Below are 288,358 nucleotides of genomic sequence, written 5' to 3' on the forward strand. Positions count from 1 at the left end.
AGCACACTGGGGGACCTTGGGCCAAACACTTTCTCCCAGCTTTACCTACCTCACAGGGTTGTGGTGAGGACAGCATGGGGAGAGAGAGAGAGCCAGGTATGCTGCCTTGATTGGAGAAAAAGTGGTGGGATATAAAAAATAGATAATGTTCCACCTATGAAAAAGGACCTGTAGATTCTATGCAGTCTAACACTCTGTTAAAATGTGTGTGTGTGTGTGTGTGTGTCTGTGTGTGTGTTATGGATATGCTCATGAAACGGCCAAAATAGATTCCCAAATATAATTTCCATCTCAGCCTTCTCTGATAAATCAGCTGATTAATGCTGATGAATAAACACATGCATCATCAAGCTGCATACCAATTAAAGCTTGCACCCCTATTATTATTATTTTCCCCTGGAGTCTGGACCATAAAGGATATGGTATATTTGCAGGCCTTGGATGCAAATGCTTTAAAATAACTAGAACAGTCAATTAATCTTTCTTCCAAAGAAAAACATTGTGTTTTTTTTCTTCTCTTTGTTTCTGCTCGGCAGTCCATTTTTAAATTATATTCCCCATTTCTTTGTATTCCCACCACCACAAATAACTCTAAAAGGATTAGAGAATAATTGTATAATAATTGTATAATAATTGTACAATAAAATTATACAAGTTGATGGAGAAAGTGGATGCAGCGAAGTTTTCTTCCCTCTCTCACAATAAGGAAGCTGGTATCATCAAATAAAGCTGACTGATGGGATATTCGGGACTGGCAAAAGGAAATGATTCTTCGCACAATACATCATTAAGCTGAGGAATACACTATCACAATGGCCCCAAGCTTAGATGTGGCTAGACACATTCGTGGAGACTACTAGTTATGAGGGCTATATGCTGCGTCTCGGCCATCTTCTTTGGCGATCACTCATAGCTGAGTAAGATTGGCTTCCATGGATATGGTCTTAACAGTCTGTCCGCAAGTGACAGTAGAGTAGGGTTACCAGACGTCCCTGGTTCCCAGGAACAGTCTCCGGATTTGCAAATCTGTCCCCAGGAAATGTGGCCGCGGCAGCCTCAGCAGTCTGTAGCCAGCCTGGTAGCGCAGTTGGCTCTGGCTGGCTTCAGGAGTGGCTCACTGCCGCGGCACCCGCCATTTTCCCTGCGGCACAGCAGCTGGCAGCGAGCAGCTCCTGATGCCAGCCAGAGCCAACTGCACTACCAGGCTGGCCCTGGTAAAAAAACCTGGTAAAAAACTGGGAGACGGCACACCGCCCGCCCATGACTCCCAAGCCTCCCCTGATCTGTCAAAACGAAGGGGGAAGGAGATGGGGGAAGGCTTGGGAGTCATGGGCGGGCGGTGTGCCGTCTCCCAGTTTTTTTTTTAAAAAACTGTGCATTTATGTTTCACATGGCGCAAAAGGGCTTTGCACCTTTATACAATATGCATGTATGCTTGGGCCCAGGGTCTTTTGCCTCACCATCCCCACTCCTGACTCCCTGTTGCTACTCAGCTTCCAAAAAAAAAAAAAAAAAAAGGGTCCCCAGATTCACTGAAAAAAACCTGGTAACCATACCGTAGAGGCCAATTCCTGATCTGCACATCCTTCCGCAGTGGGGAAGTCTAGGACAACTGTGTATGTGGCAAAGGGGTGGGAGGTTCGATGAGGAAAAGAAGGTTTTGAGAACATTCAGGCTGTTCTGTAACCGCAAGGATATATCTTATGTTGAAAACGCATTGTACTATTAGATAAGGAAGTGTGTTCTTTCTTTCCCTATAAGCCTTTGCTTTTGCTTGTTTGAGAGAACAATAGGGTAAAGGACCCCTGGACAGTTAAGTCCAGTCAAATTCCAGGCTGAGGGAGCCGGCGTTTGTCCACAGACAGCTTGAGGGAAGCCACAGTGCACAGAAACACTGTTTACCTTCCCGCCACAGCCATACCTATTTATCTACTTGCACTGACGTGCTTTCAAACTGCTAGGTTGGCAGGAGCTGGGACAGAGCAACGGGAGCTCATTCCGTCATGGGGATTCGAAGCGCCGACCTTCTGATCGGCAAGCCCAAGAGGCTCAGTGGTTTAGTCCACAGCACCACCTGCATCCCATTTTGGAACAGTAGATTTCTCTGTACGCTTGTAATGAAGGAACTTCAGGTAGTTCTGAGGCAAACGCAATGCTATGGGCTATTTTCCCACAACAATTGCTCATGTAATGCTACCCATTTTGGTGGCATGCAAGAGCATTCAAACTGTGTTGTCGGAGCAAACCAGAGGTTCCTTTTGTCCTGTATCCTGAATTCAGTGGTTAGCCAGAAGCCCCTAAGAAACACAGAACTCCCTCTGGGTGGGCCAAGCATCACATCAGTTATTAGGAGCTATCTTGCCAACAACAGTAATTCTGGTAGCAAATGTTGACATAGTGGTAAATATTTCACTAGTGAACCTCCTGCAATTGGGAGACCAGAAGCAGAAGCCAGGCAAAAGTACAAAGAGTAGAGCCAACCCTTAAAAACCTCTTATTTATTTTTTTAATGAGCCATCTGAAGCCATTTGTACTCAGCTGAGAAAATATTTGTCAAGATCGGTCCCTGTTATTTGTTTTGTGTGCATATGACAATTCCTTTGTTCTGAAATGTTTCAGCAGAGGCTGAGAATTTTAAGCGTTATTTAAATCCTACCTGGTATTTTTATGTAATTATGCCTGAATATATATATATATATATTTACTGATGGAACAAAGTTAGCATTTCTTCTAATAGTGTGTGTAAATACAATGTACTCCTAAAATAAAAGTATTTCTAAAAGTATTCAAATTGTTGTCTTTAACAAACAAACAAAGAAAGGAAGGAAAAAGTACCCAGATGTGTTTTAGTTATAAACACTGCAAAAATATATAGAATTGCATACAGTGTTTGCCATACTCAAAGCAGACTTATTCAAATTAACAGACCTGTCTAACTTAGGTCCATTATTTTAACGTCCTACTATGAGATGAAATTAGTTGGGTGCAATTCATAAGATGCCCAAGCAGTTCATAATTTATTGTTACAGGGAAATGCAAAATTAGAATCGAAAAAGAGAACAAACTAGGCACAACCAAAGGAGCCAACACAGTAATATAACAGCGATCATGAGAATACTGATAGTAATTTAAAGGATAAGAAATACGGAAATGATTAACTAACTCATCCATTCAGTACTTTTGCACGGCCTTTTTACCTTCTAGGTCAATACTGTAGAGTGCTCCTGTTGTCTGGTTGGACATTTTCTTGTTTAAATGTCTTACTGAACCCATTTCACCTTATCTAGTATTAGAAGAATACTAGTATGGATGAATTCAGACTCCTTATTCCAAGATTTTAAAAAATGAGTGTGTGTAGATGCATTCAGCAAAGTCTACAATTGGCAGTAAACCCAACTGGGGCCAGTATAAAATCAGTGCCATGCATGGAAGTCTTTCTGGGAAAGAAAGCAAAACAATCTTTATCTGGGAGCTACATGTGTATGCTAAGGACAGAACTATCCCATGATGAAATATAATATGTTCTAGCCATAATTTCAGCCACAAAAGTTATAGTTAAGAATAGAGGTATAATTAGCATGTTGTGTTTGCCATGCCAAAGTTAATACTTTGTCAGTGTTTCCATTATAAGCACTAATTTGAGGCTCTGCAGATTTCTAACTCTGGTCCATTAATTTCAGTGAGTCTACTTTGAGTATAACATAGATGGAAATCCTCTTTCTCGTAATGTGGATCCATTGTTTTAGGTCTCACCCTCTGGAGAAGCAGCAAATGAATTTGGTCACCATTATTATTATTATTATTATTATTATTATTATTATTATTATTATTATTATTACTATTATTATTATTATTTCTTCTATACTGCCCTATACATGCAGGTCTCAGGGCAGAAAAATATCAGAATATAAAACCACAGAATACATAATCAAAATAAAAACAACCCAATAACCCCCCAACACATTTTAAAAGGGCATTACCTATATGACTGCCCTTTATAAATATTAAAAATATTATTAAAGTGAACATCATATTTGCCTCCTGTATTTCTGTGAGTTTCCAGTGCAGCGCAATATGGGTTACTAATAAAATACCTTGCATCTCCCTCTCTTCCCCACCCCCCCAAAAAGATTTCTTGAATATTTCCAAATTATCCTTGTAATCCAGGTCTTAGACCAGTTAAATGTTCTGGGCTAAGATCAGAAGATCAGAAAGAGACAAAGAATTTTTTAATAATAAGATAAAGGTAAATCTTTTTAATAATAAGATTTGTACTTAGGAGCGGCCTTTTGAAATGTGATGCCCGTCTTTTATCCATGAGACTAAACAAATCTTATTAACAGGGACACGAAGATGTGAAGGTGTTACTTTGGTCAAAGAAAGGAGGCACTGTTATTCCTTGGATTACATAAGACTGAACTTTAAGCAGAAAACAAATAATTTTACATCCCAGTGTTGTTGCAAACATCCTTTCAGAACAAAGAGATGCAGTCCAATCCACACATCAATCTTAGTGCGTCACGCATGTGTGAAGTCACGTGCGCAACACGCAATGCAGGTCCAGGGGCTGACTCCTCCAGAGCCCTCAGCCTCCTGTGTCACACACGCATTGTCACGCATGTGTGTGATGTGTGCACCTCCTTGCCTACAACAGTGCTAGTCAGGTGTTTGTGTGGGAACGTTGAGGATAGTAGAAGAGGATATATTGATTAAATAGTATCCTTCCTCACACATGCAAGTGAGCTAATAGCAGAGCCCATTCCCAGAAGCAAGTTGATGGGTTCACTGGAATCATATAAATTGAGCAATCCAGTCTGGCTTCAGATTGGATTGTTCCTGGTAAATTTCCCCTTTAGTAAGGTAAAGGGACCCCTGACCATTAGGTCCAGTTGTGGCCGACTCTGGGGTTGCGGCGCTCATCTCGCTTTATTGGCTGAGGGAGCTGGCATACAGCTTCCGGGTCATGTGGCCAGCATGACTAAGCCGCTTCTGGCGAACCAGAGCAGTGCACAGAAACGCCGTTTACCTTCTTGCCGGAGCGGTACCTATTTATCTACTTGCACTTTGACGTGATTTCGAACTGCTAGGTTGGCAGGAGCAGGGACCAAGCAATGGGAGCTCACCCTGTTGCAGGGATTCGAACCGCCGACCTTCTGATTGGTAAGTCCTAGGCTCTGTGGTTTAACCCACAGCGCCACCCACGTCCCAAATTTCCCCTTTAGTCCCCTCTTAAAAACAATAACGACACGACGGTCTTCCTTTAGAAAGTAATGATAAGGTTTACTTACATCCAGTTCACAGTATGATCCTGAAGACAGGCTTTAGATTTTAGTTACGGCTGCAGAGAAAGGTGTGAGTTCATCCTCTTGTGAGGAATGAGCCCATGTGCTGCTGGCTGAGGGCCAGCAACAGCAAAAAACATCAAGATAGTCAAGAGAGTGAGAGAGTCAAGAGGAAGAGGAAGATGGCTGCGTGAGTAGCCCCTTTATAGGGTCTGCCAGGGTCAAGCCCATCTATCTAGTCACATGCAGGGGAAGGATGCTCCAGACCAGGGTTGACAGGAAGTCCTCCTGGCTGGAGCAACATTCCCTTGCGTGTCCACTCTGGGCAAACAGGAAATGTTGTATTTGACTGCTTGTGTCATGTCACATCGCATAGTTTAAGAGCAGCAAATGGAATTAGTCCCTGGCTAAGGGTGGAGCCCCCCCCTTCATGGATCACTGCCCTGTCGTGGCGAAGGGGCTTGAATAACTTAGAGAAGCTATGAGCTATGCCATGCAGGGCCACCCAAGACGGACAGGTCATAGCTGAGAGTTTAGACTACAGTGGTACCTCGGGTTAAGTACTTAATTCGTTTCGGAGGTCCGTTCTGAACCTGAAACTGTTCTTAACCTGAAGCACCACTTTAGCTAATGGGGCCTCCCGCTGCCGCCGCACCGCCGGAGCATGATTTCTGTTCTCATCCTGAAGCAAAGTTCTTAACCTGAAGCACTATTTCTGGGTTAGCGGAGTCTGTAACCTGAAGCGTATGTAACCTGAAGCGTATGTAACCCAAGGTACCACTGTAAATGTGATCCACCTGGAAAAGAAACTGGCAAACCACTCCAGTATTTTGCCAGGAAAGCTCCAAGGACATAAAAAAGGAGAAGTTTTGAGAAGAAAGTGAGAGTTTCCGAGGCATGCTCTGGTTCATGGGGTCACGGAGAGTCGAACACGATTAAGACGACTGAACAACAAAAGCAAAGGGTGGCCTTCTGTGAGGGATGCTGTCGTTTCATCCTGCATTGCAAATCCCACACTGAGCACAGGGATTCATAGAATTATAGAGTTGGAAGAGATCCTGAGATCAAGAGTCTCACACTCTACCAACTGTTGAACTAGACAACCTCCAGTGTCCGTTCCAACTCTTATGAACCTGTGATCATGCTTGCCATGGTGGCAGCCTAGGGCTTCACCAATAGAACTGATCATAATGATTCCTAGGACACCTTACAGAATCCAGTTAAGGTGTTCCATGCATTGTTAGGATCGGCTGTGCATTTCATGGCAGAAAGAGAGTCACCGCAGGATGGCTGGTGGAAGCGTCGCCCTTCTGAAAGAACTATAAGCACTGCTGACAGAATTGCTATAAGTCGTGTCTTAGCCAAACAAATCTGGCTGACAAATCCGTTCTCATAATCTGGTTTATCGCAAAGTGAAATTAGGCTCTCTTGTAACAGGAAGCAAATCCCTGACCAATAATTTGAGCATCTCCTACTGAAAGGATATGCTTGCATTTAATCCAGTTGCTCAAAGTTTGTTTTTCAGTCGGAAGGCTCAAAAGTTCATGCATTATAAAAAGAAGGATGGACATTCCTCGCGCGGAGTGCAGTGGTTGTTATCCTGTGTTGCCATGATGTATTTACTGAGAAAATCTTTGCAAATAAGCCACAGCCCTCAACCCCTGAACCCTTCTAAACCAGCCAATTCCCATGGGGAGTTCAGGAGTTTTTATAGACAGATACTGTTTTCTCATGAGAATTTTGCTGGAGTTCATAGACTCAGAATTGAAATCAGAGGAGATTTATGAGGTTGTACTGCAACTATCATGTCTTTCTTTCCAATACGTGAAGAATGCATAGAATGAAGCGTGTCTCAGCTGTGGAATCAAGATGGAAAATAGTAAGAGCTTGATTTGCAGAGGCTGCAGCCTCAAACACACTTCTAAGTTCCAGGGTGCTCAGTCTTTGTGCAAACAGATACTTTCCCCTCATTAGTCTGCAGAGAGACCTAGAAAAGAAAACAAATGTTAAGTAGGTAAGAAAAGCCGTTTAATGCATTAAATCTTCCCTTGTTTTCAGCAGCAGGAGGGGTGTGGGAGGGAAGTAGTTCCCCTATCCCAACTACTGTTAATTCCCTTGGCTATTTCTCCGACATTCCCGTTTTACAGTTCAAGTTTAAATCTGGAACAGTGTTTGCTTTTTGAGAGACAGTTGGTGCTTTTCATGTCATGTATTTCAGCTGGAATTTGGCCCAAGCCAAATATCATGGCTTGAGCGAATGAGCGGCAGCGGAAGTGGTCTAAGGAGGAAGGGCCGCTTCTGGAGACCTTCCAGCTTTCCAGTACAGTTATACACTTAAGATTAGGGCAATGGTCTAAACAAAAGAGAAAGGAAAAGAGTTCTCATCATCCGCTGATCTGATTTATTAATATAATCCTTGGCACAAAAATGGGAACTTGGAAAATAATCCCTCTTAACATTCTAAAACCAAATCCTAAAGCTTTTAACTGTCCGAAAATGGATGCCCCTTCCTTGAAAATAGTTTTTTTTTGGGGGGGAGGGGAGAATCTATTGGAAACGGATGCTTATCACCAGAAAACCTGCATCCAATTATTAGCTTTTTTCGACTTCTTCCTGAACACAGGGACATTTAGAGTGGCTGCCTATCTTCTCCAGGACTTCAGAACAGACTTTAATTCTAGTATTACACTGTAGAGCAGGTGTGGTTAAACCTCAGACTGGGGGTTCAAACGGTCCATGCAAAGCATTTCCCCCCCCTGCCCCCACCTCAGATTTTGGTGTCAGTGGCTATCTATCTATCTATCTATCTATCTATCTATCTATCTATCTATCTATCTATCGCAACAGTGCTGAGTCAGGAGAAGCCCAGCACTCTGATGGGGGTGCAAACCATTCTCTTCCCAGTAAATAGATCATCCATTTGATGAGTGGTGAGGGGGGCAATAAGTATTACAGTTACTAATATTGCACATTTGCACCCTGGGTTTGGGTCATCCACTGCAGGCACCCCAAGGAGCAGTTTCCCCATCATAACAGATTTTTTTTAATGCAGTGGTGGCATCAGAACAGGACTTTAGGACAGAACTCAGCAGAATGAACAGGAGCCCCCCCCTCAAGGCAGCAGACCTGACCGATCACATCAGTTGGCCATCTTCAAGTGAAAGAATCTCTCTCCATGTGTGGGAGAGAATGAAACTGGCAAGAAATTCTACAGGCCACTCCAGCGGTCTTGGCACTTAACCAGGCCTTGTGTTTCCCCTTTGGGCAGGGGAAATAGGCACAGAGGAGACTGCAGTGTCTTTAAGATTTATGGCTCTATTTACACATATGTACACCTTGATGGAGGGAGTGCAGAACTATACTCCATGAGTGTCTCTTGTCGTGTCTCTCCCATAGCTTCAGTCCAAAGTAGAAGCCAGCCACGGTCCCTGGTCTCTGTGTTTAGTCTATCCCAGCCAGCCCACATGGACTTCTGCCCCCCCCCATCCTTCTTGCTCCTTCCAAAAACCTCATGCAAAAGGACACTATTTTCTTGTGGTAACATCATGCCCCCTGTAACCCCAGCAGCCTTCCCCTCCCAACTCTTTTGTCTCTGCCCACTAATCATGGCTGGAAGGAAAAGGACAATATTTGCATTGTCAATGTCTCTCAATGACCTGCTCTCTTCGTTTCTTAATGGCACCTCTATCAGCTGATCTCCTGAACAGGAAAACTGGTATTTTTACACTGCTAATTTCAACGTCAGTTAGCTCACCTTAATTGTCTAAACACTGATTAAACCCCAACACCCCAGAATCTAGGGGGGGCAGGGCACCCAGAAAGCCAGAGGAGTCGGGGCACCCACAAATCTGTAACAATACTATGCAGAGGCCGGGCGGATCCTGATATACCAAGAGCTTCATAGCACCTTAAAGACTAATGCATTTAAGTATTATGAGGTTTAGAAATGCATTTAAATTTATTCATTTACCAACTTTTAAAGTTGAAGAAAATAAATGTTTCTTAATGAAATTTAAAATGTTAATTTAACATTTAAAAATCTTCAAGCAGTATACGTACAACAGATGAAAAAAGTTACCAAGGAAGTGTCAATAGATGCCGTGGATCATGCAGATGGAATTTGTAACCAATTTGAGTTCATGACAGAGGCAATATATGTATGTCTCTGTATTGTCTAGTCTAAATCCCCTATGGGATGAATTTCCAAAGAAATTACTAAGCCCCTTTCAGGACATTGTTGAGAGATTTTCCTGCTAACGGTCTTTGCGGAAACTCAAGCAGGTCTCAGTGAGATGAGATTATAATTCAAGATTTCCATATACCCACCACTGAGAGACATTCATAAAACAAGATCTCTTGTCTCAGTGCAACAGGGTATCTGTAAAATATACTGTATTTAAAAATAAACAACTAGCTCCTGCTGACAGTTTGATGGTTTTTAAAAAACAGCCCTTTGATTTATTTACACAGAGATATATTCCGCAGCAGGGAACTTTTGTCTCCGTTCTGGGCCTTGCGTCCATATTTGATACGTGTGGGTGAGATTTGGTTTTGAAGATCTCATTAGTAAATGGTACCTGAGGGAGGCATTTGCATGGGTCTTGGGGAAGCGATTCCACCAGTGCTAATGACTATGTAGAGGTCAGATTGGTGTCTGTGGCATCAGTTCCCTATCTACTGTTACTGACCTTGTCAACTTTCCCGCTACAGTACAGATCTTGCAGATCTGAGCTGGAACGGGGGGGGGGGGGGGCGGACATCGGCCTATACAGTGGTACCCTGAGTTACATACGCTTCAGGTTACAGACTCCACCAACCCAGAAATATTACCTTGGGTTAAGAACTTTGCTTCAGGATGAGAACAGAAATTGTGCTCCGGCGGCGCAGTGGCAGTGGGAGGCCCCATTAGCTAAAGTGGTGCTTCAGGTTAAGAACAGTTTCAGGTTAAGTATGAACCTCCGGAACAAATTAAGTACTTAACCCGAGGTACCACTGTACCTCTCTGCTCTCAAACATTTTGTTAATTAAATTCGTCTGTTTCAAAATGCATTCTTTAACCTCCACCTTGTCCTAAAGTTTGGCTTAAACTTTCTTCTTCCCTAAGTGCTATGTAGTTGCCTCTGGGTATGGATTAATAACAGGATTAAAACAAATGTTCCAGCTATAATGGAATGGCAAAGCAAGTTACAGGAATGTGCAGAAATGGCGCAACTGACAAACAGCTTGAGAGACAATACAAGGCAAGTGTTTACAGAAAAATGGGCAAAATGTAAGAGATATATACAAAATCATAATAGTGGTATGTTGTCTATGGCAGCATTTGATCGACCCTTGTCTAATGAAACACAAACGAAAGAAATCAAAAGGTGCAAACTGTTGTAAGAATGTATTAGAAAACATAACAAAGGATAAGCTAATAATGTAAGGTACATTCAACATCAGAAAGAAAATACACATTGGGAAATGATAGGAAGTTTGTTTTGTTTTGTTATAACGGGTCTGCATAAAAGGCGGATCTACACGGATCCTCATGGATCCTCCACTTTTTAAAAAATAATTCCAACAAATGCAGTGTCAAATCACACCTAGAAAGCACGCCTACAAACTGGACTATAAAAAACGTGGATCCAACACTTTGCCGCGCTGCAGTACCATAAAAACATAGATCCGAGGCACGGATCCTCATGAATTCATATGATTTTTATATTGAAACAAAATAAAAACACCATGCTACTGTAGACCAGTGTTTCCCAACCACTGTTCCGTGGCACACTAGTGTGCCGCGAGATGTTGCCTGGTGTGCCGCGGGAAAAATTAAAAAATTTGAAAGATTTTTTTTTTAAAGTCAAATTTTCGATTGGGGCGCCGTCACTAGATGACCCCTGGGGTTCCCTCCCTCCCTCCCGCTCTGCGCCTCCCTCCTCCTCCTCCTCCGGGGAGGCCCTTCCTGGCTCTCGGCCAAGGCTTGGCGGCTGCCACTCACTCACTCGCTCGCCCACCCGTCCCTCCATCCCTGCACCCGGCCTCTCCCCCTCCGTCCCCGGCACGGGGGCTGCCGGGATCCGTAGTCCCCTCGCCCTTGGGCTCCGCGCCCGTGCAGGGTGCGCAAGCTACGTTTCCCAGCGTGGCCTGGCGGGCCGGGCGTTTTGTTTGAAGCGCTCTTCTCCCGGCCATGGAATGAGCGCGGCGGCGGCGGCCAGGCGGGCAGGGGCTCTTCCGTGCAGACCCTGCGCAGCCTGCCTGCGCCCCCGCGGAGATCGGGCGGCAGGATGGAGCCCGGGGATCCCCGCGGAGGCGGAGCGGCGGAGGTGGAGGCTGCCCCCCAGGTAGGGCTGCGTCGGGGTTTTTTTATTTTTGCAATGCTGCATCCGCGCGGAGGGGACGCATCGGACCGCGGGGAGACCCCTTGGCGGGCGTGCAAGGCAATGCATGCATGCAGGCGTTGCATGGAGTGCAGTGCAATGCAATGGCAACGCGGCGCCCTGCATGCATGCATGCAACTTCCACCGGCGCTCCGGACTTGGCAGGTGAGGGGGGTCCCCAGTGGGCGGCAGAGAGAGCCGGGAGGGCGAAGGGGAGCCGGGGGGGAGCAGCGCTGCTCCCCGAGCCGAGCCCGGGGGGAAACTTCGGCGTCGTTGCGCCGGGTGTTGGAAGCGGAGGCTGGCGGGGGCCCCTCACCTGCAAAACCTGGTCGCCTCTCATATATTTCATGCATTGCATTCATCGCCCGCTTTCTCCTCCAAGGAGCTCCCGGGGGCGCGCGTGGTTCTCCCCGTGTTATCCTCGCAACAACAGCCCTGCGAGGTGGGTCAGGCGAGTGGCCCAAGGGAGCACCCAGGGATTATCCTGGCCAGGTGGGGTGATTTGAACCCTGCTCTCTGCCCGGTCTTCGTCCTCATTTAGCCCCCACATGTGCATGACTGTGCATGACTGAGGTTTTCCCCCCTCGTCTTGGCTATGGTGTGAGTCTGTGCTGTTAATTAATGGGGTTCTGCCTTCGGAGAAGATGAGCCAGCCCTCAAGGAGGTGATTATGTAATTTGCTAGCAATTCATGTCCCTCCCAGCGTGACGCTGCGCGCTGACGTCACGGGGCTGTAATGGTGGTGTGCCTCGAGATTTTTTTCATGAAACAAGTGTGCCTTTGCCCCAAAAAGGTTGGGAAACACTGCTGTAGACCACATCTTAGTCTGTAGGAGGAACCAAAAAAATCACGCATCCACTGTTTCGTGGTGCCGCAATGGCGCAAAAACATGGTTAAAAAACACGGATCCTCATGAATCATCATGATTTTTGCACTAGATCAGCCCAAACTCACTTTCAAATTACACATCATGTCCAGGGGCACAACATCCACCACAGAAATCACGGATCCATGGCTTCCTGGCCATACCATGGCCCAAAAACGTGGTTTTCAAGAACAGATCCTCATGGATCCTCACTCTTTTTGCATTGGGCCAACCCAAACGCACTGTCAAATCACACATCATTCCCAGGGGCACAGCCTGCACCACAGAAAACTCGGATCCATGGCTTCCTGGCCATTCCAAGGCCCAAAAACGTGGTTTCGAAGCACGGATCCTCATGGATCCTCACGCTTTTTGCATTGGGCCAACCCAAACTCACCGTCAAATCACACATCATTCCCAGAGGCACAGCCTACACCACAAAAAACTCAGATCCACGCCTGCCTGACCACGCCCTGGCCCAAAAACGTGGTTCCGAAGCACGGATCCTCATGAATCCTTATGATTTTTGCACTAGATCAATCCAAAGTCACCATCAGATCAAACATCATGGCCATGGGCACAGCATCCACCACAAAAATCACGGATCCATGGCTTCCTGGCGAAACCGTGGCCCAAAAACGTGGTTTTCAAGAACGGATCTTCATGGATCCTCACGCTTTTTGCATCGGGCCACCCCAAACTCACCGTCAAATCACACATCATGTCCAGAGGCACAGCCTGCACCACAAAAATCACGGATCCACGGCTTCCTGACCATACCGTGGCCCAAAAACGTGGTTTTGAAGCACGGATCCTCATGGATCCTCACGCTTTTTGCATCGGGCCACCCCAAACTCACCGTCAAATCACACATCATGTCCAGAGGCACAGCCTGCACCACAAAAAACTCAGATCCACAGCTGCCTGGCCACTCCATGGCCCAAAAACGTGGTTTCGAAGCACGGATCCTCATGGATCCTCACGCTTTTTGCATTGGGCCAACCGAAACTCACCGTCAAATCACACATCATGTCCAGAGGCACAGCCTGCACCACAAAAATCACGGATCCACGGCTTCCTGACCACTCCATGGCCCAAAAATGTGGTTTTGAAGCACGGATCCTCATGGGTCCTAATGCTTTTTGCATTGGGCCAACCCAAACTCACCGTCAAATCACACATCATGTCCAGGGGCAGCGCCTGCACCACAGAAAACTCGGATCCACGGCTTCCTGGCCACTCCATGGCCCAAAAACGTGGTTCCGAAGCACGGATCCTCATGGATCCTCACTCTTTTTGCATTGGGCCAACCCAAACGCACTGTCAAATCACACATCATTCCCAGGGGCACAGCCTGCACCACAGAAAACTCGGATCCATGGCTTCCTGGCCATTCCAAGGCCCAAAAACGTGGTTTTGAAGCACGGATCCTCATGGATCCTCACGCTTTTTGCATTGGGCCACCCCAAACTCACCGTCAAATCACACATCATGTCCAGAGGCACAGCCTGCACCACAAAAATCACGGATCCACGGCTTCCTGACCATACCGTGGCCCAAAAACGTGGTTTTGAAGCACGGATCCTCATGGGTCCTCATGCTTTTTGCATTGGGCCAACCCAAACTCACCGTCAAATCACACATCATGTCCAGGGGCAGCGCCTGCACCACAGAAAACTCGGATCCACGGCTTCCTGGCCACTCCAAGGCCCAAAAACGTGGTTTTGAAGCACGGATCCTCATGGATCCTCACGCTTTTTGCATTGGGCCACCCCAAACTCACCGTCAAATCACACATCATGTCCAGAGGCACAGCCTGCACCACAAAAATCACGGATCCACGGCTTCCTGACCACTCCATGGCCCAAAAATGTGGTTTTGAAGCACGGATCCTCATGGATCCTCACGCTTTTTGCATTGGGCCAACCCAAACGCACTGTCAAATCACACATCATTCCCAGGGGCACAGCCTGCACACAAAAAACTCGGCTCCATGGCTTCCTGACCATACCGTGGCCCAAAAACGTGGTTTCGAAGCACGGATCCTCATGGATCCTCACGCTTTTTGCATTGGGCCAACCGAAACTCACCGTCAAATCACACATCATGTCCAGAGGCACAGCCTGCACCACAAAAATCACGGATCCACGGCTTCCTGACCACTCCATGGCCCAAAAATGTGGTTTTGAAGCACGGATCCTCATGGGTCCTAATGCTTTTTGCATTGGGCCAACCCAAACTCACCGTCAAATCACACATCATGTCCAGGGGCAGCGCCTGCACCACAGAAAACTCGGATCCACGGCTTCCTGGCCACTCCATGGCCCAAAAACGTGGTTCCGAAGCACGGATCCTCATGGATCCTCACTCTTTTTGCATTGGGCCAACCCAAACGCACTGTCAAATCACACATCATTCCCAGGGGCACAGCCTGCACCACAGAAAACTCGGATCCATGGCTTCCTGGCCATTCCAAGGCCCAAAAACGTGGTTTCGAAGCACGGATCCTCATGGATCCTCACGCTTTTTGCATTGGGCCAACCCAAACTCACCGTCAAATCACACATCATTCCCAGAGGCACAGCCTACACCACAAAAAACTCAGATCCACGCCTGCCTGACCACGCCCTGGCCCAAAAACGTGGTTCCGAAGCACGGATCCTCATGGATCCTCACTCTTTTTGCATTGGGCCAACCCAAACTCACCGTGAAATCACACATCATGTCCAGGGGCAGCGCCTGCACCACAGAAAACTCGGATCCACGGCTTCCTGGCCACTCCATAGCCCAAAAACGTGGTTCCGAAGCACGGATCCTCATGGATCCTCACGCTTTTTGCATTGGGCCACCCCAAACTCACCGTCAAATCACACATCATGTCCAGGGGCACAGCCTGCACCACAAAAAACTCAGATCCACGGCTTCCTGACCATACGGTGGCCCAAAAATGTGGTTTTGAAGCACGGATCCTCAAGGATCCTCACTCTTTTCGCATTGGGGCTCCCCAAACTCACCATCAAATCACACATCATAGCCACGGGCACAACTCACAAATCATGAGTTGCACTACAAAAATCACAAAAATCCCCTTACCTGCACTGTTAATGTCACCACTGCAATATTATTATTAGAGCCGATAGGAGAATATATGACTACCGTATTTTTCGCTCTATAGGACAACTTTCTACCCTCGAAAAATTAAGGGGAAATGTTTGTGCGTCCTATGGAGCGAATGCAGGCTCCTTGGCTTCAGCGATAGCAACACGAAGCCTCTGAAGCGCAGAGGGAGCGCTCCCTCCGCGCTCCAGAGGCTACGCGTTGCTTTCGCTGAAGCCTGGAGAGCGAGAGGGGTCGGTGCGCACCGACCCCTCTCGCTGTCCAGGCTTCAGGGATAGCCGCCTGAAGCCTTTGGAGCAGCGCAAGTTCCTGCTGATCTCCGAAGGCTTGTGGTAAGCCGCCTGAAGCCTGGAGAATGAGAGGGGTCGGTGCACACCGATCCCTCTTGCTCTCCAGGCTTTGCTTCTCTGGAGAGGCACTGCACAATGTTTCCTCTCTGCGCAGCGCCCCTTCAGTGAAGCTGGAGGAGAAATGGAAGGGGCTCCATTTCTCATCCCGCTTCGCTGAAGGGGCGCTGAGCGGAGAGGGGGAGAATTTTTTTCCCCTTGTTCTCCCCCTCCTATGGTTCGGTGCATCCTATAGAGTGTTGGTGGCCTTTCAGCTGATTCCCTGGTGGCCCGCTGGAATGTGGAGTTAACCAGGGCTATTGACTGTTTGGCTCCGAAGCGCCCTCTCCGATTGCATGGAGCCCGGACAGCCCCGTGGTTTTCCACGGATCTGAGGGCAATGAAACAATCGTTGAGACGGCTAGAGCGCCGGTGGCGGATAACTCATTCCGAATCTGACCGGACACAGGTTAGAGCTCAATGTCGAGCCTACCAAGTGGCGATAGCAATGGCGAAGAAGACTTTCTTCACCGCCTCTGTAGCATCTACAGAAAATAGTAGCAGGAGACTCTTTCAGGTGGTTTGCAATTTAATGGAACCACCTTTAGCACCGGGGCCTTGTAAAGACCCCAAGACCACCTGCAACGATTTTTCAAATTTTTATGCAGATAAAGTTGCTCATATTCGGAAGGAGGTAGACACCACCGTGGGAGCAGGGTCGGGGCGAGAGAGTGCTAGAGCCCTGTCTGGTCAAGTTGCATGGAATCAATTTCAATCCGTTACCCCCGAGAATGTGGACAGGCTGCTTGGATGCGTGAAACCAACCACCTGTCTCCTTGATCCTTGCCCATCCTGGCTAATAAAAGCAAGCCGGGAAGGGCTGGGCAATGGGCTCTGCGGGGTGGTGAATGCTTCCCTCTGTGAGGGGGCATTCCCAGACCAGCTGAAAGAGGCGGTCATTAAACCGCTTCTTAAAAAAACATCTTCAGACCCGGCCAGTATGGCCAACTATCGCCCAGCCTCAAATCTTCCATTCTTGGGCAAGGTGATTGAGCGGGTGGTTGCTGAACAACTCCAGGCACGCCTGGAGGATGCAGACCATTTGGATCCCTTCCAATTGGGATTCAGGTCTCCTCATGGGACTGAAACTGCCTTGGTCGCGACAATCGATCATAACATCCTTCTGGACCGTCTAGAGGAGCTGGGAGCTGAGGGCACTGTTATACAGTGGTTCTGCTCCTTCCTCCTGGGCTGTGTCCAGAAAGTTGTGGTGGGGGATGAGTGTTCAGACTTACTTGTGGGGTGCCTCGGGGTTCCGTCCTCCCCTCCATGCTTTTTAACATCTACAGGAAGCTGCTGGGAGAGATCATCAGGGGGTTTGGGCTTGGTGTCCATCAATATGCGGATGATACCCAACTCTACCTCTCTTTCAACTCAGAACCAGTGAAGGTAGTGAAGGTCCTGTGTGAGTGCTTGGAGGCGGTTGGAGGATGGATGGCAGCTAGTGGATTGAGGTTGATTCCTGACAATAATGAAGTTCTGTTCTTGGGGGACAGGGGGTGGGCTGGTGTGAAGGACTCCCTGGTCCAGAATGGGGTAACTGTGCCCCTGAAGGGCCAGGTGCACAGCCTGGGAGTCATTTTGGACTCACAGCTGTCCATGGACGCACAGGTCAATTCTGTATCCAGGGCAGCTGTCTACCAGCTCCATCTGGTACACAGGCTGAGACCCTACCTGCCCGGAGACTGTCTCGCCAGAGTGGTGCATGCTCTAGTTATCTTCCGCTTGGACTACTGCAATGTCCTCTACGTGGGGCTACCTTTGAAGGTGACCCAGAAACTACAACTAATCCAGAACGCAGCAGCTAGTCTGGTGACTGGGAGTGGCCACCAAGACCATATAACACATGTCCTGAAAGACTTACATTGGCTCCCAGTACATTTCTGAGCACAATTCAAAGTGTTGGTGCTGACCTTTAAAGCCCTAAACGGCCTCGATGCAGTATACCTGAAGGAGCATCTCCACGCCCATCATTCTGCCCAGACACTGATGTCCAGCACCAAGGGCCTTCTGGTGGTTCCCTCACTGTGAGAAGCAAAGTGACAAGGAACCAGGCAGAGGGCCTTCTTGGTAGTGGCGCCCGCCCTGTGGAATGTCCTCCCATTAGATGTCAAAGAGATAAACAACTACCTGACATTTAGAAGACATCTGACGACAGCCCTGTTTAGGGACGTTTTTAATGTGTGACTTTTTAATGTATTTTTATTTCATTTTTTGGGAAGCCACCCAGAGTGGCTGGGGAAACCCAGCCAGATGGGCAGGGTACAAATATATTTGTAGTAGTAGTAGTAGTAGTAGTAGTAGTAGTAGTAGTAGTAGTACTTTGTAGGATTTGATAATCTTTATAGGTCTTTTAAATTTCTAATCTATCTATCTATCTATCTATCTATCTATCTATCTATCCCCTCCCCCGTTTCCCTTTCTGTACTTCCTTATCCTTATAAAATTGAATATATATATATATATTTAAAATTTACGGCTCCACAGTTTTCTGGGTCGCCCCATATTCATTACCCAACCACCTATGCTGCTCATGGCCAGATCACTTTGGGGCACTGCCATGCTGTAAAAAGATTCTCATGAAGCACAGATCCCCATGGATCCTTAGGTTTTTTTATGTTTGGTCACCCTGAAATCACTATCAAATCACACATGATGTATATGACCACAGAACGAACCACAAAAACCACAGAGCACAGCCAAGGAACAAACACTATATTAAATACTTTAATCCTCATGGATCGGCATGATTGTTAAATGGACTCCACCAAATTATATTGTAAGATCACACCAATGTCCATGGAATGACCGAAATACAAACGCTATCTGAAATGGTTCTGCATTAGCAAGAACATTGAAATAAAATGACATTCATATTCATAGCTTCCACTGTGAAGAACTGCACCTGGAAATTTTTGACACTGCTAAACCTCAAGAATGTCCAAGGCAGAGATTGTGATGATCTTACCTGTGAATGTAAATTATCAAACCAACTAGATGGAGACCACCAAAGTAACCATGAAAAACAATCACCTGTCTTGCGTCAATTCAGCTACAAATGGTTTTGGGACAAAAGTTGGTTGCTTTGCAGGGGTAGTAATTATAAATGGAGTTTAACTGCAAGTTTTCTTGAGAACAGATTTTGTCAGTGCAAACTTTGAAATAGGGGGTTTCCAACGTGGTGCCCATGGGAATCATGTTGCCTGCTGACAGCTTTCCTGGAGTCCACCACGTGTTTTTAGAAAAAGAACAGGATTAGTGGTGAATTGTGCCCAGCATGACTTCAGATTGTTCATGGTACATTTGATTGACTACAGGGGCATATGAAGGGGCAGTGGGGTGATGGTGCCCCAGGGTGCCATGCTGGGGGGAGAGTGACAGTAAGGTCGCTGTACTGGCTGCCGCTCTTGTGGCAACTGTACAGGCAGCCCCTCTCGCAGCGACCATATGGGCCATACGGGCAGCTGCTCTCGCAGCGACTGTACAGGCTGCTGCTCGCGTAGCGTCCGTACAGGCAGCTTCTCTCACGGCGGCCGTACAGGCTGTATGGGCATCCGCTCTCCTGGCGACCATACGGGCAACCATGCATGCACAGTCCGTACAGGACATCATCCAGGACTTGTTACCATATTATAGCTGCCACAAAATCTATCGGCATGCCACCAGAACCAGGGAAGCCTTGCCAGTTGCAGCTCACACAGTTGAAGTGAAATAAAAGACAGAAGAGTAGATCGGGAAGAAAGTTCCCCAGACTGCAGGAAAAGATAACATTAGCTCCAGCATCTGATTCAGTGCAGGCTGCTGAGGGGTTTGACTCCTTAAGATCACCAGCTGACTATGAGACACCTGGAAAGCACTCAGCCTCAGATGACCTCCACTCCAAAAGGTGGGAAAGAGGATTTGACAGTGACCGATATTGATTATTTTGATAGCAGCCCCATATTTTCAACACAAAGTGAGAAGTGTTTGGACAAATCACTGATTTGTACATCAGTTCCCCCATGGCACAACTGTACCTTCCCCACACTCAGTCTACAAACCATGGGACTTTGGTTCAGTTGGCAACATCTGTGTGTATGACTATGACATAAACACACTGAAAGGATCAAACTGGATAAATGATCGCATAATAGATGCCTTTCTTGCCTCCAGGGTGATCATGGCCAAAGAGCTAGGTCACAATGGAACAATTTTCTCACTTACCGTACTTGCCACTTCATGCAGATATGTCAAAGATTGCCAGTGCAAGCTCTGAAGAACTGTTTGAGATTTGGAGTGCTAAAGAAAGATGTTTTGATTATTCCAGTAAATGACAGAGAAGTCCACTGGAAACTGATAGGAATCATTTTTAAAAGGAAGACCATGCTCTATCTAGATTCCAAACATGGATTGAACCACTCTGTGATTGATGCAATAACATCCTTCTTAGCACGTCTGTATGAGATGGATTCAAAATATCCCTATAGTTTTGCGGCTGATCATTTTTTGCACCAACTGATATACCCAGGCAAGGTACCGTAATTCCAGTGACTACGGTCCTTTCACATGTACCATTGCCCATCTGATTGCTTCTGCTGCCCAATTACAGTTCATACAAAAGGATATGGCTGCCATTAGACCCTGGATTGCAAAAGAAATAATACAGTACTGTGGGAAAACCTATTTTGAAGGACAAGACAAATATTTTCAAGTGGAAATTGATGCTGTTCCTCCCAAGAAGAGACAAATCTTGAACGAGAGTTACATTACTGTGTCTCGATCATGCCCAGAGGGATGGAAGGATACACTAGCCTATTGCTCAGATATCCTTGTTTGAAGGCTGCTGGTCACTATGTTTCTTGAAGGAAGGGTGCAGGAGGCCCAGTGGTGACCTAACTATGGCTTACTGTGAAGGAAACTGCAAGGACTGGTACCACTGCTTTCACATAGGCATTGATTCAAAAGATCTTCCAGAGGTTTTTGTGTGTCCAGACTGTCAATCCACTGTGGCCAAATAGATTTTGAAACTGCGAACTGTCATATTCCACAGGTTGGTATAATACAGCAAAATCCAAACATATAGTTTTCATCATCATGGCAGGGATGGTCCTTTTCCATAGAATTCTTATTTATGGAGTTAGTTTTTATATCCTGCTTTTCTCTACTTGAAGGAGTTTCAAAGTGGCTAAAAATCTCCTTTCCCTTCCACCCCCACAACAGACACCTTGTGAGGTAGGTGGGGCTGAGAGAGTTCAGAGAGAAGTGTGACTGGCCCAAGGTCACCCAGCAGCTGCATGTGGAGGAGCGGGGAAGCGAACCCAGCTCACCAGATTAGAGTCCACCGCTCTTAACTACTACACCACAGAAACGTATCTCTTAAAACTCTGGAGCAAGCTGTTCAGTTCAGCCTCATAGTGATACTGATTTGTGGAGGGAAGGTTGGTGATGAGCAAGATCTGTTCCCATTTCCCAACGCAGAGACCATAGAGCAGTTTCTTTTGGGGGCTGAACCTGCAGAGTGTTTCTGTTCAGAATTTCCGTTGCAGAAATTGGCTAAGTGCCTTTATAAACATTCAGCTTCTCAAATCGAACCCCATCATGAAACTTTCCGGTGTAGCTGTTGGAGGTGGAGGGCAGAGAAGGTGCTAGTCCTTACCTCCCTCCTCCCAGCCCCATGATCAGTTGCCCAATGGGCTGAATTTCAGGGCTTTTGCATGTAAAGGGCAAGCTTGTTCTTTACTTGTTTAGACTCTTTAAACTTGGAAACAGATATTTGGCTCCATGACCAAAATGACCAAAAGGGTCAGCTTCTAGAGGACTGGAAAGATCATAATTGTACTTCCCCTACCCTCAGCCCTAACTCCGTTGAGTATTTTTTGTTATGAGACTGAGTGTTTGGGGCTGATGCTGTAGCATTCTTATCTGGGGGCTTGGTGGAAAAACAGAAAAGTGACCCTCACCTAACTCTCCAATGCCCTTCAACAAGAATGCTGTAGGAAATATTGCTAAGCCCAAAGGGAGGCAAGAATTTGCTTCAGCTCACCTTGTTAATGGCAGAGCAAAAGCTATGCGTGTGTCATTCTCAATCAGTCTACTTTCAGGACTGATTTTAGAACCCTCTTATATCAGACCACATGGTCACTGGAGGTGGCCCCATCATGCAAACATGACTATCCACACAGGGACCATCTATTTTTGTTTTTTCCCCTGATACTGGATTTTAAGTTACAGTTACATCTTTTAAAACAGCTGTCAGTATATCACACTGTATTCCACTTGCCTTCCAAAGGAACACGTGGCTCTCCCCACATAGCGGGTTAGGTTGAGACTGCTGATCCAAAGTAATCAGTAATTTTTACGGTAATTACAATCCTGCTTTCCCTTGTACCAGCTTACCTTGACTTCAGTAAGGCCTTTGAAAAGGTCCCCCATGATATTATTGCAAAACAACTAGTAAAATGTGGGCTAGACAAAGCTACTGTTAGGTGGATTTGTAATTGGTTGATGGGCTGAACCCAAAGAGTGCTCATCAGTGGCTCACCTTCATCCTGGAAAAAAATGACTACTGGGGTTCCACAAGGTTCTGTCCTGGGCCTGGTGCTATTCAATATTTTTATAAATGATTTGGATGATGGAATAGAGGGTGTGCTAATCAAATTTGCAAATGACTGCAAACTGGGAGGGGTTGCTAATACACCAGAGGACAGGGTCAGAATTCAAAATGACCTGAATAGCCTAGAGAGCTGGGCCAAAACCAACAATATGGAGTTCAATAGGGAGAAATGTAAGGTACTGCACCTGGATAGAAAAAATGAAATGCACAGGTGGGGGACACTTGGCTTGACAACAGTACCTGTGAAAGGGATCTGGGAGTCTTAGTCGACCACAAGCTGAATATGAGTCAACAGTGTGATGTGGCAGCTAAGAATGCCAATGCAATTCTGGGCTGCATCAATAGGAGTATAGTGTCTAGATCAAGTGAAGGAATGCTACCACACTATTCTGGTTGGTTGGTCAGACCACACCTGAAATACTGTGTCCAGTTGAAGAAGGATATTGTCAAGTTGGAGCATGTCCAGAGGAGGGTGACCAAAATGTAAAAGGTCTGGAATTCAAGCCCTATGAGGAGAGACTTAGGGAGCTGGATTTGTTTAATCTAGAGAAGAGAAGATTAAGGAGTGACATGATAGCCATGTTTAAATATTTGATGGGATGTCATGTTGAAGAGGGAGCAAGCTTGTTTTCTGCTGTTCTAGAGACTAGGATGCAGAATAATGGATTCAAAATATAGGAAAAGAGATTCCACCTGGGCGTGGTAATCCAGTCATGGGAAAAGGGAGGCATACTATGTTTAGGGCACCGTTTCCAGCCCCTTCCCCTTTTCGGGGTGAGCATAGTGGATCCTAAAAAGGGCTGCTCAGTCATGGATACAGCTGCTGAGCTGCTCAACGGCCTCATTCCTTGAGTCAGAACGACTGACCGCCCATGTGTCGGTTCATGACTAGGGGCTTCACATTCTTGCCACAGTAGCCATTTAGTGATGGCCATGGGGGGAGGGTTTGGGGGGTTGGGTTTGGTTTTTGGAAGACGCCTGTGCGTGAATTTGTTTTATGTGTGTAGATTAGTGCACGCTGACCAACGCACAGTCTTCGCAGTAGGGCTCTGTTCTGATGGCATGAGTAGTCACGACAAACTGGTGGATCCTATCTGCTGCAGCCTTCATCCGCCTTCAGAGCCGTTGTAACACACTGCTTGTTATCACCCGCCTGTTCTGCCGTTGAGGACTTCTTGGATCATTCTTTTTCTAACTCCTTCCCTGTTATGTACTAAGCTTGGATCCTAGAACAATAGGCAAGTAGGATCCTAGAATGCAAGAACTGATTGGCTTGCAAGAAAAGAACATTCAGGCTCCAGGAGGGAAGCAGAATCAGCCAATCAGATGGGACTCATTGTGTAAATAATGTATATAAAAGCCTGAGGTTTGGGGGGAAATTCAATCACTGTTTTACAAGCTGCAATAAAGAGCATGAAATCACTACAGGACTCTGAGCATATTTAATTTTCTTTGACCTTACCACCTTGGGTGACCCTGCTGGGAGTACGAGATTCCCAATGGCTTCACTCACAAGGGTCATAGGAATGTGCAAGCCCACTCACCATGACAAGTGAGAGAACTGAGATAGATTGCACCGAGCCCTGGTTCTCATTAGACAAAGCGTTCCACCAAAAAGGCTCTGGCTCTGGTTGAGGACAGCTGGATATGTTTTGGGCCAGGGACCACCAGTACGTTGCTGTTAGATGAGCGTCACACTCATGGGGGGTGTATTGGAAGATAATTCCCACAGATAAGAAAGGTCACAGACTGTTTAGGGCTTTAAAGATTAGCACCAAAACATTGAACCTGATTCGATACTCCACCTGGAGCCAATCCAGCTGATGAACAACCAACTGAATGTGGGCTCTCCACAAAGTCCAAGTAAGAACTCATGCATCTGCATTTTAGACCATTTGGAGTTTCTGGAGCAGTCTCAAGGGTAGCCCTGCATATCTATCTATCTCTCTCACTCTCTCTCTCTCTATCACATTTATACCCTGCACTCCCCGGCTCAGGTGTACAGCAAGTTAAAGTAGTCTAGTCTGCAGGTGACTACTGCATGGATCACCATGGCTAGGTTGGAAAGGGACAGGTACGGTACCAATCTCCTAACCTGACATAGATTCAAAAATTCCAGTTTGGCTACATTTGTGACCAATGCCTCCAAAGAGACAGAAGCATCCAGGATCACACCGGGACTCCTGATAGCGGCTACAGGTGACTATTCTGCCCCATTAAGAGCTGGGAGCTGGCAAACCAAACTGAAATTATTCTGGCCCAGCCATTGGACGCCCATCTTTAATGGATAGAGATTCAGCTGACTCCGTTTCCTCCATCCCAGCACACCCACCTAAAAATTGGCCAATATATCCAGGGTAGCATCTGGCAGAAGATCCATGATGTTTGTGGTCAGATCTGTGGTTATGTACAAGATATTTGAATAAAGGGTGAATTTGGGGTTCCCCAATGCAAAAAGTGTGATGATCCATGAGGATCCGTGCTTCAAAACCACGTTTTTGAGCCATGGAGTGGCCAGGAAGCTGTGGATCCGTGTTTTTTGTGGTGCAGGCTGTGCCCATGGCCATGATGTGTGATTTGACGGTGAGTTTGGGTTGGCCAATGGAAAATGCGTGAGGATCCATAAGGATCCATGCTTTGAAATCACGTTTTTGAGCCACGGTATGGCCAGGAACCCGTGGATCCGAGTTTTTTGTGGTGCAAGCTGTGTCCCATGGCATGAAGTGTGATTTGACAGTGATTTAGGGATGGCCCAGTGCAAAAAGTGTGAGGATCCACGAGGATCCGTGCTTCAAAACTACATTTTTGGGCTATGGTGTCGCCAGGAAGCCATGGATCCGTGATTTTTGTGGTGCAGGTTGTGCCCTCGCCATGATGTGTGATTTGATGGTGAGTTTGGGCTGATCTAGTGCAAAAAGCGTGAGAATCAATGAGGATCCGTGCTTCAAAACCATGTTTTTGGTCCACGGTGTTGCCAGGAAGCCGTGGATCCGAGTTTTTTGTTGTGCAGGCTGTGCCCCTTGGTATGATATGTAATTTGACAGTGAGTTTGGGTTGGCCCAATGCAAAAAGCATGAGGATCCATGAGGATCCGTGCTTCAAAACCACGTTTTTGGGCCATGGAGTGGCCAGGAAGCCGTGGATCTCGGTTTTTGTGGTGCAGGCTGTGCCCCTGGCCATGATGTGTGATTTGACGGTGAATTTGGGCTGATCTAGTGCAAAAAGCATGAGCATCCATGAGGATCCGTGGTTCAAAACCATGTTTTTGGGCCACGGTATGACCAGGAAGCCGTGGATCCGTGATTTTTGTGGTGGATTCTGTGCCCCTGGCCATGATGCTTGATCTGATGGTGATTTTGGGCTGGTCTTGTGCAAAAATCAACAGGATCCATGAGGATCCATGCTTCGGAACCACGTTTTTGGGCCACGGTATGGCCAGGCAGGCGTGGATCCGAGTTTTTTGTGGTGTAGGCTGTGCCCCTTGGTATGATATGTGATTTGACAGTGGGTTTGGGTTGGCCCAATGCAAAAAGCGTGAGGATCCATGAGGATCCGTGCTTCAAAACCACGTTTTTGGGCCACGGTATGGCCAGGAAGCCGTGGATCCGAGTTTTTTGTGGTGCAAGTTGTATCCCTGGCCATGATGTGTGATTTGACGGTGAATTTGGGCTGATCTAGTGCAAAAAGCGTGAGGATCCATGAGGATCCGTGCTTCAAAACCACATTTTTGGGCCACAGTATGACCAGGAAGCCATGGATCCGAGTTTTTTGTGGTGCAGGCTGTGCCCCTGGACATGATGTGTGATTTAACGGTGTGTTTCGGTTGGCCCAATGCGAAAAGTGTGAGGATCCATGAGGATCCGTGCTTCAAAACCACGTTTTTGGGCAGTGGTTTGAACAGGAAGCTGTGGATCCTAGATTTCTTTGGTGCAAGTTGTATCCCTGGACATGATGTGTGATTTGACAGTGAGTTTGGGCTGGCCCAATGCAAAAAGTGTGAGGATCCATGAGGATCCGTGGTTCAGAACCACGTTTTTGGGCCACAGTATGGCCAGGAAGCCGTGGATCCGTGATTTTTGTGGTGGATGCTGTGCCCATGGCCATGAAGTTTGATCTGATGATGACTTTGGGCTGATCTTGTGCAAAAATCATGAAGATCCATGGGAATCCATGCTTCAAAACCACGTTTTTGGGCCAAGGTATGGCCAGGCAGGCATGCATCCGAGTTTTTTGTGGTGGATGTTGTGCCCCTGGCCATGATATGTGATTTGACGGTGAGTTTGGGTTGGCCGAATGCAAAAAGCGTGAGGATTCATGAGGATCCGTGCTTCGGAACCACGTTTTTGGGCCATGGAGTGGCCAGGCAGGCGTGGATCTGAGTTTTTTGTGGTGCAGGCTGTGCCCCTGGGAATGATGTGTGATTTGACGGTGAGTTTGGGGTGGCCCAATGCAAAAAGCGTGAGGATCCATGAGGATCCGTGCTTTGGAACCACGTTTTTGGGCCATGCAGTGGCCAGGAAGCCGTGGATCCGAGTTTTTTGTGGTGCAGGCTGTGCCCCTGGACATGATGTGTGATTTGACGGTGAGCTTGGGGTGGCCCAATGCAAAAAGCGTGAGGATCCATGAGGATCCGTGCTTCGGAACCACGTTTTTGGGCCTTGGAATGGCCAGGAAGCCGTGGATCCGAGTTTTCTGTGGTGCAGGCACTGCCCCTGGACTTGATGTGTGATTTGACGGTGAGTTTGGGTTGGCCCAATGCAAAAAGAGTGAGGATCCATGAGGATCCGTGCTTTAAAACCACGTTTTTGGGCCATGGAGTGGCCAGGCAGGCGTGGATCTGAGTTTTTTGTGGTGCAGGCTGTGCCCCTGGGAATGATGTGTGATTTGACGGTGAGTTTGGGGTGGCCCAATGCAAAAAGAGTGAGGATCCATGAGGATCCGTGCTTTGGAACCACGTTTTTGGGCCATGCAGTGGCCAGGAAGCCGTGGATCCGTGATTTTTGTGGTGGATGCTGTGCCCATGGCCATGATCTTTGATCTGATGGTGACTTTGGGCTGATCTAGTGGAAAAATCATGAGGATCCATGAGGATCCGTGTTTTTTAACCATGTTTTTGCGCCCCTGCGCCCCCCCGAAACAGTGGATGCGTGATTTTTTTGATGCTTTCTACAGAGTAAGACATGGTCTACAATATCATGGTGGTTTTATTTAATTTGAATGAAAAAATCATATGAATTCATGAGGATCCGTGTACAATGGCTAAGAGGGGGATATGAACCCTGTCTCCCAGGTCCTAGTCCTACACTTTAGCCACTAAATCACAATGGCTCGCCTCTAAAATGGCAGTCGCCACTATCAGGGCAAAACAAACTTAAAGAAAATAAACTTGTTCAGAAACAGCATAGTTCAAGAGCATATACAGAGTGCTCATAGTCATTGGAGGCACTGAGAGCCTCTGCCGCCCTCTGACTGCCTCAGATATACATTAGCAGCAACTGAGCCTGGAAGCAGGTACATTCTTATAGAGAGGTCAGAGACTTAACAATTAACTGCTACCTGTAGCATACTTAGGCTCGGAAGTTATGCCCAGGCCGAATAGGGCTCCATGCCTCTGCTCTTGAGAATCTTAGTCTCATAGCAATATTAAAGGAACTCAAAATAGTGCTCCCGCCCAAGGCTAGATTAAAATTTGGCCAACAGCGCTGCACACACACAAATAAAGCCAACCTTCGGGGGTGCTATAAACGAAAGTGATTCCAGCTAAGCTGGGAACAGCCCTGACTAGCCCCACAATTTACAACAGGAGAAATGGGGGAAACCTTTTTGCGAAAGAAAGGCAAGCCACAGATACAGGGAGAATCTTCCCACAGGGCAGGGTAAGGGGTGGGGTGGGAAATTGAACAGGAAAAAGGGGAATTAAATTATTTAAGGGACTAAAGAGGATTAAAAGAAGGGGGAATTAAAGAAATGTAACCAGACAATGAGAAGTTTGCATCACTGTCCTCCAGACAGTCCAAGTGCTCCATGTGATCCGATGTCCACAGCGAAAGAGAAAGAGAAAGCTGTGGACCTTGCTTAAATAACCACTGATCCCACCCCTAAATTGGCAACATCAAATTTACCCCAGTAACACCATCCTCCAATCTGCTCCAGGCCCCTTGAATCTAATACTGCCTGGCAACCAAGTGGAGTTTTGTTCGGCCCCATCCGCAACACGTGCTCTCTTTTAGTGAGAACACGCTTTGTAAGAATGTATTAGAAAACATAACAAAGGATAAGCTAATAATGTAAGGTACATTCAACATCAGAAAGAAAATACACATTGGGAAATGATAGGAAGTCCAACTACATTTTTTAAATTTATGTTAATATATAGATAAGAAAATAAGAGATAGTAAAAATATAAAATAAGTTTACTGTCTGTAAACAAATGGAGTATTACTTGTATATGCTTTTTGTTTATACAGTTTATATTCTTGTCTAGTTAAGAAGATATACATTATATTTGTTGTATAAGATTGTCAATAAAGTTTGAGCTAACAACAACAACTGCAACACCATTTTTTTTTTTTTTTTGCATAGCTCTGCGAATACACTATGGCAGAGCTTTCTAAACTTCTCAAGTCGGTGACACACTTTTGGGGCATGCATCATTTCACATCACAGTAATTCAGTTTGGCATCATATTGCAACACAGTAATTTGGTTTTACTAGCAAACCAGAGGTTAAACTAACCCCTTTCCAGCCCCCCTGGAAGGGCGCAGGGAGCGTTCGTGCAACACACCTACACAATGCTGCTGACACACTAACATGTTGCGACGCACAGTTTGGAAAGCTCTGCACTATGGTAACATTTGCATCAGGGTTCATCTGATCAGGAAGCCAAAACTTCAGCTGAATCATCTGCAAGGTCTCTAATGACACATCATGAGTATCATGACTCTCACAGTAATACAGAGGTGGAACCAGACACCGAGGATGTCATCCCAGTGCAACTCCTGACAGCTTACGTGCAGCAGTTTCACTTCCCAATCAAAGGTCTTTCATTTGGTGGTGCAGTTTAAAGGACAGAGCAGAAATCCAGGGCCCCAATCAGCAGAAGGTTCTCCCAAATGCATCGTGCTAGTTTACATATTTTTAAAAAATAATTTTTCTTATGTTACAAAAGTACAGTGGTACCTCGGCTTAAGTACTTAATTTGTTCTGGAGGTCCATACTTAACCTGAAACTGTTCTTAACCTGAAGCACCACTTTAGCTAATGGGGCCTCCTGCTGCCGCTGCGCCGCCGGAGCCCGATTTCTGTTCTTATCCTGAAGAAAAGTTCTTAACCTGAAGCACTATTTCTGGGTTAGCGGCGTCTGTAACCTGAAGCGTATGTAACCTGAGGTACCACTGTATGCGAATTATCTCTTTCTTTCAGGCTGTAGAGTCTTTTCTACCTCTATCACAAAAAACTACAGCTGCTGAATTGCTTCCTCCTACCCAGGACGCAGGTGGCGCTGTGGGTTAAACCACAGAGCCTAGGACTTGCTGATCAGAAGGTCGGTGGTTTGAATCCCCACAACGGGCTGAGCTCCCGTTGCTCGATCCCAGCTCTTGCCAACCTAGCAGTTCGAAAGCACGTCAAAGTGCAAGTAGATAAATAGGTACCGCTCCAGCGGGAAGGTAAACAGCGTTTCCGTGCGCTGCTCTGGTTCACCAGAAGTGGCTTAGGCATGCTGACCACATGACCCAGAAGCTGTACGCCGGCTCCCTTGGCCAATAAAGCAAGATGAGCTCCACAACCCCAGAGTCGGCCACGACTGGATCTAATGGTCAGGGGTCCCTTTATCTTTGCCTTTACCCAGCCTTTAAGACCTACCGCCTTGGTCGAGAGGGTGTAAAAATTCCTAGTCCTTGTTTGCACAAAACCCGATTAGGGTGGACTAATGGACTCTGCTTCAAGCAAAAGTGCTCACGCTCCAAATTGACTTTTAACAAAGAGAAATTAGTCCCATGTGTGCATGTTTGAGCGAGCTCTGAAATCTGCAGCAGTTCCTCATCTGCATTATGCAGAGAGAGAGTAACAGCTCACCGTCTGCTTACAGCACAAACAAGTTGGTTTAGCCGGCTGTTCCTAATTACGCTGCTAATTGTGGTCACATAATGCATAAATACTTCCTGGATCTGCTGTGCGGCAGTCTATCGGGACAGAACTATATGGATTTTCCTTGTGCTGGCTCTTCTGTTTCCCACAACACATGTGTTGTATAGTTTTCTGGTGCTTTGGATGCCACAGGTGCGATATTCTTCACCATTGTTTGTGTGCCATGCCAGGGTCAAAGTTTCCGCAGTTCAACAACACAGTGTTTGATCAGCTGCCTGGGCTGGAGGGAATTTGAATAGCTTCTTTGCTGTACCAAAGAGGTAGAACAAGGATAACACTGCTCATATTTTTTTCTTCCTAAATAGATTGAGTGCACAATGGTGCACATTGAAATCTGGGCCATCTCTTACCTGAGCAACGCATCTGAACAGCAGTTGCTTGAAATGGCAGGAGGGATAAGTATTTTGTGTTCAGGTTCTGTTTGTGCACTTCTCATGGGCCTTTGATTGGCTGCTGTGAGAATAGGAGGCTGGATAGCCTTTTTCAGGCAGGAAAAAAAAGCTGGAAACTCTGATCAGAATTCTGCAGCTATAGAAACCTTTGACCATGTCCCTCACAAAAAATCTTGGGATTAGACTGCTCTGGACATACTACCCCCTGATCTAAGAAGCAGACTAAGTGGTGATGTGAATACTGAACGTTATTAGTGAAACGAATAACACCCAAAGCAGCAACTTGGCATTTTAATTTTATTTATTTCATAAATTTTATATACTACTGCTTGATTGTATTAAACCCCCCCCCCCCGCTCAAAATGGTTTACAAATCTTCTTGGGCACTGCAAACGAAGACAGAACTGCAATCTTTATTTCAGTTCAGTCAATTTCTGCAGCAGTTTTGAGTCTTTTAAAAAAAAAAACTACACAGAAATGTGTATGAAGTTTTGTGAACATTTCTCATAATGCACACCTAATATAGATTTTTGCAAGCTGCTTCCTGAAATATACATTGCTTTCCCCAATAAGCACCCTCAGGTATGCCCCTGTCCCAAGTCTTGCCTCAGAAGAGCACATTTTGAAGTCCCTGAATCCATACAGGAAAAAGAAAGAGCAAAAGCCCAGCAAAACTAGGCTGGTACCCGTCTAAAATAATTGCCATGCTTGTTGAGCATCTGCCTACTTCTTTTCTTTTTTTCAAAAATAGAAACCCACCCCCACCCCCTGCTCTCCTAAACAGAAAGACCTTTCCCTCAGGCTGCGAACAGTATCAGTACTGAACTGTCAGGAGGTGGATTGTGGAGCCAAATGAATAAATATGTAATCAAATGAGGTGTCAAACAGACAAGATAAGGAAATGAAGATAAGCAGTGTTTGTGTATGTCAGAGGGCACAGTAAGTGCACTTAATTCTTCTGCAAGCCATCTATTTTTAGGGATCTCATGTTACTTGAGCTCTTCTTGTCCAGCATAGTCCAACACTGAACCTAATACAGGCCGAAAGTCTTTCCATAAACAAACTATCCTAGATTTATCATCCAGGGAAATTCTTCGAAGAATGGTTCCCGCTTTTCATACGCTTCCTGCTTTTGACCACAGTTCGCCCTGTTCCAAATATGCGCTTAGCTGCTGGAGGTGTCAACAGCCTTTGCCCTCCAGATGTTTTTGGTCTACAGCATCCTACCAGCCCAGTTGATAGTTGAAGTCCAAAAATTCTGGAGGGGACCAGGTTGGCAAAGGCTGCTCTGTGTGGAGAGTGAAACGTCCACTATCGACACCAGAGGCAACTGTGTCCTGCTGAACATAAACTTTGTGCAGACACTGCAATTTGCTTGAGCAGCTTTAAACAAAGGACCCTACCCAGCCCTGCTGACCACTTAATATCCCATTGGGCATGTCTGTCTCCGTCTCTTTAACAATGAGGGACCTAAACACGGCTAATATTGGCTGGAACCTAACCTAAATGTCTCCAAAGGCAAGCAAGAATTAAATTTAGAATGGTACAATTTCTCTCTACAGAATGCACGATAACTGGCAATCTATAATCTGAGATCTGGAGGGTGTCCCAAAATATATGAATGACTAGGCACTAGCAGCAAAACACCACCAGTTTTTTTTTTTTGTCAGCTATCTTCATATTCACCACGTGTGCTCAGTAACTTAAAGGTTAGTCAGCTCACCTTATCATCTGTAGAGTTCAGCCAAGTGGCTAACTCTTACTGCAAAATCCAGTTTTTGGACCACTCAAAATGATCCCCTTAGTCAAACTGCTTTTATTCTATCGTATAAATCTATTCTTTGCTTGCCTTTTCAGTTACATACTGAGGCGTCATTCTGCATAGGTAAGATCACAAATCATTGTATTTTAATAATTTTATCCATATCTTGATTGTATGCTTGCACTTTTTGTGGGATTAAAGCTATATTTTATTCCTGAACCCTTATGCACTTTGTGAAAGCAAGCAATTCGTCAGAAAAAAGTATAGGGGGGAAATGGGGAGGGATGGCTCCATGATACGAGAGAGCATGCAGATAGTGTTAGTCCTTGTTCTCAAAGAGATTAAGCACAGCAGCTTTTTAAAACGGCAGTGGGAAAGAGAACTCTTAAGTACTGAGGCCCGGCCCAAGACATTTGGCTGCCTGAGGTGAATGGCAATCCCATGTACAAAAGCCACTGAACTTTACATCAACATCGGCTGTGGGATTGCATCCCCTAACACAGGCATGTCCAACTCCCAAGAGACTGCGATCTACTCCCAGTATAAAAAAACTGGCAGTGATCTACCCAATGTCATTGGAGGGAGCAGCAGCATGTGTGTGGGGGTGTGTGGATTGCCCAGAGTTATTGAGCTTTTTGGGGGGAGGATTGCACAGAGTTTTTTAGCTTCCCCCCGTAACTTTTGTACACTATAAGGATCCTGCGATCTACCAGGATCAGCCAGGGATCTACCGGTAGATTGCGATCTACTGGTTGGACACCCCTGCCCTAATAGAGCTGAGGGAGGCAGACTAGCTAAGGAAGGAGAAGGCAGGTCACATGGCACACAGCCCTGACCATCAACACCACACTCTACCCAATGGTAGAGCCAGCCCTGTGGGGAACATTCAGTGGAATTCCCTAGTTCAAGGTGGGTATTTGTATACAGTATCTATACAGTGGTACCTCGGGTTAAGTACTTAATTCGTTCTGGAGGTCTGTTCTTAACCTGAAACTGTTCTTAACCTGAAGCACCACTTTAGCTAATGGGGCCTCCCGCTGCCACCGCTGTGCGATTTCTGTTCTCATCCTGAAGCAAAGTTCTTAACCCGAGGTACTATTTCTGGGTTAGCGGAGTGTGTAACCTGAAGCGTATGCAACCTGAAGCGTATGTAACCCGAGGTAGCATTGTATATCTATGTGATCCAGGGTGACTGCATGCATTTCCTTCTCATTCAGATAAACTGGTGATTCTTCATTCGTTAAAACCCTATCTACCAGAATTAAATGTAATGTGTGTCAAGGCTATGGATGAGTTGTACTTCTATGGCAACACTTATTCACCCTAATTTAATTTGTGGCATCATCTTCCTATGAGCTAAGTGATGAACCCTTCAATATTCAATGTTCGTCTTCCCAGCTTCTACCAGCATTCCTAGGCACCACTACCTCCCAATGTTGGACCAATTCAATATGTGTTCCCAATGTCATAATTTCCTACTACGTACTTTCTCATGCAAAAAGAAAAAGAAGAAGAAGAAGAAGAAGAAGAAGAAGAAGAAGAAGAAGAAGAAGAAGAAGAAGAAGACCATAGTTTATAGTTATGTTTCTGCTGTGTCGGCTGCGGAATTCAGAATTTATTTATTTTTTTGTATGTGTAGCTTACCACCAGATGGTGCTAAGAATAACAGCTCTGTGATTTCTACACCTGAGGTCTCCTTTTCACTTCCACTCCGTTAAAATGCTTTAAAAAATACTTTCAAACCTAGACTTCCTGAAACGTGGTACTTTATTTCTCACCTCCTGCATCTCTCTCTCTCTCTTCAAAGAGTACTCTCCTTAGGAGTTGTTCCCTGAGAAGTGTTTTTAATCAACACAAATCTTTGTAGCTGTTTCTTCCACTGCTGCAGCACTCCCAACAAAAATGCAACACTTGCCCCAATACTTATTTTTTAGCAGCTGTTTGGCACACCAGATGTCTGTTCTGACAGAGAATCTGGAAACAGTTTTCCATGACTGCATGAAATAATGGGGGCTGTCACAGATTCTCCATGGGACTAGGGTCCAATGGATTCAATCCCTAAATAGATAAGAGCATTTTGAAGTACACCGTGCCACTTCTACAGGACAAGGTAGCTTCAGCTGTTTGCTCCTAGCACGGTAAAGGTAAAGGGACCCCTGACCATTAGGTCCAGTTGTGGCTGACTCTGGGGTTGCGGCGCTCATCTTGAGGGAGGCAGCGTACAGCTTCCAGGTCATGTGGCCAGCATGACTAAGCCGCTTCTGGTGAACCAGAGTAGTGCACGGAAACGCCGTTTACCTTCCTGCCGGAGTGGTACCTATTTATCTACTTGCACTTTGACGTGCTTTCGAACTGCTAGGTTGGCAGGAGCAGGGACTGAGCAACGGGAGCTCACCCCGCCGTGGGGATTCGAACCGCCGACCTTCAGATCGGCAAGTCCTAGGCTCTGTGGTTTAACCCACAGCGCCACCCGCGTCCCCCTAGCAAGGTAGTGTTGCCTTAAATATGAAACTGTTGAGGATTTCGTAAACCTACAACTTATCACTCCGAATTAACAGATATTCCATTTTACAATTTTACGGTATTCAGGGGGGAATCACCATCAGGGGGATAGTCAGACTGCACAGCATTAGAATCATAGAATTGTAGAGTTGGAAGGGGCCAAACCTTTGCAGTGCAGGAATCAAGAGGCCAGCCCACTTGGTGAAGCTCCACTCACATGCTGGAATGATTCATGAGCAGGACCTCTGATAGGCACACGGTTGAGGGATGCTGCTTTTAGCTCTTTTCAGATGTTGCTGGTCTACATTATCCTCATCTCTCACCACTGGCAGTGCCGGATTTACGTATAAGCTAAACAAGTTATAGCTTAGGGCCCCACTCTCTTGCCCTCCCCCACAAAAAAATTATGAGTCTTTGTAAATTGTGTTTCTAAAGGAACTTTTGATTTGCCAAATGCCAATGTGTTTGCATTATTAAGTTTCTTATGAATAAAAAAATCATTTTAAGTTAGAGCTTAATAATTATTTCACTATTAATGTACTTCTTCTTAATTGTATTTCACTATTAATATACTTCTTCTTAATTGTGTTTCAGTTCAACAACTTCTTTGATAAAATACATATTTTGTTATGTGCAAATGGCTTTAGATACCTATTAAGTCCATAAATTACCACATAGCATACAGTGGTACCTCGGGTTACATACGCTTCAGGTTACAGACTCCGCTAACCCAGAAATAGTACCTCGGGTTAAGAACTTTGCTTCAGGATGAGAACAGAAATTGTGCTCTGGCGGCGTGGCAGCAGCAGGAGGCCCCATTAGCTAAAGTGGTGCTTCAGGTTAAGAACAGTTTCAGGTTAAGAACGGACCTCTGGAATGAATTAAGTACTTAACCCGAGGTACCACTGTATATTCAACACAAAAAAACAGCGACAATTTGTTCTTGACAAAGGACCCTTCAGCTTGTTGACAAAGGGCCCTGTTACCTTCAGTAGCTTAGGGCCTCATCGAACCTAAATCCAGCCCTGGCCATTGGCCATGTCTGCTGCAGCTGACGGGAGGCTGGGAGAAGCTGGGTTAAAGTATGAACAGCAAATAGGAAGAAAACCCTGAAGAGAACTCTTAGGAGACATTAAAGCTCTTCCAACATTGAAAATGCAGTTTTGGATAGCTGATGTTTATGAGATGTTTCAGTTCAGTTTCAGCAAACGTTTTTGACTCCACAGTGAAGGATGTGCATTTTGCCAGTTAAACCAATGCTTCCCACATTACATCTGCTTGTTTGGAGCAGCTCCAAAAAGAAGTGGAGTGTGACAACTGACAGAGACACGAGAAACTGGAGGATGATCTCTCTTTCCAGCAGCAATCCCTGACGGGTTGCCTGCTGAGACATCAGGTTACTCACTGACATTGAAAACAGCTCAATTGATCTCCCTAGTTGAGCAGTGTTAAGAGCCAGGGTTTAAACATAGCTTCTTGGCATGCCTTCTCTGAAGGGCAAAAAGGCACCGAGGGGAATAAGGTTTTCATTCAGTCAAGTTTTCTTGGTCAGATAATGCACCAAAGAACTCAACTTTCCCCTTTAGGCTTTGCATTTTGTGGGCAACTCCTCCTTCTCCCCATCGAGGGCTGCATTTACTTTGGAGTTATCTGCAATAAGTCACATTTCGGCAGTAGGTAGGCCAGATCTGATGGTGGGTGGCTCTAGGGACAAAAGTAGCATGGATTAATTCAGAATAAATAACACCCTGCTTTGGTTTTTTCCATGGCTGTCTCGGATTAGATTTCCTAATCCTATGCACATCTGTTAAGAAGTAAACCATGGGGTTACTCTTAAAATTTATACAGTGGTACCTCGGCTTAAGAACCTAATTCGTTCCAGAGATCCGTTCTTAACCTGAAACTGTTCTTAACCTGAGGTGACACTTTAGCTAATGGGGCCTCCTGCTGCCGCCACACAATTTATGTTCTCATCCTGAGGTAAAATTCTTAGCCCGAGGTACTACTTCTGGGTTAGCGGAGTCTGTAACCCGAGGTACCACTGTATATATATCAGTACAATTGACAAATACATATACCGTTTGGGAAGGGAAAGGAATTCCTTTCCAGTTTTAATGTGCCACACAGGCATATAAAAGAAGCCTGCCAGCTTGTTCTCAGACTGCAGGACGGATGGACTCCCCCCCCCCCCCAGTCACACAGCTGAGAAAAAGCAATTTATCATTAAAAAATACTGCCCCTTCCAATTGTTCTGATACTACATAGAACAAGGATGAAAGAACGTTAGAAAGTCAAGAAAAGTTGTTCCAGTGGGCAGATTAAATAATTATTTGGAGGATGCCTAAAATGAGGCAATCTGTTGCCCACCTAAACTCAGAAACAAACTCCACACCAAATGTTCTAGGAGCCACTGAAGTGTTTTTTTTTACGGTGCAAGTTTTATGTTGCATAGACAGTAAGCTGAGGGCACATATCTAGTTACAAAAAAACCTTGGAAGACATGCTGAAAAATTATTGTCTGTGCAATTCTACGCACGCCTACTCAGAAGTAAACCCCACTGAGCTAAATGGGGCTTACTCCCAGGTTTGCTGCTTTTAGTCTTACCGTAGCCAAATTAATTTTGTTTCAGAACACGTTGTAATAAAGTTGCTAGATCTGCCACAGTCCTAACATGGGGCTGTTTTTAGACGTCACAATAAAAAGGAAAAAAAGAAGGTAATAATCTGCCATTAAGTAACATTTGAGATGCAATGGAAGCGAACGACAATAGATTAAATGTATCAATTTGTTCCCATCACTACTTTTAGGATTCAGGATTCACAAGGGAAGAGGTATTGGGAATTAACAAAAAAACGTGCTGATGGAAGCTTAATTTACATCTTTGTAACAGGGATTTTCTAGTCTTCCCTGATAAGTTATGTCCATTTGCAAGCCATAAAAGTGGTGCCAGATCTGTCCAACGATGTTGCTCCCAGAGCTGATTTAACGATGTGTGCACACATGGGAGTGGGAGATAACCAACATCTTTTCTGGATTTATTTAAAGCTGCACTAAACAAGCCTGAATTCTCATGCATTTGTGTACAAGAGTACAAAAGGTCTTGTACTCACACGGAGCCCGCCATCCACACCCCAAATTCACATATATGTTGGGAGGCAGTCTGTGAGGCAGAAGACAATGCGGGAAGGAGATTGGTCCCTGTAACCAAAAACTAAAGAAAAAAAGAACTCTCCTGCAGATGTGTGCCAAGTATGAAATAGATTTAAAAAGACTGAAGAAGAGCAGTATACTAATATGACTCTATTTCTATAGGATCCTCCCCACCCACCCAGTTATATGTAGGAAATATTAAGAGTATGGGTAGGCAAACTAAGGCCCAGAGGCGGTTTCTGGCCCAATCGCCTTCTAAATTAAGCCTGCGGATGGTCCAGGAATCAGCATATTTTTACATGAGTAGAATGTGTGCTTTTATTTAAAATGCACCTCTGGGTTATTTGTGGGGCCTGCCTGGTGTTTTTACATGAGTAGAATGTGTGCTTGTATTTAAAATGCATCTCTGGGTTATTTGTGGGGCCTAGGAATTCGTCCGGCCCCCCAATATAGTCCGGCCCCCCACAAGGTCTGAGGGACAGTAGACCGGCCCCCTGCTGAAAAAGTTTGCTGACCCTCGATTAAGAGCAACCTAGGCTGTGGTTGTAAGACGCTGGTAGACCACTGTAGACTTAAGACATTGATGTTCTGCTGCACTGGGCAAAAAACAAAAACCAGGAAACATATTGGATTCACTATATTCATTTTACTGGATACGTAAGCCAAGGAGGATGAAGGAGAGCCATATCAATATTTTTCAATCAACTAATCTAATATTTAGGAATAACATATAAATAGGTGATGAAAATCTAGTGCTCACAAGGAGGAGGTGGGAAGGAACAGTGTGAAATAACCTCCATGGCCTTAGAATTTAAGAATGAATACCAGCCTCTCCTTCCTGAAAGAATTTGCTATTCTGGAAATGTTACTTAAATGCTTGTACGAATGCTATCTGGTGAACTATATTTAAGATGATCAAACCTATCCATTCTGAAGGAAATCAGCCCTGAGTGCTCACTGGAAGGACAGATCGTGAAGCTGAGGCTCCAATACTTTGGCCACCTCATGAGAAGAGAAGACTCCCCGGAAAAGACCCTGATGTTGGGAAAGATGGAGGGCACAAGGAGAAGGGGACGGCAGAGGACGAGATGGTTGGACAGTGTTCTCGAAGCTACCAGCATGAGTTTGACCAAACTGCGGGAGGCAGTGGAAGACAGGAGTGCCTGGCATGCTCTGGTCCACGGGGTCACGAAGAATCGGACACGACTAAACGACAACAACATAACATATTTTATGATAAGTGCCTTAACAGTTCCATATTTGCAAGTCAACTCGCATCCAGTTTGTAAAGCATTTGAAGCATATATTGTTTTATCCAGGTTTCCTGTTCCTTTTAGAAGAAGAAAAAAATAACAATCTTGCCAAAACGTAAGCCTTGGCAATCCAATGTCCTCTTAATAGGTTCCAATTAAATGGCAGCCCAGTGTCAAACTGGGTCAACATCCAAAGACAAGGCTTACTCTCCAATAACATTTCCCCACTTTTGCAGTTAAAGGAGCTTAATTTCAGAATGCTGACATAACTGCAAGATTTTTTGCAGGTGCTGCCACAATGCAAGTAGCAGCACTCCCATGGTGTGGGTGCATTGTGAAGGAATTGGAGTTCTTAAATAATAATAATAAAAATAAAAATAATATGTGTGTCTATTATGTGAGGTGAATTAAAGCAAAGTGCCAAATTCAGACTGCTGCTTTGGAGAGCTTCGAATCTCTTTGTAGCTGAATAGCACAGTACTTTCCCCTCCTTTTTTTTGTAAAAGCCAACAATACAAAGCAGTGTTCTGGCGAAGTACTCTTCTAGAAATTTAATCCTGCCTTGCTTAATTTCCCCTGCAGTTTCACTTGGCTGTGTTGGCGGATATTGCTGTGTGTGGTTGACTTTTTGTACAAATAGCTTTCAAAGCTACTCAGGGGCTCTCTACAAAATGTTTCCTATGCTCTGGGGAGACAGGAACGCTACGTCCATTTCTGATGGAAGTAACTGTTTGAAGGGTGATGTTGTAGAAATTCAGGGGGTTGCCCAAAACAATTTTTTTAGACTTACTTTGAAGATGGGAAACACTTGCCTCAGAATATTGATGATTTTTATACAATGAAATTTCCGCAGCATTTTATTCGCTCTCTCCCAGCTGCCCCAGGAACATTACATTGATGTATTCAAAGGAGCTTTCCATTCTGAACACAAAACCTTTCTGGGAGATTCATCTTTCTTACTTTGGTTCCTGCTCTAATAAGCAATGTTTCCTTTGCAAGTCAACTCATGCCTCTAGAGTGGTTCCCAATTAGCTAATTACTGAGGACCCCTTATTTTTCCAAAAACCAAGCCACAGACTCTCTACTTTTGGAAATTTTGATAACTCTATGGTAGTTACCTGTGCAAAGCAATTGTTTGAAGAAGATGTGGGATGGCCCCTAAAAAGCAAAGGGTTTTGGGTATACTGAAAAACAGACCATGAAAGTTGTGGAATTACCACAAATTGCCTATCGTTAGGCAGTAGGAAAAATTTGTCTCCACTGCTTCACTACAGCTGAATAATAAGAAAAGCAATTGTGTCCCCAACTTGTAAGTGTTCTGTATGTAGAAGGCTTTTTATATGAGAGTATTCAAACATGCTATTCCATACTTGTAATCTGAGGTGGTATACCTTAGGAAAACATTGCAGCATATGGTTCTGCTAACTGAGGGATCCTTCAGGGACAAAGATGAAGGCATGGTCAGGGCTTGATAAAGTATTCGTGAAGACTGAGTGGAAAACAGGAGAAATTTTGTAATGTTGGTAATAATAGTAGTAGTAGTAAGGTAAAGGTAAAGGTAAAGGGACCCCTGACCATGTCGTAGCCAACTCTGGGGTTCCGGCGCTCATCTCACTTTACTGGCCGAGGGATCCGGGGTACAGCTTCCGGGTCATGTGGTCAGCATGACTAAGCTGCTTTTGGCGAACCAGAGCAGCGCACGGAAACGCCGTTTACCTTCCCGCCGAAGTGGTACCTATTTATCTACTTGCACTTTGACGTGCTTTCAAACTGCTAGGTTGGCAGGAGCAGGGACCGAACAACAGGAGCTCACCCTGTCGCGGGGATTCGAACCACCGACCTTCTGATCGACAAGCCCTAGGCTCTGTGGTCTAACCCAGAGTGCCACCTGCGTCCCTTTTAATAGTAGTAATTTGTTATTATTAATTAGTCCTCCTGTGTGCAAATTTCATCCTAGGCTTAAAGCGATTAATTAGTTAAAAACAGTACTTATTTGGGGTGAGGTTGTGGCTTTCACTGTGCAATTAACAAAAAAAGTGAGTCCCTGGCAGCGGATGGTGCCATGGACCCCCTGAGTGTGTTCTGCAGACTCTCGGGGGTCCCCAGATCCCTAAATGGGAACCACTGTTCTAGAGCACCCAAACTCTGTTAAAGCCCCACTTTCTGAACCAGAATAAAACAATGTATATCTTCACATTGTGGATGTGTGCAATTGTGATAATGATGAACACTATGCAGGCCAACACAGTTGATAAACACCTCCAAAAAGAAAACACCCAAACCAAACCAAGTTGAGCCAATGTAGTGGCCATGAAAGAAATTCTGAATACCTTGGAACATCACAGCCATGCCATGCAATATACATGTTTGTTAAAGGCTTAAAGCGCACTTTAAAACCAAGCAACGCCTTGTAACTATTGAGACTGACTTTTCACATGACAGAATGGGCCAGACACAGCAATCATTTGCAAAAGTTTGTTCCAGTTTCAATATTTACTTACGATCACACACATTCAAAATCAATAAAATAATCCTTCAAAGACGTTTCTACTGGAATGTATGTTTAATTTAATCCTGGCATCAACTCTTTAAGTTTCCAGAATGTGAACAAACAGTATCTCTTCCATAAGCACAGATCATAACCCTTTCAATGAGAGAGGGAGAGATTTCACATTTAAACTGACAAGAGAAGCTGTCAGTTCATTTCCCAAAGAAATATTTATGTGAGCGGCAAGAAACATTTCTGTGAACTACATTATTACCCCAATTCAAAATAGAGACTTTCTATGAATGCAAAATCACCAAACCGCTCTTTGGTACTTGTCTCTTACCTCACTGCTTTTGCAATGCAGTTTGCAGTTTGAACTTATTACCAGCCAGCACATATAAATGTGCAATATTCGAAACCATTTACAGAGTGAAACTCTTTCCGAACAACTGAGACCAAACCAGAAACACCAATTAGCAAAATGAATATGGTGAACACAACTATTATCGAGTAATGCTGGCACGGGGAAAAAATCATTTTCAAAGGAGCCTATTTTCATTGCACATTTACAACCCCCTTTCTAATTATGCCTTTGTGATACTCAAAGGAATTTAAGAAAATTAGAACCAGGGGTCTCAGGTAAAGTGACTTTTGAAGCTTTCACAGCCATTTTTTAAAAAAAATTGATGTGAAATACAAAAATACCAAGATTTATCCAGTGGAATATCCAGAGTAGAACAGGCAACTAAGTCAATTGCACTCCAAGTTGCCAATAGCATCCATGCCTTTAAAACTCATCTGGCTCTGCAACAGTGTGGGACTTGCTTCCTCATGGTGTAACCTCACGCTAGTGAGAAGCACGAGGGTCAATCCACCATAGGGGTGGGGCTAATTATGTGCATCTTTCGTACCCAATCACTTTGCTGCTGGCTCAGTTAGTGTTGCCAAACTGATGGTCCCTTGATTCACACAAACCTCTGCAGCATGAGATCACACCATGAGGAAGCGACTCCTATGGCTACATGTGGAATGTGGCCTTGCCACAAATAAATGCTCCATCAAAATTAGGCGATTCAGTTCTAGTATTCCTGTCAGGCAAGGCAAAGGGACAATCACACTGTCTGCCCTTAGTTTTGTTCTCTTACAAAGGCCCTCTTCAGATGTCAAAAGAGCCATTCAGTGTGAAAGTCTGAAGGATGTGCATGTTCTCGGTTTTTGCAGAATTACAACCCAACAGATGAAAACTTGTATCTCAACTGCTGTAGCAGCAGGACATCCAATAAGGATATATTCATTGACCCAATTTACATTAAAGGTTAGTGGTGACCTGTCTATATAGAGTAAGGTATTAAAACTCTGAAAGTTCAGAAACAATAGTAACAGGCAGTAGGTTGCCACACTGCTTTTAAAAAATTATAAGTCGATATCTACTTATGTTCTGAAATAGCAGCTAATGCCTCAAATTAATAGCAATTTTTAAATAAACAAATCATGGGGGAAGCTACATCAACTTGCCAAAGATATTAAGTTTAAAATAAAGCTTCGCGAAGGAGATGATTTGGGTCCCAGATAATCTGGAATCTGTGAACAGTTAAAATGTTTCTGTTCAACTTCCAAAGAATTGTTCTGCCTCATTAAATTTAAGCAGCTTGTTTTAGTTGTAGAGTTGAACGATACCCATAGGTTTGATGGGCAAACCATTAACAAAAAAAGCTTTACAGTAAAACTGGAAGGCAATTCCGCAGGTCTAGGACACAGAGATTGACAGCATATCCTTTCTCAGAGGCTACAAACCCAACACATTGTTCTTCCATAGATTATTCCATTAACCAGCAAGTCTGCTCTAGTAACTAGAAGGCAGAATAATGAAGTAGATGAACATCTGAAATGAAGTATACTATACACTTCCAGGAGAACACACAAGAACAAGGTGTTTCTTACTCATCATAGCTGAAGCTAAACGCATTTAATATTTTAAAAATCTAAGACAAGCATTTTAGTTCATGTTGGGTCTTAAACAATTCCAAGGCCAACAGAAACTTCTTGTGAAAAAAACTCAGAAAGTTAAAAATAGCCTCTAATCTTTTTCCATTTTGATAGTGGAATCTTGATTTTTTGTTTTTACAAAATAATAGATACGAAATAGAATCCCTTCCCTTAGTTGATACAGAATAATTAGCCTCATGACAACAGGAAATATTTTCCCAATATATCACCAAATAGCAACAAGAACCACTGGTTCTTACAAAACACATTGGCGAATGGATTAAATACTAATAGAATATGCATCTCTCACTATTATTCTACAGTGCAAAACTGCATACTTCAAGTTCAAGTGCACGCCAACTGTGAAAAGCTTTGGAAATACCCCAAAATTACAGTGTTAAATGATCAGGCTGTGAAATATTAGGTTAAATTTAAGATCAGTAGATTAAAAAGGCACATAGTCTACATTTTGGCAAGAACACATTGATGTTCCTTGTTACCATAAAATATACTCCAAGCTGCACAGCAGCATCAATCATGGCAAGGCACATTCATTTGGATCCATGTAGCTCAGGACCACTTCACACAAGTCAATGTTTTACCAACACTTGTTTCCCAGCTGGTGTATTCACAGCAGAACATTCACAAGTAGCACTATATGGTTGCTCCTGATAAAAGCAATCATCTTCTTTGTGGACGAAACACCCTGTGCGAAGTGGTCCTGGGGTAACAGGAAACTGGAATGCGCACTGCTGTTTATGGCACACATATTATGACTTAAACTGTGTAGCTGAAATGAACCAATATGCTCTTTGCGAATCTAGGTAGGTTAAAACCAAGACAGCTTCAATTATCAACTTACTAACTGAACATATTGTATATATAAAATCATTTATGCACCAACACAGGGTGTTTTAAATCAAGAACACAAGCCTTTTCGAGAATAAAATTAAACATGTTGCAAACAAAAACTAAGCCATCTAGTTATATAATTAAATCATGCATATGTTAAAGTAATTTCCACATGAAGAGTTTTTACCTATATTTTTTCTTTAAAAATAGCTTTTCATGTTCTACCAACTGCTTTGTAAATTTGAGAAACTCAATTTAAAAAGGAAAAAAAATAGAAAACAAATGTGTTGGGAGATATTAGCTTTGGTTTTTAGTTTGTGACGCAGCTGTGATAATTTCCATAGTGAACTAAAGAACGTGGGTCAGGAATAAATATATAAACCTAAAGTAATATCAGTAAATACATTCAGAGGTCCACTTCAGCTGTTTATCTATAATCACATGTTCTATTAAATCATGTGCAGATAGATAGATATCCACCCATAGAGGGAAAATGCATTATAATTCTGGCTCTCTGCTGCTTTTTCTGAGGGGAAAAATCAGGAGCATAATTACATATACATGTTCTCCACACTGACCATGGCAGATTTAGGTCACAAGTCTCAATTCATTCAATGTTCCATTAATAAGGCTTTATTTACATTTTATAAATTCAGGAAAGAGTTTGATGTGATGTGCAAGAAAGGAGAATAACGTCACTGGTTGTAGGTGCAGAACCTTACGCTTTAACGCTGACCCACAGACAGCCAATCAAAGTTCCATAGAGCCATGTTTTCACGTAGAGTTTCCGTCCAGATTCTGTCAGCAGCATACTAACAGTCAGCCCACTTAAAAACAGCAAAGATGGCAAAGTTTTCTTGAGACTGAGTTTGGAACGGACACATTTCCCAGGGAACTTGTTCCTTCTTTTAGAATCTTTTGCATCATAAAATTCTATTAGCAACCTAGGAGCAAAGAAAGGATAAAAAAGGTAAGAGGCTTATCATAGTTTGGTGATGAACACAAATGTCACACACGTTATCATGTGCAAATAGTATTGGGCAGAGGCAGCTGTTGGACTGGCTAACTTCATTATGTGAATTGGACACTTTTTTCCTCCCAAGTGGGCAAAATAGACTCAAGTGAGGAGAACAGCCTGGCTTTGCCCAGGTAGGCTATGTAGCAAATGGTCATGTAAATCCAGCCTGGAATAGCAAGCAAAGATAATTCACTATTCATCAGTTTAGGTAAAGGTAAAGGGACCGCTGACCATTAGGTCCAGTCATGGCCGACTCTGGGGTTGCGGTGATCATCTCGCTCTACTGGCCGAGGGAGCCGGCGTACAGCTTCCAGGTCATGTGGCTAGCATGACTAAGCCGCTTCTGGCGAACCAGAGCAGCGCACGGAAACGGCGTTTACCTTCCTGCTGGAGCGGTACCTATGTATCTACTTGCACTTTGACGTGCTTTCGAACTGCTAGGTTGGCAGGAGCAGGGACCGAGCAACGGGAGCTCACCCTGTCGCGGGGATTCAAACCGCCGACCTTCTGATCGGCAAGCCCTAGGCTCTGTGGTTTAACCCACAGTGCCACCTGCATCCCAATTCAACAGTTTACCTCTATCCTAAAATGTATGCTCTAAAAACATTGTGCTTTGTAGTTTTTGGTGCTTGAGAATTTTATACTCCGAAACACCCATGGAAGTAAATTTAACCTGAGAGAAGGTGAGCAGACTCATAGCCACTAAGAAGCTTACTATAGGAACCAAGATTTGAAGCTCTGCTTCCCATATCCAAATCCAACTCCTTGTCCACATTGGCTATATTAACTTGTGGGCATCCACACATTTATAAAATATAAGCAAAAGGTCTGTGGGAAACATTTTAGATTGGATCCAAATTTTGTTCCCACCAGCAGAAATACCCCCTGAACGAAAGCAAAGTCTACTTTCCCTACTCCTCCCATAGCATAGAGCACCACCTCTTTCTTGTTCCGGAAGGTTCTCCAACCTTTCAGAAGAGCGTAATAGGGGGTGCTAGATGAACAGGCAAAAGAGGTCTCTACCTTCTCCACCAGCAGCACCCCTTTGCTGGATCAGAAGCTTTTCCAGAAGGTGCCTTTTCAACCATGGAAGGCAAAATCTGGATCCAACCCTTCACTGATGATATGCAATAACCAGTTAAGATTTTGTTGAGTTCTGTGGAACTTTCAAGCCGTATTAATGCTGCTCCAGAAGCAGTGTCACATCACTGTATTTACTTACTTATCCTTGATTTCAAAACGTTCGTGAAGCCATCTTCTCATATACATCTGTTCTTCAGGAATATCTTTGAGTGCAATGCGATCAACATAAATATGGATTCTTGGACACTCCTTACAAAGGAAGTCTACAAAACCCAAAAGAGCATCATGAATACACTTGTCCCATCAGCAGCAACTCCACTGTCGTTCAGTAAAATTAAAGCCAAGTCCAGTAATTGTGCAGTGTTATTCGGCATTCTTTAAAAGAAACAGGCTTTTGAAAATTACTCCAAGGTTGGAACTTTGAGTAACAAGATCACAATTCGTTTTATATTTTTTTTATTTAAAAAAAAAATTTTAGGTTGCTTTTCAAGGTAAGTACTCTCACAAGGCAGAGTATAACACCACTGTTTCCATCCATGTTCAGAGACATTAATGTCTACTTAAACCTTAAATAATGTATGAAATGTACCGTATTTTTCGCTCTATAAGACGCACCAGATCACTAGATGCACCTAGTTTTTTGGAGGAGAAAAACAAGAAAAAAAATATTCTGAATCTCAGAAGCCAGAACAGCAAGAGGGATCACTATGTAGTGAAAGCATCAATCCCTCTTGCTGTTCTGGCTTCTGTGATAGCTGCGCAGCCTGCATTCATTCCATAAGACGCACACACATTTCCCCTTACTTTTTAGGAGGGAAAAAGTGAGAGCAAAAAATACAGCATTTTTTCCCTTTTAAAATACTTTTCCAATCTAAAAAATAGAGGGTAGGAATGTTACTTTCATAAGTGCCACTGAAGTGGACACATACATTCTCTCTCTTTCTTTGGCTATTGAAGTCAAAATCACCACCTTCTTCTAAAACTTGCACAAATATATGAAACTGTTAGGAACATAAGAAGAGCACTTCTGGATCATGCCAAAGGCCCATCAAGTCCAATATTTTGTTCCCACCGCGGCCAACCAGATGCTAATGGTTTACAGTTCAGTATAGGAGTTGTGAAAATCAACACACACAAACTAAAAACCCAACTTCAGGTGCACATATGAAAACTAGTAAATCCATTTGATCTTGAGAATCACAGTATAAAGTAGTATTTCGGGCGGCAGGGAAGGGAGGAGAGAATCACAAATAATTCCACAGGGTTAAAGTTCAGAGCCAGCAGGAACAAGATATGACTTGTAAGTCGCAATGAAATTCAGGAATGCAGAAAACGGAACACGAGAACTGTAGTATGTATCGTTAAGTGAATTCTGATACCAAGAGCACTAGGCACAGCTGAAAGGATTTTAAACCATGACCTTAGTTTTACTTTTATTGATGGTTTGTGTGTTTTGGATGTCCATTAATCACAAAATACCATTCTGCAGGAACAATATAAATAATAATTTGCATCCTTCTGATTTTATTTAGAATGTAACATGGAAGAAAAGTGGACACTGGGGACTTCTGCACTCCTTCCCTTTTAACTCGCACGAATATTTGAGGTATGTGCCTCTCCATACTTCTGCCACACACTAGTAGGTCAGGAGCATCTATCATTACAAGAGTTGCATGTTGCCTTTGCCCTAGCTGAGGTTATTTTAGGGTCCTGGGCAGGTGCAAGCAATGCAAAGCAATCTCATTTAGCTCTTCGCCATCCAAGTGCCAATTTGCCCTGCAAATCCTTGAAACGCATTATATCTTGGGTCGCCGTTTCAACCGTGTCAGTGCTGTACTCATGGGATAAAGCAAAAGGGAAGGCGCAACATAAAATCAAAACTGCCTCATGGCAGCCCTCCAGCTTTTCGTCCAAAGTGTGGAAACCACTGTGGGAGAAACTGCCACTCTCACTTCTGCATACTATGTTACCCTTAGCCTTAATACCATTCTAATTTTAAAAAAACGAATAGTCAATGCAGTTGCGAGAACGAAACTCTTGATTATATCCAGTTGACCAAGGAACTATTTTAATTGTACGCAGTTCATCTTAGCGAGACTTATTCATTTTTTTTCAAAAGACACAATGTCACTGTAACTACTTTGGCTTACCAGTGGATAAGAACAATTTATGGCATTCCTGTTTTTGCGGAGGAACAGCTGGATTCTATCATAAGAGCCACTAAAGGTTGCGTAGTCCCATGACCCTTAATTTCACATCGACTCAACTCCCCAAAGGCTTATGTAATTAAGCTAAAAAAACCAAACCCCATTGCAACAATTCATTAAGTACAAATTACATCCAACTTCAGGAATATTGGCTTGAAATGCCAGCATTTGATGGGTTGCTTAATTCTTCCAAAGTTGCCAAAAGGCTATTCTTGGAAGGACGAATAAAACAAAATGCTCCCTCCGCAAGAAGCAACATAATTAAGAATCATACATTACCCCTCAAGCTTTTGATTAGGGACAACTTTCTTGCTGTGAATCAGAAACTGATTAGAATGTGTTAGGCAAATTCTCATGGGAACAAAAGCGCAACCAACTTGAAAGGAACTATTTCTAGGATAGCTTTCAGTCATAGGAAATAAAAGGAGTAGAAACTAAACATCAATGAGCATCTGTGTTTGCTTGCAGAAGTACCATAATCATGAGAAATGGGAGGAAAAACTAAGATAATTTCAGATAGATTAAATGGCAAGAACACCAAAACCATTAGCACTACAATGTTTCTACTACTGGTACTGAGGAATGGGAATGAATCGTAATGTGACACAGTGTTCTTCACCCACTATCTCCAAAGAAGGATAAAAAGAAAGCAAAGTACAAAACTATCCAAAAGGTTACAGGCTCAGAGACAAGTAGTAGTTTGAGTCTTGTCAAATGGGTTTATGTTTTGTGTAATACATTAAAAGACTAATACTAAAATATAAACTAGCTTAAATGCATTACGTTTTTTGAAACAGGAAAAATCCCGCCTAGGAGTACACACAAAATCACTTAAGTCACCCGTTTGTTTTGACAAAAGAGGTGATATTCTTAAATATATTGGTAGCCTCTGCACCCGATTTCATCACAGGCCAGGAGTTGACATGTAGGTTTTAATCCAAAACAATGATTGAAGGGCTGTTTTCCAAAATTAATGAACACTAGTCAGATCTTGCAAGTATGCCAAAGGCAGAATGCAATAGGAGAGAGGGATGATTTCAAAGTTTTTAGTATTTTGAGACAGAGAAGTGACCCAGGAGATAGGGACAGATATCCACAATCCTTTAAAGAGGGTTTAATCTCCCAAGGTTAGGGTAGATGCTGCAGTCACCCTGGCTATCACTGCCACATTGAAAGATGCTGCAAATCACCCCAAGATCACCCACAATGAAAAAGGGGGTAAGGTTCAGATAAATCAGATGTGGGGAAACGCTGGCCCTTCAAAAGTTCTTGAACAACCACCGGCCATGTTTGCTGATGGGAGCTGCAATTCAACAAGACCTGGAGGGCCAAAGTCCCCCAGGTCTGAGGTAAATGGACCTGACATTACGTTCTAGTCAGGAATAATGGGATAGACATTAAGTACCAAAATTAACATCAGAACAGGGAGAGCGTGTGACTTCCCACCAGTCTCCTGAACAAGAAGTATATTAAAAAATATTTTGGACCGTCCTTCATCCCCATGGATGAGAATAATCACAACAAAAGATTAAGTCAAAATCTTCATAAAACCCATTTTGAGACAGCTAAAAATTACGAGCAGAAAAGCCTACATGAACTTAAAATACCTGGTCAGAGAACCTCAGAGGCCACGCACTTGCTGATTGCAGGAAATCTGTTGCTACCCAGTCTCTGCTAAAAAACCTCTCATGAAGATGATTCAGACATCTGGTAATCAGTTTTCCCCCAAGCACTGAATGAAGGTGAACAGTCACAACCATCTCAAGTTTGCTTGCCCAAGAAGGGGATATTAGCAACTGGGCAGTAGTTGTCACAAACCTCAGGACTGTCCTCTTGAGGTCTTACACCACCGCCTCCTTTAAGGCAGCTGGCACAGAAGCATTTAACTTCTAGACCAACCCAATCAACCTCTTCTGGCTGGTTTTTAAAAACTATGATGGGCAAGAGTTGAGATACATCATTGGCCCAAACCTTCCACAAGTGCTTTGTTCACATCCCTGTATACTAGGCCCCGCCCACCTGTCAAATATGGCTTGTGGAGGGTTGGCCACAATTCGGTCCAACCCGCTGTCCAAAACAGACTCCCCATTCTTGCTTAAATTAATTCAACATCACCAACTCACCTGTCATGGATGGAGCCACTTTCCTTTGTCCTTTCTGGTCCACAGTACCTTCATATGCTACCGTAATGTCATAAACTGCATCTAAGTAGGTTCTCATCGAATCAATTGCAACATGAGTAGCCTTCGCCCGTGGTGTCAGTACATGTTTTAATACAGCAAGTCCTAAGCAAGAGAAAAAGTATACTGAAAATGTATTAAAAGTGGCTTTTTCTCCTGGAGAACTGAAGCCTCCAGAGTATGATGATAGTGTGACATATTAACTCCTGTTTGTCTCTAGTCTGCAGGTCACATTAAATTAGGGGTCCAGTCCGCACGTAACATTAAGCCAAATCATGTGGGCACCCAAAGCCAATTTTGCAGCAGCTTTGCTCTTCTTCCAGTCATTGTGCTCTAGGACAGGGATGGCCAACTCCGAAGAGACAGCGATCTACTCACAAAATAAAAAACTGGCAGTGATCTACCCCTTTTGGGGAGGGGTTCAGGTCAAAGTGTTGTTGAGCTTTTTTTAGGGAATAAAGTTCTGTTTTTTTAGGGATTCAGGGAAAGGTTGCTGAGCTTTCTTAGGAGGAAAGTTGCTCACCAAAAGATCACTAAGGAAACAATCAGCATCATTGCAAAAGCTCCGTCTTCCGTTCTGGAGATCGTGCAAAAATGGAGGATGGGGTCAGGGGGTGGGGCCCAATTCTATTTTACCACCACTGAGGAAAGGGAACCAGCGATCGACCGTGATGTACCAAAACCTCCCGGGGATCTACCAGTAGATCGCGATCGAACTGTTGGCCATCCCTGCTCTAGGACATGACATGGTTTGGCTTACTGCATCGTCTGAAGCTGGGCTCATGGTTTAGCCCTCCCAAGACAAACCACAAGCTGTAACCAAGATTTGCCCTACAGTTTAGAACTCATATTTGGTTTCAGAGAGCTCAACCACAAGTTCAGATCCAGACAATATTTTAAGACAAAAGGAGCAGCAAACAGGGACAGGCCAAAAGGGGGGGCAAAGTAACCACAATCTCTTTCTTGGAAGTTGCTCGTTCACACTAAATCATGGCTTGGATTCAAGTTATGCATGAACAAGGCCGGTGTATTGAAAACTTTCTACTTCAAGGAACTGTTTGCCCGGGAACCCTAATACAATTTGCCAAAGAATTGCTGGGTCTCAGCAACAGCATCCTAAAATGCACAGCGTCTTACTTATTCCACACACAAACGTATCCAACACTGTTCTGCATACCAAAGGTGGAAACATTGGTTGTGGCAAACAAGTCATTGTTTCATTGAAGCCCGTCTGCCACCACTGATCTCATCAAGGATCGCTAGCTAAGCACCAAAAGAACCCGCATGGAAAACAAAATGAAAGCCACTGCTTAGATCAAATTTCAAGAGCAAGCATCTTAAGCAAATTGAATTCTAGGTGAAAGAATATCAAAGACTGTCAATCACACATATCCGTGGTACACCGTACTGCATAGATAAAAACGATGACCTTAATATTTCCCCCCACTAGAAAGCCATGGGAAAATAACAGTATTCCTAGCTTGCACAATATGTTCATGTATTCCTCAAGTCTTAAAGAGGCCAGTATTTGAAGTCTGCCTTTTATAAACTTTCAGCCTATGGGGAACACTAGAAAAATTGTAGCCTGCAAGTTAGGGCTTCCTAATGTCAAGTTTTGCCCTAATCCTTACCCATAACTACTTTCACGTCCAAAGAGAGCTGCTGTGGACATTGGCTATTCAACTGCTTCCATCAGTTTTCCGTAACTAGGTTCAATTGAGTAGCTCAAGGAGAAACCCAGATGAGTCCTGATAGTTGGGTGGGCTTTACTGATATATCAATTGCTCATTTCATCCTAAATTAAGTTACATGACCTCAAAGATTTTGCCCTATTTTGTTAAGTTTTGCTTCCAAGCAAAACTATGGTTCATATGTTACTCTCAGATTATTTAAACCATGTTAATATGCAGCAGAAATACGTAAAGCTCTAAATTCCTATTATGCATTTATAATAAAGAGATTTACTTTTGGTAAGTTTCAAGTTTTTGTACAAAAGGATCTTACAATGAATCTCACAATCACGTTCCTTTAAAAAATTATGAGGTGCCATCTTCATCGGAAAATGGAGTTCATGGCAGAATACATAACGTGTTTAGAACTATAGCACAATATTGAAACATAAAACAACATAATGCAACTGAGAGGAATAAAACCTGTTCAACAAGAGGAAAACGAAATAATTTAAAATGTGAACTAAAGCAAGACAAAAGTTCTTTAGTTAAAGAAGAGACAGCCTGATTTTATTTTTGGAAACATTAACTGGAATTCCAGTATCCTGCTGTTAACAAAATGCCACCATCCAAAATCAATATTAAAATAATAGGGAGGTCTCAGTCTTGCCCTTATTTTGTGTAAAAAATAATAATCTGACAACATGACTGTGAGCATGATATATTAGGTTACAGCTCAGTGCTCCAATGATTCTACTACATACAAAGCAACTGGAATAAAAGAGGGTTGCTTCAAATCCTCCATTTACAGAGTAGTTAAAAGACAGTTCATTTTCTACACCAACAGGAATGTGCTGCATCTCTTAACCAACTTTCCTGCAAACAATATTTCTCTTTTTCTCTTTTTACTGCTTCCACCAAACTGTATTCCTTCAACACTTGTTACAACCAAGGACAACACTGATGTCAGGTCCATCGCAGCCATTCCAGAAATGTTTACTTATTCAATACAAGACTATGCAAATATTTTGAAACCTAACACAGCTTTTCAGCATGTGAATTTTCTATCAAAAGTGCCGCGGTGTTTGTGTTGCTGAGATGTTGTTCCAGCCCATGTGTGCCGGCCGCAGTGTTATGACAGCAATTGTTTTTATTACCAAGCATTCAGTTCGGCTAATATTGCCCCAAGCTTTCGATAAAACATCCACAAAATAACACAAAAAACCACACGTGAAAATGGCTAGGAAGGTCAGCATAACCAAGGAAAAATATGTACCTCACTTGCAAAGAACAGGTTTGCAACTTTAGCACATACATATCTGAATCCCTTGTGGCCTTCGATGTATGATGCAAGAATGGGACTGCTGTTCTGGACATGCGTCACAAAGTGCTACTCAAATTACAAGCCTGATTTGGCAGTAAGCACTGACTACCATGAACATCTGCTTATTATTTTAGGAACCCATGTCCAATTGTTTGACAGGAATTCCCTTTCCTCTCCTGCCCCTGCAACCCCCCATGTCTGCTCTGAAGGGTGCTTGGTGGGTGGAAACAAGTAGATATCACCCCCCCCCAGCCTAAATACTGAGTCTTGCCATGTTGCTAAGTAATACTTGTAAGGGACGTGAGTGGTGCTGTGGTCTAAACCACCGAGCCTCTTGGGCTTGCCGATCGGAAGGTCGGCGGTTCGAATCCCCGCGACGGGGTGAGCTCCCATTGCTCTGTCCCAGCTCCTACCAACCTAGCAGTTTGAAAGCACACCAGTGCAAGTAGATAAATAGGTACTGCTGTTGCAGGAAGGTAAACGGCATTTCCGTGCGCTCTGGTTTCTGTCACCGTGTCCCATCGCGCCAGAAGCGGTTTAGTCATGCTGACCACATGGCCCAGAAAGCTGTCTGTGAATTTTAACAGAGCTCTGTGCCTTCGTAATAACTGGCAAGATTACCAAACATGTTGTTGAGAACTAAGCATTTAATTTTTGGTGTTCTAAATGGAGGCTCTCAAAACATCCTGTTGTTTATTTGCTTCTGTTTGAATAAGTTTTACCTTGATATTCATATTTATTCCTAATGTTATTTCGTCTGTGATGTAGCCTTGTGAACTACCAGATTTGCCTATGTATTAAAAATGGTTCTTTCCCACAAGGTGGATTCAAGGTGGCTCACATAAGAACACGTAATAGTAAAACATAAGAAGAGAACAAATTTAAACAAGTGTCAGTCATTAAGGTAGTACATATCATTAAAACAAGGCTAGTGGAACCTGCAGCAAGAACTCAGATCCTGAACAGTGTGTTCAAGACGAAACAAAGCAGAAAAATGAGACACCCAAGGTATCCAGGTCGCAATGGAGTTGGCTTTAAAAAGTCAAATTAGCACCTTGATTTGAGCCCAGAAGCCAATTAGCATTCAATGCAGGACAAAAAAATGGTTTAGTATGTTCTCAAAGCCTAAACCCAGCCAAAACGCTAGCAGCAGTAATTCTGTAGCAATTAAAAGTTTCTGAATGCTTTATTGTGTTTAGACTAGGAAAGGAAGTCCGATAACCAGCCACTGTTGCTCCAATTTCTTTCCACTTGAAAATATATTCTAAGTGAAGAGCAATGAAGCTCTGTAGTACAAAGCTTGAACTGTTAGGCTGAATGTTACAATTGCAGAAAAATTAAAAAGATAAGAGAGCCTGGCCTCTTGCCTTGCCAACTAGATGGTGATTCTTGAAACCGATACATGGTTATCAGAACTTGCAGCTAAACCTTTATGTACTCAGAGTACAAAGACGTCAAGTAGCAGGTTTGTTGCCTGGAAAGTTGAACCATGTTTTCTGAACTACCAAAGTGCATGAGTTTGTTACAGGAAAGCCTGGTCCAGTTTATATTCATCTGAGTTTACTTTTCATTAAGTAAGTGACTAATAAGTGCAGCAAATAATAATATTAATATATCACAGAGTTGCAGAACTGGAAGGGATTATAACCATTTGCAATAAAGGAATCTCAACGAAAGCATTGAAAACTGTTAACAATATTCAGAAGCGTGGAAATATTCACTGTATTAAAGCTTCTAAAAAGGAGCATAGTCACCCAAAAATGCCTGGCAAATTGCATTTTTAAATGTTTACTCTAAGTTCTTTGGGTGTAATTCAATGTTGCGCTATGATAAATGTTTCGTCTGTGTAAGAATTTCAGCTTGCGAGGTGGAACAAGTCTCCTCATGAGCAAATTTCAGGGGGTGCAGCGGGGGAAGCCCTCTTCCACAAGAGGAAGTCCTTGCACAGGGCTTCTGCTAGAAGGTCCTGTTAGGTGAATCTTGTCCTTTGGATTAGTTGCCATTTTTAAAATACTGACTCAAAAATATATATGTGCGCACAAGGACATGTGAGATATTCTTGGCAGAGCACTCAGCCAATCAGTGTTATACTGTAACAGAGCAGCTATATGTATATGCCTGCGTTCTGAGAGTCTCTCTCTGTCTGTGGTGGTTATAGTATGAGGGATTGGTTAATGGCAGTTTGCTGAGAGAGTGTACATGCTGTTAATACTCTGTATCTGTGGTACGTCGGGTTACATAGGCTTCAGGTTACATAACGCTTCAGGTTACAGACTCCGCTAACCCAGAAATAGTACCACGGGTTAAGAACTTTGCTTCAGGATGGGAACAGAAATCGTGCAGCAGCAGTGCGAGGCCCCATTAGCTAAAGCGGTGCTTCAGGTTAAGAACAGTTTCAGGTTAAGAACGGACCTCCGGAATGAATTAAGTACGTAACCAGAGGTACCACTGTATATAGTAATCTATGCGTTTATTATTGTTTACTACAATAAACACTAGTTGTAGCTTTCAAGCCATTCTTTCCTTCATGTCCAGAAAGACAGACAGCATTCAGACTTCAATCAGCTTCCAATGACATTGCATACTCTGCAAAGCTCATGCCAGAGGAAGTGTGTGGGCACAATATTTATTAGCACACTTTGCCTGCAATGAATCTCTCAAAGGACATACTTTTGAAAAGTTTCCTTGTTTGACTATACTTTAAACACTAGCGCTACCTGCAGTACCAATGAAAAGGAACAAACACTAAGACCACACACTTTTATGTGTATATTCATCACCCACCTATGGTCAAGCCTCACTTTTTTCAACTAATGTCCCTTTCTCCTTGGTGATCCTTAAACTGTAGGGCTGTGTCTACGCAACAGTGAATGTTATCTGTTCGAAGTTCCCTGCTTCCCAAAATTCTTTGGAGTTCACCTTACCTGCCTTATCAGCATATGATTGACTATCTGCAATGGTTTTTGGTAGTTCTGGGTTGTACCGTGTTCCCTCTGGAAAAATCACAAGATACATCTGTGGAATTAAAAAAAAATTATATGCACAATTATTTTTTTAAAGGAAGAATCACAACATGATCTCTCAGCTACAGTATGACAGCAAAGTATGTGTGCACAGTATGTGTGCACGCAATGGGGAGGGGAGAAAACGATTGGATAAAACACAGAGGACATGTTTATAAAGATATGCAATAACAGTCGTTTTCAGTTAAGATGAGCAATCTTGATATTCAAGGAATCCGAATTTTCAAGGAAATATTAAGCAGCAGAAGCAACAAAAATTGTGTGTAAGAACATACTAAATGGTTCAAGTCAGAGAAAGTAAACCAACACAGTTTAGTGAGCAAATCTCTCTCTCTTTATATGCTGTCCAGAGATCCCTAACCAGTTGCAACTGAACGTACTACAACTTTAAATAATACAAAGGGCAAGAAATACAAGCTGCCTTCTCAACTAGAACAAATTAACCTAACAGCCCTGGCTAGCAAACCTTGTTTGGTGTGTGACAGCTATAGGTATTGGCAAGCAAAGAGAACATGCTATCCTTTGTATGACACTCAGCTGACAAGGAAGGAAGGAAGGAATGCTGCTGATTTCTTCCTGATCCCAACATGCAAAAACTGATGCTTTGGTGGGTATGATGAACACTCGGTTACAAGGTTCCAGATAAGCTGTAAGACTGAGAATCCACATGACACTCTATTGGGAGTTATGACAGCAATCACCTCCTTTTTTAGCCTATATGAAACTTCATATTAGCTGAGCAATAGAAGCATCATTATTTAATTTGCAAAAACAGCAACAACCACCAGTCCTAATTCAGAGAAAGTTGATACTGCAGAAATAGGTTTTATATTCTGACACCAAGAGTTTTCTGGGAGGGTACAGTGCTATCTACTAACCATGTGGAAGACATCCATTTACAGAAAACGAAAGTGTGTAAGGCAAACATAAGACTCCTCCATGCTGGAAGCCATTTTGGCATGCACATGGTGTATAAACCAACCAACCAACCAACCAACCAACCAACCAACCAACCAACCAACCAACAGACAAACAGACAAACAGACAAACAAACAAACAAACAAACAAACAACCCAATCCAGCCACTCATCTGTTCAGCAGGGGGAAGAAAGGTAAGCCATGCATCTGGGGCAACATATGAGACAAGCATTCTTGTCACTTTCATTCTCATAGCAGTTAGAAAACACACACACACACGGGAAATATATAATCTTACTGGAGTTCCAGCCTTTATCTGGGCTTGCAACTTGTTCCTCATTTTCCTTTCATTAAATTTGGCACTTCGTTTCACATAGACTCCTCCATGCTAGCAAAGAAAGAAAGAAAATATACTGATGACAATAGTTTGTGAAACAAAGTACAGATTTTCAATGCTCTAAAAACATGAAATTAGAAATGCCAATTTCTTAAAATAGATATTAAAATAAGGTCCCTCTAAAAAGACCCCTGTTATTACACTTAATGCAAAACTCTTTCACGTTTGTGCCCATATGAACACAACAGCTTAAACTGGAACCAACAGGTGAAACTGTAGCAAGGATATTAAAGAGCTAAAATTCATTGGTGATATTCAGTCTCTCCTGAAGAAGACAGGGTGTTCTAGAGAGAGAAAGCAGAGAAATCGGGAAAGTAACAGAAGAGCTGGGACACTGACAGGGAGCTGAGGGATAAGCAGAGAGGCTGTGTCACCATTTGCTAAGGTGAAGGACTATGGATAATTTACATACAGAAAACCCCAGGTTCAATCCCTGGCAGGTTCCGTTAAAAGGGTCCATTACCAGAGTGAAATCATGGAGGGCTGTTACCAGTCAAAATAGTTGATATTGGGCCAGATGGACAAATAAGTCTAGCATAAGTCAACTTGCTAAACTCCTCAGCTTTGCTTTGTCTAATGCTGCATCTGCACTTTAACAGTCATGGCTTGCCTCAAGGAATCTTGGGATGTGTAGTTTGTTAAGGGTGCTGAGAGTGGCTAGGAGACCCCGAGTCCCCTCACAGAACTGCAATTCTCAGAGGGGCTTAACAGCCAATCCCTCCTCCCAGGGAACTATGGGAAATGTGGTTCTGTGAGGGGGAATGGGGGTTTCCTAGGAACTCTCAGAACCCTCAACAAGCTGTGACTCTCGGGATAATGTACAGTGGTACTTCTACTTACGGATGCGATCCGTTCTGGGGTGCTGTTCACACCCCAAAAAGTCTGTAAGTGGAGCGCCACTTCTGCATGTGACGCGAAAGATCGCTCCTGCGCATGCACAAAGCGCACAGATCGCTCTTGCGCATAGTGGCGAACCTGGAAGTAAACACTTCTGGGTTTGCCGCGTTTGTAATAAGAAAAAAATGCAACGTGAACCTAACGCAACTAGAGGTATGACTGTAATACTACTTTAAATGCAGAGTGCAGATGGAACGTAAATGGGAGCACACTTTCAAGTTATGCTTCATGAACTACACCTAGGTTATATTCTTCTAAAAGCACAGCTAATGAAACATTCCAAGAAAAAGTTATTTAAGCATGATATTTCCCCCTCCCCCAATGGCATACAAAGCAAATAATTTCAGCTAGATCAGGGGTCAGCAAAGTTTTTGTGGCTTGGGCCAGTTCACGGTCCCACAGACACCGCGGTGGGCTGGAGTGTGCGCACACATGTGCAAAAACTATTTCCAGCACTCCTTTGGCACAGAGGAGGCGTACGCAGCTTCCCATTGGCTGCAGGAGCTTCCTGCAGCCAATGGGAAGCCGGCCAGCGTTGTGGAAGGCGGTCCCTGCTCTGCTCCACACCAGTTTAGCATGGCACACGGGAGCCAACCAAGCAGGTGGCGGGGGTCCATCGGCCGGTTAAATGACCCCCATGGGCCGCTTGTGGCCCATGGGCCTTAGGTTGCCGACTCCTGAGCTAGATGTACGCATAGTCACACTACAAAATGCTGTTAAACCAAGCAACCCACCTTTGAACACGCCCACATTTATGCTTATAGACATGCTTACAATGAAATAAAACCAAAAAAGGTGGCACTATATAAGCTAAAAGTATTTTAAACCAGTGGGCAGTAAGCAACTAAATAAATGCAAGAGTGTGCGATAACTTATGAGTGTGCAATGGGACTCCATCTGTACTCCACCTTCCATTCCCAGCCTGGGCTATCCTCTCTCAAATCTGCTCTGGAAGGTTGGGTGGGGGGGAATCCAGAACAGTTTTAGGGGTGAGGCATGGGGGGGGGGTTAAGAAGCTGTTCTGTTTGTGCAAAGCACTATTTAGTGCTACGTTGAATGCAACCCATTTTCAGAACTGCAGATATATTGGCTAATTCTTGAACTGGTTCCCCAAGCGCAAAATGGAGAGGAGAGAGAAGGAAAGGGAAAGACCGATGGCTTCAGTTAATACCAGATGCCTTGACTTAAAAGAAGCAGTTGTAATGAATTCATGAACACATCCATGCATAACAGTTAATTAATAAAATGTCCTATTGGGCCAAGTTAACAAAAAAAGAGTTACATTTCAAGTATGGCATTAAAGGATTCTATTCCCCAGCCTGCTGGTACAGTTCTCTGGTGCAACAGAGAACAAAACTGTTCTATCTTCTGCATGATAGCCCTTCAGGTATTTGAAGACAGCCATCACGACTTGCTGTAGTCTTCGCTAGGTTGAATATACTCAATTTTTTCAATTGTTCCTCAAATAAATTGCAATTCTTATCCCTCAACATCTTTGTCACCATCCTCTAGAGATGCTGCAATCTGTCAATGTCTTCCTTAGAATTACAGCACCCAGAACTGGACATAGATGTGGCCTGTTTAGTACGTAATAGCTTTTCCCAACTTTGGGTTGCCAAATATTGTTGGACTGCAACTCCAATTGTCACTGGTTCTGCTAGCTAGGAATGATGGGAGTTGCAGTCCAACAACATTTGGGGACCCAAGCTTGAGAAAGGCTGATGTAGAGAATACAAGAGGGATTGCCTCAGAATCAGGATTATAGCAGACCTCAGGTGTCACATACAAGTAATAAAATGATTATTACAATCAATTAAGATGAAAAGCTGCTAATGTTTAATCACTTTATCGCTTTGTTCCCTAATTTCAACCTTGGCCAACTGCTTCAAAGCATTCAGCAGCCCTTGTCTGCAAAACAAAGACAGCTGGCTCAGCGTGCAATGCCTACTCAAGAGAAAAGCAACAGGCACACATACAATACTGGATTGTATCTGATTAAGTCAAACTCAGAGCAGACCCACTGAAATCAAAGGACTTAAGTTTATCATGTCCATTGATTTACTCTATGACTTTGCCAAACACAACCCTAACTTTTAATATAGGAAACTTATTATAAATGGGCTTGACCAGCTATAGGGTAAAGCATGTAATAACAACAAGTAGAGGGTTGAAACAAAATAATTACAGGGAGCTATAACGTATCTCACAAAGGACAAATGTTAAAACCATCACCTCTGATGAAGTTACTACATGTTTTCAAGTTCAAAATTCCACTGAAATCCTCAGGCCTTCCTTCCAAGTAAAAATGTTTTCAACTGAGAGATCAATTTTCTCTAGAGTCAGGTGGATCAGGTGATATTTTTCTGCCACATTTTAAGCTATTGCTTTTTATCTACATACATGTTCACTTCACGGCACTGTGTTGTGTATGTAGGACTTTTCTGGGAATCAATATTAAACTGAGAATCAATAGAGTGTTAGAATACATTTCCAAGAAGCTGATGAATACCATATTAGCTTTTTCATATTTATTCTCTAATGCTTTAAGAGTGTGTTTTGTGCTTGGGGAGGAAGCATACAGATGTGTTTACTAGCATGTTTTCCTTAAAAGTTGTGTTCTGCTTTCTACATACTCAGATCCTACACACACATATTCCACAACAGGATGTTTATCTGAGGTAGGAAATATGCATTCCATCACAATTCTGTAATTAATTGTCACCGGAAAGTTTTAGTGGAGCGCGAGTGACATCACCAACACAGTATCAACAGGAAGAGGAGGAAGTGGTTTTTTTGTTTTGTTTTTGTACCATTTGGCATGTCAGGGAGAAATTAAAAAAAAAAAGAATACCTGCCAACTGACTCCACATACTTTGCATATCCTTATCAATAGAATTTCCCCTTAAATACCTTTAAGTGCCATAATTTGCTGGCTGTGATTTGCGACACTGAATGTTGGCCAAGGTGTCCACTGAATTCTCATATTTACAGCATGAAAAGCATCCACAACCCATGATATAAAACAGCCTTTCTCAGCCAGATGTTGTTGAACTACAACTCCCATCACCCCTAGCTAGCAAGGCCAGAGCTCAGGGATGATGGGAGTTGTAGTCCAACAAAATCTGGGGACCCACAGGTTGAGAACAGCTGATCTAAAGGAAAACCCAGCTTTTTATCACCTCATCATCCATGGGAATAAGACTGCTCGGCAGACTAGTATTTTTTTTTGGAAGTTAACTGGGAAAACGGCGGATGAATGATCTTGAACAACTATGGGGAGTAAACAAAATACCTATCCTAAAATGACAGCAAGTAGAATTATTTACTGTGGTTGCACAAGACAGGAGAAGAACCACCTGGCCTTAGTCACTTGTCAGGAGGAAGGGGGTTGCTTCCAAGAGGAGAGGGAGCTCCAGGAATGGGCATTTTCAGTCTGGTGATAGCCACTGGCAAGAAAACCAACAGCTGCTGGTTGTTTCCTGAGGGAAACTGAATTCTGGACTAAACAGGCCTTTGGCCTGATCCAGGAGGACTCTTCTTGCGTTGCTAATTTGCTGCCTCTTCCCTTCCAGAAAACAACAAGAGCATTATTCTGATGAAACAATCTGTTATCACACGGCTACAGAGCAAGGAGGAGGAGGAGGACAATTTGGTCTCAGCCCGAGGATGGAAACCACTTCCTGAGGTCACAACCACACCATACATTTAAAGCACATGAATTCCTCTAAAGCTGTGGTTCCCAACGTGGGGCACAGGCCCCATAGGGGGGCAGTTTGATTTTCAAGGGAGGCAATTTGAGAATGAGTTAGACCAAGTTAATGGCCTTTTAGCTTCCTCCACATAAACAGGAGTTCACTTTTTAAATAATAAGAATTATATGTCACCGGGGGGGGGGGGATTTTAGAGATGCTTAGGTGAGGGGCATGGACAAGAAAAGGTGGGGAACCATATCCTCAGAGCTGTAGTTTGTTAAGGATGCTGGGAATTTTAGGTCTGCAAGGACCTAAAACTACGGTTCTTGGGATTCTTTGGGAAAAACCTATGAACTATTAAAGCAGTTCGAGGATTTGTGGGACTATTTAATTTTTGGATTTTATTGCAAGATTTTAAAAAATCTGCAAATAGCTCAATATCTCTGGAGTGAAACAGATAAATTGGACAGGATTGCAGCACCTGTATTGAGAAACAAGGGAAAAGAGGCAATGTAAAAACAATGCTGTCCTTCCTTGTCCCTATGCCAAAGGAAAACAACTTCACTGGTTCAACTCAAGGCCTGATTTGTACATCAGCAAGTAAATTACTGCAGTTCATGCCATATTGTTTACCATGAGGTACCAAAGGTCCATTTTTCTCTCAGTGCACCTACTAGATCAAATGCTGGCGCATACCAACTAACAACCATGTGGGAATGATTTGCAAAATCATTCTCTGCAGCGCTTGTCATACAGAGGAGTCAATTTTCCTATGCCCGTAAGAAGTTTTTTGTTTTGTTTTTAAACTTATTGCTATGGAGAAAAATAGCCAATCTTATTTCTCAAGCTTTTCAATCCACACGGTGACACACTCAATGAGCAGTCACATATTGTTTATGAGCAAGCAGGGTGAGATTTTACCACAGAAGCAACAGCCATGAAGAACAATTGAAAGCTTCCTCCAGGGGGAACCTATTTTCCATGCACCAAACTTGTAGGTCTGAGTCAAACATTGTGGTTCTTAAGAGAAGGCAACTAAAAAAAAAGGTTTCCATGGGGGAACTGTAACATGTGTGCGGTTACTTACCACCAGGGTGACCATATGAATAATCCCAGTTTACTGACCACATAGATCAGGCTGGATCCCTCCAGGGATCTACTCCCAAGTTTTTGAGTGGCCTTCACACAGAAGCAGTAACATTTGAAGTGATTCTTATGGTGGCCATTTCATACATTGGATTTGGCAAAACACAACTCACCCTGATAATTAATATTTTCTATGGCAGCACACCCATGGAAGATCAGTCACTATCCGGTCTGAACTAGAGTTGCCATATTTCAAAGGGTTTTTTCCGACTGACTTGCCTAAGATCCAGGACAAAGCGCCGCCTTTCGGAAATCCCCCCCTCCTCCAGACATCAATTCCGCATTTGAAATCCCGGTAATGTCCAGATGTATGGCAGCCCTAGTCTGAACGAATGACAAAGGGGAACCTACAAGAAACTAATGTATGAAAATTCTACCCCTCATCCCCACCTGGCAGCAGAAAGCAACTCCAGATTTACTCTAAATATAGAAGGGGTTCATTCATTTAAAGTGATTGTATAGAGTGGCGTTCAAAAAATGGAGGTATGTGCTATGCAGCTTGTGTTTTTGCATCTGCGAACCAACATCTTGTGACTTTCGGGCCACAAGATGTGAATTATGGGACCATATGCAGAGAAGTGGAAAACCGTCATTATAGCTCTTATCTCTCTCTGCTTAAAATATATGGCACGAGTTTAGATATGGAACCACACTCACCTAGTGAGAAACACTACCCCTTGTCTCCCAAAGATCTTCTGAATTTCAACTATTGTGTCTAATGGAACACAGCTCACTAGATCACCCTGATAGCCTACTAGGATAAAATCCATATGAAGCTCAACTAGAGGAGCAAAAAAGCAAAAAGGAAAGAGAATAAGAAAATATAAGAACATATCTAAATCAAGTCATTGACATAAAAGGGCTACTTGGTTTTTTTTATAATCAGAAACTTCACGGTGACAAAGACATAAAAGCCACAATTCAGTGAATTTTAGCATATGCAGACATCTATCAAATTATTCTTGCTTTCTTTGGAAACACAACCCAATTTTGCTAACATGTTATGAATATGTGCAACAGCAAGGATATTATCCCATAAATAAACACAATCCATGCATTGAGTCAAACCCAAACCCAAATTTAAATGTGATTAAAGGCAGATTGAAATATGTAAGTAATTTAACTAAAGGATAAATGTTTCAAGTGCAATCCTATACATGGTTACTAAGAAGTCAACACCACTGAATTCAGTGGGACTCAATTCAGTATACACGAAATTGTCTTAGGGTTCCTCCTGGACCCACTTACCTGAGAACTCCATGTCACTTACTTCTAATAAATAAATAAATGCCAGAATTGCACTGTTAATCGTGTAGGACACAGACACGTGGTTTTTGCATCTTAGCGGGCATTGTCCTAAGTTCAGTGAGTTACTTTTAGTTTGCTTAACACCTGACTAGAGAGCCAAAGATACCCTCCTAACCCTACCAGATCAAATCTGCTAATTAGAAAGAGTTGAAGTTTCACTATTCTGTTTCAAATATGAAACAAAAACACATTATCAAGACAGAATCATTGCATGGACATGACTTCAAGCATGCCTTACAGTACTTGGGACTAAGTTTTACTGAAATAAATGGGATTTACTTCCAAGTAAATATGCTCAGGATTGAGGCATATCAAAATTTAGCAGAAAGTACTAGTTATTTCATGTGACGTGGAGAAAGGATTAGGATTTACCTGAGAAAAATACCACCCGTATAAAGGAAGCCACTTTAACCCGTCTTTCAAAACATATCGAACATGTCCCAGAGCATTTTGCCTGACGGCCAACATATCTGCTATAATCCAGTCAACTGCAAAACAAACAAACAAAACTCAAACATTTATGTCCCTAGGCTAATGTCAAAATCCTTCCCAACATTATTTAATGCTCGTCTAGTGCTTATGAACATGAAAGATGAACTGCGGTCAGTGGCAATGCAAGGTAAGTTCTTTCCACAATCATATTCCCCCATTACCCTTTCGTATTTTAGCACACATTTCTTCATTTTTTAAACAAAGCTTGTACTGTTTGCACAATACCACTACATAACTTTTAATCTCCTGCCAACACAGAATAGATGCATATCTCGAAGGATCTGGTGAGAAACACTGACTCAACAGACAACGAACCAGAAATACACCTTCATGTTAAGTAATGTGCCCTTAAAACCAGAATCAGAAGAACTAGAATTAATGGGACTTCTTGAAATCACCCCCCAGGGTTCCAGTATTTACCACATTTTTCCGTGTATAATGTGCCCCCATGTATAAGACGACCCCTATTTTTGGGGACTCCAAATTTACAAAAGAGTTGAGAGTTGCTGAGCTTTTGGGGGGGGATTGCTGAGAATCGCTCAAACATTAATTTATAATTTTAAAAATTGTCTTATACACGGAAAAGTGGCGTAATATAATTTGCCAATCAGCCAAGTTCAAAACAGATATTAGACACTTGGCAAAATATGAGCAGCACACAATTAAAACTGAACACTGTACGCAGATTTCCAGTGGAAATCACTTTTGCTCATGAAAGGCAGACCCCCCCCCCCCATTTTTCACCAATCCTACTGCATCCCTCTTGAGCGTTACAATACCTTCTTCCATTTGTTCATCCCAAGCTTAGGGGTGGCATTTCAGTGGGCTGCCATGAGCAGGACTGGAAAAAACCAATGGGTGTCTTGCTTTGTGCAAGAGCCGCCATTGGATACAACTGTTTGTGTTGGTTCAAAAGCACTTCCAAATTCGAGGCACCTTGTTAGGAAGCATGTGGGGGCTGTTTTGCAAAGAAACAGCTTAAAAGACCCATTATCCTGCTGATCTATCAGGACCATACCGTGTATTTTTGTTTATTTAATCTTAACATGCAATCCCAAGTATCTATATCTAGAGAATTTCATTCTCAGTGGTTATATTAACACTTTTTGTTTTTGCTTTTAATAATTATTTAATTAAAAAACTCTTACAGGTAAGGAAATTGCATACAAACCTGTACACTGATGATTTGATATATATACCACATTCTCCTTATTTTTTGGCAGATCGCCATACAGAATTATCTAGGAAAGAAAAAAGGTACTTGATTTAACAGCCTGAAGAACACCAACAAAATCTAGGATCAAGCTTTATTTTATTTAAACTCTTGAGAGAGAAGATTTAACAATTCCCACATTATGACAGGACTACCTTTTCCCTTTCTTTCACCTTGATGCCCCAACTTAATCTACCCATGACTTTATGTGGCACTTTACTGAAGTCAGAATGACCATGTATAACTTAAGCATTCACCTGAGTCTATGAAACGGAAGGGATGTACAACTAAATTGGCTTATAAAAGTGTACTCTTACATGCAATCATTCTTTTACAATGAGAGGAGAGAGAAAAAGTTTATCTTGCAAAATCATGACATGTTCATGTTAGTGCGGTTCAGGTAAAGTCTTAATACTGATTTGATTCATAGTATTTCTAGGCTGCTATTTATTCCAATGAATTTCAAAGCAGTTTACAAACAAACAAAAAATACAATTACAGCAAAAGTCATACGCAATACCCATTGAAGCAACAGTAAAAAGATGGCAGCAGACATTGTCTTAAGTGTTTCTATGTAACAATCAGTACCCGATCAGTTCAAGAACCAACATGTGAAAATAATGGAATTATTTCACGTGAGGGAATGTATTATGCTTTAAACAGAGACCCAGCTTCCTTCTTTGAAATCCCTTTTAAAAGATGAAAACCCCTTTAGCACACTCTCCCGATCTTCCTGTGGAATTAGTAGCAAACATGTATGCATATTTATAAAGCAAACAGGATCCAAATATGTAAAATATATTTTTCTTAACACAACCTGATTGAGGTAAGGTACACAAGTGAGAGAGGGTTGGGTTTTTATTTTACTATCATCATAAAGATAGAAATGGCAGGGGAGGAAACAGGAAAACATTACCTCATGAATGAAGAGAAAGCAATGAAAGTACTTTAAGCACAAAACTGAAAAGTTTAACAGGATGCAGAAGTCTTTGACCTCTGGATGACTAGTTTAGTCAAGCATACTCAATGAAAGGACCATCTAACATCAGTTTGGTACCCTTAGCTTGAAACATCTGCTTGCTGGCAACAGTGCTGAAATGAACAGTTGATCTTGAAAACATTTGCCTAAATACAATTGGCCAACTACAAGCTTCCTCGGAACTGGCTTCCAAACTGGCATGTCCAAAGATCAGGATACTGCCATCCCATTTAGCATTCATCTCAAAAGATTTTTGTTTGCTTGTTAGTTTAAACGTATTGTATTATTATTTTATTTTTATGTATTTCTTAAATTAATATACTGCCCTTCATCCGAAGATCACAGGGCGATTTACAAAAACACAAAGATATATAAAATAATAATAATAAAAAAACAGAAACAATATCCCTGGGCCCCAGCCCAATTTAAGATTTAATTAGATGTTAGATTTAATTAGATGTTTAATTAGCCAAAGGCCTGGGGGAAGAGGAATGTTTTTTCCTGGAGTCTAAAGATATATAATGAAAGTGCCAGGCGAGCTTCCACAAGCAGGGAAACAATGCAGAAAAGGCCCATTCTCATGTTGTTACGCTTTGGGCCTCTTGTGGAGTCACACAAGTAAAGGGCCTCAGGTGATGATTGCAGGGTCCTTGTCGGTTTATATGGGGAGAGGCGATCCTTGAGGTTCGGCCCTCAGATATTTCGGCAGCCAAAAAAAGTTATCACTTCCAGATCTCCAATGAAACTACATGCACTTGCCCTAAAGATACCCTGTCAAATCTCTCATTTTTAAAAGCCAAGTTGACAACCGCCAAGGTTGGCAGGATTTAATCTTGGAAGGCTCGGACTCTGCTCCTCCCCTTTAACCCTAGAGAGGTGGAGGTCTTGCTGGAAAAAGGCAAAGGTTGCCAATTCAGATACTGCTTGTTCACCTGCTCACCTACCAACGTGGGTAAACAGTGGCCTTTGCAAAAGAGCACCAGCAATCCTCATTCAACTGCCCTCTCTCTGTGCTGAGAATGGAGCCCAGCCCAGGCATGGAGGTGGAAAGGAAGAGCTGACTGTTGCTCCTTGCTACCTCTGCTCATTTCCCACCTGCTTGCTTGCCAGCCTCTCTAGGTTGTGCAACCTGGGACTGGGTTCAACAGGCAGAGATTCCTCCCTGCTCTACCACCCACAGAGAGTGGAGAGCAAGTTGAGGCAGGGCTGTTCCTGACAGCTACCTCTCTTCCTCGATCACTCCCCCCCCCCGAGTGATGTACTAGCTAGAAAGGAATGGCAGAAGTGCACCGTCACAATGGACAGCAGCAAAGGCTGGGTGCATTGGACTGAACGTGCCACTCAAAGGGGTATGGCAGATAAGCTATGGTGAGGAGGCAGACACTGGTAGGAGCAGCCACAGCCTCTGGTAGATCACCTCTTTCTGGGAGCCACAGTTACAAGGAAGACTAGACCAACTGTGCCACCTTTGTTATTTATATGCTGCCCATCTGATTGGGTTAGCCTAGCCACTCCAGGCAGCTCCCAACAAAAACACACCAAACATTAAAAGCTTCCCTATGCGCCTTCAGATGCCCTCTGAAAGTCAGATACAGTGGTACCTCGGGTTAAGTACTTAATTCGTTCTGGATGTCCGTTCTTAACCTGAAACTGTTCTTAACCTGAAGCACCACTTTAGCTAATGGGGCCTCCTGCTGCTGCCGTGCCGCCGGAGCACGATTTCTGTTCTCATCCTGAAGCAAAGTTCTTAACCCGAGGTACTATTTCTGGTTTAGCGGAGTCTGTAATCTGAAGCGTATGTAACCCGAGGTACCACTGTAGTTGTTTATTTCCTTGACATCTGGTGGGAAGGTGTTCCACAGGACGGATGCGACTACCAAGAAGGGTCCCTTTCCCTCCACCCTCCCAGAATGAAACTCTGCTGGCTCCCCAGTGCAAATTAGGCTTGCTGTGCGCGACCTTAACTGTGCTGTACTCAACCTAGGTGTTACCAGCATTGAGGAAGTAGGCAGAGCCCCAGCGCTGCCTGGGAAGGATCGCTCCCACCTGCGAGGCCACCCAGAGCCTGGGAAGGTGAGCAAACCGAGGGGGAAACCCCCGTCTCTGCTGGGAAGGGAGAGAGAGAGAGAGAGAGAGAGCGCTGCGAGGAAGGCGCAGCCCCTGCCTCCGCTCGCTCACCTGCGCGCAGCCTCGCCCACCTGTAGCCAAGTTGCCCGAGTCCCTTTCCGCCTTGGCATCCAGAGATGCGAGGTGGTGGAGAGGTAGGGGGCGAAAGGTGACGAGGGGGTGGGTTCCTATCTCCCCCAGCCCCCCCTAAGGAGGCGTGGCGCCTCCGCCAGCCCCCCCCCCGCCCCCAGCAGCAGCCGCCCTGACCTGCACGCCGGTGTAGTTCTCGAAGAAGAAGAGCACCATGCTCTGGTAGAGGGTGTACAGCCGGTCATCCACCTCGTGGTAGACGCGCGCGGGGAGCAGCGTGGAGAGCAGGCGCCAGGCGCCCCAGGCCAGCACGTAGGTGGGCGCGGTGCCCATCATCAGGGCGGTGGGCAGCACGTAGCGCATGGAGTAGGTGTGCAGCACCAGCGACAGCAGCATCTTTCCGGCCAGAGTTGGGCTGACTTTAAAAAAGGGAGGGAGAAAGAAAGAAGAAGGAGGAATGAAGATCCGGCTCCTGGGCTTCGCGACGCCGCTAGCACATGAAGAAGGAGGAGGAGGAGGAGGAGGCGGCGCCTCTTCTCACGCCTCGCAGCCTGCAGGCGCCGCCGAGGAGGAAGAGGAGGGCTCCGCAGCTCGGCCGCATGGCCCGCGGGTGGCCCAGGCAGGAAGCAGCGTGGGAGGGCGCAGCGGAGAAGCAAGGAGCAGCCGGCAGCGGGAGCTCCTCCTCCGGCCCGGGAAGCGCACGCGACGCCCTCACCTGCCCGCCACCCCCGTGCCTCTTGGCCGCGCACCGAGGAGGAGAAGGGCGCCGGCGACGAGGCAGCTCCGCCTCCCCTTCGCCGGAGACTTCCGGGGGTTGGCCAAGGCTTGCTCCGCCCGCCTGCCCGGAGGAGGCGAGCCTTTCCCCGCCTCGCTCTCGCTTCTCGTGCCCGGGAGGGAAAAGGCGCGCGTAAAGGCGCCCTTAGGGCTTCGCTCATTATCTTTTTTAATTGCTCCTCCTGTCAATGTTTTGCAGATTCCAAACGCCGCATTAATTCGTTAGTCTTTTTTTTGCTGTTAAGCGCGCCGGATTTACTTATAAGCTAATCAAGCTATAGCTTAGGGCCCCACTCTCTTGGGGGCCCCAAACTTTTTAAAAGAAAACAAAACTGGATGTACATTTCCAAAATATAAGATAGAAAACAAATAAAGTAAAACCTGCATACAGCAACAGTGCTTAGTGTTGTGTAGGCTCCTGGGATGTAAGCAATGGACTCCACCTGCTCCCTAAAATATCACTGGTTTGCTCATTTCTATATATAGGGTGCCTACATTCTGCATGTGCAAATGGCTTTAGATACCTATTAGGTTCATAAGTTACCATATAGCATATATTCGACACAAAAGCAGTGACAATTTGTTGTTGACAGAGGACAGCTGGACATAGAAAGGGCCCCATTACCTTCAGTAGCTTAGGGCCTCATCAAACCTACCGTAAATCCAGCCCTGGGTTTAGATGATGATGATTATTATTATTATTTTGTTAGTTGCTGCTTCGTTAACAGTGCTTCTATATACCACTATTCAATAAAAGAATGGAAATGGTTTATGGAATATTGACAGATGAATTGTAAACGGAAAAGAACATTGGCAGGATTATTGTAATAACTTGCATTTTTATAAGAGTATTTATTTAAAGTAGATGAATAAATGAGCAAATTAAGTTAATTTGGATATGCGGAAGATATTAAAAAAAATATTTAAGGAACCGCAGAAAGAAAGGGAAGGAAGTTATTAAGATAAAATCAACAGTGTCGTTAATCTTGAGTGATGTAAAAGTGGAGAACTGAATAAAATGGTTATAGTAAAATATTGCAGGAACAAAAGACAAACAGAATGAACCATGGAAGGAGAAGGAGGGAGGTTGTTGGATATTTAAAAGGGTAAAGGTACCCCTGCCCGTACGGGCCAGTCGTGTCCGACTCTAGGGTTGCGTGTTCATCTCGTTCAAGAGGCCGTGAGCCGGCACCATCCGAAGACACTTCCGGGTCATGTGGCCAGCGTGACGAAGCTGCTCTGGCGAGCCAGCACCAGTGCAGCACACGGAAACGCCGTTTACCTTCCCGCTATAAAGCGGTCCCTATTTATCTACTTGCACCCGGGGGTGCTTTCGAACTGCTAGGTGGGCAGGAGCTGGGACCGAACGACGGGAGCTCATCCCGCTGCAGGGATTCGAACCACCGACCATGCAATCAGCAAGTCCTAGGCACTGTGGTTTTACCCACAGCGCCACCTGCGTCCCTGTTGGATATTTAACAGTATGTAAAATGTTTGTTTTGAGATGTATAATTGAAAATTTAATAAATATTATATATCTATATAGAGAGAGAGAGAGAAAGAGAGAGGGGAACAGCTATAAGCTGCTCTGAGTCCACAGAATAGATCGGGATATAAATTCAAGAAATGATAAGGGACTTTATTATGTGCTTACTATCCATGGACTGTTGGTACTGCAAACACTAATGGTGCTGTTAAAGCTCACATAGATGTCTCATTTGGCCGGGCACTTGCAAAAACCATTTGCTGTGGTCAGAATGTTGGTTTTTCTACAGAGGAGACCTGTGTTTTTAAGTTCGCACTTGGCCATAAAACTTAATGGGTAATGTTGGGGAGGGATAATAGTAAAGCACATACTTTGGAAACAAAAGGTCCCATGTTCAGACCCTGTCACCTCAAGTTAAAAGGACCGGATAGCAAAGTGGTGTGAAGGATCTACACATCAACAAGGCTATGAGGCTAAATTGGGGAAACACTCAAATGCACTGTCCTGCAGTCCTTTGTGGAAGCACTGCATAAGGTAAATGAATCAGTCACGCAAGAGAAAAAATCAGGATATGTCCTGACAAGGACACTGCTGACAGACAGTTGTTTGGATTGTAGTAGCTGTGATAGTCTCAGTTGTGTAGGCCAGGGGTGGGGTTGGCATTCAAAATCTCACTGGCCAATGCTGAGGATGATGGGAGATGTAGCCCATCAGTATTTGGGACACTATGGGTCACTCATCCCTCGTGTACACTGAAGCTTCTAGAAGCAATTGTACCACAGTGCCACTTTTTGCCTTGCTATAATAGACCAGTGCAGCATTTCTCTTTCATAATTTCCTTACCTTTTATTTTCCCTCATAAGAGCTCAAGATAAATTAGAATACCAACTGTAAGTATCCCCCCCCCCCCCAAGTCATGAAAGGTAGGAGAGAGATTTGCACATGGTGATCCAAGGTATCTATACTGGAGATCCATAACTTGGCAGGAGTTTGAACTTAGGTTTCATTTTCTGGCAGGTTTAAAAAGGTAAAGGTAAAGGGACCCCTGATCATTAGGTCCAGTCGTGACCGACTGGGGTTGTGGCGCTCATCTCACTTTATTGGCCGAGGGAGCCAGTGTACAGCCAGCATGACTAAGCTGCTTCTGGCGAACCAGAGCAGCGCACATAAACGCCGTTTACCTTCCCGTCGGAGCGGTACCTATTTATCTACTTGCACTTTGTGCTTTCAAACTGCTAGGTTGGCAGGAGCAGGGACCGAGCAACAGGAGTTCACCCCGTCGCGGGGATTCGAACTGCCAACCGTCTGATCAGCAAGTCCTAGGCTCTGTGGTTTAACCCACAGCGTTTATGGTGCAATTAACAAGCTGAGAGACAGGCAGAAACTCAACAGATAAAGCATTCTGCTTTGCCTCCTTTCCACTCCAGCAACTGTATTCTGGCATATAGGGCTTTAAATATATATATATATATATTATCCAACATTCATTGCTGGACCAAGCATGGGAAGCTGCTTTGGGAATGCACTCTGTTTATGGTGTAATGTTTAGAAGCACATACTGTACTTTAGGCTACTGTATAGAGATGGTAACAAAAAGGAACAATTCTACTATGCCCCAGCACTTTTTGTCCTTCTTTGTCTCAAAAGAGCAAGCCTGTATTCAAAATGCTATGCTCCTATAAAAGGGACTGACTCAAGGTTCAGCACATGTGGCTGTTTTCTTATCTCTTGCCAGGGACACAGGTGCATCGGGAAGTTTTTAAACATTTGACGTTTTATTATGTTTTTGTATTCTTCTGGAAGCCACCCAGAGTGGCTGGGGAAACCCAGCCAGATGAGCGGGGTATAAATAATAAAATTATTGTTGTTGTTACTGTTATTATATTGTTCCAAGTTGTGGGGGAATCTAAAATACCAGACTACCATGAAGACCAGAAAATGTGATTTCAGGTGTGGAACTAGGAGGAAAATTGGAAGCATCTGTTCATGTTTGAAATGGGTACCAGGAGCTCCATCATTTCCTGCAAGAACCTGTGGGCATGAGCGCACGAGCACTCTCCCATCCCATGGTTTCCAGCAACTGGTACAGTGGTACCTCAGGTTACATACGCTTCAGGTTACACACTCCGCTAACCCAGAAATAGTACCTCAGGCTAAGAACTTTGCTTCAGGATGAGAACAGAAATCGTCCTCCGGCAGCGCGGCAGCAGCGGGAGGCCCCATTAGCTAAAGTGGTGCTTCAGGTTAAGAACAGTTTCAGGTTAAGAACGGACCTCCGGAACGAATTAAGTACTTAACCTGAGGTAATAATAATAATAATAATAATAATAATAATAATAATAATAAATGTTATCTATATCCCGCCCTACCCAGCTGAAGCCAGGCTCAGGGCGGCTAACAACAATAAAACAGTACAACATTCTAAAATCATTTCATTATAAAAGCATTTCTGTCTCCATCTGTGCAGGCAGAGCAGAGACACCAGGGCTAGCAGCCATTGATACCCCTCTCCATGAAATCGTCTAGTCCTCTTTTAAAGCTATCCAAATTGTTGGCCATCCCTGCCTTGTGGGGGAGTGAGTTTCATAGTTCGACTATATGTTGCATGAAGTAGTACCTGTTGCTACTTCTCGATACCGTCTTTTTTGGCTACGGCAAAAAGGAATAGAATGCCGTTCCCAATAAGCCTGTCTTCCTTTGCATGTGACTAGAGGTGGGTGTGACTTTACCTGCCCAGGTAACACAAAAGGACAGGCATGCTGTACACACTGTCTATTTCATTTTGTCCATTGTAGGAGCAACAGCTTTTTAGCCAACAGAGGACAAAGGGACTATTCCCATATGGGATAGATTCCACATGTATATACTCCATCATAACGAAGTGCCTTCAGAGATCCATCTGTGAACTGAATGTGTGAGTAAACTTCTTTTATATACAGTGGTACCTCAGGTTACATATGCTTCAGGTTACATACGCTTCAGGTTACAGACTCCGCTAACCCAGAAATAGTGCTTCAGGTTAAGAACTTTGCTTCAGGATGAGAACAGAAATTGTGCTCCGGTGGCACAGCAGCAGCAGGAGGCCCCATTAGCTAAAGAGGTGCTTCAGGTTAAGAGTAACAGGTTAAGAACGGACCTCTGGAATGAATTAAGTACTTAACCCGAGGTACCACTGTATACTTTACACAAGATTGTGTTGTGTCTATTCTTTTCAGAGGGATAAAAGGGGAAATGAACAGGAATCTAATGTTGATAAGCTTAAACAAGCTTGCAACAAGCTAACCGCTGTGCGTTTAAAAGGGGAATGTAAAACTAAGTTATATAACTTGCTAACACAAGTTAGGCAGGATATTATTAAACAATATATCCTCTCCTGCCTCCCTGAACATTCCCACACTTCTGCTGACATTTTTTTTGTAGTTTTGTTTTATGGATTGTTGTACCCACCTAAGAGTATTTTTTTTTAACTGACGTTAGGACTGCCACAGATATTATTTCATGCCACCTCTTAACATTTTTGGTCTCATTACTTCACTCACGTGGCTACCAGTCATCAGCATGTAGTCTAAAGCATGGAAATTAAAATAAAATCAGTAACAAACCAGCCTACTGAATTCCACCCAAAGAGGGGAGCTCAGACAAAATAAATGTTGGAGAAGTGCCATCTGAGGAGCTCTGTGAAAGAGGATCACCTCTGAAGAACAAATATTTGCATACCAAAAAAGAAAAAGAAAAACAGTTTTGTGGATCATGGAAAACTTTTTTGGGGTGACTCCACTTTATCTGTTGAATAGCAGTAATGAGAAGTTTACACTTCTCTGGCTTGCCCAAAGAAAATACAGCAACATTGTAGAAAAGATACAGCAACAAATATGCTTTTTTACCTGTATATTCTGAGGAATTTTCTATCGATAGTGATTTAGGGAATGCTGTTTGCTGGGATAGAACCCCATATGTTTGCTGGATGATTCCCATCAATATATAAACAATCTTCAGGAAAAGTTGCAGGGAGGATGAGAGCATAAAATTGTAATTTATTCTGGTGTCATAAAGGAAATCAGTGAAGTTCAATTTATGGCTCAAAGGCCTTGTCTAAAGTGTTTTAAGAATCTCTTTCAACCTCTACCCATTCACGTTCAGATGAAAACAAAGCAGAAAACAGAAAAATACTTTAAAATATCACTGTAGTATAATCTAATAAGAAATAGATTCATCATATGCTGATGACTAGTCAACCAACAAATGTAATTTCTTTTAAGCAAACAGTAACAGTATTAATTTAGGCTATTATATATTTGCACATCTGTCACCTTTATTTACATTTACTTTCCAGCCGGAGAGTCACAGTTTCTGAAAACCTTTATATGAACTAGCTGAACATTTAATATTTATTGAATCTTTGCCACTATAAATTTCTTTTCTCCCACTCCAATAATATTTTGGAACTGAACTCGCTAATTCTTTCACAAAGTGTAAAATACAGTTTGTACTGATTGCTTACTTGCTACCCCAGGGACATCGTGCATCAAGCATTCTGCTAGCTTCATAATTTTACTACTTCTGCAAAAATTGCAGTGTATTTTCTGACACCCGTTCAGAAAACATTTCCCCTGCAACCACACTTCGCTCAAGACCATCATCCCAATTTTCAGAGACATTTGTTTCATCTCCGATATCTTTTTTTTAATTATAACTTTTTTATTCAAAATTAAAACAAAACATATTATCCAGAAACATATCATCCTTATTTTCCCCCATTTTTCCTCCCTCCCCCCACAGAACCCACCCACCCCCCGACTTCCCTCAGTTCCAGTCTTTGATTTCTTTAAAAATGCTGTTTTCTGCATGTTACACAGTTGTATAGATCCTCAAAGTATTTAGCTGATTGTTATCAATAAAAAGTTTGTGAATGTTTATTCAAAACCAGCCAAGGAGTCCAGTTCGCTTTGTTGTGTCTTCAAATCCTTTGTAAAGGGTTCCCATTCATCTTTAAAGTCACAGTTATCCTTGTCCTGTAGCTTGTATGTCAGTTTTGCCAGTTCTGCATAGTCCATCAATTTTTCTTGCCATGATTCTTTAGTTGGGGTTTCTTCAGCCTTCCATCCTTGTGCTACTAAAACTCTTGCGGCCGTTGTTGCATACATGAAGATGTTTTTCAGCTTTTTTGGCAGATCATCTCCGATATCTTAATGGTTTCCCCACTCAGTTAAGAGTCTACTGTCCGATAGCTCATAACCAAGTGTCTGCTCTGCCCGTTAATAAAAACATAGAAATAGTGGTTGGATAAATACAACAGTGGTTGGATAAATACACCAAAACAGGGGGAGTTATCAGATTTTAAGAGGAAAAGGAACCCTCAAACATTTTAGACAGACTTTAGGCATAGTTTTACACCATTTGTAAGCAGTTTACTGATTTTTGTTTTATGTTGTAAGTTGATTTTTTTTCTTTTAAAATACAGCAGGATATAAGTACCGTATTTTTTGCTCCATAGGGCGCACCAGACCATAGGGCGCACCTAGTTTTTTTTGGGGGGGGATAAAGAAATATTTATTTATTTATTTAGCTGGCCGAAGCCCGGGGTGCACAGCGCTGTGCTCCCCGGGCTTCAGGCTGCAGGCTGCTATCCGCAAGCCTTTGGAGCCCGGCGGGAACTCCCGCCGCACTCCGAAGGCTTGCGGATAGCTTCCTGAAGCCTGGAGAGCGAGAGGAGTTGGTGCGCACCAACCCCTCTCACTCTCCAGGCTTCAGCGAAAGCCTAGAGGGTGCCCAATTAAGCCTAGAAGATGTCCAATTAGTATAGAAACATATTAGTAGGAACAAATAGTCTCCTTTACTAGGCCCTGGGAGACATGAGTTTGAATCCCCTCTTGGCCATGAAGCTCACTGATTGAATTAGGCCCAGTCACCGCCTCTCAGGTTAACTTACCTCACAGGACCGTTCTGGGGATTAAATAAAAGAGGGGAAACCATGGACACAACCTTGATATCTTTGGAGACAAGGTGGGATATGAACTGAACTGAACCTTCCCAGATTATTTCACAGATGCAAGGCACACCAACCCCTCTCACTCTCCAGGCTTCAGCGAAAGCCTGCATTCGCTCCATAGGACACACACACATTTCCCCTTCATTTTTGGAGGGGAAAAGGTGCGTCCTATAGAGCGAAAAATACGGTACATTAAAAAGCAACAACAAAGTCTACATGGATTATTCAGACGTGAGCATCTCTCACCTGCACTGCACACATTCACGAATTGTGCCAGACCTACTGGTGCTTTGTTTTGACCTCCCATGAGGTCATGATGTCAGATTCAGCCTGAGCTGGATCTGCCTGTCATTCTCCTCTAATAAAGAGCATGCTCACAGCAGTGGGGGGCATGGGGCAGAGCCCCTAGGGTGCCAGGCCAGCTACTATTAGTGCCAAAAACAGCTGCTTTGGAATGGCTAGCTTTTAAAGCATGCTATACTGCTCAGCTATTTGTGATCCTTAGACAGGGTAGCTGTGCTCTTTTCAGTTTATCACGGTTTAAAAATTACCGAGTTAGGGTAACCTGCCTTGAGTCATCATGAAAGTACAGCCTTGCCCATCAATGCCAACTTGGTTTTATTTTATTTTTAGGACACATATTTGCTATTTGGATATGTTTTCTCAGGGCTGAATTAAGGTTATTTAGGCAAGCAATGTGAGCCAAGATGTGGGTGGGAAGTTGAAAAACTATGATTTCTGACGTTACTGCATGTAATACTTTACATTGTTGTAAGGGCTGAAAAAGATACTGGTAAATGTCACATTATAATAAGTATGCTGCTCAACACTGAAATAAACAGAGGCAAATTAGAGCAACTTCTATATGTTCCTTTTTTTAAAAAAATGATTGAATAAAATTTAATACAGTCTCCGCAAAAAACCCAAGATTATGTAAAATGATGCGAAAAACTCAATGCTATGTTTATTATTTTTGTGTGTGGAGCCTATTTGTTCCCGCTAATATGTTTCTATACTAATTGGACATCTTCTAGGCTTAATTGTGCACCCTCTAGGCAAAAAAGACCACTAACAAATTTCAAAAATAATATAATATTTAAATGTGTGCAATAATAGGTCTGCATGATATTGAGATATGACACCAGTTCATAATTTCCTCTAACATTAAAAGCATCTAGACTTAGTGTTATATAGAGTACAGGGTTTAGAGAATTTTAAAATATTAATCAGTATGGAAATGTTTTTAAATAAATAAATCCTTAAAACAGACCCATTGAAATCAACTGAACTTATGTTACTTGCAACTAAGTGTGATTAAGTCTGGATCCAGCTTGTTATTAATATGTAAGTTGCAACTTCTTTTGCTTTTACAATAAGCCACATTTTAAGTTTTACTGAGACTTCTCTTTCTCCATCTTTCAGGTCCATTCCCACATCTGGCTGTTTGCCAGCCTCTTTTTGCTATTTGTAGTTTCCCATTTTGATCCAAATAATTATATATGTCTGAATAATCCTTCTGCTATTATAGGACAACTGCCAAATCATGCCATTTCTTCAGCAAAGCCAGCATTAAGGGTTTAATACGTTGCTTTTAATAGCATGTTTGCTCATCCTTGAATTTGAAAGCTTCAGCAAACAGTTAGATTGATCTTAAGCTTGATCGGCAATTCAGCTCTCATGCAGCCGCAAGCCACCTTTTACCAGAATATTGGTACCGGTACTTCATTCCAATGTACCAATGGACAATAAACCATTTGCCCAAGATTAGATAAATGGTTTAATATATATTTGCTTCATACTTGGGTCAAAATGCAGTGCTAAAAATGGACGAAGTGGTAATAAGTTATATTTAAATTAGCACCAGTTCTCAGGAGGCTTTAAAATTATTACACCGTATTTTTCGCCCTATAGGATGCACTTTTCCCTCTCCAAAAATGAAGGGGAAATGTGTGTGCGTCCTATGGGGCGAATGCAGGCTTCAGGAAGCTATCCGCAAGCCTGGGGAGTTCCCGCCGGGCTCCCTAGGCTGTGGATAGCAGCCTGTTCTCGGGGCTGGGGTCGGGGGGAAGTTCGGGCTTCCCCCGCCCCAGCCCCGCGCCTGGGGGGGGGGGAAATATTTTTTTTCTTTATTCCCCCCCCAAAAAAAACACCTAGGTGCACTCTATGGGCCGGTGCGCCCTATGGGGCAAAAAATACGGTAATTTTGCCTCCTTGGTTTCCCGTTCTAAAAATGGTCCATTTTAGAACCAGTTACCTGTCAAATCCCTGGCCAGCTTCACTTTGATTCGCTTTTACTGATTTTAATTTTATTTACAAAGCATGGGGTGGGGTGGGGAAGCAAACAAGCACAAACAGGTGAACAATGAATGAAAACCAGGAGATACAAGTCTTTTTACATTTCTCTTGATGCACAGGGCTGCAACAAAAGGGGAGCATGAGAAGCATGACATACCCACAGTTGAAAAAGCTGGACTGCTTTTGACATGGAGCTCAAAACCACCCCTCCATACATCATACATCTATCACAGAAGGGGTGACCACCCCCACAAACATCATACCCACATCACAGAAAAGGTGGTCTACAACATAAATTTGAATGTTGTTGTTTTCCCTGTCTGCCAGGTTATCTGATAATGCCTTATCTGATTGCCTTTCCTGGTAGTCTGCCCATTCCTTTGAGATGGTGATTACCCAATTCCTGAGACAATGGGAAGGTTCCCTCACCCCCTCCCTCCTTGCAGAGAAAACATTCGGTCAGTTGGGGAGTCAAAATGGTTTCAGGGTGGTCTTCCTGTGCTGCTCCAGACATGTGGTCCACACATCTATGTACGTGCTTGGTTGGTACATTTATGAACATATATAAGACCTTAAATTTTTTATTACAAGGTCCATCAGTATTGGGGTGTGTGTGGAAATCTGGAGTTCTTGTCACACTCTGGTCTATTCTCAGTGTCCCATCATTCAATCCCACACTACCCCTTTTATGAGATGGAAATGGGAATCAGTGGGCTATTTCAGTCTTGTGTGTCTATTTCCTGTTTGTCTCCATTGCTCACTTTCTGCCACCTCTAGCACCTCTGTAGCCGCTTTTGCTCATGCAGCGACATTCATTTAAGCACTGTCAGGGATGGCTTATCAGAGGAAGTTGGACTTACGCCACGTCCGATTATTTGTTTAGCCTTGTACTGTCTACTTTGACTGGCAGCAGATGTCCAGGGTCAAAGTCACATCCACACCATATATGTAAAGCACTCTTGCACCGCTTGGCCAGCCACAGAGAATCCTGAGAACTGTAGTTTGTTAAGGGTGCTGAGAGTTGCTGAGACCCCTAAGCACCCTTATCAAAGTACTGTACAGTTTCTAGGATGCTCTGGGGGAATTGGTTTAAGAGTGCTTTAAATGTATGGGACCTCAGCATGGGACCTCAGCCAAAGGTCTTTCACAACAGCCGCTGGAGGCGAAGCTGGGAACGTCTGAATGCAAAACATGGGCCATGTTTATAACACATGACAATACGATGACTCAACACGCATTTCTGAATGCTAACGAAACCTGAAAAACCTGCCCAAAGTTCCTTAAGCCAGTTTTACATCTGTTGCAGCTTTTTTCTTAATGTCTCAGCCAGCAGGGTGTGCTAGAACTTAGGCAGCTGCTAGTTTTTTTATCGATCAGGCATTTTGACTGCACCTACGGAGTCTGTTTTCAGGGCCAACGTAAATAATATTGTACAGCCCATCTTTCCTACCTGAGTTATTTATTGCTGAAATCAGGCCCAGGAAGGGCATTCTAAAGAGAAGATCTTTAGTGGTCTAGATGGTTTGTTTTAATTCTTAAAGAACATCAACTGCATTCCATATTCCTATGGCTGAAATCCCTAAATGAAAGGTTAGAAAGTAACATTATTCTTCAACCAAGCTGAAGACAAATAATTGGGTTAGACAGTTTAGTATGAATGATGACTTGAACAGCGCTAACTCAGTGTACTTGACCTCCTTCAATGGATTTTGTAGTGGCTGTTATCAAGTTCGTTAACCATGTTTTTGTAACTCTCCAAATATATATATATATTTGAGCAGTGGTGCTCTAGTATAATTCCCCAGGGTTCTTGAAGAAAGGAAGTGGAGAATGTTCTTTTCAAAAGCATGAAGTGGGAAAATGTTAAGAACTATTTATAGCACTTAGGCTGTGGAGATCCCAGACATTATCTGCCTATTTATAGCGGTTATTTTGGTTAAAAAGATGTAGCCAAAATCATTTATGTGCTTTTATCAGTCACTTACAAGTGATAACCTTCCAGATATTAAGATAGCCATGTAGAAACTACAAGAGCAAAAAAGCCCTTATAAAATACTCACTTAGCTTGACTAAAAGCTGTAATACAGCACACACAAAGAACCAGCTCCAAGATTCTGGAGTCTGTGTGTTGAATGGTTTCTTTACATGTAAAGGTTCATCATTGTTCCACCCGATGTATGTGTCTTTAAGGGGCCGGAGCAAGGGCCAGAGCAAACTAATGAGACCCAGCTTTACAGCTGTGAAACATAGCAGGTGCTGCTGAGTTGTACTGATTAAACTGTGTCAGGAATTGGGTAGAGTATATAAGGAGCAGCACCTAGCTCTCCCATTACCCTGGGGGTTGGGTTGGTGGTTGGGTCTGGTTTGTTGATGTATTTAGTGTAAATGGAGTTTTGGTTTTTCTTATTAAAACCTTCTTTAAGTTATTTTGGAGTCCCTTTTTAATGCATGGTCTCCCCAGCAAGCTCTCTGCAGTGCTACCATACTGCAAAAAACCAACACTGTGTACGGTATAAGATCCAACTTGAGATACAGCTGATTCCTCGGATTCCAGCAACTTGAAAAAGGGATGGCAGGGTAACGGGGAACGGATGCGCTCCTATCAGTTCAATATGTTAAAGGAGGAGTGTGGAAGTTGCTTTTCTGGGTACTTCACCCACAGCGCCTTTTAAATGAATCCTTCTTGTGCATGGAACCATCTTTTTAGGACCTTGGTCAATGACCAGGTTGGAAAGATCTGCATGATTGGACCTACCCATGTGAGGCCAGATATAGTGTACAGTGGTACCTCAGGTTACAGACGCTTCAGGTTACAGACTCCGCTAACCCAGAAATAGTACCTCAGGTTAAGAACTTTGCTTCAGGATGAGAACAGAAATTGCGCGGCTGGCGGTGCAGCAGCAGCGGGAGGCCCCATTAGCTAAAGTGGTACCTCAGGTTAAGAACAGTTTCAGGTTAAGAATGGACCTCCAGAATGAATTAAGTTCTTAACTAGAGGTACCACTGTATCTCAATACCACATAAAAGGAGATCCCACTGCTGCTGTAACGTCTGAAGTGCTTGAAGTCCAAGACTAGGACTCAGCGGAACCAGGATCAAATTCCTATTCATTCTTGAAGTTTGCACCCAAGGTTATTCTTGGGTTGGGTCCTTTCTCTCAATCTGACCTATGTGGCCAGGTTGCCATGAGGGTACAACAGCAGTAAGAGAACACTGCTTTGAGCTCCTTAGAGGAAAGGCAGGGTGTAAAATACAGTTGATTAGGACACTTCATAAACATGGTGTAGCCACCATTCATAGATGACTGGCAGATTTCCAGCACCATCGTTTTCCCATTTCTCTCATTTGTAATTCTATAGAGGAGTGTAGCATTTGTACTACTTCTAACAAACAGTATATGGAAAGTACTTTTTGTATTTACGCAAAGCGCATGGAAATAGCACGGTCTACACATTCAACCTCCAATGGGTTTTTACCTCTGCTGTCATTAATTTTCTGTAAGGGACCATAAACACAGCTAATGCCTCTTGCATTTTTTGGCGAAGTACCACTGGTAGTGCAAAACTGAGGCATGTTTACAAATTTATCTTCAGCACCAGGTGGGGGCTTTCATGTGTGAATACACTATCACAGATCTAACACCACCGCCACCATTTTCATATCACCTGAAGTGTTTTCAGGACTCAGTTCACACACTCAGTTACTGTTCATCGAGTGACGCACCCACATTAGTGTTCAAAACTCCCATTGTTCTGGGGGCATTTTGCGACAGGACATTTCAGTAGCGTGAGCAGTTTTTGAGTTCCGGGCGCAATACTGCGCCTAAGATTTCAGATTAAAATGGCAGAGTGGAAGGAAAGGAGGACTTTTTTCTGCCTCCTCACTTCCAGCTACTCTCTGAAGACTGGAGAAGAGACTGTCTTAAGAATATTAGGGGGGTGAGCAGAGGAAGGACTAGACCATGTGAAAAATGAACATAATATTTTAGCTGCAGTTCATTTTCAGCTTTGTAATATTGTTATAAAAAAGTGCACCTAGACATTCCGTTGTTGCGCCCATAACCTAGGTTGAAGGTGCCATTTAGCTCCTAGTTTTCATATATCAGTGAATGGGAAAGTGCCCTTGGCTTACTTTTCTGGACTATGTATGACCAACGTAGAAAAATATCATGAGTGCTATTTCCCTGAGTATGGGTGGCATTTGTTTCTGTGGAAGGGACCTGTGTAAACAAACGTTATATCAGGGGGAACTCTAAAGAGCTTTTTTCCTTCGGAAAGTCCAATTGTCTTGCTTTCTGTCATCAAGCATTGTGACACTTTTTACACTGGATATCAAAATATCTGAAACATCATTAAAACAAACAAACAAAAAAAAGAAGACTGTAAATAAGATATGGAATTTACTGGGAACAAAACAACATCGTTGCTTCCCAGACTCTGATTTTCCTTGTAATTGGGTGTGTGTTGCCTGGGCAATGTCAGAGAAAATATAAATCCTCTGCCATAAAAGCAGCAGCATTTTGCCCTCCAGCTCCGCAACTGACAATCTTTGTGTACAATTAAAACGAGCTGTTGTAAGACAAGGAGGGGGAAGCCTGTCTATAAGGGTGGACTTGCACAGCCAGTATGGAGGTATCTCACCAAAGCACTTCTTTCTGTTCCGGTGCATAAGCTCTGTGCAGTGATGAGTGAGTTTATTCCAAGACCTACTAGTTGCTGGTCTGACACACATTCTTCTGTTCTCTGTGCTCTAGAGAAACACTAGGTTCTAAACTAGTGACCCTCAGTAGGACCCATTTTTAATGGGTATGACTGCATGTTCAGGTTCAACATCAGGAGCTGGCATCATTGGCATAGCTGTCAACTTACAGATTTGAAAATAAGGGACCAGCAGCCTTGAAAATAAGGGACCAGCAGCCAAAACAAGGGATCTGCAGCCTCACCTGTTCCAGGCATTCCAGTCTTCCTGTCCTCCTGCAGTCTGGTCAAACTCATGCTGGTAGCTTCGAGAACACTGTCCAACCAACTTTGTAACCAGAGGTTCAACTGAATAGAATCTGAATCACATGCACCACAAGGCCTATGCAGCCACAACTTAAGATGCCTCCCCGGCCTGGCTTTGCACTGCAAAGTTTGCAGCAGCACGTGCAACAAAATGGCGCCCAGCATTCAAAAAACCCCTCAGCTTGCATTAACTAGCCACACAAACGGCATGCAAGCTCCACCCCCCCCAGTCTTTCTTAGACTTCTTATTGGGTGAGCAACACAGCCAAGCAACACAGTTGGAGCCTCCCTCCTCCCTGGCTGGCAGGGAGGAAGGGGGAGGAGCTGCTTCCTTTGAAATTTAAGGGACATTTAAGGGACATCCATCAATAAGGGACAGCAGCAGGACATGGCGCTGGAATAAGGGACTGTCCCTTCAAATAAGGGACACTTGACAGCTATGATCATTGGACACCTGACAAGATTTCCCCCTTTAAACTAGTAAAAGCTTTGCAACTAAGAATGTGAACAAGGAAACTCATGGTTTGATTCCTATTTGTCATGAGTCTACTGTGGGGGTTTTTGAAAGTCCAAATTTCCTCACATTTAGTCTTCCCTCTGTAATGTGCAGGATACTGAAATCATTTACAAGGCTGCTGTAAGGATTACTGAGATAGTACCTGCTCTTTTAAATACTTGAAATGTGCTGGATAAGCACATTATGAATTGCAACGATTGGGAATTTTAAATAGCTATGCAATAAGGGAATTCTTAATTATTTCATTATATTGAATGGGCCTTTCACTTTTCAACATTGTTATGTGGAAACTGATTTAGGTTCATACGGCTATAGATGTCTCAGAGGTAGCCAGGAAAATCTGAGCAACGTTCTAATGTAAACGGCTTATCCCAGCAAGGCTCATTCACAGCAACAAAATTATGCAGAAAACAGAAAGTAATGAGCTCATTTTGTGATGAGTCAATTGAGGAATTTTTGATGTTTACATACTTTCAAAATATGATATCATTCATGCCACTGCGTGATACAGGACACAGGATATTTACATCTAAATATCAAACGCACCCCAGCTGAAATGGATGACAAACAGGGAGGAAATGGCCTGGACAAAGGTGGGAGAACTTCCTTGATATGAATATCAAGTTTAAGCTCCTACTGACACAGGACTGCCTGGTCACAGGATGGAAAGTGATGCACGTGTACATGCAATGTGTTTTCTTTAATGAATGAAGGCTATAAAAGTCATATCCTGGACCACTGTTTTTCCCATATTGCCTGAAAGCTTTTCATACTATTTTCTAATCTGGAGCTGGGGAGTTTTTTTGGTTTTTTTTTAAAGTTCCCCCTGTCATAATGATTTCAGCAACTACTTATACAGCTCAGATACTGCTCTGCCCCTCTTGATTTGCCTAGGGTGCCACATTAACTGTTCCAGCGCATTGCAGAGGCTTGCAGCGTGGTGGCTAAAGCAGAGAGCGATCAGGCAGCACATCTGTTTATGCTTTCCAGACTTTATCTTCATAAGCATTTCCGGATTCATTTTAAATTTAAGCTACATGGGCATAGGAAATCACTATAAAGACAAATCAATTCCATAAGGAGCAGTCCCTGTAGACATACATGTGAGTGTGGATGGAAGACATCTCATTCCAATAATTTATCCCAAGGCACCTGCAGACAGGTATATAGGAGAATACTGTTCCCTACGGAACAAGGTGGGACCATGCCAGAATCGTTGCAGAATGCACCTGGAAACTCACCTCCAGTTCAGATGTTTTGCTTGTAAAAATGCTTAGCCATACACTGGGTGCCGGTATTATTCCTGACCCCAAATATAATAGTAATATTATTTTGGAATCCCCAAATAACACAGCAAAAGGCCAATAGCAGCAGTCTCAAGTAATATTTTTACTGTAGAAACCATCGCTTCAAAGGTTTGGCCAGAACGCGACAAGAAAAAGGGAGCATACATACCTAAACAAATCTGTGCCCCAGGGAAGAGGCTGTAGATTCCTCCTACTTTAGTAAAAGAGTCATTTACTAGCTTGTTATCCATGATATGTGCTGCCTGGGGGCCTCTAGAACGGAAAAACCCTGCGCCACAAATGAGATGACAGCTCCACCCCCTTATTAGTTTTCAGCCTTGCCATCAAACATCCCCAGGCAAGCTCATTATCATTATTGCTGGCTGCTGTGGGTGGAAGGAAGTTATTCTTTATGATGAAAAGGACCTCAGTACAATGTATGGATTGAGGCATTCAGAACACTGTCTTCCCAGAACAGTTGTTTCAGTTCAGGAAGCCCGATTAGGTGGAAGGTTAAGTATTAATACCTTCTGCTTCTTGTGATATTTTATGGAAAACAGTTATGGGGAATTAAAAGGTCAGGAAACAGTGCCATTTATTTAAGAAACAATAAAACAATCCCTTCTGCAGAGACGTAGCATTTCCTCTTATGTCTGACATCCTACATATGCTTGTTAGGAGATACCTATATAGAAGTTTATTTCAGGAGAGTCCCAATTTATACTTTATATTTGACTTTCTTCTGTACTGTTTTATTCTGGATGGCTTTATTTGGTATTTTAATGTAGCTTTCTTTGAGCTTTGTTTCCTTAAAATATAAAGCAGTATAGAAATGAGATATAATGAAGTATAATCAGCCGTACCAACAGGCTAAAAAGTAGCTTCTATCCGTGGGCTGTTAGGCTGTTGAACGAAAAATAACATAGTGAAATTGACTTGCCAGGTGGTGTGTTGTTTGATAAGAGGTTGAGTGTTGGGGGCGGTGGGAGGGAGGCTTGTTTAATTTCATTGTACACAGGTTGTACAATGACAATAAATGTATTCTTATTCTTATGAAATAAATAATAATAGTTGCTTTGAACAGAAAAAATGAGTTTTATTTTTGGTATCAAGATTATGTTGCAAAGCCATATTTTAGTGCACTTCTTATATATCCTATTGAACTTCATGAACCCAAATAGTAGTATAATGTTGAGAAAATGGAAATAGGTACTTGGAAACAATGGTCTTCTTAAGGAAAGGTGAGTGATGGAAGTTCCCTTCTCCTGGCCATGTAGGCAGACTCCAAATGTGAACTGTAAAAAATTGTCAAATGTTCCTGCATTTGGCTAAAATCAGAGCTGTTTAACAAAGAAGCTGCATGCATAAAACCTGACAGAGCTATCGAGTGAGTAGAAAATGTCTTTTTAAAGCAAAGACGACCAGTCTCCGTCATTTAAATACGTTTGTTGTAAATATCTTTATTCTCCCACTGTAAAGTCTGTTACATATGCACCTAATAAAAATGAACATTTGTCCCAGGAGGTTGCACTGTACATGACTTGAAATTTCATTTCAAGACAACTTATGAGAAAATCAATTTGGTATGTTGGGTTACATAAATTAGTGATGACAGGTTTTTGTGCATAAAACATTTATGAGAGGGCTAGGAGATCATGATACACAAACTTTTAAGAATAATTTTTGATATCATATTCTGCTCTTTACTGGGAACCATGTGTTCACATGCCACTTTTTATTTATTTCTATTTCAGTCCATGATATATTGCTGTCTTGGCAGCAAGTTTCCTAATAAAGGGGTTCATATGCTTGACTGTAAAAGGTGGTTCCTCGTTTGCAGAGAGTCTTCTATTGCCATTTGTATGAAAGGAGCAAATAAAATTGTATATGCATAAAGAGCAAAAATATTGGCAAAGTTAGAAATTCATCTACCCCGTCTTCATGTTTTATAGGCTTTGATTTCATAAACAAAAGTATCTATCTGCAGCCCACTGTAGCGTTTGTGACGCTAACATGGTTGTGAAACCACATTGCTGTTTGGCTTTACATCTGTGTGATGCTCATTCACATATCTTTGGACAGACTGAGTGTAGGGCTTAGATGTCCTTTGCCACTTCAACGTTGAAGGTTCTTGCATTTTTTAAAAAAAAGTAAGCATGTTTCATTACATTTATGAAGTGTGAAGTATTTATTGCTCGGTTTGCTAGATGAAGTCCAAAGATTCTGGTGTTGTTTACTTACTCTGAAATTTGTAGTTTTCAGGCGGACAGATCTTGTTCTGTGTGACTGAATCTGTGGGGATGGGAAATGAAGGATATTCATTCAAACCTTTATTGCATTAGCATACAGCCATAGCAAGATAAGACAATACAAAAAAAGCTAGAGACAAGCAACCCAGCAAAATTCAAGGCGATATTGCTGGCGTGATGACATTTAAATTACCCTAAGACAATAATGCAAGGATTTAGTTGCCAGCGCCAGAAATCTAATATACGGATATATATAAAGCATAAAATGGCCCCAGAGTAAGCTCGGCACATTGAGTTAAAAAAAGAATGTAATAAAAAGAATTAAAACAGGTCCAGGTCTAGGACACACTACCCTGTCAGAGTAGCCCTGAGTTTCAGAGCCTGCACTATGAAGATTGCCACCCCACGTGAAATTTGGGGATTTGCGTCCACAAGAAGCGATTTCAAACAGTCTTCCTTACACGTAATGGTGGACGGGATCAAAAGGAGGAGCTTAGATCTTATTGGCTCATAAATAGGGCAGTAGAAAAAGAAATGTATGAAGTCCTCTACTTCATTCATTGTGCATGGACATAGACGCTGAATAATAGGGGTCTTAGAGTAAATCCCCTGAAGGAAGGCCGTGGGTATAGAGTGGAAACGGGCCATAGTAAACGCTCTTCTCAAATTGGGCTCCGTCAGTTCTATCAAGTAGTTGGCAAGTGATCTTACCACTTTCAATTTAGGGAGCCACATGGAGAGGCGGGCTGTGGTGGACTGTGCCCCATCCATGGCCTCGTCTCTTGTAAGAATCCAGGCCCGGATTTTATGTTGGTGCCAAGATGACAGCGTGTCTAGATCTGGGAGGGAGTAGCGTACAGTAATAGTCTCCATGGCCTTGGACCATTTGTTGCTATGGGAACAAGTTAAAAAGGCTTGCCTGGCTAGTAGGGAACCTGGGGCATTGATTAATTTACTATAAAAACTAATAATTCTAATGTGGGCTCTCGCAACAATGGAGGGGAGGCCCAGTTCTGCTCTTAACTGTGCAGCAACCGAGCCCTTGGGGAGACCCAGTATCTTTCGTGCAAAAGAGTTTTGCAGAGTCTCCAGCCGTTGTAGTGTTTTTAGATTCCACCCCCAAATTTCAACCCCATATAGTAACATCGGGAGGACTTTACTGATAAATGCTTTTCTGATTGGTGGAACCAGCTGGCCGCCTTTTGCATAGAAGAATTTCTCCAAGGCTTTGATGGTTCTGCGGGCAGCCAGGATGGTCATATTTAGGTGAGCTGACCAGCTAAGCCCATGCTGAAAAGTGATTCCCAAGTACTTGAATGCTGAACAATATTCAATATAGTGGCCCTCGCAATTCCAGAATGGCTTCCGAGTTTTCGTACCAAAGGTAAGAATTTTGGTTTTGGCGAAATTGATTTTGAGGGAGTTGGTATCACAATATGTCATGAGCCCTCTGAGCGTGTTGTTTAAGCCCTGCTTGGTTAATGACAATATCACCATGTCGTCCGCATAGAGTAATATGGGGATCTTGAGCTGTTGTAAGGAGGGGGCAGATTGATTTAGGACCTTCATAGATGTAACGATGTCGTTGATATAGAAATTGAATAGAAAAGGGGCCAAGAGGCAGCCCTGTTTGACCCCTTTATTCAGAGGGAAGGAATCAGAAAGAGCTCCCAGAGGGCCGAATTTTACTCTGACCGATATGTCATTATGAATTTCCATAAGAAGGAGGAGGAGTCTCTTATCTATGTTGGTGTGACTAAGCTTCTGCCATAGCCTATCTCTGGGAATGGAGTCAAAAGTGGAGGTCAGGTCCACAAAAGCCGCGTGTAGTTTGCAGTTGAACCTGTTTAAGTATTTATCAATCAGGGTAAATAGAACAAGACATTGGCCAGATGTGCTGTGACCTTTACGGAAGCCAGCCTGTTCCGGGTGGAATAGCTTTGTTTCTTCTGCCCACTCAATTAATTTCTCTAGCAAGAATCTAGAGTAAACCTTGTATGATATGTCCAGCAGGCTGATAGGTCGATAATTACGCGGATCTTGTGGGTCCCCCTTTTTATGTATTGGGATGACTATGCTCTCTTTCCAGTTAGGTGGAATCTTAAGAGTAGCATTAATAGTGGTAAAGAGAGATGCTAAAATAGGGGCCCACCACGTCTGGTTCGATAAGAATACCTCAGGAGGTATCATATCCTCCCCCGGGGATTTATCCCCTGATAGCATGCTAATTAGTTGTAAACATCTCTCTGGGGAGACTGGCTCCCAAGTGGGCAAGGCAGATGCTGAGAGAGTGGAGACTACGTTTACGTTGGAATCTGGGGTGGAATACAACTGAGCAAAGTGAGAGTGCCAACTGGCTGCTGTGATGTTATTAACGATGAATGAGGGGGGTCTTAAACCTGCATTAATTAAGTTCCAGAATTTCTTGTCGTCACGGGTTTTAATGGCCACTGACAGTGCCGTCCAGCGTTCTTTCGCAAAGAGCAATTTCTTATGTTGGAGCAGCTTCTTGTAGTATGAACGGAATTGAGCTAACTCCCTGATTTTGCTCTGGGTGCTGTCTGATTTCATATCAGACTGAAGAAATCTAAGCCTACTTCTACACTGTTTGCATTCTTGGTCGAACCAAGTTTGATTCTTCCAGGTTAGAATCACACGGGAAGGTTTTGTAAGTGAAGGGAGCAAGTAGGCTAGAATTTGCTGGAAACTTGAGAAATGGTTCACATTCATTGTTAACAGCTGAGCTTTCAGGGCTAAGATCTCAGGGGAATTTAGAAGGACTTTTATTTCTTGCTCCAAATAGATATCCCACTTCTTACGTCCGGGGGCTAAGATCAATGAATCCTGAAGGAGGGGTGAGCTGGGAAGCCCCAGCTGTGAGTGGTGGAAGGAGATGGCGATTGGAAGGTGGTCACTTTCGGTTCTGTTGAACACATTGAAACAATATGCCTTATCATTTAATGCCGAGGAGGACCAGATGTAATCTATAACGCTTGCCCCTCTAGATCCTAGAAAAGTATAGTATCCCCCGGACCAGTCTTTGGGTGTGCCATGCAAGCTGTGCAGCCCGCAGTTTATGGTAAGTTCCAGCAGTATGATGCCAGCCCTATTAATGATCTTGTCATGTGAATTCCACGTAGGAAACCACTCCTGTTCTATGAATAATTGCGACTTATCGGTAAATGAGCTTATATCTGCTCCGATTCTGGCATTAAAGTCCCCCATTATAAGAATCTCTGACTTTGGAAATTCAGCCACAGATTTATCAAGGATAAATCTTAAATCCTCCCAAAACTGATTTGAATGAGAAGAGGAGTAGGCAGATGGATTGTACAAGTTTACACATATGAAGTCCCCAGCTGAGCCATTAGTGATGTGCAGAGTTTGAATGCAATTACTCTCTATCCAAAAGAGAGGAGAGGTATTAAGTTGAAGCTCCTGCGAAACAATTGTTACCAGGCCTCCACTAGGGCGCCCATACAAATGTGTTTTGGTCGCAGGAATCACAAAGGCATCGTAGCCCAGTAGGGATGGGGGGGATGAAGAGTCTAAGCACCAGGTCTCTTGTATGCCCATGATCTGGAATTTAGCTAAAAACTCTTTCATATCCCCGCCATCCTGTTTGGACGTCCATCCCGCCACATTCCAGGATAGCACATTGAAGCAGTTTGAGGAGGGACTGTGTGCTAGTCAGTTACTCTGGTTGCTGGCGGGAAAGACATTGCCAGGGGTCTGAGGCAGCGCCAGGCGTGATACTGCCGAAGGTATCGAAGGGGTGATGATTTGATTGATGTGGCCAGCAGGGTCTTCCATAAAGCCTGAGCTGTCTCTTTGCGCAGTGACTTCCTTAACGTTTGTATATTGGCTTGAAGAGGTTGCGGATAAATGAGGTTCTACCGAAAGAGGTTGACTGGCGAAGGACGAGGATATACAGTCATCTGCCTGGACCGCACTGAATGAGGACTCCAGGTCGGGCATGGAAGAATAGGACATTGACAGATTACCAGGATGAGGGGTGTTTGGCGCGTTGTTCTTTAAGGCGGAGGACGAGGTAGTTGATTGCAGATCTATTAGTAGAGGTGAAGGGGGTCTGCGTTGCGACGGTGTATGAGGAGCTTCCGCCAGGCGGGCTGCCATATCATCCATTATTGGAGTCCCAGTGTTTGGCAGGGGTTTCTGGGGTGTTAGCCCCTTCGTGACTGCGTTCCTTTGATTTCATAGGTTGCTATGACCAGGTTTTGAGGAGATTTTCTCTTGAAGTACATGTGTAAGTTGCTGCTTGAGTGTATCGAGCCTGTTTATAACTTCCTGCTGTTCTAATAATGGCAACTCGCCAAAGGATGAAATAAGGTTCCTCTCCTCAGAGGCGGCCAGATGACTGGGCCCGCTTTGTTCATGCTTCTCTGTTGCTGGAGTAGATAAACCAGGAAGCTTGGGCTGAGAGGGAGGGTGAGGTTCCCGGGTGGACAGCTTGGGTTTCAAGACTATGTCGCGCCTGTCTGGCGAGCGGATACCTTTTTGTACGATGCTACGGAGAAGAGGTTTAATCCTGGTGTCATTAAAGACTCTCGTTGGGAAGATGCCCCTGGTGGCCAAAAACGCTTTACGCCTAACCAGTATGGAGGGAATTTTTGGTGACTGGGGGGAGAGCAGTACTTTTTGGAGCCGATGGTGGTAGTTTAAAAGTTTCACTGAACTGAGGTCTATTAGCAGAGGCCAAATCTGAAGGAGTTGCCTTAGATGATCTTTGACTTCTCTCGGATTATTCCACCTTGGGGACCTGGGGTCGCTACTGCGTATAGTTAGACAAATTTTGTTTGGTTGTAAGATCAGAGATTGAGAGTCCAATTGAGTTTTTAAGAGGTGACCACCAGTACCACTTTCATGTCTAAAAGGGGAGGTACACCTCTGTCCCTTTAAGTCCCTCAGAGGCAGGGTGTGGTTGTGCTGGAGCTCTAGCAGATGGGCCTCAAGCTTTTGGTGGAGATTATCCACCTGCATGGAGATCCCATTTATGCTCTTAAAGATGCAGCGCAGGGTCCTGGTTATTAATTGGAAATGTTCGAGTCCCATGCCATCACCCAGTGCCAGCTCAGACTCCCCCTTCGGGGTGACTCTCACTTCATTGTCATTAGCATTAGCATTATTTGTTGCCTTCGAGTTCACCCCCTCCACTTCTATGTCGGCTGCGAGGTTAATTAAGGGATTAAAATGATTGTGAGTTTCAACCGTGTAGCTAACTGCCTCGTTATTTCTGCTACAGTTAAGAAAGAAAGAATCAATCTTAGACTGTTTGGGCCTCGGGGGAGGCATTGCCTCATCCAGGTCCCTTGGCCGCTTGCCATGGCCCATAGTGGAGATTAGGAGAGGTATTCACAATAATTGGAAGTATCTTAATGCACCTTGGAGAATGTTGCAGGCATTGTAGGAAGCAGGGGTGTGATGAGCGAAGAAAAAAGTAAGTAAAGTTCGTTGCTTACGTACAATTCTCAGTCGTTTATCCGAGTGCAACTTTGTCAGACTGCTCGAACCAACTTCCCGATATAAATCCGGAAGGACATTATTTAGAGCGGACCAACAGATTTGCATAGAAGCAGACACTAAACTGGGAGATCTATTTGCACACCGAATGGGAGAATCACCTTTCAGCCTGGATGTTGAACCCACCTGGCCTAGTAGGTTCAAGACTGAGCTAAAAGGAGATCCTGCATTCAGATAACTGTAGGATTCCTCAGTCTGAATATTCTTTTATACACACTGAGAAGAAAGTGGAACAGTGTAAGGCCCACTCATAATTTCCATGAACATAAATGCGTAGGGATAGGCAGGCTCAGTAATGCAGCTAGACTGGTAAGTTAAAGGTAAAGGTACCCCTGAAAGTTAGGTACAGTCGCAGACGACTCTGGGGTTGCGCGCTCATCTCACTCTATAGGCCAAGGGAGCTGGCGTTTGTCCGAAGACAGCTTCCGGGTCATGTGGCCAGCATGACTAAGCCGCTTCTGGCGAACCGGAGCAGCACACGGAAACGGCGTTTACCTTCCCGTCAGAGTGGTACCTATTTATCACTTGCACCTTGACGTGCTTTCGAACTGCTAGGTGGGCAGGAGCTGGGACCAAACAATGGGAGTTCAACCCATCGCGGGGATTCGAACCACCAACCTTCTGATCAGCAAGCCCTAGGCTCTGTGGTTTAGACCACAGCGCCACCCGCGTCTCAACTAGACTGGTAGGCAGTTCAAATAGCAGCAGTTGGGTCACACAGTCAGTTTTTCCTGAGTGCCAGCAGGCATGACTTCTTCTTTGCCACACACACATGTGTGATCAGATGGGGAAATGTCGTTGTGGGCTGAAGTGTTATGTGGATATAGTCAGAGGAATTTTTATGCACAAAGAAAATGGAAGGTGTTGGACTATGGATATTGAAATAAGAAAAGCAATATCTATGCACTGTCAAGTTCACACATTCACATTTCCCTTAAATTATGGAGGACTTGTGTGCGATTGATGAGCAGGGATCATCATTTCTTGTGCATAGGAAGAACTAGTTTTGTGAGACAGCTCTATGTGTGTATTGTATACTGGCATGTTAACCTGGGAGTGGATGATGTGCAGATTTGCTTACGTTTAAGTGCACGCACAGCTATGGTTTTATGTTAAGAAGTAATAATCAGATCACTTACCTAGAATCCATTTTTCGGATAAACACTGTATGTCCATATTATTTCTAACCCTGTATTCTCCAATGCAGATTTTAGCCTGACGGGGAGTTTTGCACACTTTCCCCCCACAAAGCTGTACCAGCTCACATAGTTTCTTATAGGGTGGTTGACTAGCAGGAGATATGAACATTGCAGGATGATTTGAAAAGAGTTTCTGGTGAACTTCTCTATTTGGAAGGTAGCGCTGAAATCTGCAGATCTGTTTGAAGAGAAAAAAGGAACTATTCTGATGCACTCTTTAGAAATTGAATTTTGCGCATAACAGCTCACGTGCACATGAAGTCTACCAATGCAGAGTCTTAGAGTTAAAGCTAACCGAGATATAAGTGTGATAGTTATATACCAAAGTCTCATACCTAAGACTAGAAGAGATCCATAGGACATTGATAGAGGGCTCTATAATTTTTAGAAAACAAAGTCAGGACAACATTGATATTAATCAACCCATTTTTTAAAAAAATATTTTACACACAGCGATATTTATTTAAATGAACCAAAATGCCCTCTTTTTAAAATAAATAAATAAATAAATAAGTACAATATGTGTTTGCTCAGGAGTATATTCCCCTGCACTTGATGAATTTTACCCCCAGGTAAGATAGGATTGTGGCCGTACAGAACATTCCTAAGTGAAGCGGAGGCTGGAGAGTTAAGCAGTGAATGATCTACCACTTTCCCAAAAACCTGCTTTAGGCTGGTTAGTTAAGGGATCCAGTCTAGGAAAGTGCTGGGGGAGGAGGGTGGGCTTTGGATAAACTGAATCCCAGGCCAACAGATTTAGTGTGGCATGAAAGGTGAATTCTGTTAGCTATTTGTGATAAAATAGATACCTTACACAAGACTTGAAGATAAATCTTTACTTGTCAGGTTGGCAACAGTTGAGCAACAAGTATTCTTCATTCATATATATATATATATATATATATATATATATATATATATATATGAATGAATACAATGTGTTTCTCTCCCTTAAACCCAAGAGAGGGATTAGTCCTTTTTGTTTTCAAAACTCCATCACAACTGTGCACAAGTTATTAATCCACAGCTTGCCTCTCCTTAATCCACAGCTTGCCTCTCCTCACAAACCTCCAGGCAGTGTCGAAGTCGCCACACTCCCAGGTTCTGAGTCAAAGAATCAACCAAGAGAATAACCAACTGCCAACTTCTTCCCCAATACCATTTATTCTTTGTGAAATACATTTGCAATGCAAATACAACACAAATGCTAACAAATTCCTTAGGTGGATGGAGCTAATGTGTTAGTCAGGGGTCAGCAAACTTTTTCAGCAGGGGGCCGGTCCACTGTCCCTCAGACCTTGTGGGGGGCCAGACTATATTTTGAAAAAGAGGCAGAGAACCATGCATAATGCCCTGAGATAATATACTGGGAATACTTGTTAGTATATAAACCATGGTTAGTACCAGTGCACATATTATAGTGAGCTACAGGCTGGGAAGGGAGTTGGAATTCATACCAGAGAGAGGATACAGAGAAGGCACATGAATCTGATCTTGAAGCTATGGTTAAGATATTGATAGAGTGATGTATGCACTAAATCTATTCCACCCTTTCAGGCATCAGCCATGCTGGCTTGGCCTAATGAGAGTTATGGCCTAATGAGCAGCCCAAAACTTCTGGAGGGCACCAAGTTGCCAAAGGGAGGTCTCTACAATGACTTTAGCAAAAGTGAAAAATGTTTATTTGTGAAAATACAAAGTGACTTGGTTAAACGGTTAACGGGGTAGCCCTCCAGATGTTGTGATGGTTGGTGGCTGCTGCTGGTGTTGGGAGCTGAAATTCAAAAACACCTGGAGAGTCACAGGTTTTCCAACCCTGGGTTAAACATTTACGTTAACATGGATAACGTACACACTCTTTTAAATGTTAGAACCTCCTCAGGATAAATGCAATTTATACACTTTTCAATTATTCGAAATAGCGTTTCTCTGCCTTTAGAGACATTTAGGCTAATCAGCAAAATCCAAGAGAAATAAAACGATCTGCAAGAGACATTAATCTAGCTTTGCTTTATCTAAAATTAATAATCAAACCAGATTGTGCTAAAATTGTCCCATCGCTTTTGTGGCGCTAAAGCTTCTAACCTGACACTGATTAGAAGTGACAAGCTCTGTTTATGTTAAAAGCCAGCAAGAGCCAGAGTTTGTTAGAAAGAACATACACACAATGTAACTTGCTTTGTAATCCTGCTGTTTTACACATTTTGGAGGACATGATTTAAAGGGCCTGCTGTATTCCGGCTTGTTCAACATTGTTCCTGAAAGCTTTTATTTGTTGTGGTCGTAACAAAAAGTCATTTTGTTTTCACAGTGGTTCCAGTGGTACTGGCAATGTACTCGAGTAGACAAGGAAATTGAACAAGGAAAAAGAAATGGCTTCTATTTTATGTTTCACAATAAAGGCGTAAAATCAGGAAATGCCAGAGAGGAAAAGTTCTAAACCATGATGTCAAGGGCTGTTGTACATTTAAATACTTACATGCTGCACAGCTGGAATGGCTAGTGCTGAGATTATGAACAGAGCCTATGGAGCGAGTTGTCCATTTGAAACTGGAATTGGCAATCAGATTCTTTGAAAGAGACACTGCACTTCAGTTTCTACAGAAATTGTTCACATTTTAAAGCAATAAAAATGTATGCTTCCTTGCTCCATTAAATCAATGGAACAGCAATCAAGTAATATACACATTATATATATATAATGAATGAGTTTAGGATAGTGTTTTAAACTACTTCCATTCTTCTAGCTGTGAGAACTCTCACACCCATGTTAATGAATACCTGTAGGTCAGGGAATGAGGCTCCCTTTCCCATATTGCACCTACTATGAACACCTGAAAAGGTGACATCAACAAGAGTAGGTTTGCTAGGGTTGCCATATTTAAAAAATTGAAAATCCAGAAAAGAAAAGTTTCCTGTGTGGTGCCCTCCACCACGTTCAAAAAAGCACATGCAAAATTTAATGCCCATGGAAGTTACTAGTCCACTTGCCCATACATACCTAAGTTTATAATTTTGAAAACAACCACCACCACCAACAACCCTCTTTCAACTTGTAACATCCCTGTCTGGTGGTCATTCCTATGTGCTATCAGTGACCAGGGAAGTAACTTGTGAAATAGCATCATTTTCAGTAGCATACCCACGGACTGAAAACCGGGCCAACTTTTTGTTTGTATGATATTCTATGTATGACACCCAAAATTATTATTGTGCATGTTTTACATGCATGACGAAGCCAGCACAAATTACAAGAAAGACAGAAAGTAAGATGGGATACTTCAGAGACCTTCTCTGTGAGTTGCTTGCTGGACACTTTGACGTTTCCAATGCCCCATCAAACCATGTGATTTTTGCCAGTTTACCCTCCTCCTGCAACACTAACTCCAGAGTAGTGTTTCATCCAGAACTTGCTGGGGTGGATGTAGGCAAAAATACTGAATCCTGGCAAAATGGAGGCTCAGGAGTGAGTGGTTCCCAGTTCCCTGGATAGGGTTGTGCTCTCCCCGAAGAAGCAAATGCGCAATGTGAGGGTGTATCTGGATTTAGCTCGGTTACTGAAGCCACAGGTATCCTTGGTGAGAAGGAGTGTCTTTTACGAACTTGGGTTGGTAAGACGTTCCCAAATGAGTCCAATACAAAAAGGCCCACCACTCGTGTGTGTGTGTGTGTGTGTGTGTGTGTGTGTGTATAATTTTCATTAAATTTTCTGTTTTACAATTTAGAGTACTCATTTTAACAACCTTAAAGTATCAGTGACTCCCCTTCTTCTCTTTCCATGGTTCATTTTGCACTGCATAAATCCCTGCACATTTTATATAAACTAAACCATTCAGTATTCCATCAAAACTTATTTACACTGTAGAATTTATCTTAATGCTGCCCACGTTTTCAAATGTACACAATTTCCCCCCATATATTCAATAAACATTTTCCTATATTCTTTAAACAAATGTTCTTCTTGTTCTCTTATTCTATAAGTTAGATCCGCAAGCTGCACGTAGTTCATCAGTTTAAGTTGCCATTCTTCTTTGGTTGGGACCTCGGTCGTTTTCCATTCTAGGGCTAACAAAACATGGGCCACCATAGTGGCATACATAAATAACCTTTTTTGACACCTGGGAATTTCCATCTGAGTTATCACCAATAAAAAGGACTCTGGTTTTTTGTTTTGGAAAGGTGCTTTTAAACATTTTTTTCAATTCATTGAAATTGTAGCTCCACTACAAAAGCAACAGTAACAACTTTCTGTAACTATCCAATCACTGAACGTCACTTTCAATTCCTTATTTGCATATGCGGACCTGAGTGAAAACTATCTACAGTATCCCCCTGCTGGCCCAGGGTGAGAACTTCAGTACATAACAATACTCTTTTACCCTTTTACAGGTTCTTTCAAAAAGGCCCGCCACTCTCTTGCACATCCAGATCATATTAACAACAACAACAACAACAAATCCGTTTATTGTGAGGACCATGCCTGTACACAAACATCGACACAATAGTAAAAGAATATTAAAATTCATTTGATACTATGCCAACAAAACCTTCATCCCACAAAATAGAAAGAGAGGGAAAACAAGTAACGAGTTAAACAGATGATGAAGGGGTCTTTGCATTGTCATCCATAAATCTTTCCCTGGCTTTCATGGCCTCACCAGATCATATTAAGTAACTCACATATTACAGTTCTAGAATGTAAAGCTGTGAGATTACTTCAGCATCCCTTACAATACTTAATAAAGTCTTGAGTCATGGTGTATACAGGCTAAATTCACAAATAAGAAATTAAGGGAAGACAAGAGTGCTGTTCCACCATTTGTCCATTCCCAGTTGAAAACTAATGTGCTATATTAAGTGTATTTCCCCCTTAGTTATTGCCTCTCTTTGTTTGTATCATTCAAGTATGTTCCATGCCCTAGAAGAAAGGGGAGGGAGAACAAACTAGAGCATGGACAATTTAACTAAAATGTGCCTTTCCACTGCATGTTGCAAGATAAGCCTTAATACTCTCACACACTGATAAGAAAAGTTAATTTCGATAATTGTCTGAAATACAACCTTCCAGTGGGAACACTCTGCGAAAGTGTTTGGCAGATGAATCTATTGTCTGGCAAATTTTCAATTTCATATTGAAAATGTCTGAATCACTTTTTCCTGCATAGCAATACAATTTCTACCAGAAGGAAGTACGTGTGCCTATATTCTAGTTGAAAGTGATTTTCTAAAAGCTATATATGAATTCAGAATTCGTATGGCGATTGCGAGGGAGCTTCTCTCTAATGAAGAAACCTTTTTTTTTTTTTGTCTTTTCAGTGTTGCCTTACCGCACAATATTTGTATGTTTGTTTATTACTGTGGTGCACTGAAACTGAAAGAGCTTTATTCCAATAATAACAGTTATCAGAGAGTTTGCTGAAAGCGAAAGCCTGGCAAACATGCTCCCCAAAGATTTCTTTCCCAAAGTTCATCATAAATGGAATACTACATTAAGAGCTGCACTTTGTTTTATTAACCAAAAATACGCATTATGCTAGACCTTCTGTTCTATCTAAAACAAACTACAATTATTAAAAGCACAGTCCGGGTACATTCTTTATTCTTTAATTTTAGCTGAGATGCCATTAAGACGCGTAACAGTACCTCGTAGTGTGCCAAACATTTTCTTTTTATTTCAGGCATCATTTGTGCTGCAAATGTTAGAATAAGTGATGGGAAGGGAACACCATCCTCTTGGGAATCTACAAATAACTTTTTAAAAACCTCCATACCCCACTTTTTCATGCTTTAGGATGGCCTTAGCCACCATAGGTTCACCTTCCTTAAGCTTTCAGATTCAAAGCTAAAGGCTGAAGTCATTCAGCTACTTCTCTGAATAAAGATGTTCTTGCTAAAACTACATCTACAGTGACATGCAACAAATGAGAGCAGGTCTTTCAATACTGGAGGCTGTTGGGAAACAATGGCATCAAGGTCAACATGAATAAACATGAGTTTTGGCAAAGGATTAAGAACCAGCGTCAAACTTCAAGTTCGACGTCTAGTTTAAAGCCAATCCTTGCATTCTTTGCAATTCCACCTCCCCCCCCCAAAAAAAAACCTTGAAAACCTGTAGAATCCTGGCATGTATTAAAACAGAAAGGTCTAGCAGAAATCCATACAACATGGTGCTTACAGTGCCGAATTATTTCAGCTGGCAGCTCTTAGAAGACAGATTTACAAATCCACGCTTAATTTCCTTCCTTAAAAAACTGCACTGAACTTTAAAAGCAAATCAGGGGAGAATGTGATTACGCTCAACAACAGATGACTCAACCAGCACCTGAGAATTTTTTGTTAGTCCTGCGGACGGATTGCTGAACTTCCTGTTTCAATAAAATACCAAACAAGTTCAGTTTCCTTTACAAATAAGCTATTACATCAATAATTTTCAGTTTTTGTCTGCCTTCCAACATTTTCTTTGGCAAATGTAGAAACACTCTAATTAAAGAGCCCAGAAAAACAAGCATCATTCATCACAGACGTAGCAAACATCTGAAAGAACACTGCACTGGTGAATTCTCTTATTGAATTTGAAGAGAAAATGACTTTTGCCATATGGATGGTCTAGAATAGGTGTAGCCAACATGGCGCCCTGCAGATGTTGTGAACTTTAACTCCTATCATCCCTGAGCATTAGTCATGGTGGGTGACAGCATTCCACAACACTGGGAGGCAATGGCATAGGCTACCTCTGTTTTAGGTAGGCAGAGATGCTCCCAGAACACTTTATAACACCGTTTATTATACAGCAGCAGAAATGCGACACACCGACTTACAGAACTGAGTAGGCCATATACTGGTCTTTGCTCCAAGGGGTATCTTTCATCACATGTCGACAAAAGCCTTTAGCAACCTGTTGATAGGAAGCTCTTAGAGGCAGCAGGGGTCTCCATCAACAGACCGGGGTGTCTTGCCAGAGGCATGGTGGTTCAGAAGCGATATAAAATACACAAGCGAGTGAGAAGATTGAAGCAAGCCCTCAAGAAGCAGCAAAGTGACTCCCCCAGGTAGCCTCAGTTTGCATGGCCCTGCGGCCGATCAGTCCGTGCGCGAGCTTCAAAGAAACTCTGCCCAAACCGTCCGATTTTATAGATAGCCAGTGTGGCTTCCAAGACTGGCCACGTGCAGATCATCCATTAGCCACCCCCCTCCCAATGCCCCACTTTCTCAAAACAATGTCCAACATCAAAGAAGGTAACCAGCATTCTCTTCCACAACTGATTAAGGGAGCTGTGTGTGGGACTTCGCCTCCTCCCAACATTCTCAGGACATTAAAGACTGTTCTCACACCATCAAAAAACTTAACAAGACCGAGGGAGGGGGAAGGAACAGAGACAGGAAGGGTAACTGTGTCAGATCACTAGCTCCTCGATACAGTTTTGTCTTCTGGATGCACTTCCCATACATGGGGATGGAGGTGATTTTCGTTTGATTCCTTCTCCCTCTGCACCACCATTTCAGAGGGTTTGACGGCCCTTTGGGAAAGCATTCGTGGCAGGTGGAGGGTAGATTGGCAAAAATCACAGCCTTCCCTGTTCCACTGATGGAAGCCTCCACTCAATGAAATAAGCTTGCATCAGCAGTAGGATACCACGGGACACAAACCGATGTAAATCACAGCAGGTGGGAAACAATAGACAGAGGGGAAGGAAGGAAAGGAAAGGGGGTGCATGGGGGAAACAAACAACATACTGAGAGGATGAGTGGAAGAGTCCAAAGGGAAGAGAGTGAGTGATCTATAGTCAGTCATTTTAACCAGAAACTGGGCAGGGGGAGGGATACAAGGTAGAGTATATTAAAAAATAACATTGCAATCATTATGTATGAACAAATTGTCACTTTCCTTTTAGGTTTAAGTGGCAGATGGGGGCACATTCTTTTAAAAGCAAAGCTACAGGGAATGCAATTGCAACCGCTACTGCCACCAGCTTATTCACATGTTGCACTCATTTCTACAAATGTTCACATTTTGTGTGAAAGAGTGCATACTTGTTGATTTGTACAGTTCAGCTATTGTTGAATGTAACACGCGAACACTCCTAATAGGTGATCTAGTACAATGCAAGATCTTTGAATCCCTTTCAGGAGTAAGGCGAGATGGGTGATTTTAGGGATCACAAGCTTTTTCTCTCTGAGGAGCAGCTTTCTCACACACTTCCCTACCATCAATAGATGAAAGAAGAAGATATCAAGCCCAGCAATCTAACTTTTTTTGGAAAGATAACACCTGAAAACATAAAGCAAGGAAGCATGTGCAAATATCTTTGTTTTGAATTTTACAATCTACCACATTCAGGAACCAAAACACTGCTGGTTTAAATGTGTGTTTAAATATGTGTTTTTCTGAAGTCAAATGATAACACAGCAGGGGAAAATAAAATAAAATAATTGGCTATAAAAGCAATCGCCCTACACGTATTTATTAAGAAGCAAGTCCCACTGTAGGGACACTGACAAAGGTGTAGAATCATAGAATCATAGAATCATAGAATCATAGAATCATAGAGTTGGAAGAGACCACAAGGGCCATCGAGTCCAACCCCCTGCCAAGCAGGAAACACCATCAGAGCACTCCTGACATATGGTTGTCAAGCCTCTGCTTAAAGACCTCCAAAGTAGGAGACTCCACCACACTCCTTGGCAGCAAATTCCACTGTCGAACAGCTCTTACTGTCAGGAAGTTCTTCCTAATGTTTAGGTGGAATCTTCTTTCTTGTAGTTTGGATCCATTGCTCCGTGTTCGCTTCTCTGGAGCAGCAGAAAACAACCTTTCTCCCTCCTCTATGTGACATCCTTTTATATATTTGAACATGGCTATCATATCACCCCTTAACCTCCTCTTCTCCAGGCTAAACATGCCCAGCTCCCTTAGCCGTTCCTCATAAGGCATCGTTTCCAGGCCTTTGACCATTTTGGTTGCCCTCCTCTGGACACGTTCCAGTTTGTCAGTGTCCTTCTTGAATTGTGGTGCCCAGAACTGGACACAGTACTCCAGGTGTGGTCTGACCAGAGCAGAATACAGTGGCACTATTACTTCCCTTGATCTAGATGCTATACTCCTATTGATGCAGCCCAGAATTGCATTGGCTTTTTTAGCTGCCGCGTCACACTGTTGGCTCATGTCAAGTTTGTGGTCAACCAAGACTCCTAGATCCTTTTCACATGTACTGCTCTCAAGCCAGGTGTCACCCATCTTGTATTTGTGCCTCTCATTTTTTTTGCCCAAGTGCAATACTTTACATTTCTCCCTGTTAAAATTCATTTTGTTTGTTTTTGCCCAGTTCTCTAATCTGTCAAGGTCGTTTTGAAGTGTGATCCTGTCCTCTGGGGTGTTAGCCACCCCTCCCAGTTTGGTGTCATCTGCAAATTTGATCAGGATGCCCTTGAGTCCATCATCCAAGTCGTTGATAAAGATGTTAAATAAGACCGGGCCCAAGACAGAACCCTGTGGCACCCCACTAGTCACTCTTCTCCAGGATGAAGAGGAACCATTGATGAGCACCCTTTGGGTTCGGTCAGTCAGCCAGTTACAAATCCACTGAGTGGTAGCAGAGTCAAGACCGCATTTTACCAGCTTCTTTACAAGAATATCATGGGGCACCTTGTCAAATGCCTTACTGAAATCAAGGTAGGCTATATCCACTGAGTTCCCTTCATCTACCAGGCTTGTAATTCTGTCAAAAAATGAGATCAGGTTAGTCTGACATGACTTATTTTTCAGAAATCCATGCTGACTATTGGTGATCACAGCATTCCTTTCTAGGTGCTCACAGACTGTTTGCTTAATGATCTGCTCCAGAATCTTCCCTGCTATTGATGTCAGACTGACTGGGCGGTAATTATTTGGGTCCTCTCTTTTCCCCTTTTTGAAAATAGGGACAACATTTGCCCTCCTCCAGTCTGCCGGGACTTCGCCTGTTCTCCAGGATTTCTCGAAGATGACTGCCAGTGGTTCTGTACTTTAAGATATGTGTCTGTAGCATTGGAGCCTTCAAGCATCCGAATTTGAGTGAATGTTACACTGTTTGAGCTAGTTTGGTTTGCCATATGTCCTTTTTTTGCAGGACATGTTCTCTTTTTCATGGGTGTGTAGAATGAGAGTCATCCTAGAGATCTATAGCTAAAAGTAGCTTTTCAAAATATGGCGAAACTAGTACAGTGGTACCTCAGGTTACAGATGCTTCAGGTTACAGACTCTGCTAACCCAGAAATAATACCTCGGGTTAAGAACTTTGCTTCAGGATGTGAACAGAACTCATGATCTGGTGGCGCAGTGGCAGCGGGAGGCCCCATTAGCTAAAGTGGTACCCCAGGTTAAGAACAGTTTCAGGTTAAGAACAGACCTCCAGAATGAATTAAGTTCTTAACCCGAGGTACCACTGTACAGTCATACCTCATGTTATGTCCGCTTCATGTTATGTTCTTTCAGGTTACGTCCCACGGCGACCCGGAAGTACCGGAAAGGGTTACTTCCAGGTTTTGCCGCTCACGCATGCGCAGAAGCACAAAATGACATCACACACATGTGCAGAAGTGGAGAACAGCAACCCGCGCGTGCGCAGACGCGCTGCTGCGGGTTGAACACTTTTCATGTTGCAAATGGGCCTCCGGAACGGATCCCATTCGCAACCAGAGGTACCACTATATAGGCCGAGAACCATTTTGACTGGGGTTCCGTTCCTGGCCCTCGCACATGTCGACAGAGTGCGCACAAGCCTGCTTTGCCCCAGTTCCACCCCGTTTCGCCCCCTCCATTCCACCCTCTTCCAGGTCCAAAAGGACCTACACGTCAGCGGCCATGCGTCAATTGATGCATGCAAAAGGACTGCTCCCTGTACTGTTTTTATCAAATCCAATTTACTGTTTCAAGCACAAATGGCTTGCCCATTCATTTGAATGGGCTGGGCTGATCCACGTCTCCACATGCTCCACAATGCAGAGGAGATATGTGCTGAACACACCCAAGAGCTGCTCCCTTGTTTATTAGGCAAAGCCCCTGCCAGGCACAGGAATCCTGTCCATGTTAATAAGCATGCCAAACGGAAAGATAAATCTGCTTCCTGCAAATGCTGGGACCCGTGAAAAGCAAATGAAAATGAGTGGTCCTCATACTAGCTAACTATGGGTGGGATGCATGTTAGGAAATGGGGGAGGGAAAATAATCAGCTAAGAATACAAAATTTGTCACCGCCTGAAACTGATAGGTAGCAGACCTTATATGAGCAGCCTTAGAAATGGAATTCTTTGTATTTTAATTTGTTGTAAGCTGCCCTGGGACCTCAGGGTGTAGGGCAGACTCAAGAAATTAAATTAATGATAATAATAACTGCATATAGATAGGGCTATATACCCTTTGGGAAGAAATAAAGAGCGCTGTTATTGGTTTGTGCACATGTCTCTTCACATAGGACATTAGAACACCGCTGGGCAGAAGGAGGTAGCAAATTCATTATCATTATTGCATTGTTTATCGCCAATGAGTGAGAAGAGGCATTTGTTGAATGTTCTTTCTGTCTTGGGCTGGAAAACATCTCCGTGCACCTTGCAGAAACAACAGGAATAATTAATTGCCACAGAATAACCCCCTTAGTGTGTAGAACAAGGAGTGCAAGTTAGCTTTGCGTCTAGAATTTTAACATATAAGTTTCTGGGGGAAAATTCTCTAGAGACTCACAGCTGAAATTCTGTCCATTCAAAACTTGTGAGTGTCCAACAGATATGTGAACATTTATAGCGTGAGGCAGATTTCTAGTCTAAATATTCAGCAGTCCTCCCTTCCATATAAAACAGTACTAACATCTTAAGGGGGGGGGGGAATCAATTTTGTCCGCATAATATTCAAAGCAGATTTATGATCATTTTTATTGCTAGATATACTACTATAAATGAATGATAAGGAAGAGCCAATAAAGATTCCTAAACAGCTGCCTAACACTAATGAACTACGGTTTTTCTCTTGTAAGATTTAAGACAACTATAAATAGTAAGCTCTGAAGGTCTGTTTCTCCAGCTGTTTATCTAAAGCAGCAGTAAATTGTGGAATATAGGCTATTAAAAGAACCAAGGAACCAGGATTCGACCCAAAAGATAAACACTCATATTCACACATTTTGTATCAGAAGCTTTAACGCATACTGCTTTGACATTTGAAGGTAATGTCAAGTTCCTTTCATTTACGTGTAAAATTTTAAAAAATCAAAGTAAAGAAGGGTCATTTCTCAGACTGATGAGTAAATTTACACAAACAGTGAATTGCAGTTGATTTAACTACAGCATTATTATATTCCAAATACAAGCTAAGGCTGCAATCCTAAACACACTTTCAGGTGGATGTCTTTGGAATCGAACCTAATCTACAAAAGACTTTTACAAGCATACGTGAGTTTAGAGAAATTAATGGAGATTCAAAGGCTACTAGCTGCTCTGTTGGAGGCAGTAAGTCTCTGGACACTAGTTGCTGGGGAACCGAAAATGGGGAGAGCGTTGTTGTGCTCTAGGCCTGCTTTCAGGCTGGCTTCCACCACCTTCTGCTTGCACACTATAAGAACAGCAGCATGCTGGACTAGATGGGCCTTTGGTGTGATGCAGCAGTGTTCTGGATAGCTCAGTTGGTTAGAGCATGGTGCTGATCATGCCAAGGCTGCAGGTTCGATCCCCGTATGGGGCAGCTACATATTCCTGCATTGCAGGGGGGTGGATATATGGGTCCATTCCAACTCTACAATTCTATTCTTCTTATGTTTTTAACTTGCATTGGTTCAAAATATGAGATGGGCCAAAAATTCAGATCTCACACAATTCAAAGCTTGGGACGTAACCCACAGTCAAGTGAAGAAGAATTCATGTTACACATGCATATATATTATCAACTTTTTTATTGCTACTTGCCAGTAAAGAGTTATCTATTATTATATGCTCATCAGGCCGAGCTGGAGAGATGAGCTCAAACATGCTTCTTTGCCAATGACTGCAGTACTAAGTGGGGACCCACATGTGTAAAACAGCCATTGAAGAACAAAACAATTCAAGACAAGATTTGCCTATTATCCGACACCTCCTCAAAGACAACGGGCTGGTATCAGGCTCGTCTTCGGCAAAACTGAAACAGTACGTTTCCGAGCACAATTCAAAGTGTTGGTGCTGACCTTTAAAGCCCTAAACGGCCTCGGTCCAGTATATCTAAAGGAGCGTCTCCACCCCCATAGTTCTACCCGGACACTGAGGTCCAGCACCGAGGGCCTTCTGGCGTTTCTCTCACTGCGAGAAGCCAAGTTACAGGGAACCAGGCAGAGGGCCTTCTCGGTAGTGGCGCCCTCCCTGTGGAAAGCCCTTCCACCAGATGTCAAAGAGAACAACAACTACCAGACTTTTAAGAAGACATCTGAAGGCAGCCCTCTTTAGGGAAGCTTTTAATGTTTGATGTAACACAGTATTTTAATATTTTTTGGGAAGCTGCCCAGAGTGGGCGGGGCATAATTAATAATAATAATAATAATAATAATAATAATAATAATAATAATAATAAATTATGAACAGCTCTTTGCATTCACCGAAGGGATTGAGATGCAGCGAAGGCTGCTGCTGGAGGAAGGAGGGGAAAGATGATTTTCTGCAGATTCCCCCTTCTTCCTGCAACATCGTTGGAGGGGTGTTCCCAGCTACCCCACCCCCTGCTTTTGGAAGTCTTCTAAGAAGCTGCTGCTGGAGAAGGACTGTGAGCAACATCAAGGGACAGGTGTTTCCAGGACCAAGACGAAAGCAAGGTGTCAAGCTCCCTTGTTATTTTTCTGTTGCCAGGAGGTATAATGTTGCCAGTGTAATCTTGTTATATTTATAGTACTGAAATGTTGTTTTTGGATGTTATATTTGCTGTTATGTTGCAGTTTCAGCAAGCCATTATGAAATGGTTCTTGCGATGGTTGATCTTGAGATGTATTCTTTGTTTCAAGCCGCTTTGAGCATGATGTTTTTTGAGGAAAGGGGGAAAAAATGATGCTGACGCAACCCCACCCCTCATCACTTTCCCTAATGTTCCGGAGGGTCATTCATTGGGAGGTAGTGGGCGTAGCAGGTTGAAGGAGTTTGGAGTTTGTCTAACTTAGTGCTTCTTCTTTTCTCAATAAATCAACATCCCTGATATGAAATGAAAGCTGACTATCCCCCCCCTTTTTTCATGGACCTCATCTTTTCATATGTTAACTAGCCATAACTTACAAGGTTTAAGTTTTCTGAATTCAGTGCACACACCAATAATTAATATTTATATTCCCCATATGGATTTCACTAAAGCTTACTTTCCAGAAAACATAAAAACTGAAATGAGATAGAAATGAGTCTACTTTTGGGCTGGCTGAGAAACTTTTTTTTTTTTTTTTTTTGCTTACTGTTCCAATATACACCAAGAACTCATGCCAGTTACCCCTTCCATCACTCTTTTGGGCTTCTAGAATTAAAATAATAACAATATTTCAAACAGACAAAGAAGGAGCAATGGCTTAGCCAACAAAAGACCCATCTCAGAATTAGCTGCATTTGCCGTGGGTCGAATACCATGACATTTCCTGCTGTGGCCTCTTTGGTACTTTCCAGCTTCCCTGCGGTGTTCACCCAAACTGTCCCTGCTAAATATAATGGGTTGGATCCTGGCCAAGCCTTCTTCCTCAGCTGAAGAAGTGTGATACTCAAAATGCACTGGGATTTATCACATATCATTCCTTATTTGTTCAGATATTTTATACTTGAAAATATTAAAATATGAACCCTGCATCTATGTGGTTTCCCACACCTTTACTTTTTATGAATGGTGGTGCAGCCCTTCAGCTTGATTCAGTGCTGCGCATGTACTTTGTTCACACACTTTTTATGGGCCACCTGTACAATGTCATGAACAAAAAACCCTCCCCCCCCCATGTTCGGCTTCTGGAATTCCCCCTCCCAGTTCTGAAAATCTGACTTTTTAAAAGCTAAATGGAATAGCATTCCACAGGTGCACAGGGCCCAGCATGCTGATAATGTGGCTGATTCTGACCTGTATAGATTTCTCTAGCCTAGGGTTGGCTAACCCTTTGGGGAGGCTAAGGCATACCCTCCAACATTTCTCTGGTGAAAATAAAGGTGTCCTCTCCAACATTTGTCCAACAAAAATAGGGACGTCCTACCATACCCCCCCCCGGACGCGGGTGGCGCTGTGGGTTAAAGCCTCAGTGCCTAGGACTTGCCGATCGAAAGGTCGGCGGTTCAAATCCCCGCGGCGGGGTGCGCTCCCGTTGCTCAGTCCCAGCACCTGCCAACCTAGCAGTTCGAAAGCACCCTTGGGTGCAAGTAGATAAATAGGGACCGCTTACCAGCGGGAAGGTAAACGGTGTTTCCGTGTGCTGCGCTGGCTCGCCAGATGCAGCTTGTCACGCTGGCCACGTGACCCGGAAGTGTCTGCGGACAGCGCTGGCTCCCGGCCTATAGAGTGAGATGAGCGCACAACCCCAGAGTCTGGCAAGACTGGCCCGTATGGGCAGGGGTACCTTTACCTTTACCTTTACCATACCCCCCAACACTTCTCTGATGAAAGTAGGGACGTTCTAAGGAAAAGAGGGACATTCTAGGATCAGAAACTGGGATGGCTCCTGTAAATCCAGGACCATTCCTGGAAAATAGGGTCACTTGGAGGGTCTGCTGAAGGTCACACTGACTTGTGGCCGACCCTCTGGACAAGGTGTTGAAGTAGTTGCAGTGAGAACTGCAGTTCACAAGGCTTAATAAGCTTCTCACATATTAATTGACCATAAAAGTTATCAGTTCTCTGCAACCAACAGAAATGGTACTCATTCACATTTACACTCCTCGTGACTTTCTGTACATACATAAAAACTGGAATGAGGTCAGAACTGTTTGGGAAATGTTTCTGTAACTTTCCATTCCGATAAACAAAGAGAGATCAGGCCAACAGCCATTGCCCTTTCTATCATTCTTTCTTGTAATATAAAAAATTATTTGAAACAGACCAAAACAGAGAGTGAGAGCGCGCAAAGCCTTTGCCAGGAGTCCTATACCCATCACAGAAACAGCTGCATTCACAATGGGTCAAATACCATGACATTCCCTGCTGTGGCCTATTTGGTACATTCCAGCTACCCTGCGGTGTTCACCCAAACCGTCCCTGCTAAATAATATTGTTTATTGTTACCATATTGTGATTCTAATAGAATTGTGCACAGACAACAGAATTAATAGCTGAGAGTTTAGATTTGAGCTACAAGACTTAACTCTTGGGGGTTCAAAGTACTACACGCCCATGTTCACACATGCATGTATGAGAGACCAGCAATAATTCAGACCTCACAAAAATAAAATTGGTAGTTTATAGACTAATGTAATTGTCTTTACTCATCAATGAAATAGTTATCTATTGTGCTGGTGCATCGTGGCTCAGTTGGGCATGAGCCCAGAAATAGCGATGATGATGATGATGATGATGATGATGATGATAATAATAATAATAATAATAATAATAATAATAATAATAATAATAATAATGTATTATTTATACCCCACCCAACAGAATATTAAAAACATGATAAAACATCAAACATTAAAAACTGTCCTAAACAGGGCTGCCTTCAGATGTCTTCTAAAAGTGAGATAGTTGTTTATTTCCTTGGCATCTGATGGGCGGGTGTTCCATAGGGCTGGCGCCACTACCGAGAAGGCCCTCTGCCTGGTTCCCTGTAACCTTACTTCTTGCAGTGAGGGAACTGCCAGAAGGCCCTTGGAGCTGGACCTCAGTGTTCGGGCTGAACAATGGGGGGTAGAGACGCTCCTTCAGGTATACTGGGCAGAGGCCATTTAGGGCTTTAACGGTCAGCACCAACACTTTGAGTTGTGCTCGGAAACGTACTGGGAGCCAATGTAGGTCTTTCAGGACCATTGTTATATGATCTTGGCAGCCACTCCCAGTCACCAGTCTAGCTGCTGCATTCTGGATTAGTTGTAGTTTCTGGGTCACCTTCAAAGGTAGCCCCACGTAGAGCACACTGATGATGATGATGATAATTTTATTATTTATACCCCGCTCATCTGGATGGGTTTTCCCGGCCACTCTGGGCGGCTTACAGCATATATAAAAACCTAGTAAAATATCAAACATTAAATGAACGCAGGCATCTGCCTGATCCCAAATGAGACCACATGGCTTTCCTAGATCAATTCAATATGGCTACAGTGACTGGCAGTAGCCCTCTGGGGATTTAGGGAGGAGCTTTTTGTTTACTCTACCCAGAGCCAGGGACTGAACCTGGGACATTAGGATAAAATGTGGAAACTTCATATAGCAGGGCAAGCAGAAGGGAAAATAAATGGATGCTGAAAACTAAAATGGGTTAACTGTATTTTGTTTTGAGGATGCCCATTCTGGTTATCCCACTTTGGTTTTGGCCTTATTCTGTGGAATTGTTTCTTTATTTCCTACCCTTCACCCCAAGGTTCCCAAGGTGGGTTAACACACACACACACACACACACACACACTTTTTTAAAAAAAGAAAAGGCTGTTAGGTTTTTAATGTAAGATGTTAACTTAAAGACATGCCCATATTGTACTCCTACTGCCAGCGGACTACAGACTGCGTGTGATCGAGATCGCAAGTCACTGTGTGCATTATCCCATAATCTTTGCTTTAACGTCTTTAGGGCGCCTTCATAACCCAGGTAATACAGTTGGGGAGGGGGTGACAGACCAATAGAGATGGCTTTTTTAGCCGTGGTTTTCTGCATTTGCTGACAAATTCCTCATTGGTCAGGTGTTGGTACAAACCCTTCCCTAGATCAAACACTGAAATCCTGAGCCAATGTTTCAGGGCAGCCCACCACGCTTTAGTTGAAATTGGGCATTCACCAGCTTCGAACAGAAGTATGGAGTTGGGGACACAGTTGGGTACCTACAGCAGAGATCGTAGAAATTTTGCCTGGACCGTAATAAAGATTGATGATTTTAAAGAAAAGGTTTTAAACAACTTACAAGCAGTGGCTGATTGAATACGACCCCAGGGAAACCTTGTGAATGGCTGTGTTGGGAAGGGGTACCGGAAAAGCTCCGTTGCACATATGAGCACTACAGACAGTCTTTTGGATTTCAGGCACTGTGAAGGAACACTGTTATGCATTAGGGTGTGAGCCAGAGTGGATAAAACAAGCTCTTGAGTATTAACAGAGTTACCTGGGGGAAACACAAAAAGGAGGCTCTGCCCCAAGGTGCTTACAATCTAAAATTCAACATGAAGGAAACAGAGGGAGGAAATGGTCAGTTTGGCTTCATCAGAACTGAATAAGGTCAATACAAATGCGGCACGTTTAGTACATCAGAACATGTTGTTGGTACTTATACTTTAGAGCCAGGCTAGAAAATACCAGAGCTCAGCTGATAAGAATCGGGCCGGGGGCGGTATTCACTTGTTGTGATGAGAAGTTTAGTTTATAGGAACTCTGTTCACTATTTGTACGTCCATATCAGAACTCTCTACAAACATACTGCTTGCATTTATAAAGGGGTTAACATACAACTGCTTTTTCTGTTAGGGAAACAGATGTCAGGAACTAATTATTTTGCTGTTGCCACAAATGTCCTTTGCTCTAAAACCATTGTTTATTCCTCTTACCCAATTTCTCACTTCCTTTTTATTTTCTCTGACATCAGTTTTTAATGAGTCGTGTGACTCCAGAGTTGAGGTAACATGTATTTATACCGATTGATTCATGAATGCCAGCTTGAAATGGGAGGCTTCCTAAGCGGCGGAGATGGAGGTGTTTGGAAATAAAACAACTTAAAAAGGCAAATACTTTGAAAGGACTTTAAAATCCATCATTAAACATGCCTGTACAAAACAATGCACGTCTTCTCTCTCTTGAAACTTGTTTAAAAGGTAGCATGCATGAAGGCAAAGTGCTGTAGAACAATTTTATTTTGGTTCAGATCAGCCCAAGCCTTGCTCCCAAAATGTGAGGATAGCACTGCAGCCTAAATGGCCTAAATACAGAAATATACCACGTAATGTAGAAATGAGGCCTATTTAAAAGTAAAATTATGTGCCAGGGCTGGCCAGAGAGCTTTGGGCACCTGAGGCAAGATGCGCTACTGATGCTCCCCCACCCCGCCTACAGAATCAGGCCCACACCCTGGTGGGGTGGGAGAAGTATGCCACCCAAGGCAGGCTGCCTTGTTGGCGCACTGGTCATGCCAGGGCAGCAAGCAGAGCTTAGGGGCTGCAGGGAAGACCACATGGTACACCTTTCTAGCCACTTTCCACCCCTCTGAATTTGCCTCCTGAGGCAGCTGCATCATTCTGCTTCATGATAGCGCCGGCCCTGCTATGTGTTATGAAAAGTAGTGGAAAGTGTTTCATGGGCAATGGATAGTCTTGGGGAAGCCTCTGTATACAGTGGTACCTCGGGTTAAGTACTTAATTCGTTTTGGAGGTCCGTTCTTAAAGCGTGTTCTCCTTCATGGAGAGCACGTGTTGCGGTGGGGGCTGCCAGGACACTCCAAAGTTGGGGGGGCGGGCTAATTGATCGTTGGCCACTGATACGATTGGGGCTTCCCTTGTTGTTGGGAAGAAGTTAATGTTGCCATTTTTTGATTGACAGCCAGAAATAGTAAAACTCCTTGCATGAGGCTAGAGCTTCCTCTTTTCGCCCGTGCATCAGATTGCCCGTCCCTCCCTCCCTAGAATAGGGTTGTTCGCTTTGACCTTGCTATGCCTGTCATGGGGTTGTCTGCTTTGGGGCAGGGGCCTGGTAGGAATTTTGTCCATCTGGCTGATTGGCTGGGGCCATTTGGTTTTTGCCTACTGCGTAGCAAATCGTCACAACTTGTAAGGTTGCGGTTAGGCATTGGTTTATGGTTTGGTTGGTTGAGGGGCATGGATTGGCTGTGCCTGCCCCTCTAATGCTGCTGCTGCAAGGGATTCCATTAAAGGAATTGGGGGCTAACTATTGCTTGTCCACTCTGTCAAGGGGGCTCGGGCCATAGCAATGAGCTCCTGGTTGCATTTGGGGTGAGGGCAGGTTCCCTGCTCCGCGTAACCCCCAAGTGTATTCCCCCATTCTGACTTTCGCATCGTGCGGAATGTCAGTCTGTCCCCCATGGTGGGGGCAGATAGTTGCAACCAATGCCTACGCAACCACTCACAAATTTGTATTTTAATAAAGTTGTGGCCAAAATTATGCCAAAAATCTTAAACAAAAACTTCTGTGTAATGTGTGAGTTATTGGGGTGGACCTGGGGACCTCGACACGCAACCTGAAACTGTTCTTAACCTGAAGCACCACTTTAGCTAATGGGGCCTCCTGCTGCCGCCACGCCGCCGGAGCACGATTTCTGTTCTCATCCTGAAGCAAGGTTCTTAACCTGAAGCACTATTTCTGGGTTAGCGGAGTCTGTAACCTGAAACTTATGTAACCTGAAGTGTATGTAACTCAAGGTACCACTGTATTTGCAAACCTTGGATCACACCTAATGCATAAACTACCAGACTGGGTTGAAATGCAAAAATATAATGCTCAGCTTCGACAGCAACTGAAAATGATCTTAACCTTAACAAAATAAACCCCGTAATAGTTCTATATTTACAAGAAAGGTTAAGTCCAGTCAAAGGCGACTATGAGATGTGGCGCTCATCTAGCTTTTCAGGCCGAGGGAGCCGGCGTTTGTCCATAGACAGCTTTCTGGGTCACGTGACCAGCATGACTAAACTGCTTTTGGCGCAACGGTACACTGTGACAGAAACCAGAGCACATGGTAATGTCATTTACCTTCCCGCCGCAGCGGTACCTATTTATCTACTTGAACTGGTGTGCTTTTGAACTGCTAGGTTGGCAGGAGCTAGGACAGAGCAACGGGAGCTCACCTGTTGTGGGGATTCAAACCGCTGACCTTCTGATCGGCAAGCCCAAGAGACTCAGTGGTTTAGACGACAGTGCCACCCACGTCCCTTTTAACAGAATCGTATCTATCTATCTATATCTATCATCTATCTATCATCTATCTATCTATCTATCTATCTATCTATCTATCTATCTATCTATCATCTATCTACCATGCCTATTTTCCAAAGCTACCCCACACCCCACCAACCAGTTTGGAATGTGTCATTGAACTGTGATAATGCCTCTTGCCTGACTGAAAAGAGAGGTGTCTGAGCACATGCATCTAAACCTATGAAGTTTGTGTGGCTGAAATGTGGCGTCTTATACAAAGGTAGGAGCCACGCCCATTGCTCTGGCCACGTCCACCACTGGCATGCGACTTCTGGAAGGTTTCCTGTTAGGGAACATGACCCTTGGGTTAAAAAAGGCTTCCCACCCCTGTTCTGTATAATGTTGGCCAAATGATTTTTAGATTTAACATTCTTAAAATTTATTTTGAATACAGAGCACTTTGTTTTCTCATTCAAGTACATTCCTCCATCTGTTCTAAATCTAAACTAAGGACCAAAACCTTTCGGTTGGGTAAGTTTTGTTTTAAACCAGAAATAAATTTGGGACGATTAGGGGAAGCATAAAAAGTGTTGCTTTGAATTTTCATTCTTTTTTGGTTTCATGTATTTTGACCCATTTTACATGTTGCAAGGAATATTTAGGTTGGTTAGTCCAATTCTGAATCTTATTTTTATGAGACTTGTAAGTCACTTGTTACACCGAGTGGCTTACAACGTATCTAAAAACAGGAATGTATTATAATGCTTTCATATAGATACATAAGCAATACATTTTTTTAAAAAAATACAAATAACCTGCATCCAAACAACTGCAAGTAGCTTAATGCTACAAAACGTCTTTCTCCCTATGTTTTAATTTGCAATCCCATACACATTTACCTTGGAGTAAGCCCCATGTAACACAGTGTGCCTTACTTCCTACTAGACATTCATAAAGTTGTGCCACTTAAGTCTAAATGGCTAAAATATATGCGGGCAATAAACATTAATTCATCGCCAGTTAATTAACAGCATTTGGAACAGGAATTATTTTTCCAGCCCAGTATTTATTGATGTTTTTACTGATCTTATTGTAATTCTGTACATTGTATTCCGCACTGCTAGGAATATTTAAACAAATAAATACTAATATGGAGTATTCAGAGGTGTGCAGGAGATTAAAGAAAACAGGGGAAGTCTACAACAAGGCAAACCTCCTGTTTCTCCAGCAATTGACTAACTGTTCTGAGATTTCCTTATGAGGTGAAGGACTGAAACTAGCAGGGGTTAAAGGTCAGGTGCACCACTTGGAAATATCCAGAATCAGGGAATCCTTTTAGGTGAAGAAAGTATTTTGGGAGGTAAATTCCATGAGACTTATTTAGCAAGATAATGTTGGAGACATTCAAGGATGAGACAGATTTGCTTTAGCCTATCTGAACAAATTTTATTAATTATATAACTATTTTTTAAAAAAGAAGAAACAGCTGAGAAACACAATGATAAAATTCAATGGTTATTAAAAGATAGAAGGGAGTAGAACATTAACAGATTTACACAGGTAAACCGTATTTTCAGTTGCCCTGAAATAAGATAAAAGATAATGAGATAAAACAGCTTATGTACCAAGTGATAAATTACAAGGAATGCTCTTAGAAGAGAAAGTAACAACAGCCTACTACTGATAAGCAAAACTTTCAGTTGCCCAAACATGTTTCAACCATACAATAGTCTTCAGTGCCACATACTGAAAAGCAATTTAACTGCCTCAGAGTATTTGTGTATGATGACATATCTTGTTAAAGTTGCAGTTTTTGATGTGAAATAGAAACAAGCAATTGCTTTGGTCTTGTCACACTTGTAGGAAAATGAGGTGCAAAGGGATATACAGTGGTACCTCAGGTTACATACGCTTCAAGTTACATATGCTTCAGGTTACAGACTCCGCTAACCCAGAAATAGTACCTCGGGTTAAGAACTTTGCTTCAGGATGAGAACAGAAATCATCCTCCGGCGGCCCGGCGGCATCAAGAGGCCCCATTAGCTAAAGTGGTACCTCAGGTTAAGAACAGTTTCAGGTTAAGAACGGACCTCCAGAACGAATTAAGTGCTTAACCCGAGGTACCACTGTACAGCTAAAACAGAGTGAGATGGGAAAGAGACAGAATTCAACAAGGACTGATAGACCATGGGCAACATGGCAGAAAGGGAGAAGCTGCGGCCTTCCAGATGTTGGCTGGCCAGCTGGGGCTGATGGGAGTTGAAGTCCACAAACATCTGGATTCTGCATCCCTGCTATAGCAATAATGCTAATGCAGTTTATAGTACATGACAAGGCTGCTAGGAACTGCGCGCACTATTTTAACCTCTGTGAAAAAAGCAGCGCCTTCAACAGATGCCATCTCACCAAGATGTCTCCTGAGTTCTTGCATCGCTTCTCTTTTGAAGAGTGGGGCTTTGTGTGCACTCTGCTGCTGCTTTGTGCATTCTCTTGGGCATCTTTGTACATTTCTATCAAGTAGCTCAAAGGATATTGAGAACTTGGCTCTCTTGGCGCAAGGGCAAAATGCCATCTAATCCAGTGGAAAAGAATAATTCAACATTGACAACAAAAATGGCTTGGTGTTGTGGAGAAAACACAGCACAATTTCTTTTTAATCCACAGTCAATTGACCTAAGCTTTTCTAAAAGTGTTTCAGCTGCTACACCAACTACAGCCATCCTGAACAGTGACAGCTTGGCCACAGTGTCCCAAGCACTGGTAACTTCAAGACCAGATTATTGAAATGCTCTGTATGTGGAGCTGCCATTAAAGGTAAAGAGTAAAGGGACCCCTGACCATTAGGTCCAGTCGTGGTCGACTCTGGGGTTGCGGCGCTCATCTTGCTTTATTGGCCGAGGGAGCCGGCGTACAGCTTCCGGGTCATGTGGCCAGCATGACTAAGCCGATTCTGGCAAACCAGAGCAGCACACGGAAATGCTGTTTACCTTCCCACCAGAGTGGTACCTATTTATCTACTTGCATTTGACATGCTTTCGAACTGCTAGGTTGGCAGGAGCAGGGACCGAGCAATGGGAGCTCACCCCGTCGCAGGGATTCGAACCACCGACCTTCTGATTGGCAAGTTCTAGGCTCTGTGGTTTAACCCACAGCGCCACCCGTGTCCCAGAGCTGCCATTAAGGCCGTTTCAAACCTGCAGCTGGAGCAGAATACAGCAGCTTGGTTGCTGAGTGGATCGACTTACTGTGAGAAGGTAACTCCCGTAATAAATATGGAACAGCTGATTGGTTCAAAACTGGGAAAGGAGTACGACAAGGCTGTATATTGTCTCCCTGCTTATTTAACTCATATGCAGAATTAATCATGCGAAAGGCTGGGCTGGATGAATCCCAAGCCGGAATTAAGATTGCCGGAAGAAATATCAACAACCTCAGATATGCGTCAGATGACACAACCTTGATGGAAGAAAGTGAGGAGGAATCACCCTTTTAATGAGGGTGAATGAGGAGAGCACAAAATATGGTCTGAAGCTCAACATCAAAAAAACGAAGATCATGTCCATTGGTCCCATCACCTCCTGGCAAATAGAAGGGGAAGAAATGGAGGTAGTGAGAGATATTACTTTCTTTTTTTTAAAAAAAAATTTTTTTATTGGTTTTACAAAATTTTTTTAAAACAATACAAACATATAAAAATACATACAAACACGTATAGTTTCATAACCTTTTTTTTCATAAGCCTTGTTTCTCAGACTCCCCCATACCTCCCCTTTCTGCATCCCAAGTTTCAAAAGTTTTTAGCAACTCTAAATTTTTCTTTCAATCCTCTGTCCTCTTAATCTTTCCTTCAGTCTGATCTTATGTTGCTGTAACCCTTTCTTGCTCAAAACCTCGACATTCTAACATTCATCAAGTTTATAATAGTCCTTAAGATAAATTTTAAATTTCTTCCATTCTTCTTCCGCCGTCTCCTTTCCCTGATCGCGGATCCTGCCAGTCATCTCGGCTAATGTCATATAGTCCATCACTTTCATCTGCCATTCTTCCAGAGTGGGTAGATCTTGTGTCTTCCAATACTTTGCGATGAGTATTCTTGCTGCTGTTGTAGCATACATAAAGAAAGTTCTGTCTTTCTTTGACACCAATTGGCCGACAATGCCCAAGAGAAAGGCCTCTGGTTTCTTAGAGAAAGTACATTTAAGTACCTTTTTCATTTCATTATATATCATTTCCCAGAAAGCCTTAATCTTCGGGCATGTCCACCAAAGCTGATAGAAAGTACCTTCAGTCTCTTTACATTTCCAACACCTATTATCAGGCAAATGATAAATTTTTGCTAGCTTGACTGGGGTCATGTACCACCTATAGATCATTTTCATAATATTTTCCTTTAAGGCATTACATGCCGTAAATTTAATACCAGTGTTCCACAACCATTCCCAGTCAGCCAACATGATGTTATGACCAATATCTTGTGCCCACTTAATCATAGCTGATTTAACTGTGTATTCCATTTCAGCAGCAAATTATACATTCTTGACAAATTCTTAGTATTGGGTTCTAACAGTTCAATCTCTAATTTTGATTTTTCCACCTGGAAGCCAATTTTCCTGTCCTGTTTATAAACCTCCATTATTTGGAAGTATTGAAGCCAATCTTGTAATTTAGATTTCAATTTCTCATTACTCTGTAATTTCAATTTATCTCCATCCTGTTCCAGAATTTCGCAATATTTTGGCCATCCGGCCTCCATATTGAGTTTCTTCAATGCCTTAGCCTCCAAGGGTGACAACCATCTAGGGGTTTTGCTTTCCAACAAATCTTTGTATCTTATCCAAACATTAAACAATGCTTTTCTGACAATATGGTTTTTGAAGGCCCTATGCACCTTGATTTTATCATACCATAAATATGCATGCCAACCAAATGCATTATTAAAACCTTCCAAGTCCAGAATGTCTGTGTTCTCGAGGAGCATCCACTCTTTCAGCCAGCAAAACGCTGCTGCTGCTTCATAGTACAATTTTAAATCCGGCAGGGCAAATCCCCCTCTTTCTTTAGCATCTGTCAGTATTTTAAATTTAATTCTGGGCTTTTTGCCCTGCCAGACAAATTTCGAAATATCTTTCTGCCACCTCTTGAAACAGTCCATCTTGTCAAGAATCTGCAAGGTTTGAAATAAAAATAACATTCTAGGCAATACATTCATCTTGATAACTGCAATTCGGCCTAACATCGACAATTTCAAATTTGACCATATTTCTAGATCTTTTTTAATTTCTGACCAACATTTTTCATAGTTGTCCTTATACAAATTCAAATTTTTAGATGTCAAATAAACCCCTAGGTATTTCACCTTCTTAACCACTGTCAACCCTGTCTCTTCTTGAAATTTCTCCTTCTCCATGGCTGTTAAGTTTTTTTCTAAAACTTTAGTTTTTTGTTTATTCAGTTTGAATCCGGCTACCTGGCCGAATTGTTGAATTATCTCCAACACCCTTTTCGTACTAGTGTTTGGCTCTTGTAAGGTCAATACTAAGTCATCTGCAAATGCCCTTAACTTGTAATGTTTAGCTCCGACCTGTATACCTTTAACCTGCTGGTCATTTCTAATCATATTCAGCAACACCTCCAGAACAGAAATAAAAAGCAATGGGGAAATTGGGCATCCCTGTCGTGTTCCTTTTTCTATCTTAAGTTCCTCTGTTATCACATTATTTACAATCAACTTGGCTTTTTGTTCAGAGTATATCGCACCCATACCATTCTCAAATCCTTGGCCTACCCCCATCCCCTGAAGATTCTTTTTCATAAAACTCCAAGAAATGTTGTCAAAGGCTTTCTCCGCGTCCACAAAGATCAGCACTGCTTTAGTGTTTATTTTCACCTCTAGCAATTCCAGAATATCTATTATATTCCTTACATTGTCTGATAGGTGCCTTTTTGGGAGAAAGCCTGCTTGGTCCTTGTGAATCTTCTCCATCAACACTCTTTTAAATCTTTTTGCCAAAATGTCTGCAAAAATTTTGTAATCCACATTAAGTAATGATATTGGGCGGTAGTTCTTAAGTTGAGTCTTTTCAGTCTCTGTCTTTGGTATGAGTGAGATATACGCTTCTTTCCACGATTCTGGTGCCTTTTTCCCCTCTAAGATCTCGTTGCAGACTTCCTTTAACGGATAAACCAACCACTCCTTCAAAGATTTATAGTATCTGGAAGTCAGTCCATCTGGCCCTGGAGATTTGCCCAGTTGCATGTCTTGAATGGCACCCTCTATCTCTTGTTCTGTTATTCTCTGATTTAAATCCACCTTGCTTTGATGAGAGATCTTTTGTAATCCATATTTATTAAGGAATTTATCTATGTCCTCTTCATTTTGTGGTCCTTGAGAGTAAAGTTTCTTAAAATAACTCAAAAAGCAGTTTCTAATCTCATTGGGTTTAGATATGTTCTTTCCATCCACTTCTAGACTTGTAACTGTATTTAGTTTCTGCCTTTTCTTCAATTGCCATGCCAGAAGTTTGCCACATTTATCTGCCGATTCGAATGTCTTTTGTTTCATTTGCTTTATCTTCCATTCAATCTCTTGATTCATCAATTCCATATATTGTATTTGATATAACTTAATCTCTCTCAGAATCTCCTGGGACTTTGGTTTTGATCTTAATTTTTTCTCTCCTTCTTTTATCTTTTCCAGAATCTTTTCCTTCTTCTCATTCTGCTTTCTCTTTTTTATTGAATTTTGTTGAATCAAAAATCCTCGCATCACAACTTTACTTGCGTCCCAGATCACTCTTTTTTCCACATCGGCCTTTAGATTTATTTCAAAATAGTCCTTTAAAGTTTTTTGGGCCTTCATGTGGATCTCTTTATCTCGAAACAGGGTGTCATTCATCCTCCATCTGAATTGACCAGTTGTTGTAAGTTTCATTTCCATCTTCAGTGCGTTATGGTCGGAGCAGGTTTTTGGGCAGATTTCTATTTTCTTGATCTTTGGAGCCATCCCACTAGTAATCCAAATTTGGTCGATTCTGGTCCAGGTCATCATTGCTTGGGAGAAAAAGGTTCCCTCTCTCTCCAGAGGGTTCCTTGTTCTCCATATGTCTATTAGGTCCATATTTTCCGTCATCTCAAAAAAGGTCTTCGGAAGTCTCCCTTCCTTGGAGATTGTCAGTCTTTGTGCCTTATCCATATTTGTAGAGACTACACCATTCATGTCTCCCATGATTATCATATTGTAATCCAGATAGTCCATCAGAGTTTCATGGAGTTTCTTGAAGAATTCCGCCTTGCCTTCATTTGGTGCGTAAATTCCAACTATTAAATATTTTTCTCCTTGTACTTGTATTTCAACTGCCAGATATCTTCCTTGTTCGTCTTTAAACATCATTTTTGGGACCCATTTTTCTTTTACATAAATCACGACTCCTCTTTTCTTGACTTTGTCCGATGAGATGTATTCTTGTCCTAATCTTTTATTTACAAGTAATTTCCTGTGAGCTCTGGTTATATGGGTTTCTTGTAAACAAATCAAATCCAATTGTTCTCTTTTCAAGATATGGAATACTTGGCGTCTCCTCAAAGGCATGTTCAGCCCATTACAATTCCAGCTTAGGAATTGCAGGGCCATCTTGTTATTTTTCTGTTACTCCTCCAACCGCTCCAAGTTGTTGCTCTTCCTCTGATGGTGCTGGGTTAAGTCCATACGATAGGTTAAGAATGTCAAGTGCTCTCCTTTGTTCTGCAATTGGGTCCACAGTTCCCTTCTGTAAATCCTCTTGGTTTCTTTCCAGGAATCTCTCTTTGTCTTGTATTGTCTTTATTTTCACCTTCTTTCCCTTATAGTCAAAAGACAGTCCTCGTGGGTACTCCCACCTGAAAGGGATGATGTTCTTCTTCAACAGATAGACCAGGTCCTTATAGAAGGTTCTCAACTCCAAGATGTGTTTAGGGATATCTTTAAAGATCTGTATGGATGAATTTTCAATTTGCAAGGCCCTTCCGTAATGTAATTTTAATATTTTATCTCTTTCTTCCTTCGATCTAAGGGTAATCAAACAGTCCCTCGGGGTCTTTCTGTTCTGTCTTCTGCCCAGTCTAAATGCTGTTGTTATTTTAATTTCTTCGTCCTTCAAGTCTTCCCAGAAATCAGCAAACTCTCGTGTTAAAAACTCCACTAGGTTATCTCCTTCGCTCTCGGGAATCAGTCTTAATTTCAGATTTCTTTCCTTTCTCTGTAATTCCCACAAAGCCAGAGTTGTATCATGTTCATACACTTTTTTAGCAATCGGTTCCAAGTTCTGTTGAGTCTCTCCAGCAATAGTTCTGGCTTCCTCTGCAATCTTACGTGTTGCGGAATTTTCTTGGACCAGCTTGTTTATAGATTCTGTATTCAAATCCAATCTTGCTGTTAGTTCTGTTAATTTCTGTGTATTTTCTGTACTCTGCTTTGTCAAATTCTCCAGAGACTGATTTATCTTGAGAAGCGCTTGTGTCACTGACTCCATAGAGGCAGCTGTCACTTTTTCTTGTCCTGTTGTTCCTGTAGGAGTTACGCCGGTAATTGAGCCTCTTTTCTTTTGTTGCTGTTGCTGGTATTGTTGTTGCTTAGCCTTAGCTCTTGTGGTTATCTCTTCTGCTGGGCCACTCATGTCCCAAGGTCGTTCCCAGGAAAACAGTCCCCTGATGGAAAATTCCACTGTCCTAACTATTACAACCGTTACTTTAGCCCTCTAGGGGGAGCAGACCAAAAAGTCCAAGTATAGAGACAAAGAGGTTAAAAAACAAGTATATCAGGAGGCTTGTAAAAATCTGTTACAGCACTTTTCCCAGTAGATACAATTTCAACATGCTCCAGTATACTGTAACAACAGAGTCCAAGAAATTTGTATCAAAAGAAACTTCAACTATGTAGCTTTCCCAGGAGTTAAAGACAGTTCAGTGCTTTAATGTCTTGTTTGGCAGTCCGCTTCAGGGCATTAAGGCAGCAGAAGGTTTTTTCCTTTTTTAAATAAATCATGCAGTTCTTAATGTCCTTTTTTTCCCCTCCCCTCTGCCCTGCTTGCTAGAGGGGAGATCTAAGTTCAATGTCAGGTTTAAGTAGTCAAAAAATGTCTCATACGGATGCAGCTCTAAATTTCCGTTGCTTTAGCTGTCATGCAGTCGGGAGAAGGCAGACTTCCTTAATTTTCACCTTCCCCGTTTTCAGCCAAATTTTCTTTAAAGAAGTCCCAAATTAACGTTCGATCTTACGGGTTTTTTAGTTTCAGATTTACAGGAAGGAATCGGCGCTCTCCGTCAATGGCGACACGGCTTCACCCTGCGGGCTGGGTAGCGACTCTCAGCACCGCGCTCTCCCGATGCCGTTCCGGAGCCTTTAAAAAGGCTCTTTCTGCAGTAAAGGGGGGCGCTTCTGGTGCCCACCGAGTCTCCTTGTTCACAGGCTTCAGCACCTGTGATTTTAGGGGTCCCCCGCTTGCCGTAGCGGGTCAGACCCGAACTCGCAGGGCAGTCCTCCTCCGGAGCTCGGAAAGAGGACCGCCATTAACACTGGCGCCGACCGGAAGTCCCGAGAGATATTACTTTCTTGGGCTCCATGATCACTGCAGATGGTGACAGCAGTCACAAAATTAAAAGACGCCTGCTTCTTGGGAGATAAGCAATGACAAACATAGACAGCATCTTAAAAAGCAGAGACATCACCTTGACGACAAAGGTCCGTATAGTTAAAGCTATGGTTTTCCCAGTAATGATGTATGGAAATGAGAGCTGGACCATAAAGAAGGCTGATTGCTAAAGAATTGTTGCTTTTGAATTATGGTGCTGGAGGAGACTCTTGAGAGTCCCATGGACTGCAAGAAGATCAAACCTATCCATTCTTAAGGAAATCAGCCCTGAGTGCTCACTGGAAGGACAGATCGTGAAGCTGAGGCTCCAGTACTTTGGCCACCTCATGAGAAGACAAAACTCTCTGGAAAAGACCCTGATGTTGGGAAAGATGGAGGGCACAAGGAGAAGGGGACGACGGAGGACGAGATGGTTGGACAGTGTTCTCGAAGCTACCAGCATGAGTTTGATCAAACTGTGGGAGGCAGTGGAAGACAGAAGTGCCTGGCGTGCTCTGGTCCATGGGGTCACGAAGAGTCAGACACGACTAAGCGACTAAACAACAACAACAAAGAATTCCAAGGTCCCAAATATAAAATAAACGTTCATAAATTTACAAGGCAAACACATACATAAGTATATAAACCAAGTGTCTAAAATAGTACAGGAGAATAATGCTGAAGTCATTTTGACTCTCCTAGTGACCTCAAATATTTCTCTGCAAGAAGGAAGGAAATGGGAAAGTCTCTCCATTGTCTTTTGCTTACCTGTCTTAAGGGTGTACTTGTGTGGGTGAATAGGGTGAGCCTGTGACCTGGATTCAGGAATTAAAGTATTTACCATCACAAAAGAATGGTCGGGCTGTCTCGGCAATGCAATCAGTGACCATTATCAGGTATCCTGGCAGAAAGAATTTCTGCTGTAGACCGCTTCTTTCTGTGATGTATGTATGATGTTTTGGGGGTGGCCTCTGGCTACAGGGTGGGCAACTTCAGAAGTCTATATAAGGACTTGCGCACCATTGTTTGGGGTCCCTTCTGCCTCCTGTGTGTGGCAGTGAACACCCTGTTGCAACAGTTAATAAAGATCAGGCTTACTAGCTGCCTGGCTTCTCAATATTCTCTGGTTGGCCTCTGTTATTTTCTCCTTCCGATAGGGAACCTACTTAAGGACTCTATATGGGCTCTTGGATTCCCCATAAGGGAAACGGTGCAGTTTTTCTTACAACAAAGGAACTGCACAGACTGCCAATTTCATACCAAGTCAAGCTGAAAGGTTGGTTGCTAGTTTACAAATCCCTAAACAACTTGGGACCTGGTTACCTGAGAGGGTGCCTCCTGTCGTACAGACCTGCCTGTTCACTGAGATTCTTAGATGAAGCCCCCTTGGTGGGTCCTCAACCAAGGATCTATCTGACAACCACCTTGGAAGAGGCCAGCACCTTCCAAATGGAACAGTCCTCCATCAGTCATACCTCGGGTTACAGCCACTTCAGGTTGCATTTTTTTGGGTTACGGACCGCCCAAACCCGGAAGTACTGGAACGGGTTACTTCCGGGTTTCGGTGGTTGCGCATGTGCAGAAGCATTAAATCGTGCTTTGCGCATGTGCAGAAACACTGAATCGCGCAACCAGCACATGCACAGATTATGAATGCATCCCGCATGGATCACGTTCGCAACCCGAGCGTCCACTGTACTTTAAATCTCTTTCTTCACAACTGGCACTTACTGACCACTAACCTTAGTACAGTGGTGCCTCGCAAGACGAAAAGAATCCGTTCTGTGATTCTCTTCGTTTAGCGGTTTTTTCGTCTTGTGAAGCAAGCCCATTGAAGGATTAGCGGATTAGCGCTATTAGCGGCTTATCTGCTGATCGGATCAGCTGATAAGCGGCTTAGCGGCTTAGAAAAAGGGGGGGGAAGGAAAAAAAACCAGCAGGAACTCGCAAGACATTGTCATCTTGAGAAGCAAGCCCATAGGGAATTCGTTTTGCGAAGCACCTCCAAAACGGAAAACTCTTTCGTCTAGCGAGTTTTCCGTCTTGCGAGGCATTCGTCTTGCGGGGCACCACTGTACCGAGTTTTATTTTTTTATTTAGAAAAGGATTTATCACACCCCTTTGGAATTCCTGAATATAAAGCAGCATAGAAGTGTTTTAAAGAAACAAATAAATGGGAAGGGTATTGTAACCTAAATTCTACTGGAATGAACGCGCACTCAAAATCAACGGGACGGATTACAAGGAGGTGCGCTGAGGATCTGCATGTAAGGCAGCCTGCCAAGTTTTATACTGCTTCCCAAATGTTTATGCTTTCTGTGTTGGAACCAAAGATCTCACAGAAGTGCCCGTCAAACAGAGGCTATGCAGCTGGAAGTAAAAAGATAATAGCAGTGGGATCCAGGCATCTCTTTTAAAAGAGCTAAGTAATATACTGTGTGGATTTTTTTAAAAGGGAGAAAAAAAGGCTGCCTAAGGAAGGGGAAATTAGTGTTTCCCAGGAAAGAAAATGCCTGAAGCACATCTGGCAAACTATATCTTTAACCCCTTTTACAAGGTGAGTTATGTTGAGTGAACACCCTTTAACTTTTTTTTTTTAAATGGGAAAGATCTAATTTGTACTTTAAATATACTGAGACAGTATTTGCTATTTTATGTCTAAAAGCGTTTAATCAATCAAAAACAAGCAGGAAATCACAGTACAAAAAAAATGACTGTTCCATCTGAAGAACATGCTGAACATGAAGATGAAAATATTATGTCTGAAACACACACACACAATTAAATATGAAGCAAATTAAAGAACTCAGACTCAAAAGACTTTGTTTTGGTGCTCATCATAGGCTATGAGCCAGGAGGAGAGATGACCGGAGGGCTGGGAAGGACCTACATATGAAAACAAAACAAAAATGGTTTATCGTGTAATTACTTGATTTCTATTTCACTATATCTGTGGCTTCACGGGGACGTGGGTGGAGCTGTGGTCTAAACAACTGAGCCTTGGGCTTGCTGATCGAAAGGTTGGCGGTTTGAATCCCAGTGACAGGGTGAGCTCCCGTTGCTCGGTCCCAGCTCCTGCCAACCTAGCAGTTTGAAAGCACATCAAAGTGCAAGTAGATAAATAGGTACCGCTCCATTGGGAAGGTAAACAGTGTTTCCGTGCGCTGCTCTGGTTTCGCCAGAAGCGGCTTAGTTATGCTGGCTGCATGACCTGGAAAAACTGTCTGTGGACAAACATCGGCTCTCTCAGCCAGTAAAGTGAGATAAGCGCCACAACCCCAGAGTCGTTCGCAACTGGACTTAACTGTCAGGGGTCCTTTACCTTTTTATCTGTGGCTTTAGAGTAGCTAACAGCGGTGCTCCTACCCCTTGCCCCCATCTTAATGTTAATACAGTGGTACCTCAGGTTAAGTACTTAATTCGTTCCGGAGGTCCGTTCTTAACCTGAAACTGTTCTTAACCTGAAGCACCACTTTAGCTAATGGGGCCTCCTGCTGCTGCTGCATCGCCGCCGCACAATTTCTGTTCTCATCTTGAAGCAAAGTTCTTAACCCGAGGTACTATTTCTGGGTGGGTGGAGTCTGTAACCTGAAGCGTACATAACCTGAAGCGTATGTAACCTGAGGTACCACTGTAGTTCCATCCCTGAAAGGCAAACAATCTAAGAAAAGGCTTTGATTTCTCTTACTTTACTTATTTTAAGATGTTTAAATATCCTGTCTTTCTGTCTAACAGACCTCTGAGGCAGCTTCTCCTCTACCCACTGCAAAGAGAATGTACATTTTAAAAGAAGGAGAAGGTAATGGTGACTAGATTCTATCCTGTTTCTCTTTAAATGTTCTGCAGGAACCATGTATAAAAATGTGCCCCTCTCTAGGACTGGAGAGGAGCACCACAACAACAGTGTACCAAAAATCTGACAACTAACAGTGACGTCCCGATGCTTCCACACTCCAACGGAAAATACTGTTCTGTACAATTCAAACAATTCAAATAAAAGACTCTACTAGAATGGCAAAATTTGATAACATTATTTATTTGGTTAGAAAAGAAGGCAAGGGTGGACCGAATCACTGGGAGAGAGAAGAACTGTGGAAGGGGCAGATTGAATATTCCAGATGTGGAATGATGTTATGAGAAAGGCACACTCTCAGGGACAACAAATTGGTTCAAAAAAGACCCACAGAAGAATTTACAGTATGAAATATATTGTGGATGTCCAAAAAGAGTAGAAAAATGGAATAGTGGGCAAAGTTTTATAGGTAATGTCTGTATAACAATATATGAGAAATGCCAGCCTTATTTAGCACCTGGTACATTACCAATTGCATCAGAAATTGACCAACTAAGTTAGTTCTTGGTATGAGCTTTCGTGTGCATGCACACTTCTTCAGATACACAGTGTATCTGAAGAAGTGTGCATGCACACGAAAGCTCATACCAAGAACTAACTTAGTTGGTCTTTAAGGTGCTACTGGAAGGAATTTTTTTATTTTGACTATGGCAGACCAACACGGCTACCTATCTACTATCAGAAATTGAGGATGAGATATTCAGTCTTGTTGGACATTTGATTTGGGGGATTGATGGAAAGAGAATGGTATTCACAACTATGAAGTCTAGAAAAGACATGTGGATGAGCAAAAGAGAAATTGTTAGTAATGCTTCCCATATTTCAGTATGCTGTGTACAAATAAGATCTTTTAAAAACAGATTAGACTGAAGGTAGGAGTTCAGAGCGGAGATGTTTGAAAAGTTGATTAGAAAATGTCTAATAAACCAGATTGGTAGTTGGTATTTGGCGAGCCAACATGACAGTGATGTGGGATTGAGGACTGGAGTGATCGTTCTGTGATATTATGGCAGTGGAAAAAGCTGTAATGTAGCTTTTGAATGAGTGTTTGTGTGTGTGTGTGTGTGTGTGTGTGTGTGTGTGTGTGTGTGTGTGTGAACTGGAGTCAAACAATTCCCAAGACTAGCACAGATCTATTGCAAAAGAGCTGCAGAACAAAATCCTGGATGAAGTTTGAAATTTTTTATTCAGCACTGGTGCCAACTTCATAATAGCAACAAATTTTAGATAAAATTAAGTTAAAATAGCTGAACAATAGCATGGAGGAGTAAAAAGGCAATAAGATGAAGGTAATGACAAATGTTGTTTCTGCAAAGTCGGTAAGGGGGATTTTCCTCCATATATAGTGGAGATGTCAGGAGGCAAGATGATACTGGAAGATGGTGTGGTCAGTGCTAAATGAAATATTGAAGACAAGATTGATTAGTAAACCATTACTACATCCTTTGAATTGTGTGGAGAAAGGATATTAAAGAACATTTGGCTGCAGGTATTTTAGAAAACTTTTTGCAGAGTTAGTATATTGGCAGAACTTGTAGGTCTTTCCTCTACCAATCATTGCTTTCACAAGTTAAAATTTTAACTGTGCTACTCATCAAGCACAGCACTATGTATGGGGTTTACTCTATATAGAATAAGCAGCAAAATGTCAAGAGGAAGATAGACAGGATTGGAGGTCTGATTGTGCTTTTGGCCCCAAAGCTCTCCAGCTCTGGCCCATCCATGCCACAAAATGTGCTACCTATGTAGGTATGCCACAGGTTGGCCACACATGCCCCAGTAGATCTTGGGCACTTGCTAAATAAATTGTTCCATTTATATTTACTTGGACCAACTAAAATGCCACAAAATAGTAGGGAAGCTTAGGCATTCTCCAGGCTGGATGTTGAGTGAAACTGCAGAGGCGGTGGTGAGGGCACGACGGTTATGCAGTTGCTCTGTCATGTACAGAAACCAGAATTACGCCCATGTTATATTAAGATCACGATGTGGGTCTATCAATGGCATACCAGTTTGGGAGCTTAAGTCATATGTGACTCAGAAAATCCAAAATAGCCACATGGCTGAGGGAAGGATCCATCCATGACCATGGAGAATATGGCCAAGAATCTCCCCATGGGCCTCACTGTTCTTACCCTAATGACATCCTGTGGTAAAAATCGCAGGATACATTCCTGGACATTATGGGAGATTCCAGCCATTCCCCCCTCCCTCAGGGATCTAATAATGACACTGATGAGAAAGGGGGCATTCTGTGGACACCAGGAGGAGGAAGCCAACGTGTAATTGGGCTGACACATCCACAAAACATATTCTTCACCACAAACTTCAACACTCTTGGCCAAGCAAAACATGACCATGCTCAATAAAGAAAGCTCGCCTACTCAAGAGGACCTCTTATTGGGAGAATAATAATTTTAGGATTCCCACAGGATGGGCTAATTTTTACAGGGTGTGTTTAGACAAGCTTGAATCCAGAACAGAAGAACACATGGGAAGTTACTGCAAACTTCCCTTGGCATTTCTCACTGTTTTGCCAGCTTGTTGGAATATGTAGATGCCTATGGATCTGCCTCAGAAAGCTGCCTTATGTCAGGTCCAGTCCAGTATTGCCTGATCTGACTTGCAGCAGATCTCAGGCACACCTCTCTCCCATCGTTGGCTGCGAGATCCTCTTTTCCATGGCATTTCTGGGGAATGAATCAGGGATCTTGCACAGGGGTCGGCAAAGTTTTTGTGGCCCCACGGACGCCGCGGTGGGCCAGTGTGTGTGTGTGTGTGTGTGTGTGCGCGCGCACACACACACACACACACACACGTGCAAACGCTATTTCCGGCGCTCCTTCTGGCGCGGAGGAGGCGTGCGCAGCTTCCCATTGGCTGCAGGAGCTTCCCGGCCAGCGGCATAGAAGGCGTTCCCTGCTTTGCTCAGCACAGGTTTAGCACAGTGCACGGGAGCCAACCGAGCGGGGGGGGGGTCCCGAGCTGGTGGCAGGGGGTCCATGGGCCGCTTAAACAACCCCATGGGCTGCTTGTGGCCCATGGGCCTTAGGTTGCCGACCCCTGATCTTGCACCTGCAACACCTTTGCTTCTCCATGAAGCTATGGTCCCACCTTCACTTGTTAAAGCAGTATCAGGTCCGAACGGCATGTGATACTTAGCATGCAGTTTGCCCTTGGATGATTGCTTTTTCTTTCACAAATGTGCTCTAGAGAACCCTCTAGAGCAGGGTTTTTTTGGGGGGGGAGCGCGGGAGGAAAGATGAAGGGAAACAGGAAATCCCATTGCTCAAGCGGACTTCTGTTGTGTAAGCAGACAGACATCACTGGATGCCCTTTACACTCTTTGCCTGCTCTTTCTTTTATTTCTTGCGCTGCTTTAAATATACTGCAATTATAATTTTGTGCGAAATTCTCTTGCCCTTGAAGATACTGCTCTGGAAACTTCTAATGAGTACTGGCTTATTCACCCTGACTACCTCAGATAAGAATTCCCAGGCCTGTGCAGGTCTACTCAAAAGTAACTCCGACTGGATTTGATTGGCTTACATTAAAGCAAGTATATAATGGTTGTTTTCCCTGGAACAGCAGACTTAGGGAGCAACGTAAACCAAAGAGTCACTGGAATGATGTTGGGATCCAACAGATCTCTGGCTCAGCTGCCAATACCTGGTGCAGTCAGGCTACGCTGGCATAAGTCCCACACCCTGGCTCAGCCAGAGAGATGCACCTCCCTCCCAGCTCAACCAGGGCTGAGCCCCCTAAGCTGAGACTGGTGAATTTTATACTGGTGTAAGCCCTTCGTGGGGGTGGGGGGGGAAGGGTGCTCTGGAAGATGGGTGGAAGTGGGACTGGGCATATGCGGGATCCTAACTTCATTCAGTTCAGTCACATGACCTGGTAACTCAGAGGTTACCCAGAGGTCTAAGCTTGCAAAAAAGGGTGGTGCATACCAACCTTTTAAAGACTCCCCCCCCACCCCGGTCAGGCTTAGGTGGCAGTAGCCCTGCTTCTGAACAGATAATTTATGCCATTTTAATTTAAGGCAGCAGAAGTTCTGCTGGCTTCCTATACTTAGGACACTAATATTGGTATGTGAGTGAAAGTAATGCCTTTCTGATTTTAGTATGACACACACACACACACACACACACACACACACACACTTTTATAAATGGGAGAAACTTACCTATTTGCTCTCAACAGACAGCTGGGAGAAAAATAAATTCCTATTCCCCAAGCCATACAGCCAGGAAAAAATGTAAATAAATAATAACATAAAAATACAATCAATTTATTTTTATCAAACACAATAGTGCTCCTTCCAATTGTCCTGAGACTACACAGAAAGAGGGAAGGGAAACTTAAGAAGCGGGCAGGAGGGGGCAGGACAAGAACAATAAGCAGCTTCAGGTGGTGTCAGGGGTTGCATTAAATTGGGGGTCAGATGGGATACAACGTGGCCACTTGTGCTTTAGTACAAGTGAGGGAATGGAAAGAAGCATAGGTGGCATACAGAATATCTGGGTCATTTGAGGATACATTGACAGGTATCTGAAAAACGTGGTACTCTGGGACTGAAATGAGATGTAAGCATAGATAACATGTGCTTCCTAAGCAAACTTCTGGTTTGAAGTTGGAAGTGTGGGGAACATATCGTCATTTAGGTAAGGAAGCAGCAAAAAGATCATGGGTTTCATGTACTCCCTACTGCACACTCATTTCTTGTTTCACAGAAACCACAGGGTGCCAGGCTGCCCGAATTGGGACAAACTACAGTGTGACCAAACTACAGTTTGCATCCAAACTGGGAATACACTTGAAATCATGGGTGCTGATTGTAGTTTGTGCAAACCATAGTTTGCTGGATTTGGATGTCACGGCAAACTATGGTTTGCACTCGCCCAAAAAGAAATTAATAGAATGCAGTGGGAGGTGGGAGTGTATTATCACAAAGCCTATTACAGAGCCAACACATATTCAATGTCTTGCTTCTATGGTCCCAAACCAATTTCCAGCATTCTGTATTGCCTAAGAGATAATCCGAGGTTTCTTAATACTCTGGGCTAAATATTCACTCAAGTGTTCCCAACAGTATCGAAGTCTGCTTTTGTTTGGAAATAAGATTTCCATTTGCACAAAATGCTAAGCAAACCATACAATGTTGACTTTAAGATTAAACTCAAAAGGGACTTTTCGCATCTCCCCAGCAGGAAGCAAAGGAATGCCTGTGACTGTGTTTGTAAATTTTAAAGTATTAAAAGTAACAGATACAGCCTCAGTTTTTTTTAAAAAGCAACCCCACAACACAGAGATTTTCAGAGAGAATGAGACATCCTGGAGACCCTTGATAGGGGAGGTGCTTAGGAAATTCATGAGTCTCCTTTAGCTGATCATTTTTGCCCCTGGAGAGGCTTCCTGCAGGACGCTAAATGCATAAAACAGCATGCTCTAAACAGTCATGCTGCCTCACTACGCAACCCTCACCAGGAAGATAACGGATATACAAGAAAGAGGAATGTTACCAGCTGCACATGTTCAAGTCCTCTTCTCAATCTAGCTGAAGGAAAGGACACTGCATAATTTGGAATAGCAGATGATTATATCCTTTTCAAAAAGAAAAACGCAGAATCTGAAAATGGACCACAGAGCCAGCAGCAGCTGAGACAGATCTGCCTGACAACTTTTTAACCAAGCTTGGGACTCAACAAGAAACTGGGACTCAACTCCCACCCCCCTGCCAGATTCGCACATGTCAGTGGGGCACTGACTGCTGGAAGACGCTATCTAGATAACCTTCGCTCTTTAACAGCGTTTGATCTTCTGATTTATAAAGGGGAAAATGTGGCGGCATGTTTGCTTTATTCTGAGCTGCAATCTTGCTCTTGTTCTGGGATTCAACTCCTTCAGGAAAAACATAGAGACCCTGGGCAAAAAGCAGTACCAAGTCCAGCATGGTTTGTGTAGCTACACTTTCCTTTTGCCTGAAACAGAAAATTGCCGTTCTTCTTCCTCTACCTCCTACGTTTCCAATGCAGTGCAGAGGGATGCACCTTTAGATTATGATGATTCCGTACAAAGGCTCCAACTTCTTGAAAACATCCTGGAAAACAACACGCAATGGCTAATGAAGGTAAAAAAACAAACCTGTATTATTTCTATCCTACATGTGGGTTCTTGCAGCAGCGCAATTTGCTGATTTGTTGTTTTCCCTTTTGACGAGTGAGTACATTGAGTTGCGGAACATTTCATTCACTTGCTCTTGACAAACAACTTTGCCGAAAACATTTAGTACGACTGCATGCTATTTACAGCCATGTGAAAAATCCAGCGTGAGGAATTTTGTTTCCTGAACTAGAGCAACTGGCTAACTGATTTATTTGTTCTAAAATGTTGCACCATGTTTTTCAGGGAGGGGAGAAAAGCTTTCAAACCTGTGTGCTATGAACAGCTAGAAACAGCTTCTTTGTTTCTATCCATATTATATTTTCAGAATGCCATGCGGTGGGTGCAAGCTCACATGCACGCAACTGTCAGATATGCAGGGTTTCATACGTGGAATTTACTTCCAGTTAAATTTGCTTAGCACTGCAGGCAATAGTTAGCATTATTAAGGTCTGATTCACACCGTGAAAAATTAGCAGGAAGCCCAATTTTACACTGTGTGTACCCATAGCCTAGCGTATAATGTGCAAGGGGGGATCATTCTTGTGTAGAGGCTGTGAAGAATCAAAGTTAATTGTGGCTTCCTACAGTGTGAACGTATGATTTAAAATGAGATATGCTTGAGTCCCAAAGATTTGAATGGGACTTCGGCAACAGTATTCTTGAACAACAGCTCTGTGGACTGGTACAGAATATATCTGTGAATATTATTTTAATCATTTTGAATGTCTTAAGTTACTGACTTTGATACAGGGACTCAGTTTTGTGTGTGAAATAACGTTAGTTTGGGTGGCATCCGGATAACTATTGTTTTGTTCTAAAAGTCTCTGTGTAATTCCTGCACCACTAGACTATGATGGATTAATATGTGATAATTGGTTAAATGGACTTGCGAACAAGCATTCTACATGGAAAAAGCTAACAAAATCACTTTCTAGACTATCGAACAGTTTATCTAGACTGTGTGACAGTTCAATCTATTCATGTTTACTCTGAAGTTGGGGTTTACTTCAAAGTACGTGTGCAAAGGATGGCATCATAGACAAACTGAATAGAAAGTGCTGCTTAGCTGCATTGATATCCTTGCAAAGTCACATGATACAAGACGTGTCTTCTGAGGATGAAATACATGCGCTGAAAACCTAAGCCTGCTGATTCAGAGGTAGGTCCCATTAAGTTCAGTTAGATTAATTCTCTAGGGTCCTTGCTAAGGACCGAAGCTTTAAAGGATCTCATTTAATATCTCAGTATATTCATTACAGAGAAGGCTGCAAATACTTAGAATACACCTCACTAATGCAGAATCACAAAAAATTAAAATCAATATAGGCCCTGTTTGAAGCTTTTAATCAAACATGTATTATGAGCTGTTATTGCAGACTAATGTGTCCCACACCTTCCTATGATAAGAAGCAGATAAGATTATAAAGTAACACTGAACAGTTATGTGAGAGAATTTAAAACTGCATTTAATAATCTAAAATATGCTTTGGGGAAGGTTGTTTAAATAGCTGTGTATCCAGCAGAACGATCCTAGGTATGTCCTTTCAAAAGTATGTCTGTCCTATTGAGTTAAATGAGACATTACTTCCCGATAGTTGGGCTACAATTTTATACAGATTATTTTAGAGCAACTCCCATTGAACATTGAACATCATGAGCATCACTTCTGAGTAGGCATTGGTAAGATTGAACTTCAAGCTGCAAAATGTTTAACATAAATGTCATGCCACCATTCATATAGACAGGAAGGTAGGTAGATAGACGGATAGAAAATGGGTTTCAGAACCCAAGTTTATGTCCATTGTTTTTATATTTACAGTACTTAAATAACAACACTGAATTACAAAAAAGTTTACTTTCTTCACCCCCACCCTTTTACTTTAAGTAAAAAACTAAAATAACTAGGAGAGTCAGGATCAATTGCAAGACTGCCACAACACATTTCTCAGGTCAGCAATTTTATTTATTGCTTTTTCCTATAAATCTCTGGGAATTTCTTTATGACAAGCACATTTAGCAAAGTCATTAAAATCAGGTACTTACTTTTGGAGGTCAGTCAATCCATTTGAAAAACAAATAAACATTCTATTTCTACATTTTATCAACTGACAATGCAATTGTGCAGAAGTAAGGTCCATTGGGTTAAACGAAACCCTAACTTTCTATTGGATGACATTGGTTTTGTGTTTGGCTTGTCATTCCTTTAACATATGGCACTTAGGCTATCTTACCCTCATTATCCTCAAGCAACTTATGTCCCAAACTGTTTTTCTAATGAAACCTAGTAAATAAGAATAACATGAAGAAAAATCCATAGGGATCATTCCAACTCATTATTTATAAACTCTTTTATTTATGCTAAGGCAAATTAATGTACATAACACATGGATGACCTTGAATGCCACTTTGTAACCATTTCAACTGGTTCTGGAAAAATCTGACAAATTTAATTTTCCCTTTTTCCTTTAGTGAGCCTTTCTAAACCCTAGGAACCACTTATTTTTGAAGGGTGCTTGAAATAACACTGCCAGCATAAAAAATCTTTCTAGCACCAGTTATGCACAAAATCTTTGTTTCAAATGCATTCTACATCCTCACACAGTATCACATTTCCCACCTTCTATCAGTCATCAAAAGGAAATGTTATCTTTCTGAATGGACACCAAACTGTCTGAATGTGTTAACGGAAAAATCTGAGGGCTCTCTTGGACAAAAAGTAAAGACACCAACCAGGATAACTTGGAGCAAAACAGCAGCCTGTAGGCTTGGCCTTTATTGATCTGTTGCAACAGGGTGTTTCCCTCACTAGCAAGAGAGAGAAAAGACCCAGAACAATGGGCTGCAAGACCTTATAAAAACTTTTGAAATTCCCCTCCTCTAGGTCAAGCCCACCCCCAGAAACATCATGCATACATTTCAGAAAGGAGGGGTTGAGGGAGGAGTTGTGGTGGTAACCTGAGTGTCCTGTCACCCAGCTGGTTCCTCCTTTCCCCCTCCCCATGAGTACTTTCCAGGTGACAATGGGGAGTTTGCAGTTTCCTGCCCCCAGAGGGAAGATCTGATCATTGTCCTTTGTTTCAGCCTGTGGTGAATCCACTGTTCTTTGTGATTTTTGATTGTCTTCTGTCTGGGATTATCAGGGTTGACATAGCAACTGGGCAGGGTTCCTGTGGATGTGCTGGTATGCTGGAGAGATTATGGCTGACCAGAAACCAAGCACCCCCCTTTGATCCTTTGATAGTCTTTGTCACATGGAGTAAAAAATGGAACAGTGCAAATCCGATGGAACAGTGCAAATCCGATGTATGGTTGATTTTCTATGAATTTATAACAGAAATGTGGCGTATGTAGTGTGTGAGTGTGAGTGTGTGATAGTTTGTACAAACAGAATGATTGGGGTGGGGGGGTTCCTGCTACAGTTCCCCCCTTCGGAGATAAGATTGCAAAGGTGGCTACTTTGCAATCCTTTTCTCCGCACAATTTAAGGTGGTAAATAATAACCTGGTATTCTCCGTCCCAGATGCGTGTGTCCATGTGAACCTGAAAGGGACTTGGATATCATGCTACTTTAAGGATATTTGCATGGAAATATAATGGTGTAACAGTGCACATAGTTAGACATAGGATATCACGTAAATTAATAATTTGTTGCTCAGTTACTTGTGGTATTCTAGCACCTTGGAAGAAATATTTTCTCAATAGTGATCTATGCTTTACATTTAGGCAGGAAGGTCCACTAATGACTGAAAAGTGCAGTTTGCTTCCCCCCCGCCATTTGTGTGTTCTCAGGTGTCAAGGTAGCTCTTCTGTGGTCTCACATCGGCATGGTGTCGCAGTAGTGGCAATCCCTGGTGAATCCACTTAGGGCTTTCATATTTATCATGTAGCCTGGTACCCACCACAGCTGGCACAGGTTTCGGACACGTCCTGAGAGAAATGTCTTTGCCTTGGCCAAAATCCATGGGATTTCTGATTATTATTACAGGCTCTGGTCTTGCAGTCATGGGAGTTGCTCACTTGCACTTTAAGGATCAGAGAGCTAATTGCAGCCTGGATACACTTGCCCAATTCAAACTGAGTCCAATTTGAATTTATGTGCCCATGGTTCTCAACCTTTCAAACCAGTCTGTTAAAGGAAAACCGTTCTTAAAAGGGCACTTTGTCCAAATAAGACAATTTAACTCTATAAGGGATCATTCCTGCTAAACCAAAGCATATGCACCTTCATGTATCTTATCAGCTTCTCTTTGGTAAAGCGAGTTTTAGCACATTTTAAAATGGGTAGGGAAAGTCGGCAGAGTGCCAGGTGGGACAATGAAATGTGGTTATCTAAACATTGGACTACACAATAGTGTGAGCTATCAGAAAGTATAAAATGCATGAGAATTGGTGTGCAAGCAATAAGACATTAAACATAAAATTACACACAAAAATACCCCCCCTTGTGGAAATAACACACTGTCAGACACATTTCAACGTTCCTACATAATAACACTTAATACAACACAAACTAATTAAATATCAGTTGCATATCTTGACACAATTGTGATCTTTTACGCATGTATCTTTTGAATCCTGGAGTACAGAGGCTTGAGGTTCAAGTGAAAAGATGTCCTTGCAAGTCAACTCCACCCCCCTTGCAGTCTATATCCTTTGAAAGAGATAGCTGTGGGCACTTGAAAACTCTGGTGTCTTGTGATGACGGAAGAACTGAGTTGAGGGGTTGTTGCTGCTTTTCATCATTGCACATCTGTATAGGTGATATCCTGTAAGGGGCAGGGTTTTGGGGCTTAAAGACAGTTAGAAAAGGGAAGGGGGCAAAAGGCAAAAAGGATGTCCTTCGGTTTCTGTTGGAAGCTGCAAATAATAAAAATCTTAGCGAATTAAGCGTTTCATTCATTCCAATATTATTATTACATTTTCCTATAACTACTGTTATTATCTGCCAAGTTCGTTTGCTTTCCTTCACTTGGAGAGAAAGAGAACTGGAACTGTAAAAAATACAAAGGTTAAAAATACAAAAGAAAGCAAAAAATTAGATTACCAGTCAGATGAAAACAAACTTGACACAAAGACAACAGATTTAGAAAAGAATTATTATTAAATATATTATGGGGAAAAAACTTTAAATTCACCATGTGCTATTTGATAAAAGAACTTCATGAAACTGACTTTCAACATGTGATGAACATGTCCCCAAAGTAAAACACACACACACAAAATGACCTATGAGGAACCAAATAAATAAATGCTAAAACACACAATTAATAAGTAACCTGAAGTAATCTGTTTTGGCATTCTAACATCCCAAATGAAAATAAAATAGTGTTTCTTGATGTGACAACATCAACTGTAATGTTAATACGGGAAATGAGTTAATACCAAGAAAAATGAATGGCAATTTAAAGTTGTGCAGGTACCTTGCACTAGCCAAAATGACAGAATTAATAAGAAATGCTCAGGCAAAAAGGTAAACAAATACCATTCACCAAACAATGTTTGGTTGTGCTTCGATTAACTTCATAGACATCATGGAGAAACAGATTAAATAAATGAAAACAGATTATTTGTAACTTTAAAAAAAGTGTCAAAGCCATAAAGAGATGGAAGTCAGGGATTCAGACTTGTTTCACAGAACAGAAAGAAAGTTGCTGTGGGAGGAAAAAGGGACAAACACTTTGTTATCGGGGTTCACATATCCTGTTAAAAGGGAAAATTATTTCATGTGAGAAGCCTGTCAGGAAATGCTGTTCCTAAAATTCCCATTGAGGGGGGAATGCTTTGATATTTACCTGTGAAAAGAATTTGGCATGTTAAGATTTGGAACTTGGAAAGCTCTTGACTTTTGATGGGCTAGTTGTTGCTTTGTTTTGTTTTGTTTTGTTTTGTTTTGTTTTTTTTAGCCTTTTGTCTTAAGTAGCCCCTGGAGCAAAGACAGATTAAGGGTGATTTCCCTCAATGGTTCCTCAATGGTTCCGAGTTTTCTTTTACATTTGGAAGAAACCTCCTCTCCCCCCTTACAGTTCCCCCCTTCCTCTCTCTCTCTTCTTTAGCTGATCTAGCCTCTGTGCATGTGCAGAGTTCATGTCTCAGCAAACCTTTTATACTATTGAAAATGTTGCATCCTTTGGCTAAATTACCATTTGAATAAGGGAAGGGAAGGGTAAGGAGTAGATTTTGAAAACAGGGTTTGATTTTAAACCAAAAAGAGAAACTCAGCAATTTAAGTATTCACCAAAGCTAGCAATTTCAGCCCAAGCTAACTGAGACTGCTTCCTTTATGTACAGGAAAGGGCTAATATCCCTCTGGCCATTCGCGGAACAATCAACCGCTCTCTTATTTATGAGTAAAAATGACCAGGGTTAGAATTCATAGGTTTTTTTATTTATTTATTTTTTAACATTCTCAGCCATTTCAGCCTTACCATTTGCAAACACTGTAATCACTCAAATGCTTGATATTACCAGTTGGGCTTCACCTCTCACCTTTTAAAACTAAAGAGCAAAGCTAGGCTGAATTTCAACTCCATTACCACACCAGAATTTAAGAATTACCCTCCAATGCTTGCAGACACATGGTCTTCCACACAGCCACAAATTGGGAGAGTTGAAAGGTACCCTGGGGTCATCTAGTCCAACCCTCCAAAATATAGGGTTCACAGCAAGATTTCGCAGCAAGATTTGTACTACCAAAGAGGCATACACATTTAAGTACAGATTTACAGCTGGGAAAGGAAACATCTATACTCCTGAGAGGATCTCTTATAAAGCACAGTTAAAGCAGCCCTAGATTTGATTTTTTTTTTTTAAAGGGAATACACAAGTGTTGCCCCCTCCCCTCTTTGCAGTTTCCTTTAAAGGAAGCTTACTCGGGAGTAAACTAGCACAGAAGTAAGAAGGGAGAAACCAACTGAAAGAGGCAGAGTGAAACAAGGGGGAGGGGGGCATTTTCTAACAAAAGAGGCCATGAAGTCTTATAGAGACTGGTATCAGGAGCCTTACAATAACTCTTCTGTCCAACCAAATCAGAGTTAAAACTGGACTCAAATATTTTTTCTTAGAATGAACACCATACTTTTATAGGCATACGCTTAATGAAATACATACACTGCATTTTAGCTTGAGAGAGCAGTTGTGCTCAACTAGGCTTTTGCAGCAGAAACATTAGGTTAACTTCTCCTTCTCACAAACTCAAAAGTTACAACAAACATCATTTGCCATTAGACTTAGAATCACCCTCCTCACTTAAAACTAGAAGAAAGAGGTGGGGTAATCCCCCTTTCAGAACACAAGTAGCACGTATACAGGATTTCACCACTTGGGAGGGAAACTCTCTTTTAGAGCCTCTCTCAAATAACAAAGATTTGTACACTCCATTCTCCATTTTGTTTTGTTTAAGATCAATAAGGCGCAACATGGCTTCCTTAGATTTACAATTTTGAAACAAGCTTGCAATTTAAAACTATGTGCATTTAAGAACAGTTTGTGGATGCCAAGGCCAATGTAAATACAAACCCTTGAAATATTTATTTTAAGAGAAACTAAGATCTCTAATGCTGGGCTGTTATTATATCTACTGCCTTCTGAGCACCATTAAGTTTACAGTTTCATGTTCTAGCTCTAGGCTACAGTTTAACAACACAAACTTGACCATTTTTTTTCCTTTATTTTATTTCTATTTTTTTTCTCTAATTGGAGATGACAAGCTGGAGGGGCATATTAGAATCCTCTCTGGGGCAAAAAGGCTTCATGGAAGCTTTGTTGCCAGGAGGAGTCCAATCAGAGTGTTGAGAAGAGTGGGCCCCCATTACTCTGTGATTTAGAGGGGTAATTCGCAAGCGGTGTGCACTAAAGTTTAAAGATGGACGGACAAAGAGAAGAAAACAAGAAACACAACACAAAGAGAGGAAGTGGGTAGAGAAAATAGTATTCTTTCAGTAATTTTTTTTAAGGTACCTCTGTTTATCTCTATTTTAACGTGGCCTTTCCTACCACTGAACCATGATCAAATCATCCTCAATAAACCTCATTCATCAGCCTCAAAACCTCCGGGTCTCTCTCTTCACCCGATACACAAGCACGGATCCTGGAATTTTTTTTTACTGCAGTACTGCCTACACAACTGGTCCTAGTGCGGGGCCCCACCTCGTGAACCGCCCCTTCTTCCCTCCAGGACAGCCTCCTGCCTAGCCTTTGAGACTAAGTTTGGAACTCCCTACTGGACGCCTGCGCTGTGCAGTGCCAGATTGGGGGTCCGAGAAAACAAAGTTTTGAAAGGGGAGCAAACGACCTTGCGTTCTCACATACCCAGGTCATCCCTAACAAAGGTCGCCAGGCAGGAGGGGCAGCTTCATTTGCAGAGTTAGGGTAGGTGGAGAGTAAGAGAATACTTGAAAGACTCCCCTGGACGACTCCGAGAGAGGGATGTCAGAGAAACAGTAAAAGAGCCACGCTTTCCCGGACTCAATTCCAAGACGGAAAACGGGGGAGAAAAGAGATAGAGATTAAGATGTTCCTGGACGACCCCGGGGGGGAACATCGGAAAACAGCAAAAGGTACCACAATTTCCCCGGCCACACACCGTGTAAGAAATTGAGGGGAGAGAAAGAGAAAGGTTTTGGCGTACCCAGACGACTCCGAGAGGTATGCGCCACACAGTAAAGTTCCGCGATCTCCCTGGCCACTTTCCGAAGGGGAGAATCGGGTTAGAAAAGGGTAAAGTTAGAGCGCACCCGGCCGACTCCGAGGGGCTACGCCAGAAATGAAAGAAGGAAAGTCTGGCTGTCGTGGGGTCGTTACTTTTCCACCCCCCTCCCAATGCATTTACTTCAAACCATACTCACGTTCGAAGATGTCCCCCGCGAATCTCAGGATCCTTTTCTTTTTAGCCGGCTTGACCTCGCCTTTGCTCCCCTGGTTGAGCTTTTGGTGACGATTGATTACCGCCCGCAAAGAGGAGGCAGGGAGAGGAAGAAGGATCCCTGGGCTAAGGTTGCCCAGTGGCGCCCGATCCCTTCTATCTCCCCTCTCACCTTTACAGGAGAACCAAGTGTCCCTGAGTCGCGGTCGCCAACTGTTAACGGAAAAATCTGAGGGCTCTCTTGGACAAAAAGTAAAGACACCAACCAGGATAACTTGGAGCAAAACAGCAGCCTGTAGGCTTGGCCTTTATTGATCTGTTGCAACAGGGTGTTTCCCTCACTAGCAAGAGAGAGAAAAGACCCAGAACAATGGGCTGCAAGACCTTATAAAAACTTTTGAAATTCCCCTCCTCTAGGTCAAGCCCACCCCCAGAAACATCATGCATACATTTCAGAAAGGAGGGGTTGAGGGAGGAGTTGTGGTGGTAACCTGAGTGTCCTGTCACCCAGCTGGTTCCTCCTTTCCCCCTCCCCATGAGTACTTTCCAGGTGACAATGGGGAGTTTGCAGTTTCCTGCCCCCAGAGGGAAGATCTGATCATTGTCCTTTGTTTCAGCCTGTGGTGAATCCACTGTTCTTTGTGATTTTTGATTGTCTTCTGTCTGGGATTATCAGGGTTGACATAGCAACTGGGCAGGGTTCCTGTGGATGTGCTGGTATGCTGGAGAGATTATGGCTGACCAGAAACCAAGCACCCCCCTTTGATCCTTTGATAGTCTTTGTCACATGGAGTAAAAAATGGAACAGTGCAAATCCGATGGAACAGTGCAAATCCGATGTATGGTTGATTTTCTATGAATTTATAACAGAAATGTGGCGTATGTAGTGTGTGAGTGTGAGTGTGTGATAGTTTGTACAAACAGAATGATTGGGGTGGGGGGGTTCCTGCTACAAATGGAAGAGAGTGGAAATCACTGTGGACGCCTCGCAATCACAATAGGAAGCTGGAAGGTGACAGAGTTGCTGTGCATTCCGGAAACTAACAGAAAACCAAGGCCAGTGTTTCAGACGTTCCTAGAAAACCACAACCACCATGGAAGGGCTTGCAGTTAAAATGAGATTACTATTATTAGCACACCACCTTATCTTCCAATATCTTTTAAAACCCCTTTTCTAAAAATACCAATTTGTCTGACGTCTGAGCAAAACTAATATCTGGCGTACCAAAAGAACAGGCTAATTTCATACGGTATGTTCCAGCAAATCACAATTTAAGAGGAAGTAGAATCTTATAATGCATATAAGATTCTGCACCACAATAGTCCTTTGAAGTCTGCCACAACCCCGGAATTTTCCATTTTTATTTAAGTCTTCCCAGTATTGCAGGAGGAAAACAAAGCCTGCTTGAGTTCGTTATAGGCTAAACAATCTGTTACATTCCCTTGTAATCAATTTCTAAAATACTTGATAATATAATGTTGTTTCCAAGAAACAACTATTGCTATTGTTAGTCTACAGTTACAGTAGGTTCAAGATATGGAAAAATGAGGCTTTTACCCTGGTGTGGTTTGCAAACAGGTACAGCCATTAATTTGATTCACAGCTGCTTCACAGAAATAGCCTAACATATCAGACGAAGGGGTTGACAGATCTGATGGTCGTGTAGTTACATTATTACAGCTAGGAATGTTGACAAATGAGATGCGCTGCCCTCTCAAGAGAGGCATGAAATAGTTAAAGGTTATCTGTGATGGAGAATAAACTAACTTTCCGCTAGCTGTTCTGAAAGGACCGTGCAAACCAACTGTGGAGATTCCCACAAAATAATGGCTCAAGAAATCTTTGCACACTCTCTCACACAAACTTTATTCCATGTACATAAGCTTACATATATACACTCAAACTGGCCAAATGCTGGCAAATATGCCTCTACTTCCCCAAACCCTACACCAGTGGTGTCCAAACATTTTTCAAAGAGGGCCAGATTTGATGAAGTGAAGGGCTGTGAGGGCCGACCAATGGGCTGACTAAAGTTGTTAACTCCAGTGTTGTTGAGCTTTTTTAGGATTGAAGTTGTTGAGGTGTTTTTTTTAGGGTTTACGTTGTTAAGGTTTTTTTTTTTTAGGCTTTTACCCCAGGAAATGAACCGCCACAGGGGCCAGATTGAACTAACCAATGGGCCGGATTAGGCCCCCGAAATGGACTTTGGACATGTCTGCCCTAACTGACACTTAGCTGTGCAGATTCACATTCACTTCTGTAGGCTCATTTCCCCCCTCATGTCTGTTATACAGTGGAATCTTTGCCCCTGGCCCAGGCTCTTGCCATTTCCTCCTCCCCAACATCTCAGCATATTGACAGCCTAATGTGTATTACAATAATATTGCTTTCCATCCCGTTATTATATCCTCTGCTGAACATCATTGACACGGAGCATGTAATTAAAAGCCCCGGGGTTCATTTGTAGTATTCAAGGGAGGTGTGGGTGTTGCTAGGGAACCTGTTTATTTATCAGCATGGAAGGCACAGCAGCTGCTTGTCAGTTAGTGCAGGGCCTTGTAATCAAAGGAGTGCACAAGATGAGGCTGGCATAATGGTTGCTGACGATGCAAAGGTAAATGAAGGCTGTGTATGGGCTGCCCTGCTGGAAATGCTCTCCTCTGTAGTTTTGACAGGAGAGAAGCATTTGGGAGATCTCTCACAGGGAGAGCAACCTAGCCTATTCACAACCTTGGTTTCATATTCCACAAAGTATCTCTCCTATCCCGAGTGATGAAAGTGGCTTTCTGAAGGAGGGCTGGCAATGGATCCATTAAATACCACTTACATCTCATCAGGCAATAGTCAGGTATTTAGCACATTTCGCATGAACAGTGCCATGCTTAGCTAGCCCCACCTCCAGACATGCTGGCTTGCCTTAACTATCTCTGCATTCAGTGGACCAGGAACCCAATCGTGTGGAAGCCTTCACATATATCTGCAAGCTTTCTTGATGCAGATTTTCATGCCAAATGCGCAGACAGCAGGGGACAGGACAAGCCAGCATGCTTGATGTCAGGGGTGGGACTAGCTGGCATAGCCCTGCTCACAATCTGATCAGTGAGCGGGGAATAGAGAATTCAGCTATTTGCAGAAACTGCTGTCTTCTGTAAGATTTCAGAGGCCAGGTTCTTCCGGAAGCTTTAAAATGCATCCCCTCTCCATAGCAAATGCAAACGCTGTAGCAAATGCAGTTGACCTGTGCCAGCTTTTGTTTATAATCATCCTGGCAACTAGGACAAAGTGCCTTTAAGCACGAATAGAGTTCCTTCCACTCCGAGATCTTGTTCTCCGGAGGCCTTAGGTATTACAACACCCTATGGAACCTGTGCCAAATACCTAAAGGATTTACTACTCCCTTCCCATCAAAGAGCCTTTATGCTCGCGAGATTAAATGCTTTCCCTTCTGCAGTGACTAAAGGTAGATTCTCTCACACTCCATATCAAGCCCATTTGTGTGCCTGCAACCAAGAAGTACCAGATTCAATGGAACACATTCTCTTAGATTGCCTTTTACGTAGCAGACCTCGCCAACTGATGCTGAGTAAAATGTTGAACCTCTGGCCCACAACCCCGAGGAGAAATCAAATGGGGTTTCTCCTGGCAGATCGGGACAAAGATACCACTGCTCTAGTAGCTTCCTTTCTAGCCACAATTTTACCCGAAAGGGTTCCCAACGAACCATCCCTTCGGGAAATAGACCGGGTGTAGCAGAATATCTAGTGCACACGGCCATAGTGTGACCCTCTACCCCTTGACAGCTTCAACCTTGTCCTTTAATTATCCCAGTGATCTGAAACGTTTTATATTGTGATGCCAATAAAGGTACTTGACTTGACTAGCGTTCCTTCTGCCTAAAGGGAGTTTAAGAAAAGAAAAATCTAAGGACAATATTCATTATTGTTGAGAAAAGAGGAGACCATGGGATCTGCTGTCCTCTTTCTCTTGCCCCTGTCTGAAAGGTGGCTTGGGTTGTGATGGACAGGCAGTTGTTTGACCACTGCATATGAAGCTCTGGTTCTGCAATGAGACAGCTGGTTCATCTGCATGACTTCTGGGACATCAACACAGCTGCATGCAAGGTCACCAAATGCACACTGCCACACAGCCCAGGCCATCTCCTTGGTTCTTTTACAGGTGACGCTGTGTGCAGCCACACAGCATGCATTTGGGATGCAAAGCACAGGGTATAGCAGTGCCCTACACAAATGTGCAATCATCATTCCCCAGACCAGGACCACTATGCTGAATCTCTAATGGGCTCGTCTCCTGGTGTTCCTGAATGCCAAAGGCCTTGTTCCTGTTTAGAGATGCTCGCTAAACAGTTGAGAAGATGGACAGCAACAAGCTCACTTGAGAAAGCTGGCAGGCTGGTAATGCCCACTCTTAAATCAGGGAGCATGACCCATGACTCCTGCAGATCTCCAGAAGACGTTCATTCACTCACACACTTGTACTACAGTGGTACCTCAGATTACAAACGGCTCAGGTTACATACGCTTCAGGTTACAGACTCCGCTAGGCCAGAAATAGTACCTCAGGTTAAGAACTTTGCTTCAGGGTGAGAACAGAAATTGAGCGGCGGTGGCGTGGCAGCAGCGGGAGGCCCCATTAGCTAAAGTGGTACCTCAGGTTAAGAACAGTTTCAGGTTAAGAACGGACCTCCAGAACGAATTAAATTCTTAACCCGAGGTACCACAGTATTGCTGTCAGGTGACATCAAAATGCAGAAATAAGCAAGGCTGCAACCAGAGGCACCAGCTTGCAAGGGCAATGGGAGGGGTGTGTGTGATGTCACACACATGGTGTCCGGATGCTGGGAGGAGCTAGGGACAGAACCAAACCTGGTGGCCACGCAGCTTCAAAACCCATTGGCTCATCCTCCACCTCCTCTTGGTGCCATCACTGGCAGGAGACTGCTTCAACCCAAGGAGCTGGCCACTGGAGCTGTGCCGCAGTTGGCTCTGTACTTTTGGGGCATGGGGGGCCCCTACTCCTGAAATATAGACAAGCCCAAAAGGACTCAGCCCCCAGGAGCTGATGCCGCTGGCTGCACACTCATTCTTGGCTACATGGAATATCTGGAAATATTTCCCCATGCTCAGAGTAACAGGCAGCCAGCTGGGGAGGAACTTCAGTTCAATGGTAGAGTAGATGCTTCACTGTCTCACATTTAATCACTGGCACTTCCCAGTAAAGAATCTCAGATCACAGGGCTGGGAAAGACCTTGGAGAGGGTACTGCTAGTTAAACCAGACATAGTGAGCTAGATAGACAACTGCTCTGACTCAGTTATCAGGCATGTTCATCTGCGTTCAACATTTGACTGGCTTCCCTGCCATACTTTGAACAGTTCTGTTCCATAGCACAGAACTGAGAACAAGCACAACTTCCGGCAAACTTTTCATTCCCCTTTTACTTTGCACATGGAAGGCGAGCTTATTTATTACAATTATTGATGGAACTGCCATTCAGACAGATGGATCAATGGCAACATCTCACTCAATTGCGCTCCACGAAGGAGCTCCTGTGACAAAACCTAAAATGACTGGACCAAAGTTCAACACACCCTATTTTAGATCACAAAATAGACCACTGGGCTTGTCCAGCTTTGTGGGAAAACATTCTTTTTTCCAAAAAGTATTTTAGTTAAGTTGTGCAAGAGCTTCTAGTTAAAACGGCTGCATACAAAAATTCCAAACAACTGATGTGTACAGCAGAAGGCCCTTTTTATAAAAAGCAGTTTTAGCCTGGAATATATATTATTATTATTTTTTACTTTAAGCTCTTTGTATAATGTCCATTGGCCAGTTTGCTTCCTGAGTGGAATAGGCTCACTTAACCGGGTAAACTTCAGATGCTTTGAAAAAAACTCATGTAAATAAATCACTGACCCTTTCAAATCCTTTAATATTGTAATGGAGAAAATACATACCATACTATACAGCTATTACACTGTTACAGTACAGCTGTTAATATAATTTTTAGTGTTAACATAATTTTGAGATCTTTGAGATGTGAGGAGACCCCACAGGCCAATCTGTTGTGCATTAAGCGCCACACTACCATAAAATTTATTAGCTATGAGACAAAATAGTTCCAATGGTTTTTATTTCAAACCATTGTTTGGTGTACAAGAATGAGAGATAGCATAACAGATTTCATACAGGTAGAAATGACCTGTTTCAAGTAGCACCATAGAGGTGGGAGAAATAGATGAAGGCAGAAATTGGTGTACGAATAATTTGGTGAGATTTGGAATTATTCTAGTGGGTGGAGTCTTCCTTCAGGGAGCAAAATTTATTTCTATTTATGTACTGTTTTCAAGTTATTACTATCTTTTTTATATATAATTTTTCTTAAAATTTCTGTTTTACAATTTAGAATACTCATTTAAACATCCTTAAAATATTAATGACTTCCCTTCCTCTCTTTCCATGGTTCATTTTGCATATCATAAATCCCTGCATCTTTTACATAAACTAAACCATTCAGTATTCCATTATTACATCCATCAAAATTTATTTACACTGTTGAATTTATCTTAAGGCTGCCAATGTTTTCAAGTGTAAACAATTCCCCCCCCATATATTCAATAAACATTTCCCAATCTTCTCTAAATGTATGTTCTTCTTATTCTCTTATTCTATATGTTAAGTCTGCACATATTCCGTCAGCTCAAGTTGCCATTCTTCTTAGTTGGGACCTTGCTCATTTTCCATTTTTGGACTAACAAAACACGGGCTGCAGTAGTGGCATACATAAATAACCTTTTCTGACACCTGGGAAGTTCATTCTGAATTATCCCCAACAGAAAGGATTCTGGTTCTTTTTTTGGAAAGTACTTTTAAACATTTTTTTCAATTCATTATGGATTATTTCCCAATACTCTTTTACCCCTTTTACAGGTCCGCCACATATGAAAGAACATTCCCTCTACCTCTTTGCATCTCCAGCACTTACCTGATTCAGTCTTATATATCTTTGCAAGCCTAACTTAGCAAGTTATTACTATCCATTTATTATTTCTATCCCACCTTTCTGTCAAGGAGATCAAGATGGCATACATGATTCTCCTGCTTCCCATTTCATCCTCATAAATTGCTCTGTGAAGTAGATTAGGCTGAGTGATGGTGACTGGACAAAGTCACCCAGTGAGCCTCATGACACAGTGGAGATTTGAACCCTGGTTTCCCAGGTCCTAGTCCAATACACCCAAATGTCATCTGGATGCTGTGTCAGACAGCAAGATGTCAGCAACGCTGCTTTCCCCTGTCTACCAATAATCCTCCGTGGTGATGCAAAACCATTAGTGATTATTTTTATCCAAGCTTCCTTTGAGCTGGTCTCTGGCCCACAGTTAAAGAAAGTACTGTTGTCTCTAGCTGACAGTACCATCAAATGCCACCAACCACATATAGTTTTCAATAGCACGAAAATGCTCAGCTTTTGTTCGTGACATCACAAGTGGTGTGGATGGAGATTTTGACCTTAGAAACCTCTCACTATCTATACAAAGAGGATATCTAGGTGACTCATTACACAATATATGAGTCTGTGAGCTGTAGAGCAAGGTACAAATTCTTAAGGTATGGGAGTATAAAAACTTAGCAAAATCTGGTAGAAGATGACCAAGCGAAGAAGAGGTAAAAAAATTCCAGAACAGATACATAATGCATAAGAAAGCCTGTGGAAAACATTTGCTCTCTTTAAAAATACTTCAGTTCATTGGCACATATCCCTTGTTTTGAGAGTTTCTTGACTCTACCTAGTTTCTGTTGAATTGGCCACACAAGCAGAGATTTTGAGAAGCAAATGGTCCAATGCAACAAGTATCTACAAAGCAAATAAGGCTCTGGGAGGAAGCACCAAGGTTATGCCACTTTGTGACTTGGGCTATTTCCCCCACATTGCCAAGGATGCTTCACTGTCCGACATCGTGCAAATGTGTCATATAGAACTGGACAGAGAAAATGCATGGAGGTGGTATCAAAGATGACCCGGATTTGGATAATCAGAACATACTGAGGGAGCTTGGTGGTGGGGATCTTACTCCTATGGTATCCTAACATTATTACACTAATTAGTAACCTTCCTACTTAACTGTAAATAACCTTTAAACTGGACAATATTATTATTTTGGAGTTTCAATAAGTTGATAATCCATGGTGTTAAAGATGACCTTAAGTACTTTGTTGCAGTAACTCCGTATGATCATATAGGGCAAGACAATGTGTACAAAGTCTGATTTTATTGTACAGGGTGATTCATAATGAAGTATACAGTTTCCATTTACTATAAATGGAAACAGCATACTTCATTATGAATTACCCTGTATTACATATCTAACATATATTAATTTTATATATTCTGCTTGGCCTGTGTGGCTTCAGATGCCATTGGAAATGACTGGGTGGAGGCTTTGAAGCTTGCATTTATTAGGGAAGGAAATATATTTTTCAACAGCCAGATCCACTTATTCCCTTATTAGATTGAATCCTATCAGACCGCTGAACCGTTTCTTTTTAAATTATTTATTGCCTAGAAACTGTAGTTTTTGGACTGACCCGTTTCTTGAAGTTAAAGCAGCTTAGCCAGATGGAAAAGTTTCCAAGAAGAAAGAAAGGAAGAAACAGCAGTGTGGAGGGTAGATCATCACTTGTCTAAGTCAACCTATAAGTAATAATCATTTTAGCTCCAAGTGAAGTGCACTTTCTGCAAGACTTGAATGCAACAAGTAGGTTCTCATGACATATTGAATTTATACTCTTACGATATGTGCTTGGACAAATATATTACTATTCTAAAGTAAGCTATTATCAATTCTGTTCTTAAATTTGATTATCGGGCAGAATAAATCCAAGAAGCTGGGAACATATAGGACTGGTTCGAACCGAACTGTCTCTGTCTTTGCAAGTTGCTCCAATCTTCTCTAGCAAAGAAGTTTCTTATTCAATAGCAGATGTGCATCCACAGTAGAAAACACTGCAGATATTTGAGAAACGTTTGTCCACCTGTTGCGTAACAAGCTCTGTGAATATTTAAGAAAGGTCAATATGAACTTTTGGAAGAATAGTTTGGTAGCTTCTGAAATGCTGTGCTCAGGGGGCAGCAGGCAGAAAGAGATTTATATTCTTTCAAAGCGTGTTATTTTGAGAGCAATTTCCTTCAAGTGCAATACTGTTTAAGTTGGGTCTAATGCTTGGCTACCAACAAATAGGTACCCTTAGGAAGCTAAAACACAAGCAGCATGCTTGGGAAATCAAAGCAGTCCCTTTATTGCTGTGTAAAAACAGGCACAAAAGCCAAACCAACTAAGCGGCTTTCCACAAAAACAGGCAGCAGCAGAATGCGAGGCATTTCACAGTCAGGGGCTGGAGGCATATAAAATTATCTCTGAAGGCAATTTATATCCTGTGATGCATAAATAGAAGGGGGCTCAACTCGCCAATTAGGCATTGTGGCTTGGATACAAAGATCCCTGTGCACGAGCAGAAAGGATTTCTGCACAACTCACATTCTTTACTAAACCTTCTCCCTAATTTTCTCCTATACGCACCCACAAAACCACCCCAGAAGCTCTAATGTTGAGCGGGATGCGAAATGGGGATCTGCAGCTGAGGAATGTGACCTTCCCACGTGCATAAGAAAATGCTTTTTGCTGTTCTTTCTACATTACACATGATGGAGAGCAGCAAATGGTCACAGCTTCCTAATAATAATAATAATAATAATAATAATAATAATAATACCTTGCCCGTCTGACTGGGTTGCCCCAGCCACTCTGGCTGGCTTCCGACATATATTAAACATAATAAAACATTGCACATTCAAAAGCTTCCCTATACAGGGCTGCCTTCAGGTGTCTTCTAAAGATGATAGAATTACTCATCCCCTTGACATCAGATGGGAAGCTGTTCCGCTGACCTGGTCAGTAACCTTACAGTCTATGTGTGAGTTTCCCCTTTATTCTGTTTTACGTTGTGCGTAGTGAACCTTAAGCTCTGCCCAGGTGGAATCTCTCAATGCTTCTTAATGGTGAAACTGAGCTGAATGAAATCAATTTTACATGGAAAAATAAACCAGTGACATAGCCATGACGATGGTTGACAAAGTCTATTAGAGAACTGAAAATTCAACAGCTTTCTGACTTGTTGCATGTACTATGTGCCCGCCATTTTCTTAATACCTGTGCTGTCCTGTCCCTCACTTTCTTTAAAGTTCAGTATTATTAGAATTTCAGTTGTTCTGAAGAGGCTGGGGATGGTGTGTGGTGTCTCTCCACCACTCGCCATGAACATTTCTCTAGTACCCTGCAGCCGCCCTTGGCACCACATGCTTCCTGATCTGAAGAAGGCCCATGAGACAAGTTTACCTCATAATGGGCTTTTAACTGAGGCCCAGGAACCTGGGAAAGCCTCAAAGTACAGATCACTGGTGAGGTGATTTGGAGAATGAGAAGAAGGATGCTCCTAAACATCCCTTAAAGGTAGAGGTAAAGGTACCCCTGACCGTTAGGTCCAGTTGCGGATGACTCTGGGGTTGCGCGCTCATCTTGCTCTATAGGTGGAGGAAGCCGGCATTTGTCCGCAGAAAGTTTTTCTGGGTCATGTGGCCAGCATGACTAAGCCGTTTCTGGCAAACCAGAGCAGCACATGGAAATGCCGTTTACCTTCCCGCTGGAGCAGTACCTATTTATCTACTTGAACTTGACGTGCTTTCGAACTGCTAGGTGGGCAGGAGCTGGGACTGAGCAACGGGAGCTCACCCCGTCGCGGGGATTCGAACTGCCGACCTTCTGATCGGCAAGCCCTAGGCACTGTGGTTTAGACCACAGAGCCACCCGCGTCCCTTAAACATCCCTTAGGCACCTCAAAAGTAACACAGGCACAACAGAAAGCTTACATCCCTCCCAGGAGAATTGCACTGACATTTTTCTCTCACCGTTGCTAATTTTCAAATACGTTCCCCCTCCTGTATTAACTGATGGAGAAATGTCAAAAAATGCAGGATAATTTTTTGGGGCACAACGCTAATACCCAAACTGGTTCAGTTATATGAGTAATTTAAGAAAAAGCAAATGCTGTAAAAAGCACAGCATTCATTCCAACAGCAGGAAAAAGTGAAACATATGCCAAGCTACTCTTTGATACGAGGAAAATGATTATTGATTATGGCATATTAGTATCCAAACCAAGGAATTCATCCTATATCCAGGCATTAGCAGACTTCAGCTAGCTCCCAGGATTTTCTTACTAGCATTCCATTAAGAGCTCGTGTAACCACAGTGAAATGGATGCTTGAAAACAGGAGCTGCTAAACTTCGTGGGCATGTGGGCATGTTTGCAAACTGGAGAAGCCATTGTGGGCACAACATACGGAAATGTGATATGCTGTGTCTGGCATATTGCCTGTTAAGAACTGCCTAATTCTCACACACGTTTTGTTCCAAAGGCAGAACCTTAAAGAAATATTGTAAATGTTTGGAATGCTGTGAAATGATTAAAAGGTTATGATTTTTCACACAGATACTGTACCATACCCTGTTCTGCATCTAATGTTCTCGAAAGTCTTCAGTAATTGTTGTTAATTCTCCTTATTGATTATTTTATCGTTTTATTTTTATATTTTTGTACACAGTCTTGAGGTTTTTGTTTTTAATATTCAAGCGGCGGATAAGTTTTATGAAATAACTGAATAAAGTAAGAAACAAACCCTGGAACAATAAACTTAAATGAACAAAACTGCAGAGCCAGCAGTTAAAACAACTGATAAAATAATGTAAAATAACATTAAATATATAAAATATAAAAAATCAACAATAAACCCATGATAGGATGGATTTTGACTGGTGCATCAAATATGGCAGACAAAACACACAGCAAACTTGCTGACAGAGAGGATTCCACAGTCTGGGTCTAACCACAGACCACCTGTTTGACCTCTGAAGGTACGGAGTGTAGCCAGAGAAAGGCCTTTGGTGAAGATGATGAATGTTTGTTCAACTTCAGAAGTAAATCTCTTCTGTCCAGTGGGGATTATTCCCTACTTAAGCGTCCCCAGGAATTTTTCATACTGAGCAGTGACGTCTACTATGCAGAGAGAAAGTGTATGTATGGGTAGATCCACAATTTCATAATGCATACAAGTACTGCCAAAACAAACTCTAAGGTCAACGGGTGCTTTCAAGAACCAATAAATAGCAAGTCCAAGTTACACTTTTCTAGCCTTCGGAATCACAGAATACCATCGCAAAGAAGAATTTTCAAATAACCAATCAAACATAGTTGAGACATATGGCTTCAAAGACGGTAGCTTTCCTTTCAATTTAGCACACAAATGGTTTTCATTAAGACAATCCCCTCTCTAGCGTTTTGCTTTCCATCTTTGTTTACTGTTGTAAGACTTATCACTTAAACTTTCTGGAAGGTATATGTCTGTGCTTATATACATGCCACACACATGTGGTTGTTGCCCTGAGCATTTCCAATCTATCCCAATGTCTGTCTAGCTAGTTTTCATTTAGTTACTTTCACCTTTTTCGTTTGTTGACAGGAAAAGGAGATAAGAGAGGCAAGCTTAGCTGGAGGTCTGGACTGACAGAGACGCTCTCAGCAGGCTGTATATAAAATTAATACTGTAGGCTTTTCAAGCATTCCCATCTGCATTCTCAAGAGGATTGTTTTTTCTTGACAAACAACAGAGGTCTACAGGGACTTCCTGCCCAAACTATAAAGGGCAGCAAACCAGTTTTAAATTGACTCTCTTCCAGCCTGGAGTTATGTACTTGTTAGGCTGCAAATTTCACAAGACTAAATTCTTGTTACTGGGAATCTATCTATCTATGTCAATAGATCCACGTATCTATCTAACACTAAGAGGACAGAAAACAAGAGACAGAAAATAAATAACAGGCTCTTGTGGGGGGAAAATGTGAATTGTGAAAGTATAATTCTTTTAATTTTAGGCTTTGCAGAAGAGAATTGGAAGGATTACAAGCAAGCTGATAGAGGGTGACATTTGCTTCAGGGGGAAAGGGAAGCCCTTAATGAAACCCATAAGCCTGGCTTCCAGTGCTTTTAGGAAAACCATGCCCTTCCCTAGGCGTCTAAAGCCAGTATCTAAAGAGGATATCATAAATGATTTGTAGGCTGGGGACTCTTGTCAATAAAGCACTGGCATTAATTGACTTTAAAACGTTATATAAAATGAGAACACAGTTAAGCAGCAAGCTAAGAACCATATTTTTCTGTTCACGTGAAATAATAAATGGCAGCTGAATCCCCCCTCCACATCGCATGGGGACGTGGCCAAAGATAGTTGCTAAAACATGGTGTCCCCTTTCAAAGTCAACAAGCTACTGAAGCAAGAACCTCTGTGTTTAGGATGAATTCACCCTATGAACTTCAAACAGAATTCAGAAGGTTTAAGAATATACTTGTTGAAGCAGCTGGTAGATCAGACTGGATGTATATGATAACAGCGAGCAAATGCTGGAATCCCCACTGCAATGGGGCATAAAGTGAGGCCATTGAGAATGGCAGCCCCTCTAGGCCAATCCTTTTAAACTAGACTTTTACTATAAATGCAAGGCTTCGTTTTGAAATAAATCACATCACCAAGCTATGACTCTATACATAGGAAGCCCTTTGATTTTCAGTGGGGCTCATCCTGGGCACTCTTCTCACATTACCTTAGTAATCCTGCACTTTTCCACACCACCTTCAAGGTCAGAAGCTTCTGAAGGAGGAGTCCACAGTATCATTCATCCAATGCCATCGCTGCCCAGCTTCCTAGAACTGGGTGACTTTAGCATTAGGGGAAGACACTGTCTGATGAAAAGTATGAGCTCTGCCTCTGAGCTATAGCCCCTTCTGAAAATCAAGTTATTCCATGTATCTCCTGCACAGTATCTCTCTAGGATTTGCGACTTTAAAAAATCCAACACCGAGACAAGACCAACAATTATCCGAAAGGATAGATTACAAATTAGTGACTGCGCATTGCCCTTTGCCAAGAAAATATAATCTGCCAAGGCCCTTCTGACTGAAGACTTGACGAAAACAAGTTGGAGATGGCTGGTGGTGAGAAGATATCATTTCTTTTCTGATAAAGTGAAGACATGGAAAAATTTCTAGGTCACATGCACACCGTATATTTGGGCTTTCCCAAAATAATCTTGGGAACTGTGGTTTGTTAAGGGTAATGGGAATTGTAGCTCTGTGATGCGTAGACAACAGTTCTCATTTTTCTTAGGGGAAACCATGTGCTATAAATATATGGGGCGGATGTGACTTCACTCTCACAGCAGGCCCTACCACATAAAGTTGTTGCAAAGAGAAAAAAAAGGAGTGGAACCATGTTCTCTGGGCTCTTTTGAGATAGGAATATAAAGATATAATTCACACACCTGTTCTTTTTTATAGCACTTCGTAAGCAATTTTAGAACACCACTTGAAATGGCCAAATATCCTATTTTTCCCTCAGAAAAATCTCTAGATTAATTTAATTGTTTTCTAACTCCCACAGCATGATCAACATGCTATGAAGAAAAGAAAACCATTGAAAGAGGATGATGGCATGCTATTAATGTTTCACAGAACGTTCAACCAATAAAAAATTGGGAGTCCACATAGTTTGAACTGCACAGTTTTTCAGGGGAATAATCTGGAAAAAAATGATGAACTCCTCATTAACTTTATAATACCCTAGAATGTTGGACTAACAACATTACAGAATGGTAAACTAACAAGCTAACAAGCTGCTAAAAAACCCACACAATTATGATAATGCCTACTATTGTACAAAAATCCTGCCTCCTAGATGGAAGAAGGCTTCTAAAAAGTCCACTCCGGTTAATCAATTGTGAACACTTTCAGAATAATAAATTGTCACCACCATGTTGTGTGTTTTTAAAATAATGTTGCTGGCTAATTGCAATTAAAAAAGAAAAAAGAAATGTGAATGCTATTAAGCCTCTCATAGTAATTTTAATAGGGGTGTTGTTTTTTTTAAGATCTGCCCCTAAAGAAGGGCTGTGCTTTTTGTATTTCAATAAACCTTTTTACATCTTTAACATTCTGCTTTGCATTAGAAAACAGAGGCCAGTAGTTAAATGCTATGGGCATATTAATTGTGCTTTTTTGGCTACAAAAGTAAGAAACGAAACCTTAAGTGACCTTAACTCACCTATGTAGTTTTACCTTCCCTTACTATTATTTGTTTATCCAAGTCTCATGTATTTACTATGTCTGCTCTGGTTTCATATGACCTGTAAATTGTGGGGTGGGGGTGGAAAGCCTCTAATTGAACCAAGCATATTACTGTGGCATGCTGTTCCTGTACAACTCATCATAGTAACCTATAGCAAATTAATAGATTTTTCTAAGACTACATGTACGTTCTTCCACATAATGCAAAATTGTTCTGGTATGTGGTTTCTCAGGACTGAATTTGAGACACGCACCATGAAATTAGGCAGAAATTAGACAATAAGGTTACTGAGTGATTAGTACATGGGTACAGTGGTACCTCGGGTTACATATGCTTCAGGTTACATACGCTTCAGGTTAAAGACTCCGCTAACCCAGAAATATTACCTCGGCTTAAGAATTTTGCTTCAGGATGAGAACAGAAATCGTGCTCCGGTGGCGCGGCAGCAGCAGGAGGCCCCATTAGCTAAAGTGGTGCTTCAGGTTAAGAACAGTTCCAGGTTAAATACGGACCTTCGGAACGAATTAAGTACTTAACCTGAGGTACCACTATATTGTAGTTTTGAACTTTCTGAAATATACTTTGTCAAAGCTATACTTTTCTGGACCCATCTGGTGATACTAAAACTCAGTAAACCTGGGATAAGATTGCAGATAGAAGTGAACCCAGCTACTCCACTTCGTAATCTTGTTCCAGGTCTGTCTGTTTATTTGTTTACTTAGCCTCTCAGATCCATCTTTTGGAGTTGGGTCACTCCAGAGCTGATTCATGAAAACACCAAAAAGTACTTCTCATAAACAAGCCTTCACTGGAATACAGCTTCAGAGTGACAGCGTGGTACAGCAGTTAGACTGCAATGCAGGGTAAGGATTGAGGAAACCCTCAGCAGTGAAGCTCACCAGGTGACCTTAGGCCTTTCACCGTCTCTCAGCCTGACTTGCCTATAGGGTTTCATGAGGATAAAAAGGGGAAGAAGAACCAAAAGCCACATACAGCAAATAAACTTTGCCTAGGAACCAAAGAACTACTCGAAGTTTCTGCATGCCCAAGGGAGCTTGTGCCCCCCTCCCCCCCAACTGCATCCTTGTGTGGCACAATGGAAGCTTTTAAAACTCACAAGACTTTCAAAGAGCAGTTGATACAGGCTGAGAATCCAGGGATGAGGGGAGCAAATGACATTTGGCAGCATTTTCTCCTCCCCACTGCCATGTCCCACCCCTCGGCGGGGCTAATACTTGCACTTCTCACCTCTACTGTAATGATTAGGGTGCTGCAGCAGGACCAAGGAGATCTGAGTTCAAATGCAAGCTCTGTTGCAACTTTGGACTACTCATTGTGAAAGTCTGGAAGCTAACGCGGTAGCTGGAGGTGGAGGGAGAAGGCTATGGAATGGGATGAAAAGGATTTCCAGGAAAGAAAACCTCTCTGCCTGTGATCCATCCCATTGTCATTTACCCTAGACCATGGGTAGGCAAACTAAGGCCCGGGGGCTGGATCCGGCCCAATCGCCTTCTAAATGCGGCCCGCGGATGGTCGGGGAATCAGCGTGTTTTTACATGAGTAGAATGTGTCCTTTTATTTAAACTGCATCTCTGGGTTATTTGTGGGGCATAGGAATTCGTTCATATTTCCCCCCCCAAAATATAGTCCAGCCCCACACAAGGTCTGAGGGACAGTGGATCGGCCTGAAAAAAGTTTGCTGACCCCTATCTTAGACCTTACATTCACACAATTCTCTTCTGCGGTTAATCCACAGAAGGGACATGTTAGAGTGCATCAAGGAGGCAGAATCAAGCCCCCACTTTTTAAAGGCTGATCTCCAAGACAACCTGGAACCAAATCTAGGCTTGGGTACCTAAAGCAGTTCCTTCAATACTTGTTCTCAGGCTGGGATCTGAGGAAATGGGCAACTAGTTTCACACGAGGGAGTGGGCTTTCAAACAGCAGCTTTCCCCCTCAAGCCGTTGGGCATCATGAAGGAGTGTATGAGGATCTGCTGTTTAAAGAAAAGTCAAAAATTCCAATGCACATTCCCAGGACCTTCTAAATTCCAGCCTAATTATCTCCAAGTCACTCAGTACTTTCAGGCTTAAATTTTTATGACTCCCACCAGCCGTCTGCATCGTGTACTTCAGCATTCACTTTTCTGTAAATGGTGGCACTTAGTTGGCAAAAATGAAGAGTTGCGCATACAACAATCATTTCTGCCAAGAACACAAAATGCATATATATGGAAAACTCAGTCCTCATAAATGCGAGGTTTTAGTTATTCCTCACCGATGTGGAATTATAAATCACATGGATGAGCAACTAAAATGTCTCAAGAAAAGCACAACCCATTTGTTAGTCTGGTGCCTGACTTGTTCTTTGAAACAGACGTAAACAAGAAGGTTCAAGGAGAGTCTTCATTTCAGACAGGAACTGGCAAATCCATTCTTATTTTTAAAAATGATTAATAATGTACTTCCAACTGGTGTTCAAGGAATGGTATGCACTCAATCTAAACTGTATGTTTCCTTTTATTTCCTTGCAACTGTAAGCAGTCCAGTCCCCATTCCCCTGAAAGTGTCAAGATGATGTCTTTTGAGAGAAGGTGAATGGCATATAATTCAACTCAACACTTTCAGGGGAATGGGGACTGGACTGCTTACAGTTGCAAGGAAATAAAAGGAAACATGCAGTTTAGACTGAGTACATACAGTTTTGATTGAACAATCATAAAGCACACAAGTCCACGCCATCTATTTCCCTCAGGTTAGGCAAGGCCCAGAGAAATAGCTGGCGAATCTTTTGAATTGGGGATGAACTCCCCCAGTCACTGTCACCTATCCCAGTTCACCTGGAAGTAACAAAGTACAAGAGACCCATCCTACTTAAGTCTACAAGGCAACTTCCACAGGCCAATAAATTACCGTTAAGCAAAACTGGGGTGGTGAACAATTGGTAAGCTTTGTAGAAACAGTAAATGACAAAATGCAGGGTCTTCAGATGGAAAGTTGTAACTAGCTGTCTAAATTAAGCTCAGATATCAACTACGATATCTGTGTTTCAGAGAAGAAAAGGTGATTATATATGATCTTCTGGCATCCAGGGAAATGAATTTAGCACTAAAAAGGACTTATTAGGATGGACTGCGTGCTTAAGAGTAGGTCCCAAGAACCAATTTAATCAAAATAAAAGCCATGCAATTCAGAGATTTATAGCAAAAAAACTTATACTGTACATCATTGCAGCATACCCTGGCATTAGAATAAGACGATACATAAAGAACAGTTTCCTATTTAGAGGAGCTCAAAGGAGATAATGGCAACATGGGAAGGAAGAGAGAAGAAAAGGTCATGGCCCACAAATATTGTCAGGAGATACAATTAAGCATAATATTTCCCATTAGGAATTAGACTTTACTGAATAACTAGCTTGAGCTGGGAATTGAATGGTGAGAGATGAGAGTGCTTCTAGCCAGTGGCGTAGCGTGGGCTGTCAGCACCCGGGGCAAGGCAAGTAATTTGCACCCCCTAACCTGTGGATTTGCGCCCCCTAACCCTAACCCCCAGATGTTGCGCCCGGTGCGGCCGGCCCCCCCCTGCACCTCCCACGCTACGCCACTGCTTCTAGCTGCTGAGAACTTGGCTGGGGGCAGGAGAGACCTTAAAACATCTCTCAGAAATCATAAAATGGTGTTTGTGTGGGGATCAGTTTTCAGAGACTTTCAGGTCTAAGCAAAGTCACTGTACTTGCTAATCCATAATACAAAAAAGGATTTTTATTCCTTTTTAATAAAAAGCTTAATTAAAGCCTTGGACTATGGGGTTGGCGAGATCTGCTAAACAGTTATTATGCCGACGTGCCCGGAGAGCCTTTCGAAACAGTTGTTATTTTGGCATCCCTAGAAGGAAGACGTCGTTTCTCACCCTTGCTTTTTATGTTTTGTTTGTCTAAAAGTTGAGCAACAATGTGCAAACAGCATTGTTACAGCATACCAGACTTCTTGTCTAATCCCTAACAATGAAAGTGTAAGATGCTCTTAAACATTTGAACTCTCGGTTCAGGAAGGTGACTAAACTCCTAAGCCTTTGTCTAAGCTGCTCTGATATCTAAATAAAATTCCCACTGTTGCTAACACCAGCACAGGGCCACCAGAGGTGACAATGGGTGGAAGCAGCCGTATATCAAAAGTCAGTTACTAAACTTCTCAAAGTGTGTGAGCAATGCACTCTTCCCAGTGACACACAGGTGAATATATACCTGTACATTTGCAACTCTATCCCCACACTGAGCACCAGCACCTGACCAAACCCTTCTTTACCACCTGCTGCCTCATGTATTAACTGTAAAAGAGCCTAAGCTTCTGAAACACAGGTTACTTATTGTTTCATTAAATTGATGATGCTTGTCTTGCATCCATAATCTGTGCACTTACAGGCACGCACACGAGATTAAAGATGTTTCCCCTTCCGTGGAGATATTGAATTTCTGGAGACCAAAGAATTCTGGAAAGCTCTAGTTCAGGCTGAGGCATAAGCACATTTTTTATATATATATATATATATATATATATATATATATATATATATATATATATATATCTCAAAGAGAAAGGCACCCCAACGAATTGGAAGTCCAACATTTTCTCAATAAGGGGCGGTTGTGACAAAACAGTGACAGTGGTGTTTACCAGGCAGAGATATGGGAGCATAGAGACAGATGGGAAGTGTAACAAATTTCTCCCGTTCTCACTCGACACCAGCTTGTTGCTTACAACTCTGGGTGGGTAGTGACTAGTTTTCACTGGATGATTACTGTGAAGGTGGAATGGATTAGAATACCTGGCTAGTTAACTGCTGACAAGTCCCAGGGCCATATGAAATGCCCCTTTCATATCCCCCCGTCTCTGCATTGACTACAGGCAGTTACTATTAGCAGTGCCAGTCGAATACATTTTGTTGCTTGAGGTAAAGACAAAATGGTGGCCCACTTTCTACATATAGGCATACCTGTCAAGTGTCCCTTATTTGGAGGGACAATCCCTTATCCCAGCGCCATGTCCCGCTGTTGTCCCTTATTGATGGATATCCCTTAAATTTCCCGGGTTTCAAAGGAAGCAGCTCCTCTCCCTCCCTCCCTGCCGGCCAGGGAGGAGGGAGGCTCCAACTGTGTTGCTTGGCTGCCTGGCCCGCCCCCCTCCAGCCTTCTCTCACCAGCCTTGGCCCCCGGGAGCCCCTCCCCGCCAGGATTGGTGGGAGCCTCGGGCCCTTCCGCCACCATCCTCCTCACGGCCGCTGAACTGAGCGTCTCTGCCATGGGCTTCCCCTCTGCCCGTCACCACTGCTCCCGCTCCCACTAGGCCATACTGCGGCTGTGCCGCGAAGGACCCAGATGAGATAGGCAGCCTGGCATGGTCTATGAATTGATGAGGAGCCTTGAGAGGAGAGCGAGGGCAACCATAGAGAAAGCAGTTCAGAGAGAAGAGGAAGAGGGGGAGGAGGAGGCGCGGGCAGGTGTTCCAAGGGCTACAAGGGAAGGACCGCAAGCGCTTCTCCCATAGATTTGTAGTGGTAGACTAGCATAGATGGTCTGATCTGCGGGTTTACTTCGGGCGCTATTTCCCCCCCCTTCCTCCCGCCCCACCTGATGGAATTGAGAGCTGCAGATGGAGCACGAGGGAAAAGATACAGAACTGCAGCAGCATCTTCGTAGCTTGGACTTCGTTTTGCGCGAAAAGTGGTTGCTGCTTGTAGTTATTTAATTGCAGTGTTTCATCGGCTGGTGTCTTGAGCAGCAACCTCTGGAAACGAAGGGCTTAAAAACCGACGCTGCTCTCCAAAATTAACTGGTCCCTATTAACTGGTTGACTAAAATCCCTTATTTTGGCTGCTGGTCCCTTATTTTCAAGGCTGCTGGTCCCTTATTTTCAAATCTGTAAGTTGACAGCTATGTATATAGGACTCAACTGGACTGGTAGCTGCATATTACCTCATCACTGGTAACAAGACCACATCCACCTAAAACAACAGGCTGTCAATGGGTGTGCAAGGGGGCCTTGGGAACAGTGCGGGCCTGTAGTTGTCTTGCACACACCAGCACCTGCTGCCTGAGTGGACTGGCTTCCCATTCCTAATGGCAGAGCTGGCTCAAGCATCTTCAGATCTCTGATTTGTAAGAGGCTTCCCCATTTTTTTTTTGCCTGTTAAACTCTCTCGCCCCCACTCCCACGAAACGGAGGGGAAACATCTGTAATTTAAGAAACGCTTAGCAATCTCTCCAGAATCATGTTTATAAATAAACAAAACAGCACATGGACATAAAACCTTCTTCTTCTTCTTCCGACATGCAGCTCGAAAGCTACATTCAGGATAACATGAAAAAAGAAATGGTGGAGATCCAGCAGAATGCAGTGCAGAACCAGACGGCAGTCATGATTGAAATAGGCACAAATCTGCTAAATCAAACCGCTGAACAGACCCGCAAATTAACAGATGTTGAAGCACATGTAAGTACCAGTCGTTCAAGCTGAAGCTGAATTCAAAGGACTCGTGTGCCCTATATTGTATGCTTTAAGTCAGGCTGGGCAATATTTGGTTTCCAACATTGTGATGTATCACAATGTCTGAACTAAGGATAGAACTATGTAGAGACATTGGCTGGCTTCAGATTTTCTCCTAACATTATGATTTTTGCAAGGCAAACAAACATCATGATTTGCGATACATTGCCAGGTCAAAAATTATGAAACCGATATCACGATATGGATTTCAAACCAGTTTGGGACGATATTATCACCCAGCCCTACTAATCAGTCAATTAAAACTTACACTAGTAGACTGCACAGTATAAATCATAGCTCCAACGCTTGACAGCACCACAAAAAACCTGATCTTAGTCACAAATCTTTGTGGATCTTTGTGGAACTAATCATAGAACACATTTCAGGACACAGGGGAGACCTACGAATTGTTGAGGGGATCTCTTATATAAATTATGAGGATCCATAAGGATCTATGGCTCTGTGAGGGGAAACTGGTCTCCTTGGAACTCCCAGCACCTAGAATTCTTTGAGGGAAGCTATGACTTTTTAACATGGTATGATACTGCTTTAAAAGTATACAGCAGATGGAGGCTTGCTGTTTACATAGCTCTCTAATTTGCAAAGTGTTTCAAGAAAGTTACTGTTATTCCTATTCACCAGCACAGTGGTCAGACTAATGCTTGAAACCGAGAAGTTCTGATCCAAACTAGCATCAAAATTCAGAGCTGAGTCCAATTTGCAGCACTCAGGCTGCAAAAACTTGGAGTGACCTAAGTTATGCACCCCTTATGCAAGGCATAGTCTGCAATGGAACTTGGATAAGCCTGAGCATTTCAATGGTTATAATTTAGTTGCAGGATAAATCAAAAGATTGAACTGAGTGGGAGAAAGGTTAGGGAGTAACAGGAAGCTACAAAGAAAAATAAATTGTCACATTTTTTTCAAGTTGTTGTTCAAGTCCCAAATCAATTGTGGGGAACAGAGACATTCCCATACTCAGATTGGAACAACAACAAAAATTGCTCTTCATTTTAGATTTCAAGTCAGATCTCATCCAAAAATATGGTTATTATGGAGTAACCGCACACTATTATATTCACAGAAAAAACAATATAGATGTTTTGAAATAATAAATTCATTTCAGAACTCCTTACATTCTTAGAATAAGCTAAGTAAGCTTTTCGAGTGGAGCTTGTGTATAGTTACAGTTATTTTCCAGACTTTTAAACTAAAGTGAAGGGTGGTTGGGGAGGAAAACCTAGCGTTAGCACATAGCGATTGGTTAGTATAAAAACCAAAAGCATTCTATACAGGACCAAAAACAAGGTGAGAAAATTCTGGAATGCACCACTTCAGATTCACGGTGTGGGGTTATATTTTCAAAAGATCTTCCAACGTAGTAGTTCACCATATGTGGTAAACTAAGTACACCAGGGAAAGGGTTCTGCTACCCAATGACTCTCAGATCACTACTATATTTGCACTGTAATGTTGCTTCCTATAAAGACGGAAACACTTAAATCTCTACTTCAGAACAATACTAAATCATCCCTGCTTTATTCCATTTTTCATGTCCAAAGTGGTCCAAGGTCAAAAGTGTGAGTAGCAGAGTCAATGAAACATTTGTTTGACTGCTTCCAAAAAGTCATGTGAATCAGTTTCAAACCATGTGCAATGTCATACTACTGCAAACTTATATGTCTGAAGGATGCTTTTATAGTCAGCATTAGCTTAGAAGCTGAACATTTGTGCTGGTGACTGAGTTTGTACTGGGTTTAATTAACAACGTAAGAGGATTAAGTAAATAACTACTCTTTCAAAGACGCTAGTTCTGGCCACAGTGATCCATGCTCTGGTTATCTCCCAAATGGTTTACTACAATGTGTTATTTGTGGAGTTGCTCTTGGAGACAGTTCTCAGAAGCTTCAGGAGCCTCAATTAGAATAGATTGCCGGAATATTGACTAGTGCGGCCTAATTTACCCATATCACAGCAGTTTTAACAGAACTGGCTGTCAGTTTATTTTTGGGCCCAATTGAAGGTGTTGGTTCCTACTTTAAAATTCAAAATCGTATGGGGCCCAAATTTCAGGAGCGTGTGTGTGTGTTTCATTTTAACCTGTTGCTGCTCTTTAAGATAGTCTACAGAAGCCCTTCCTATGTTCCTCTTTCACCAGAGGGACAAATATTATTACTAAGGAAGAGGGTTTCCTTGGCAGTGTATCCTCAGTGATAGAATGTCCCCTCAAGAAGATCACTGGCACCAACATGGCTTTAATTTAGGTACCAGGCAAAATCATTTTGATTTTCTGAGGCATTTTAATAGACTTTAGTGAATTAATTGTGCAAGTTTTGGAACGTTTTGAAGTTTCATCTTCTCTTTTCTTAATATTTTGTGTTGTCTGTTACCTTGGAACTTGATATGATAAAGGGCAGTGTGTGTGTGTGTAATATCTTCTAATTAATGAATGAATTCCTCTGCAACAATTTGGAAATACCCTTAAGTGTGAAAACATGTCCTCAATGACCATTCAACATGAAGGATGTGAGTAATAAATTCCTCCTGCCAACTGAAGCCAAATTCTGATGAATTAAAAGAGTTATTTTAAAACACAATGAGGAGCATGCAGCAGAATGGAATGCTAAGCAACAGTCCATGTGACAATTTTGCTGCCTCATTCTTAAAAATAGATGTTGTTCTTGAGACTTCAAGAATAAGCAGCAGATATCATACTGACCTGGAACCATGGAATGATTAATCAAGAAAGAAAAACAAACCTATCTGCAGGTACACCCACAGTGACCTAGAAGTGACTCCAGTCAGTGTGGCAACTTAGAAAATCACCACCACATCCACAAAGTGGCTGTCACATCCAGGAGGCTACAACTGTGGATGCCTTTGGTCATTCATAAAACTGGGAACCGCTCGGTCATGACACACAAGACTGATACGGCCCACATATATTGCAACTTGTCTTCTGCAAACATAGACATAAGTAAATGTCACTTACATTTTATCAAACCTTCAAGAGGTTTTTGTTTTCCTTTCATTCAGGTAAATAGTGATGATAGTCTAGGTATTTTAGGATGGGATTAATTTGTAAATTATTCTGAATTATCTCAAACATGATCCAAAATTGCATTTCTCAAAATGTAGGTACTGAATCAGACAACAAGGCTTGAGCTTCAGCTTCAGGCGCATTCAATTTCAACTATCAAACTGGAAAGGCAGATTTCAGATCAGACCAGCGAGATAGGAAAACTGCAAGAAAAAAACAGGTAATAACTCTTCCTATCTGGTAATGTATTATTGTTCTCAAATGTGCTTTCTTCCCAGCAGGGAAATCTATAATGAGATGACGAATTGAAATGACTTCAGGATATTTCAAATGAGCATCAAGCCTTTTGTTTCAATGAACAGAAATGGAGAGACTTTCTTAACACCAGGAAATATTATTTGTATGCATGGAATTTGAAATGTGCCAGAAGTTATGGGGCCGCATTCTTTATTCCCAAGACCATGTGTGCCCTATATAGAATAAAAATGACATGCACATAGGTCCTGTCGAAGAAATGAAAATAACCATCATTTAAAATAAGATCTAAGTTTTCTCCTGCTTGCAAAAGCTCTGTAGCTTTTAGTCTTCACCCTCACTATAGTCCTCTTTAGGACACCCCACTTTTCCTCCTACCTATAGATAAGCAAATAACAAAATCTGATATGCGATTTGGAAAGGGAGAATAGCTCCGCAGATTAGTCACTTCAGCAATACTGTAAAGATGGCCTTCACCACTCAATATATTTTGGACTACAAGCCCCATCACCCCTAGCTTTCCACAGTTGTGCTGGCTGAAGTGATGGGAGTTGCAGTCTAAAAAAAATTGCGGGGGGGGGGGAGGTTGGTAATGGGAGCTGTAAGAGAATAATAAGCAATCAATGGATGCCAACCTAGCTTACATGTGTAATTCCTTTGAGCCTGAGGAATGACTATCAGCTCTTGAGCTCATTAAAGGCATCCCATTGTCTTTCCCACTCAGAAGGCAGTTTTATTTATTTATTTAGCAATAGGTGCCAAGTTGTATCTCACCCACTTGATCATACCAAGGAATATAATGGGAATGAGTTCCTGCCTATCAGAGGACAAAACAATCCATCTCTTGTCTGTGTGTCTTTCGCTAGAGCCATATTCTAAACCTACCTGGCGTGACAAGATGGTGGATTTGAAATATCCTTTATTTACCATTTCCCCCACCAAAAGGGGGGAAACTCACCCTTCATTCCTAATGAGAACGCTTATTTGATTGCCAGGCAAAATCTGGCTGCCCAGCTGCGCTGGATGCCGCAAAAATGTTACTGTGATTTTCAAAGCACCAAAGAGATAAGTATTTGATTCCACTCTTGGCTTCCTTTTGTATTAATTGAGAGCCAGACATGATCCCTGCTTGCATCCACACTCAGCGTACAACATCAAAGGACTTTGAGGCTCTTTTTGTTTACCCAGAACATTTTGAATGACAGCTGGCCAACAGAACTGTTAACATTTCTTGCTGAGCTGGGATCACCAGGCTAGCTGGAAAAAAGAGGGGGAACTGTGAACTTTGCTTACTCCATAAGCCTCATGCGTGATCTGCAGTTGGCTATAGTCTCACATGGAAGAGAAGTCAACCTTACTGTTCTCCAAACTGGATTGTAATCTGCTACCGACACAATTTTTCAATAGTAAATGCATAATCAGCCCATCTGTTCGGCTTAACAGTCCTCACAGGGAGAGGCTGACGTGTCAACAGCTATATTACAGAGAAAGGGGAATTGTTTTCTGAAGTGAAGATGAAATATGTTTCGAATCATAGGGTTGCCATCCTGTGCCTGTAACAGTACAATGTGGGGTTGAATGTAAAATGAGCCAAGCTGTATGATTCAGTTGAAGTCCTATGCTGAAAGGACTTTTCATTTCTGGTAAACATGAGTGCTGAAGGGAAAGGGCATGTTTTCATATTTGTCTTCACTCCCTTGCTATATTTGTGCATGCTCCTGCAAGGTTTGTTTTATGCAAACAAGATACTTTACTCAAGGGGAGCAAAGAAAATATGGGCTCACTATTACAATGTGATTTATTGCGGCAAGTGCAGGGATAGCACTTGAACACACTTGTCCTTTGCTAGAACAAGTATACTATGGGACCTGAGTTGTGAAAGATTTTCTCAGCGTACATAGGAGAAGTGCAAAATGAAATCTGGTCTGCTGATCCAACACAGCTTCTAATGCACGCGATCGATGCTGAACAGCAGTTATTTGAATATGGTGTCTTCAGGGCAGGACATATACAGCAGGACTGCTTGATTTATGCATATACAGCAAAACTAAACATGGCATTGATTGCGGAATTCAGCATCGTGAGAATCTCAAATTTCATTCCCCCTGCCCAGTTCTAAAACCGTGTAGCGTCAGCGTTCTGAAGATGCATTTGAAAGCAAGTTTGCAATGGCTGCTGGAATCTCAGCTGCCAGAGGGGCAGTTGAATCAGATTTGCTAGGCATTGGAGTAGGGCTTTAGTGGCCTTCACAGATCCCGATTCTCTTTTACAGTATGCTGTCAGAATCAGAGTAAATAATGCAAAGTTGCAGAATTAAGCAAAATTAAAAGCTGCAGAGTTGACCAAAATAAAAGGCTATTGTGTATATTGTGCTGAATTCGCATCATGCATTCATGTTCTGAAACACGGCATTGTGAGCCTCCTCCCACCGCAAAACCCACTACTATTTGTAAGGAACAGATCAGGGAATTAGGTACTACGTTCAAATAACCATGGTATAAGCTTGCAAAAGACTTTACTTTTTGATCACCATTAGGAGCTGGGGAACAGGAGAGACACTCAGGTGTCTCACCAGACTTTGTATGGCAAGTAACTTGTGACCAGAACCTACAGTGGAAACTTGTGGTTCCTTAGCTGGCTCAGTTTTTTCTCCCCCCCCCCTTTAGCCACGTAAAAGTACTAAACCAATAACAGTGTTTTCTTCCCCCTCTTATTTTTTTAGCTTTCTGGAAAAAAAAGTTATTGATATAGAAGACAAGCATACATCCCAGTTACAGTCGATTAGAGATGAGAAAGATAAGCTCCAGTCACTCGTGTCCAGACAGAACTCCACAATAGAAGAACTAGAAAAACAGCTGGCCACGGCCACAGCCAACAACTCGTTCCTGCAAAAACAGCAACACGACCTGAGGGAGACTGTGCAGAGCCTGTTCTCTATGATTTCTACACCAAACCGTAAGTGGAGTAGAAGACGCTAACTGCTGCAGTGAGAAACAATTTCCCTTTTGGTGAGCCTCCCCCCACCTCCGCAATGACCCTCAGATTCTTTCCAAGTGTAAAGTATAATTATAACAGGTATGCGTAGGCTTAGGCCAGTTTGTTGCCTATCCATGTGGGTAAGAAAGAAAGGAATGACAAGGGCCAAAGATACTCTGAGCCTGGCACCAGCGTGAGATCTGGTTAGCCTGCTTTCCTGTGTGTGTGTCGAACCTCATACCATAGTAATTCTGAGAATGACAAGCCTGCGGGTCACCCACAAGGCCAAAGCCTCTGGCACCATGACAGTGTGACCACAGAGGACTAACTTTTGCCAAAGACAATTTTGGTCGCTCTCTAGTATCTGGATTAAATTAACCCTTTGAGGTGCCAGAGGCTGTCTTTTCCAGCTTGTGTGACACCAGCAATGAAGAGGACCCAGCTAACGCCAACTAAAGCAGTTCACAGTCCCCGATTTTGCGATTCCAGGGGGTTTCTCTGAGGTTGATTAGGTTTAGCTCCCACGCTTTACACAAAATCTCCCAAGCCGTATGCACAGAACTGAAAGCAACACGCTTAAAATGTGACAGGGATGCGACCTGCTGTTAATCGTTAACGGCCTCAGAACTTGAGAAGATATGAACAAACTTTTACTCCATCATTAATTGCCATGATTCTATATACTCAGTGCTATTTTTCTAGAAAAAGAGGTGCCGGAACTCATCCTTGTTCTCTTAGAACGGCAATGGCGCCCACCTGAGAGGTGCCAGAACTGAGTTCCAGCTGAAAAAAAGCTGCAAGCAAACTCATTCCCCAAGTGTGGAGTTTATTTAATGTAGCTAAAACAGTACCATCCACACACACGAAGACAGTATTGGCATGCATATTTTTCAGAAGCACAAAAAGAAGAAGAAAAAAGGAATCACAGCAGCCCAATGGGGACTGAGCATACTGACTGGTTGTTGGAAGAAGAAAGAAAACGGGGGTGGGGGGACGACTGAAATAAGGCATGGCTAGCTGAACTGCTGCACTCTTCACTGCACATATTTTATTGCAGGTCCATTTGTATTTACAAATAATTATAAATATAGTTATGCAAACATAATAAACACAGAATCAATTCAGAATGTTTTCTTCTTCTTCTTTAAGCAAAACCACCATGCCCTATACAGGACAATACAGTCCTCAAAGGCCTAAAGATAGCCTGTTAAGCATATTTCCAAAACTCTGCGTGCTTCTGCTGATGTTATCTCCTAAGTTAGTGCACAAACAAGTAAACAAGCTGTGTTAGCCTCAGCACCGATGTGGGAAAAAAATAAAATCCTGAACACTTGCCAGTGTCGGGGGGGGGCGCTTCTAAAAGTGTCAACTATCAGAGGAGTGTGGAAAAACAATTAAAAAGCTGGAAGCAACCTTGTATTTTAAGGAAACCAAATTTATGAACCAGATCTAAAAGGTAAACAATCTGAAAGGCTTTGAACAAATGAGGCAGAGGAGAGAATAGTACATGGCTAAAGTCAGCTCTGCAGAAGTTTTCTTAGAGGTTTTTCAAATACTGTACAATGGCCATTTGAATGCATTTATATTATATGCTATGGGACGCGGGTGGTGCTGTGGGTCAAACCACAGAACCTAGGACTTGCCGATCAGAAGGTCGGCGGTTCGAATCCCCATGACGGGGTGAGCTCCTGTTGCTCGGTCCCTGCTCCTACCTACCTAGCAGTTCGAAAGCACGTCAAAGTGCAAGTAGATAAATAGGTACCGCTCCAGCGGGAAGGTAAACGGCGTTTCTGTGTGCTGCTCTGGTTCGTCAGAAGCGGCTTAGTCATGCTGGCCACATGACCCGGAAGCTGTATGCCGGCTCCCTTGGCCAATAAAGTGAGATGAGCGCCGCAACCCCAGAGTCGGCCACGACTGGACCTAATGGTCAGGGGTCCCTTTACGCTTTACCCTTTATGTTATATGCTTAATACGTGTACTTGCTTTCCAGCATCCAATAATGCTCTGGAGACTGGAGGAGAACACATCAGTTTCAAGGACTGTGCTGATGCATTCAAAGCAGGACTGACAACCAGTGGTGTCTACACATTAACAGTGCCAAACACAGGAGATGCGAAAAAGGTAAAACATTCTCTTGATTAAATTTAGGCAGGACCAGATCCTGCTTCAATATATTTTTTTAAATATCATTGTGTCAGTTTTAAGTACTTTTAAGCTCGACATGAAACTCCGCTTTCCAATTTAGAAAAGGAAAATGCAACAACAGCAGTACAGTCTTATGAAAGAGTGCTAAGAATGCTTTCCGTGTCCATCCTTATGTAGATCAACAGTCTGGAGACTGTCCAGTTGCAAACTTTGTTGACCATTATGATGTATAGTTGTCCCCATCTAATTGTTCTTCAGTAGCTAGATTAATGGCCCCACGCCTTCTGCAAATTCTCAACACAACCACATTCATACACTGAAGGAGGCCAAGAAGCTGAGGAACAAACAAATTAAGAAAACATGGGATGGGCAAATACTCCCTCAATAGCTTTATGCACCTCACCATTTCATAGTGAAACAAGAGTCTTGACAGGAGTGCCAGAGATGTCAGCCGGAAAATCCCCCAGAGCATTCAGGAATCTGTCAGATACCAGCAGTCTTCAAAAGCAGACTAACTCACTGGGTCCCACATACTTGAAGATTTAGCCCAAACCACACCAGAGAGTGGTCTGTCTGAGGGCCTTCTGGCAGTACCCTCACTGCGAGAAGTGAAGTCACAGGGAACCAGGCAGAGGGCCTTCTCGGTAGTGGTGCCCACCCTGTGGAACACCTTCCCATCAGATTTCAAGGAGATAACTATACAACTTTTAGAAGACATGAAAAGGCATCAAACATAACGTTTGATGTTTTATTTTATTTTTTTATATATCTGTTGGAAGCTGCTTAGCGTGGCTGGGGCAACTGAGTCAGATGGTCAGAGTACAAGTAATAAAATGATGATGGTGACAATGGATTCATAGTGAACACACACACAATCAACAGAGTATTTCCATTCTGCTCTGTGGCAAAGACCAGGTTGAGGGTATGACCAGTTACATGTATTGGATCACTGATGTATTGAGAAAGCCGCATAACTATCGTGGAGGCCATGAAGTCCTGATATGACCCATTTGAAGCAGTTTTGGCATGGATATAGATGCCTCTCCCACCCTCAACAACACTGTGAAAGGGTTCTCCAACCCCAACACTGAACCTACCTCTGCCAGCTTGGTCAGGGAGATTGTAGAGCAGTTGGGTGGACAGTACACTAGAAACATCTGGTCCACATTGGCTCTCACTGCGTCAAACATAAACCACTTTTAGCACTGTAGTTTCAATATTCTGGACTTGGATATCTGCTCAGTTTTGTAAGTGACTTCAATAGCCTTCTCAGTATCTTACACATCAGTCAACAGGCTTGTGGTGGAACATGTCAGCTCTACATATTTCAAGTAATCGTCAGGTTTCTGCATACCACTGTTTTACTATGTTTCTGTAAAGAGCTCTTTTTTAAAAAAGCAAAACAAAACACCCACCCAAAATCAGGGTCATTGTTAGGCCAGTAATTAGGCAGTATGATTGATGATGCTATTTTTATTCCCAGACCTGCTACATAGAATACAATGATTATAGTGTTTAGACTTCATCATACTGGCTCTTATTTGCAGAAGAAGTTTAATGGATTATCACAGCCTTAGGAGTGCAATCCATCAAACACTATTATTGCACTGCCTTCATCCATTTCAGTGCAGTTTACATGGAGCCACCTATAGCACCCCTTGGAAATTGAAATTTTGCAGAAGCAGTCCTGGTGGGTATCACTGCATATGGAAGCCGCAGAATTGCTACCATTACATCAATAGAGAAAATATGGGTGACATTTTTGTAGGCTGGGATAGATGTCCAAATTATTATCTCAAACTGCCATTTATTTCAGAGGTTATTGATGTTATTTTATTTACTTTGTGAGCGGTGACACAGAATTGCCTTTCATTTGTTAGACTCTGGCTGTTTGTGTTTTGATCTTTTCCTCTCGGCGTTTATTCTGTTTTGATCTTTTTCCTCTCGATGCTGACTCTAAATTCTCAAGAGACTTATAAACACTGCTGCACAATGTATTTTACTGGGCTTGTTTCCCCCCCTGCAAGCTTTCATTGGAAAGCACAGTGTAAAACTGACATGCTAAAAACTGACAAGGCAAGAAACCGCTGTACTGTTGTTAGAAGTGATCTCATTTCTCCCCTATCTTAAGAAACAATAATCATTTAAGAGGGCCATATTATATTTACCTACTACATGCAACTGAAAAATAGCTTGAGGCAGGTTAGTGGGACGCCAAAGAAATATCACACCATCATGCCACACCACAAACAGCAGAAGTTTCAAAAACTCTTTCCTTGGTGCCAGGGAGGGCTGCTGTTTGAAAAGCACATAGCCAAAATCTCAATGAGCACGTGGTTGTTTAGAGTCTGACTTTGGCCTCCCGTTTCATAGAAATTCTATACATTCTGTTGCCAAAATGTTCTTTGTGCACTTCAATGATTTTGTGAATCCCATGGTTGTTTACTCTTTCAGTGCAACACCCATTTGGAAAACCCTTGCCCTTTAAAATACTAAATTACACCTTTTAGTAGCCGAAACGTTCAAACCAATTCTGTTGAGGAAACTGAAGGGCCATAGTAAATAACCTCCTGAACTAGAATTAGTCATGCATTTTTTGAAGGGGATGCATTCCATCTACCACGATCTACCTAATCCAATCCTTAATTATATGGGCTTCTGTCCATTAATAATGCTCCTTAGTTTTCAGCTTTATGTAGGTCTCCCCCAGAGCAACAAAGAAAGGCCTTCAAAAACAAAACGAAAACAGAAGTGTTTTGGAAACCAAAATTGGCAGCAAAATACAGGATCTGATGGAAGGAGACTTTAGCTAACATTTTAACCATTTCAGGAATATGGTTTCATTGCAACACAATCTGTAGCCCTACAGATGCCAACTCCCATCAGCCTCAGCCAACAAAGCTAATGGACAGGTAGGATAGGAATTGTAGTGCAGCAACAAGTTTCCTTTGCCTATCTGTTGGAGAGGCCTCTGTGAATTCATGAATCTCTAAGTTTCATGAAACCTCCGCATCAGACTAGATCAGGCATAGGCAAACTCGGCCCTCCAGATGTTTGGGGACTGCAACTCCCATCATCCCTAGCTAACAGGACCAGCGGTCTGGGATGATGGGAATTGTAGTCCCAAAACATCTGGAGGGCCAGGTTTGCCTATGCCTGGACTAGATGGTTAGCATAGGCAGTTTTAAGGGCAATAATGGAGACCAATAAGGAAAATAATGGCGGCAAGTTGTTGTTGTTTAGTCGTTTAGTCGTGTCCAACTCTTCGTGACCCCATGGACCAGAGCACGCCAGGCACTCCTGTCTTCCACTGCCTCCCGCAGTTTGGTCAGACTCATGTTTGTAGCTTCGAGAACACTGTCCAACCATCTTGTCCTCTGTCATCCCCTTCTCCTTGTGCCCTCAATCTTTCCCAACATCAGGGTCTTTTCCAGGGAGTCTTCTCTTCTCATGAGGTGGCCAAAGTATTGCAGCCTTAGCTTCAGGATCTGTCCTTCCAGTGAGCACTCAGGGCTGATTTCCTTCAGAATGGAGAGGTTTGATCTTCTTGCAGTCCATGGGACTCTCAAGAGTCTCCTCCAGCACCATAATTCAAAAGCATCAATTCTTCGGCAATCAGCTTTCTTTATGGTCCAGCTCTCACTTCCATACATCACTACTGGTTGCTTTCTACTTGCCAGTAATGGCGGCAAGTAGAAAGCAACAATTCCCCTTCAACTTTCAAATGAACGATTGATACGACAGGGACCGTTTATTTGTGTACAACTAGTGCAGGAGCACTTTGGACTTGTCCCCTGCATGCTCAAGGCAGTTTTTCTCCCTCCACAGCATCCTTGAGTTCATACTTGTTATCTATCTTGCTGGATTAAGGTAACAACGTTTGCATAGCAAGCAGCTCATTTTAGTTATAGAAGTTCACCGGGGACTCTCAGCCTAGCCTACCTCACAGGGTGGTTGTGAGGATTAAAGGATGAGGGGGAAGAACCATGTATGTGCTACCTTGAGCTCTTTGGAATAAAAGTTGGAGTAAAAGCTATTAATACAACAACAACAAAAATGCTATGGAAATGAGCGAGTAAGTGTCTTCCTATTCCCTCCTCCCATTTACAGTAATGCTTTTTTTGCCAGAATTTCTATCAGATAGAATGAATCAAATGAAATGTGAGTAATTTCAATGTTTGTATGTACTGACAGACATACTGTGATATGGAGACCAGCGGAGGAGGTTGGACGATTATTCAGCGACGCTCAGACGGCAAAGTTGACTTTGACCGGACGTGGGCGGAGTACAAAGCGGTAAGGCAGAACTGCTATAATCTTGAACAATTTAACTTCTGAATAGCTTTGATTATAACTGAGGTCACCCACGCAATTGGAGGTTATAAGATCTTTCATAGCTCTGGACCTAAGTTCCTTTTAACCAGAGAAGGCAGGAGGATGAAACTAGGGTCTTCTACAGGCTAACCATAGGCCCAGTAGCTAAGCTCTGGATGTTTAACATGAATTATAAAACTTAGATCTATGTAATAAGGCGTTTTCTTCGGGTGAAACTAGAGCAATCTTACCTGCCTTATGTTACTGCATGAGAGGCATCTGTGTTTTAAAAAGGAATTTTTAGCCCACACATTGGCTATTAACACGGTGATGTTTAAATTATGGTGGGGTTTTTTTAAAAAAAAATAATGGATATTTCCACTGGCATTTTGCCCCACAGTTAGCAAGAACAAAGTTCCATTTTATTTCCAGACTCCTAAGTTTACGTTTGTTGAAATCTACTTCTCAAAAAAATAGAAAGACCCAGAAATTTTGGCATTGCGAAGTGTTTTATGTGATGACAGATTGACAACCGTAACATTTTATTTTTTGGGATGGCGTGACCTGCTGACTTCAGAGTCAAACAAAACTAATACAGTTAAAATGTCCAATTTGGATTACAGGGATTTGGGAATCCTTCTGGGGAGTACTGGCTGGGCAATGAGTTAGTTTCCCAACTAACCAATCAGAAGCAGTATGTTCTTAGAATACAGTTGAAGGACTGGGAAGCAAATGAGGCATATTCCTTATATGAACATTTCTATCTTGCAAACGAAGAACTAAAATACAGGTAAGTCAACGCTGAAAAGAGATAGACCATTGCTCGTCTATAAACTTAATTGCTACTTTGTTTTTTTAATGTTATAACCATTTGACAAGGAACCAATATATTGACTTGAAAGATAATGGGAAATGGTGAAATGCAATATGCAGCAGAATCCTATACACATGGCCTTTCCGATGGAAGCCCTGTTGAGTTCAACAGAAATTACTCCCCAGTATACATGTATAGGATTGCAACCCTAAGCTCCTTTTTATTGTTTTGAAGATAGAAGCATGCCTATTCCCCGTGGGTGGAAAATCACCTGCCGAGAGGGCATTTTGAGTGGAGAAATGGGCAGGAGGAAGCGTCAAGCAATTCCTCCACTTAAACTCAAAGCCTTCCGAGTTTGGGAAAAAGATACACCTTGTTTGGGCATCAGTCACTGAGTACAGATCACCATAGGATCTTTTCCTTTGCCTTACTAGCTCTGACAGTCAATGAAGAATTCATGGTAATTTATTGTACATACAGTATGTACCATTCTATAATATTCGTTGCACCTCAAAAGGGATGTTTTAGAGTTGGAAAAGGATCAAGAAAGGGGAACCAACATGATTAAGGTGCTAGGGAGACTCCTCTATGAGGAAAGGCTACAACATTTGGGCCATTTTGTTTTAAGAAAAAAAGAAAAAAAGGACACGATAGATTAAGTGTAGAGAAATTGGATAGCAAGAGGTTTTCCCTCTTATAAAACTAGAACCTGAGGTCATTCAATGGAGCTGAATAGTGTAAGAGCCAGGACAGATAAAAGAAAGCATAGTTAAATGATGGAGTTTGCATCCATCATATGTAGTGATGGCCACCAACATGGATGGCTTTAAAAATGAACAATAATAATAATAATAATAATAATAATAATAATAATAATAATAATAATTTAATTTATATCCCTCCCATCTGACTGGGTTTCCCCAGCCACTCTGGGCAGCTTACAACACATATAAAAACACAACAAAACATAAAACATTAAAAAACAAAATATCCTATATGAGCAACAAACAAACCAATAAATCAAAAGAAACTAAAAACAACAATAACAATAAACAGTTTACAGTTATGCCCAAATTAAAGTCACTGCCAACCCCAACTAAACATTTAACCAACACCAACCCAACAAAAACAAAACAGAGGAAGCAAAATTAGAACCGTTTAAAACATATTATCCAGTTGCCCCAACCCAAGAGCTGTCCCAGCAACAAATTTGTGGTGTAAGACTATGAGTGGCTACTAGATATGGTGTCTATGTCCTCTGAATGCCAGTTGCTGGGCAGCACAATTGTGAAGAGTGCCATTGTGCTTATGCGTTTGCATGTAGGCTTCCCCAGGGCATCTGACTGGGCACACTGAGAACAGGGTGCTGGGCTGGACAGACTAGAGTCTGCAGGGCTCTGCTTATATTAAAAAAACGAAGTACAAAGAAAGATTTACTAGCAAGGACATTCGTTTTTACTTAGGTACAGCCCACTTAAGCATTCTGTGGGTCACAGCAACATCCTAAAGAAAGCTTTCGTTTCTTCTTCATTAGGAAACAAAATATCATTCTGTCTCCAACATAAATATTTCCTCATCTGAAAATAGTTAGGCTCTACAGCAGGGATTTTTTTAAAAAATCAAGGCAATATAATCTTTATAAAGGTAACTTTTGCAAAATGGGCCATTGCCCTTGTCCATTCACATTATTAAAAAGCAATTTCTACAGAACAAGATAGCTGTCTGCAAATATAGGTCCTTTTGAAATGCAACCAAGTTTTTGAGCCACAAAACGTAGTGTTTGAAAACATGTTTCACTTACGAAACATAGATTATTTTGATAGTCAACCTGACGGTGAAGCTATATAGCAACACTACTTGAAAGCAGTTTCTGCTTATCATTTTGAAAACTTTGAAATGCAAAGCAGCTGAGAAAAAGCCAAAATAAACACTGATATAGATTAAATAAAATGGCAGCTGCTGAGGGAATCCAACATAAACTAGCAATGACAGTCTCCCCTAGCCATCCACTGAACATGATCCATGCACAGATATAGCCTGAAAAAGGCTGCATGTACCACCAAAAGTTACATGTCTAGTGATTTCAGCTGTGCACACTTTCCCCAAAAGAAAATATGTAAATCTCGACTGGGAGATGGAGAGACTTGATCCGGACCTCACTGACTGCTGTTGTTCAAGCATCAGTCATTATATGTTGTGCATAGATATTCTAAAGCTCGGTGTATTGTACCTATAAGCCATGATGATACAGGAAGCATTTGGTAGATCTGGCTTTGTCAGACATTAAATGTTTTCAAACGCACAGGTGGAATGGTTGCCAGAAAATGGCTTCAGATGTATGTCATCTGAATGCTCAGTGCTGAATCTGAGGCGATGTTCCCACGCTATATATCTGTAGCCATTTGCTGGCTTGCACTCACAGACATTTTCAAATGACACGTAGGAAAATGTCAAAGGCCTTCACTTCATCAGGGCAATGAGACTGAATTATCAAACTTTGGATACATCCCCTTCAGGTTCTCTGTATTGCTCCTGAGAGAGATCAGACTCCTTTCTGAATAACGTCTTAAATGTTTATAAATGCTAGCATAAAAAATAGACTCTGTTATATAGCAATTGGCTTGAACAGTCTCTTTCTTTCAGAATCTTAAGAGAAGCAGTGGGGGGCTGAGAACTTTTGAAAAATAAGACCACTTCTTGCAGGAATATAAATTGTAAGCTTTCTAATTCCAACTTGGACCTGCAAGGAAGAATACTTTCTGTGCCAAAACACCAGAGCACTAGTGTTATATCCCAGCTGAAGAACTGTATGTTTCAACAGGTCAAGCAATTCCATCAATGTGAATTTGCATACAAAAATTATAATTTGAAGAGGAAAAAACACTTTCTTTGGCTTTAGATCGCGAGCAGAGAACCTGTGGTCCTTCCAGAAGCCTCTGGACTGTAATTCAGTCACAGTTAATATCTATTCAAACCTCTTTGTTGTTTTTGCTAATCTAGTACAACAGTTCAGGAGCAAACAAGGCTATTTCTCTTCCAGAACAACACATTTTGTTGACAAGAAGTTCCTGGCATACTGTGTGCAAAAGACACATAGTAGATCATTAACTGGAGAACAGAACAGGATACTTCTTGGAAAACGCTTCCTTTCCAGCACAGACTTCACCACCACAATTGCTTCAGCATGTATTCGTTTGTTTCCCATTTTGCTTTTCTACAGGATCCACCTTAAAGGAGTTACGGGGACGGCAGGGAAAATAAGCAGCATAAGCCAACCAGGAAATGGTTTTAGCACAAAGGATGCAGACAATGACAAATGCATCTGCAAATGCTCACAAATGCTAACAGGAGGTAAGAGTAGCATTTTCTGCTCACTTCTTATTTTCAGACTCTTCCTATTTCTGCTGGCGCTGAATCAAGCCATAAAAGTAGATTTTGCCATGGTATCTGGGCAAAACCATGAAAAGTCCGAAATGTTGCAATTTGATGGCTTCCACATTTTTCCATTTTGATGCTCACTTTTGAATAAATAGTACATAACCGATTAACCAAAAAGTGGACACATTCAGTTGCCAGGGCTGTGCTCAACAGAACAGCAGTAAGTTCTGGTTTTGCATCGCAGCAGCAAAATACCTGGGACACTGAGATACAACCACTAGGACTTTATGACTGCAAGGGTGCAATCTGCAATGTAGCTCGTCCAAGTCAGATATGCAGACAGACAGAGGAAGTGAAGAAAATATGGGGATGGCGAACAGTCAAATTATCAACTTTCTTCCTTCCTTTTGAACCGGTGTAATGTCACAATAATAGTATGACAGTGTTAACTGACGAAACCTGAGTACAAAGTACTGTGACCTATAGCTAAATCGGACCTTGGGATGCAACATAGGATTAGATAATGGCTGCATTTGGACTAAATGCTCAACCATGGTTTATCATTACAAGACTACACCTAGTCTCACCAGGCTCACATGCTCCCCTTCCTATCTTCTCTTTCTGCAAGGAGGAGATTCAAAAAAAGGTACAGTTTCCATTTTAGGTGTCATTTGAACACTAAATTGTGGTTAATCTTAACTACAGTTAGCAAAAACCAGACAGCCTAATAAACTATGGCTTGGTTGTTTCCACTAACCATAGTTAATACTGCCCAAAGTTTGTGCAGTCTTGCCCGATGTGGACCGGCTGCAGTTAATACTACTAATAAAAAACCTCTTCCTTGTGGCTACGGGGAAGAGAGCAGAGTGCATGAGCTCAGGGGAGGCTAGGCTAGTTCTCCTAACTCTAAACTATAGTTTAGCGTTTCGTTCCAGCGTGCTTGGTGCAGCTGCAGTTAACTCTATGCAGGCACTTACTGGGCTCTAAGTGTTTTTGAACTCCTGGATTCCTCCCGATACCTCCAGTATCAGAGGCAAATACTGTATTTTTCGCTCTATAGGACGCACCGGACAAAAGGACACACCTTGTTTTATAGGGGGGAAGAAGAAGAAAAGAAATTCTCCCCCTCTCTGCCCAGCGCCCCTTCAGCGAAGTGGCAGGAGGTGCTGTGCAGAGAGGGGGAGAATTCCCCCCCTTGTTTCCCCCCTCTAAAACAAGGTGCCGTTCAAGGTGCATTCAGTCACCTTCAGGCGGCTACCTTGGAAGCCTGGAGAGCGAGAGGGGTCGGTGCACACCGACCCCTCTCGCTCTCCAGGCTTCAGGTTCCTTTCGACCTGCTCTTTGGGGCTGCCGGGGGGAAGCCCACCTCCAGCCCCAAAGAGCAAGTCGGGGAGCAGCGGAAAGGCGCGCAGCGGAGAGGATGCTGCCATAGCCGCGCGCCACCTCTCCAGCCGGGAGAGGGTCGCGGGGCTATGGCAATACCCCCACCTCCCGCAAAAGCCCACAGGAGCCGCACACCCTTTAAGAAGCATGCGGCTCCTGTGGGCTTTTCTACGAGCAGGGAGAAGGAACTGACTGGCCGCGTCAGTCCCTTGTCCCTCCTGATGAAAAGCCCGCAAGAGCCATGCGGAGCTTGTGTGCGGCTTTTGGGGGCTTTTCCTGCCTGCCTTCCCCCTGCATTTGCTCCATAGGACGCACACACATTTCCCCTTCATTTTTGGAGGGGAAAAAGTGCGCCCTATAGAGCGAAAAATACGGTACTTCTGAATGCCATTTGCTGGGGCATAACAGTAGGAAAGCTCATATCCTGCTTGTGGGATTCCCATAGGCAATGGTTGGCCACTGTGGGAAACAGGATATTGAGCTGGATAGGCCTTTGGTCTGATCCAGCAGAGCTGTTCTTATGTTCCTACCACAGGAACTTCACTCTGTAAACACTGCAGCAACTGCTATTACGCATAGTAATAACAATTAGAAATAATTGTGCAGGCCCAGCAAAAGTAACTAGCGCCACTAGAACAGCTCATTTTTTAAACTCACCATTTTTAGATATATCTAGGAACTATAAAACCTAGAGAATGGCAACAGAGGGGATTCTGTTGCCCAGAAGCGGATAAAATTTGCAGGCACGGCATCCTCCTCTGAAGGGATGAATACTTTCCACATAAGAAAAGGATAGCTGCTGTGGTTTTCTTGCAAAAGAAAGCTTCAGGTTCTGGGGTGCCTGAAATAATTCCCTATGGTTTGGGATCAATTTGTATAACAACAGTGTTTATAAGAAAGGTGCCCCTAGAGAAGAAACCTGCTAATAGGTCCAGGGATTTTTGTGTTTGTGGGTCTTTTAAAGTTGACTGAGCAGAGAATTAAAAGGGGGCGATCAAATTTGATCCAGTGTGTTGAAGCACTTGATCCAGCACAAGGATCTCAGGATGAGTGCCAAGAGGGCTACATCATGTTGAACTTGTGCACTAAGATATATGTCTTTGATATAAAGCAGTTCCTGTTCAGCTTACTTAGAATGAGAGTAGCTAGAACAGCAGGTGTCAGGTGTATACGTGTATATAACATATACACATATACATATATTCTAGTATGTTGTGTACGTGTGATTATTTTAAGATTTATTAAAAAATCTGAGAATCTGTATAAACAACTTGAAAGCAATGCATCTATTATTGTTTTTTCACACTCCATTTCATTTATATTTTTTAAAACAGGATGGTGGTTTGATGCATGCGGTCCTTCCAATCTGAATGGCCTGTACTATCCATTGCGACAGAACACAAACAAATTTAAAGGAATTAAATGGTACTACTGGAAAGGCGCAGGCTACTCTCTCAAGGCCACAACTATGATGATCCGACCAGCAGATTTCTAAAAACATTTGCTCTTTGTATGAAGTGCCTATTGAAATAACTTCAAAATACTATATTTGACAAATATTTTAAGACCACAGATGCAGCTTAACTGGTTTTTCCCCGCCTGGATAACATGCACATATATCCTTCGGGAATCAGCTTGTTTTCAACAGCCACTGAATTTCATCGCAATTAAATGTCAAGCAAGAAGAGGTATCTGATGCAATAATGATTTGGCAAAAGAGAACAATAAAAGGACTCCCAACCAGCTTAAGGTGTTTGTGCATAACTGGAACTGTGAAATACATCTAGATCATAAACAGAAATTACTTAAGCTTTCGAAGTGATTCTTTATGCCCTTTTACTGAACTTTAATGACTACCTTAAAACAAGGGACACTTATTTGGTCATCTTTATTGTATTCCTATTCCTATCTCATGCCATGGTTGTAATTATGTACATAAGCACATTGTTTTGTAATTACTTCCTGTAGTCTGATTCCTACCATTTGTAATCACATATTTGGGGATATTTGGTAGCCCACACTAGTATATTTAATAAGGATTTGTAAAAAATATTTCTATGCTTTACATCCAGTACCAAGTATATAATAATAGACAACTATTTCCCCCTTTTAATATATCAGATATTTCCATCAGTATTTTAAAAGTCAGAATAGCCCTGCAACACATATTGTGTGGTTAAATATATTTTGTAGGAAAATTGCACTTTTCTTCTTTCCTAGTTCCTTTATGTTTAAATAACACCCAGTAGTTGGGACATTTCTCGGTGTTTTGGATGCATTTAAACAACAGCAAACTGTTTCTGCTTTCTCTGAGAATTAAGTACGGATTAGAGCAGGAGTACCGGGACCAGCTTCCCGGGTGAAAGTTGACATTCTGATAACAGATGATTGACAGGAGGGTTGCCTCCACCCACCTGTCAAAAGCCTTTTCACAACATTTCCACTTAGGAATCACACCATAAGGGATGTTGTCAGCCCCATGTCTGGTGAATGGGGCGGTTTCATTAGAAATTTTACATGACTTGAAAGTTTGAATATTCCCGTACTAAGAGGCCTTTGTCAAGAGAAGGTAAAGGGGAAGAAATTTTTTTGTCACCATTTGATTGGATATATTGTGAGCACACTTCTGTTGTTGATCCATATTCCAAGATAAAAAATTGACTTATTTCTGAATAAGTTAAAAAGTAAACCATGTATTACTTACTGGGGCTGCAGGGAAATCCACAGAGAGTTCATAGGGTTCTTCAGACATCCAGTGGCCATATTCAAGAGACCACAACACCTACAAAAAGATCAAACTATATTTAGTTGTATTCAGAAACTGAAGAGTAGTCTGTATGAATACATAAATAAAATAAATCAGAAGTTAAGCAGGCAGCACTATATTGGGGTTCTACTCCCCATGTCAGATTCTGGAAAGCTATCAATTAGACATATAGACGTATCATGGTGAAGAAAACATGGCACTATAAATTTTAATCTACTTAAACTGTTTCTCAGAAGTGATATACTACTGTGCAGTAAGAAAAGATGAAAACTTAAAAGTCAAGGAAAAACACTAAGGAAAAGCTCAATGAAGGTTAAGCGTTTCCAAGTCTGTAGATATGGGTTGGACCCACAGTGTTATTTCAGGTGTTTGGGATTTGGGGCATTTTTTCCTTTTCTTTCCTCCCTCTTTAAACAGATGTCCATGCTGCATCACAGACTCCTTTTGAGGTGCCCTCAGTCTGAGAAGCAAATTTGCTGCATTACAAGGCAAACAGCTGTTCAAGAAGCACAACCTCAGTGCTCTTTTGAAAATGGAAAGCAACTGCTCATGTCTTCGGATCCCGGCCATTGAGCCCAAGCTCTACTTATTTCTTTTCTAGCACACTGTTCATTCATGATCTCTAGGTGGGCTACAGCATAAGGGGTTAAAACAATACCTTCACACTATCAAACAGATAAAACACCACACTTAAAGTAGTCATAAAAAGGTAAAGGCAAAGGACCCCTGACAGTTAAGTCCAGTCACGAACGACGCTGGGATTGCAGCACTCATCTCGCTTTACTGGCTGAGGGAGCTGACGTTTGTCTGCAGACAGTTTTTCCTGGTCATGTGGCCAGCATGACTAAGCCACTTCTGGAGAAACCAGAGCAGCGCACGGAAATGGCATTTACCTTCCCACCACTATTTATCTACTTGCGCTGGTGTGCTTTCGAACTGCTAGGTTGGCAGGAGCAGGGAATGAGCAACGGGAGCTCACCCCATCGCGGGGATTTGGACCACCGACCTTCCAATTGGCAAGCCCAAGGCTCTGTGATTTACACCACAGCATCACCCGTAGTCATAGGCAACTCCAAACTTTCTTAAAACTAAGCTACAACTGTGGAATTGAACTCCATCAAACTAAGCCAAAGGCTTGAGGTAAACAAGATTGGCACCAATTGTACTTCAGCAAGTGAGGTACCTCCGCAAAGAGGACCGCTGCAAGAGAATACCAATGTTGATGTTAAAAAACGAGTCTTGTGGCACTTAGAGGGCAACAAAGGAAGCACAGCATAGCTTTTCATGCACTACAGTCATAAGATGCTGTCTTATTATGGCACTGGATGATCATGAAAGCTAAAGGTGCCACACAACCCCTTGCTGCTTTTGCTGCTGACTAAGGCTGCAGTGCTATACCCACTTACTTGGGAGCAAGCCCCATTGAAATCAGTAGGATTTACTTCACAGTAGACATGGTTATGATTGGGCTGTAACATGGTTGATGTAGGATTGAGCTGGAAAACAACGCAGCATAGAAACCAAGCTTGCTTGGCTGTTTTGAACAGATCTGATGTAAAATTCAAATACGTCTTATATCGGCTTGCAACTATGCCACTACTTAGTGGCATACATTGCAACTATGCCACTAGTCCCATGAGACAGAGAAGTAGAGAGGAACAGTGACTTTTATCTATGCAGCATTAACTGCGAGTAAAAATCTACTTTCTTGCTACAGACCCAAGCATCTACCAAATTTGTGTTCCTTAGATGCGTGAGTGGCTCCCCTGGATAGCATGTTTGTGGTTCAGCAGCCTATAACTGTGGAAAAGACCTGGTGGAAGTCAGAAAACCTCCTTTGTGTATGGCTTTTTTGGCCCTAAAAAGTCACCCACTTGTAGCTGGTGATCTTTGGATACAAGTATATTTATCAAGTTTATTGCTTCTTTTATTTGGCAATCTGGTTAGAAAAAGGTTTCGGATGCAAAGCACAGTTGTTGATTTATTTCGGCAATCTGCAGCAATTCAAAACTGTCTCAAGTTATGAACATTTAATAAAACTTAAGTTTTTTAAAAATATGTATTCTCGGCTCCCACACTATATAGGACACACGTGCAAGGATATGAACAAATAGTTTAGGCTTCCTTGCACCAACTGGCCATCCTCCCTCAGCTGTAACTTGACTGTAATTACAGTAGCTAACTCCACTGGCAATTTCTGTCTCTCGGTGCTATGCAAAATTAGATAATGTGTGAAACAATAAAACAGACAGCAAAAATCAAAGCCATTCATTGTTAGATCAGTGGTCAGCAGCTGGGGTGTTCATAACAATGATTTAACATGCCCATACCCGGAAGGGCCATTACAAAGAGAGCTGAACAAAAGATCAAAACAAGTGCAGTTGAAAACGGTTCAATGACTTTTTCCACAGGAACAATATGACATCCTCTGTTATGTGTGTCACTTCCGCCACTAGCTTCTATTTAAGAAAAAGACCGGGATGTGTTCTGTCACAAATTTTCACCAATAAAAGATTTAATGCAATTATTGTCTGGTAAGTGAGGGAAGAACATTGCTAACAGCATCCGGTGACTTGCCAAATCTTTGCCAACTCATGGTAATCCTTCTTAAATCAACAAAGGGGTTGTGGCTCAGAAGCATTAATGGTTGAATGAAGGCCTCTCAATTGTCTCTGAAAGCTCTTGGAGTAATAATGGACCGTTTCAAACAAAGCAATAAACCATGTTTTAGTGCTAGGCAAAATGCCTGAGTGAATCTTCTGCTTTCTGCACACCCATCTTGTTTTCCTGAGTGGATAGGGTGACTTTGCTAACATTCAAAGTGACTTTCTCTGCATATAAACCAAAGACCTTGGGTTAGTCTCAAGCTCTTGTCCATTTCAAAATATGCTAACTTTAAACCATGGGTTATGAAGCAGGCTTGTTTAATTAAGCCAGCATTTGTGATAAACTACAATCCCCGGTTCACACACAACAAGCAGAAATAAGGAGAAAGTGAAATTAAATACTGGCTCCATCACCAAATTCTTGGAGCTTTTCCCAGGCTCAACCCCTCCCCCCATTCTTTTCTCCCCCCCCCCCTGTTCCTGGACCTCAAGGGCTCTTCCAGTTTGTCCTACTCAAATACCAGATTATTTTATCTGAGAAGTTTGCAATGCACAGTACACATGACACACAAGTTATCCAGGTCACTTTGAATGTTGCTAATGGAAAGACCATCACTGAGAAAAGAAGATACTTGTGAAATATAACATTTCAAGAGATTCCGGTATGGCTAACGTAACACCAAATAGGGGAAAACAGAAAGCAAACATTAGACAATGCAGTTCAAATCTTCAAAAAACAAGTTGTGTAAAAGTTTTAGTTTAAAAGTACTTATTAATGTACAATTGCAGGCCATACCCATATTGGTTGTATTTACAGGCCTGATTCAGAAACATCTAGCCAGATATCATTTATTTCAACATGGTTTCAGAAAATATGATCCATCTGGCACAGAAATCCCCTGGCATTAAATAACTTCCTGTTTCTGCAGCTGTGTTTGATTCCTTCCCAATCGTGGGACAGTGGGGCTTCAGTTGCCTTTTGCTTATAATCTATTTTTCTTAAAATAACTATGTAGAGTTTGAATACTAGTTTGCCATACTTTTGAATGTCTATGTTTTATCCCATTAGATTTTAAAATAATGTAGAAAATATACGTACAGTGGTGCCCCGCAAGACAAATGCCTCGTAAGACGAAAAACTTGCTAGACGAAAGAGTTTTCCGTTTTGGAGGTGCTTCGCAAAACGAATCTCCTATGGGCTTGCTTCGCAAGACGACAATGTCTTGCGAGTTCCTGCTGGTTTTTTTCCCTCCCCCCCCCTTTCCAAGCCGCTAAGCCGCTTATCAACTGATCCGATCAGCAGATAAGCCGCTAAAAGCCGCTAAAAGCCGCTAGTAGCGCTAATAGCGCTAATCCGTCAATGGGCTTGCTTCGCAAGACGAAAAAACCACTAGACGAAGAGAATCACAGAACGGATTCTTTTCGTCTTGCGAGGCACCACTGTAAACCCCTTGCTGTTATTTCTGGAGTTTATTTGTAGGCTGATTTAATGCTGAAAGCAACTCCTATACAGTGAATTGAAAATCTAGATTGAGGTGGGGAATCTTTTGGCCTAGCAGGCCAGATCCCTATCTGTCCCAACCTTGTGGGCCAACTTTGACGAGTGAGCAGGATGACCCACCTGTCAATTACCTCATGCCATTATGGTGCCAGAGGATTGACACCCATCCATCTGACAAAATCCCTTGTGCAGCACTTTCCAAGTGCCCAACAGTCAGTAGTACTGCAGTTCCCAAGAGCCTTTGCCAGCCTGATGTCTTCCTGTGCCAAGCATAGGGCTAGCAAAGCTGATTTCTGCAGGGATCAGCTGCACAATCGAGTTCCCCAAGGGGAACTTGGTCATGCAAGTTGACTCCTCAGGCTTTAATGTCAACTTCATTCCTGCTTTCTGGAAAGACCAGCTGCATGGTCGAGTTCCCCATAGAGAAGTTAACTGCATAGCTGATCCAGCCTGCTCCGCACCTGACATCACATGTGCTGGGTCAAATTTGGAGGTTCCCCACCCCAATCTAGATGAATCAAGCATATTCTCATGGTTTAATACAGGCTTCCTCAAACGCGGCCCTCCAGATGTTTTGAGACTACAATTCCCACCACCCCTGACCACTGGTCCTGCTAGCTAGGGATCATGGGAGTTGTAGGCCAAAAACATCTGGAGGGCCGAGTTTGAGGAAGCCTGGTTTAACATGTATGTTCAGTTCAATGTTCACCAAACCATCATCAGATGTTCAGCAAAAGTTGTAGTACTGGATAGCATCCAGAAAATGACAAGCAGAAATCTGTTTGTACAATGGAGCTTTCTCACCTCCCTTCCCCCCTTGTAAAGTCAGTCCTGAGGGTTGGAGGAATGATATGATATGATGCATGATATTGATATGCGACAAAGAGCTGCAGCTGTGTGTGTGTGTGTGTGTGTGTGTGTGTGTGTGTGTGTGTGTGGAAATTAGAGGCCTCACCCCTTTTACTCACACAAGGGGCTCCTCCCCAATGTAATCATCTAGCAACAGTCATCCATCACCATATGGGTGGAATCAGTTATTGCTTTAGTTCTGTTTCCTGATTACTTACTAACAACAGAAAACAAACATCCATCCTAAAATTAATTTCCCTTTGGTTTGGGGTGCAGAGTGGCCTGAATCCTTCAGTCTCTGCTGTGTTCCCAATACCCACCCACCCACCCCCAACTCCATGCCTGCAGTTTGGGTTTGCTTTGGGGGAATCGAAACTCTCAGTGGGAACATTGTACATTAACAGAATGCAAAAGAAATGTGGAAATAACAGTGCTTAAGTTCAGAAGTTTGTATTGATTGCCTTATGTATGACTGTTGCAAAACCTGAAGCTATCCTGATCATCAGCACACCTGAAACATTTCACGTAATGGAGGATTATGTGTTCATTTAGAAGTAGCTAAAAATATCAAATAGTTAAGGAAAGAGAAGAAACAATGAATGGATGGTCAGCCATATTACTTACCCATTCGTAACATAGAATCCAACAGCCGCGAGCAATTCCCATCAATATGTTTAAAGTACGACGGGAGCTCCCTGCAATCACATGGCTTGTATTGTCACGCACTTCATCTGAAAACAGAAAGCCTCCCAACTTCTTCACCACCTGAACAACCACATTCTGCTTCCTTCAAAGAGAGATGGAGAGAAGTCCATAATACAAGTTAATATGGCTACATAGAATATTTTTGAAATTGTGGATTTTTTAAAATTGCTAAATGCATATCTTTACATATCCATAAGCACTGAAAAAACATCAGCACAAATATGCTGGTCTTGACTTAGGCTGCAACTTTAAGGACAAGTAAGATTTGGGGGCTGCTGCATAAACATACAGAAGGTTGCACCACCAGTCATGCTTCTTCACTGACACATGTTTCTCCATATAGGCAATGATTTTTAGGGTTTACATACACAAACTCACAGATATATCCCTAAGAAGCAAAGTATTTCAGAAACCACCACTAGACAGAATGGAAAGTGCAAGTTTGTCAGATGCTCTTTGCTAAGTACGTGGAGAAGTCTTGCTGCATATTATGGCAGCTGCCCTCAACATCTGGCTTATTTGTAGCATCCCTTAGAAAATAGCATGTGTTCTATAGTACCTGTTGCACAAAAGTAACTAAAATAGATTTAAAATAGAAGCTCCCTCTTCACAAAATCAACATCCATAAGTTGACTGTGACAGGACAAGGATGAAAGGTAAGAGGAACTAGCGTTCCACTGACCCGCCTCACATGTTTACACTTCACTGGCTTGTAACACCTGCCTGGGTCTACAAACCAAGATATACGCAGGCAGGAATGTCATCAAAATATCTAGTACTTACTCAGAAGGCATGCTTGTCATGACCAATGTTCTTGATGGCTACAGGGTTAAGGAAGGAAAGAAGGAAGAGCATGTCAAACAAGCATGAGACATTTCCACCCAGAGTTGTAGTTATCAACCTTCCACTGAAGACATAAAGATGTAAATCATATGAAGATTAAAGTTTCCCCTTACTGGTTATATAGTACAATATATGGAGGTTATGCCAGAAGTATCCAGTAAAAGCAAGATTTTATTTTGTTTCTGTTCACATAGCCTCTGTTGGGAAGAAAGGTTGAGTGCTGGGCCATGCTCAAGCAAGTCTTTTCTAATCAAATCTGTGGCCATTTGGTGTCAACATAGCATCATACACACAGTAGAGGGAATTCATCCCCCCCCCTTCACTGCTCTTATACACTGAAAGGACACAGGACGGGGTTGTGGGATCAAGCTGGCTAGCTTCACACTCCTGCTGCCAATGCACATGCTTGGGCACACCCTGTCAAGCTCTGAGTTTGGTGGTCATTCTGCGGCTATTCTGTATGCATAGCACTTATTCACAGGTGGGGAATTCCTGAATGGTCCTGAATTTCCTGCTTTGTTGGTCAGCAGGGGTCACGGCCACAGCATGCACTGATGGAGAGAGAGCAGTGCTAGCCACACCCTCTCTCGTGCATACAGCATGTAATGAGGCTTGTGTGAATACCCCCAATATGCAAATACTATGTACAGTATGTTACAAGAATAAGAGGATTCTTGGTTATTCATTTTGATGGCCTGGATTCTTTAATACTGGGGGGGGGGGGGATGTAGCTTTAGACATGAAATCCGCTGAGCCTGAACTTGCCTCTATCTCTCGTTAAACTGTAAATGCACTGTTATGGACTTGCCTCCACTGCCTACAGAGGTGATGCAACCATTAAATAATTTGAACATCCTTGATTAATCATATTAAGTTCTGTTGTGCTCTAATCTGCAAGACACACCAAGTGATTTTATTATTTCAGAGAACATGTCATTTAGATAAGTGAATAGATTGAAGCATTGGTCAGATAAATTCAATCACACACACACACATTCTCTCTCTCTTTCCCCTACTGAAGTATATTAAAGAACACATTAGCAAACCCAAAACAAATTATTGGTACAGTGGTAAGCAAAAGAGATCCACTTTGTTAATAGGAAAGGCAAGCCCCACACCCTCTCTGAACCACACCAGAGACTTTGGAAAAGTACTTTGATTCCTGTCTTTGTACATGGAACTGAGCAACACTGAAAAGAACACTTTAAGCTGCCAACTACTCAAAAATTGGCAGCCATTTAATAATTTGTTTGTACCCACTGACTATAAGTGGGACCTGTAATCAAATGGCAGTGTGAAGTCTTCCTCCTCAGTGCACAAGTCTGTTGGACATACCCTCTAACATGACCCTTTGTTCCACTTTCCTTCCACCTAGTTCTCCATCATTCCTCTCCCCACAAAGTCAGTGGCAACTAAGCATGCTGACTGGGCAGCTTTTTAATATTCTTCCCCCCGCCCCCGATTACTGATATCTCCCTCTTGTGCGACATAAGTGACATTCACTCTTGAACTTTGAAAATATAGGAAATATTTATATAGGAATATATATGACATATACAATATATCATAATATATAATGCATTTATCTATCTATCTATCTATCTAGGTGGCGCTGTGATCTAAACCACTGAGCCTCTTGGGCTTGCTGATCAGAAGGTCGGCGGTTTGAATCCCTGTGACGGGGTGAGCTCCTGTTGCTTGGTCCCAGCTCCTGCCAACCTAGCAGTTAGAAAGCAAATAGATAAATGGGTACTGCTCTGGTGGGAAGGTAAACGATGTTTCCGTGTGCTGCTCTGGTTTTGCCAGAAGCAGCTTAGTCATGCTGGCCACATGACCCAGAAAAACTGTCTGCGGACAAACGCCGGCTCCTTCGGCCAGTAAAGCAAAATGAGTGCTGCAACCCCAGAGTCGTCTGCGACTGGACTTAACGGTCAGGGGTCCCTTCACCTACCTACCTATCTATCTATCTATCTATCTATCTATCTATCTATCCAGATAAAATAATAGAATAGAATTGTAGAGTTGGGAAATTATCCATTGATACCCTTCAAAATGAAATGTTTCCAAGGCAGCTTAAAATATAGACTATAATAAAGCCATTAAAAGGAACATAATAAAATACATCAAGGCAGAATGCTTTTCAAACCAAATTTAAGAGCCATTAAGCATCGATCCCCACAATAACAAAGTCAAGGAGTTGAGAGCCAAAATGGGGCCACCAAAGAGAAAAGAGGGAGGTATTGCCCTGCTTGAGGGAACCATGAAATATAATGATATATATTTCCTAAATTAGGAGGCAACGCTCCCCCCAGCCCCCCAACAAGAAACAGCCTTATGAGGATAAGTATGTGCCGTGCCATAGCTATGAAATGCTGAGTTTCAATTGAAAAAGAAACTCAGAAAAACAAAGTCGGGGGCAGAGCAGAATCCACATTCTGTTTGGAAGGAATGGCTTTCTGGAACTCTGAACAGGAACACTTCCGTAGGAATACACGGAAACATTTTGCTGCATGCCCCACTGATCAGGCTTAATCATAAAAAGCCTTGCTGTTGATTCCCTGATTTAGTCCCCCTTGCCCCTCATGCTAAAACTCACCGTGGAGAGGGCAGGGAAGACAGGAACAATACTGGCACCTCTCCCCCCCCCCCAGCAAGGCAAATATTAGATGGATGGGTGATTTAAGAATGCTACACATGGAAGGAAGTCTTTCTCCAGAGCTGTATCCCTATAATGCACTTCCTATATGCCTATTTCCATGCATACTGTATGTGTTCCTTGATATTCTGACCAGGCACACTCACCTTTTTGAGTCTCCCGGTACTCATTAATTTCTCACTAGGCTCATTCACTTGGTCACACAAAAATTCACATGAACCATCTTTGACTTCATCCATGGACAAATTGTCACCACCTAGAAACCAAGGTCATTCAAAACAGCAGTAAATAATCTGGAAAAAGGAAAAAGATTAGATGCAGCACAATTTTTGTAGAATGGACATTTTTCAAAATGTGACTGATGGACTCTTTCAAGCTGTGTAGAATTAAATGCCATGCTATTACAAACTTTCCGTTTGCACCAGCCTTTCAAAGAACCCCCCCCCCATGCTGTTATGGGGGTTCTCCCACCCCCCAAGTCAATTTCAAGGGGTGAAGGGGTGCACAGAGGAGGGAGGAGCTTCCATTGACAGGGCTCCTTAGGTGAATCCCACCCTGGATCTCCCTCCAAACATATGGGGTTCTCCAATATTATGTAAATTATTTTCATCTTGGAACTATACAGGCTACAATTTTCAGCACAAAATATTTGAAACAAATAGGTGAACCCATTGTTGTCGGTTAAAATGTGGCAAGTTTAATAATGTCATTAATGATAATTATATTTCAATATAATTTAGATTGTTTACAGTACAATCCTATTTCTGCCTACTCAGAAGTAAGCCCCTTTGAGTTCATATGGACTTACTCCCAGGTGAGTGTGCACAGGACTGCAGCCTTAATGTTGTCTTTTACTTTGCTATATAGACATTATTTGGTATATACAGTATTCATTTAGTACAAACATGCTTTCATAAAGCAATTGTGAACTTTACCATATTATTTTTTCCTGTATAGGTAAAGGTAAAGGGACCCCTGACCATTAGGTCCAGTCGTGGCCGACTCTGGGGTTGCGCCGCTCATCCCGCTTTATTGGCCGAGGGAGCCAGCATACAGCTTCCAGGTCATGTGGCCAGCAAGACTAAGCTGCTTCTGATGAACCAGAGCAACGCATGGAAACGCCGTTTATCTTCCCGCCGGACTCTAATTGCACTTTGATGCGCTTTCGAACTGCTAGGTTGGCAGGAGCAGGGACCGAGCAACGGGAGCTCACCCCATCGCGAGGATTCGAACCGCCAGCCTTCTGATCGGCAAGTCCTAGGCTCTGTGGTTTAACCCACAGCGCCACCCGCGTCCCTATATATTTTCCTGTATATTCACCCACAATTCAAGTGTTCCACAATGCAAATGGTATATTTAAGAAAAGCTGATATTCAAGACACCTGTCATCTTTTAATACCAGCGATGATACTAGATAAAAATGAAATATGAACTTCGACTGTATGCATTTTTCTCTTGGCAAAAAAGTTTAAGAGCTACTGATATTAAATCTGTGTTTGCATCAATTAGGATAAAGTACAGACTGATGCCACTGAAGTCTCCTTCAAGATGTTCTAGTCCCTAAACAAAGTTACTTTGTCAATTTTTTTGAGCCAGATTGTGGGGAGGGCGTAGGTACTAAACCTTATTTTGCTAGATTTTTTTTTTTTTTTAACCATACATGCTTCCTAAGAGGCAAGACGCTTTTAGAGTAAGCTCCACATCCATATACTGTGTTCCTCCTGTGTTCTTTGGATTCTGGCCATAGTATTTATTGCCTAGATATCAAGTTTAATTTTTAGCCTTGCAGATTATGAATGTACATGCATTCAGTTGCCCACTAATTCAGGAAACTGTATCATTTGAGGTGAAATGTTTACGACTTTGTGATCAGCGGTTATAGAAACTCCCTGAACATACATTAATGCATTTTCAGGAGTCTACAAATACATCACCGGGGCCTACTGTAAACTTAACTTGGACATCCAGCAGAGAAAGCTTCTAGTTAGCATACTTTACTGGAGAAGTATTAAGTTTTTTAAAGTGTCTTGTAATACAGGGTGGTAGAAAATATCTCTTTCAAAATGGAACGAGGCTGGGTCTTATGCAGAACATGGTTAAGTCCTGGGTTGCATGAAGAGGATTGCTACAAGCATCCATTTCCAGTTGCTTCTCCCCTAAAAAATTTTCAGGAACCAAGGCTTTGGGGCGGCTTTGTAGAGCAGGAAGAGAGAAAGCCAAGCTTTACTAATAGAAACTCACTTTGCACTTCATTCTTGAAATAGCAACTTCCATGTGCAACCCCCATGAATGTTTTTCAAATTCACCTTGTGAGTTTGAAACGAGGACAGAATGGGAGGTTAACCCTAAATATGAGAGATTTAGATCATCTCAAATATTGGTCTTCAGGCCTGATCCAAGGTGGGTCCCAGCAGAAGCACTAACACCATTCAAATATATGGTAAACTATTAAGAAATAGGTCCCCAAATGCATGTTTAGGTTAAATGTGGATCCTGAGTCTGAAATGGTTGAAGATTCACAATTTAGAAGTTCTAGCACATAAATGATGCTGTAATATGAGGCAGGGTAGGGTTCACTGGATAGTGGAAATAGTAGTACTTATCAACAGCATTTGATAGCAGTAGTATGGCACTTGGTATGGATTTATTACTTATTTTTGAACAATATCCAAAGGGGTAGATATCTTAGTTTGCTGCTACATAACAACAGTCTTGTTGTACCTTAAAACTGAGCAAATTATGGCACATGCCTTTGTGGGCTCGAGACTATTTTTACATCTGAGTGACATTTCTATATTTTCACAAGACTGAAAGATTTCTACCCTGTACTTGCATATGTTTGAGGGGACTCAGCCTGCAAAAGCTTATGCCATATAATATTTCCTCATCTTCAAGGTGCCAAAGACAATAGTAACCCCAAAGAGAACCATCAGACATAGATCCAAATAGCTGCAGATGCATACATGATTAACAACCTTTCTATAGTTCCCTGAGCTGCCTGAAAAAGCTAAGAAACTCCCCTCCTGTATATAAGCGATATCTGATTTAGTATAAAAAGCTGCAGCAAAGTGATGGAGCCATGGTGAATCCATGAAAGTGTCTGGTTATATGCAGAGGGCTCTGGTTTATTAAGCTATGCATGCCTGAGTTAAATACCCACGAGGAGGGGCTGTGGGACAAACCCCTCCCATACAATCTGGAGCTTGTGGTTTTACTTAAGTAGTATGGGATGAAAATGCTGCACCGTAGCTCCAATGCTAATAGATTATCATTAGGAAAGGCCTGTACATACATTTGTGAACCAACTCTAAGAAATACTGGCTGCGTTTCATTGTATGGTCAAATGAGCAAATGTTTATTTAGCATGTTTATTTAACTTGAATTTAGCAAATAAAGCTGTAACTTTGAAAGCTGTTCTGTATTATATTTGCAATTGGCATCCATTCATTGTTCTACCGCACATCACTACTGAAAAATTTGCATTCAGTTTAGACATTAAGAGGAAGGCAAGGTTGTTATTTTCTCCATGCAATCATCAAATTATTCACTCCAAATGTGAGATTTGAATTCTGGCTGATCGTTGACTTCAGAAATCAACACAATGAGGTTTACTTAGAATACATGTAAAGCAATCTCTCATTATAGCCTGAGCAAGTTTTCTCAGAAGTAAATTCCACTAGCGCCAGTGAAGGATACTTCTTAAACTGGCAATCCCATATAAACATACTTGGGAGCAAGACCCACTGAAGTGAACAACACTTGTAATAAATAGAAGACGCTGACTTTTTTTTTAAAAAAAAAGCTTGTTCTTTACTAGAATAAATGAATTATTTCACATTTAGTACATTCTTAAATCACTATCTACATCACAGAAACTGAGAGACAAAAGCAATAGATAAACCTGCTTTGAGAATCAAGTAATTTTTGCTGAAAATCTGAAATTGTATTCATTACATATGCCACATTTTTAATAATCATATACATACATTTTTAATCCGTAATAATTCTGTTCAGGGGTTCTTTTTAAAAATTCAATTCACAAAACACATGTAACCGCATATGATTCATTTTCACCAGTTTACCCCCACTTTCACTTGACTAAACAAGACTTCCCATACACAAGAGTGTATATGGACTATACATTGTATTTTGCTTGAAATTATTGAAGTATGCAAGCCCTAAACATTAAATCCTATTTAACATAAAACACATGACCACGAAACAACTTCCACCCACCCAAGCATCAAGGCCTTAAAATTTCAGTAATTCAAAGAATGTGATTCTTACAATAATATAATATACAGTAAATAATATACTTAGGAAGTCAAATGCTGAAGATTCCCCATGATGTATATATCTTTTAAAAAATGGTACCTGCCAAATTTGGTACAGTAATTCGGATTTCTACCATTCAAGAACTCTTGGTAGCATTAGATTTTATAAGAAATTGATTCCACTTTGAAAAACACATTAACTGTAGACAGCAAAACCTCACGGAACCTGCAGAAAGCTCCAGGGGCACAATACTGATGCATCCAAATCCCACCCCCTATTTTGTTGGAGGGTCCACAGGATCAGGCCCTATTTCTGTGCCAGAGCTGGACTACCGGGCTGGTGGAGTGGATTTTGTAACAATGAGGTTACAAAAACATTTATGGAGTACTATCAAAAAGCCTCTTATTCTCACTCCATTTGTTTTCCAAATCTAGGCCTCTAAAAAGTATTTTCTGTTGCCGTTTTCCCCACTCAAAATATTGATACCATGTATACGGAAGTCCTCTTCCACCAATATGTGTTCTCAACAACAACAAAAAATCTCTCTCAATCTACACTTCAGAATGAAGATTCTCAAATGCTTTTAAGTAGCTTACAGGGTTTTACCTCTGGATGTTCATTCTTGGAAGTAACTTACCAGTTGTGGGAAAGCATCTATTTATATTGGGTGTGGAATTTTTTTCCTGAATGCTGGGCTTTGGAAGACAGTCTGGGGTCTCTTCAGTGTCTCCTTTTGTCCTTTTTGACATGCACTTTAAAGTTTCACTTTCTTTACTCCAAGGGAGTACAGACAGCATGCAGTCACTACCTGTAGTATTCTCATTAATCTCAGCCACCCTTTTCCTCTTTTTACTTTTTACTGCAGTGGTTTTACTTGACCCTTGCAACATTGGCTCAGGACTCTGTGATTTCTGCAGGCATTGAAAAGGAAGGCTAACTCTACTTTTATGCTTATTGCCATTAGAAGGTGAAAAATAATCTTCAAAAGAAGTATCTTGGTCTTTAGCACACTTAACGGGAGTGAGCACTGATTTCAAGAAGTCATTCTGAGAATCACTCTCACGTATTACCGAGGTATTCAATCCAATACTTGATCTCCTCCTCGGTTTCCTTGGCTTTCTGTCAGTGGAAGAACATTCAGTTGTTACCAGAGAAAGACTTTGATTAACTGAAGGTAGCTCACTTTCTGAATTTATGTGATAGTTGCTGCTACTTTCAGCAAATTCCAAGTGGTCCAGTTTTTCCGAAGACAGTCTGTACTCATTGTTTGTCTGGAAAAGGTGACTTCCAGTCTTAGCTGTAAAGCAATCCTTCATTTCACTGTGTTTCTCTGCAGAGGACATTTCTGCTTTCGCCATTGTGGGAAGCAAGCCATCTTCCAAGCAAAATGTATTTCTTAAATGTTTGCCACTAGATTCTTTCAGAGTTGTGTGTTTGGAGTCACCTGCGTAAACTGGAGAACTGCCTAGCACTTCTCTGGCTCCTTCAACTTCAGGCACACATTTGCTAGATTCCTTTTTCAGGTTCTTGCTTTTAGAATTTCCCAACAAGTTAGTGAAACTTGAGTTTAAATGGTCACTGCTCTCTCCTACAAGCAGAAAGCAATTAACATTGCATTAAAAGCAGAAAACAACCAGCATCTTAAAGACGATTCAAAGAAATCGGCACAACACTATTCAGTTATTTTTGAAAGAGGCTTTAATCCCCACTGATTTCAGCTGATGGTTGGGTGGACAAGGTTTGGTGAATATGGCCTTGCGAGCAAAATTGCACTCTGGCAACAAGTAACTTGTGTCTGGTTAATTCCTGTGATTACTTTGTATCACAAATTACTTTGAAGCTTTGAACAAGGCAAGAGACTTAAAAAGTCATACTTTTATGCTTACAATTAGAAATACTAGAGCATCAAGAAACTTAGCATTTCCCCCTCATAACTGAGAAAAGTCTATTTCAACAGCTCTCTTCAGTAAAACATCCCATGCAGTCCTTAACCTTTGTATGATTACAGCATCATACACACCATGTCCACTGATGCAAGCCTGGAAAGAGGCCACATAGCCAATTTAATCTCATATGCATCGTTAAAACATCTTATTTACAATATACTATCTAACATGAGACAATATTTTATATTTATGTTTTAATTTTTACACATGAATACTAGAAGTCTCCCCCTCCTTTTACCTGATGACAATGCGCAAGCTGAACTGGTAGAAACAAGAATTGATTCATGCATTGCTGGATTAGAACTAGAGTCAGATCCCTGAGACATCTGTGAAGCTAAAAGTGCAAATAATTAGCTAAATAGTTCATAGATTCAATTTTTGTATTTCAATACATGTTAAGGTACAGAACAAATAGATTTATTAAATACTAATGTGTTAATACAAACACCATACTACTATATAGTACTATATTTACAAGCCTTTTAGAAATTCAAATTAGTTTTAAATATTTTAGATGTGTTAAGTGTTCAGTATTTAATAGTCATAAAGCTACTGAGAGACTTGTCTGTCTTCAACGAAGGATTGTTAACAGCTTAGAGGAGTTCTTAAATCTAGATCTGACAGGCAGAATATTCCCCACACTTCTACTGGTTTCTGCTTTTTGATATTGCAGAGAAGGAGAAAACATGAAAAGAAAAGTCTATTTATGATTAAAATAAATATAAATGTGCTAGTTTAGAACAAAAAAGTAACATGTTCTTGGGTCTAGGAAAACTTTCACATCCCATCACAACACTTAGTGTAAAGCGTAATGCAATTTTTCTCATACTTATTTATATTAAGAGCAAAGTAAACAAGGCTTCAATATGTATGGGTTTAGAGAACATACACATGAATAAGCTGCAAAACTTAAGACATCAAACTCAGGTGTTTTACACAAAATAACAAAATATATCAGTATGTTTCCAGCACTATAGTCTGGTTCAGGGGCAAAATACTGGCAAAATGGTGACAATGCCTAGAAAACATCAGCAGTAAAAAAGTAAAATAATTTTTGCCCTTTCACAAATCACAAGAAACATAGAATCATACCAGTAGGGGAAAGATTTTCTCTTTTCTCCTTCATTTCTTTTATTCTTTTCTCCATTGCTCTGCACTGATACTTTATTTTACTTGCTGGGCTGTAGACTAATGAACCATCATCTTTAAATAACAAAACCGGTGCATCTGTTTCTAAAAGGCAAATTATAAGGCGGATTCAATATTCAATGGCAATATTCAACGTAACATTTTGAAAAGCTAATTTTATACAATTTTATAGCTACAGGTTTTGAGCAAGTTTCCAAAAACTTTCCAAACGTATCTAAACAAGTGGGAAACACAACTAGAATGCTGCAGTGTATCTTCACCTCCTCACAGTATCACTCTAGTTCATGGTTGTAGCCAATCAGCTATAGCCTCCCATAGGACACAACATTCATCCAATTCAATATTTAATTCAGTTTATTGTGGCCAAGAGATTAAACTTGAAACATGACAGATTCAGTCAGTCGATAAAAGAACCAAACACATGCAATACAACAGAGGCAGTCAATGTGGTGTTGTCTACAAGTTATTGGACTCCGATTCCTACAATCCCTCACTATTGGCCATGCTGGCTGAAACTGATGGAGTCCAAGAACGTAGGGAGGTGTTCACATTAGCTACTACTGCATTACAACAGGCTTGCTCAAACTTGGCCCTCCAGATGTTTTGAGACTACAATTCCCATCATCCCTGACCACTGGTCCTGCTAGCTAGGGATGATGGGAGTTGTAGGCCAAAAACACCTGGGGGCCGAGTTTGAGGAAGCCTGCACTACAATATAGGGATATGAGGTGGGATAAGCAACACATGCTAACCCAACAATGGAAATTAAGATCAGGCTGGTATTTCACCAGCTATTTCCTGGTCCTATCTACTTCTGCCAATACTTTTGTCACTGCTAAAGAAACTACAGCGGTACCTCGGGTTAAGTACTTAATTCGTTCCGGAGGTCCGTACTTAACCTGAAACTGTTCTTAACCTGAAGCACCACTTTAGCTAATGGGGCCTCCTGCTGCTGCCGGAGCACGATTTCTGTTCTCATCCTGAAGCAAAGTTCTTAACCTGAAGCACTATTTCTGGGTTAGCGGAATCTGTAACCTGAAGCATATGTAACCAGAGGTACCACTGTATGGGAATTTTATCTGCTAATAAATATTTTACTTAAAGCTTACTGATCAATCAGGCAGAGCCCAAAACGGGGGTGGGGGGGGTGGGGGGTGGAAATGCACATGGAAACTAGATGCTGGATGCAGATTTCCCTCTTATGTGTAGCTAACTTTGGCATTTGTGCTGCAGCTAATCCATGCAAGGAAAACTATTTCTATATATAGATTGCTGCTGCTAGATGAAGGGCTACACCAGACTTTTTAAAAAGGCACTAATTCTGGAGAAACCTTAACAGAAAATATTATTCCGAATGTAAGTTATCTGATTTATAATATCCTATAGAATTCCACAGTATGGAAAGGCTGAGTGTCTAACATGGGTAGTGGTGAGGAAGGTTGGCTATCTGGGTCTCATTACCCTTGTAGAAAAACTTTGGAGTGTCTGTCAAAAACTGCTCCCTTTCTTGCTCAGAGTTGGTTCTGAATGTGGGTGAAGCACATATACTTTATTGTAGCTTACTGATTCCAGGAAATAATAGTAATAATAGTAATAATTTATTTCCACCCCTCCCATCTGGTTAGGTTTCCCCAGCCACTCTTGGAGGCTCCCAACAGAATATTAAAAACACAATAAAACATCAAACATAAAAACTTCCCTTAACAGGGCTGCCTTTAGATGTCTTCTAAGTCAGATAGTCGTTTATTTCCTTGACATCTGATGGGAGGACGTTCCACAGGGCAGACACCACTACTAAAAAGGCCCTCTGCCTTGTTCCCTGTAACCTCACTTCTCGCAGGGAGAGAATCACCAGAAGGCCTTCAGATATGGACCTCAGTGTCTGGGCTAAACAACGGGGTTGGAGACGCTCCTTCAGTTATACTGGGCTGAGGCCATTTAGGGCTTTAAAGGTCAGCACCAAGACTTTGAATTGTGCTCGGAAACGTACTGGGAGTTAATGTACGTCTTTCAGGACCGGTGTTATATGTTCTCCACGGCCACTCCCAGTCATCAGTCTACCTGCCACATTCTGGATTAGTTGCAGTTTCCGGATCACCTTCAAAGGTAGCCCCACGTAGAGCGCATTGCAGTAGTCCAAGCAGAAGATAACAAGAGCATGCACCACTCTGGCGAGACAGTCTGTGGGCAGGTAGGGTCTCAGCCTGTGTACCAGATGGAGCTGGTAGACAGCTGCCCTGGACACAGAAATATATCCAGCCAAAGAGAGGAGTACAGAGGAGGCTGGCCCAGAACAGAGACTAGAACTATGTATGACAGCTGAGCACGCCTGAGTTTCTCCTTTCTAACCAGAGACTGCAGAGTGGGAAATCAAAGGATTCAGAGCACATTGACCCCAAACTGGCCATTGGGGAGGATTTGAGAAAGTTATAGAGAAACAAGTTTGTGGAAAATTTAGTTGCTCCTGTTCCTCTTTCCTCCACAAATGATCAATTAGTAGGGAAAGACAAGAAAGAGGAACAAAATAGTGAAGGAAGACATTTGCCTTCTCCCTTCTCTTGGTTTATCTGACCCTACAAATTTCACAGGGGCCTCCACGTCTTGATATTAGTTTCAATTACAATTGAAAAACCATTCCTTAAGACCATCCTCAAGTTTTTGAAAATCCCAGTATTTCTTTTCAGTGCATTAGAACAGGTTTTATACTTGCCTGTTGCTGCTTTTTGCATAGCTAACTCTTTAGTCAGAACATCGATCCTTTTTTGCAGTCTCCTGTCATTTTCCGGAGCTTTTCTAACAACGTCTTTGGGCTGCATGCATTTGTGCTACGAAACAACAACAACAAAATATTTAAAGCATTCATAAATCTAAGAAATAATACTTCTTTCACATTTCTCACAGGACATGGGAAGATAGAAATACTGTATATAAGGTATAATATATTTCCACCAAACCACAGCACAGCCGCCAAAACATTCCTACCCATATCTAGCAGTCTTGTCAGCATGTGTGCACTGGTTTCCTCCTATAAGTACGCAATTTCAAAACTGCAGGAACGCTGCATGAGCAGCTTTTTATTTTATTTTAAGGAAATACTCTCTTGGAAATCTACATAAAGCCTGCTGAGTAAGATAAACTGAAACACTCCAAAGGGTGGGTTTTGCACATCCCATACTGACCTATAATAATAATAATTTAAAAAACAACAACAGGCTACAGACATTTTGGCTTCATATGAGAAGTTGAGTGACCCACCATAAATTTATGGAGGCAAAAGGAAGGTTGAGGGGGGCAGCTGATAACTGCAATGCTAATAACAAACATTACCAGATAATTTTCTCAGGGTGCAAGGCTAGAATGTTAGTAAACGCCACTACCTGAACCGCAGATCACTTATAGGTAAGTTGGACTTTGGAACACCTGTGCTAAATTTTAAGCATTCAACCCACTGATAACTTTCAGAGGACCAAAGATTAATTAGGATCAATTTGAAATAAAAATTAAAGGTTACATTCAAGACCATTAGGAAGCTATATACACACCTTTTTAAAAAATTGAGGTAACCCTTCATTAGTATTTATTGCAGGATACAGTGACTCATCAACATGTGCTCCAGCTTCTCGGCATCTGAGCAAAACAAAACAAAAATGAATTCATATATATCTTTAGTGTAAAATTTGGTTGCAAAGCCACAGCTGACCACAACCCCTAGAACAGGCATAGGCAAACTCCGGCCCTCCAGATGTTTGGGACTACAATTCCCATCATGCCTAGCTAACAGTACCAGTGGTCAGGGATGATGTGAGTTGTAGTCCCAAACATATGAAGGGCCGGAGTTTGCATCTGCCTGCCCTAGAGGGTATCTTGCTCAAAAGGGTAGGGCTCGAACCTCAGAAGGTGATGGATTCTCCTTTACTGGAGTTTTCTAAATAGAGGTTAAGATGCCCATCTGTCAGGGATTATTTAGCTGTGATTCCTGCATTGAACTAGATGACCCTTTAGATCTCTTCCAACTCTACAATTCTATAGTCTACTTCTCATCTGTTCCTTCCATCATATCTAAAATCTCTTAGAGTTGTATTTTTTTCCTAGAAAGCTCAGATCACCATATGAACCACTCGCTTGCTTGTAAAAGGGATGTTTAATATGCTTCAATTTCTATTTATATTCATTAGAATGAAGATAGAGCACAAAGCTGTAAATAAACTAGTAATTTAGGCACTGGATAGGAAGGACAGGGGTCACATTCCTTAGTTTTGCTGGCACCCAGAGTTCAAGACAAAGCCCTTCTGGCAAGGCTTAAATGTCAGTCACTCTGTTTCATGTTCAAAGTGAGCATCCTTGGTCTCTCCTACTCTTTTGAAACCACAAGCACTGGAATTTCAATGAGAGAACATACACTATTTCTAATACTTACACTTTTATCAGTCATTTCTTCAGTCCTGAAAACTCAGGAACATAAAATTGCCCAGCTAACCTCTTGCTAACATGCATGGCTGTAGCTTCCCTATCTGTGAGCATGCCAAAAAGTTTCAATCCTTTATGTCATGCCTAATCTAGTCAAACCAACCAAGACAAATTTGAAAATCCACACACAGCAGGCAGTAACAGAAAGCAAAACAAAATATTTGCAATGTGGTCTAACAGATACGTTTCTTCCCAGCCACTATGCCTTTATCTACAGCCTTTCCTAGGAATCCATAGATCTGTTACAGAAGCTTCAGAGATTAAGGACTTTTTATATATAAATTACAAGCTATGCAAGTGCAAAAAGCTAATTTTCACATGAAAGTGTTTTCAGTGTAAGCATTTCATTATGGATCAAATGGTCTTGACAAGTATTTTCTAAGAACACACAGGGTCAATATTTCTCACCCAAAGCAGGTATAAATTTTCAGTATCTAAGAGTTTATGACCTGAATTTTGTGTGATGAATGATGTGAACACTTCACAGAGCATCTGAACTGCCAGTTTTCTAATAATGGGCTTAAACTGTTACTATGTTACACTGCAGCACTATTGTCCAATCTGCACTCCAAAAAATTAGGGTTTTTCTAAAGCCTATTTAGAAAATATTTAGAAAGAACTGTCCTCCATTGCCAAACTTTACTCATCATATGATCATGTTACCAACAAACTCATTTTCCGAATGTCTATTCTTCTTTAGACACTATAGGTGAAACTGCACTAGAGGGGGTGGTGTCAAGATGCTTGGAAAAATTCTAAGCTTTGTATACATACAAGGAATATTTTCGTGGGAGAGATCTCAAAGTAGCTCAATGAAGACAGAACATGTTGAATAACTTCTTTTGGGGAAGATCTTGGCTGGATCTCTGAATACGAGCACTTCACAACTGTAATGTTTTGTTGTGGGCCCTTCCAGGTCAAGGCAAAACGTCCTGCCTCTTAAGACAGACCAGCAGCTATCACTGCCACCCCAGGGCATCAACCTCTTCCTGATTTTGCTGCTGTGGCTTTCCAGTACCACCTGATGTTGGATCTTTCTATAGTGAAATGGCCTTGCAGAATGCCTGTGCTGCTTTACCACAGAAGCAAGTACCGTAATGTTTAGAGTTGAGCAATACTAAACTGTTAGTTTATTATTGTTAAACATTAAGCATCCACAGGAATTCTCATGGAACTTTGAAGTGTCAGGCATAGCCCTATTGGCTTTAGCCCAAACGTAGCAGAGTTTTCCTGCACAGCGAAGAAGCTAGTTGCGGCGGTAATGACTAGTCAGCTAGACTCAGAATAACTATTTACAGGATTTATTAAAAGGAAAAATAAAACCAGCAGAGTTTCTGCATACAAATAAAAGCAAAATAAATCCTCTCTTTCTCTCTCTCAAAACCATACACAGCACTTCTAACTCCTAACACACCTCACATCAAACTGTGCTAGCAATCCCTAGATAACAGAGTTGAGTGCTGCTCGTTAACCAATCAGAGTGAGTAGTTTCTAGGTCAAGCAGACCTGGGCTTTCTGCCAAGAGTAAATTGACACCAGCTTGAGTTAATTGGTGAAGCTAGAATCTGCAAGTTTCTCACGAGAACCAATTAACAGAAACTGAAACCGAAACTGAACACCCCCTCACAGATTCTGCTGAACAATTAACACCAAATACACCTATGTAGGAGATCATTTTTCCAGCAAACCTAAACCCTTGCACATTCGCTTGTTCTTTATCTTTGCCAATGGTTTAGTTAACACATCTGCTACATTTTCTTCACTTGACACATAAGTACAGGTGATTACATTGTCTTGTACACAGCAACGTACATTTTGGTATTTTACAGAGATATGTTTGGAACGCGATTTGAAACCCTCTGTTTTACTTAAAGTTATACAAGCTTGATTATCAATGTAAACTTGTACTGGTTCTCCACAATTTACATTTAAATCTGCCAACAAATGCTTGAAATAAATCACCTCGTTGCACAATTCACTCAATGCGGCGTACTCTGATTCCGTTGATGACACACTTACAACGTCTTGCTTGCGTGACCGCCAGCTGATTAAAGCTCCACCGACCATTATGACTAGTCCTGTGACAGATTTTCTATCTGGCAAATTTCCCCAGTCACTATCACAGTAGCAACTCAACATTTCATCCTCTGAAGAATTTAATTGTAACATATAGCCAATTGTCTGTTTGAGATACCTCAGAACTTGTTTTACCCCTTTCCAGGCATTTAGTGTGGGTTTTGAGACCAATCTACTTAATATGCCTACTGCATAGCTAATATCAGGTCTGGACCACTGTGCTATATACAATAAACTTCCAATTACAGAGTGATATACATCAGGATGTTCAAATTCAGGACTCTCATCTGTATGAAGTGTTTTTATGAAACCTGGATCCATAGGCACCGCTGCCCCTTTGCAATCCTGCATCCTGTATGTAGTCAGTAGTTGTTTAACTTTGTTCTGCTGACTAATTAGACAGCTGCCATCTTGGGCCCAGCACACTTCCAACCCTAGATATGTCCTAACCGGGCCTAAGTCTTTCACTTTGAACTTACTGGACAATTGCTTGGCAAACCTTTTAGTTTGTTTATCTGTTTTGCAGGCATACAAAACATCATCTACATAAATCAGACAAAACTCTTGATCACTGCCTGTACCACGTACATAAACACAATTGTCAGCTGTACTCTGCTTGAAACCAAATGACACTAAGGCCTCATGGAAACATTTGTTCCAAGATCTTGCAGCCTGTTTGAGACCGTATAGAGCTTTGTTTAATTTTAACACTCTATTGGAACCTGTCTCATAACCAGGCGGTTCAGCTAGATACAGGTCTTCTGATATTGGTGCATGTAAATATGCAGTCTGAATGTCAAAATGGTTTAACAGGAGTTTTCTCTTTGCTCCAAGCGTTAAAATCAGCCTTACACTGTCCCCCTTGGCAGTAGGGGAAAAAGTCTCGTCATAATCTTTTCCAGGCCTCTGAGAGTATCCTTGAGCCACTAAACGAGCTTTGTATTTGTACTCTCCTGTCACCAGAGGTTTAAGTTTGTACACCCACCTGCAGCCTACAATCTTTGCCCCCTCAGGCGCTGCTACTGGTGTAAAAACCTTGTGCTCATTCAGAGAGGACATCTCTTCCTCCATTGCCTGTTTCCAGCGCTCTGCCTCCTCTTTTGGTAACTTTAACACCTCCTGAAAACTCTTGGGTTCTGCAATTACACTAAACACATTTGCAGTATCTGGGGAAAAACGCACTGGAGGCACTCCTTTGTTTTGTCTTTTAGATCTTCTGGGAGAAAATTTTTCTTCTGACCCACTTTCCTCCTCAGAACTTCGACCTCTCTTTTGTTGCTTAGCAACTGGTCTCTGGCTAACTCCACTTTCTTGAGAGCTCTTATCTGAACTTTCCTCCCCCTCAGACTCTGACTCTCTGTGTCTACCTTCAGAGTCATGAAGCTCCTGGGAAGGTTCAAACCAAACCTCAGTATTGGCATGTAGTCTCTCCCAGCCACTATGTTCACAAAAACTGGCATTCCTGGAGATCACAATGCCATTTGTCCCTTCAGCAAAGCGGAAACCTTTTCCCAGCTCCTGGTAACCCACAAACACTAACTGTTTGGTCTTAGGATCTCCCTTCTTCCTCATTTGTTTTGGAATTAATACCCAGGCTTTTGATCCAAACACATGCAAATGGTCAATTTTAGGTTTTTTCTGAAACAATTTAAAGTAAGGGGTTGTACCTATTGTTTGATGAAAGAGCCTATTTTGGAGATAACACGCGGTGAGCATGCTCTCCCCCCAATAAGACATGGGCAAATCAGCATCATCAAGCATGGCAAACATCATATCTTGTAAAGATCTGTTTTTTCGCTCTGCAACGCCATTCTCCTCTGGGGAAAAAACGTTCGTTTTTCTATGCCCAATGCCACGCTTTTGTAACCAATCTTTAAAGGCATTTGACATAAATTCGCCACCTCTGTCCGTCTGAATCCTTTTGAGTTTAATGGACAGAAATCTTTCCACAGATGCCACCCAGCCTTTAAACTTAGTGAACACGTCACCCTTATTTTTCATGGGAAAAACCCAGGAGTAACGCGTGGCGTCATCCACAATTGTTAGTGAAAAGCGCGATCCACCCCTGCTTACAGCAAATGGACCAATTACGTCCATGTGAACCAGCTGTAGCGGTGACTCACTAACTCTGTCACTTCTGGGGTAAGAGACTCTGTGGGTTTTAACCTTTTTACACACATTACAATCAAGGTACTTGTTACAACTCTTTAAATTACCCCCATCAGCCAATTCAGACATTTTTAGTACACTTTTCCAGCAAGCATGCCCCATTTTCCTATGCAATAAGTGCACACAGTTGTCATGTATAGCTTTGTTATTCACTGCAGGCTGAGATTTACTGACTACTGCTGCAACTTGAGATCCTGCTTTAAGCCAAAACAAGCCTCCCTCTGACTTAGCAGTGCCTAAAATCTCACCAGCCTTTTTAATAATGCAACTGTCTCCTTCAAAATACACTTTAAACCCAGCTTTCAGCAAACAATCTACAGACATCAGATTGCTCCTTAATGAAGGCACACAAAGTACATTTTGCAGGCATTCACGAAGACAAGGAACAAAAACTGCACCCCCTGAAATCACTTCGGAAATACTTCCGTCTGCTAGAGCCACCTGGCTGCGCTGTGCTGAGTTCTTGGAAACAAACAAGTCATCTGAGTTCACGATGTGGCGAGACGCTCCAGAATCGACCACCCAAACCGCTTGTTTCTCATCAGCAATCTTGACCTCGCCGGTCACCAGCTGAGCCGACTGTTTTCGTTTGAAGAATTTCTTTTTACGCTGCTGCTGCTGCTGATCTCGTCTCTGCTCCTGCACCGGCAACTGAGACTTGACCAACTCCGGACATTGTCGTTTTAGATGCGCTGAAGACCCACATCGGAAACAACGCCTAACAGCAAACGCTGACTCCTCACCGGTACGCTGCTTTTGCTTCACCTCTGGCACGGCATGAGAACTCCTTCCAAACCGCCCACCTGTAGAAGCCTCTGCAGCCAACGACCTTTCTTGCCGCTTCAGCCATTCTTCAATCAAACGCCCAGTAACGTAACTGACTGATAAATCATGCTCCTGCATGCCTTCTAGAGACAAAACTAAATTATCCCAGCTTTCCGGGAGAGAACTCAAAATAATAGCCACCTTCTCCTGCTGGTCTAATGCACAGTCTCTTTCCTGTAGCGCAGAAAACTTTAACTGTAAACTGTGTAGGTGTTCCTGCATTGTAACCCCAGGCTGTAACATTGCCTTGTACAATGCCTTGCGAATGAACAGCTTGGAAACCGCTGTCTCACGCACATGGAGTTCTTTAAGTGCTTGCCACACACCTCTAGCTGTCTTGATTCCCCTCACATACGGCAACTGGGAATCTTCCAGCCCCAAGACAATTGTGGCCCTTGCTCTTTGGTCTTTATCGAGGTCTTCATCATCAGGCTTCGTAGGAAACTTACTCACCACTTGCCAGAGACGATCCCTCTGCAGCACTGCCTGCATGCGTTCCGACCACAGCAAGTAATTGGAGTCATTCAGACGCTCAAAAGCCATCTGAACTGGTTGTGAGGCCATCTTGAGAGCGATGTCCCTGGAACCCGGAACCAGCTACTCACGACCACCGAGAGAGAAAACAGGAACCACAGCACCCAGCACTCACACGCTGCAGCTGTTGTCCTTGTGTCCACTGCGTCACCAGCTCACCACAGTCAGGAACCAGCCAGAGAACAACAACTTCTGGAACTACTGGAACCAACGCCGTTGATGCTGACACCACCGCAACTCAGGCTGGCAGCACAATGCCCATAACCTCATGGAACTTTGAAGTGTCAGGCATAGCCCTATTGGCTTTAGCCCAAACGTAGCAGAGTTTTCCTGCACAGCGAAGAAGCTAGTTGCGGCGGTAATGACTAGTCAGCTAGACTCAGAATAACTATTTACAGGATTTATTAAAAGGAAAAATAAAACCAGCAGAGTTTCTGCATACAAATAAAAGCAAAATAAATCCTCTCTTTCTCTCTCTCAAAACCATACACAGCACTTCTAACTCCTAACACACCTCACATCAAACTGTGCTAGCAATCCCTAGATAACAGAGTTGAGTGCTGCTCGTTAACCAATCAGAGTGAGTAGTTTCTAGGTCAAGCAGACCTGGGCTTTCTGCCAAGAGTAAATTGACACCAGCTTGAGTTAATTGGTGAAGCTAGAATCTGCAAGTTTCTCACGAGAACCAATTAACAGAAACTGAAACCGAAACTGAACAAATTCAGCATTGCACTAAGGCTATCATTCCATCACAGCAAGCATTTAGGCTTGCCAGGGGAAACGATACTCCTCCTCCCCTTGCACACTGTGCTGGGAGTTCTCCTGAACCCCCACCCAAGCCAATTTTGGAGGGAGGAGAGGGAAAAGCCCCATTATGAAAGTCAAAGTTCTTGCATAGGACTTCTGCCGACAGGGCTTATTAGTTTAATCCCACCCAGTTTTTGTATTGCCGCAGCAAAACAGAAATGAAAGGGGCTACTGGGAGGGCTGATCCTGAAGGGATCTAAACTGCAGGTTACTGCTGGGTTGTTCTCAAATAACATCAGTTCTCCAAGGCAACAGTGTTTCAATTAACGTTCTAATATTTTCATGTTTCAATTATGTCAGAACCTGTTATGAACTTCCCAGAAAACTTTTGTTGATTAGGTAATCAATAAACTTTATAAATAAACAAGCTCATCCACTCCCCTGGGAGAACTGAGAGCACATCTTCAACTACGCCACAGAACACTCTGCAACAGGGGTGTTCCACAACAAAGAAGTTAACACAGAAAAGTGTTCCCCTTCAGATAGGAAGTTTGAAAATCCCTGATTTGCAATCTCTTGATATAAAATTCAGATTACAAAACTATGAGATAACAGCAAAAAAAAAAAAAAAAATTAAGTAGCTGAACAATGCACTTCTAGTGACACCTAGTGATCTTACAGTTGTAAAGCATACACATTATAAATATACCCCAGATAACTTGTATATTTTACTAATGAAGTTGAAAATATATATAGTCATGAAAATATTTGACAGATTGCATTGGTGCACCACAAAATTAAATTTTAATACTCAGCTGATCTAAGCAAATACTACAGACAGCTAATTTTGACATTCCTTGTTTTTTCTTGTTCTTTTCCGAAAACTCAATACACCTGAAGCATTAATGAAGAATTCTTCATTAATGTCACAGCCAACAAAGCTTTGGCTATCACACATAAATTTTGAAACATAAAAATAATTAAAGCAAGATCAGCTATCAAAGCCAACAGCCTGCACAGATAAAGAGCAAGATAACCCACTTAAGAATTGGGTAAATTGAATACACTTGTTTCTAAAACACCAAATAAGAAATCATTATACTTTACTTCCCCCCCCCATCCTTTTGACATATCCTGTGCCCATGTCAGGCTTATGTCTCTAAAGATTACAAAAATGAAATCCTTATTTTATGCGCACGCACACACACAGACACACACACACTTGTAGTTTACATTGAATTTCACTGTACCATTTATCTTCTTCTTAAACATTTTGTTTAAGAAAAAATACTTGATACCTACATATATACTTCTGTCACGGGACAATTCGGCCATCTAGCCCAGTATTGTCTACTACTCTGATTGGTAGTAGCTCTCCAAGGTCTTCCCTAGCTGTGGTATCCAAGATGCTGTTAACTGGCAATGCTAAGGATTGAACTTGGGACCTTCTGCAAGCGACACACATGTACTACAGTGGTGCCTCGCAAGACGAAATTAATTCGTTCCGCAAGTCTCTTCGTCTTGCGAGTTTTTCGTCTTGCGATGCACGGATTCCCATAGGAATGCATTGAAAATCAATTAATGCGGTCCTAGGGAAACCGCCTTCAGACCAGGTCCGGGGACAGTCTGTCCCCCGACCTCTTCTGAAGGCTGGGGGGGAGGGACAAGGGCTTTTCTTCCCACCCCCAGCATTTTAAAAAACCCCGGGACAGCGGAGGACTTCTCCGCTGTCCAGGCGATCTTAAAATGCTGGCGGGCGGCATTTTAAAATCGCCCCAGGACAGCGGAGGACTTCTCCGCTGTCCGGGGCGATTTAAAAGCCCCTGGGAAGGCAGGCAGGGGGGACAAAGACTTTTGCCCCCCGCCCGCCTTCAGAAGAGGTCCTGGACCTCTTCTGAAGGCGGGCGGGGGGCGAAAGTCTTTGCTCCCCCCCGCCTGCCTTCAAAAGCCCTCCGGGACAGCGGAGAAACGCGCTGTGTTTCTCCGCTCTCCCGGGAAGGCAGGCAGGGGGGAACAAAGACTTTCGCCCCCCGCCCGCCTTCAGAAGGTGTTCCCTCCCCGCCGCCCGGCTTCGGAACGATGCTCCGAAGCCGGGCGGCGGGGGCAGGTGTTCCCTCCCCGCCGCCCGGCTTCGGAGCATCGTTCCGAAGCCCGGCGGTGGCAGGAGGAGGCGTTCCCGCCCCACCGCCCGGCTTCGGAGGAGGTCCGAGGACAGTGGGGAAGACGCGCTGCGCTTCCCCGCTGTCCCGGATATTTCCCTATGGGCTGTCGTCTTGCGAAGCAAGCCCATAGGGAAATTCGTCTTGCGAAGCGCCTCCAAAACGGAAAACCCTTTCGTCTAGCGGGTTTTCCGTCTTGCGAGGCGTTCGTCTTGCGAGGTACCACTGTACTTCTGAGCTATGAGTTCTCCCCAATGTGTGCCTCCTTTGAGAGGCTCAGCCTTGGATCTTGCATAATTGTCGCCAGCAGTTGTTGCTTGCCACCATTTTATTCAAATATGCAACTACATACTGCATTTTTTGACACCCACACTGATGCTACTAGCATTCTGCTTTCAGTATTTCCCCCTTAATACCCTGGAGATTGGCCAGTTGCCTCTGAAACAAAAGGTTCATTGTTTGGAGGTGTTCCTGTACCCATCTCTGTTACTTGTGCCACAGCAGTCTCAATGGCTAGGGCTGCCTTTTTTCAGCTATGGCTGATATGCCAACTTTGGCTTTTCCAGGACAGGGATTGCCAGGCGATGGTGATTCATGCATTGGTAACCCCAAGACTTGGTTGTATTCAACTAATTTTTACTCAAGGTAGACTGTTGGTGGGCACAAACTAGCAGCAGCCCATAACTCCCTTCCTTAAAAGCTCGCACTGGCTGCCAATATATTACTGGGCTAAGTTCAAGGTTAACTGTATTAATTTACAAGGCCATTAACAACTCGGGTCCAGGATACCTTAAAAACCATCTGATTTCTTATATCCCTGCCAGATCACTGAGGTCTTCAAGGGAGTCACTGTTTGTGGTCATCCATGTCTCCAACATATTCCTTGCAGCCACTAGGAGTCACAGAAGTGCGGGGCCAACTCTGAGAAACTCCCTCTCAGCTGAGATCAGGTATACCTTGCAGCCTGCTGAACTTCAGGCACTTGAAGACCTTTCTATTCTGTTGACATTTTAAGTGTGTTGTATTATACTTAACTAGGAAATTTATGGTTTTTTAAACCCTTTTTTTTTTTTTGCTTTAAATGCCACATTATATGGCTCAATAACTGTTTTACTGATTGTTCTTCAAATACTTTCATCTATGGTGAAAAGCAGTCTACAGATACTGGCAGTACTTACTTTTCAACCCAAAGCACTGATACTAGTTTTATCCCAGCCTTCTGAGCTCTATTCCATGTGGAGGAGAGTCCTTCTTTAAAGATTACGTGAGTCACTTGCTTGTTCAAAGTCTTAGAAACCTATAGAACATAAGAACATAAATTATCTCCCTGTAAGTTGTACTGAAAAGCAATACATTATGACACACCACTTTACTAGGTAAGCAAATAATGTGCAGTTTTTAAAAATGTGTCAATTATTAACATATTTGTTTTAGGCAGAAAAACAAGATGATTAATTCTAAAGTGCTTTGCTATACACCTTGGCCACAGTCCAACACACAGGGGAGTGTGGTTAAATTCATTGATATTCTTAGGTAGCAACAATTGTTACAATGTGTAACCAATTCTGCTTTCTTCAAAAAAGAATAACTTACTTTTGCTCCCATATCAATAAGTTGTTGAGTAAAACTTTTAGAGTAGTTTTCTGTTCTGCTGGATGACCATACTTCAACATAGGCTACAACACCTATAAAGGAATAAAAAAAGAGAAAGATCTAAATAGTTGTTGTTGTTTAGTTGTGTCCGACTCTTCGTGACCCCATGGACCAGAGCACGCCAGGCACTCCTGTCTAAATAGTACGAAATGTTGAATAATCTTTGGATTGCCACTTTTAGGGTGCAGTGTCTCAATTATTTCCATAGAATTACCGTATTTTTTGCACCATAACACTCACTTTTTTCCTCCAAGAAAGTAAGGGGAAATGTCTGTGCGTGTTATGGAGGGAATGCCTACAGGTGGCATGCCTACGGATTTTCCTCCTCTAAAAACTACGTGCGTGTTATGGTCGGGTGCGTGTTATAGAGCGAAAAATACGGTACATCAGTTAATTCCTGCTTTACATCATATGCATATCGTTGTTCTTACTTGCTGCCTTGTGGGACATCCTTGAGAGAAGAAAAGACTAAGGAGTAAACCCAACGCAAATCCAGAGGAGTGCCTAAGACGGTTGCATGGCATCTTGTATGCCTCCATCTGGCAACTCCTATAGCCAAGCTGCCGCCAAATGCATTGCTCTGCTTTCCTTTTAACCACATCAGTGAGGCCAATGGGGGGCCTTGTCATCTGGGCAGCCCAGGACACTGCAATTAGGCCTTTGACTGGTTATATAAGTGCCTTTTAAACTGGTGTGTGTGTGTGTGCATAGTTTGTTACTATGCATTTTTTTTGGGGGGGTGGGTTAGCTTGTTGTTCCGATACTGGGCTGTATAGAAATTTAATAAATCACCACCACCACCATTAAGTAAGTATCAACATTGTACAAAAAGGAAGGTATACAGTGGATGCTCGGGTTGCGAACGTGATCCGTGTGGAAGGCACGTCCACAACCCGCAGTGCTGTGTCTGCGAACATGCGGGTTGCGATTCGGCGCTTCTGCACATGCACAAAACGCGATTTAACACTTGTGTGAATGCTGAAACCCGGGAGTAACCTGTTCCTGAAACTTCCGGGTTTCAGTGTGTCCGTAACCTGAAAATGCACAACCTGAAGCGTCTGTAACACGAGGTATGACTGTATTCAGTACTGTTTAAAATGGGAATTTATTATTTTTAAGCCCTTAAGAAACTGGGTAGGGACGTGGGTGGCACTGTGGGTTAAACCACAGAGCCTAGGACTTGCCGATCAGAAGGTCGGCGGTTCGAATCCCCATGACGGGGTGAGCTCCCGTTGTTCGGCCCCTGCTCCTGCCAAACTAGCAGTTCAAAAGCACATCAAAGTGCAAGTAGATAAATAGGTACCGCTCTGGCGGGAAGGTAAACAGTGTTTCCGTGCACCGCTCTGGTTCGCCAGAAGCAGCTTAGTCATGCTGGCCACATGACCCGGAAGCTGTACGCCGGCTCCCTCGGCCAATAAAGTGAGATGAGCGCCGCAACCCCAGAGTCGGTCACAACGGGACCTAATGGTTAGGGGTCCCTTTACCTTTAAGAAACTGGGTACACAGCATGCGGTCTGTTACATTATACAGTCAGCCATGGAAAACGAGCGGGGGGGGGGCTGAGCGGAGAGGGGCTCCTGACCCTGATCTGGAGGCTGCCGCCCCCCAAACATTTCTAGTGAGCCCCCAAGGGTTAACTTCACGCACATGCCTTAGGAAGAAGCGGGTGGGCGACCGCGAGGGGGAGAGAAAAGGCTGCAACCCCCGCGCGTCTGCCTCCTTCGTAGGCCCAGCTTTCGCCCCCAAGCTGGAAAAAGTATTCTGCCTGAGGGCGCCCCCCACCTCCCCGTCGCCAGTCCAAGCCGACAAAAAGCCCCGCACACGTGGGGAAAGCGCTCCAGAGGCTCCCCCATCCCCACTGGGAGGCCTGACAAGAGGCCGCCTCTCCGCTGGGCCGCTACCTGTCAAGACAGGCCGGGCACAACGCGGCGGGACGTCGGTGAGCTCCATGAGGAAGGGAGCAACAGTGCCGTTCAAAAGAAACCGCCGTCGGCTGAAGGGGCATGCGCACTGAGCATGCCTTTCTCTCGTCCTTCTTTTCCGGTTCACTCTCTCTTCCGGTCCCGCTCTTGCTTCACGAAAACCATAGAGAAAAGTGGGCGTGGGGTTTCCCACTATGAGCGTCATAAAGTACGGGGAAAGTTCTAAAGCGGGGTATTGTCTCCTCCCCTGTCCCGCTCCCCGCCTTCTTCCTGCTACTAAAGCAATGGAAGTCAGGGACCTCTTACAAAAGCTTAGGTCACGTTTTGGAGACGTTCCCACCATGGGGGGTGTATTGCGTTTGTTTTGGGGGTTGCTTTTGCTTTCTTTTCTCCCCGGTTTTGAGCTGCAGGAAAAGCCAGACGTTTGACTGCGGTCAATGATGTGTGTGTGTCTGTTCGTTTTTTTTTAATAGGCAGCGCCGGATTTACGTATAAGCTAAACAAGCTAATAGCTTAGGGCACCACTCTCTTGGGCAAACGCCAGCTCCCTCGTCCTGAAAGCGAGATGAGCACCACAACCTCAGAGTTGCCTTCGACTGGATTTAACTGTCCAGGGGTCCTTTACCTTTAGTGAGCTAGAAGCAGGTGGCAGGTGGAAATCTGTGCTGGAATCCAAGGCTATGGTTGTCAGACCTTGTGGTGTTGACTCTGAGCCCCTCCATTGTAGGCTCAGATTGTCTGTGTGTGTGTGAATAAGCCATATATCCTACAGACACAGCAGTCTCCACTGTCCCTCATTCTGAGGAAAACAAACCCTGGGTTAAGTGCCTGGAATCCCCAGAGCTCTCAAACCTGGGAGTGATGCTGAGAACCAGTATAGAACTACATGGGCTAATGATTCAACTCGATATAAGGCAGTGCCCTATGTTCTTACAGATAAGATGGTGTTGGAAATACCAATGCTATTTTGTTCAGATGAGCTTATGGATGTAAGAAACGATCATTCTGAGTCATTGGCCCACCTAGTTCGGTGTTGTATATTTTAAAATTAGCTGGCAACAGCTCTTCCAAGGTCTTATGTCAGGTGCCTTTCCTTCCTTTGCTTCTTAAAATGTGATGCGGGTGCCTTGGTGTCAAGACACACTGCCATATTATAAGGTTAACAAACGTCCCTGTTTCCAGGGGAAAGTCCCCAGATTTACAAATCAGTCCCCTGACAAAATCCGTCTCCATCAACCAAAGTTGAAAAGTGTTCCCGGATTCATTGAAAAGAATCCGGTAACCTTACCATATTAGGCAAATTATAAATCCAGCAGGTGTTGAAGAAGGTTGTGCATGCCCAAAGGGAGCTTTCATAACCATAGCTGTCAACTTACAGATTTGAAAATAAGGGACCAGCAGCCTCGAAAATAAGGGATCAGCAGCCAAAATACGGGATTTCCTCCCCTCCCCCGCCATGTGCCCACACTCCAGAGAGACCTGTTCCCCGGCAAGGGTGAATGGGCCCTCGATGACATATCCATCCGATTCCGAGCACAAGTATGTTGAACTTCTGAGCCCCTCCGAGCCAAAGGCAGAAAGCCCAGCCAGCAGCCAAACGAAGCCTCAAGCGGTGGTTCCCACAGCGCAGCAACCCGGCAAAGGGGATGCAGCAAGGAAAACCACCGTCACCTCTCCGCTGGGAAGCGCTGAGCAAAGGCGAGTCTCCAGGCAACGCGGCCGATTTGATCGGCACAAGACATGCAAGCTCCACCCCCCATTCGTTCTTAGACTCCTTATTGGGTGAGCAACGCAGCCAAGCAACACAGTTGGAGCCTCCTTCCTCCCTGGCCGGCAGGGAGGGAGGGAGAGGAGCTGCTTCCTTTGAAACCCGGGAAATTTACAGGATATCATCAATCCAGGACAGCAGTGGGACACGGTGCTGGGATAAGGGAGTTTCCCACCAAATAAGGGACGGTTGACAGCTATGTTCATAACATCTAACAACACTGGCACAACATCATGTTAGCCCAGTATATCTGTTAATATCCTATTCTAAGCTCTCGGAATAAGTGTTAGAATCACACACATTGGAGCATTAGACAATGCTGGAAACTCTGAAAATGCACAGTTCAGCAGATTCACATTTGGTTTAGGCAAAGTGAAAGAAATGGCAGATACAAGAGGCATATTTATGCAAGCTGAGTACCATGTTGCGGCAAGAGTAATTTCTAGCCATTTTAAAACAAGGTTTGGCACAGTAGATGGCACTATAGTGCAAGAATTGCAAGTACTTTTTAAAATTCTCCTGCAAAAGCATCTAGCATCCATTCCTGAAGGTATTTTATTTATCCATCTAATTTTAATGCAAGTATGTACCGTAATGCTCATATGGGGACTGCCGATAATGTAGTATCCCAACTGTTGCTTTATAGTTCCACTTGTGGATATTATCTATAAACGGGATAGTGTAAAGTCACTTACAAAATACAAAAATCAAGTGGGAAACGGACATTTGTCTCTTCCATCTTGTAGGATCGAGAAGGTTTTCTTCCGAAAGAATATAATTTCTGCCTACAACGAGTGGTCAAAAAGATGTTGCATAAACCTGTCAGGTGCATGTGTACCTATAATGATCCCAAGTGTTGACTGGCAACACAGCTTATGAATTGTGTGGCTCACCCTAAAGAGTTCATAAATAGCTTAGTTCTCAGGCAGTCTCCAGGGCTGGGTACCCTTGCATCAACCGTACCAATTGCAACATTTGACCCCAGCTCTAAATGGCAATGAATAAGTATCATCAATATTTTAAATGAGCACATGGCAATCTTTTTAAAATGTAAAGGACCATACTTGTGCTATGAGACTTTTTATGGCAATGGTTCCAGAAAAAAACAGGACACATGGTATTTATGCCTCTTCTGATTCAGTGCCTTCAATTTTATTCACTCTTGGTGTCCTGTAATTTAACAAATCACCCCTTGTGGATTTGACTCAGCAGCGGGTTTATTTTCGAGTACTTGGGGATGTTGATAATAAGATAATGTCATCGCCTCACCACCACTAGGTCACACTGTAAGAATACACCTCTTTGGCATAGCATTTCCCTAAGAGTCAAAATGACAGGGGAGAGAATGACAGGGGAGAGATACCATTTTGAAGGGAAGAACTCTAATGCTAACCTCCCAGAAATGAATCCCATAATAAGAGTGAGAGCAGGGCTAAATTCCATACAAAGTATGAGTCATCCTTGCTTGTAGCTGGACTGGAAATTTATCTAAATTGCTTCCCATACTGATCTTGATAGTCTGTGTTCTGGCCTCTGGTAAAAGTGTTCCACTGTGAAATAACTGCAATGTACTTGGTGCAATCGAAATGGGTTATATGACAGTCAAGTGCTGAGCTACTTTCCTTTAAGTCAGTAATAGATATTTTGGGCAATAGAATTTTGCATGGGAAATAGTAATTCCTTTCTTATTAAGGAATGAATTTATTGCATTTATATCTCATCGGTTGCCCCACAAGAAGCCGTAGAAATAACGTTTTCCAAAAATAATTCTGGTGGGTATGTGTTATCCTGCACTTTGATCAAACACTGGTGGAATCTACACACATATTTAAAAAAATAAATTGCGAAAATGCTTTTTTTAAAAAAATGTTTTGAAAACTGTATTGAATTTGCCATAGCTCACCATAGCCATCTAGTGTCAGATTTGTAGAATGCACTTTACAATACACTTAGAACGTTTTATTTGCAGCTGTATAGCTGTGTCCCCAGTCTTGAAATTATCAATCATTGGCTGTCTTATTTTCTAAAGAATACCCAGGAAGAGGTGGTGGGGTAACAACATCATACTGTAGCATAGAACAATGAGCATAATTGGATGTGTTAGAATCCCACATACTTTGAGTGAGTTAAATATAAGAGTGGTATTATAATAAAAAGAGTTTTAAAATATTCACTGCTTTTTTGAAACATACACACAAAACCTTCCATAGAATTAATTAAGGGGATATGTGTGTGTGTGTGTGTGTGTGTGTGTGTGTGTGTGTTTTCATATCATGACTGTTTAGCCATGGACCAAATACCCTCTGGGTGGAAAATGTGTATCATATTCCTGATTTATAAGAAAGGGGATAAGAATGCTCTACAAAACCATAGGCCAATTAGCTTGTTAGACATCTCAAAGCTATACACATGGTATCCCTTTCAAAAATTATCAGACTGGTTGCAAAGTACAGTGGTACCTCGGGTTACATATGCTTCAGGTTACATACACTTCAGGTTACAGACTCTGCTAACCCAGAAATAGTGCTTCAGGTTAAGAACTTTGCTTCAGGATGAGAACAGAAATTGTGCTCCGGCGGCGCGGCACCAGCAGGAGGCCCCATTAGCTAAAGTGGTGCTTCAGGTTAAGAACAGTTTCAGGTTAAGAACGGACCTCTGGAACGAATTAAGTACTTAACCCGAGGTACCACTGTAACAACAAGTGGGGTTCAGAGGATGACACAGTACCATTGATCAGTGTTTTGCTCTGAACCATAGTACAGTATAAGAAAATATACTAAGAACATTCAGAACAATCTTTATGCTGCGTTAAAATATAGACCGTGGGGGGAAATTCAAATTGCCAACATCAACTGCAGACTTATGAAGGTCAGAGTAGGTTTAAATGGTGGTATGACTGACACTTTAAAAATGTTGCTAGGAGTGAAGCAAGTTTGCATTCCGGCTCCCACTCTTTTTAACCTTTCTATTAATGACTTGGTGCCATATTTAGCCAACACAAGCTCCTCCACTCCAGTAATAAGGAGCAGGAAAATTTAAGTCTTGATGGATGCAGATGATTTAGTGCTCCTCTCTCTTTCCCAATTGGGCCTCAAAAACCTCTTGGAGGTTTTCAGCACATACTGTAAACAGGAAAGCCTATCTATAAATTGCTCTAAAATGAAGATTGTGATTTGTGGCAGACACAGTCCTAGGTATAAATGGTGCTTGGATCAGCAGGCTATTAAACAAATTTGCTTATTTAGATACCTGGGTATCCTCTTTCATGAAACCATCTCTTGGAAGTATCATAGAATCATAGCCTCATAGAATTGAAGATATGGAGACAGTGGAAGTCAAAGCACAGAAAACCAAAGGGACATTGATGAAGTTCTATGACAATAAGAAAGGGAAGTTGATTGAAGCTGCCCCAAATATATTTGGTAGCAAAGTGCTTACTAAAATGCTCTATATGGTATTGAAATCTGAGGCTTTGATTCGAACTTCATTAAAGTTTTGGAAACTGCAGAATATTTTGTTTCAGAAGCTGTACTCTCTACAATCAGGAATATCAGCAGCTGTTCTTTGTACTGAATCCAAGTGGCCAACAATTAAGACAAGAGCAGACTGCGTGATTCAAATGGATATGACCCTCTTGCACAACAAATTCAACGTCCTCCCCACCCCTACCAAGAAAAGAAATTGATTTCCCCCCAGAAAGGAAGTAATGAGTTAACAATTTCTTGTCATGATATTGTAATAACCTCTCTGCAAAAAATAAAAATCAGAATGAATGTCCCATAATAACTTATAACCTTCCTGCTGTTTGTGACATTAAATCAAGACGAATGCTCAATGAACAGTTTGTCTGGAAGTAACCCAGGTCTTAATTTGATGAAGTTGTGGATGCAAAGGAGTTTGAGCTGAGCTCCGTCTACAACAGGGTTTTCCAGCTTTCTCCTTTCTTCCGTGGCACTGTAATTCTGCTGAGGTCTGGGGAACCTTCTAGCATAGAGTGTGATGTGATAATGCTAGGAAGTATAGCTGGAGAGGGGCATTGGTGGAAGTTAGGGTTATATTTACATGTCTAGAAGCATCTTCTGATCGTGCAAGATGTTAACAGTACCCCATTCTGTTAAATTATTATTTGCTGATGTTTAATTTTACTGTTTACTATTCTAATGGATGATTGAATCTTGACATAAGTTGTTTATTTTAAAGTTATTGTGACTTTTTATACAGGATCTGATTGTTACTATTAATATTTTACTATTATTTTTATGTGTGTTGGGAGCCACTCAGAGTGGCTGGGGCAACCCAGCCAGATGGGTGCGGTATAAAATAATAATAATAATAATAATAATAATAATAATAATAATAATGATGGGGGTTTATCAGTTTTCAGTACCAGGACATGCAGGTTCATATTATAGTGGTTTTTTTCTCCAGTCACATCAACTTCTAAACATCTGACATTATGAAAAAGGGCCTCTGAATCATAAGGATTAACTAGTAGATGGGCTGCACTGTGAAAAGGACTTAACCCCCCCTTCTGTTTCCAAATTCAAAACAATACATATAAGAAAAGCAAATCAATATTTTTAGTTACTGAAAGAAAGAAAAAGGGACTGTCATGTGTTGCAAAGACAAATTCTCCAGAGGATGTTTCTGGGAAAGCAAATACTCCTTCCACTCCTTTTCCTCAATCCAACCTTTCTTACATAACCTTCTGATCTAGACCAAGTTTAGAAAGTCACCTAGAAACTTAAAAGGAAACACAGCTAGCAATTTTTCCCAATCATTTTCTATAGACGCGTTGCTTTTGCCCTTTCCTCCCCAGGAAGTAGGTTATCTGGCCAACAGAGATAAATACCTTATTTAGTAAATTCAGGGGTAACCAAAATGAGTCATACATAAAGACTGATAGTTTTTATTTCTGAATATAAAGAGCAAAGATATAAACTTCACATGAAGATATAAACTAATGTCTTCATGTAAACAAGAGTTATGCTGGGATGAAAATCTGAAGATTTTAAGCCTGCTTTCTCAGACCTTATATTTCCCCCCTTTTAGTATGTTGTGAGCTTGTTTTATTTTAGACCTTTGTTTGTTAAAGATTAGGTATCTTTTTTCTCCCAAGTCTATCTCAAGTTCACAATAAATCTGCATTTCTTAAAAAAAGAAAAACCTCCCGCACAATTTATTCCGTGACCCCAAATTTGTTCACTCAAATGTTTGTAAACTGTTCATCATTAATAAGTTCAGTAACATAATGCTTTGTGCCAGTGATCTGCAGTGATGATGTAGGAGAAGAGAAATTTGCAAAACTCTTTTTTAACATTTTGAATGTATTGCAGGTCAATAAGCATGAGACCTGAAAACGCCAAATTCTATGTGACTAAGCAAGCTGTACAGTAGTCAGTGACTTAATCCATGGCTTCGGGATGTTACTGAGCTGTAGCTCCCATCATCCCTGACTAGCATGGCCAACATTTCTCCGATGAAAATTGGGACATCCTAAAGAAAAGTGGGACATTCGGGGATGCAATCAGAAACTGGGAGGGCTTCTGTAAAACCGGGAATGTCCCTGGAAAATAGGGACACTTGGAGGGTCTGGAGTTGCAGTCCAGTTTTACACAAAGCTCAGAAGTGCTAGAGACTAGGTCCTGACGCAGTTGAGATAGATTTCTAGATGGTTTTTTTTAAAACCATGCCTAATGTGTCTTAGAGTTCTAAGTAAAGTGGTTTGGTCACCATCCTTTGTGTAAAGGCTTTTTCTTATGCCCCCACCCCTTCTACATAGTTGTGTTGTTGTTGTCGTTTAGTCGTGTCCGACTCTTCGTGACCCCATGGACCAGAGCACGCCAGCCACTCCTGTCTTCCACTGCCTCCCGCAGTTTGGTCAAACTCATGCTGGTAGCTTCGAGAACACTGTCCAACCATCTCGTCCTCTGCCGTCCCCTTCTCTTTGTGCCCTCCATCTTTCCCAACATCAGGGTCTTTTCCAGGGAGTCTTCTCTTCTCATGAGGTGGCCAAAGTATTGGAGACTCCAAAGTATTGGAGTCTCAGCTTCAGGATCTGTCCTTCCAGTGAGCACTCATTCTACATAGTAATCAAGGCTAACCAAGTTCTTTGTTCAGCTGAGGCAGAAAATTCCACAAATGCCTCTCCATGGGAGTAAAAATACAACTTCAAAAAATAACAAACCAATTCACAACACCCCAAATCGGGAGCCTGAGACAGCAACCCTACTGAAGTCCTTCCCCTCCCAACTAGCTAATTAAGCTAAGATGTTTCCCAAGCTGCATCTGTGTTGAATTTGCTTTTAAGATGTGTTTATTTTTTTATCATGCCTTTCTTAAAAGCTGCTACTATTGTCCCAGTTCCAAAGAAAACGGCAATTACCTGCCTGAATGACTACAGACCTATTGCATTAACATCTGTAGTGATGAAATACTTTGAAAGACTGGTCCTTCAACACCTTAGAACCTGCTTTCCAGTGAACTTTGATAATCATCAGTTTGCCTATAGAAGAAATAGGTCCACAGATGATGAATGAAAAGATAACAACAGGGCAACTGACTTTTGGGTTTGGTGGGTGTGCATCAGTAAACGAGGGGAATTAAGACTAAGAGAGCTGAGTGGGGGGGGTGCCCGTGTAATCTCACTGTGTGTGGGGGGGTGCTCGTGTAATCTCAAGTTGCACAAGTGAAAATAAAGTATTTCAATTTCAATATTTCAATTGTTTGCCACCCCAGGGTCCTTTGGAAGGAAGGGCAGGTTATACATTTAATAATAAATACATAATAAAATAGGCTTAGAAACCTTGAAAATCACAGCTTCCAACAGGTCCCGAAATCTACGCAGAAAGAAGTCCTTCAGTGAAAAAGTCATCCCTGCTTCATAAAACCTCTGGATGCTCACCTACCCAAATAGTCCATGAATAGACATTTGAAGCAGAGGAATATCTACAAAACAGCACCTTCAGCATGATAAATATAACTGCGGATTGAATAGTGTTGTGAAAAATGGCATTGGATGCAAATGGCAGGTTCTCTTTTCATATGGGCTGCTGCCAGGTTATGGCTTTATGTCTCCAAGGCTATTGTTGGTATGAAGAAAGCTAAGTTAATTTGTTTAGCATGGTAAATGTACTTGAGAAAATAACCGGAATTCAGGCTTCTGTTTCGTAAGTTATATTTTCCTCATTGTGTGTGTGTGTGTGTGTGTGTGTGTGTGCGCGCGCACACACACACACACACACACACACACACACACACTCAGCCCTCACTGTAGGTTTCTTTCAGTGTGGGGGGCTGTTACATTTCTATTTGACATTTCGTCTTAGTTTGAGATTAGTGGTTTGGCTTTTTTTTTTTGGTGGCGTGGTAGGATGGAAAATACTTTATTTCACCTGGGTGAAAGACCCAGTTTGGCACCCCCCACGCGCATTTGTGTACACACACACACAAGCTGGGAGCATCAATGGCGCCCCTCTAGAGGCTTCAAAAACCCATTGGGATGTCTCCCTTCTGTCTCTGAGGACACTGAAAAATAGCTTCTCAATGTAAACCATGAACTTAAGCACCTATCCAGAAAGATTAGTACTTTCTGCCATGTGTGTATGAACTTGTGTGCATGTGATCCTCTGTTCTCCTGTTCCAGCCATGCCATGCTTCTCCCCACCTGCACCCCAGTGACCAGGTTTTCCTCCCCCTCTTTCAATCTACGCTCATGTATTTCAATGCTAAAAGAGTTAAGGAATGATTCTGATAACCATGTAGCCATATGACATTATTTGTTGACGTTCACAATGCATTATTATAATGTGACACCGGAGAAGGGCTGCAGAGCAACCCTCTACCAGAAACCAGGTGGAAACAAAGCTAAAAATGAAACCGAAGAGGACTTTCCGAGTCTCGACATTTTAGAATGGTATTTCTAATATCGTTCTAATGTTTAAAAGGTGAGTGTCGATCCAGCCCAAGTCCAGTTCAGGCATTCTGTTTGCATATAAAACCTACGCAAGAGCAGGTAGGTTGCATAGCTTTTATATGCAAGCGTGCCAACTGCCCCTCGCCCACGCCATCCATGGCAGCCTCTGATTTGTGAAGGTTTCCTGCACAATTGAGGTTCTAAATCAGAGAGTCTCCACAGGAGAAGAGGCTCCCTGCCTTCAGACCTTTGTCCTCCACTAGCCAGAATGTTCCATGATGGGGTGGTGGAGTGTTTAGCATGTTTATTTCCACTCTCCCTACTTGTGTCGTGTAGGTTTTGCATATGAGCAGAGGACCCAAATGGGCTCAGTTGCTCAATGTTCAGTCATTAAGATTACAGGGCTCCTTGGAGGGTCTTTCCCCATATTCCCCCCCTGTAGATATTTTGTACATGTGTCACAGAAGTACCTTGGGGTTACCCTGAGTGAAGTGATAAATATTTTGGAGACACCATTGAGGGAATCTTTCAAGGAGTTGGAGATGGCGTTTATAAGTGGTCCATGTTTCACAAGCATATGGTAAGGTTGGTGGTACAATAGCTTTGTAAACAAACATTTTGGTTTCTCTGCGAATGTCCCAGTCCTCAAACACTGCACTTCAATCGGGGAAAAGCTGCACTTGCAGAGCTCAGGCAATGCTGGATTTCAGCATTACCTTACCTGGGAGTAAGCGCACTGAATTCAGTGAAACATTCTTTTGGGTGTCAGACATGCATAAGCTTGCAGTGTAAAAAGTTTGTCTGCAAACGTACTCCTCTGAAAGCCCTATTATTCCAGTCTTTACAAAGAGCATTTTATTTATGTAATACTGAGATTAAAAGAGCACTTTGCTTCTGTTTTTGACTTTGTAGAGGCCCCGAACTGAATGAAAGGTCTTATGCAGAGTTGGGTTTATTATTATTTAAATTATGTACATTTTTTATTCGCCATCTGCCTCCTCTGTCTTCTTTGACTTACTACTTTTATTAATTTTTGCTAAAATGAATGATTGCAGAAGTTTTTCTTCTTTTGATCACAGCTTACCAAGGCATTTCTTCTTCAGATCACAGGAGAAGCCAATCCCATCCCCCACCCCAACCCTCACAAATGGAATCCTTTTTTTAACACAAGGATAAAACAAATACACATACAAAACATCTTTCTCAACACAGAGAGCAAAAAGGGGGTGTCTAGTCTTTCATGAACGTAACTGTCTTTCTATTTAAGACTTTTAAATACAGGAAAAGCGGATGAATGCTTTAGTAAACAAAGCAAACCTAATGCTGAGCTGCTGTGTAAAAGACATAGAATCATAGAACTGTAGAGATGGGTGGGACCACAAGGATCATCCAGTCTAACCCCTTGGAATGCAGGAATTTTTTGCTCAACATGCGGCTTGAACCCATCACCCTGAGATTAAGAAACTCAGGCTCTGGATCCAGAGTACGTCCACACCATTTTTTTTATTTTTGGCACACCGATAATCATTCAAGGAGGTGGTGCATTCTTGACTACCAATGTGATATAGTGGCTAGATTTCTGGATTTAGACCAGGAGCTGTGTCCATGACAATATACAGCCTTAAAATTCATTGGGTAGCCCTGGCTTGGATTGTCAGCCAAACTACTGTGCCGAGTTGTTTGTGAAGATAAAATGGAACAACCTAGCATATGCCGCCCTCCTTAGAAGGAGGATAGGATAGAAATGAGTGGTATGCATAATCAGTTGCCCATTGTTCTATTGTCGAGATGTCTTTTGTAAACGTTTTTACTTCATTAAGGAGTCCCAGCCTCCTTGCAATTGGTCTGTACTGAAATCTTGTGTTGTCCTCTTTTCAAGACATTATCCCATTCATCCTCCTTCAAGAGAAGAAGCCTATTGAATGTTTCATTTGCTCAACTCTTTCTGTGCAACAATTCCCCACAATTATTATTTTTTTGGATCAAATCTTAGTCTAATTTTCTAACTGTGGCTCCTTTACTATGTGAACTGTGTTGCAAATCTTTCTCAAGATGTTCTCCCAAACCTGCTCCTTCAAAGCACACATTTCAGTGCATTTCAGTGCGCAGGTGGCGCAGTGGTCTAAACCACTCAGCTTCTTGGACTTGCCAATCGGAAAGTCGGTGGTTTGAATCCCCACAACAGAGTGAGTTCCCGTTGCTCTGTCCCAGCTTCTGCCAACCTAGCAGTTTGAAAGCGTGCCAGTGCAAGTAGATAAATAGGTACCACTGCGGCGGGAAGGCAAACAGCATTTCTGTGCTTTCTGGTTTCCGTCACGGTGTTCCGTTGTGCCAGAAGCGGTTTAGTCATGCTGGCCACATGACCTGGGAAGCTGTCTGTGGACAAACGCCAGCTCCCTCGTCCTGAACAGCGAGATGAGCTCCGAACCCCATAGTCGCCTTTGACTGGACTTAACCATCCAGGAGTCCTTTACCTTTACCTCTTTACTTGTTTCTGATGGATATGTGCACATTTAGTTCAGAAGGTGGTGGGCTCTGCTTCACTGGAGGTTTTCAAACCGAGGTTGGATGATAATCTGACAGGGATTCTTTAGTTGTGATTCCTGCATAGCAGGGAATTCGACCAGATGATCCTTGGGATGTCTTTCAACTCCCTTCCAGCTCTACAATATTATGATGCTATAACATTAATTTAAAGGTTGGAAGTCTAAACAGGCATACAGTTTTAGGAGGGAAATCAGATGAATGGGTAAAATACATTTAAAAAAATATATGTATATATACCCCATCTTCCTTTTAAAATAAACTCATTATGATCTGTCGTGGGATTGGGCCCAGAGAAACCAAAGGGGAATAAAATGTAAAAGGAGCACTGTTCCAAATTCATTCTCAGCACAAAATACAGTGATGATTCATATCGATGTGTCAGCATGCTGCTTTTTAAGGCAGCAGTCTCTGCTGGAGGAGACGTAGATCCAGGTTCCAGTAGAGGAAGATTTTAACTCCACATCCAGGGTCCAGTGAACAGGAGGCAGGGGTAACAAAAAGTCAGGTTCTAAAGTGGCTGGCAGGCTTCCGGAAATGTGGACCAAGAGGAGTTTAGATCTCAGGAAATCCAAAGCAGAGGTTAGCACCACAAAGAGGTCTGACTTTTGCTAGGAGCCAGGCAAACTAGCAAACCCTGAATGAGCCTTAGGTAGGGGTTTGACTTTAATCAGGCTGTGGACTCTGAATGAGGTTTCTACCTTTAAATTGTTCCACCTTGATTTACAGTGAGAGCATTTGACATTGTTGATATGGGGACAACTGCCATGTGGTGGAAGTTTCATAAATTGGAGTTTGAGGATGGCTGTGCTAACTTCTCAGGCTGAAGGGGAACTAGCCTCATGGTTCTTTTCAGTGATGGAGCTTATGAGGAATAGGCACAGTCTGTTGATTCACTTGTTCTGGAGTGTCTGCATGATATAGTAATAAAAAGCTTCTCCATGGATATTTTCCCTGTACAGCAGTCATCCCCCCCCCCCAAAAAAAACCCTCAGAAAAACTACTTTTTTAGTACAATTGAACAGCTGCACAATTTCCCTGGGTGTTGATGATCCACTGCATAGCTATTCAATAGCTTTCCTGGCTTGGGTATTGCATGTATAGATTGCTTTAAGCATTTTTTAAATCTACGGTTTGTCTCCTCTCAAGGAGTCTATAGCAGCTGAGATGTGCGCTCCAAACAGAAGAAAAGAGGGATACTTATGCAAGATAAATAAAATTTAGTGTTGCTAGGTAATCTAAGAGGCTGGACAACATACCGCCGTAAAATACATCAGATGCCATATGGAGTTGTTGATTAGGGTTCTACTTCTGAGGTTTATTCCAGGGAAGTCAGTGCATCATTAAAGAAATAATTTTTCACACAGTGCCTAGACCTAGACAGTAAGCACGAGGAACAATGTTCCTGCAAGATTGTGGCTTGAAACAGCAGAACAGAGCACCTCCACACAAGTAGCTGTGCTCTCAGGTAAGTATTTAAGTTGCCACTTGGATTAGCAGGCTGGTGTGCACACTCAAAAGTCATGATAAAGAATACATGCTACCAGCCTTCAAGCATCAGGCTAGTTTAGCAATGAGGAAGCATCGCTCCCGGCATAGACATCCAGCCTGTTGTTTGCGTTGCTTGACTCTCAGTTATTCTTGGAAATGCATGTGTGTGTGTCTGTGTGTTTTTACTGCAAATGTACAAGCAGCAGCACAGCAAAGGGGCAAATAAGAGAAGATAGGGACTAATGAGAATAGACTCAAAGTTAGTAAGCAGCAGAGCAACAGAGATTTATTCAAACGAAGCTGTAAAATACCGTACTATGATGCATTTTCCCCTAAGGATCCTGATTCCCTTTGGATAGAGTATTCCTAAGTTAAGATGCTTTATTTTGACCCTGGCAGATGCAGCATGGTTTAGAACTGGATTTCTCTACAAAATAATACAAAAATGAGTGGAAAAATAATGTAAAACCTATACTAGTTATTTCCAATGGTTGGCAGCCCATTCCCACCCATCCACCCTGAAGGAGCGTTTCCACTCCCATCGTTCAGCCCGGACACTGAGCTCCACCTCCAAGGGCCTTCTGGTCGTTTCCTTACTGCGAAAAGTGAAGTTACAGAGAACAAAGGCAGAGGGCCTTCTTGGTAGTGGCGCCTGCCCTGTGGAACACCCTCCCACCAGATGTCAAGGAGATAAAGAACTACGCAACTTTTAGAAGACATCTGAAGGCAGCCCTGTATTGGGAAATTTTTAATGTTTGACTTTTTATTATGTTTTTATATGTGCTGGAATTTGCCCAGGGTGGCTGGGGAAACCCAGCCAGATGGGCGGGGTATAAATATATTACTATTATTATTATTAATAATATTATTATTTTATGGACAGAATTCAAGGATCTGTGACGAGCTCATGGTGCTTTACAATTTTTTTTCTCAAGAAGCCCGAACCACAACCCAAGTACCATGTGCCAAACTTTTTTTGAAGCTAAGCAGTTGTTTGTGGTTGTGTATACTGTTCAAAGGGGCAAGTGGAAATAAAAAATTCCTGCAGGATAGCATAAACCCACTTCATGGGAACTAAGCAGATCTTTGACTTCCATCGTATGTGTTCTCATCCTCCCTTGCCTACCTCACCATCACACAAAGGCCAGAGTCTTTCAGTTCTTACTCAAGCAAAAATTCAAGTTCATGTAACATCATGTTCCAAAATGTGACAGCTAATGCCCAGAATTAGAATCCTTATTCAATAAAATCAGGTAAGATAAAAGGCCCAACTTTCTTTAAAGCAAGGAAATCCTATTATGGGTGCAAATGTTAGAGTTCTTTTCATTAATCAGCCTTTGAATCAAACTATGGAGTGCCTTTAGTAATGGTCAAACAGAGAGTAATACAGGCAGAATAAATTTGTGTCTTCTTTTTATCTGCTGTCTTGTTCCATCCATGGGGTTCATCCTTCCAATTTAATTTAGTATCACAGAACATCTCCCTGAAGTTCAGAATTTGAAATTACTTCAAAGAAACCTTCTCCGTCAGTATAACCATTTTGGGCTTATTTTGTAACGGGAGAGGAAAAAAATCTATCCATACTATTTGATCTAATTTTAAAGAAGCCGCATAAAACAGAAAGTTAAGGGCATAATATCGGAGACCAAGGCCACTTAACTAGGCTTCTAAGGGCACATAGAACATCTACAGATGCAGATATATATCTGGATATATCTGGGTATGGAAAAAGAGGATCAAAATGCTTCCAACAATATAAAGAGATTGTAGCATTATCATTTATAAACTTTTAACATGCCTCAGATTGCGCAAGGGGACATTTTAGGTGAAATCTAGAAAAGATTATGTGCTTCTAGAATGGAAACTCTTTCAACTAATACTAATCAATTCCCCCCCCCTAAATTTTTTAATTCATTTTCTTTTTCTTTCATTACATACATCTCAAATTCATAACATTTACTATGCATTCCTCCCTCCCGCCCCTTTTGGCCTTCCCCCAACTTCCGCTTTCACCCACTTTGCTATCTCCTAAAAGAAAAAGCTACTAATAAGATATTTATACCATAACATCAAACTTAAAAACATAAAAATAACAATGAATACTAATTCTTAACTCCGCTTTTCTCACAAACTGGCTCAAAAATAAATAATTCACCACAATTTCAGGTAAAATGTTTATACTCTACAGGAATCCTCTGTGGCTTGCTTTTGCAGTCTTCTGCAGGCATTCCACGAACCTTTCTTGTGTGCTTCTTCTTTCAGCGATGGTGTGGAATAACAGGACTTCCAGCAACTTTGTGGTTTTGCTTTTGCTTTTGCTTTATGAGCTCCAAAGTTTGCTTTATAGGAGGGTCAAAACTTCGCAGGGGGGTGTAGTGCACTAGGGGGTCAACGTTTCACTTTTTGCACCGGATGGTCAAAAGTTCAATGTAGGAACCTGGCAATTAAAGAAGAAGAGAAACTTAACCAGGAGCCCACAGATTGGCTAAAAGGCTGGGACTGGGAGTGAAAATGTTGCATATAGGTCAAACAGAAGGGTAGTTGACAGAGTTCAGGAAGAGCTACAAGAGACAATAAGGGCAAAAAGACTTTAAGAAAGTGTTAGAGAGCATGGTTGGGCCACTGAAGTAAAAGGGAGCAAGGAAAAAGCAGCAAAGAACCCAGAAGATATTAAATCAAATCAAAATCAAATGAATAAGTAATTGAGCATTGGCCTGGTGAGGGAAGCGTTTGAGAACAAGTATAACTGCATGCATTTATCTGTGTTTATTTGCTCTTATGGGTGAATACATTAGGGTGTAGCCAACTAAATGCTAATCATAGTAAACCCATTCAAATTAATAGAACCAGGTGAGCCATATCTATTAATTTGAATGGGTCTACTCTGCGTAGGACTAACATTGGTTACCACTCTCAAACTGTAAGATTATTCTTCTGAAATATTTTTCTTAAAAGCTGTTTAATTTGTTGGCTTATTAAAATGCTAAGTAAAAGCATAGTTTGAGGAGAAGCTGGTAGGAAGTCTTGTTCATCGCCCTACGCCTAACTGCCATACCACTGTACCCAGTATAAGGAGTAGATTGGTAGTGACACCTGCGGTGTGGGTGTTAAATAAGCTGGTTTGCTTGCCTCACTTCTCTTTCACAGAGAAGACTACACTCATGCCATCCCAGATGTTGCCATTCTTGTGTTCATCGAAAGGTTCCTGGAAGCAGCTACCCACAGGGCACCTGTAAGTCAAGACGGGTGCATACAGAATGCAAATTGCACTTGAAAGACCACAAGTTGCAGGATCTCCAATGGAAACCAATACTCTGCATGCTATTTGCGTGACCAGGCCATGACAGCCCCAGCCCCCAGGGATCCTAAGGAAGGAATAAAGACTCTGACAGTGTGTTATGGAATTAAAATTAGGTCACAACTTTATTAAACTTCTGAATGTAGGAAGACCTTGGCTTAGGCCTTGGGTGTGTATCCCTCCCAGCCCCCCAGCCGGGGGGAACTGGGGCTCATCAGGGTAAATGGGATATGGGGGTGCACTGCGAGACGTAAGTGTAGCAGGCAGCCCAGCCCATACCCCCGCATGCAAAAGGCCATTAACCTTTTGGTGTATGGCCAGTGACACCCATTATATAACCCCTTTTAAGAGGGGACCCCCCATTATAGGGAAGAAAAGACTAAAGGATTCTACCCAAGGCCATAAGCTGCCAAATTTGTGATGAATTGCTATGGGGAAGACAAAACCTGTCAATGCAGGAAAATTTCTACCCGGTCCTTCAACAGCAACCAGTCAAAGACCGTAGCAGCGCCCGCTAAACAGGAAGAAAAAGTTAACCTGCAAACAAGAAACATTAAACAAAGGAAGGGTAGTGAGGGTGAATCTCCAGAGCCGACTGCCTGGCTACTGTTGGCTCCACCCCCTATTTATAAATGGGGCTGGCCCCACCTCTCAGCAATAAACTTGACTACTGGGGCTGAGCGTGAACCTCCAAATAATAACACTGAGAGGCAGGCCAGTCCCTGTTTGCCAGTAAGTTCCCTGGAAACTGTAGCACCATGCGCGATCCCGCAAAGGGCACCCACAATGTAAAGTGTGAGTGCTCATTCTGTCAGAGGTTCTGCGGTACAATCTGGCCCCCAGTAAGTAGACTAGGGTCTGGGGCTATTGCCTGCCTCAAGGTAGGTTTTTGATCCCTCAAGGTTGGGAGTTGGGATTTGTTTTGAGTGTCCAAACACTGTAAAAAACCTCTCAAGGCTTTGTTGTCGTTCATCTGGAATGCACTAAGAATGCCGACCCCTTTCAGAGCAAACAGAATGGTGATCACTCACCTTTCCTTGTTTGCACAGATTGGAGCCAGTTCGTAATGCAACTCACACAGTGCCCTTCATGTTGCACAGCGCTTCCAATTTTGCCTTTCCAAGTCTGAGTGCTTACATTTCGAAAATGTCGTACTAGAAGCCTGCTAATATAGCTTTCCACAGGAGGTGACCAAAACAGGTCATCCCACTTTCCCGCTCTCTTAGAAGGATGGTGGTAATCCAGCTGGTTATGAGCAATCCTATGACAGCCTAAAAGGAAGGAGTACTTGAACGGGTAATTGAGCATGGCCACAAAGCAAGTTGTCAGCTGCGCCCAGCAGGGGACCCCTTAGCTTGCTTTTATGCTATTTTTCACTCAACTTTCTCCAGGATGCTTTGCCTCACTCCAATCAACACTGATGCATTGCGCAAATTAATTTCTAGGTGTCAGTTGCAGTCATCTTCCATACCTTGAAATGGAAGAATAATACATATGGGTTGCAAAATGTAATGAATGAATAAATGACAGGTTCAGTTGTTGGTACAGGGAACCTGGATTCTTTCCGCTGAAGGAATTGAAATAATTTCTCATGAGGTAGCATTGGAAGGCTCATGAGGAAGGCACAATGAAATTTAAGGCTGCTTCAGGTATGCATGCTCCTCACACAATGGCTGCCATATCAAGCATTAAACACTACGAGGGCAGTGACCACACAGATAAACACAAGTGGTACATTTGTTACGATTACCACATTTTATTTGAGGCATTCATTCTTGGGGTTCATTTTGGGAGGGATTCAACTAATGAGTCCTGTCAGTGGACACCTTGCGAAGGACTTTCACTTACTCAACCAGGTTCCCCCTCCTTCCCCCCATGTACCCCCTCCAAACACCTCAAAATTAGCTGTGTGTGTGTGTATGTGTGTGTGTGTCAGGGGCTTCCCCAGAAGAGCACACAGGAGGAGGAGACGGGGGATTGTTCCATGTGAAACTACAAAATGTGTGCTCTTGCTTGCAGTCACTATCTCTCTGACTAACTTACCTCATTGGATTGTTTCCTATGTTCATCTGCATTTTTTTGGGGGGGGGCATAGTGCTGTGGTTGAGTATCTGCTTCCCATGCATAGCGTCCCAGGTGAAATCCCTGGTATCTCCAGGTAGGGCTAGGAGAGACCTCATCTGAAACTCTGGAGAGCTGCTGAAAATGTACAGGGCAGTCCAACCAAATGGACTGCAACAGTACTTCGACATAGAACCTGCAGGCTGCATCCTGCCTTGTGCACATGCATGGGGCGGGGGCGGGGGGTGGAATAAAGCCAAAAGCCCTCATACTGCCTTTCCAAAGCTCGGTAAATGAGGCACTGAACTTTCAGAAGGCAGTGCGAAGCTCTGGCAGAGTCCTAGAGCCCTCCCTTCTGCTTCCCAAAGCTGGGAAAGCAGTAACTAGGTTTTAGGAGGGAGGAGGGAGGACTCTAGGACCCTGTCAGAGCCCCCAGGCCTCCTTCCCAAAGCCCAGAGCTTCACTTACCTGGCTTTGGGAGGGCAACATGAGGGCTGTTGTGGGGGTAGGGGGCTCAAATGTTCCCAAAGGTCATCAGAAAAGGCCTTGAGGGCTGCACGTTGGACAATACCAATTTGATATATGTAAGGCAACCTCTTATGTCTCTCATGTTGTTGTCAGGATAAAACGAGGTGTGTGTGTGTGTGTGTGTGTGTGTGAAGATGTACGCTGCCTAGAGCTCGTCAGAAAGGAAGGTTATAGGTGAAGTAAATAATTAATCCTAATATTCAGCCAAATGAAAGACAGATCACTTTGTTAAGAGTTAGCTGGTTTGAAATGCTGCAGTCCTGCTACGAAAGACGCAGCTTCTTGAAAGCACATATATGTTAGAACACAAAGGTATCTCCTCCCGGCAGATATATTTAATAAGAAGCGTATTCTGGAATAAAAACAAAAAACAAGAACAGAGACAGCCTATAGCTTTTCTGTTTTAGTCCTGACTGGGTGCTTTGATGATACAAATTATAACAGAAGACAGATGTTGATAAAATGGATGGCATTTAGAGAACTGTGATGAAAGTGATTAAGGACTGGGGGGAAAGATTAGGAAATAGAGATCCATAGTTTAATAGCAACTGTGTGTGTGAGAGAAACCATCTATATTGGCCTGCTGAAGCACTGCAATAATACCAAGGAAAGGAAGCAAGAGGCCATTGGCCTGGGCAGGCCGGGTCTTCCTGTTATAAACCTGCTAGGATTGACAAGGCATATGACCCTCACCTGAATCTCATTTAACTCTTTGGGGGGGAATTAGCTTTAGACGTCTTGTGCATGGAAGCTGCCAAATCAATTAACCAACTAGGGTTACTGTTAATAGCACCAGTTTTCTTATAACTATATTGCTGGATAGTTCTGATGAACTGCAAAAGCATTTTTAGTTTGCCTTCTGTTCCCACCCTGGAACTTTTTTTTATTAGTGCCACTTTGTTTTGTACGATTCCTTGCAAATGAAGAAAAACAACTTTTCTCCTTGTATATGTTGATAACATGTTTTTGGTTACTGAGAACAAACAAGAGTGTACAGAAACAAGATTGGGTGCAGGCCTGGCCAGGACATAGGTGTGACACACCTGTGAAAAAGGTGAGCTGTGTGCTTGCTTGCTTGCTTGATTAACAGCTGTTGGGAACTTCAAGGTCCCTGTTCTCCCTTCTTATGGGATTTATATTGGACCTGGAGACTCCAATGAAGAGCATTCCATGTCAAGAAGGAGGGCAAGTGGGCACCCTATCAAATGACAAGGCAGGAGCTACAAGGAGCAGGGCCTTTTCACTGGTGGTGCTCATTGTATGGCTCGCTCTTTTCCAGACCTGCTCTCTTTTGGCCTGTATTTTGGAGCTTTATAATCTAGGAAGATTTTGGAATAACAGGTTGACAAGTCTTATCAGTCGCTGATGTATGAGCGGATTTTATTTGCTGTTATTCTGGGTTCCTGGTACAGCAGCGTAATAGAGTTGGCCAGGACGAAAGAAGGGATACAATTTATGAACTTTCTCCATTATCTGCACAGCAGGGGGTGTTCAGTCAACAGTGCAAAGCTGAGCTGAAGGGTTACCTGCTTTCAGCAATAGGGGGCGCTGTTTGGTAGTACCCAATTGGTTAGCTGTCAGATTCTAGAGCTCCCTATTGGTGGCTCTTAGGTAATTCCAAAAATACATAGTCCATTAATAAAACACAGTGTTCATTCATAAAGCAGTAACATAAATCTCCATTGCTACACATTGGGTGTGTATTTCAGCGGTTGAATGTACAGCTTTATGGCCATGCTGTAGTGTAGTGCTTATGCGACTGTAAATAAAAGGTGGCTGGGCTCATCGTCCTGGGGTTTAGGGGGGGAGGTGACAAAACTGATTTCCAATAAGTCCCCCCTCCTTTCCACAACAAGTCCTAGAGTTTGTACTCTGAATAGTGACACCAGGGACCTAGAAGGTGCAGGGCTTGTCAGTCATCATCAGGGCTGACCTTAAGGCAATTGGAACGATTGGGCCAAATTGGGGGCATAATTAGCAATTATAGGAGATTGGAAAAAGAAAAAAATTATAGGCGAGATCTGAAAAGTTCCCTAATATAGAAACATTTTGGGTTATTCAGTTCAGTGGTACCTCAGGTTAAGTACTTAATTCATTCCGGAAGTCCGTTCTTAACCTGAAACTGTTCTTAACCTGAAGCACCACTTTAGCTAATGGGGCCTCCTGCTGCTGCCGCGCTGCCAGAGCACGATTTCTGTTCTCATCCTGAAGCAAAGTTCTTAACCTGAAGCACTATTTCTGGGTTAGCGGAGTCTGTAACCTGAAGCATATGTAACCCGAGGTACCACTGTATTCTCCCAGTAAACTGTGGAAGTTCCATTAATCGGAACAATTAAAACCATGGTGGATTAAGTTACCAGAAAATATACTAAGGAGGATAATCTTGTTTTTCCAAAGGGATGTGTCAAATCACCCAACACATGGCCATTTCCTGAGATATATTTCCATGTAGCCTATTAAGAATACAGGATGCTAAGCAAGGTCATTGGTAGAGTTCACCCTGCTCAAAGCAACAAACTTTTTACACAAATGCTAAGATGTTAGATTGTAAATATATCTGATTTATCTCAGACTTCTGTAGCCACAGGCTCTCTGTTGTTGGCATGTGGCATGCTTTGGATAATTCCTCGGTGTGTCCACCTCTCTTTGCTGTAGGGTGAAGCCATTAACTGCTGGGGAAGGAATGAATGGATGATGTGTGGCACACAGTGATAACCACCTTCTCTGGTTTGCATTTGACTCAGAAACCTCAAGATAGAAACAATTTATTCTTTGGCTAAGCTAACTGGGAGGTTTCCTAGAGCAATTCCATCTACTTTTACTAGTCACTAGGCAATAGATGGAAAGGGTGGAGTAGGATGGAAGGAAGAGAGAGGCTTTGGCAGATGTACACTATTCCTTGAAAGGACATTCGGTGCACATTAAAAGTGTTTGTTGTTGTTTAGTTATTTAGTTGTGTCCGACTCTTCGTGACCCCATGGACCAGAGCACACCAGGCACTCCTGTCTTCCACTGCCTCCCGCAGTTTGGTCAAACTCATGCTGGTAGCTTCGAGAACACTATCCAACCATCTCGTCCTCCGTCGTCCCCTTCTCCTTGTGCCTTCCATCTTTCCCAACATCAGGGTCTTTTCCAGGGAGTCTTCTCCTCTCATGAGGTGGCCAAAGTACTGGAGTCTCAGCTTCAGGATCTGTCCTTCCAGTGAGCACTCAGGGCTGATTTCCTTAAGAATGGATAGGTTTGATCTTCTTTCAGTCCATGGGACTCTCAAGTCTCCTCCAGCACCATAATTCAAAAGCATCAATTCTTCAGTGATCAGCCTTCTTTATGGTCCAGCTCTCACTTCCATACATCATTACTGGGAATACCATGGCTTTAACTATACGGACCTTTGATGACAAGGTGATGTCTCTACTTTTTAAGATGCTGTCTAGGTTTGTCATTGCTTTTCTCCCAAGAAGCAGGCATCTTTTAATTTCATGGCTGCTGTCACCATCTGCAGTGATCATGGAGCCCAAGAAAGTAAAATCTTTCACTGCCTCCATTTCTTCCCTTTCTGTTTGTCAGGTGATGGGACCAGTGGCCATGATCTTCATTTTTTTGATGTTGAGCTTCAAACCATATTTTGCGCTCTCTTGTTTCACCCTCATTAAAAGGTTCTTTAATTCCTCCTCACTTTCTGCCATCAAGGTTGTGTCATCTGCATATGTGAGGTTGTTGATATTTCTTCCGGCAATCTTAATTCCGGCTAGGGATTCATCCAGCCCAGCCTTTCGCATGATGAATTCTGCATATAAGTTAAATAAGCTCATAGTGGTGAGGAGGAATGAAAGTTCCCCCAAAGTATCTGCTTTATATACATTATTTACACAATTGGCTGCACGTGATTGGTTAATTCCGGAATTCTCCTGTAGGCCAATCAGGTTGTGGATTCACTTCCATCCGGAGCTGGATTGGGTGGCTCCTGCAGACCAGTCATACTGTTGCATTGTTCTAGGACCAATCAGACTGCTGCATTCTGAATCCTATTGTTCTCGGACCAATCAGACTGCTGCATTTTGGATCCGATTCAACTCAGTACATAACAGGTTAAAATGGAGGAAAGGGTGGCAGAGGGCTAAGGGCTTTTAAAAGTGTGACATTTTTAATGGATGGCCGTGGACTGAGAAAATCATGTACATTACTCACACAGAGTAGGCTGTGCATGTTTCTGAGCACGAAGCCCCGCATCCATCACCGACAAGACATTGGTACAGGCATCAATGTCTGAGGCAAGCCAAAGACACGTTTCAGTTTCCTAACTGTTGTCAAGTTCTTAAAGATAGGTGGACTTCTTTTCCAGTCTTGCTTTATCTTCTCCTTTTCCCTTTCTCCTTGGCCTCTTTTTAAACACTGTTTGTTTTCCTTTCCTATGTACAGTGGTACCTCGGGTTAAGTACTTAATTTGTTCTGGAGGTCTGTTCTTAACCTGAAACTGTTCACCTGAAGCACCACTTTAGCTAATGGGGCCTCCCGCTGATGCCGTGCCGCCATTTCTGTTCTCATCCTGAAGCAAAGTTCTTAACCCGAGGTACTATTTCTGGGTTAGCAGATTCTGTAATCTGAAGCGTATGTAACCTGAAGTGTCTGTAACCCGAGGTACCACTGTACATGAGTGACTGTAATGGTCCTTAGGCGGCAATCCAATATCCACTTACCTGGGGGTAAGCCCCACTGAACTCAGTGAGACTTACTTCTGAGAAAACATGCACATTTACTTGCAATTTTAACCATGTCTGCTCAGAAGCAAGCCCCATTGAATTCTGAACCATGTCTGCTCAGAAGTAAGCCCCATTGAATTGAGGTTGGATGGCCACATATCAAGGATGCTTTAGTTGAGATTCCTGTATTGCAGGGGGTTGGACTAGATGACCCTTAGGGTCCCTTCCAACACTAAGATCCTATGATTCTACTCCCAGGAAAGTAGGGAGTGGGGTTGCAGCCTCAGTGCCTTTTTGGGAGACCTTTTTTCGGAGACCTTTCAGAATTCCCATAAAAAAAGCTTTATATTTATGTGGAGTGAATAATACATGAATCCATTCCTTTCTGCGTGTGATATTGTGCTCTGTATAATGCCATTCATTAATCTATATGGCACGAAGAGTAGGAGCAGGTCGATATGGTTAAAGATAATTAACAATTGATTAGCACCTAGGAGCCAAACAAACTGGCACATTTTTCCCCCCAGTGACCCGAGGTGGTGAAAAAAAAATAGATGAAAGTGAGAATCTTTCTTGAAGTTCCAACAATGCAGCCCTTGACTATTATTGAGATAATTTCTCTATTAATGTTGACATGGATCTGCTTAAGCATCAGCATGAGGACAGTTTCCATTCCCCCCTGAATATTTTAATCCGATTTTACTGCATTCGTGGCAATGAGGCCTCCCTACAGACTGCACATGTGTGTGAAATGGGGAGGGCAGTGCCATGAACAGAGCAGTCAGGGGGAGAAAAGGCCTCCTCTCAGCACCCTAGTTGTGAGGAATTTTTCAAAACCCCTGGCGTTTGGGTGCCCCAAGCATTTTTCATTTTCACTTTTTCTTTCTTTATTAAATTTCTATACTGCCCTTCACCTGAGGATCACAGGGCGGTTTACAATATAAAAACATAAAATTACGAAATATAGTAACCAACAAACACATACACACACAGTTAATAATAATAATAATAATAATAATAATAATAATAATAATGTATTATTTATACCCCGCCCATCTGGCTGGGTTTCCCCAGCCACTCTGGGCAGCTTCCAACAAAATATTAAAATACAATAATCCTCCTGGTATTAAAAGCTTCCCTGAATGCCATAGAGAATAGAAGTTCACCGATCAGAAGGTTGGCGGTTCGAATTCCCGTGACAGGGTGAGCTCCCGTTGCTCTGTCCCAGCTCCTGCCAACCTAGCAGTTTGAAAGCATACCAGTGCAAGTAGATAAACAGGTACTGCTGTGGCGGGAAGGTAAACGGTATTCCTGTGTGCTCTGGTTTCCGTCACAGTGTCTTGATGTGCCAGAAGCGGTTTAGTCATGCTGGCCACATGACCCAGAAAGCTCTCTGTGGACAAATGCTCTTGGCCTGAAAGCGAGACGAGTGTCGCAATTCCATAGTCGCCTTTGACTGAACTTAACCATCCAGGGATGATTTACCTTTAGAGTGTTTACTTATCCAAAGGCTTGGGAGAAGAGGAATGGTTTTGCCTTGTGCTTAAAGTAATAAAGTAATGATGGTGCCAGGCGAACGTCTCTGGGGAGATCATTTCACAAATGGGGGGGGGGCATTGCAGAAAAGGCCTGCTCTCATGTTGCCACCCTCCAGACCTCTTGCGGAGAAGGCACACACAGAAGGGCATCAGATGATGATTGCAGGGTCTGGGTCAGAGAAAGAGGCGGTCCCTGAGGTATTGTGGTCCCGAGCCATTTAATTTTATCATTGCTTTCATATCTACTCACTGTTTGCTTTCGAAAAACCAATCGGTGTTGCTAGATTTGCTTGGGGGCAAGTGGGAACGAAGTAATGGGGTTCTTCCATACCACACAGCAGCATTCAATTCCTGACTTGCGTCTCCTAATGAGAGTTGTGGACAGGTTGATTTTCACATGCCGTTGAATGCACCAGCCGGCGTTGTGGAAGTTCCCCCAAAGTATCTGCTTTATATACATTATTTACACAATGGGCTGCACGTGATTGGTTAATTCCGGAATTCTCCTGTAGGCCAATCAGGTTGTGGATTCACTTCTATCTGGAGCTGGATTGGGTGGTTCCTGCAGACCAATCAGACTGCTGCATTGTTCTAGGACCAATCAGACTGCTGCATTCTGAATCCTATTGTTCTAGGACCAATCTGACTGCTGCATTCTGAATCCTATTGTTCTAGGACCAATCAGACTGCTGCATTTTGGATCCTATTGTTCTAGGACCAATCAGACTGCTGCATTTTGGATCCTATTGTTCTAGGACCAATCTGACTGCTGCATTCTGAATCCTATTGTTCTAGGAGCAATCTGACTGCTGCATTCTGAATCCTATTGTTCTAGGACCAATCAGACTGCTGCATTCTGAATCCTATTGTTCTAGGACCAATCTGACTGCTGCATTCTGGATCCTATTGTTCTAGGACCAATCAGACTGCTGTATTTTGGATCCTATTCAACTCAGTACATAACACCCCCATTTCTATCTTTTCCACCAAAGAAGCCTGAGAACCCCAAAGAATCTGCCAAGATCCCCTTCAGGTGCCCTTTAAATTCAGAGGTGTTTTAAATGGGCTAGAACAACACCTTCCCAAGAATCATTTCGCCAGCAATTCCACCCCTTTTTACAGAAATGTTATGCAGCTTGCTGTAAATTTAATATAAATTTGGTATACAGTGGTACCTCAGGTTACAGACGCTTCAGGTTACAGACTCCGCTAACCTGGAAGTAGTACCTCGGGTTAAGAACTTTGCTTCAGGATGAGAACAGAAATCGGCGGCGGCGGTGCAGCAGCAGGAGGCCCCATTAGCTAAAGTGGTGCTTCAGGTTAAGAACAGTTTCAGGTTAAGAATGGATCTCCGGAACGAATTAAGTTCTTAACCTGAGGTACCACTGTAGATATTATTTTTTTTAAAGTTTGTTTTAGAATATTGTGTAACCTAAGTTGCATCTCGTTACTGATGATCTGACAGCAAGTTTTTGAGTCCCCCTGACCTAAGAGATGAGTGCTAATGTTAAATGTTTAGATTGTACCCCAGTACATTGACGTATGGAGACCTCCTCTGTAGATTTAGCCCTTAGGACATCCAGATTAGTATTTGGAATTTTCCAGTGTGTCTAGTTGTTTCAAGGTGGCCTGCCCCTTGCCCTACCTATAAGGGATGTGGATGACCCACCCCCTTTGTTCTTCCTGGACACAAAGGTCCAGCTCCGAGAGCCTTCTGGCAGTTCTCTCACTGCGAGAAGTGAGGTTACAGGAAACCAGGCAGAGGGCCTTTTCAGTGGTGGTGCCTGCCCTGTGGAACATCCACCCATCAGATGTCAAGGAAATAAACAACTATCTGACTTTTAGAAGACATCTGAAGGGAAGTTTTTAATGTTTGGTGTTTTATTGTGTTTTTAATATTCTGTTGGGAGCTGCCCAGTGTGGCTGGGGAAACCCAGCCAGATGTGTGGGGTATAAATCATCACCATCATCATCATCATCATCATCATCATCATCATCATCATCATCATCATGTTCTGTCTGCTGGTTTCCCCCAAGCATCTGGCTGACGACTGTGAAAATAAGATGCTGGATGAGGTGGGATGTTGGCTGGATCCAGCAGGCTATTCTTAAGCCTGTCCCTTTATAACGAATTTCTATTAAATTATATAAATTTCTTATTAAAAATGCAACTTCCATTGGAAAGGGATTAGGACCACAGTCACTTTTTTAATGACATAAATTCGGTATTATATTCTTCTGAGGCATTAACAGAGAGACTTGCTATACCCTTATCATGGTTTTCTGTTTTACAGCTCCTCCTAATACCTATATTAATTCAAAAATGGCATTTTGCAAATAACGTATAACCCGTAGGTCCTTTTCTAATTCTCAAAAATTGCTTCTTTAATATGTGCAAGCATTCATAGGATAGCACAACAACAAACATTCAATACAAAATATTAATTCCATTCCAGAGTATTTAAGCATTGCAGTCTCTTACTATGAATTCTTCAGCTTCTGCACTGAGTTCTCATAGACTCTGATTTTAGTGTCATCAAAACCAACAGGAGCATTCTCTGTTAACCCAGTAAGCTCACAACCGAAGCCAGGTCTCAAATTCACTTTGTTTCATTATGTTCTGCCATCATGTTCCATAAGCTGAGATCCCCCCCCCCTTCTGAAGCCTTTAGAATTGATCCAGCTTTGCTTCTACTGACATCAAGCACTCAACTGATTCAGCTCTTTGCTGAAGTCTTTGGGTTTTGTTTATCAAGTTGAATCACCACTTTTGACAATCTTCCCCGCTTCCTCTTGTGCGGAGTCCCATTGAAATTGCCAAGTAATCATATGCACATGAATAACTGTTTTCAGGATGTATTCCATAAATCTTACTATCATTTACAATCTTTAGCAATTACTGATGGCCTTTAAGGCAGTACAAGGCTGAAAAAGTCTCCAAGGATCATGAATAATGGCTCTGCATTAGTATGATGTATTCAATAAAGATAACTGCCAGCACGGAGAAGCCAATTTGGCACTGGTCCAAATGTAGATTCTATAATAGTTCACAAGCCTTGAGGGACAGGCCTGTACCTGCAGGATTAACCTACCAGATGCACACATTTCCAAATTTACTTTTTGACACTTCAAATGTTTTGGCTTGAGGCACCCAATGAAATCAATCGTTTTGCCACATAGGCCTCTTGTAAGACTGAAACTTTGATTCGTATAGGAAGAAGCAAGATGCCATTTTGCTTCGCAGCACTGTTAGAAGACAATAGCATTGATATTCAGGAGACTCAGTATAACTTTCCTAGTGCACATAAACAAATTGAATTGATGAGTCGGGGTTTTTTTTTAAAGCATTATTAAATGAAACCCTTGTGTTGCAAGACACCTCACTCCTTCCTGCCACATTACTCCATGTCTGTTAGCATATATAAATACAGGCGACTCCCCACTTACAGGGGGGTTACATTCTGACACCCTGCACGTAAGTGAAAATCATGTAAGTGGGGCCTTCTGGTGGTTCCCTCACTGTGAGAAGTGAAGCTACAGGGAACCAGACAGTTGTGGACACAACAGATTTTTGATTCATGATCTCATTAGTGGCTAACAGCAAAATGCGGTGGAAGAATTTGCAATTACAGTAATTGTGGATTTAAGACTTCCTTCAGAGTACCAAAGTATGTTCAATTACCTTTATTTATGGCTACAATGTGCATAAATCAGAGACAAGACACTATACAAAAACCAAAGTATTTGACAATATTACTGATTTGCCTCACTGGTTCCTTGACCACAAAAAGTATACTTCTGGAAGACTATATTCACTTCAGTCAAAAACTGAATTTGTAGACTGTCATCGGCTCATAAAAACTACAAAACTGGGTGGGGAAGATCTGAAATTTGAATCCATCATGTTGGAAAGGTCAGGCACGAGTCTGACATGCATGGTCTTGAAGATGTCTCCTATCGCTAGCCATTTTTTCATACCTTAAAAGTGCAAATAGTGAAATACAACGTCAGAGCAAGCACTTACGGAACAGGATTTCACAAGGGAGGTCACACAACTTGTGCACAGGAGATGTGGATTGTAAGATCTGAGAAAGTGCCATAGAGTTAGATTCAGACTTAGTTATGCTAGAAGTTGTTGGCATCTGTTTGCCTTAAGAGACAATGGAGGTGAAGTCAAACCACTGCTTTAGCAGCACCATAAGTGACCTTGCCGAGGCACAAGTCTGAGCAGTGTGCATGGGGGTCCTGGGCTGACCAGACAACAGGTGCCCCTTCTCTGCCTTGCTGATGTGGTCCAAAGGAAAGCAGAGCAACACATTTGGCACCAGGTTGACTGCAGGAGTTACCGGAAGGAGGCGTACAAGGCGTGCAAGACTGAGCTTCTTTCTTCTTCCCTCCCCGCAGGGCAAGATGGTCAACCCATTATATAAGGCATGTGGTTCTTTCTAGAAATGTACTGCCTATGCCCTCAACTTATTGCTGTCTCATTTGCAGAACATCTGAGGGAAGAGTCACATTCCTTATGTAAACCATATTCTTGCCTCCATATTAAAAGGGGAAAACAACAACAAATGAGGGGAAGTTTGAGATAGCCATTGCAGGCAGTTGGCACTGCAGAATGGAAATTGGAGCTGGACGGGGAGACGGGGAACTCTGCCAAGAGCAAGTGGTGAGGGAGACCAGCAGCGAGGAATGGTGGGTGGAGGGAAAGAGACTTTCTGCTTCCACATTTGACTGGTTGACTTGCCTAGAAAATAACTACAGATTTTGTAACCCTCGAGGACACATTGCGGCGATATCATGCATAACAAATGTAGTTTACAAAACGCAGTGCCTCAGAAGCTTGAGCCTTGCAACTTCCTCGTCCCTCTGTAGTCTTTCTCTTGATTTGTAAACATTTTTCCCTGCTTCCTCGGTCGTCTGCGCCGCATTTCCTGTCGCTCATTAACAGCTGAGCGGCATCATCTGAAAATCCGGTGAGATTGTTCTGAAGAGAGTTGGTTGCATTGTATTTCTTGATTAAGCACGGTAATTTTTCAGACCAACAGCTTTGTCATCTGCACACCATTTTGCAGGTGACAGATGTGAGGTATAAAAGTTATTGGTGGTTCCCATGCGGAGGGATGCATCGTAGCATTCCTTTTATTTGCTGTGATACTACAAGCATGAGTTTGCCCTGTATTGCACCTGATTCATTTGGTTTAGCTCAGGTTTATGGAAGCAGGTGTGTGTTCTTTTAATATTTAATCTTCCTAAAACCTTAAGAGCCGGAGTGTGCCGGGAAGTCATTTGCTTTCAATCCTGCACTAATGCCCCTTTGGCACAAGACTAGAACTGAATAGATCCATAGTTAGAAAAGGCATTTAATATTATAATGCAAGGGTTAGAATATATCTGAAGGTACGCTAGAACTTTGATTTAACTTTTATTAAAGTTAATCATATGGCAATGAAAAAGACCAGCTGTACAGGTCAGCGGTGAGCAGGAGGTATCTCTGTGGGTGATTTGCAGTAGATCCACAAGGAATTATGACTCCAAAGTTGTTTAAGAAATAGTGATGACTCGGTTTGAAATTTAAGGTGAGCCTGCCTAATCTGTACTTTCCAAAACAAGATGCAAACTGAAACATCCTTCAAACTTTGAACTTCTCTCAGTTTTGTGATGCAGTTCTCCAGTGAAGTAATGCATACAAAAATGTGTGCGTGAGGAGAAAATATATACTGGAATGCATATATTAGTGAAAATGTGCTACATTTGGGCTAATCGCTTGCTGAAGTATGTAGATCAGGCAAAATTGCATACAAATACATGTCCAGTTGAGAGAAATTCACACAAAAATGCTGAATTTTTTTTCATATGGATCGCAATGTGGGGAACCAGGGGTGCCAACTTGAATAAAATATGGGTGGGGAGGCAAGTAAGCCCCACCCCACATAACTGATCACATGATACGAGGCATGCACACCATTTGAATGGTAATGCCCATCAACTTGCGGGGGCAGTCCCCACAAATATTTTAGGGAGGGGGCTGAAGGGACCTTAGCCCCTAGGAGTTCCCCAATGTAGAGAACTGAACGCAACATTGGGAAGATGAATAACAGATAAACCAAAATGGATGGATTTGTTCATTGCTATTAGTGATGGCAACAACAAAATGACTTCCCTTGCCCTAAATGATACAGCTGGAATGACAAAAGCTTGCCATACCTTGGAAGGCTGTGAACACCATTCAGTTCTGGTACTCCAAACAAATACCCGGGCTCAGAATTCTTCTGTAAATTTCTTTTGCTCCAGGCTTTGGTAGATCTCATGGTTCTAGTAAAAAAAACACCCTAAAATCATCTGTGTGACAGAGCAGCTGATTCTCAAGAGAGAAGGATGTGGGGCATTATGAATGAGGAAGAATTGACATATGGATCTATCATCAGCGTGGAGATGGTGCAATAGCTGCCCCTGTGACTTCCCTGTCTGTCACACAGCTTTCAAAATCACAGAGGGCCCTGTAAAAACACAAAGGTGAGCAGTCCTCTTTTGGTATGATGCTGTCACAAGTCACTCCATGCTGTTCAATAAAAGCTGGGGCTATTTCAACAGGACTCTCGGCTCTTTTTGTGGAATGGCTCTGCTTCAAGGCCCTGGGGCACCGTGTGGCTTGCTTAGCTTCTAAGGTTGGCCACCACCTTGCTTTTAGGCTGATTAATATTAACTAAGTGATAGCATTAAGATATTGTGCTCCTATCTAATTGTAAAATTTGCTTCCATCCAGAATTAGACATGCAATTAATGCAAAGACATGGTTCTATCTATTATGTTGATGCAAATTCTGCACTTTTTTAAAAAAATTAAATAAAATAAAATAAATCGTCAAATTATGCATTATTCTTGCCGCTGCAGGTCAGACTTAGAGCAGAATATTAAGCAAGGATGACATTAGCTGAATACAAACTCCCTGAAAAGAATTGCAAGCAGGCCAGTCTCACCAGAAAATGTCCTATATTATAAACAAAGAGCTATGTTATCCCAGGACGTCTTGCTTCAAGTCTTTTTTCAGGAGTTACTCTGGCCTATAGTCCAAATCATTGTAGCCTATTTATTTTTTCTGAATTTGAAATTAGCAGATTTATTCTAGGACCATAAGCAAACTGCCTTATTCCTGTTCAGTCTCTTTCCCCATCTACTAGCCAGGACTGCTTGCTCTGACTTGCCAGCAGCTCTTTTGGGTCCTTAACAACGTTTGCTTCTTGATCTGGTCTTACCCCCCTCATTTTAACCTCACAACAATGATGTGAGATAGGCTAGGCTGAAAGATAGTGACTGGCCCAAGGTCATCCAGTCAACTTTATGGCTGAGTAGGGATTTGAACCTAAGTCTCCCAAGTCCTATTTACTCTAAAGGTAAAGGCACCCCTGACCTTAAGGTTCAGTTGCGGACGACTCTGGGGTCGCGTGCTCATCTCACTCTATAGGCCGAGGGAGCCGGCGTTTGTCCGCAGACAGCTTCTGGGTCATGTGGCCAGCATGACTAAGCCTCTTCTGGCAAACCAGAGCAGTGCACGGAAATGCAGTTTACCTTCCCAACGGAGCGGTACCTATTTATCTACTTGCACTTTGACGGCTTTCAAACTGCTAGGAGCAGGGACCGAGCAATGGGAGCTCACCCCGTCGCGGGGATTAGAACTGCCGACCTTCCGATCGGCAAGCCCTAGGCTCAGTGGTTTAGACCACAGCGCCACCCGTGCCCCATTTGCACAATTCTGGCAGATTTGGACCCAGAACCCTATAATTTCAGGTATGTGTCAGGATGGAGCCAGTAAAAAAAGCAATTGACTTTCCTAAGGTGTGCTGCTTGAAACTACCACAAACAAACAAACAAACAAACAGCTGAAGGAAACATAAGAAGAGCTTCCTGGATCAAGCCAATGGCGCTTCTAGTCCAGTATTCTGCTCTCATCATGGCTCCCAGATCCCTGGGGGAAACTCTCAAGCTCAAGAGATCTCCCCCCCCCTTTTGTGGTTTCCAGCAACTGGTACCGCTATTTATTCCTAAGTATTACTGCCTCTGACCATGAAGGCAAGAGCATAGCTTACACCAGTGTTTCCCAACCTTTTTTGGGCAAAGGCACACTTGTTTCATGAAAAAAATCTCGAGGCACACCACCATTACAGCCCCGTGACGTCAGCGCGCAGCGTCACGCCGGGAGGGACATGAATCGCTAGCAAATTACATAATCACCTCCTTGAGGGCTGGCTCATCTTCTCCGAAGGCAGAACCCCATTAATTAACAGGACAGACTCACACCATAGCCAAGACGAGGGGGGAAAACCTCAGTCATGCACAGTCATGCACATGTGGGGGCTAAATGAGGACGAAGACCGGGCAGAGAGCAGGGTTCAAATCACCCCACCTGGCCAGGACAATCCCTGGGTGCTCCCTTGGGCCACTCGCCTGACCCACCTCGCAGGGCTGTTGTTGCGAGGATAACACGGGGAGAACCACGCGCGCCCCCGGGAGCTCCTTGGAGGAGAAAGCGGGCGATGAATGCAATGCACGAAATATATGAGAGGCGACCAGGTTTTGCAGGTGAGGGGCCCCTGCCAGCCTCCGCTTCCAACACCCGGCGCAACGACGCCGAAGTTTCCCCCGGGGCTCGGCTCGGGGAGCAGCGCTGCTCCCCCCCCGGCTCCCCTTCGCCCTCCCGGCTCTCTCTGCCGCCCACTGGGGACCCCCCTCACCTGCCAAGTCCGGAGCGCTGGTGGAAGTTGCATGCATGCATGCAGGGCGCCGCGTTGCCATTGCATTGCACTGCACTCCATGCAACGCCTGCACGCATGCATTGCCTTGCACGCCCGCCAAGGGGTCTCCCCGCGGTCCGATGTGTCCCCTCCAGCGCGGATGCAGCATTGCAAAAATAAAAAACCCCCGACGCAGCCCTACCTGGGGGGCAGCCTCCGCCGCTCCGCCTCCGCGGGGATCCCCGGGCTCCATCCTGCCGCCCGATCTCCGCGGGGGCGCAGGCAGGCTGCGCGGGGTCTGCGCGGAAGAGCCCCTGCCTGCCCGGCCGCCGCCGTGCTCATTCCATGGCCGGGAGAAGAGCGCTTCAAACAAAACGCCCGGCCCGCCAGGCCACGCTGCGAAACGTAGTTTGCGCACCCCGCGCGGGTGCGGAGCCCAAGGGCGAGGGGACTACGGATCCCGGCAGCCCCTGCGCCGGGGACGGAGGGGGAGAGGCTGGGTGCAGGGATGGAGGGACGGGTGGGCGAGCGAGCGAGTGAGTGGCAGCCGCTAAGCCTTGGCCGAGAGCCAGGAAGGGCCTCCCCGGAGGAGGAGGAGGAGGAGGGAGGCGCAGAGCGGGAGGGAGGGAGGGAACACCAGGGGTCATCTAGTGACGGCGCCCCAATCGAAAATTTGACTTTAAAAAAAAATATCTTTCGAATTTTTTAATTTTTCCCGCGGCACACCAGGCAACATCTCGCGGCACACTAGTGTGCCACGGAACAGTGATTGGGAAACACTGGCTTACACGTCTAGTAGCTCACCACCACAAGCACAATAGTCTTGCCTCTTACTTTTGCAGCAAACTGCCCCAAACAAAACAGAAACCAAAGCAAACCTCCCTGAAACAGCTAGCCCCTTATCCTTCCAAGCGGCTGTTTGGCATCCCTGCCTGAACAAGCTTTTGGACAGCAATTTGTGCGCTGCGAACGGGCTCTCCCTAATCCCCCTCTGTTTGCTGCTGATTCGGATCGGTGAGTTCGGCCAACGCTTGCTCCCGGCGCAAGGGATTTACTCCGCGGTTGCCCTCGAGCCTTTGCTCCAGTGGAGAAGGCAGGACTGGGCTCCGAATAGTGCACTGCCTGCAAGTTTTCCAGCTTACATGTTAATGAGGTTCAGATCAAGAAGCTGTTGTAGGCAACATTCTTCTTTGGGAAATGCTAATGCTGCAAAGATTTATGCTGTTGTAGCTTTATGCTGTGAGCAAGCCACGGGTTGATTCATGGTACATATAGGAACAACTTCTAAGTCTTTACAGGAGCATGGCTTTTACATCAACGTTAAGCAAATGATTCTTCGTAATGTAGTACGCTGGGTTTCTGAACTTGGAAAAGCAAAGGTTCTGGACTTATTTCTGTTAAAAAATTGATTGCACTGCATATTTTGCAATGGTAGTATACAGGAGACCTGGCCAAATGCCTGCTTGAGCATAATGATTATCTGCTCACTTACTGTAAATTCTCCCTATAATTTCAACTCTGGTCAGTATTTTTCCAGTTCTCGCCTCAGCACACTAAATTGTGGAATGTTACTTCTATACCTCCATTGAATTCCCACTGAGTAGTTTTTGTGTCACTGAACTTTGAAAAGCCATGCTATTTCCCTTACCTGTCTACACATTTATTTTTTTGGGGAAAGTTACATTACTCTCATTTGTAAAACAAAAAACCAAACAAAAATAATGAATTGCATATGTGGCTGCTAGGACTGCCTGTCGCCCCCACCCACAAAGTATTTGCATATCTGGCTGCTAGAGTTGCCTGTCACACACCCTTTAGCAATATTGCAGCCATGGGTGAAGATACAGCCACAATTTTCCCTGTTTTCCCTTGTCAGGTCAACTCTACAATTCTATGTTTCAGCAGCTGGGAAAGAAGTGTGGGCAGTAGAATTGGCAGAGGAAAGCATGCCCTCCAGAATTTGACAGATTAAAATAGTGACAGGCTTGTCCGTGCATTTGCAGGTAAGCCTAGACCAGGGACAGGGAAACCTTCGCCCAGCCTGATGCTGTTGAAACACAACTCCCATCATTCCTGACCATTGGCCACATTGGCTGAAGCTGGTGGGTCTTAGGGTCACATTCCCCAGTCCTTGGCTAGACAGATGGAGTCATTATTCCAGTGGCATGGCAGACATGCGCAACCCAGACTCTGACTTGACACAAGCAGGAACTAGGACATTCATGGAAGCATTTGTTTCTTGGCAACCCACTGACTAAAGGCAAGTACATCTCTCTCACACACTTTGTTGCATGTACCTCGGAAGTCCAACGCCTGGCGACTCGAACGCTTTGGCTCCCGAACGCAGCAAACCCAGAAGTGAGTGTTCTGGTTTGCGAACATTCTTTGGAACCCGAATGTCCGACATGGGTTCCGTGGCTTCCAGTTGGCTGCAGGAGCTTCCTGCAGCCAATTGGAAGCCGCGCCTTGGTTTCTGAACGTTTTGGAACTCGAACGGATTTCCGGAATGGATTCTGTTTGACTTCTGAGGTATGGCTGTATATATATTTGAAGGGGATTGGTCCCACTTTATAACCAGTCAATTAATTGGGACTGGAAGGCTGTAACTGTTACCAGAAAAATGTCCATTGCATACCTCTCCCCTCTTTCCTTTCTCTATACAGTGGTACCTCGCAAGACGAATGCCTCGCAAGACGAAAAACGCGCAAGACGAAAGAGTTTTCGTTTTTTTTGAGTCGTTCCGCAAGACAAATTTCCCTATGCGCTTGCTTCGCAAGATGAAACATCTTGCAAGTTCTTGCGAGTTTGTTTCCTTTTTCTTAAAGCCGCTAAGCCGCTAAGCTGTTAATAGCCGCTAAGCCGCTAAGCCGTTAATAGCCGCTAAGCCGCTAAGCCGCTAATAGCCACTAATAGCCGTGCTTCGCAAGACGAAAAAACTGCAAGACGAAGAGACTCGCGGAACGGATTAATTTCGTCTTGCGAGGCACCACTGTACATCTGTTGTGTACCACTTGTCCCCAGGATGTACATGAAAATAAATGTATACTTATGCCGAATACCTTCACTCTAGCCTGTTAAAACAAGGAAGACCTGAGATTCCCCATGGAACAATGTATTCTCGACTCTTTGCATTGTGGGAAATCCTCCATGATTCCCCTAGCCTGAAATTATGTAAGCAGATAGCCATCAGGGGAAGTTCCTGAATCTGCCATTGTTTGCTCAGATGCTCTGTGCAGAGGATGCCTGCTGGCCACCCTAATTGTCTTCATCAAATGCAATCTTCAGGAATGTCACCCCTTGACCTGCTTGAGCCACTGTAACCCCACCTTATGTGTGATGTATTTCTGACATTTGCAAAAGGGGATGCCCTTCTTCATTGTTGTTGTTTAGTCATTTAGTCGTGTCTGACTCTTCATGACCCCATGGACCAGAGCACGCCAGGCACTCCTGTCTTCCACTGCCTCCTGCAGTTTGGTCAAACTCATGCTGGTAGCTTCGAGAACACTGTCCAACCATCTCGTCCTCTGTTGTCCCATCTCCTTGTACCCTCAATCTTTCCTAACATCAGGGTCTTTTCCAGGGAGTCTTCTCTTCTCATGAGGTGGCCAAAGTATTGGAGCCTCAGCTTCAGGATCCATCCTTCCAGTGAGCACTCAGGGCTGATTTTCTTAAGAATGGAGAGGTTTGATCTTCTTGCAGTCCATGGGACTCTCAAGAGTCTCCTCCAGCACCATAATTCAAAAGCATCAATTCTTCGGCGATCAGCTTTCTTTATGGTCCAGCTCTCACTTCCATACATCCCTTCTTCGTGCTGAAAGGCAAACCTTTAAAAAGAGTGTTTTTTCTTGGTTCTGGGTCCTTCACCTCCTGACGAAAACGAGGGGGGAACTCTGTTGCAACAGATAATGAAAGATCAGCTTTGCTTTCACTGGATTTCTGCCTCAGCTCATTAATCTCTGACCGGTAACGACCTTGGGGAGTTGGGCCATCAAAAGGCATGCACCCCCTATTTTCTGGTAACATAACCCAGAAGACTTTTTTGAAGAGACATGAGCCCTGTCACTCCCAGAATCTCCTCCCCACACCTCAGATACCATGCCTCATGGCACATATCTCTTGCTTGTCTTGTGCTCTGATTATTGCAATAAAAAACTATTTAAAATCCCTATAGCATATAGCCATATGCAAGCTCAAAGGAGTCCCCCCTCCCTTCCAAAAGAGTGTTTGCTTATCTTGTGCTAATAGCATTGCTACAACTATTACCAGCTTTTAAAGGCAGGTAGAACTTGATTATTTTCTTAAGACAGTGTCCCAGATTGTTCACAGCGTAACCTTGAGATTGCTGTCTGGCAGCTGAAGGAGAAGCTGAGGCTGCAGCCTCTTTTTATGGATGGCCACAGAGCTGTTAAAACAGGCAGGAGAGTTATCCCTGTTATGATCTGGCAACCCCTTAGGCTGTCGCCGCAGTGCTGGCAACGTGACATTGTGCTGGAGTGCAACAGTAAACACATTAATTGCATTAATTAAAAAGGCATTAGGAATGAAACACTAAATATTCAACTGAAGAAATTCCAATGAATTGATTAGCACAATACTGAATAATGGATTAATTAAATTTAACAACATCTGCTTCATTATTTTGGGTCTTTTTCATGAAATACCTCTTTCCAAATTTCAGTGCAATTCCCTGCTTTTTATTCTGTACCAAAGGCAGTGTGGAAAACGTCAGTGTATTCCACAACATTTCAAGAAAGTAAAAATATGTGTATGCATGTCTCCTTGTAGGTACGTCTGTGAAACCTGGAGAATATATATACAGGTGTTTTAAAGATCCATGTACATGAATTTCTTTCTTTCTTTCTTTCTTTCTTTCTTTCTTTCTTTCTTTCTTTCTTTCTTTCTTTCTTTCTTTTAAATGTGTTTGCTGTAGGAAATATCAGAGTAAGTTGTGGTGCTGCCTTTATTTCTCATGAGATAATCAGAATTCAAGGTTTTAACCCAGGATTTACCAAACGTGAGTCTCCAGCTGTTTTTGGACTATAGTTGCCACAATCCCTAACCGCTGGCCCTGCTAGCTATGAATGATGGGAGTTGTAGTCCAAAAAGAAAAGAAAAAACCCAACAACTGGAGACCTAAGTTTGGGAACCCCTGTCTTAACCAAAGACATGTTCAGGCAAGATATATATCTCATCAGGAATTGGTTGGCATGATTATTCCTACAAACAGGGCTTCCCCTGCGGTGTTTGTGTGTGTGTGTGTATGGGGCCATGGGCAAACCATGTTGTGTAAGCCCCTTCACACACACCATGTGCCTCCTGGTGTAGTCAGGGTTTTCCCTTTTGTGTTTTTGCACAATTTTGTATTTTTGCACAATGGCAGTTTATTTCCTGGGGTAAAATTAAAAAAAAAAACCCTCAACAACAACAATCCTAAAAAAAAGGTCAACAACTTTGTTCGGTCCTTTGGTTGGCCCTCACGGCCAAATGTTAAAAATCCGCCTGGACAGAAGTTCTTAATCCTGAAAAAGAGGATGTGTTCGGGGGAAGAGGACATATGGCGACTATGAGCCTGTTCTGAGCTTCCCTGAACTTTTCTTTATAAGTGGAAAGGCAGAATATAAATCTGATAAATAAGCATCACTAGAATCCCCCCAAAAAGTTATAGCAGAAACTTCTGATTGGTTTAAAAACCATGATGTGTGCCTAAATATTGACCTGTGAACTTGTTCAAGGAATAATAATGAAATACCTGGAACTAATCTAGTATTGGACGCGGGTGGCGCTGTGGTCTAAACCACTGAGCCCAGGGCTTGCCGATTGGAAGGTTGGGGGTTCGAATCCCCACGACGGGGTGAGCTCCCGTTGTTCGGTCCCTGCTCCTGCCAACCTAGCAGTTCGAAAGCACGTCAAAGTGCAAGTAGATAAATAGGTACCACTCCAGCGGGAAGGTAAACAGCATTTATGTGCGCTGCTCTGGTTTCACCAGGAACAGCTTAGTCATGCTGGCCACATGACCCGGAAAAACTGTCTGCAGACAAACGCTGGCTCCCTCGGCCAGCAAAGAGAGATGAGCGCCGCAACACCAGAGTCATTCACGACTGCACTTAACTGTCAGGGGTCCTTACCTTTTTAATCTAGTATTACTGTATCTAAAATATTAAAATTGAGGCTGTGTGGTCTAGTGTTTTGAGTGCTGGAGTAGGCTTGGACACATAGGTTCAAATCCCCACTCAGCCATGTAGCTCACTAGACATCTTCAGACCAGATGCACTCTATTTCAGTCTAATTTACTTCATAGGGTTATTGTGGGGTTAAATGGGGTCTGGAGAAGAACCACATTTGCTGCCCTGTGTTCCTTGGAGGAAGAATGGGAAATAATTGTAAAAAAAAAAAATCTTATAAAAAATATAAAATATACTACCTACTTGAGGGTGATTGTGTGTTTCTAGGAGAGCTTAAAGCACAAATGTCGGTAAGCAACGATTTCTCAGATATCCTAGCATTCAGCAAATAACTTATTAAGCATGGCTTTCTGTGCAACTGTTGCAAAAGGCCGCAGGCATGTCCTTGCTCTTGATTAAATGCATGTTTCTGTATTTTATAAGAGTGTTCCATTTAACTTGCAACACAGGACAGGTTTCCCCCCCTTGTGCAGCCCAGTATTTTTTTGGCACGATCTAACAGAGCAAGTCTCTTGAGCACTCAATATGCATAATGTTTGTTGCATATTAAGATTAGCCTATAGTCAGGGGCCAGGGGCTTGCCCTCCACATCTCGGCACACTTCCTGACAAAGTGAGCTGTGGTCTGCATCATCTGAGAACAATTTATCTGGTATATATTTTTATTTCTTTATGGATTCATAAGCTGCACTTTCATAAAAAACCAACAAGATGGGATACAACATTTAAAAATAAAACCAAACCAACCGAGATCTCCATAAAATGTATTTAAAAACATCAATACTTATTGATTGATTTCTAAAGAAAAGTCACGTTCCAAAGGCCTGTGCCAACAAAAACGGGCTTCAGGATATGCCTAAATGAATGGAGGGAATTCAATAAGGGTCTCTGGGCAGGAGCAACGATGGAAGGTTTCCAGAGACCAAGCAGGGTACAGATCCTAGAGGTAGAATTTTGGCTTTCCTGCCACAATACATCTCAAAAGATTGTTCGTTTAAAAGTCTTGCATTTTTATCATTTTATTTTTATGTATTTATTAAATTTCTATACCACACTTCATCCAAAGATCACAGAGCTGTTTACACATGCCATATTAACAAATGAAAACAGTTTTAAAGGCCTTAGGTTGTTTAATTAGCCAAAGACCTGGGCGAAGAGGAATGTTTTTGCCTAGCGCCTAAAGATATGTAAGTAATGAAGGTGCCAGGCAAGCTTTCCTGGGTAGAGCATTCCACAATCAGGCAGTCACTGTAGAAAAGGTCCTTTCTTCTTTTCAAGAAGATAAAGTCTTGACCAAGGAAGAGTGGCAGATAAACTTAATGGACTATGCCGAAATGGCAAAACCGATGGGAAGAATCAGAAACTAGGAAGAAGTAACTTTTAATAAAGAATGGGGAAGTAACTTTTAATAAAGAATGGGGAAAGTATATACCGTATTTTTCGCCCCATAGGACGCACTTTCCCCCCTCCAAAAATGAAGGGGAAATGTGTGTGCATCCTATGGGGCGAATACAGGCTTTCACTGAAGCCTGGAGAGCGAGAGGCATTGGTGCGCACCGACCCCTCTCGCTCTCCAGGCTTCAGGAAGCTATCCGCAAGCCTTGCAAGCCTGGCGGGAGTTCCCGCGGGCTCACAAGGCTTGCGGGCAGCAGCCTGCAGCCCCGGCAAGTGTCCGCAAGCCTTGCGCGCCGGGCAGGAGGTCCCGCTGAGCGCGCGAGGCTTGGGGCGGGAGCCTGTCGCCCGAAGCACGGGGAGCCCTCCGGAGGGCTCCCGTGCTTTGGGCGAGTGTCCGCAAGCCTTGCGCGCCCGGCAGGAGGTCCCGCCGAGCGCGCGAGGCTTGGGGTGGCAGCCTGCAGCCCGAAGCACGCAGAGCCCTCCGTAGGGTGCCCTGTGCTTCGGGTAGGTGTGCGCAAGGCTTGGGGCGGCAGCCGCGACGGGGTGGGGGGAAATAATTTTTTTTTATTCATTTCCCCCCCCAAAAAACGAGGTGCGTCCTATGGGCCAGTGCGCCCTATAGGACGAAAAATACGGCAATTTATTTTTAAAAGTATTGTAAACAACTAAATTCATTAGCGGGATTGGTGTAAATATTGTGGTTAAAGATTTGAAATATGGATTTATCAAAAAATGTAATTATTAAGGAGATGCAGGGGGGGGAATCTATTAACATAAGGATCCACAAAGGGTGGGGGAGGGAAGTCCAAGGGGATATGTGTATTGTATTGTATTGCTTTTTTATTTGATGCTTATAAAATTGGGAAAATTCAGGGAAAGAAAAGGCCGTTTCTTGTGTTGCCACTCTCTGGACCTCTTGTAGAGGAAGAACGTGAAGAAGGGCCTCAGATCATAAGTCTGGGTCAGTTCATCTGGGGAAAGGTATTGCAGTCATGAGCTGCTTAAGGTTTTAGAAGTCAAAACTAGCACTTTGAGCTTGGCATGGAAACTAATTGGCAGCCAGTGCAGTCGGGCCAGAATTGGTTTTAAATGCTCAAACCATCTTGCTCCAGTGAGCAACTGGGCCATGGAATTCTGTACCATCTGAAGTTTCCAAAATGTCTTCAGAGACAGACTGTACTGTGCTAGTAAATGCATTGGACATGTACCTAGTTTGCACCCCAAATGTGGGCTAAGCTTTTAATACCTGATGTTTCATTGTGTTCTTTTATATTATCTATTATGTTTTGTATTATGTTCTGTTGGAAGCTGCCCAGAGTGGCTGGGAAAACCTAGTCAGATGGGCAGTGTACAAGTAATAAAATTATTATTATTATTATTATTATTATTATTATTATTATTAGTCAGAACCATGGCTGGCACAGCTTTTAAATGAAGCCCTGTTAATTCAATTTTCTAAATAACTATTTTACTGGAAGTTCAGCCTTTGAGTTTCTCACAGTGGGCCACTAACAATGGTTTTGTAACGGCACAAAATAGTGTGCCATAAATATTAATGGGGGGAAAGCATACTGAAATATTATACTGAAGACCCACCCTCTTGCTTAATTTTTGAGGAGACAGAATAAACAGCTCTTCTGTGTGTGTTTATTAAATTTTGTCACACAGTGTTTGTTCATTGTTTACTCAAAAGTAAACCCCACTGTGTTTAATTGGACTTAACGTAGGATTAATTTGCTTTAGACATTTCACAAAAGTGGAAAGATGTAGAAGGCTATAAATGACTCTTGCTTCCTCTTTTTGCACTTCCTGTATCATGATTGAAATGGGAATGTGTGTATTTTATTTGTGCATGAGTTCTAGATGCAAAAGCAACTTGGGCAGATGAGAAACACATGCAATTTCCTGTTTAGACATTTGGTACAGAAAGTACAAAAAGAAGATGTCACATTTCAATCCTAAACACACAAGGGGTTATGGGTGGAGAAGTTTCATTTGCATTTCAGTGAAAAACTTCCTAATTTCCACATCTCAAAACAACATTCAAACAAAAACATCTGTCCTTTGCAATGGACCCTTCTCTGAATTTTGGGATGCAGTTCTCTAACCAAACAACATAAACCAAAATGCATAAGGGAAAGATGTGCAAAAGAATGTACATATTAGTGAGAAAACTATACACAAAATGTTTTTCATATGGGGAAATTGCCTGAGAAAATGTGCATATTAGTCAAAATTGCTTAAAAATATGTCTGTTGGGAGAAATTCACACTAAAGTGCTAATAACATTTCATGAGGATTTTTTAAAATTGCCTAGGAAATGTGAAGTACTGAAATTGAGACTACAAATATGAGAAATGTAGAGAACCATAACAGACAAATTTGACCATCTCTGCAAGGAAGTAAGCGTCAGAACACAGAGAAACTCTGGTTCTGGAAAACATGCTTAGGAATCCATTTTAAATCACTTGAACTTCCACCTCCTCCCTCCCTCCACACCATGATTACTTCACAATCCAAGATTACTCTGTATTCATAGGTATGGCAAAGGTCTCTCAATCCACTTTCCCCGTCTTATTTTATTATGCTCTCTATATATTGTGTTTATTCCAGTTTTTACCTGCACCTCGGTAGTTCAGGAAGGCTAATATATCAAAAGCGATATTCCATAAAAGTAAATTTAAAGAAATAATGTTTAAAATGAAGAAAAAGGTGTGTATGGAAACTGGAATGGCCCACCCCATGGCCCCGAAGAGCAAGTTGGACACAGTTACTCTTCTGTATGATAGACTATGAATGAGCATATTATTTGTGGCTTGGGGATTCAACTTGATATAACAAATCTGACGTAGTTGCCCCAGCCACTCTGGGCGGCTTGTAACATATACATTGGTACCTTGGGTTACATACGCTTCAGGTTACAGACTCTGCTAATCCAGAAATAGTGCTTCAGGTTAAGAACTTTGCTTCAGGGTGAGAACAGAAATCGTGCTCTGGCGGCGCGGTGGCAGCGGGAGGCCCCATTAGCTAAAGTGGTGCTTCAGGTTAAGAACAGTTTCAGGTTAAGAACGGACCTCTGGAACGAATTAAGTACTTAACCCAAGGTACCACTGTATAAAAACATAATAAAACATTAAACATTAAAAAAAAACTTCCCTATACAGATGTCTTCTAACGCTTGTATAGTTACTTATCTCCTTGGCACGGGAGTCGCATAATTTTGTAAACTCCAACATTTCTCCAATGAAAATAGGGACATCCTAAGGAAAAGTGAGACATTCCAGGATCAAATCAGAAATCGGGTCGGCCTCTGTAAATGTGGAACTGTCCCTGGGAAATAGGGACACTCGGAGGGTCTGTTGTATGCCTTGTTATTACGGCTTTCAAATAAAATGTATCAGTGCAGACCTTTAAGACAGATTTAATGGAGTTTGGGTTCGGCAGCTGATTTAATTAAAAACAGAAAACAAGGAAGCCAGCACCGAGGATTTATACTGGCAATATTTACCTCATTCAAGTTAAAGCTAAATAAATGTCATAGGTACTAAAAAAGAAAAAAGCCAGGTGATTCAATCAGGGATTGTGTGTAACTATACAGGTGTACAGGTATGTAATTGCTCAGAATTGTTTGCTTGCCTTATTTCATTGCCAAGGAAAATAGCCCTTAGGAATGGGCTGGCGGTACGGCTGCCTTAATAAAGGAGCCACTTGTCACATATGACAGGCCATGCCAAGAGCCAGATAATAGGCACTTCACCAGCATCATCAATCATATGTGAAGTTATCTTTGACCTGTCATTCCTTCAGTGAAACGATGGTTTGAGTCCTATCATCTGTGGAGAGCTGGGCTCCTATTTATAGAAATGAGGGAGATACTAATAGACATTTTTCATGCTTAAGAGAACATCTACTTGCCGCTTGCTGGCCATTTGGTGCCAATACACTCAGAAACCAACCCATTTCTGATAAGATTAATCCCAACAAAGCCACCAATTAAACCAGGTATTTGTCAAAATGTTTTATGGGGGTAGCGGTTCATTATTCCTGCTGTTCCCTGTACTATAGGGAACATTAGTTTTCCGAACAAGTCATTGTGAAAGTACTCTTTGTGATAGGACTAAGACATTATAGATTGCCTCCAGTGACATTGGTAGTTGCCTGCTTTCAATTTAGAAATTGCATCCTTTAGCCTCATATCTGATTCATAGAATTCCCGGCTCAGGCAGAAGTTATGCATAATACGTCCACCTTAACAGCTAGGAGCAGTCTCTTTAAACAGGGCCCTTTTGAAGTTGCTTATTGATTGAATACTTACTTATAGCCATATAAAACCTGACAACGGCAACCCTTTTGTCTTTCTGTCATCTGGGCCCTTAGAGGAAGCAGTCACTCTCTATTATATCTTGTGAAATGTTTAAGCTGTTTTTGAGAGAATGGCGGGGAGGAATTGGGGAGCCGTGTTTATTTATGCTTTCAACTTTCACCACCCTGATAATGTTCCATGGGTCATTGAGCTTAGTTATGCTTTAGGTGACCAAGGAAAATAAACGAGGGTCACAGGACATTGGCTTCACTCTCGAAGCTACTGGTTTGAACAATATTTTGTTTAAAAGAGAATTTTTTATTACTATTACTAGAATGCTGACTGTTTCTTTTCTGCTTCTTCATGTCCTCTCCTACATTTGGCGAGGACAGTTTGGCTCAGCTCATCATCGATCAACTTCATTGCCAGAATTGCTGTAGTTTTTGAGGGTCTGTGGTTTCTGAAGTCCTATTTGTGTTGTCGAAGATAAAAACTTTGGCATATGTCAGATCCTCCGTCTTTGGTCTTCTGCCCCCTTCCCACCAGGATACCTGAAAAATAATCTCACCCCTTACATATCCAATCAATCACTGTACTCTGCAGGAGATTACCTCCTACAGACACAATCTTCTCAGGAGGCCTTTTTCTGTATGATATAGGAATTGGGACTTTAGTGTGGTGGCATCTACCCCTTTGGAATTCCTCTGATGAGCAGCTGTGCTACCATTCTGCCCTCATTTTTGACTTTCTGGGCTCCATTACAAATGGCTGAAAGGCCATCTTTATCCTTTCTCAGGAGTTAACAGTTGCAGAGGCGTCTCTCTTGGTAGCTTTGCTGAAGTGTGATGAATGGTGACCTAGGAGAAGATTTTCTCTCCCAGTCCCTAAATTGCTGAACTCCTTCCCCACAGAGGTGAGTTGTGTCTACCAACTTCGGCGTATGCTGGAGATGTAAAGGTAAAGATGTAAAGTAAACCACAGAAGAGGAAGAAGAAGAAGAAGAAGAAGAAGAAGAAGAAGAAGAAGAAGAAGAAGAAGAAGAAGAAGAGGAGGAGGAGGAGGAGGAGGAGGAGGAGAAGGAGGAGGAGAAGGAGGAGGAGGAGGAGTTTGGATTTGATATCCCTCCTTTCACTCCCCTTCAGGAGTCTCAAAGCGGCTAACAATCTCCTTTCCCTTCCTCCCCCACAACACACACTCTGTGAGGTGAGTGGGGCTGAGAGACTTCAAAGGAGTGTGACTGGCCCAAGGTCACCCAGCAGCTGCATGTGGAGGAGCGGAGACGCGAACCCGGTTCCCCAGATTACGTGACTACTACTCTTAACCACTACACCACACTGGCTGAGTCTCTTGGGCTTGCCGATAGGAAGGTTGGCGGTTCGAATCCCTTCGAAAGAGTGAGCTCCCATTGCTCTGTCCTAATTTCTGCCAACCTAGCAGTTCAAAAGCACACCAGTGCAAGTAGATAAATAGGTACCGCTGTGGAGGGAAGGTAAATGGCATTTCCGTGCACTCTGGTTTCCGTCACGGTGTTTCGTTGCCCCAGAAGCGGTTTAGTCATGCTGGCCACATGACCCGGAAAGCTGTCTGTAGACAAATGCCAGCTCCCTCGACCTGAAAAGCAAGATGAGCATCGCAACCCCATAGTCGCCTTTGACTGGACTTAACAGTCCAGGGTTCCTTTACCTTTACCTTTTTACCTGCTGGAGATATACCTCTTTACCCTGGCCTCTGACAATGAACCCACCACTTATATTGAATTTATACTGTTCTGTTCCACCTGGAATTGCTTTACTTGATTTGTAACTGGGCCAGTTTTAGTTCTTTTCACATTTGTATATTCTATTGCCACACAAACACACACACCAGGACTCTTTGATGAGGGGCAGGTAAGAAATATAAGCAAATACATACATTGTTTCATGCATGAAGAGGGTGACTTGCCACTGAAAGCAAGAAGCCATATCAGACAAAAATAAGCTGTCATTATGGTATAAGAGCTACATGAGAACATTGCTCACATGTGTGATGACATTGCTCTAGCCTTATATTAGGATACTTATTATTATTAAAAAACACTTTTGGAACATAGTACCAGGAGCTGTTTTCACAGTCTCTATTAAAATGTATGTATTTATTCCTATTTCAGCTTGGTTATATCTTAGTCATTGAGGTTTTCAGTGTAGCTTTTTCATGTTTAACTTGTGACCAGAGGAAGGGTGGCTTAAAAAAAAATATATTTAAAAAATCAGCTGTATTTGATAGCCTTTAATAAGGTCATTTCTAATGGCACTAGCTTAGTTTTTAATAAGAAGCGAAAGCAAAAGTTGACACCTTATAGATGTCAGTATGACAGGGTGTTATATTTTTCTATTCCTTGCCATTTTGTCAGCAGCTGGACATGCTGTGATCACAGGTGCCAAGAGTTAAGATGATATTTCTGTGTCCATGCGTAACGAAAAACACAGGGCTCTTTAGGTTCCCTTTTCAAGAGGGATCGGTTCCAAATCCCCAGACATCTCACTTATTCAAGTCAAATGCGATTAGAGATATGAGAAAAGTATAGTGAAATCCATTTTTGTGTGTGCCAGACTATTTCGTTTTATCCAGCAATAGTTTTATATATATCTGAAATACCTTTCCCCAATGTACTTGACGAGATAATGCAAACAAGGTGTTTCCATTTAAAATGACAACAGACAAACATATCCAGGAATTTAACTGTGATCACTGGGTCTATGTCATCATAAATACTCAGAACCAGTGCTTTTTTTTTCTTAAAAAATGTTTAGGGGTACTCTCATTTTCCTACTCATATTGAAATAATGCCCCTCAATGAAGCCAAACTTAGATTCACAAAATGTTTAGGGGTATGTGTACCCCTGCGTACCCCCATAGGCGTAGCCAGAATGTTTGTTGTGGGGGCAGAACCTCAGTTAGCTATGTATTTTTATTGATTTTTATTGATTGGGGGAACAGCTGCCCCTCCCTTCGACTACGCTCATGCCCTGAACCTAACCACGTTTATTCAGAAGCACATGCCACTGATTTCAACATAATCTAGGTCCAAGTACATTTAGCATTGTGCTTCAATCTGATGCCATATTTCTGGAGTCGAAGCATTGCTTCGACCTTCGGTCATCTAAGATGTCTTTCAATTTTCCGTTCTTTTTCACGTTAGTTTATGTGATGTTTTATGGCAGGAAACCAGCACCTCCTGCTTTCCTATGAAGACACTACTTTCCCTTCCAATTGTTGGGTTGACTTCACCTGCTGCCTCAACGCATATCATTGAGCTGTAAGTCAAGCCCCGGAGTTCAATAAGTCGGAAACCTTTCAATAAAAGTGGTAAATGATGCTTCTTGTTTCCCACTTCCGCCGCTCTTGTTGTGATGTCTTATTTAGGAAAACACATCAAGCTGTAGAGTCACAACAGCAATGCTATATTGAGTGTGTCCTCTTGGAATTGCCGGGAGTTCCAACTCTGCTCCACATCATCAGGTTCCATTTTATCCAACAAATGCTCATCCAGCCAGGTCTTAAAAACAACTTTACTGCTTGCTACAGTAGCAGGCGCAAAGGTTATTTCAGCCATGATATTGGACAGCTTTGTCCTGCATCTATAATTCAGAATTTGCAGAATTCTGAAGCTGCCTCTCTCTCTCTCTCTCTCTCTCTCTCTCTCTCTCTCTCTCTCTCTCTCTCTCTCCTTTGCAGCATCTACACAACATCCTTTCCATCCACATGAAATCATACACACCCTCCTGCTAAACTCAGGTTTTCCAACTCCTTACATAATCCAGTGTAGATGGATTGAAGCACATGACGTGAGTGCTTTTGCTTTTTTGGTTTTGTTAAACACTTTCATTTTGTTTCCATCAGCCCAAAGCAAAGGATGTAGCCTGTCTTGTTTCCAACTGTGTAGTCGCTGAAGGCACATTTCTAATATTTTTATTTTTAAAACAGCTCTTTTGCACAGAACTGCTGTCGCACTAAACATCTGTATTACAAATAAAATCTGCCCTTGCAGGTACAGGAGGTGGGAAAGAAAAGGGAGAGGAAAGGAAATAACAATATTTCAAGAGAGCAACACCAAATCCTTGTCTGGCATTGAGCAACACAAACACACACAAAAATTCATTTTTGACTGTTCTTTTAAGCAAATCTGGTATATAAAATCTGACTATTATTATTATTATTATTATTATTATTATTATTAACCTGCATGCATGCATGCCCACAATGGACCTTAGGTTTCCTGGCTTGGAGCAGTGCACACCTTTTGCAAATTTGGTAGTGCAAAAAGCTTGTACTTAAAAAAAATAAGAAAAAGTGAGTTTTTGATAAAGGTGTACGTACTTGTATCTTGAAACTTTTGATTTTATGTTTATGCTTACATTTGCTTTTAAAACTTATTTATTCAAAGCCAACCAAACAACCTGATGTGATGGAGTAGCCTACAAATGTGCAAATAAACTAAATTTGTGGGTGCCTTGCTGATCTTTTAGTGAAGCTAACAGCAGCTTAGCGACTGTTTTGTATCCATGCTACATCACTACTATTAGTTAATATTTATTAGCAATAGGGGCAAACTTGGCAACTTTGCTGCATAAAATTAATTCTGAGTTGAAGAGCGGTCCTAAACTATTTCATTTGATTTTAAAGCATTAGGAGATTATTTTTAAAGGGCAAATTCCATTGCGCTGATTTCTGAGAGTTTGTATATTAGGCTGCAATCCTTTAGAGCTTATCTGGGAGTAAGTCTCATTGCACTCAATAGGGCTTATTTTTGAGTAAGCATTTATAGGACTGCCTTTTATAGCTCTCACATAAGTCACCCATTATCATTTGCCTATACACAAAACTGACTATTCAGTCAAAAGCTTGATTTTTCTAGTTCCAATTTTAAAAACATATGTTTTCATATCTAACTACACCCTTTTTTGTTTTTTGCTTCTGAGCGCTTAGCTACCACTTCAGAAGGTTTCGATATATAATGCTTCATAATGTAATTTTAATCATGTGTACTTTTCTCTGTATAACTAATTTCTAAAGCAATTATATTTGGCTCGAAACATTTGACCCCCATAATGCTCAAATTGCTATTTTCCACGTATACTTCTCCAATACATTTTTTCAGGCCCCCTTCTGTTCCTCCTAAAGATGTACTGGACTGATTAACACTTGTGCAGGAACCAAAAGCGTCAAATTTGTTATCTAAGGCTGTAAAAGCCATTATATTTCTGTCAATCTCTCGCCTCTTTTCCCCTGGAGCTCTTTCAGAGGTGTCATCATGGATTCCCCCACCCACCAAACAAAGGAGAACACAAGTGAGACCATGTTCTTCCTGTGCCATAAGTTATAACTGGAAATCAGAATTCTAGTTTAAATAGACATTTGCATGATACATTTTACTTCTGCTTTCCTTTTAATTCAACACACAGTAGTCTATACTGTCAGTTTAAAAAGCTTTTCTTAGTTTACAAAAGTAAGTGCATTGTCTCTTTTTCAGCTTGTTTTCTCTAGAGATCAATTACATTTGTTGTGAGACATTAGTGTTATAGCAGTATATGGTTGGAGAAGAAAAGGGAGGAGTGGGAGGTGGGGTGGTAAGACTTATATTCTTTCACTTAGTGTATGTGGGGGGTTTTGTGTCAGCATCACCTGGGTAGGTTCTATTTATCTTTGCTTGCTATATTTCCTTAGTGGGCAGGGGCATAGTTGATTATCTTTAATTGGCTGCAGTGAGATTTTTTTTTTGCGGGGCTATTGTTGGGTCAAGTTAGCCATATTGATTCGTAGGCTGTTGGTAGATTCTTGTTTTCTTGTGAGCCAGTGGTGGTGTAGTGGTTAAGAGTGGTAGACTCGTAATCTGGGGAACCGGGTTCGCGTCTCCGCTCCTCCACATGCAGCTGCTGGGTGACCTTGGACTAGTCACACTTCCCTGAAGTCTCTCAGCCCCACTCACCTCACAGAGTGTTTGTTGTGGGGGAGGAAGGGAAAGGAGAATGTTGGCTGCTTTGAGACTCCTTCGGGTAGTGATAAAGCGGGATATCAAATCCAAACTCTTCTTGTTGTTGTTGTTGGGCTGTGTATGTGATAAAGGGGGGCCATGCCAGAGTGAAGGCATCCTCTTCTATTAGTTTTAAGCAGGGGTGGAGAATCTATCAATTTCAGTTTCAGTCTTTCCACTGATAAGTTCAATTCTCTCCATTTCCATATCAGTTTGTCGTTATATTTTTAAGTCCTCATGAAAACCCAGCAGTGTTTTAGGGCAAATTTCTCCTAATACAGCTGTACCTTGGTTTTCAAACAGCTTACCGTATTTTTCGCCCCATAGGACGCACCGGCCCATAGGACGCATCAAGTTTTTTGGGGGGGAAATAAAGAAAAAAAAATTTATTTCCCCCCCAGGCGCTTGTGGGGCAGGCAGCGGGGAGAAGCGCTCTTCTCCCTGCCGCCCGCCTTCAGATTAGGTCCAGGGACAGCGGGGAGACACGCTGCGCCTCCCCACTGTCCCCGGAGCTTGCGGGGCTGGCGGCGGGGTCTCCCCGCCGCCAGCCTCCAAACCACTTCGGGAGACAGCGGGATGGCGGCGTTCCGCCTCCCTCTGTCCCCCAACCTTGTGGGGCTGGCGCTGGGGCTCTCCTGAAGCCTGGAGAGCGAGAGGGGTCGGTGCGCACCGACCCCTCTCGCTCTCCAGGCTTCAGTGAAAGCCTGCATTCGCCCCATAGGACGCACACACATTTCCCCTTCATTTTTGGAGGGGAAAAAGTGTGTCCTATAGGGCGAAAAATACGGTAGTTCTTGAATGTTTTAGCTCCCGAACACCGCAAACCCGGAAGTGACTGTTTGCGCACTATTTTTGGAAGCCAAACATCCGACCGGGCTTCCGCGGCTTCCAATTGGCTGCAGGAGCTTCCAATCGGAAGCTGCGTTTTGGTTTTGGAAGGTACGACTGTATACATATTCTTGTAGGCAATCTTGCGTAATATGCACAAAACCATTTCCCCTTCTATGATGCATTTTGTATGCTATTTCACATGCATGCACTTTTTGTTTATGTTTTACCCTATTATATGCATTTCTGTATGCATTACTTGGCTGGAAAACGGCATTGCACAGTTCATAGAAGTGCAATTTTTGAGGTATGGCCGTGTTTTGGTTTGTGTATTGTTTCGGAAAGTGTGAATTAGGTAGGTTTGACTATAAATGCAAACTGAATCAACTTTCTCCCCCATCTCTACTAGTAAGCAAAACCAGGAATGTCTGGCAAGCTTTGAAAAAGTGTCATTGGTACAAATGGAACCAGTACAATACTTAAGGTAGTATTCTGAAATCATTTTCAAAAATATTCATAAATAAAGGAACAAGAATATTCCCTAATAGCTGAGAACCTCTAAGAGAGGTGTATCTATAACCTGTAACCATAGTCAGCAATTTGCTTCATAATTATATCTGCATTTTATTAGGGCGTTGTTTTTTTAGAAATTAGTTATTACAGTGGTACCTCAGGTTAAGTACTTAATTCGTTCCTGAGGTCCGTTCTTAACCTGAAACTGTTCTTGACCTGAAGCACCACTTTAGCTAATGGGGCCTCCTGCTGCTGCCGCACCGCCGGAGCACAATTTCTGTTCTCATCCTGAAGCAAAATTCTTAACCTGAAGCACTGTTTCTGGGTTAGCGGAGACTGTAACGTGAAGCGTATGTAACCTGAAGCGTATGTACCCTGAGGTACCACTGTATATACATCTGGCTATTACATTGGGGTGGATGAGGGATGCAGCTTGCTGTAGTCTCTCATCCAAACTGTATTGCAGATCAGAGCTACACCTGCTTAGCTTCAGTGATATGGCAATTATTGCTGATGCCAGATCATTCCCTGCACTAAGCCATATTTTATTAGTTACACAATTCATTCTTTTTCACATTTTGGTCATGGTTAGAAAAACCAGCCAAGGAAGATCATCCCCACTGTACTAGGCATTCAGTGAATATATAATTATATATAGGCTCTTTGCATTTTCAACCAATGTGCCTTACTGTACTCTTGAGCTCTGTCATCAAAGGGATTCTTTTGCTAAATAAGGCCTGCAGGCATCTATATTATAAATGTTTAAATATAGCACAAAGGCACTTGGATATAGCGGGAAGATGCATAGCCCACATGCCATCAAACCCATCTCAATTAGCCAGGCTCCCATGGTAAGGATTTAGACAATTTATCTAGTTGGTTCCCCATGGTAATAGCCCAAGCTGAAACCGTAACAGGAGACACACGCTGTTAGGCTTTGCTATTTAAGTCCTAGCACTTTTAGTGATCTTTTCTTACAGATACAAGATATGTAGATCTGATGATCCCTGCAGTAGAAAGGGTCAAGCAAATATAATGCCAAGAGAAGCTGCTGACAGTCATATAGAATGTGAGCTATCATTTTGTGAACTTCTTTGCACTGAAGCTCACTTCAACTCAGATGTTCATTGTTGGTTGACAGAAAATGCCCTGCCTTTGTACCTGCCTATCGAGTCTGAGAAATAGAGCTGAATTCTAAGACTACAGTGGTACCTTGGGTTAAGTACTTAATTCGTTCCGGAGGTCCGTTCTTAACCTGAAACCATTCTTAACCTGAGGTACCACTTTAGCTAATGGGGTCTCCTGCTGACGCCGTGCCGCTGGAGCATGATTTCTGTTCTCATCCTGAAGCAAAGTTCTTAACCCAAGGTAATATTTCTGGGTTAGCAGAGTCTGTAACCTGAAGCGTATGTAACCTGAAGCGTATGTAACCCGAGGTACCACTGTACCTGAATTCTAAGCCTAGCCATCCTTGGAGGCTATTAGGCTCCTTGAGGACATTGTACACTGGACTCTATCTGTAATTAATCTGGGTTCCTAATGGGTTCCAAATTAAGTGCAAATAAAAATTTTCAACAACAAATTATAATGGAATCTGACAGGTATCTACTCATATGCAAGCCCTTCTGAGTTTCATGGCACTTATTCCAAGGTACCTGCATGTGTGTGCATAGGACTGTGGCTTTTTAAATGTCACCTTCTATCAATTATTGGTTATCTAAAGTCTGAGGATAGTTAATGTGGCCAAATTCACTAATATGAGAAGAGTAAGACAAAAGGCTGATGAAAAGATAACAAGTTTGTAGACAAATGGAGTCTGATTATTTTATATTGGTATGATAGAATATAATATAAGATCGATTTAATTCACATTTGCTATTCGGGAATGTATTGCAGTATCTGTTCAAACTGAATACTACAACTATTATTAGAACATCTCTTTCTAACTTCATTTTAAGAATGTTGTAATATATTGCAAGTGTTTTATAACTAAGATGATTTATTTATACTTTAATGTGTGAGCGATTTTTACTTTGATATACTTTTGTATATGGTTCATACATGCTCTAATCTTTTAGCTGTTAATATAATACTTGTAATACTGTCTAGCTATCTAAAATAACTAGAATAGTATTGCAATTTTAATCTTTTAATCATTTTAATTTTTTTTAAATGATTGCGGTGTTTTCAAAGGTTGTTGTGTACCACCATATTGTGAGCCCAGTTGATTTGATAGCATGGGCGCACAGTGTATATAAGGAAACATAACATACAGTTGTTTCTGATATTGAAACCACACCTCAGCACTTAATCAAAATGACTCAGCCTCTACCACCCTAATGTTTGCCTCAGTCAACCATGTAGACAGAGAATTTTGTGTGGCATGAGATCCCATTTTCTGTTATGCAGAATGGAGAAAGTTTGCTCCAAAAAGGAGACAGGGGTGCAACTAGCTTTGCACAATCAGCAGACCTTCTGCGAAATATATCACATGGGACCATATCATTTACGATGCTTGCCACTGATGTCCAGTTTTATAGAATCAGCTTTATGAGAACTGTTAAAAAGCAGCTTATAAATGTTTTAAATATTAATAAAATAATGTCAAGCTGCACGCATGGATAAAATGTTCAAATGCTTCCTCCACATGGAAACTTCTCAGACATACAAAACTAGCATGTTAGAAAAAGGTTTCTAGGCTTCTAAGAGGCCTTCAAAATACAGAGAAGCTTCAGACATTTGGTTCCTTCACTTCTGACCTATGGTGCTATAGTCCATCAATGGATAAGAATGTTAGAGGAGCTCCTTGTGGATTAGAATAAAGACCTACCATCGTTTTGCATTCTGCTCATGCAATGGCCTTTAAATCCTACCAAGCTGACCCTGTGGGGATACTGGTAGTGGGTGGTATTCAACTATGTTTTAAGGAGAGCAGTGGTGTAGCGTGGGTTGCCAGAGCCCAGGGCTGCACAGAGGTGTGTGTGAGAGGGATGGAAACTGATGGAATATGTATGTGCATTCAACTGCCTAACAGCATCTGTGTTATCCAGGAGATCGCAGCTGCAGAGACAAGAAAAGAAGAGTCGTTCTGTTGTCTAGAGAGGTCATTTCCTGGTTCGTATAGAGTAGCTGTTTTCAATAGAGCCCAGCGATGGAAGTGCACAGCTGTACTGAGGCAGCACCAGATGTTTAAATTTTGACCCTCTAACAATTTTGCGCCCTGGGCAACCCCTCCTGTGCCCACCCCACGCTATGCCACTGATTAAGAATAGACATACTGGAATTAATGAACATTTAGTTAGTTTCCTTAATTTCAATGGGTCTATTCTAAGCAAAACTTAGTTGAATACCACCCACGGTGTTTTCTCAAAAAGAATTCAGTAACCATGATTACGGATTAATTGATTCCTCCTCCACAATGTCTGTACCACTTAAAGTTCTGCTAGGAGCATTACCTATTATTTTTTGTGATACTATATACCCATTAGCACTAATTCCAAAGGTCAACTTCCATTCGATCAATTATACCAACTCTTCAGTGGTTTTGAGATGCAGTCTAGTTTCTACTGGCAACTGGGTAATTTCCTCAAACTGCAATGTGAGTGACTGTCATCGGGATGACTTTTGCATTAAACATCATATGAGTGCACCTGTCCATATGAACCACTTGCTGACAACCCTTTGTTCATCCAATAATCCATTCATTCTTCCATCAGCAAAGGCTCTAAAATAACCCCTTTTGAGACACACTTTTAAGACCATCAATTTTCTTATACACAGCACTGAGCAACATTTACTCATCATCGAGTGAGTAACTGCACATTTGTTTTATTGTGGTAATTTTCAAGGCACGCAGCGCACAGTGAAGCAGAATAAATATATCCTTCAGTGCTTGATATGACTCTTCTTTCTGTCAGTTTAAAAAGTGCAAGCCATGTAAAACAGGTGTCTCTTTACTGCCTTTGGTTTATTTGACATTCCCCATTTTCATGTTGCAATGATATAACGATGAGCAATCAAGAGCAGATCAAGAGAAAAGTGGGAAAATTGAACAAAGATATGAGATCTCTAGGGCAGATCCAAACCGTACATTTAAAGCACATCCAATGGACATTTAAAGTACAGACGTACCTTGGATCCTGAACGCCTTGGTTCTCAGGCATTTTGGCTCCCGAACACTGCAAACCCAGACGTGAGTGTTCTGGTTTGCGAACGTTCTTTGGAACCCGAACATCTGATGGGGCTTTCACGGTTTCCGATTGGCGCTTTGGTTTCTGAACATTTTGGAAGTCAAATCAACTTCTGGAATGGATTCCGTTCGACTTTCAAGGTACAACTGTACATGGCTTCCCCCAATGGATCCTAGAAACTGTAATTTGTTAAGGATATTAGGAGTTGCGGTTCTGGGAGGGGCAAACTAGAGTGCTCAAGTGAACCACAACCCCTTCACAGAGGGTTGTGTTTTTAGAAGCCACAAATGACAAACTGGTTGTTTCACACAGTACTTCTGTTCTTTGTTAAACTGGAGTTGCGTGCTGAGGTCCCCAAAACACCCTTAACCCCAATAACTCACACATCACACATGAATTTTTGTTTAAGGTTTTTGGCATAATTTTGGCCACAACTTTATTTGCATACAAATTGTGAGTGGTTGCTTAGGCATTGGTTACGACTATCTGTCCCTCCCGCCTTGGGGACAGCACTGACTCCCGGATTCCAGCGGAAGCCAGTGTGGAGGAACAAGATCAGGGATAGGCGGAGCTGCGACACAGACCCTCAGCTTCTCCCCGCATGCTCCTAGGGACTTACACGGCCCAAGCCCGATTCCAGGGGCTTGGACGAATGGATGGTAAGCCCCTGAATTCCTTTAACGGAATTCCCATGCAGCAACCTCATTGGAGGGGCAGGCACAGCCAATCCATACCCCTCCACCAACCAATTTAAACCAATGCCTAACCGCCAACCTTACAAGTTGTGACGTATTGCTAAGCAGTAGGCAAAACCCAAGAGGCACGCACTAATCAGCCAAATGGTAAATTCCTACTGGGCCCCCGCACCAAGGCGAACGACCCCATGACAGGCAAAGCAAGGTCAAAGCGCAAGCCCCACAAGGGAGGGCGGGCGGGAGATCCGATGTCCACAGCGAAAGAGAAAGTACTCTGCTGTGGACCTTCCTTAAATAACCTCTGACCCCTCCTCCAAAATTGCAACATCAATTTTGCCCCAGTAACTGACTCCAGCCAAAAGTAGGCCCCTTAAACAAACCACCTAATTACTACAGGGTGCTTTGTCTGACCCATCCGCAACACGTGCTCTCCTTTAGTGAGAACACGCTTTGCGTGCTGAGGTCCCCAAAACACCCTTAACCCCAATAACTCACACATCACACATGAATTTTTGTTTAAGGTTTTTGGCATAATTTTGGCCACAACTTTATTTGCATACAAATTGTGAGTGGTTGCTTAGGCATTGGTTACGACTATCTGTCCCTCCCGCCTTGGGGACAGCACTGACTCCCGGATTCCAGCGGAAGCCAGTGTGGAGGAACAAGATCAGGGATAGGCGGAGCTGCGACACAGACCCTCAGCTTCTCCCCGCATGCTCCTAGGGACTTACACGGCCCAAGCCCGATTCCAGGGGCTTGGACGAATGGATGGTAAGCCCCTGAATTCCTTTAACGGAATTCCCATGCAGCAACCTCATTGGAGGGGCAGGCACAGCCAATCCATACCCCTCCACCAACCAATTTAAACCAATGCCTAACCGCCAATTGAGCCCCTTACGCTCGCCGCCAACCACTCACAGCCTCACACACTCCCTCAACTTATCCACCACTGAACTCAACCACACATCATTCCCAACAGAAGACAGGTGAACCCCATCCATCATAAACAATTCAGTGGCTCTGAACTTAATCAAGGGGTGTGGAATCACAAACCCGCCCAACTCAGCCACCAACTTGCTTACTGCAGCATTAATCCGTTTCCTGGAACGCTCGGTGGCTTCCACACAAGGGCTACCCCTCCACTTACGACGTTGAAGTAATTTTGACCAAATTATTTTCGTTGGCGGCACCATGGCCGCCAATTCCCTTACATCTCCCAATATCATGGTACGCAGAACAAAACAAGAATGTGATACCAAATCATTATCCCCAAGCTGAATGACAATCGCCGTAGGAGGGCCCTCCAAAAGAACACACCTCTGGATAAGCGGCAGCAGTTCCTTCCACAGCATTCCCCTTCTGGCGATCCAGGACACTTTCACTTCCTGCGAAAAGCCAAGATCGTCACCCAAGCCAGACTGTCGAGCTCTGCGAGCTGCCCAGTGCACAATACTGTGCCCCACAATCCAGATACGTGTAGGGGCTTGACCTAGGGTAAAACAGATACGTAAGCACACGAAATTGCATCATTTACGTACATAACCCTTGTATGCATCCGACCTCCAATGACCCAGGTCCTTTATCCTTCTTGCCGATAAACCCCAATGAGCGGCCGTCGTTGCGGCCCCAATCCTAAAGGAATGAGGTGCAAACTCAGTGGCGGCCAGGCCGCATGCCTCAATAACCTTGCGGAGGACCTTAGAGAACTGGTGACGAGCCAACGGGTGCCCATTCTTGTGAACAAACAAGGGTCCCATGCCTGGTGGACGCAAAGCTAAATATTTCTGGAGGTCCTTAACCGGACAAGGGCCCTTCTCTCCAGTGGCGGGGAGCCGAATCACCGCTCCCCTAGCCCGCTGATCAGTTTTTGAGCTCCTGACGTTGACAAGCACCTCAGATGGAGACATACTCACGTCCTCTAGTAATAGACCCCTGGAACCACCACCCCGGTTAGGTTCAAGTACCACTTCACCCACTCTCAGGGCCCCGAAGAAGGCTAAAGAAAAGGCTGCAGAGAACAGCCGGGCCTCAAACCTGGACCAACAGATGCTCCTCAGTTTAGCACGCATCTGAGACAACAGGTGAAATGTAATGGGCCGCCGGGGAATAGGCCTGGAGGGACGAAGCCAGCCCCAGCCTTCAAGTGCCTTTCTCACCACAAATTTCCCGCATGGGTCCTTATTAAAATATGCCTTACTAAAGAAGGATATTGCTGCAGAATGCAGTCTGAGCGTCCTGTTTGCCCGACGCTTCTGAAACAGATGCGCCAGATACTGGAGCACCTGAGAAGTAGAATGGGGTTTTCCCACCCCTCCCAACTCCGGCTGCCCAACGAACTTTAAAAAATCACACCAAGCCTTCTCATAAGACCGCAAAGTGGAGGGGGCAACAGATGCAGCTACTCCCTGTAAAACTAAGTGCTGCCAAGGTTCCAGAGGTGATCCGGGAAAAATTCCGGACGTTCTCGAGCCTCTGGCGCCAGGGATCTGAACCGCTCCATCTGAAAACGGGACAGAGCATCGGCAATCACATTAGACACACCAGGCACAAAACGGGCAGAAAACACAATGTTAAAACGTAAACAATGCAAAACAAAAGCCCGCAACAGGGCTGATACCCTAGGAGACCATGAAGACTGCTTGGCTAGCACATTCACCACTGCCAGGTTATCGGTCCAAAAACAAACACGGCGGTCCCTGAAATGCCGGACCCACAAGTACACAGCCACTACAATAGGAAAGAATTCCAAAAACGTTAAGTCCCGAACCACCGCTTCCCCACGCCAAGCTGTTGGCCAGCGCTCTGCGCACCACCTACCGTCCCAATACAGGCCAAACCCTAAGGACCCCGCCGCATCAGAATGCACCTGAAAATCTGTGCGAAGGTGGACTTCCGGGTTGGCGCGATCGGGAAATGGCGGATTCCCTCCGAGCTCCGGAGGGAATCGGCTCAGCGGTGGATGGGTCTTTGCCGTGCCGGCGACACGGGGACCCTTAAAAACCGCAGGCGCAGAAGCCTGCGGACTGAAGACTCGGCGGGTGCCTTAAGCGCCCCCCCTGATTCGCAATGAGCCTTTTTAAAGGCTACGGAGGGGATACAGGGGACGGCGTGGCACTGAGAGTCGACCGCTACCGCCGCTGAGCGAAGCCGCGAGCCATAACTGGAGAGCGCTGACTTCCTTCCTTGAAATTCGGACTGAAAAAAGAACCCGTGAGTAATTTGGAACTGAACTTTAAAATTTTTACCTTCTGAATTTGAGACGACCGGGGGGTGTGCCAAAAGGAAGTCCCCACACCCCCCCTTGCAGACGATCCAGAGCAATGAAATAAGAGCTAAGCTGGAGTGCCTACCCTGTAAAGGGTGAGTTTTAAAAAGACAGTAACTTCCAAGATTTAGAAAGGTAAATTTGAGCAGGAGAGTGGAGTGTTGGAAGAGTCTTTGTTTTGTGGCAAACAACCCTCCCTCCCGGGCCCGGGAGCGACCTGCTTTGGAGCCTGTATAGAGGAGCAGAATTTGACAGCTGTCAAAAGCTGTCAAATGGACTATTAATAGTGAAAAAAATCGCTGTTTAAGACCTCTCCGGATTAAAAGGAGTTACAATTGAACTAAAATTTTGGGAAACAAAGAAACAATAATAGGACAGAGGATTGTTGGAGAAAAGATTACTCAGTAACCAGATTCCCTCTAGGGGGAATTCTGTGGAATTACAATGGCTGTGGGTGGAAAGATACTGAGAGAAATCGAAAGGATGTTTTCACTGGTGGGAACCTTACAGGAGCAGACTACAGCTATGAGTAAACAATTGACGACCTTGGATTTGGAAACAAGTAGTTCTGCTGAATGTAATGAGGGCCTGAGTGAGAAAGAACCCACAGCTGAATTCGAAACTATAAACAAAGAAGAGGAGAAGACAAAACAAGAAAGAGAACAAGTTATCTGGGAAAATACTAACCAGAAGCTGACATCTGGAGAACACAAGCAAGGAGACTATTGGATTAAATCTACTTTAAGCCTACGAAAGATACAGAAGACGAAAGTGGAGGCCCTGGGACTTTATGGAATCCAGGAACTCGAAATAAAGAAGTACAATTGGGGCCTCCACATAGACTTTGATTTTGACTATCACCAAGACTTAGGCCTTGTGGAAATTCCTCAGCAGTTGCCTTTAAATATGGGAAGAGACTATGGACTGATTGGATTGATGGTTAAGGAAATCTTTCGAGACTCGATGATAGACAAAAAGGACTACCAACAAAATTGGCGGAGAGGGACTGAAAGAGATTTGAGAGCCTCGGATGTGCGGAATCCAGGCTAAAAACTGTTATTTTGGACATGTCTTGGGAAAGGACGCAAAGCGGGGATGGGAGGGAGGGAAGTATTTAAATTTAAACAACACTCAAGACCAGGGGGTTTAGTAATAAGAAAATTATGTAAGAAAAAATGAGAAATCGAGGGAAGAGAATTGGGGTCCAACTTAGGGAAAATTTATTTTTGTTTTTTATAAAAGGACTAATATTAAGACGGAAGAAATGCCAACTTGCTGACACAAATCTGGGAACAGGGATGCAGGGGAGGGGGTGGGGGGAAGTCAAGGACTAGGGTTAGAAAATAAGATTTTCGGGAACTATTCATGTTTGTTGTTTTTTATGTTTGATTTGGTGTTATGTGTGTTGTTTGTGTTTATATAAAATGTGAAAACCCAATAAAAATATTTAAAAAAAAAAAATGAAAATCTGTGCGAAGGTTTAGGGTGTCCTGCCACAAGGACACCCCATTGAATTCCTCCAGGAATTCCAACCAAATCTGAAGATCAGCTTTCACTTGGCGTGACAGACGCACCCTATGCCTTGGGGCTCTTAATCCTGACATGAGTCTGGCCAAACGGGAACAAAAGGGTCGCCCCGGGGCGACCACCCTACAGGCAAAATTCAGGTGGCCCAATAACGACTGAAGCTGACGTAAAGTTACCTTCTTGAGAGGCAACAGTTCCCTAATCACTGCCTTCAGCGCAACTATCTTGTCCGCCGGTAAGCTAGACGTCTGGGTCACGGTGTTCAACAAAATACCTAAATAAGTTAACTGTGTCGCAGGACCTTCCGTTTTCTCTGCGGCCAATGGCACGCCCAATTCTTGTGTCAGCTCATCAAAGGCCTGCAACAATTTTATGCAATGACCCGTGTCACTGGCTGAGGCCAGTAAAAAATCATCCAAATAATGGGTGACACCACTTAAACCAGTCTTTCTGCGCAAAGCCCAGTCCAAAAATGAGCTGAAACACTCAAAGGCCGCACAAGCTACAGAGCAGCCCATTGGCATGGCCTTATCAAAGTAAAATCCCCCTTCAAATTGGAAACCCAGTAACCAGAAGTCATCGGGATGAATTGGGAGCAGACGGAATGCCGACTCAATGTCGCATTTTGCCAAAAGTGCACCTGGCCCAAACTTCCGAACCATCTTGATCGCCTGATCAAGGGAAGCGTACCTCACCGTGCAAAGCTCCGGGGGAATAACATCATTTACTGATGTGCCCTTGGGGTGCGAAAGATTGTGAATTAGGCGAAATTCCCCCGGGGCCTTCTTAGGGACAATGCCCAACGGAGAGATATGCAAATTCGGAAGTGGGGGCTCCACAAATGGGCCTGCCATCCGGCGCAAGGCCAGCTCTTTCCCAATTTTCCTTCGAGCCACCTCTGGCATATCCAAAACCGACTTCTGGTTCACTGGGTTCCTTGCCACCGGTGAAGAAACCACTGGGATCCTGAAACCTAAAGAAAAACCATTTTCCAAATACGAGGCGGACTTCCTGTCAGGGTATGACTGCAGTAACGCCAGGAGCGGCTTCAGCCGCACCGGGGTCTGGGCTAAGGAGGACAGGATGTTATTTGGTTGCTCCGCCTGCAGGAGCCGGGGAGGCGGGCTTTGGGGGCTGCTAAGAGCCCCCACCTTTCCGAAAGGACCGGCGGCTCCCCGTGCAAGCCGTTGCAGGGTGGTTGCCAGAGCACTTTTCACACGCATGTGAGAACCTGCAATATTGTCGCAGGCAGGTTCCTTTGTTATAATCCCAGCAAATCAATTTGCGACCTACCCTGATGGGAATGGCCTTAGCTTTCACTGGGTCCGCAGCCTTCTTGTCAATACGCGGCGCCACATAAGTGGTCCACACATCCAGATCCTTCCGGTCCCATCGGGCCGTGGGAATCTTGGCTGCCCTGCGCCTAAAATTCTCATCGTACGATATCGCGGCAGATTCTCCCGCCATCGTAAATGCGGAACGTACGATAGACAAATACACCCACAGGTGCAAGGATCTCCTAGGGTAAGCCGCAGACACCACTCCAGCAAAAACCTGAAAACTGTCCAACCACCGCTCAAACGTACGGTCAGCCTTCACCGCCGCCAGCCGCTTCTTAGAGGCAGCCGATCCCTTTTCTTGAATGTCTTGGCCTTCCAATGGGGGGGCAAGACTGAATATGTCCACATAACGGCCATCTAAAATCCTAGAGCGGAGTTTGGAAGCCAAGTGGGCACCGGGTATAAGGTCCCTGGCTGAATTGGTGGCCACCCTCACATCCGGAACCAGCGCCCCATCGCGGCACTCCAAGACTGCCCCATACTTCACCCTGTGGGAGTTCGCCCTACGCTCCCAGGCCCATTTTGGAAGTCCTGAAGACTCCCCAAAGCCCCAATAGAGTTTAAGCGAAGGTTCCTCATCGCTGCTGGAGCTAGAGGACGAAGTACCTGAAAGGGAGGATGAAGTGTCCCTGCGGCTCTTCTTGGCACGCTTCCTGGATTTCCTTCGGCGGCGACGACCCCCGGAAGAGGCTTTCGGAGGGGGAAGCAGGCTGTCCTCCACCGAAGACTCGGAGGCGTCACCTTGCTGATCTGTATTTAGAATAGGTTGAGAAGAGACAACCTGTGAATGACCAGGAGCCGCCCTTGCAACTCGAGAAGGAGGCGCACCAACAGCGCGGGCTGCCCGCCCTCTAGCAGACGCCCTTTTCCTGGCA

General features: G+C 42.9%; 3 protein-coding genes across 4 annotated transcripts; 1 reads left to right on the forward strand and 2 right to left on the reverse strand.

Moving 5' to 3' along the window:
* Nucleotides 1–42,355: 42,355 nt before the first annotated feature.
* Nucleotides 42,356–71,697, reverse strand: AGPAT5 (1-acylglycerol-3-phosphate O-acyltransferase 5). 2 transcript variants are annotated; one of them, XM_081189159.1, is made up of 9 exons: nucleotides 71,596–71,697; nucleotides 71,058–71,299; nucleotides 67,664–67,733; nucleotides 66,373–66,488; nucleotides 58,859–58,948; nucleotides 57,544–57,634; nucleotides 51,569–51,730; nucleotides 47,378–47,501; nucleotides 42,356–46,081 (listed from the first exon to the last, which is right to left on the reverse strand). In XM_081189159.1, the coding sequence occupies exons 2-9, from the start codon at nucleotides 71,274–71,276 to the stop codon at nucleotides 45,856–45,858; spliced, it is 1,098 nt and encodes a 365-aa protein (XP_081045285.1). In that variant the 5' UTR covers nucleotides 71,277–71,299; nucleotides 71,596–71,697; the 3' UTR covers nucleotides 42,356–45,855. The 2 variants fall into 2 exon arrangements, with proteins under 2 accessions (XP_081045285.1, XP_081045286.1); XM_081189160.1 differs by having other exon boundaries at nucleotides 71,058–71,295; nucleotides 71,596–71,614.
* A 17,973-nt stretch (nucleotides 71,698–89,670) lies between these two features.
* On the reverse strand, nucleotides 89,671–222,766 carry MCPH1 (microcephalin 1). Its single transcript, XM_081189088.1, has 14 exons — nucleotides 222,641–222,766; nucleotides 220,680–220,771; nucleotides 220,265–220,383; nucleotides 209,652–209,736; nucleotides 208,820–208,934; nucleotides 206,053–206,193; nucleotides 205,199–205,294; nucleotides 203,652–204,602; nucleotides 198,886–198,995; nucleotides 196,024–196,061; nucleotides 195,160–195,322; nucleotides 189,517–189,594; nucleotides 97,160–97,397; nucleotides 89,671–90,522 (listed from the first exon to the last, which is right to left on the reverse strand). Exons 1-14 carry the CDS (start codon nucleotides 222,687–222,689, stop codon nucleotides 90,464–90,466), a joined length of 2,334 nt encoding a protein of 777 aa, XP_081045214.1. The 5' UTR covers nucleotides 222,690–222,766; the 3' UTR covers nucleotides 89,671–90,463.
* On the forward strand, nucleotides 137,069–189,501 carry ANGPT2 (angiopoietin 2). The gene is made up of 9 exons (XM_081189141.1): nucleotides 137,069–137,815; nucleotides 168,298–168,453; nucleotides 171,646–171,767; nucleotides 174,525–174,757; nucleotides 176,769–176,899; nucleotides 181,118–181,219; nucleotides 181,861–182,027; nucleotides 185,272–185,402; nucleotides 188,147–189,501. Exons 1-9 carry the CDS (start codon nucleotides 137,525–137,527, stop codon nucleotides 188,305–188,307), a joined length of 1,494 nt encoding a protein of 497 aa, XP_081045267.1. The 5' UTR covers nucleotides 137,069–137,524; the 3' UTR covers nucleotides 188,308–189,501.
* Nucleotides 222,767–288,358: the final 65,592 nt, after the last annotated feature.

Source organism: Podarcis bocagei (assembly GCF_964188305.1).
Source record: "Podarcis bocagei genome assembly, chromosome: 3".
NCBI classification, from domain to species: Eukaryota; Metazoa; Chordata; class Lepidosauria; order Squamata; family Lacertidae; genus Podarcis; species Podarcis bocagei.

Excerpts from the sequence above, each read along its gene's own strand:
- AGPAT5 (XM_081189159.1), bottom strand. The coding sequence starts at position 71,276 with ATGCTGCTGTCGCTGGTGCTGCACACCTACTCCATGCGCTACGTGCTG. Across the intron at positions 51,731-57,543 it reads ATCATATGCTGATAAGGCAG|GACTTGCTGTATTAAAACAT; the intron begins GTAAGGTGAACT and ends TCTCTTGCTTAG. Across the intron at positions 47,502-51,568 it reads AGTGGCTCCATCCATGACAG|ACTTCCTTTGTAAGGAGTGT; the intron begins GTGAGTTGGTGA and ends TGGGTTTTGTAG.
- ANGPT2 (XM_081189141.1), top strand. The coding sequence starts at position 137,525 with ATGTGGCGGCATGTTTGCTTTATTCTGAGCTGCAATCTTGCTCTTGTT. Across the intron at positions 168,454-171,645 it reads TAACAGATGTTGAAGCACAT|GTACTGAATCAGACAACAAG; the intron begins GTAAGTACCAGT and ends CTCAAAATGTAG. Across the intron at positions 182,028-185,271 it reads AACGAAGAACTAAAATACAG|GATCCACCTTAAAGGAGTTA; the intron begins GTAAGTCAACGC and ends GCTTTTCTACAG.
- MCPH1 (XM_081189088.1), bottom strand. The coding sequence starts at position 222,689 with ATGGAGCTCACCGACGTCCCGCCGCGTTGTGCCCGGCCTGTCTTGACA. Across the intron at positions 209,737-220,264 it reads TCAGTGCTTTGGGTTGAAAA|ATGCCGAGAAGCTGGAGCAC; the intron begins GTAAGTACTGCC and ends TGTTTTGCTCAG. Across the intron at positions 195,323-196,023 it reads ATGACAAGCATGCCTTCTGA|GAAGCAGAATGTGGTTGTTC; the intron begins GTAAGTACTAGA and ends CTCTCTTTGAAG.